This window comes from Nyctereutes procyonoides, unplaced genomic scaffold (assembly GCF_905146905.1).
Source record: "Nyctereutes procyonoides isolate TBG_1078 unplaced genomic scaffold, NYPRO_anot_genome, whole genome shotgun sequence".
Lineage (NCBI taxonomy): Eukaryota > Metazoa > Chordata > Mammalia > Carnivora > Canidae > Nyctereutes > Nyctereutes procyonoides.
This window is the reverse complement of record NW_026575139.1, coordinates 10,161,327-10,379,689: the sequence shown is the minus strand read 5'-3', so window position 1 is coordinate 10,379,689 and position 218,363 is coordinate 10,161,327. Positions and strand designations below refer to the sequence as shown.

General features: G+C 48.2%; 2 protein-coding genes across 4 annotated transcripts; both read right to left on the bottom strand.

Annotated features, from left to right (window-relative positions):
- Positions 1 to 4,012: 4,012 nt before the first annotated feature.
- CCDC88C (coiled-coil domain containing 88C) lies at positions 4,013 to 125,553 on the bottom strand. 2 transcript variants are annotated; one of them, XM_055303939.1, is made up of 30 exons: positions 125,335 to 125,553; positions 124,505 to 124,605; positions 117,881 to 117,989; positions 73,786 to 73,855; positions 60,568 to 60,626; positions 59,709 to 59,792; positions 57,353 to 57,493; positions 56,793 to 56,977; positions 56,116 to 56,197; positions 55,596 to 55,754; positions 51,159 to 51,305; positions 50,340 to 50,484; positions 46,762 to 46,946; positions 42,956 to 43,093; positions 40,910 to 41,980; positions 38,372 to 38,499; positions 37,190 to 37,331; positions 36,218 to 36,409; positions 34,680 to 34,841; positions 33,286 to 33,563; positions 30,300 to 30,443; positions 27,852 to 28,038; positions 26,057 to 26,202; positions 23,647 to 23,736; positions 21,933 to 22,168; positions 17,187 to 17,375; positions 13,916 to 13,981; positions 11,143 to 11,211; positions 9,147 to 9,436; positions 4,013 to 6,057 (listed from the first exon to the last, which is right to left on the bottom strand). In XM_055303939.1, the coding sequence occupies exons 1-30, from the start codon at positions 125,392 to 125,394 to the stop codon at positions 5,074 to 5,076; spliced, it is 6,039 nt and encodes a 2,012-aa protein (XP_055159914.1). In that variant the 5' UTR covers positions 125,395 to 125,553; the 3' UTR covers positions 4,013 to 5,073. The 2 variants fall into 2 exon arrangements, with proteins under 2 accessions (XP_055159914.1, XP_055159915.1); XM_055303940.1 differs by having other exon boundaries at positions 37,193 to 37,331.
- Positions 125,554 to 179,901: 54,348 nt separating this feature from the next.
- Positions 179,902 to 217,397, bottom strand: PPP4R3A (protein phosphatase 4 regulatory subunit 3A). 2 transcript variants are annotated; one of them, XM_055303941.1, is made up of 15 exons: positions 217,246 to 217,397; positions 205,690 to 205,745; positions 202,087 to 202,185; positions 197,625 to 198,242; positions 193,878 to 193,955; positions 193,678 to 193,794; positions 192,915 to 193,070; positions 190,996 to 191,127; positions 190,790 to 190,892; positions 189,192 to 189,350; positions 184,217 to 184,386; positions 183,263 to 183,405; positions 182,357 to 182,547; positions 181,735 to 181,961; positions 179,902 to 180,626 (listed from the first exon to the last, which is right to left on the bottom strand). In XM_055303941.1, the coding sequence occupies exons 1-15, from the start codon at positions 217,385 to 217,387 to the stop codon at positions 180,516 to 180,518; spliced, it is 2,502 nt and encodes an 833-aa protein (XP_055159916.1). In that variant the 5' UTR covers positions 217,388 to 217,397; the 3' UTR covers positions 179,902 to 180,515. The 2 variants fall into 2 exon arrangements, with proteins under 2 accessions (XP_055159916.1, XP_055159917.1); XM_055303942.1 differs by having other exon boundaries at positions 192,954 to 193,070.
- Between the last annotated feature and the right edge of the window lie 966 nt (positions 217,398 to 218,363).

The window sequence follows — 218,363 nt, the reverse complement described above, 5'->3', positions numbered from 1 at the left end:
GGATGTGGCAAGCCAGGCGTTCCGCAGTCATCATTAAAACCTGACTTATGTAAACCTGTGACTGATTACTGGACATTAAAAGCAAAGGCAATCAATACATAAACTTGCCACTTCTTAATTATTTCACTGTTTCCTATACCCTTGAGGCTATTTACACCCACTCTATGGGGTGTGTGTGTGTGTGTGTGCGCGCGTGAGAGACAGGTGCTACTGCACATCCCTTCCCACCTCCCTGCTTCCTGACACTGTCTGCAGAGCGGTGGAATCCACCCGGCAAGAGCATTTACGCCACAGAAATTGGCAAACATCATCAATCAAGGCTTGGTGTATGTTTTCTTTTTTTAAGATTTTATTTCTTTATTTATGTGAGAGACGGAGAGAGGCCACTCAGCAGGCAGAGGGAGAAGCAGGCTCCCCGCTGAGCAGGGAGCCTGACCCCAGGATCATGACCTGAGCCGAAGGCAGGCTCTTAGCTGATGAGCCACCTGGGCGCCTCTGCTGTGTTTTCTTCAGCGTCTAGTATCTGGACATAAGAAAAGACGGAGAAAGCATTAAGAGTGGATTAAGGGAGCCCTGGGTGGCTCGGCGGTTTGGCACCCGCCTTTGGCCCAGGGCACGATCCTGGAGTCCCGGGATCGAGTCCTGCGTCGGGCTCCTGGCATGGAGCCTGCTTCTCCCTCTGCCTGCGTCTCTGCCTCTCTGTATATCTATCATAAATAAATAAATAAATAAATAAATAAATAAATAAATAAATAAATAAATAAATAAATAAATCTTTTTTTTTTAAAAAGTGTGGATTAAACTTAAACGTGTGCATTGGGCACGTATTACGGCAGGTGTGCGGGTCTTTAGCGGTCACGACATGCGTGGCTGGAACTGAGGAAGTTTGCTCGTCCTGCCTTCAGAACTACGTGACCCAGCAGTCACTCGGTCATGCACAAAGGAGTGACATTGTGACATGCATATTTAGCCTGTCTCACTTTCATCTTACGGGTTAACGTAAATGGAGATATGAACCAGCATTCCTGCCGGAGCCACACTCACCCACGGCTTGCAAGCATATGTGGGCTATCAGTACGCAAGTTTGGCAAAAATCACCGAGAGCTTTCTAAGAGAAGCAATTGGCTGTATGGATTTTGCAACAAAACGTATTACATATTTTATTATTTGTAAATTTTGTTACACATCTTGTATCAGCCAAATTTTTCATTTTTTAAAAAAAAGATTTTATTTATTCATGAGAGACACAGAGTGAGAGAGGCAGAGACATGGGCAGGGGGAAAAGCAGGCTCCATGCAGGGAGCCCGATGTGGGACTCAATCCTGGGACCCCAGGATCACACCCTGGGCTGAAGGCGGCGCTAAACCTCTGAGCCACCAGGGCTGCCCAGCCAAACTTTTCATATATGTATACGTGTGTATGTGTGTGTGTGTGTGTGTCTATATATACATGCGTGCTCTCCCCTTCTCCAGTTGACTGATAAACATTTGGCTGGATATTTAACCCTGGCTGGATGCTTCGCAGGATTTGTCCTATGCTTTCTCATTTTCCCACTTCAGTGCTCTACCCGGGGTGAGCCCCTCTTGACCCAGAGATGATCCCAGGTCTCTTTCCAGGCCAGGCAGACCTCACCCCTGAGCTACGGGCAAGAATACCAGCTATCGGTTAGCTTCCTCCCAGACACCAGGTCACGCATCTCCCAGGCCAGTGCAGAGCAGGCCTGGAGCTCAGGAGGGGCGTGATCTGGGATGCTCTGCTCAGCAGCAGGACCCTGTGGTACTGCCCAGGGGGGGACCAGAGCCTGGGGTTGGCGGCGAATGTCAGCGAGGTGTCCAAACTGGAACCAGCTGGCGAAGTCATGGACAAGACACAGGAAAGCAACATCGAATATTGTCTAGATATAAGGGGACAGATAGGACAAGATGGGTGATACAGAGAGGCTTTGGTGGGGGGAGGATGGTGAGTGTTCAGAGTTGGAGGTGTTTTTGGGACATCCAAGCTGGAAACACAGGTCAGCTCTGGAGGTTCCAAGGAGAGTCTGGGGCTGGAGATTTCTGGAGCCTTCTGGGAACAGACTGTAATTAAAATCGTGGATGGGGAGGATGTGTATGAGCTTGTCCAGGGTGAGAGGAGGGAGTGATCAGAGGGCTGGGTGCACCTCAAAGTGAGCCATGTAGAGAGGACAGAGTGCAAAAGGATGGTTGCGGCGAGTGTGGAGGTAGGCAGATGGGGGAATGGTTCAAACCGAAAGGTCATCTGGGGTGAATGCCCGGAGAGGTGCCATGAAGGTGACGTTGTCTGAGGCAGGCAGCCAATTTGGCAAGCTGTGGCCAACCCCAGGGCCAGGTGAGACCTGGGATGAGAACAGCTGGCTGAGAATGGCTGACTAGGATAATGGGCAGCGTGTGTGTGTGTGTGTGTGTGTGTGTGTATGTGCGCATGTGCACGCACGTAAATTCCAGACACATTCTCAGTCCAGGATGTGACTTATAACATGTAGGGTGCAGGGAGAGGAAGAGCCAAGCCTGCATCACAGGCTTCCGGTTTTTGTGATTGTAGGACTGCTTATGGTTGGATGAGCTAGGGGAGCTAGAAGGGTGAGGGTGGGGGTGGGGGAGGGTGGCCAGGCAGAGGAGTTGAGGCCTGTAAGCCGAGGCGGGGGCATCAGACAGCAAGTGCAACCTCAGGCCTCAACCTTGGGAGTGGTCAGTACTCAGCTAACCCTAGGGGGTACATGGAAGGGGAAGCCTCTAGGACCTAGCACCTCAGCTTTCTTTACATTCAAGTAATTAATATAGTGTATTAATTTCAGAGGTGATTCAGTGATTCATTGGTTGTATAGAACACCCAGTGCTCATCCCATCATGTGCCCTGTATCATGCCCATCCCCCCACTCTCCACCACCCCCTCCCCTCCAGTGACCCTCAGTGTTTCCTAGAGTTAGGAGTCTCTTATGGTTTGTCTCCCTTTGATTCCATCTTGCTTTATTTTCCCCTCCCTTATTTTCTTAAATTCCACCTGAGTGAAATCATGTCTTTCTCTTATTTCACTTAGCATCACACCTAGTTCTATCCATGTTGTTGCAAATGGTAAGATTTCATTTTTTTGATGACTGAATCATAATCCACACCTTAGCTTTCAATGAGTCTACAGAAAGCCTGAAGAGCTGGCAAGTGCGAGCTGCAGAGACGTTCCAGAGGGCAGAGAATCCTAGACAAAGTTCAAGGTGTAACTGGGCAGGTGTCAAATCCTGCCAAGGCCGCACAGGAGGAAGGCACGAGGTGGCCACTGCTCAGTTTGGCCCAGGTGTTGTGGGTGGTGCCTCCCGCTGAGCGGTCATGTGCCACAGACCGCAGAGCTTCGGAAAGGGCCAGTGAAGGGCCAGGAGTGGGGCTCTTACAGGTTGGTGAGGGAGGAAGGAGACACTGAGCAAGCAAGTAGAAAAAAAACACTTGAAAGAAAATCTTGTCCTGTGTATGTAGAGCCGGCCTCCCTCTGTCTGACTCAAGCCTCTGAGCTGAGGTCTTAAAGATCTAAATTCCAGATTTGGCCCTTCCTAGCTGAGCAGCCTTGGGAAAACCCAGAGGACTGGCGGGAGCTGAGATTCCATCACGAGATGAATTCCACATCAAAATGGGACCTGACTCTTACTAATCGAAAATAAACGCAAGTCTGGGAAAAAGCTGTTGTCTGGTAAGCACAGAAACCTTGCTTTGTCTCCTCTGACCTGGTAGCAAAGGGAGCTGTGGCTTTCGATGGCCGGGAGGGCGCCTGGAGAGCCCCCAACAGCCAGTCCAATGCCGCCAGCACCGGCCAGTGAGAAAAACCAGGACTCGATTCTATGCCTTTTCATTTTATTACAATCCTGTCCTTGTGTTCCAGAGTGAATGGCTATTAATACACAACCCAAAGCACACCTACCACCGATCTTGTTAATAGTCCCATTTCTTTCTCAGTATATTAAACCAAAAGAGAAAATAATCTTAAAAAAAAAATCACCAGGTTTAGTACATCCCAGAAAGAGCACCTTTACTAAACAGAAAGACAAAACATGTCAGGAACCCGACCAAATACACAAAGCAGCAGGTGAGATTCCTGATCGATAAGCCTCCCAATGGAACATAAATAGATTCCCCCTCGACGTACACGTATTTCACAGGAGCGTGTACATATACATGTAATATATTAAAAGAAATTTGGTTTCTACCACAAGAAGTTATTCAGAAATAATAAATCAACATCTGAGATCGGGGAAGGTGCACATTACGAACCAGGCGTGCACCCCCTCCTGCACACCTCCCCTCTGTACACTATGTACACTTGCTGGGAGAGGGCTGGGGCAGGCGCCTCTCTCTGCCCTCGCCCCTAGACCCAGCACATCCAGTGTTTGTAGAAAAGTGTGCCAGGGAGGCAGGTGTCCATGTGGCCAAAGCCCGAGGCCACCGGCCACCTGCCTGGAAGGCGTCCTTGGCCTTGGGGTGAAAGGGAATTGCTTGGGACCCCAGGAACGGCATGGGAATGCTCCTGGTTTTCAGCAGCAACCCTAATTCTGGGGTCGACCTGAGGTTCTTGAGCTCTTTGTAGTTTGGCCAGTCTGGACTTCTCTTAGGATCAAATGGCTTTTAGGAAAAGGGCATGGAGTTTCCAGAGCCACTAGGGCTTGGCCATGTGAATGTGTGTTTGCACAAAACCGTGCACGCACACACACACGTGAGTGCTTTAGGAGAGGTCGACAAGTTGCAAATGAGTGTTCTACAGGGACGTGCTCAATAGTGTCTACTTTGTAGTTGGTTTGGTCACTGTGTTCTGAGTGTCCCGAAGCTGAAGTGGATTGTTCAAAAGATAGCAGTTGCTGGAGGCTACAGATACAGCACGCGCGCACACACCTCGGAGCGACATCCTCTTAGGGCTTGGCACAGTGTTTCCATCAACAAAACGAGCAGGAGAGGGGCCCAGGAGCCTGTCCTCATCCTCAAACCCTTTCCCGACACCACAGGCGGACAGAAGAAAAGACCATCGTCATTGCAAGGTGAGTAGTAGTTTTAAGGTTCGGGCGCCACGGGCCCAGACGAGTCACACGCAGCCGTACTCGTACCACACCGTCTGCTGGTCCCCTCCAGGCTCCGGGGACGCCGGCGTGCTCTTCAAGCTGCTCCCGCGACTCGAGTCCTCCGGGGACCGGCCAGCGCGGGGAGCAGGGTCAGACCTCCCCGGGCTCTTCGCGGGGAGCCCCGCGCCGTGGCCTTGCCTTGGGGCCCCGTCCCCCTCTGAGAGGCCGAGCACGCCCCGGACCGCGGTGATGGCGGCCACCTCCGCCGGGTTGGGGGGCGTCGGGGGTTTGGTCCTGGCGGCCGGGGCAGCGGCACCACTGCCACAGGAACTGCCCCCAACAGCGGCGATGGCCGGGGCCGTGGCGGACGGCGGCAGCGGGGCCAGCCTTTCCTCCTTCGGGGGAGCCAGGGAGAAGCGCCTCACGTCCGGGGCCCGGCTGCGGGGGGCCGGGCCCTGACCAGGGCTTCCGGTCTTTCCCACAAGTGGGGTCCGCTCCCGGGCCAGGCAGTGGGAGCTGGGGGGTGTGGGGCCTTGCAGGGCATGGCTGCCGGGTTCTCTGCCTCCTGAGGGGTCGGGACTCCCCGGCTTCTGAGGGGCCTCCTGTTTGCAAGCCTCTGGCCCGCTGGCCCGGAGAAGGTCGGCGGAGGCCAGGCTGAAGGCCCGGCTCAGGGACCGGCTGGCGGGCGTGTGGGACGGCGGGGGCACGGTGGCCTGCCGGGGTCGGCCCAGGGACAGGCTCTGGGGGGGCTGGGCCTGTCTCAGGGGGACACCGGGCAGGACCTCAGCCTCGGCAGGTCTGAAGTTTGGCTTCACATACTGCCCGGGCTTCAGCAGCTTCCCCTCGGAGGTGCTGCTGGCCATCTTGATGGTAGGGGTCACAAAGCTGGTGGGCATCTTGGCCCCTTCTTTCCTGGCAGGGGGTCCTGGCTGGCCTCCAATGGCCGGAAGGTCGCTGGCCTTTCGGAAGTAGTCACTTAGCAGGTCATCCCGGCAACTGGGAGTGTCCTACAGGGAAGGGAGAAGGGGCGAGAGGTGGTGTGAGAGCCAGGCGGTGCTGGGGCAGCCTGCACCCCCCTGGACGGCCGCTGGGCTGTGCAGCTGGCTGAACTGCAGTTTCCTGCTCCTGCTTGGCCTCGTCCATGTATAATGCTACCCCACCACGCACCCCTGGTCAGGTATGTGGGTCACCGGTGGGGGGACCCCAGGTGCCATGTGGCAGCCACCTAACTGTGCAGACCCAGATACAGCAGACAGGGAGAGGACGTCCCTCAGAGCTCCCCCAGTCTATGGAGAGGTCGGAGCGGAAGGCCTCCCCGCCCCCCCGCCCCATCTGTTCTCACCCTCCCACATGGCAGGGCGGGAGGAGGAAGCTACTGGTGGCACCAGACCTTCTCCCCTCCCAGTCAGCCCAGTGCACTTGTGCACACTCAAGGCTCTGTCCAGGCCACAGGGGAGGGGGAACAACAGAATCTCCGAAAAAGCCAGGGCCCTCACTGCCACTTGGACCATTCTCTGTCTGCGAGAGGCAGGCAGGGTGGGGGTGGGGGTCAGGGAGTGAGGTCCACAAAGGCAGACTCCCGGGGTGGGAAGTGGAGGGCAGAGGGGAGGAAAGAAGTGCATGGGACAGTCCAGCTGCCAGGCTGCTCCCCTCAAGTCACCACCCTGCTGGGCTTCCCCTGGCCAGTGAGGCTGAGTCCTCCGTCACCGCCCTGCAGGCAAACAGCCGCCGAGGCCAAGGCAGGGGACGCCGCTCGGTCACCTTGGCCTCTGTCAGGACCTCAGCCCGGAGGAGCCAAGTGGCGGCGGTTCCTCCTTAGGCTCATGGATGCCGCAAAACCAGGAAGGGAAATATGTTCCTGTGGCAGGTGGGGGTCAGCCCGGACCTGCTGTGACCTGTCGCGGGGGCAGCAGAGCTCAGAAACCACCTGCACCCGCCAACTCCTGGTCCACGGAAGCATCTGGATGCTCAACCTGACAGAGACAGTCTGCCATTTTAGGCTGGTTTGAAGCCACAGATTCCGGTTGAGGGAGCAGCGAGGCTGTGGTCATCAACACGGACAGCTTCCTGCATGCCAGGCACTGCATAACCACCAAAAAGCTAACACCTCCCTTAATTTTCAAAGCAGCCTCGCGAGGCTGAGGTTGGCCTAGAACAACCTTTAACAGGTAAGGAAGCTGAAGCCTCGGGGCTTCCACAGCTCACCCACGGCTGTCTGGCTGGAGCTACGGCCTGTACCACCCAGCTCCCTGATGGACATTCTTAATTCTTTGATATGCACCCCCATGTGGCCACCCAGCAAGCCCATCCTGAGACACCCTGTTCCCTCAGGGAGTGCAGGCAGAAGTGGGGCATGCTGTACCTTCCCTGGGGCTGCTCAGGGGAGGGGTCAGGTGCCTGGGGATGGCAGGCTGAGAGGTGCAGGTGGTGTTCCAGGGCCACACACACATCAGCTCCTAGCATGAACAGCCACAGATCCTTCTGGGCTTGTTTAGGCTGAGAAGGGATGGTTGCTGATATGGGGCATAAGTAAGGAAGGGTGACTACCAGGGACATGTCTGAGCTGAGCAGGGCCCCCTGAGAGCTGCAAAGGGAAAGGAAACTCACTGTGACAGGTACACAGAAAAGGGTCAAGAAGGAAAGCCTTCCGATCTCAGGCATTCCTGCTTTCTAGGCCATCCTCATTTTTTCTGCCACATCAGGGCTACCTGTGGGATGCCTAAACGCATGCCAACAGCCAGAGCATCATCTGGAAACCCTGTATGGATGCAGGCCCTCAGGGAGCCCCCCCATCATACCCAGCGAGTCGGAAGCTCCGGGGTGCCACTGGCTAAGCCTGCATGCAAACCACTGAGTGGCAAACCTCCCGAGAGCAGCAGGGCTTCTGCTGGGTTTCTCCAACTCCTGGTGCATAGAGTAAGTGCTTGCCAGACAGGAACAGAATGGGGGTGGGGGGCAGGGACCATGTTCTTCAATTTCCTTTCAGGGCTGACCATAAGACTCAGCACTAGCAAGTATGTGGCAAAAATTTGCCAGTTAAGTTTTTTGCTTTGCTTTTGGAGAGCTGACCTTGTGCACACTGCAGAGCACAGAGTAGGTGCTCAGTAAATACCCACCGAGCAAGACTGTGGGTTCCAACGTGGCCTACTACAGAGGAGCTAAAGAAAGTTCCACTGTTTGTTTAAGCAGAATACCACGGAGGCATGGGAAGCATTAAAAATCCTTGAAAGATCTCCATTGCGAGATAGCCCAGTTCATCTGTCCGGCCGCCCAACTGCTCACAAGACTGAAGCCAGGTGGAGTGTGTAAAAGATACACACGCAGCTTTGGAAGAGCTGCCCTGAGCCCTGGGAGGGGTTAGAGGAGGGAACCCGAATGTCCGTGACATCTGGGCTGCAGCTGCAGAGCACAGGTCAGCCAACCGTAGCTGGGGCTCTGTCTCGGGTTGCCATACCCTCTGTACGGCCTAGGAACTCAGAAAAGTCTTTACATTTTTAAATAGCTGGAAAAATTTTTTTTTAAAAAAAGAAGAGCATTACGGGCCACATGAAAATTATATAAAATTCACAGGTCAACGTCCGTTAGTGAAGTTTTGTCGGCATGCAGCCATGCCCGTTCATTGCCAGGTGGGCTCAGGCTGTTCTTCCTGAAACGGCAGCGCTGAGCAGCTGTAGGAGAACATGGGGCCCGGAACCCCTAAAACACACTGCCCCTTTACAGAGTTTGCCGAGCCTGCAGGTGAAGGCTCAGGGTAAGCAGTACTCAGGGCTCCACCCCAAGGGCCACCGTGAGACCCTGATGCTGCCAAGTAGGATGCCGGCTGGACCTTGAGAAGCTCCCCAGGGTGGCCACACACTATCCCCCTCCATGCTGGCGGCAACCTCCTACCTGCTCACCTCACAGACGGCGCCCACTGGCCCTGGGGTTGGGGGCTGGCTGCCAGCAGGCTAGTGGGGATCCTCCCCTACCCCAGGCCAGGCCACTGCTGCCCCGTCCCTTTCTGTGACTTTGCTGCCAGGGTCTCTGCCCCCACCCCCAAAGCGGGGAGGTGGCAGGGGAAGAGAGGGACGCTGTGTCTGAGTTCTGGGCCACTCACAGGGGTGGGGGAGCTCCGGTTGCTCTCCTCCAGGAACTCTTCCAGGGTGACCATCTCACTGCTCGGGGAGGCGGAGCAGGGCCTGGCCCCCGCGTGCAGCTGGGCTGTGCCTCTCTTCTGGACATTGTCCTGGGGGAGAGGCCCGTTCCGGGGTGGAGGGTACTCGTGGCGGCCGGGGGCACTGCGCCCCTGGGTGCTGGCATCCCGTGGCAGAGTGGCCGTGTCCCTGCTGGGGATCAGGTCTTCGCTGCTGAAGCTCTCAGACCTGCCGTGGAGCTGGTCGGAGGAACCTGGGGGGCACAGGGGTGGGGGTGGGGGAGAAACAGAGGAGCACACCTGAGTCTCCCTCCTCGGCTCATCTGCCTCCAGGGGGCTCTGTGCTCCTTGGGTTCAGCAAGAACAGAGAGAACCCTGCCTGAGAACCTGGTGGGGATTCTGGTGTGAAGAACATTTTGGAAAGAGGCGCTCAGGGGGTCTAGTCAGTTAGGCACCTGACTCTTGATCTTGGGCTCAGCTCAGGTCTTGATCTCAGGGCCATGAGGTCAAGCTCTGCATTGGGCTCCAAATTGAGTGTGGAGCATACTTTAAAAAGCACTTTTTTGGGGGAGAGCTTTAGGATTTTAGTTTTGCAAGCATAATGCTTTCGTTCATTCGTTTATTTTTATTTAAATTCAATGAGCATATCGTATATTTCTAGTTTCAGGGGTACAGCTCAGTGATGCATTGGCTGCACACAACACCCAGGGCTCATCCCATCACGTGCCGTCATTCATGCCTGTCACCCAGTGACCCCATCCCCACCGCCCCCACCTCCCAGCGACCCTCAGCTTGTTTCCTAGAGTTAAGAGTCTCTCATGGTTTGTTTCCCTCTAGTTTCATCTGTTTTTATTTTTTTTCCCTCCCTGCCTCTCTGCTCCTCTGTTTTGTTTCTTAAAGTCCACAAGAGAAATCATATGGTATTTGTCTTTCTCTTACTTCACTGGCATAATACCCTCTAGTTCAATCCACATGGTTGCAAATGGCAAGACTGCATTTTTTGAAGGCTGAGTAATATTCCACTTTATATATAGACCACGTCCTTACTCCATCATCTGTCGATGGACATCTGGGCTCCTTTTTTGGCTATCGTGGACATTGCTACTTAAACATTGGGGTATAGGTGCCCCTTTGGGTCACTACATCAGTATCTTTGGGGTAAATACCCAGTAATACAATTGCTGGGTCACGGGTTAGCTCTATTTTTAACTTTTCAAGGACCCTCCACACTGTTTTCCAGAGTGGCTGCACCACTTTGCATTCCCACCAGCAGTCTAAGAGGCTTCCTTCCCCACTCCATCCCTTTCTCAGTCTGGCATTTAAAAACAGAACAACTTCAGAAAGAAGTGTAAGCTTCTGGTGAAATTTAAATTGTTATCTAATATTAATTGCTATAAGGCCCTGCACACATTAGGTATCATCTATTCATTTATTAAAGATTTACTCAAAAAAAAAAAAGATTTACTCAGCACCTGTTACATGCTAGGGTTCTTCTAGGGGCTGGTCATGTGCATGTTAGCAGAAAAAAAAATCTGCAAAGTTTCTAGTCTTGGGACCACATATATATTCTTTTCAAATGCACAGAAATGTCTGCTAAGACAGAAGACACTGTGCGCTATTAAAATATGGTCAAAACATGTAAAAGAATCAAAGTTATCCGACGGTGCTCTCTGACCACCATGGATGGAACTATGGTTACTACTCCCACTCTGAAGATCAAGTAGCTCAGATTTGGAGCAAGGGTGCCAGCCTAGAGGCCCTGGCTGGGCTCTGGGGGTAAAGGGATTCACTCAATCGCCTGGGTCTGCACCTGATACTGCATGATGCAGGCTGGAACTGCAAATGCGTGATGCGGTGGTGGAGCCCGTGACGATTACCGCTTTAACCACAAAAGTGACATGAGCCTAGAACCAAAGACCCTACTACAACGGCAACTGCACGGAGGCCAAGGCTGACCCACCTTTGAGGTTAAGAGGTGAGCTGTCGCTGGACGCGTTCCGACTGGTCTCCAAGCTGTCTGGCCGGGACACTGAAAGGAAACGACACTCAGCCTCAACGGCCAGGGGGCGGGGAGGGGTGGGGATGCCTCGGACCGCACCATCTGAGAAAAGCTGCGTAACAAAGCTGCTCTGTGCCAACAATGTTAAGGCAAATGTCCTCAGAAAGGATGGATTTCGGGGTTCTCCATGTTCTCCCATCAGGAGCTCAAGCTCTGCCAACTTGAGTGCGAGGCACAGCATCCAGTAGGTGACCCTATTGTTTTTATTGGGTCCAGGGCTAGGACTAAGAAGAAGCCTCACACTGAACCCTAGTACAGTAAGCAGACCAAAACCAAAACCAAGCGGCTCAAAGTAAGCCAACTGAGGCTGAGGTGGGAATGTCCACTCCTATTACTGCACAGAGCTTTCTAGAACACGTGCAACCTGCTGAGGGTGGGAGCCAGGAAACAGCCATGTATACATGTGGATGTGTGCACGAGGGGGCATGTGCCTGCACACAGTGTGCCTGCACACTTCAGTGATGCACAGGCACGAGAGCTGGGACCCTCAGAGGAGACAGAGGGCTCGCTCTTCCTGGTCGCTCGTAGTCTGCCAGCCCCTTGCATCACCTGTCTCAAACCTACATCTACCCCCAAGTGAAAAATTGGCCAGTATGGTGACAAGGGCTGGAGAAACCAGCCCTGCCTGAGTCTGCGTGGGGCAGCTCTCAGGTTGGAGGGGGAACCTGGCTGCAGGAGGGGTGCTCCACTCCTTGCAGGCTGCCCCTTCAAGGTCTGCAGGCTTGCTTCTCCCAGTCCACTCTCCCAGGAGCCCTGCCAGCCTGCTCTGTACCAGCATCTGTCCTGCTGGACCATGAACCCCTGGGGGACAGGAACTGCATTTCTGTTATCCTTGCATCCCTCTCAGCCTGCAGCTGGTGTTGAGGGGAACCGTGTGGGGAACTGGAGATGTGCTAGGAGGTGCGCTGCTTACCCTCCCCCGGGGAGAGTTTTCTTCTGATTGGGTCTAGAGGGCGCCTGGTTCCCAAGTGCTGGTGTGCTCCGCAAATAGCAGGCATCTGGAAAACTCTTAATAGCAAAAGGGGTTTGGGGAGGAGCCAAATAAACACTTGGTGTTTGAGAAAAGTGTAAACGAAGAGTCAGTCCTCTCTTTGAGAAGGGAAAAAATGACATAAAGAACGCACATCTCTCTTTAAAAAGGAATTAAGTTTCATTAAAAGAAAACTAACACAAATCAGTAAGACCTAAATGCTTTTTTAAAATAATTTTGAGAGAAAGAGAGAAAGGGGGTGGGGGAGAACACGAGCCAGGGGCAGAGGGAAAGGGAGAAGCAGACTCCCCAATGAGCAGGGAGCTCAATGTGGGGCTCCATCCCAGGAACCGGAGGTCATGACCTGAACTGAAGGAAGACGCTCCACTGACCGAGCCACCCAGGGGTCCCCCACCCCTCAAAGCACTTTTGTTTATTTAGCTACTGCTTTTCCTTTTTCCTGATAAGAGAAGCTCAAGGAGGGCACCTGGGATCCAGCCCCGTGCTGGGCTCCCTGCTCTGTGAGGAGAGCCTGCTTCTTCCTCCTCCTCTTGCTCCCCCGTGCTTATGCTCTTATGCTTTCTCTGTCCAATAAATAAATAAAATCTTAAAAAAAAAATCTCAAGGAATCAGAGTACTTAGGAAGAAAACCCCTCAGTGGTGAGCTGCTGGAGCGTCGCTCTGGCTCTCAGGGCGCCTTCACAAAGCACAGCAGCCAGCACCTCGGTGTGTTAACCCTCCACTCCCTGTGCACACACAAGGGCCCTGTGCATTAAACTCTTCTGTATTTTCTCAAAAGCGGCATGCCGGTTTCTGCATCACAAGATGCTTAAAACAACGACTAGGGTAGGGCGGGCACCTGGGAGGCTCAGTTGGTTAAACATCCGACTCTTGATTTCAGCTCAAGTCATGATCTCAGGGCCATGAATTCAAGCCCTGAGTTGGGCTCTGTGCTCAGTGGGGAGCATGCTTGGGATTCTCTCCTGTCCCCTCTGCCCCTCCACCCCCACCACCTGTACTCTCACTAAAAGAAATCTTAAAAAAAAAAAAAAAAAAGACAGTGACTAGGGTAGGAGATAATGCTGGCGCCTACATTTCTCGTTGATCAGAAGTAAACAGAGCTCACTGTGAGCTTTCTGAGTTTTAAGAATTATTCCCCCCCCCTTTAGGATTTTTGATTTTCAAAAATTATAAAAATCCAAAGCAGCTTTTAATGTTTGGGAAGGCTGGTGTAATGCAGTTTTCTTTCTGCAGAAACTCACGATATATCTAAGTCAGAGGACCAACTGCTTCTAAGCATTTCTAAGACCACATAGAATTCTGAACAACTCTGGACCACCAAAATTCACGTAAGAACCGTGAGACACCTCCCCACACTCACTGCTCCCCGTGTGGGTCACCAGAATGTCCTGACAAATCTGAGGGGCACTTGAAAGCAGGGGAAGCTGTCACCAATAGAAGTGGAACACTTCAGAGGTGGTGACTTCCCCGTTAGTGGAGGTGTGCAAGCAGAAGTCACATGCCCAGGCCCCAGGGGAAGGCAGAAGGGAGCCTGGAGGGACTGTGGGCCCTCCCTGCCCACTCCAACACAACCACCACACTTCTACCTGTTTTGTATGTTGGACTTCCATACAGGACTGAGATCAGAAGAAAAGTCCTGTTGATAAAAACCAGGCGCAAGGGCATTGAAGCCTGAGCACTCACCGTACTGCCTGTGGTTGAACTCAAACTCCAGGGATGGGTCACAGAGGCTGTCATCTGAATTATAGCCTATGGAGGAAGGAAGGTCACTGGTTATTTTTATTTTCTTTTTTAAAGACTTTATTTATTTATTCATGAGGGACACACACAGAGAGAGGCAGAGACATAGGCAGAGGGAGAAGCAGGCTCCCTGTCGGGAGCTTGATGTGGGACTCGATCCCAGGACCCTGGGATCATGCCCTGAGCCGCAGGCAGACGCTCTACCGCAGAGCTCCTCGGGTGCCCCTAGGTCACTGGTTATTAAAACAGGGGCGCCTAGTACACTGTAACCAACTACAGACTCTTATGTAGGAAAAGCGTATGTTTATTTGTCCTCTGACATGGCAATCCTACTAGCAATCAACTCCAGGGGTGCAGTGGCCGAAAAGATCACCATGTGGCCATTTTCATTACCATGCAGCCATAAACGTAAAAAGACTGAGAAGAGTCTCCACAAGGCACAGCTAGGTGGGGGAAAAAAAACAAGGTGTGTATATTTTGTTTATTTACTTATGTTTTTGGTTTAAGGAGGCTCCATGGCTGGGGTGGAGCCCGATGTGGGGCTTGAACTCACGACCCTGAGGATCAAGACCTGAGCTAAGATCAAGAGATGAAATGCATAACCAGCTGAGCCACCCAGGCGCCCCTATTTTGCTTATTTTTGCAGGAAGAAACAATGGGAGAAGGAACGAAGAATAGTGTACATGTACACTCATGTACAGAGTGGTTTTGGAATGGTGTGGAAGGGATCCAGGGAAAGATATCTACCACATGGAGTACATACACATTTTCACCACAATTCCGATTTTTGAAATCTGTTTTGCATGTTAAAAAACATGGGGGTGGGACGCCTGGGTGGCTCAGCAGTTGAGTGTCTGCCTTCGGCCCAGGGCATGATCCTGGAGACCCAGGATCGAGTCCCGCATCAGGTTCCCTGCATGGAGCCTGCTTCTCCCTCTGCCTGTGTCCCTGCCTCTCTGTGTCTCTCATAAATAAATAAATAAAATCTTAAAAAAAAAAAAAACCCACGGGGGTGATTTAAGAAGAAAAAGGTCTGAAAACGGAAACAAACCCTACTGTGTTCAACTGTCACCAGGATCACACAGAGAGAGAATTTATCTGCAGTGAATTTTGAATGTAAAACTGTCAGAGTGTCCTTAGTGAAATGCAATCTAAGGACTGAAAGAGCCGCAAAGAGAACATTGCTTGCTGAACTTACTGTTACTGGCAGCTCGGGCACGACTACGTTTTAAACCATGATGCAGTTTCAAGAGAAAGAAATGTTTCGGGAGACAAGAGTTCCGTGTAAGGAAAGGACACCCAAAGAGGACATCGAAGAAGAAAAAAACATTCCTGTAACATTAAATCTGAATTGGAACTATTGACACAAACCAGGGACACAGAGGTGTCCTTATCTTCCTTTACTGGAAGGGTCTAAATGCAATGACGACTCTGAGGGCCCAGATCTCATTTATTAAATTCAGCTCTAAAAGGAACTAGATTTGGGGCACCTGGGTGGCTCAGTTGGTTACGCATCTGCCTTCAGCTCAGGTCGTGGTCCCGGGGTCCAGCCCCACGTTGGGCTCCCTGCTCAGTGGAGACGGTGTCTCCCTCTCCCTCTCTCTGCTGTTCCCTCTGCTTGTGTGTTACCCGTTAAATAAGTAAAATCTTAAAAAAAAAAAAGTATGTAAAATAAAAGGAACTAGATTTGCTTAAAGAAATGGCTGATTCTAAGGGGGTTTCCTTCTGCTTGAAGCTGGCTATGTGCCCCCCGAAGCTGAGAACAGGCTGGCAGGGAATCGCATGGCCGGGGTCTCCCGTGGTGACTGACCTTCCCAGGGGCTCCGCAGGTATAGGAACAGCCACGGTGTTCCTAGGCTTGGGCTCTGGTTTAGGGATCGGGTCTCGGCTGACACGGACCGTGGGTCTGTCTGAAGGGTGGGACCCGGAGCCATGCAGTCTGCTGCAAGTCCAAGGGGAGGTGGAGGCTTCTGTGCCCCCAGCCCGGGAGGTGGGTGGGAAGGGGGACTGCCGACAATGGGGGCCCAGGGTGTGCCTGTCCCGGCCAGCGTGTGGCATTCCCCCTCCCCCACTGCCCCCCCCCCCCCAGCTGACCTCTAGCAGCAAGTGACTGCCGCTTCCAGGGCCTGGCCAGATATGGAGAAGCACCGCCAGGCAGCCCTGTGCTCATCACCCCACTTGTCCCCAGGGGTCACACGGCTAACCCAGTGTACTTCAGGGCAGGGCCCAGTACCCTCCGCCCTACACAGCCAGGTTCCAGGAGTCGAGTGGCTGGTGGCATGATGAAAACCATCACCCCTCCTGGTTCTCTCCAATTCCCAACACCCCCAAGGCCCCCCTTCCCACGAAGGGGTTGCTTCGGATATTTTCATGTTTCTGAATTATTATTATTCGGATATTTTCATGTCCTTAAATTATTAACAGAACATCTTAATTTTTAGCATTAAGCCTCATCTTCCCTTCTGTGTATTTTAGACACCTAAGTGCCTTTCTCTCAACCGTTCTCTTCTACGGCACCCTGGTCTTGCCTCACGGGGACGACCTCCTCACGGCTCCTGGGCTCCATTAACCACAGGCACAGAAAGCTCCCACCCCTGCGGAGCGCCCATCGACTCTGCGGCCCCACACTGGGTTGGGTCCTTGCTGTTATAGGCTCCCCTCGGGGGTCCAGGGATCCCTGAACATCCCCCGGCTTCACTTGACAGGATCCACCTGAGCCATTCGGAGGGGAATTTCCTAGGCTTTCATACAGCTTGAAGGATGTTGAAATCTCCCATCTAACAGTGTGAGCACGCATGGCCGCTGGCACCCTGGGAAGTGTTCAGTTTGTAAACCTTCCTCGAATCACTTGTTCTCAGCTACCCAGAGCCCTGCCTCCCACTCCATGGGGCAGCCCTCAGTTCCAACACTGTCACGCTTACTCCCTAGAGAAAACGCCTCCACACTCCTGCTTCTAGTCCAGACTGCGGTTCACCTCCCTTCCAGAGCTACTTGGCGCCACCAGCTCCTGAGCAGGGTGGTGAGGGCTGCCGGGCATTGGGCCTCCAGAGGGGGCAGCTGTCTTCCCTGCATCACCCAGCTGACAGGCAGGGGCTATGCCCACATGATGACAAAGCTAGTCTGCCTACAGCCTAAGCGCTCTGTGAGCCTGGGGTCTTCCCAGGCAGGACGCTGGGTGTGTAGCCCTCTAATTCCGCAGGCACCCACAACTCACCTTTGGTGCGGCCTGGGTGCCGGGAGAGGGGGGTGGAGCTGGAAGGGGTTGTAGTGATGGCTGAGGTCGAACAGGTCCGGGAGCTCAGCTCCAAGGGCCAGGGCTTCATGGCTGGGTCAGCGGAGGCATCTGTGCGGTCAAGGCTGCCTCTGTGCGGGGACCCTTGCTTTGGTTTTAGGTCCCCAGGGCCTGGGGCAGAGAAGGACATTGAGAAAATGGGGCTGGGCTACTGCACCGAAGCCTGAAAGCAAGGGCACTGGGGTGCAGGGACTGGAGGCATGGAAGCTGGGACGCTGTTTCAACAGGAGGGCCCTGGCTGCAGGCCAGTGAGCGAGGCCTCAAGAGGCCAGGTCAGAGGGCGAGCCCCAAAAGCCTCCGAAAAGATCAAGAGCTCCAGAGGACAAACCCATGGTTGCCAGGAGGCCAACGCACGAGCTTGGGGCACGCCTGTTGTGTAAGAGTGCCGAATGTAACTCAGATGCCCAATTTTAGAAGACCCTGGTGGCATCTGCCCTGGGTCACTCCAGGCCTGCAGCCATAGCCCCAAAGGTCCAGGACATCCGTGCATCCTGCCAACGGCCCTCTTAGGCTTTGAGAGAGGAGTTTATTGGGGCACCAATAATCATTTGTTTAAGAAGTCTTAGTCTCTGTAAGAGTGACTTTTACCTTGTATCTGGTGCTGTTCTGAAATCACTACACTTTCTACCAGGAACATATACTCTTGTTTAACAAAATCTATGTAAAAATGTTTTAAAAACAAACAAAAAACCCTCCAACTACCTAGTGGCAGGACAAGGGATGAGCTCTGTGGATGGAAGACAAACATGAGAGCAGCTGGAGCTCCCGAGGGCACAAGGACAGTGCTGTTTTGCAGCACATCCCCCTCCAGGCACCCCTCACCAGGGACCGGAGCGTGCCCTCCCGCCACACCGACCCCGCCAGCAGCCTTAGCCACGCCACGTCTGGACTCACTGGGGAAGTTTTCAGTGCCCAAATCTTACAACCTGAAACACCAAGGCAAAATTTGGATTCTGAAAGATACCCTTGATGAGAAGCAAGACTCAAGTCTGGGGGGATGAGCGGGGAGAAGCATCCAACAGGTGTGGTTAAAACGACGGGGGGCAGAGGTGGAGGGGAGCGACAGTTAGCACGGATGGCAGAGAATGGGGCGATTCTGATGGCATGCTGGCGACACAGGGACCCAGAGGACTGGGGTCCCCCAGGTGAAGCGCGTGACATCGACTCCGTGCCACATCGACCAACTTTAACAGCTTAACAGATATTTGTTCATATGGTTACCTTGTTTTTATGGTGATAACTGGTTTTCCAGCGACAGCATGAGTAATAATCTTTCCCTTTAATTTAAGATAAATTTAAGTGGCAACGGTGAGTCACTGAAGGGAGAAAACATAAGCGATCACACAGGTGATGGAAAGATGTGGCAAGACTCAGGAAGATGGCACAAGAAGGACAGCAGACAGGAGACAGCGCAGTAGCTAAAGGCCTCTAGCGACCAGCACTCCACTCCCCCCGTTCTGGACGTGACGATGGTCTTTCTGTCCGCTATCGCATTCACCTCTGTGTCCAAGAGGTCAGAGAGCTACCGCACAGTCATAAAACTTCGTCTGGGCTGACCTCTGGCTTGGCAACATCGATCCAATTATACAAAATGCTTGAATGGAGCAATACATCCTTCCGGACACAGAGCATGTCTGAAAAATAGCCTTGTCAGCAAAAGCCAACAACTTGGTGCTCTGACAGAGGAGGAGGAAAGGGCAGCGGTTTTAAATTTAGCTGCTTAAAAATAAGTCTTAAAAAAAAAAAAAACAGAAAACAAAAAACAAAAACAAAAAAAAAACACCTCACTTGACAGAAGCCGTATATTTTAGGAAGCAAAGCGACAACCGACCAGTTCTGCTTTACACACGGGCACGATATAAGCCTGCAGGTGCGAGCGAGGGGAGGCAGCACATGGCCACTGCACTTACTGATTGGCACGGACATCCTGGCCCGAGGACCTGTGCATGGATGTCCCGAGGCTCCCCTACAACTGTGCTGTGCTGGAGAAATGGTCCAGGGTTGTGACAACTCATCTTCTCTTTTGAAATCAGAATCCACGCGGGCTACTTTAAACTTGGCTTGAAATTAGGATCAGGAGGTCCTAGGAGGGGTCCACTATAGGTCATCAGGCCTTTAGGTACTTTTTTTGTTTTTTTTTTTTTTTTGTTTGTTTGTTTGAATTTCAGAAATGAAGGAGGAGACATGATGAAAATGGTATGATAAAGGGAAAGGATTAGAAATCTCCGATTTCTGAAAAAGGGACAGGCTCGTTAGGAGAGGATGGGATGTCAGAGGAGGACCAGAACCGCAGGCGTTTAGAGAGAGTCGGGTGGGCCGTTGGAGACTTGTCTTTGTCCTTGCTTTTGCTTCTCAAAAAGGGACTCTTTTTGCGCTGAGCTGCTAAATTGTTATTCCCCGGATAACCCAAGAGAGGAAGGAAAAAAAAAAACAACAAATAAATGAAATGAATAATAACAAATGACTCTAAATTAGCTAAATGTAGACAGGAGATCAGAGTCCCGTCCAGCCCAGGAAAGATGGGAGCAATACCCTTGACAAGCCCAGAACCGGGAGTCAGTGAATCATTTATGCTCTTACTCAACGTGATTAAGTCAGGGGCGTCTTAGTGTCAATGTGTTACTGGGCACGTGAGGAGAATTACGTGTTGCTCAGGGAGCCGATGGCTGAGACTTTTTTCAATTTTGGTGTGTGTTAAATTATTAAGTAAGGATGTTTATTAATTTAGGACCTGGCTTCTCTTACTCATCCATTTTAATGACAGGCCCCGCCGGACGACCTGGTGCACACGCTGCTCCCGGTTCCTGTTCAAAGGCCCTGGAAACCCCTAATGGAATGTTTTTCTGGCCCGATGTCACAAGACGACGGTCTACTGAAGTACTCGTTGGTAATTCTCATCTAAAATGACCTCTGAAAATCATGAAAATACCTGTTTCTATACCTCCAAACCCCACGACACCAAGAGCCATTCCCTTCAAGATCTATGCAACCTGTACTCCAATCTTACCCATCGTGGCCTTGAAAATCAAGTCTCATCTGCTCTGACAACTTTCTGAACTCGACCTATAATACCAGGGCTGGGTTAACCATTTTCTGATTTAGGATTAGAGCAGACCCAGCAGTAATTGCTTATTTCTGCCTCCACAGCACCACCTGGCGGCCAGCGCTCAAGCCGCCGACTCAGGGACCCCAGGCTCTGCGGGTGGCGGGCAGGGGCGGTTTGCAGCTCTACCATTGATTACTCTGGCAAGTGTTTCACTTGGGCAAGCCTCCCCTTCTCTGCTCTGAGAAGGGGTGATTAATTGTGCCCACCTTGGGCAGTCATTAGGACCCCATGAGACAGGCACAGCAGGTCAATGAGCTAGAAGGGTGCCCAGCCCAGAAGCAGCACCGGGACATACACAGCTGCTGCTGCTGCTACAAAGAATTTTCCCCGACCCGCTCGTCTGTCAAGTCTTTATTTCTTCTCCAAGTCTTCCTAGCTCATAGAGAGCAAGGGTAGGTAGTTAAGTCAATTTAAAGGATAATACAAATTGAGGGCATAACGGTCAACTTTAAATAGCTACTGTGAGCACCTGAGGGGAGCGAGCCCCCCCTACGTGGAAGCAAAGGCTCAGCTTCACCATCACCCAGCTGCACTTGAGCCTCTTACCTACTCTATCTCTGAAGAATGGGAATGCAGGCATTAGGCCCCAGTATGCGTGCACGTGCACGTTTTCTCCTCGGCATTCCAAAGTGATGCAACAGGACCTACTGAATGGCACCTCCAAAAGGCTCGTGCACATGTCACAGTCACTGGCAGCTTGTCACCACTGGCCCTCAGCACCATAACATCAGCCCCCGGGGGCACAGGACTCTCAGGCATAACAGGCCTGGTCTTCAGAAAGTTCTAGTGTCCTTCACGACAATTTAAATTACTCAGGGTGCATGCTGGGCAGGTTGTGAGTAAATAACCCATTAAGAAATATTTAAAAAGTAAATCTGAAAATTTAACAATGTTTCTGGCAATTGCTGTGCCTAGCTGACTCTAAGGTACACATCCCCCCCCCCCCAATTCCTTCATGTTTCTGAAATCAAGATGCAGCTTCGATGGTGTCTGACAGTCTTCGCTGGCCAGGTGGCATGGCCACAGCCAATCTACGGTGCTCCTATATTTCTTTTATGCCCCAACCTACGTCTTTATAAGAGCCGTCCAACCAGAGTATGAAGAAATCCCGAAGTGGTAAAGCCCTGCCTTCTTTAACTGCAGTGTCTTTCCTGCCAGTATAGAAATTATGCAGCGTATCATGATAACCTCTCAGATTAGATGAAACACAGCATAAAAAAAAAAAACAAAACAGGAATCCATGTCAGAACCTCTGCAGCACTTGCGTGCATGTAGGTCTGGACGCCAAGGCCCTACCACAGCCTACGTGACAAGTGATGCTTTCATTCTAAAATAACAAAGCTGTCAAGGGACACAGCTGTGGCTGTGAATTCGTGTTTTCTCCTGGGTTAAGGCTGCTGACATGTGCAAGGAGGCACATGTGTGTATGCAGCGCACCCTCTTCAAGCTCCTACGTGCTCCCGTGCACCTGTACATGTTATCTCTCATCCTCCCCTATCCAGGCACAGCCCTCCAGAGAAGCCCCTCTGTAGCCCAACTGCAGCCTGGCTGGCCGCTCCTACCTTTACCCATAGGCCCGTTGAGGGCATCCCGATCTTCTGCACCGCTGCAGCTGGACGGGGTGGCCTCGGGGTTCTCTGGCTGTGATCTGAGGGCCTGAGGAGATGGCAGGGTTGGCTCTGGGGATTCCACCTGCCAGGGAGGGCTGTCTGCCGTTGACTTCAATCGTTCTCTGGAACCCTCTTTCTTTGGTTTGATGAGCTTGACTAAGGCTTTGGCGCCAATCCAGTGGTTTTTCCTAGTGAGAAGCAGATTGTTAGGATACAACCAACCCTCATCACCCCTCCACCAGGCCACAGGGTGCTCTGACTGACATAAGTCGGGCTTTCCATCACAAGCCTGGCAGCCATTCATTCGGGGTTCCGAATGGTGCTCCTCACCATCACCAGGATCCCTGGACTTGGGGCCTAGTGAAGGTGGAAGTGTGTACCGTGCAGAAATTCACACTAGCCTCTGGGGGAGACAGGATGTCAAACATGGTGCAAACCTCAAACTCTTGATTATCCGTGCAAAACAAAGCTGCACTGTACTAACCTCAGCTCTGTCTGTTGGCAATTTTTCTGTCAAAAATGCCATTTAAAAAAAATTTTTTTTTAAAAAACCATTTTAGAACTGAGTCACAGACCTCCTCATCTTCTGCTCAAGTTAATAGTAAGTAGAGTAAGTGGGCATTCTTCAACCAGCCCTTGGTGTGGAGGAGTCTGGGAGAGTAGGCAAGAATGACTTATTTAAAGTAAAACCAGAGAATTTTAAGAGTAAGTAACAGAGCTGCTGTTGACAGGAAATGGGAATTCTGATTTAACAAAAAACAAACATGGCTCAAACTAGCTGGTACCAAGTTTACACAAATCACAGTCTCCTCATCTGAGTCTTCATCTCTCTGCCAGAGCAAGGACTGAGGTTCAGGAGTTCCGTGGTTCCCCAGAGAACCTCAAAGGGTTTACAGGGACCCGACTTTGAGGCAGCTGCTGAGGGCTCAGGGCTGGATGGGGGGTGTGGGGAGAAGCCCAGCGGCACAAGGCCGGCAGTCCCCGGAGACCAAGCTGGGCCCACCACCGAGGGCCTGGAGAAAGGAATGCATGTGGGAACCTGCCCTGGGGTCAGGGAGTCCAAAGGAATCCATATGAGGCCCAGGGGTTCCCGTGTTGGAAGGACATGGGTGCACCAGCTTCCGCCGGAACAGGAATGTGATTTCCCACGTCCAATTAAATCATGAGGCAGGGGCGCCTAGGTGGCTCCAGGGGTCGGGCATCTGCCTTTGACTCACGTCGTGATCCCAGGGTCCTGGGATCGAGTCCCACATCAGGCTCCCCACAGGAAGCCTGCTTCTCCCTCTGCCTGTGTCTCGCCTCTGTCTCTCATAAATAAATAAAATCTTAAAAAAAAAAAAATCTTGAGACAGACTCTGACACGATAACCCTGCTGTCTGGCTCCCAGGCTACAGACTCTCTGCCTCCTTGAAAGAGCCGTGCTAAAGTGAGCCAGTCTCCTCAGGGTCGCCCCTGGTGTCCTCAGGGTCGCCCCTGTGTCCTCAGGGTTGGCTGGCATTTGCTGACCCTCACAGGACAGGCCACAGCACAGAGGCCAGGGCGGACAGTCATAGGACAGCCTCCATGGAGCAGGGCGCTGCTCTGGCCAGGAGCAGTTTCCACTCTGCTCACGAACATGGAAGCTCTCTGCTCTGGACTTAAACCACAGACACGTAAATGAACTCACTTCTTTGGAGCAGGATCATAGAACTTGTACTGATCCATGATTTTTTCTTCCAGTTTTTCCTTATGCCTCCGCAAGGCATTTAATTTGTCTCTGTGAAGAGAGCGGAAAGGAGGATGATCAATTGAGTTTTAAATTAGACCCGTACATTTACTCAGCAGCCCAGCCCTGGCGGGACCTTCTCTGGGATTCAGACGTCATCGTGCCCATGACCGCCACTGTCGTGAAATGGGGTATGTGGACAAGAGCGTCTGGCATGGGTCCGGGAAGCCCCAGTGCCTCAAGGAGTTCGTGTTAGAGCACTCAGGGTCCGGGTTCAAGTCAACTCAAGGGAGCAAGCCCCTAAACCACCGGAACACACTTCTGGAAGGACTTGCCAGCCATGGTGATCATGCAGTACACGGGGCATTTGGGGTCGGACACCAGGCTCGTGTATTAACACCTTTGGTGAGGGGCAGACGTGTGCTCTCAGGGAGCGGGTCCCTTGAGGGGCAGCAAGGCTGAAAGAATGACCTCTGACCTGAACCCACTCCGATGCTGGTTTCCGGTAACGCTTCCACAGGGGCAAACTCAAAAGCTTTTAGGGACCAGACAGAGAAGGTAAAGAGCACAGCGGGCCTGGAAAGAGCTAGGAGAGCGGTCGGGACTGAAGTGGTGGCAGCCTGCTGCCAGGCAGGCCCGCGTGAGGCCTGCAGGGCAAGTCTGCCAATTTGCCAGAGAAGCCAAACCCCTGGGCTATGCAGCAAAGCCTCCGGGAACCAGTTTACGTTTTCAGAAATGCAGGAAGGGTCAAGATGCACCCAGGCCTCTGCACTGCCCACAGGCCTCCACCCGCTGGGTTCCTCCTTTGAAGATGAGGCCTCTGAACCAGAGGCGAGTGCGGGGCTCCCCTATGCTGCGGCCAGAGAGCTCTCTGCACAAGAGCACCTCCACGGAGACCAAGAGCCTGGTGAACCTCCCGGCCTGATCACAGAAGCCCACTCTGCTCCCAGCACGCCCGGCTTGATGTCTATGCTGCTCTCCTGTCCTCACCACCACACCATGTGGCCTTTTCCTCCGCGTGCTTCCATGGCTGTGTGGCCCCACGGATGCACACAGACTCACAGACAGCAGGCCTTGCGGCTGCTCAGAAAACCCAAAAGGGTGCTCTGCTCAGAGCAGGCCCTGGGACACTTGCCAACTTCTGGCACCCGACAGACACTCTAATGCAAAACTGCCATCAAATCATCTCCCACGGGCACCAGGCCCCTACTCTCCCAGTGAGCACCTGCCCAACCCCTGCTGGAAGTTTTTACCAGCTGGGTACAGAAGGCCAACTTCAGTCAAGGGTCGGTTGTAAGCACCCCAAATTTACAGCGTGGTTTTCAATGTGAACCATCCTCCAGCAGGTGGTGAGCCAGCTCTATAGGAGCAGACAAAGCTCCTGACAATCATTATGTTGGAGAGGACGGCCAGTGGGCTGGCATCCACCGTGACCACATGCCCCTGCCGCATGTCTCCTCTTGCCCTCCCAATGCTGGCCAGCCATTCCCACTCGTGAGGCAGGACAGTCCCACCACCACAGCACAGGGTGGTAAAAATTACCCAGATCCAGGAGACGTATCTTGGACTATTGGACTTCTAAATCACGAGGCTTCCAGTACCCAGGGCTCTTCCTTCTGACCTCTGTTTTTAGCAGCCCTGGTGAATCCAAACCCACGAGCTGGGCACAGTTGAGCACCCGCCTCCCTCTCTAGCCACTTTTTCTTTGGACACTCCCTGCCGCTAGACCACTTCCGTCCTCCCTTGGGTCCCCCCTCCACCCGCCTACCTTCTCCACATCCCATGTCAGCAACCAGAACTCCAACTCCCGCCACCTGTAGCTCAACAGCTGCCCAGCAGGGACACACTCCCCACACATCCCGCCACCCCTACGCCAGTGCCTGGCTCCCAGGGAACGGGTTCTGTGCACATCATGGGGCCCACGCCAGAGCCGGTACTTCATCGACACCAGCTGAGGGAGGTCAGCCACAGCATGCCAGTAACCCACTGTCCCGTGATCCAAGGGAACATAGACGGAGGCAAGAGCAAGACACCAGTTACAGCACCTGTTCTCAGCCTTCCATTGGAATTCTTCCCTGAGATACTTCTCATTGGCACGGTCCTATTTTTAAAAGTAAGCTTAATCCCAAAATCAGATTCCAAAGCTCCTGTTGGTGGGCACTGCCTGTGGAAAGCTAACAAAGACCAACCACCACACTCACACAAACCCAGAACTGTTCCAGAAGTCAAGAGAAGGATGTGCTGGTAAGATGGTCTATTCCCTTGCCCTTGGGACACCACCAGGCCCAGGGGCCAACCTCTGTCCAGAATGCCACAGGTCCCAGCACGGGGCCCCTATGTCTACAGCCATCACCCCCACACACGTCCTTACATGTACTGCTTCTGCTCCTCATGGTACTGCTCCTTACTCTCCATATTCTGCTCTAGAAGCATCTGGTTCTGCTGGCTCAGCAGCTGGATCTGGCTCAACAGGTGGTGGTTTTCTTCCTCCAAGTTGCCCTTGAGACGGGACAGCAGCTAAAACACAAATCAATGTTTCAAGCACCATGCGATCCCAAGATACCCCTGCTAAGAACCCAGCCACCAGGGGAAGGGCCACATGCACACAGAGCACCTCTCCTCCACTGGTGAAAACCACCTGCAAGGACCCAGAGAGCCAATGGCCTCGGGGGTTAGGGGACAAGTTCCCTCTGCGCCTACCCTGTCCATTCAGGCAGCCGCCAGCAACGCGTGGCCACCGAGCACATAAAACGTGCCAAAATATCCAAGAGATTCTAAAGACTTCGTGATAACAAAGAAGAGACTGCAAACTATCTCAGTAAGGTTTTTTTTTTGGGGGGGGGGCGGTTACAGGTCATAACGGTATTTTAGATAGGCTAGCTAAATAAAATAGATTAAAATGAAGCCCCCGTTTTTTCTTTTTTGACGTGGTTACTAGAAAACATCAACTTGTGTACATGGCCTGAGTTACATTTGTTGGGTAGCTCTGTTCTTGAACAGGGTTGGCACAGCTTTTCTGTGAAGGACCCGACACTATGTATCTCAGACTCCCCAGGCTGGATTGGGTGGGGGGGGGGGGGGGGCTCTGTAGCAGGGAGGAGCCAAGATGACACATAAAAGACACACAGGCACAGGGCACGGCTACATCCCAATAAAGCGCTCACAGACATGGACGTTTAAATTCCCAATCATTTCCACTTGCCACAAACTATTCTTCTTTGGGTTTTTCCCAAGCATGAACACTGTAAAAGGCAGTCTTAGCTCATTGCTGTAGACACACAGGCAGCGGGCTGGGTCTGACTCGAGGGCCTGAGGACATCATCAGGCTGATGCAGCAGGAAGGCCCCAAGCCTAGGCTTCAGACAGCCTGAGTTCCCACCATGCCCTGAGGCTCCAGACTGAGGTCTCCTCGGAAATCCTACAGCACCTCCCTGTGACACCACAGCCTATGGTGGCTGAGGCTTCCTCTGCCCCAGTGTGCAGTCCCCATCTCCTCCAGATACCCTCTGTCCCAGCCCAGGGGGCCTCAAGGCATCTGTGCTCCCCAAGCCTTGGATTCCTCTGCTGTGATGTCCCACAGGACCACCAGGAGTCCAAAGGAAAAGGCCTGAGAGGGTTTCTGAACAAACAGGAGGCAAGAGGGGCTGAGTCAGGGAAACGCTGCTATCCTTGGGGCATCTTAGAGTGGGGAGGCACCACGCTACTCTTCCCCACTCGATCTCATCGGTCCTGGGATCCACTCGTGATCTCATCTGAGATGGTTATACTTCGCAAGAAGGCAATTTCCAATAGCTCGGCCTCTCTGGAGACCGGGGCACTCACGGGTAAGTACCACCCGAGCTGCCCTGGGACCAGAGCCAGACCAGCCACTCGCATGCGCCATTTCTCGTGGATACTGAATCGCAAAGATGAAAGACAAGCGCAGACACGGACGAGAGGATGGAAATTCCCATGCATCTCCCGACCCTGCGGGAAGCAACAGCAGATGGAAAGGTGTCTTCTGGTACATCCCTGCCAGTCACGTGGCCTCTGCCGCCCTTTCAAATGCCTTGTCCCCTCTCGGCCCCTGTACTGCCCTCTATGTGGTCTTCGAGCACCAGCACCCACCACAAGCACCCCCCCAACCCCCCAGGCCCAGGGGACTCGTCCATGTCCCGAGGCCTTACCTCGCAGTGATTGTCCAGCTTGGTCAGGGAGATATCCATGCTCTGGTGCTGCTCCTTCAGCTCATCAAACCGTGCCTGCCAGCGGTTCAGTTCCAGCTGTGAGTTGTTCAGAGAGGTCTTCAGCTCCTTGGTGTGCGCGTGCAGCTCCTCGTACTCTCCCTTCAGCTGGTGGTGCAGGAAATTGACCCTGGGGGCAGAGGGCCACAGGTCAAGGGGTGAAGGGCACGCCAGGTTCCATCCCCACTGTGCAACCTTGCAGAAGACAGCAGCCTCTCTGCGCATCAGTGTTTTCATGTGTAAAATGAGAGAGATGAGAGAGTTGAACAGAATGAGCAGTTTCCAAACTGTGTTCTTCAGGGATCTTTTTTTTTTTTTTTTTTTAAGATTTTATCTATTCATGAGAAACCCAGAGAGAGAGGCAGACACACAGGCAGAGAGAGAAGCAGGCTCCCTGTAGGGAGCCCAATGCAACTCGATCCCAGGACCCCAGGGTGATGCCCTGAGCTGAAGCCGAAGGCAGACACTCAACCCCAGAGCCACCCAGGCCCCCATGTTCTTTGGGGTTCTATGAGGCCCATGGGTAACCCCACGTTGGGCTGGGGGAGACAGAGTGGGTGGGCTCAGACACCTGCTCCAATAGACCATCACTGTTAAGCTCTCTTTTACAATTCAAAGCTTTGGCGTATTGTCATATGTATTTGGAAAAAAGACTTCAGCCGCTCTTTCTTTAAAAAAAACAAAAACAAAAACAAAACAAACAAACAAAAAAAAACACTGAGCCAGAACATTTTTTCTCTAAAATGCTGGGTCTACATCCAGCTCTTCTTCCCAAGCTCCTTTCTAATTTCAGCTCATGAGATGAATAATGTACGAGACACCAGGATATTATGGAAATCCGCTAAAATGATCATTGTAACCGTCATCCAATGGGGGCTTCTAAGGGGAAGATTTGTATCCGGAAGCTCCAATTCCTGGAGGCTCACAGACTTCATGTGGACACAGATGTGTCTTGTTTGGCCCACACGTTTTTCAGTGGGTCAGTGTGCCAACATTGAAAAACGTGAAGGTCTCACGTCAACACCCACATGTCCAGTTTCCCTTAAGAAAAAAGGCGTAAAATCAAAGAATGACCTAGAAAGCTCCGGGCCTGCCTCCTGGTCAACAACCCTCAGCTGCTGTGTCTTCTCTGTCTGGCCTCCCTGGTCACTGGAGGCCCCCCGAGGGTGTGCAAGGGTGCAGAGAGGAGGCAGCTTCGTATGGTTGTGCCTTTGTGAGGAGACCAGACCCAACTCACATCCTGACTCTGCTGTTAACTAGATGCACTGACTTTGAACACATTAGTTCCTCCCTAAGCCTATCGCCTTGTCAGTTTTTTTTTTTTTTTAAAAAAGAAGTTGTGGGATGATAGTAGTACAACGGATTCTTGTATTCGAGGCAGTGAGGCTCTAAAGTCTCCGTGATCCCCAGATTGGCAGATACTGAACCAACCACGGCCTCTTGAGAAAACACAGGGTATAGAATCCTACAAGCTCTGGTTACATCTTAGTCCATGGCATCAAGATGTTCCTTATTTCATCAGGGCTTCTGTCTGAAGATATCTCTTGTACTGAGCTCAAGGCCCTAGCACCATAGCTGCAGCCTGAATGGAGCTTCCCTAACGTGTACTTCCTCCACAAAGCCGTTATTACACCAGGAGCCCCAGACCACATTACAGCGTTCCACATGGGGGCTATTTTAAATAGTGAAATTGTTAGGGTGCCTGGTTGGGGGGCCTCAGGTCATGGGGTCCTGGGATGGAACCCCATGTCGGGCTCCCTGCTCAGTGGGGAGTCTGCTTCTCCTCTCCCTGCTCAGGTGCTCATGCTCACTCTCTAATAAATAAAATCTGAAAAAAAAAAAAGTTAAAATAGTCACCAAAAAGCACAAAAATCTGTAAACACCATGACATCACATAGACTACAAAAAGGATGCTTATTCGTAGTTTGAGAGCTGTAAGAAGGATGAGTGTCCTTGTCTGACCTCAGCTGGAGACTTGTGCTTTGTGTGACTCAGGCATCAGGACACCCTGGGCACATGCATGAAAGCACCAGGACCATGGATTCGGGGGTGACAAGTCTCAGCAAGCAGGTGAAGTCACAAAAAGGGAATGTGTGAATGATGAGGGTCGACGGCATGTCCTTCCTGAGATGGCTGCATGGCCTACGTCAGAGGAAGCCCCTCGCCGGACAAGGCACCATCCTCAGGTGTCACTTGGGTCCTTCCCAAGTGCCCGCCACCAGCTTGGGTCCCCTCTTTACTTGTGCCACACAGCTGTGAACGTGACAGTGTTTGTAAAACACACGACTGAGGAGACCCCGCTGACCTCCTCTGGGTGGGGCAGGTCAGTCTATAGGACATCCTGGTTGGCAGCTGCCACACACTAGGTCGTGTGAGATCCCTGGTGCTCACCTGTCCAGTTCGCCCCGCAGTCGCTGGTTCTCACCCACAGCCATGGCGCCCGTCCTCTGCTCCTGCTGCAGAGCCTCCCGCTCGGTATTCAAGACCTTCTCCAGCTCATCTAGCTCCACCTTACGTTTCAGCACCTCATCGTGTCTGTTGGAGAGAACACACCTGCTGGGAGCCTATCTGGGGCCTCCTTTTCCTCCAGGTAACAAACGCCTCCTGTGCAAAATGGGGTTCCTCTGATGGCTTCTCTCTGCAGAACTGAGGGGGATGGGGCAGGGAACACATGGGGCAAGAAGCAGGGCAGTGGGGAAACGGGAGGATGGTGGATGGGAGAGCTGTCTGGGCCAGGGGTCTCCCCGAGCCCAAGGTGTGGCCCTCTTCTTCCCACCCGATGGGTCTCCAAGGTCCCTTTGCTTCCCATGAAAGCAGCCCTTCCTCCCTGGGCCACCCGAGGGCACAGACTATGTTTTCTGCACTCAGAGCCCTTTGCCTCGGGAGGTATAAATCCGTCACTAGGTGGTTCACTAAGCACAGATCTAAAAGAAACCACAAAATAAACAGCTGAATTCCTCTGCACAAAACAGCTAATCCCTCTTCACTGGGGCTGGGTAAGCCCTTCACCCTCCTGGCCCTGGGAACCAAGTCTTCTGCCCTTGCTGCAGGGACAGGGGTTGCCTGGTGGTGGCCAGAGGCCAGGTCGCAGGTGCACATGCCCCCTTCTCCGCACCCCCAACCACAGCCCCCCAGCCCCGTTGGTCTCTCCCCCTCCCCCTGCAGCCCTGTCCCCGTAGTCACCACACAGCCGGCTCTAGAGGGCAGCAGAACACAGGAGGATGGACCCCTGACATGCCACGCATGGCTGGGTCCTCCTGCCTGCTGGAATCATCCTCGGTCACAGGGGATGCAGGAGCTCCCTCGGGCCCAAGGCCGCAACTCAGGCACCGCCTTTCAATGGTCCCCACACAGGGAAATCCCTCTTCTCAGATATCCTTCCCTGTCGGACTTGTTCACACTTAGGGGCAGGGTGTTCCCAAGTGCCCCACTTGCCCTCAGACCTCCACTCCTGCAGCCCCTCGTGCCATCTGACCAGAGCCAGGCCCTATCAGGGGGCCGAACTCGGGAACATGGTCAGGCAGGTGTCCATTGACACACTTGGACAAGTGTAAAGCTGGAGGGGGATGCCCTTTCTGGCTTCTCTGGTGGCAACAAGTCACCCAGGTTTGACAAATTAGAGCCCATGGGCAAATGCTTAGGGTTCCCCAAATCCTGCTTCTCTACTGTAACATCTTAGAAAAGCCCACTGATCTGGGATGAGTCACTACCCACCCAACTACAGGACAGACCCAGTGCCTCTTGCTCACCAGTCAGTCCTGGCGACAAGGTGGGCACACCTTGAGAAACGAGCATCCCATTTAGGTGACAAATGAAAGGAATATGGAGCCATCATCCCTGTGCTTCAGGCACCTATACTCCCAAACCTACAGCCCTGCTGCAGATGGACCAAAGGGGCCCCTGGCCGTCCAGCCACCTGCCCAGGCAGTGAAAACTCCAGTACTGCAGTAGTTTGGCCTGCTATGCTGACGAGCAACCAGGCAAAGAGTGACCCCCCTCCCCTCAAGGCTCATCCCAATCCCACCTGCAGAAACCTTCCCTGGAAGGTCTATACAGATGCTGAGAATACCCAGAGACGCTTTCATGACCTGTAACAGGGCGTTAACGATAGGACCCAGAGGTGCCCGCTGAGTGGGGGGCATGGAGCCCGTTTCAGGGCTCAGTGAATGCTTTTTGCTACACCTCACTAGGGAACCAGGAGCACCCCTACCATGTGCAGACACAGCAGCACGCACACAGGACACACTGACTCCGTGTCGCGTGAACCTAGGATGGGCTCTGGTGGGGAGGAGGGTGGGGGCGGGAGGTAGAGACGGAAATACTTGAAGGCAGAGGATGCTGGTTTTGGGCCTCCACAGCCCTGGAAGGAAGAGATCCAGGTGGATAAAGCAGGTCGAGGAGCCCAGACAGAGGCAAAAAGGAAGTCCCGGGTGAGCGAATAAATGAACGACTCTACCTCTGTGCCCTCAGCATCATCAGATGCCCTCACAAGGCTCTGCTGGCCCAGTGACCAAAACGAGTCGAGGGGATGCCAGAAGCAGGGAACCCGACAAGCACAGGACGTGGGGTTATCACTCCCTCAGATGCGGCATCTGCACCGTGTACTTGAGAGCCGCTCTGTAGGGACAGGGCTGCCCTGGGTCAGGGTCAGAGGCACAGCGCCCCTCCCACCAGACTCCAGGTCCTGCCACAGGGGCAATTAGGGGCCCGTGGCAATCGGGAGCCTGCCAGCGCGGGAGCTTAGGTGACACGAGCTGACCCAACTCAAATGACGCCCAGGAGCCTGGTTGGTTGAGAGCCAAACTTAGGACCTGTCCATTTCCATGCAGATGAATTAAAAAAAGAAAGGAAGGACTCCTGGGTGGCTCCGTGGTTGAGCATCTCCCTTAGGCTCAGGTTGTGATCCCTGAGTCCCAGGACTGAGTCCTACATTGGGCTCCCTGCGTGGAGTCGGCTTCTCCCTCTGCCTCTTTCTCTGTGTCTCTCATGAATAAATAAAATCCTAAAAAAAATTTTTTTAATAAAAAAAGGCAGGCAGGTACAGAGAGAGCATGGCTGAACCAGACATGGGGCTTCCACTACACCCTTCTGTGTGTCTCCTGTATGTTCAAAAGCTGCCCTAACTGAAGGCTGGGAAGCAGGCATCCCACACCCGCATGGGGAAAGAGGGCCCAGGAAGCCCACGCAGGTGTGTCACTGTCAACTGCAGGTGGGGTGGACAACCTCCATGTACCTGGTCTGGAGAGGAGGGGTCAGCGGGGGGGGATCCTTAGGGAAGCAAGGACCCCCAAGGCCAGGCTTCCCTGAGCTGGGCCCAGCCGTGGCACCCCCTTCTCCACTTGAGGACCCTCCTTGCCTCTCAGTCCCCAGCACACACCTGTCGCGGAGCTCTCTGTGCTCCAACTCCAAGTTGCGATGTAGTGTCTTCAGGCAGCTGTGCTGGCGGATAAGGGCTTCGTACTCCGTGGACTGGCGCTCGTGCAGCGCAGCCAGGTGCTCGTGGTCCTGCAGCAGGGTCTCGTAGGCAGCCGTCAGCTGCTCCTGCTGCCTCTGCAGATTCTCGTGCTCACTCTCCTTGGCCGTCTGCTGGTTCTGCAGCAGCGTGTACTGTGCTGTGAGCGCAGCGCTCTGGGAGCTCAGAGTGGAGTTCTCCACCTGCCAAGAGGAGGTGCAGCCTTGCCACTGGCACGACCCTTGGGGGCCACAGGCCCCGTATCCCCACTCACGGTGACCACACCACAACCGGAGGCAGTCGCAACATCCCCGATGCTGGGACAGTTCTCTCTGGACTTGAGGAACTGCTCTGAAGCCAGACTGGCGCGACACCATCACCAGGGGCTCCGGTCCAGTGCCCCTCCACACAGGCAACCTTTGGGTGCAAATTATGTCCTTTTTCTGGATGAGCTCCTTGGGTGCCCTCTTTGACCAGTTTTAAAACATCTGTTTTCTGGGATAAGTAGAAAATCCAGAACCATCTAGGAGGCCTGACAGCTGCCACCAGCCAACCTCACCTAACTGATGTTTATACAATTGCCACCCAATGACACTCAGAATTGCCAGAAGATTCAACAGGGAGCACTGCCTAACTCAGTCTGGCACCAGGACGACCTATCCCCAAACCAGACAAGATACAACCACCGCCACCACCAAAACCCTGACCCAATATCTTATTCTGCTGTTTTAATAGAACATATCCCGACCTCTTTGCCAAACAGTTTCCTGTTTATTGTCCTGACCCATGCTGCAGATCTTCAAACACTTGTCTCACCAACAGCACTAATGATGGATTAATTCATTTCCCCACCATCTGTGTCAACCACAAATAAAAACCGACATGTCCAAACAGGTGGCACAGAATACGAGTTTTGCTAGAAGTTCTCAACAGCCCGGCAGCCACATGGTACCCGACTCCCCTTGTGGAGATGAAAAATTCACATCAGTTTTTAAAAAAGGCTCAGCCAGGTGTTATGGTAAAAAAAACCTGCTTAACTCTGTGGAGCTCAACTCACTTGAGCCTTGGATCTCCTTCCAAGGCATTCCCAGTAAAATCTCAACAGACTCTGCGAAACAGAGAATCCTGCAAGTCAAAGCAGAGACGCCAAGTGGCCAGCCCTGCAGCTGCACACACGCTCAGTCATGCAAATAGCCATAAACCTGCACTACCTTCAAAGACCCGAGGTGGGGCTTCCGTGTTTATGAAACCACATATTACTGCACGCCCAGCGTCACGACGAAGAGCCAGCATCAGGTGCTGGTCCCTGGGAGACGCACCTGCAGCTTGGCCGTCTGGGTCTGCAGCGTGGTATTGTGCTCCTGCAGGAAGGCGCTCTGCTTCTGCAGCGTCAGGATCTGAGTGCTGAAGGCCACGTTCTGGGTCTCCAAATGCTGGAGCTGTTCCTTGAGCAGCTGCTTCTCAGCCTGCAGCGCCGCGTTCTAGGGGAAGTGGAAACATGAGGGCCCCTCGCACACCTGCCTGGCCAAAGCTACCTGGCCCCAGGCCCGGGGCGTATCCAGAACCCTCAGGAGTTTGACTCCTTAGGAACCGAAGCCAGAGTCCACAGGGCAAGAGAAGTAACATGGTTTCCCTCTTGGAAAAGACACAACTGGGTGGGGCAGGAGAAGAGAACTAGTTTTTTCTGTTGTGTGCTTTCCAGACAGAAATGCATGTATGTGATGGGGACGCTGCTTCCAACCTGGAGCATCTGGGCACAATGCCCAGGCAAGTTGGGGTTAACGCCGAGGCATCTCTTCTCTCTTTGATGCTTGCTTCTGCCCAACACCCCGAGGGTGCCTTTCTGTGAGGCCTCTCCCGCTGCACAGGGAGTCCAAGCCCACGACCACACCTCATCCTACAAGGGAGTGACAGCAGGTAGTCTCATGTCACATGAGACTGGGAGAGATTGTGTGAAATATGCCACCAACTCGGCCAGGGGCCAGGACACGTTGGGTGTAGCCCCGGGGCTGCCCCTTGCTAGCATGGGATGTGGGGTCAAGTCTCCACTTTCTCATCTGTCAGATGGTGAAAACCATGACCATGTGTTCCACGAGGTTGTAGCCAGAGCCCAACAGTATCGAGGAGACTAGACGTGTGCTGGTGAACTTTCTCTGTAAAGGGGAAGACAGGGTTTCAGGTTTGCCAGGCAGGTGGTCACCACTCCCACCATGTACCTCTGCCACCAGCACCACGTCGGAAGCCAGCCGCACACAGTATGCAAACAAAGTACCTCTGGTCCAATAAAACTTCATTTACACAAAATCAGGTGGTGGACCACAGAGTACACAACACTGTGGAACCAGAGGACTGGTGTACGAGCTATAGACCATGTCCAACAGGTGGGCAGACAGGGACTGGCCGTGGGGACCGGGGAGCACACCTCTTCCCTCTGGGAAGGCTAACAGGAATGTAAATGAAAAGCAGCTCATAGGACCTTGCCAGGACAACTCAAGTATTCAACTAGAGAAGGAGCACTTGGGGGCTCCATTGGTTCAGCATTTGCCTTGGGCTCAGGTCAGGATCCCAGGGTCCTGGGATGGATCCCCGGGTCAGGCTCCCTGCTCAGTGAGGAGCCTGCTTCTCCCTCACCCTCTCTCCCTCTCTGCCTACTTGTGCTCTCTTGCCCTCTGTCTCCCCGCCCTCCTCTCAAATAAAAGTTTAAAAAAAGAAAAGTATTCTACTAGATCTGGATCAATTTGAACAGATTCTGACGTCCTGCGTCCTTCACAGTAAAAAGCCCATGAATGGGACCATCAACAGGGCGCACTCGCCCTCTCATTCTCTCTCAGCGACCGCAGCAGGGCAGCCCACTCACATTCCGCTCCAGCTCGATGGCCCGGTCCTTCACTCGGAGCAGCTCCATGGTGGCTTCTTTGTGGCTGGGCCCCCAGGGCTCCCTGCCCTGGTGAGCGGCGGTGACTGGAGTCTCCACAGAGTGTTTGAAGGAGTTGTGTACGTGCTTCCCTTCCTCCTGGTTCTGCCTCAGCAGCTCACACTCGGTCTTCAGCTGCGGGTGTGGGAGCAGGATAGCACACTTGGGGCAGGGAGACGCCAGCCCAGCGTGCTGTGTTCACGGCCAGTGGGCAGCCCTATTCTCCGTGTACCCCACGGTTCCCCTGCACTAGGTGAGCCACACACCTGGCCTCTGCTCTACAAGGAACATGCACAACTCATCCCGTGCTGCCCCTCTTTCCAGAAATCTGCCTCAGCCCCAGCTTCAGCCTCACAACCCTAGCAAGTCCTCACACCTCTGAGCCTCAGCTACCCACTCCACAACATGGAGGTGAGCCTGGGGACCATGGACCAGGGGACATCACAAAGGTCCATCCAGCTCTGGAGCTGCCTTGCTCAGATCTCTCATTCAATCCCACAGCCAGGAATTGCACCAAGGCCCCACCGCAGATGCCCGCAGGTGCCTGCAGGGGACATCCTTATGGGGGCCCATGCCTGTCCCACCCGAGCCCACGAGGCCCTGCTTGGTCCTGCTGCTTCACACTCTCATGTGGGTTCTCATTCTCATGAGGGTCCCAGATCCTAACAGACTCAGTGCTGCTCTGATGTGGCCTCCTCTACCCCCGGGCCTCTGGTTCACTCAGGTTCCATCCACCCTTGCGTGTAGGGTTCTGACGCCAGAGCCGCCTCTCCACCTCCACCCCACCCCACCCCACCCCAGAGCCCTGTGGATCAGCACATCTGCTCCAGAAATGGGCTTCCAGGCTGCTCCCCAGGCAAGAGGGGACCTCACGGCTGGGACTCGCAGCTTGCAGCTATAGGGGCCCGACCTTACCACCTGCAGTTCACTCTGGAGCTGGTGGTTCAGGCTGGCTTTCTCTTCCACCTGGGCTTCTAAGAACACAATCTTTTCTTCTTTCATGGCTAACGTTGTTTTTAATGCGGACTCATTTCTACCCTCCAAAATACTGAATTTCCTAAAAAAATAACAAATACACAACAGTGCTTACCTGTCTCTTCTGCCAACGAGCTCCCCACCTCCCAGCTGCCAACACCCGTCTCCTCCATTAAGCTGTTTTCTCTTGTAATCCTGCAGCATTTGGCCCAGAAGAGCGATAGGGGCCGCAGCCCATTACCCAGAGCCCTCTCCGGTGCTTCTCGTGCAAAGTAACCTCACGGCTGCGGTTTTACAGGCAGAGCCTCAGGGAGGGATGCTCACGGCCATTTTATAGGTGGGGAAACTGAGTCTCACAGAAAGGTTAAGCAATTTGCCCGAGATCTCAGTGCCAGCTAGGTAAGCGGTCAGGTCGGTGTGGCCTTTCAGGGAGTCGTGTGGATCTTGTCAGTTACAAGTCCAGTGGAAGTCCACGGTATCGGATTTCCTTGAGAAATGAGATCATTTTGGAAAGAACTGCAGGCAAAAGATCAACTTTAAGACCTAAAGGGCTGGGGTGGGGGTGAGAGGAAGGAAGAAGCGGGCAGAGCTCAGAGGGTTTGTGCGGCACAGAACCCAGCCTGTACAGATGGTGCCATAAGCAGATACAGGTCATCACAGCCGTTGTCACAACCCACCGGGTGTGCGGCATCAAGCATGAACCGAAAGTTGACTGTGGGCGTTGGTGATGAGGTGTCAATGGAGGCATGTGGGGGCTAACACGTGCACCGCTCTAGTGGGGGACATGGATATTGATAGTGGGGAGGCCATGCCTGGGGTGGGGGGCAGAGGACATTCAGGAGCTCTCTCTACCTCACCCTTCATTTTGCCCTGAACTTAAACGTGCTCTAAAAAGTCTGTTTAAAAACAAATTAAGAAGCCTTTCCACTGGACACGAGAGAATCCTTTCACTCCTCTCTGGGAATCTCCAGGAAGAAGCCTGGTAACGTAAAGGATACCAGCCCCTGACAAGGACCGCGTGACAATGAGCCCCGAGTTGTGCAGAGTGAACCAAGCTCCGGAGCTGGGGGGTGGGGCTGGCAAGCAGCACAGAGCCTCAGGTCACAGCAGGGAGGTCCTCACGTGTCACCGTGGCTGCTCTCGTCCTGCAGCAGCAAATCCTTGTGGAGGCCGACCTTCTCCAGCCCCTGGCTCAGTTTGTCCAGCTCGCTGCTCAGCTGTTGGCTCTTCAGCTTCTCCAGCACCAGGTCCTGCCAGGACAGGGAGTAGGACGGAGAGAGGACTTGTGAGGGACAGGAGCTCAGCAGGGAGGGGCCTGGCACAGGCCCTTATGGAGGCTGAGCAGCTGTCTTCCCAAGTCCCAGCTGACTCAGGTGTCCTGAGGGCCACACAAACTGTTCAACGGGGCCAGGGAGGGCTAGGGATGTCTTCCACAGGGAAGGGCGCAGACGTGCTTTCCCAGCCTCCCCGCACTGAGGCTGACCCCACTACAGGGCAACGCAGCCAGGACGGGGGTCTGAAACACCATTTATGTTAACCTTGATGTAGGGGGTTTGGACACTAATGTAGCTGCCTCTTCCGTGGATTGATGCAATTAAATACTCCTTGCAAAGGATTTGGAACAGAAAAAAGTACAGAGGACAAAGATTATTTTTTTTTTTTGAGGACAAAGATTAAACCCTGGTTTTGGGGCCCCTGGGTGGCTCAGCAGTGGAACGTCTGCCTTCGGCTCAGGTCGCGACCCGGGGGTCCTGGGAATGAGTTCCACATTGGACTCCCTGCAGGGAGCCTGCTTCTCCCTCAGCCTGGGCCACCTTCCTCTTAGGCGTCTTGGTCGCTCTCCAGGTAGGTACCGCTTACTGCCTAATGCCGCAGCTACTAGTACGTAAGCTGACCCCCCCACCCCCCACCCCCGCTGCCAAATACTAAGGCCTCCGATGGCAGTGTGACACAGTGGGACTTGCCAAACATTCCACTGCTCCTCCTCCCAAATTTCCCAGCCACCCTACAGTCGGCGGACGTGCCGCAGGTCACTTCCTGGCTGCCACACATAAGGGCCTGCGTGTGACCCCCCCAGCTGTCTCTCTCCTGCCAGAGCAAACTGCCCAAGCCCTGAGCTGAGGCGGGGAGCCGTTCACCAGAGCTGCTGAGTCACAGCACAGAGGGCAGGGCCCCCAGGAGTCACCTGGACTCTCGCAAATGAGGGTGGGAGGGAGAAGTCAGCCACGGGGGAGAGGAGCCACTAGGATTCTGGGGTTGTCTGTGACTGCAGTGTAACCAATGTGACGCTTACAGGGTCTAGGATGAGGGGTCGGCCTGTGTTTTCTGTCTCTTCCCACAAGCATACTGACTGGCCTGCACAGAGTCTGCACCCCTTTTTGAACATAGATGCGACTCTGTGCTCACCAAATCTATTTCCTTTTCTTCCCTGACACACAACCAAACACATTTCCCCACCTCACCTGCAGCAGATGTAATTGTTGAGTGGGCTATGCACAGGGGAGTGGGGCCTCTCTCACTCTCGCTCATCTACCCGTGGCAGCCGGAGGGGCCAGCCAAGGACTCCGCCCTGGGGGGAGCCAAGCCACAGAAACCAGGTGCCCCACTCGCTGCACAGAAGGCTGCCCTCAACAGCTCGCTGGACTCCTACATGCGTGAGACCCGGCTTCTGTGCTGCGCCATTCAGATGTTCAAGTCATTTCTGAAAGCAGTTTATTCACCTTAAAGTAGTGATTGAAGGCCCAGGTGACCCCATGTGATAAACACCGGAGAAGGAGCAGGACATGGACTCAGCAAGAGACTTTAAAATATTTATACCCTTGGATCCTGTAGTTTCACTTCTAGGAGTACAGCCTGAGAAAAGAGCTATGTGTGCGAGATGCCCCGTGTTATTTAAAACAATGGAAAAAGGGGGGGATACATGGGTGGCTCAGTGGTTTAGCGCCGCCTTTGGCCCAGGGCATGATCCTGGAATCCCAGGATCAAGTCCCACATCAGGCTCCCTGCATGGAGCCTGCTTCTCCCTCTGCCTGTCTCTGCCTCTGTGTGTCTCTCATGAATAAATAAAAAATCATGGAAAAAGGGGACGCTCAGGTGGCTCAGGGGTTGAGCATCTGCCTTTGGCTCAGGGCATGACCTAGGGGTCCTGGGATCAAGTCCCACATCAGGCTCCCCGCAGGGAGCCTACTTCTTCCTCTGCCTGTGTCTCCGCCTCTCTTTCTGTGTCTCTCATGAATAAATACATAAAATCTTATAAAAAACAACCAACTGGAAAACCACCTCCAAAAAGGAATGGCAGTAAACCTATAGGATTAAATACCTCGCAGCCATTAGCAAGCTGAGGCTTAGTGCTTACTGACTGTAATGAGAAAACGTATAAAAAGCAACACAGAGGAGGTTAGACTGCAGGAAGCAGGACGCTACATGTGGGCTCGATTTACAAACACACATCAGAAGGGATGGAATATAACGAGCCGGACTACGAGTAGCACTAATCTTGGGGCGGCGAGACCATAAGAGGCAATCTCCCTTTGTTCCTTATACCTGCAGACACTGTCCTGTTTCGCACTGGGGAGGACATACTCAGGGTCACGTCTGTCAAGCCCGTGCCACCTGGGGCAGATGCCCGCCGACCCCGCTGCCCTGGCCACCGCAGCTCACCTCTCTCAGGGCGGTCAGTGTTCTTGTGTGCACGGTGACCTGCTTGGTGAGGTCCCTGTTGTCCCTCTCCAGCTCCTTCAGCTTGCTGGCCGCATCCCTGCAGCGGGCCAGCTCCTTGTCCATCGCGCGGCTCTCCTTCTCCGCAGCAGACAGCCGGGCGGTGCTGTCGTCCAGGACCGCATCCTTGAGCTCCACCTGCTGCCACAGCCGCTTTGCCTCCTTCTCCAGCAGCTTCTTGTCCTTCTCCAGCTGGGCTACCTCCTGCTCCAGGGCCTTCCGGTCCTCCTCCGACCTCACTAGCTGCTTGTTGGAGAGCCGCAGGGCCTCCAGGTCGCGCTGCAGGGCCTGGTGTTCGGCCTCCAGCTCCCGGAGCTCCTGCTCCAGGGCCCGGGCCTTCTGACCACTGCTCTCCACTGTCTGCTGCAGCCGCACGTTCTCGGCGCTCACACCCTGGTAGCTGAGCTCCAGGCGCTCGGACTTCTTGCTTAGGGCTTTCAGCAGCTCCACATTCTCCCTCAGCTCCTCCTTCTCCCGCTCAAGCTCCTGGTTCTCCCGCTCAATCTGAGCCATCTTGGCGCTGGTGAAGCGCATGGTCTCCACCATCCGGCGCAGTTCCAGGTTCTCCTCGTCCAGCTGCTTGTTGTCCCGCTCCAGACCCTCGAGCCGCACAGACACGTTCTGCAGAGTGTCCAGCGACTTCCTCAGCTTCCGGTTCTCCAGGGCCAGGCCCCGGCTCTCACGCTCCAGGGTGTCGACCTTCTCGGTGGCCGTCTTCAGAGAGGCCACCTTCTGGGCCAGCTTCTCATTCTCCTTCTCCAGCCGGTGCAGCTCCTTCTCCAGCTCTTCCACCCGCTCCACCCTCTCCTTCACCTGCTCAAAGTCTTTCTGCAGCTGCTGCTTCTCAAATTCCAGCTTGCTGAGCCTGCTGCTGGTCTCTGTCACCGTCTGGTGCAGCGCCTTGTTCTCCTTCTCGATGTCTTTTGCGCGGGCCTCGCCGCTGACCTGTGACCTCTCCCGTAATGACCACACCGTCTGGTTGAGATGATCCTTTTCTTGCTCAAGATCCTTGATCTGCGGAGAAGGGCAAACGGGCATGACATGGCTATTTGCACAGATGCAGTTCAGTGACCAGGGTCCAGGCCGGGAGACTGAAGCGCAGACCCCCTGAAAGAGCCCCACCCCCACCCTGGCGCAGTCCCGTTTCCCAGGGGCCCAGTATGGACATGAGATAAAGGGCCACTCACTGCATGGTTCAGAAACATGACCCACAGCTCTCCCAGTGATTGAGAACAATGAAGGAGATTTCCCTGTTGCTTTTCACCCGATGACCTGGGCTCGCCCCCGTGGCCTCCCCTTATACCTCTCTCCCGCAGCAGATGCTACAGGTGAGCTTCTCTCTGCCTGGAGCACTCCTCTTCCCCGCCCTGCACGACCAGCTCTGCATGATGGTCCCTGCACCGAAGGCCAGGGCTCATCCCTGGCTCCTCCTGGTCCTGCAGGACTCAGGGTGACTGTCAGCTCTGTGACTCCAATATGCCCGGCACCCAGCAGGACACTTTCCCTGGGCATCAACACCTTCTTCCCGCCCATAGCTTGGGGACAGCAGAGCAGGACAAGAGCGGTCTGGCTTCTGGCTGGCATCGCTGAGCCACTGGGACCGCCCACTCTGGACTCCTTGTAGTGGTCAGCCACACAAAGCCTGGAGGCCGGCCAGGGCTCTCTGCTGGGACACTGTGGACACATGCGACTGGGCCAGCACCTGGTCATGCAGGGCTGTGATGGATGCTGCAGGACGTGGCAGCCTGCTGACCTCCACCCACCTGTCACGAGTACCTTCTCCCTCCTCCTCCAAATCCTGACGGTCACACCAGGACTGCCGACATCCTTGAGAGGCCAAATCCAACCTCCGCTCCTCCGTGGCCGGTTGAGAACTGCTGGTCCGAGGAGCAGCTCAGCCAGGTAAGTGGTAACCCACTTATCAGCCCACAATTCCTGGGTAATGGCCCTAACTTGGGGCAGGAGCAAACGTCCTGGAGGCGCACCCACCTGCCTGGCTCTGTCAGCCTTCAGCGTCTCCATGTCACTCTGCAGCTGCTCCTTCTCCTTGATCAGCTCCTCGCTGAGGGTCTCTAAGTCCTGGTTGCTCTGCTTCTCTCTCTCTAGCTGGGTCTGTAACTTTTCAATCTGCAGAACCAAGAGGCCCAGCCCGGGCAGAGGTCAGTGTCACAAGGTGAACAACATTTTACAAAAACCCCTGAAAACCCTGTCAGCTTCACAGAATACGTGGGCAAGTCTCCTCTCGAGGAAACACCCAGGAGTGTTCCATAGCAACCTCAGCTCTTAGCCCACACCTGGCACCTGTGGCTCCAGGAGGAAGGGAAAGGCCTGGCACCAACCCTGCTCCTGATCCTCACCGCTGTACTCTCAAAAGCCCCACCTCATCCCCCAGCCCCCAAGGTCTGGCGCCTCTAACTCAGGCCTTATCTACCTGCCCAAAGGTCGACCCCGCACTCCAGGGGCTACCAGCCACCACCCGTGGCTGCCCTGCAGGGGCGTCACACTCACCCCTCTCCCACCCTGCCCTCTCCCTTCACAACAGCCGCCTCGGTTGATGATGCTCCTATCCACCCAGCTGCTCATGGTGGTCCTCGGACACACCCCTCCTTCCTCTCTCCTCCTCCAGGTCCCATCCTCTCTATGGCAGCTCTTTTTCATGGCTCAACGCCTGCCCCAGGCCAGACCACGTTGCTTCTTGCCTGGACACCTCCCAGGCTCCAAACACTCCTGGAGTGTTTGGACCCACCAGCACCCATCCTTCCTAAACATGAACCACCTAGTTCAGGGCTCCCCATGCTTCATTGTGCCTGACACCCTGAGAGCATGGGGACGTGGATTCCGACGATGCAGGCTGAGGGTAGGGCCTACCACTCGGCTCCTGGGCAATGGCTGTGTTGCTGTTTGCAGTGTGAGGGCTTCAGGGGAGCTGCTGTCCCTTCCTGCCAACGCCAAGCTCCTTATCACTGGGGGTGGGAGTTGGGAAAGAGGCACGGGCTGGCATACAAGGGATGAGGCTCCAGAGTCTGGTCCCTTGCTGCCAACAACAGGACTGCAAGCAAGTTTCTTTAATCCATGTGGGGCTCCATCAGCACGAAGTGCTCAGCACACACCTGGCAGGTGACCCTCCCTGAGGGTGTGTTGGCAGTTATTACCGACCATCACCAGGACGACTCTGGGCCAGAGGAGCTAAGTGATTTGCCCAGGGCCTTATGGTGAGGACCAAGTGGAGCCAGGGGCTCAGGAGGGGTGCCAGGCAGTGGACACACAGTGGGTAACCTCAGCCTATTCTCGTGCACAGTCGGGGGCCTACGGTGTGTGCCCTGGGCCCTCCTGGCTTGCCCCCTGACCTGTTAATCCTTGACCCCCACTGCCCCTTCCCTCCCAGAGAAGCACATCTTATTCCAACCTTTGCGTTTCTCGCTGTTGCTGTTTCTAGTTTGAAGACACAATCTCCCCACCTCCCACCTCCCGCTGCTGGATGTCCATCGTCGTCATTCCCCCGTTCTGGTTCTTTCTGCCCTGGAACTGGAGCCCTGGCTGTTATCCATCCCTGAGGGTCTGCAGTTACCCTGGGGGAGCTCACTGGGCTCAGGAGTGAGCCAGCCACAGCCCTGAGAGGGCTTTCCATCCTCCCTCAAGTACCTGGCTCAGCATGTGGGTGCCAGGGACCTTCCTCTCAGTCCCGGAGATGTATACACCCCCAAAGGGTTGTCCTCCTCCCTCTGAAAATAAGGATTATTTACCTCTTGGCTCAGGATGTGAACTCTCATGACATCAACACAAAGTTATTGCATGAGAGTGAGGCCGTTTCTCTAAGGTCTGTGGCAGTTTCATGAGTTAGGGGGGCAGATATTCGCTTTGGGGGATGACCGTTCCCACAGACTCACAAACCCAAGCAAGCTTACAGCCTGGGCTATACCAGGGATGGTGAGAGAGCCAGGCTGGCCCCAGCAGTCGGAGCCTCCAGGTCCCTGTGTCCTGGCTGGCCCCTGTCCTTGCCTTGCAGACACGTACCTGAGTGGCAACCCCAGGCAGAGCCTGCCCCTGTTCCGGGAACGTCAGTGTCAAAGCTGCGTCCCCTGTGGGGCTCAGCCGGGCTGCTGGGTCACCTACAGACTAAGAAATGCCAGCTGGTGGCCGAGACACAGCCCGCAGAGAGGAGAAGAGCAGAGTGAAGCGACCAAGGTCAGGGAAGGTAAATTCAAGGTGAGTCGAGGGGCTCCTGCCTCCAGCGTTGTGTGCCATGTGGTGTGTGTAGCACACACAAGCACCCGCACGAGTCAGAGCAGAGGCAGCCAGGCCTGGGCAGGCCGAATGGGACAGGCCAAAAGGCGTTCCAGCCGGCACCAGACACAGGATGGCTCTGGTCTGAGGAGACTACACATCCCCTCTACCAGGAATGTGGTGCCAAGACCTGCCCTCCCATGGGCTGGGGCCGGGGAAGGCTGGTGTCCCCCTGGGGAGCCAATGCATGGAAGCAGGAGGGGCGGTGCTGAGCCACGGGGGCTCAGGAGGGGTGCCAGGCAGGGTGGTGCTCACTGCCAGGCCTGCCTGTGTAGAGGAGTGGCTGGGGTGGCCGCGGGGGCGGGCAGGGGAAGTCCCAGTCATCCCCTCTGAGGCTGGCTGGGAGCCGGGCCAGCGAGGTCACACTGCAGCTTTGGATGGCAGACCATGGGGACCTGCAGAGTCGAAGGTTCTCATCTCTCTAAAGGTCAACATGTTTTATCTTGGCTGAGGTCAGGCTGCCATTTATAAAGACGTTTCCTGTGCTTCGACCGTGTGAATCTAAGGTCTCAAACCATCTAGACGCCTTCCATCTGCCATTCTGCATTTGGAGCTGGGGCTCCAGACGGGGTGTTTTCCACCGTCCTCTGGGAGACGACATGCTTCCTGGCACCTACCACACTGGCTGCAGGGCCCACAGTGCCTCAAAGGGACAAAAATGGAGGGTCACGGAGCCTGGGAGCCCCAGGAGGGGACTGCGGAGAGCCTTTCACGGGGTCCATACCAAGCCCTGGCTCTTCCCCCTGCCAGCACAGCCTCAGTCGACGATGCCGGAAGGGCCTGTGGGCAGGACACACACCCAGACACCTGCAAGCGTCAGTCCTGCGTGATTGCCGGCCAGCCCCAGCACTCCTGCACTCTCCCCTCGTTGGAATCAGGCAGCTGGCGTGTTCAGAGCCCACCACACAGCTGCGCTATACCAAAGCCCCATGACCTACGCGTGGAGGCCACCCCCAGATCTCCACAGTCCCCTCGAGCCCCTGAGACCGCACCCCCAGGATGTACAGGGTTCCTCATACCTACAGGATGGTAACAGTTAGCAAGCCTCCGTGCGTCCTGCCAGAGGTCACGACCCACAGCCGTTCTGAAGGGCAAGTCCTTGCCCTCATCCCACTAACCGAGTGCAAGAAGTGAGTTCTGGCCTTGTTTTACCACCAGCAATGCCCTGAGCTGGTCTGCCAGCGTCCCCTACACGCACACACACTTACATCACTGCTTCCTCTCCCCGTGCCCCATCCTGTGCTTTTTACCAGTCCTGTGTGTTTCCACGGAGCCCTTCCTGGGTGCCAGACCCTCTGCCTATGCTGAGTCCTATAACCCTCACCACCCCATTAACCCCATTCCACAGATGAAGACAAGACACATGAGGTCAAGTCCCACTGGGGCCACATCCTCAAAGCACTGGTACAGGGACAAGCCAGGCTGTGCTCTCGGCAATGATAGTCTCGTCTGTCTGTTACAATGGACCACGGCTGCGCCCAGCTGAACCTGCCAATGAGGGCCGGGGTTACCTTCTTGCTGAGCTGCTGATTCTCCTTCTCCAGCTCCCCGCTCTTCAGGCTGCTCTCCTCCAACGCCAGAGATGCGTCCCGCAGCCCCTGGATGGTGCTCTGGAGACTCTGGTTCTCCTTCTCCAGCTTCAGGATGCGGCTGGAGGCACATTCGTTCAGCTCGAACACAAATGACTTCCTGGAGGCTGAAGCACAAGATTGGGTCAGAGGCCGGTTTCCAGGAGCCTCTGCTTCCACTCTCCACCCCAGCCTGGAAATGAGGCCACTGGCCCCCACACCCCACATCTAAGGGGCCCAATAGGGGCTCCCAGGGGCCAACCAGGGGCATCACCCCCTATTCATGTGACGCTGTTGTGGTCAGCACCCCAGTGTCTCTCAGGCGGGTACGGTCCTGCTAGCTCTGCTGGGGTCGGTCAGGGGACCGAGTGCAACTTGAGAAGAAAGCAGGTCATGGTGAAGGAGCCAGTGGAGAAGGTACAGACTGCGGAGAACCATTCCTGCAAGCTGCTAACCAGACTGGGCAGCTCGAGGACCGCAGAGACCAAGAGAGATGGCAAACAGGTGACCTGTGTTGCACCAGCTCTGGGAGGCTCAGTGGGAGGCGTGGAGTGATCGACTAGCTATGTCTGCCACAAGCGGCAGGTGGCCAGGGGGGTCTGTAGGCCCAGGACTGGCCATCCTTCAGGTGGACGTTCTGCAATCTCACAACCGTACTGGGGGGAAAGAAAACTGAAATGTATATGTAAAATACGGTTTAAAATTCTAAGTGAGATGAAAATGTGAGCTAAAGATGGAGAAAGGCAGATTATCTCCTCTGCTTCTAAACAGCTCAAACACAGATGAAGGGGGCAGGAGTCAGGAATGGGGATTCTAGGCCCCCTCCTGCCTCAGCAGGTGAATGGCATTGGGTAACTCAAGGGGCTTTTTGGGAAAGAAAAAAAGGAATGTATGTGAAAGCCCTTGGAAGGAGGAATCAGGCTGGAGTGGGGGAGTGTGGGCGCCTGGGTGGCTCCGCTGGTGAAGCATCAGCCTTCAGCTCAGGGCATGATCCTGGGGTCCTGGGATCCAGCCCCTCGTCAGGCTCCCTGTTCAGCGGGGAGTCTGCTCCTCCCTCTGCCCCTCCCCTGTTTGTACACTGTCTCTCAAATAAATAAATAAAATCTTAAAAAAATAAAAAGAAAGGGATCAGAGTTGTCCTGTCCTCTGTCCCATCAGGAGCATACATGCTCAGCTCTGGGAGCCTCACCATACCATGTAGCCAAGGCAGCCTTCCCTGCCTGGTTCCTATTTGTTACACCAGGGGCTGGAGGGACACACGGGCTGGCTCTCCTAGCAAAGCACACAAAGCTGGAAACACAACATGCTGTGTTTCAATCCTCTGCATGACCCTAAGAACTAGAAGGCATCTGCATCCCACTGAGTTCTCCTCATCCACCCAGGACGGCAGGACAGACCCAACAAACTCATGTCCTAACGACCCCAGGCAACAGCAGGCAGGCAGCAGTGGAGGTTGACGGGTCGTCCATAGGGCTGACCACCCCGGCGCCAGCATGCACACATGCTTTCAACATAGAAAAATGCATGGAGGGCTGTGTCTTGAAACTAGCCTGACCTCACACCCTGCTGACTCAGAGAGAACCTGCGGTCCCTCGGACAGGACCCTCTGCAGCATCCAGGGGAAAAAATAACATTTTTAAATTGTGGTGAAACACACAGAATATAAAATGCACCATTTCAATTAATTCCTGGTGTACAGCACTGTGGCATCAGATACATTCTCACTGTCCTACAGCGGCGCCTGCCCACCCACCTCCAGACTTTGTCATCACTCCAACTGAAGTTCTACATTCAGAAGCAGTGTGAAGGGGCCACGAGTCAAACAATGGAATTGATTCTAAGCCTTATTTCCTCTTCCGTGAAAGACGGTGCCTCAGAGACCATGATGAGGACACAACAGTGTATCACGAAAACCACCGACTGCTCCTTACCAAGTGCTATGCTCATTAGCACCCACAGCCATCAGTCGTGGGATGGGTGCGTGTGTGCACATGTGTATGTGTGTGTGGGGGGGGGAGGTTTTAATACAAGAAGAGGAAAGGTACCCGTTCGAGAGTGTCCGCGCGCCAGACACAGCGTAATGCTTCACTAGCTCCTGTCAGTATATACCCACAGCAATTCTGTGAGGGGGGCTTCGTCACCCCCGTTTTGCAGATAAGGAAACCGAGGCTCAAAGGAGGTCACCTAGCCAACTAGTTCTGACTCAAGAAGCTACCGCCCCGGTAGGCGCACAAGTACGGGTGGGCTCTGCTCCTGTTAAACCACCGTTCAAACCAATGCCCCTTAGGTCCCGGCTGTGCACCAGGGGTTGGAAACACTGAGGGGAATCATATCCTTTGACCTGAAGGGCTCACATACGTCCTGAGGAGCGTGAACAGGCAGGCTCCAGGTGCCCACAGCCCTGCTCTCTCACTGGAACATGCACGGCCTGAGCTGGCCCGGGGAAGTCCGCACCACCTCTCTGCTCTGCCAGGGGGCAGGGGTCCACCCCCGTGGGCCTGGACTACCTGAGCAGGGAATCAGGATGACCCCTCCCAGACCCCAGCAGACCCCACTGCAGGCCCCAGACCCCACCCAGACCCCAGACCCCACTGCAGACCCCAGACCCCAACCACAGACGCCAGACCCCACCGCAGCACGACGCCTGGAACATGCACACAACTAACTTTTCACCCAGATTAACAGTTTACTGAACTGACCGTAGGTTCAGAGCCTGAGGAACCCTCCAGCTGCTTCCGGCAATCTTTCCCATTGAGTTCAGGGACATTTACTAGAATTGACCAGGCCACCCCCAACCAGCTGATGCCCTACCGACACCCTGTAAAGTTCTGAGCACGCGTTCCCTGGTGCTATCAGGTGCATATGTACTATTTCTGAACAAAGGAACTGGCTTATTGTTTGCGCAGGGCTGGGGCTTCCTGCTACAGCGCTAACTGCTGCCCCACCCACCCGCCCCGGCCAACACGTGTCTGGGTGCTGGGCAGTGGGGCCGCACAAGCACGGAGCACTGGGCGGGGGAGGAAGAGGCCCGGGGCCTGGGAGCAGCAGCCACTCAGCCATCCCCACCCAGAGAGGCAGAAAACACACTGCATCCATCTTGCCCAATTATGCAAATGAGCAGAGGAAATAATGCCCAGGGCACATTTATAGTGGAGATTAATGACCACACTGGGGATGTCACCTGCCACGCAGGGCTTTCAACCATCCACAGATAAGCCTAACACGTCCTCTGGGTGTCAGCAGGCTGTAATCTGGAAGCTCCGGGGACTGTCCATATGGGAAATGAGAAAGCTGGCAACACTTAATTTGCATTTCATGTCCCGACACCAAGGCAGCCAGACCCCTTGTGTCCTCCTTGGGGAGAACTGCAATGAAACCGTTCCAAACAGCACTTGAAGGAAATCCTATTTACTTGGGGCGAATGGAGAGGCTGACAGGGAGGATTCTGGGGCAAGCATTCAGCTCCCTGGATGAGGAAGAAGCTGCAGCCAGGAGGGCTCGAGACGCCCCACACTACCCACCATCGGACAGGTCTGCGTTCTTGGACAGCTGCTCCAGCTCCCAGCCGAGATGGGCGGACTCGTTCATACTCTGCTTCTGGGCGATCTCCAGGACCATATTTTCTTCCAGCAGCTCCTCAATCCGCTTCTTGTCTGTGTCCCGGTCCTGGTGCAGGGAGAGGGGAAGCATGAAATACCAGCCCTCACGTCCCACCCTTATTCTCCCCAGGATGAAGGGACACCATGCATCTGCTCACTTCCAAAAAAAAAAAAACAACAAAACAAATAAAAAAAAAACAGAAAAACAAAACAAAACAAAATTAAAAAAACCCCAAAGCTTCAAGGAAATGTCTCCAATGCAGGGCCAGCTGTGAGCATTACAGCCACACAAAGGTCACCTGCCCCGGTGACCTAGGTGACGGATGGAACCCTGAGGTCTCTAACAGAAGGCCGTCAGGACAAAGTGCCGAACCGTGCTGAGCTTTAATGCAGGTACCATGAGGAAGGGCAGTTCTGTGGTCCCGGAGCAGGCCCAACACACGCTGAGGCTCCCGGATCCCAGCTCACCCCGCACCAAGGCGGCCACCCTTCTTGGAACACACACACCCATACACTCGCTCTTACAGAGAAGCATGAGCACTCAAGTCCTGTCTCGTGGGCGCCAGGGGCTGTGCCCTCAGGCCCACTGGGCTCAGCAAGCCGCTCTCTCCTCAGCCCCCTGGGAGTGGCAGAGCAGACTCAGGGAGGCGGGGATGGGGGTGAAAGCCTGGAGAGGGGCACGGCGTACACCCCCAACCTGCGCCCACCCGCGTGTGACATGGTGATGAGGGCTGGCAATACCAGTTCCAGGTCGTGAAGCTTGGACTTCAGCTGCAGGTTCTCTTTCTCCAGCTCATGAACTTTATCTCCCCGCGCCCGGGCCGCAGTCAGCTGTTCCTCCAGCATAGCCTTGGTCTCAATTAAGATGATGTTATCTTCTCTCAGCTCCTACTCGGCAAAGACACACACGAGAGCCGTCAGACTAAGGTACTGGGTTCATGCCCGGGGCTCGAGACCTAAAACTTGCACTGTAGGGGTGAGGCCGCTAGGCTGGGGGGTGGGCAGGGTCTCCCCCTCACAACACCTTCCCCTTTCTTCTGCACCAGGCCACACGGACACTCTCCACTGAAATAAAGAAAATGCATGCATCACAACATCTGAGTTCGGGTCTTCTGCAGGGAACACCTGCTCAGGGACCACGTCCTAGCAAACTTCGTGGGCGAGGACTTACTTCTGCCCTGGGCAACGACAAGTTCAGCCCACTGACTTCACTCCTTGACCTCCCCCACCCAGTTACGGGGGGCTCCTTGGTTTCTCCTCTCCCTGGGGCCCTTCCAGCACCACTGGGTACTTGGGGGGGGGGAACCTCAGTTTCCGCGAACGCCTTCACGTGCACAAGCACACACACACAGGGAATGTGTCTGCTTTTGTCCACAGCACAGTTCTTAAAGGCTTGGCGCCCTCACGATGGGGTAGTCCCTGCTTATCCACGACATTGCATTTGCCCTGCATCAAAGCTCCCTGGTAGAGGGGAAGCCATGTGCTGTGTGGTCAGCGGTCACGGTTCTAATCAAAGGCTGGTGGCTGTCAAGGGCTGGGGACTCAGGATTACCCAGGTGCCCTCTCTCTGGAAACCCGCACACTGTCCAGCTGGCCCTGCTCTGGGTGCTCCCCACCCCTCCGCCCCCCCCCCCCACCACTTGTCCCTTAAGAAGGAGGCAGCAACGCTCCCTTCCTACAGATGAAGAGACTCTCGTGGATAAATTAAGGAACAAGCCCAAAGTCACAAAGCTGGCCAGGGGTGAAGCTAGGGCTTGAATTCTGGCCAGAGAGCTGCAGATCTGCATTGTCTCCAATAGCCTAGGCTGCCTGCAACCCATCCCCGAGGGGCTCGAGTGGGGAAAGCACGGGAGTCAGAGCACAGGATGGGCTCTGAACCAGAAGGCGGCCTCCCTCTCCAGCCACTGCCCACACTCACACCCTGAGCTCCAGCAGGCCCACCGCCAGCACTCCCCCCGTCCTGTCACTCCAGGCCCTCAGCTCCCACCCCACAGGCTGCCCCCTTAGCCTCACAGACAATTCCCATGCAGCCTTCAAAACCCAGCCTAAGTTGCTCTCTCTGAGAAATGCTTGCAAATCCCCCATATCCTGCCCATCGGGCCTGGACGCACCGAGGCAATGCAGCCTGCCTCCCCCAGACTGTGAGCTCACTTCCGCCTTTGTGGGCCTCAGACATATGTTCAGTAACACCTGCCGGCTGAATCACGCCGTGGGGAGCAGGGGGCGGTCAGAGGGCACGTGACATGGGCTACAAAGGGCCCCGTGACTTCCAACAGGCAGGGACAGACAAGGTGTCCAGGGGTGAAGTACCGAGGGAACACGATGACTTCCAGCCACTACTGGGATCAGTCTTGATATTGCGCCGACTAAGTACCAGGGAACAGAGGTACCCCGGGCTTGCCTCGTGTGTCCCATGGCCTCAGGACTGGGAAGCTGGGTCTGCAGGAAGCCAAGCCCAAGCTCCCATGGCAAAAGTCAAGGGCTCAGCCTGCGGCTCTGGGCAGCTGCCCCACCAGCCACCCCCCTGCACACCTGACCTCAGCTGAACCGGGAAGCTATTTAAAGGCCTGACCCGGCCATGCAAACAGCTGAGGGGCCACATGCAGGCGGTCACAGGCCCGACGGCTGGTCCCCAGGGGCTCAGGGGCTGCCGCCACTGCCCTGGCACAGACACCGGGAATGTGGGTCCATGGCTCCAGATCCCAGGCCTGCCAGTGCACTGTGAGCCGTGGGACGTGAAGCCAGTGTCCCTCGACAAAGGAGTCCTCCCTCCATATGACTGACACACCAAGGGGGCTGAGCCAAGGTCCGTTGTGCTGACCTGACCTGCGTGTGTACCCTGTGCATGGTGCCCAGACCTAGAAGGCGGGCTGGCTGCCCCATCCCCACACTCCATACACACTGCTTGGTCCAGCACCTGCCAAGCATCTGTCTACCAAGCAGTGGGCAAGTCCTTGTCTCCACAGGGCCTCAGGACCCCAGCAAGCCCCTGACACCAGGGTGGGGGACGGCAGGGTGAGGCAGGGTGAGGTAGGGATGGGGGAGCAGGATGGAAAACACAACAGGCTCCTCCCCACTGTGCTCACACCATAGCACCCACCACATCAGGGTCAGGCATCTGCAGCACCAGGGAGCCAGCCCAGGAGTGTGCTCGGGATGGACACTGGGTCCTGCACCCCGAGCAGGCGACCTCCTGCTCCCTCGGTAAACACATCCCTTGGCTGACCTCCCCCACTGCTTGGCCAGCTCCATCGCAGACCACCAGGCTCCACACGACGCCTGCCAGTTTAAACCTCACCTGGCTCCAGGAGTGCAGGGGACTGACCTGCAGACCCCGCTTCGGGTCGGCATGCTTGAACGTCAGTCTGCACCCAGTTTCATCAGAGCTCAGAAACCATCAGGAAGGACGCTCAGGGGCTCAGGGGCTGGGCGTCTGCCTTCAGATCGGGTTGTGATCCCAGGGTTCCTGGGGTCAAGCCCCATGTCCAGCTCCCTGTTCAGGGGGGAGCCTGCTTCTCCCTCTGCTCCTCCCCCTCCTTGTGACTTCCCCTCCTCTTTCTCTCTCTCAAATAAATAAAAGCTTAAAAAAAAAAAAGCAGCCATTAAGAAATACAGAGAAACCCAAAGTGCCGGGTGGAAACAGAAGATCGAGGACCTAAGGTCCTTACTTGGTTCCCTGAGTCTGAACACTCCCTGCTTAGGGCATGACGTCCAAACTCCCACACAAATTGGAGGCCCCTGCCCTTCCACCATCACCCCTTCCTCCAATGCCCCTGTTCACCTCACCCTGTACCTCCTCTGTGTCTGCAAGCCCCCCACCCCACCACCACCCTGATTTCCTTCCTCGTCACAGCTGAGGCCCTGCAGGCAGGCAGACAGGTTTCAAGGCCTGGTCTGCATCCTGGCTGATGGGGTGCAGGGCCCGAGCTACGCATCAATCCTCTGCTTTCTCCTCTGAAAGAGATGAAAGGAACTGGCAGCAGCCCCTAAGGCTCAGGGGGCTACCAGGAGGTTCACATGGGGCCATGTGGTCGGACCCCCGCCATTCCTGGCAGGTGAGGAAAGCTCCATAAATACGGTTATCACCACGCCTTTGGAAACCCTGCTGCGCAGCTCCCCTGGGCCAGGCCATAGCTTCGCACATTTGGTCACCAGCTTCCTCAGATGCTTCGGCTCTGCAGGTGCCCCCGCAGCAGCCACGAAAACATGGGAACAGATATAGGGAGCAACACGGATGCACAGAGCAACGTTCCAATAAACTTTCATATTCCCAAGAGTGGGAGGGGGCCAGGCTTCACCCTGGTGGCCTGCAGTCAGGCCATCCCCACGCCGCACAACGCACTCCAGGACTCAAGTCAGAGGCCAGTAGGGCAGTGACCTGACTTCCAGGGTGGGAAACAGGAGCGCATGGCACCCCATGAGGACTACTGCCAGGGGTGGGCAAGGGGCCTAGGGAATGGGAAGCAGGAGGGCCCAGCCTACCCTCTCCTCATCTGGCCCTGTGGGACCAGAAGGGGGCTCAGGTGGGGCCAGAACAAAGCATCTCTTGGGGAACCAAAGGTGGCTGAGCACCAGATGAGGGGCCGAATGTGGACTGTATCCCAAGAACAACGCACAGGTGCCTGAGGGAGTCTGACAAGGGTCACTGTGACACCTGGACAGGGGATGTGGACAAGGACAGGTGGAGGCAGAATGGCCAGTTCAGAGTTTGTGGAAGGCAGCCCGTGCTAAGGCCCTGGGGTCAATGAGCAACAATGGAGAAGGCTACTGACTTCAGCCTGCCCTTGGGCAGCGGCAAAGACAGGCTGGCATGTGGGGAAACCCCTGGGACTGGGCTGTGGGTGAGTTAGACTGATCACCAACCTAGCTCCTAACCACCTTGCCAACTGCCCACCCCACCCCTCACTGCACCACTGGTTCCCAAATCTCAGTAGAAGCAGCTCACCAGGAGCGAGCTCTAATGCACCCGAGGCCAGGGCACCCCTTCTACAGGTGGGGACAGGCCTCATGCAGCACCCACACCCATCACCCACCACCCAGCCAGGGGTGTGGCAGCCAGCACTGTGCGCTGCTCCATCTCCACCTCTCAGATGATGTTTACTCCAGAGGCAGCACAGACCTGCCAGCTGGCTCCCTCTCCCCAGACCCCGCAGGTGCCTCAAGCATGCGGGGGCTCACCTCCATGCGGGCTTTGTAGAAATCCACATCATGCAGCCTCTCCCTGCAGCGCACCAGCTCCATCTCTAGCCTCTCCACACGGTTTGCCTTCTCCCTCAGCGAGTCCAGCTCGTCGCGATAGGCGCGAGCAGAGCGGGCGTCAGCAGCCAGCTGGGTGTTCTAGACAGCAGGAAAAGGCAGGGGGACCCAGCTTAGGGCACCTCTCCAGGGAGGGAAGAAGGGGCCAGGCCCTGCAGTGCATCTCCAGGACCTCCCAGGAGAAGCCAGGTTCTGGAGGCTGGACAGGTCTGGGGAGGGGTCCCACACAGCATCACCAAGACACAGTGTCGCTCTGCACAGTCCCCAGGCCAGCGGCTCTTGGGCAGTGTTGCTGCGAGCTGGACAGAGACAGGCCATTGCTGGAAGCTTCTGATGCTGCCTTCCTGAGGCTCTGGGCCACAGCTACTGGGGAGTCCCAGCCACCCCCACCACCGCCGTCACAACCCCCTACCCTGGGCATGTGCTCAGGTCTCCTGCTCACCTCCTGCTTAACTTTCTGCAACTCCAGCACCAGCTGGTCCACCTCATGCCTGGTGTCCACAAGCTGCTCTGTCTTCTCCTCCCTGGGGGTGATTTGGAGGAACTATGGTGAGGGCTCCTCAGCCAGCAGCCCCAGCAGCCCCCCATACCTCGTGAGACCAAGCAGGGACAGGGGGAGGGGACTTCGGCGAGTGAGGAGGGCCATCGGCACGTGGAGCCTGCAAAAATGTTCCTGACTCGAATTCTTTCCCATTTTTAACTTTGTAAAGCCCGCTCTCAAACCCCACCCACCAGACACCTTCCCCCTGAGGGTGCGGGGCAGGGAAGGAGGCCCTGCCACAGGTGCTTTCCCCACAGCTGGGCAGGCACCAAGGGGGAGGCAGGGAGGTGATGTTCACCTGCTGCAGGGAATGGGGGACAAAGGTTCTCCTGATGGGGTGAGCCGCATTCCCCCCCCCCCGCAAGTGGTCATTCCCGCCCTACACGGGACAAATGTGGACAGGAGGCCCCTTGTGGAGACCATCTGTGACCTGCACTGGCAGGAGCCTGGACCGTGACCCAGCTTGGGGCAGACCCTGCCGTCTGGCTGGCTGCACTGCCCAGAGGTACATGCCACATGACCCAATCGTGTAGACACAGCATATGGAAGCAGACAGCGGGGGGCACGGAAGGACTCACAGCTCCTGCCTGACACGGCGCAGCCTGGCCTTGGTGTCGGCCAGCTCCACGGCCAGGTGCTGCTTGTCCTCGCTGGAGAGGCTGCTGGTGGGGCTGGGGGAGGACTCGGCGCTGCACGACCTGAGTGGGCTGGGAGGCTGCTGCGCCTGCAGGTAGTCCCGCTCCTGTGTCAGGTCCACGATGAGCTATGGTGGGCGGAAAGGGGAGGAGAGGGGAGGCCGTGTCAGCACCCGGGCCCTGCAGGGGCAGCAGCAGACACCCCGGGGCAGGGGATGGGAGAGTGGGGTGGGGGGAGAGGGGAGAGAGGAAAGGAGAGGCCATGTCAGCACCTGGCCCTGCAGGGGTTGCGGCAACACCCTAGGGCACGGGCAGGGGACAGGATGGGAGAGAGGAGGGAAACTGCCAGGGAGGCGGACAAGGCACTGCAAGTGGTCAAAAGGACAGGAGTCGTTTGGGGCAGGAGGGGCAGGGGGCAGCCAGGGGCACGGGCATGGGGGAGGGCCCCCTGGCTGGTGTTTCCAGGGCCTTCTCCTCCACCTGCGCTGTCTGAGGCCACGCACCTCCGTGCACTCGTCCCGCTCGTCCAGGAGTCTCCGAAGATGAAACACCATGTTCCTAGACAGGGCCTCTAGCTCCTCTGGGGCTACGTCCGGGAGCTCTAGCCACTGCAGGTCGAACACGTTCTCCTGGTTGTGGGTCACCTGCAGGCATGCGGCAAGAGCTGCAGAGGCCAGCGACCTCCCTTCGCTACCCATTCCACAGATGGATGCCCCTGACCTTTCACCCCAGGCTCCCTGCCACGGGAGGGGGCGCCCCAGGACTGCGAGCACTCCTGCTTCCAGCTCCCGCCTGGAGGGGGCCGAGGTTTCTCCTTGGAGCCAGCAAGCACTCCTGACACACAGCAACTCCCCTAGCAGCCCTCGGATCCACTTCCACCACGAGGGAGGCAACCTCAAGGGCTCTGAGGGGCAGGGGTTGGACCACATGCTACCCTGCAAACTCGACCGTGAATACAGCACGTCAGTCTGTATTCAGTCAGTCTCGTGTCACGGTGTTGGGCCATTTATTCTGGGGAGAAGTATTTCATAATCTAAAGCAGCCTTTAGGTAGCAAGCCCCTATGTCATCCCCACGGGCCACCAGAGATCATCAGTTTCCCATTTCCATCAAGTGGGAGCCGAGGCCCACAGCTAGGCTGGGCATGGGGCAGCCTCTCCGTGGATTCTTCCCACATGACCTTCTCGCCGCTGCCCCATCCAGACCTGCCGAGGGGACAGAGGGCCTACGGTGAGCGCCTGCTGCCTGCGTCTGGGAAGAGACGTGTTGGTGCACTCAGGGCCTCGACAGGGGACTGATTAAAAAAGAAACCGGAGTTACCCAGCCCAGTGAGGCACATCTGAAAAAAGTTCCTAGATTTTTCAGAGTAGTACACAGATACAGAAAATAGTGAAACAGACACAAAAGACAGGGGCTCCAGCGTCTCCAACGTCTCCAAAGGCATCCACTTCCTTACCCCTGCCCGCCTCACAGAAGAAAAACAGATCCCTCGGATCAGGAAGGGTCAGGAAAAAGCTCATCCCGCCAAACAGGGCGCTGCTTGGCCTGCCCCAGACTGAGGCCGGCAGAAGGCAGGCCTCTGCGGAGGGAGGGGGCACAGGGGCCCCATCATGCGCACCTCAGTTGCCCAAGGAGCTTCTCATCACAGGCTTGTGCTCCCTCCTCCCCTGGGTCTGACCCAGAAGGCCTCTCCTGGGTCTAGACCCATGCGTGTCCAAGCAGTAGCCACCTATTTCCCCCACTGCCAGCCACCAGAGCAGAGCCATGCAGGACTCCTTTTTGGCCACACATCTTCTTTCTCTCTCTCTCCTTAGTATCTTACTGTCTGTGCAGGAAAGATAGTGAGGGGAAAGAACAGACCTGTCTCAAGGACCCCCATCCCTGGAATAAACACAGTTTTCAGAATACACAGATGTGCAAGGAAAATTATGAAGTGGGGTCATTCTGAGCCTCACATCCGGGCCAGCCCCTGATATGGGATGTTGAGAATCTCTGCTGCGTGACTGACATCCCTTGGCGGACACCCTCAGACCCGCCGCGAGCTGTACCCGTTTCCCGCTTCAAACCCTGGCTCAGAGCTCCTCAGCCAGCAGCTGCTGCCAGCATGGGGGGCTCGGCCTTCACCTGCCTCGGCCGGTTATACACCTGCTTGGGGGGCTCCTGCTCCTGTCTTTCCGTGTGTCTACCTCACCTATCCAATTACCCTGAAGGCTGAACCGTGTCTCCTGAGGGCCCGGGAGAGGTCAGGGAATTTTCAGGTGGGCACTTGCCTCTATAGGCACATTTTCCAGGGAAACCGCGTCTGCCAAGGTCGACTGACGGCAGAGGGGCTGCTTGCCCTCCATGCAGGGCCCTCCTGACCGCACCCCGCAGGCAGGGTCTCTGGACACACCCCCCTGGGACTCGCGGGATTTTTAGCTTCCCCAGCGGTGGCTGCCTGTTTCTCTGGTGTCACTGACGGAAGTGGAGAACTCTCTATAAAGATCAACCATTTGATGCAGGGTGACATTTGCCAGGATACGTTTTCAGGGTCTATAAATTGAATTCTGAGCCTAACCACACTGACAGCTCTTAAAAATAGTCTGAGTCCATATTAGGCAAGAAGAGGAGACAAAAGACGACTTGATTGAGGGTTTAAAAAAAAAAAAAAAACTTCCTTATTTTTACCCCGTTTTAGTTCGCTGATGGTTACCTTTCCAAATGGAATCAATCTGTCTGTGGTGTCTGAAGCCTAACGTTAGCAAGACCCTTAATGGGTGACATGTTTTTCTTAAGCTTTTCACTGGTGGAGAGCGCTCCCGTCCAGGTGGCCACAGGAGCAGCAGTCCACAGCCACACCCCCCAAAAGCCTCACACCTACCTCCTGTATATGGGCCACGATCCCAGCTTGGGTTTCAATGTCCAGTTGTTTGATCCTTTCGATAAATTCCTCTTTCCTCTCACACTGTGGAAGGTTGTGGGCATTAACAGAAGCACCACAAGAGGGCAACCCATGGGCCCCTCACCAAAGTACAGTCTCAAAATGAACTGCCCCTCCCACCCCCTCACTTGGCTTTACTTTCTTTCATAACCCAGCATGCTCCTGTTCTATCTGCCCTCACATGGAGGTTTCTTTAGACGTTGCTCAGGCTACCTGTATCACTTGTGGCAGGGACGGGGTGATGTTTAAAAAGCTCACGCCAGACTGAACAGTGAGCAGGGTGGGAAGGGGTGAGTGGTATGGGAAGCCAAAATCTGCTCTGCAAATAAGTTCTCCTGGAGATTCCTAAGCAGGTAAAGCACAAGGCCACCTGGTCTAGGCCAGGGGCTGGCAAACTTCATCTGTAAAGGGCCAGATGTGTGTATGGAGGGGGGAGTCTTAGAACTGGGGGGTCAAGTGGGCTCAGCTCTGCCACTGTGGCATGAACGTAGCCATTGAGCGTATGCAACGGAGTCAGCACAGCTGTGTGCACACAAAACGCCACTTACAAAAACCTGATGGCAGGTCCATCTGGCCCACAGGCCACAGCTGACTGATGCGTGCCCTAGATGCCCCTGTGCTGGGGACAGCGTGCTAACCGCATCCTGGCCCACAGGGTTCCCACCCGCCCTCTGGCCCAAGGTGCCCAGTGCCAGAGTCTGTGGCCACCAGTGTCTCAGGAGCCTTGTGGCAGCTTCACTCCTCCCTCAGGATGGCTGAGAGCCGGCCCTCCCCACCCCTGGCCCGGCCTGGCCCCTACCTGGACGGCACAGCCCAGCACCAGCAGCAGCAGCTTCTTTATTTCCTCCATGCTCTTCCCTAAACCAAAAGAGCAACGTATGTAATGAAGCTCAACTGTTCATGAAATTTCACCAGCGATCTGTGTTTGCTGCGGGGCGAGGGGGCGAGTGGGGTGGGGGGAGAAACCTAGCCAGAAATAAAGTACTCTTTCCGCCCAGCCACATCCGCCTAGGTGTACGCACTCCATCTGTTTTCTTTGGATGGGTTTATTCTTGAAACCAAATGGGAATTCTGTCCATAGCTATTTGTGGCACTTTTCCATGCCGAGAGCAGACATATCCTGTTGTGATAATGAATGAACCTCAGTACCAGCAGCCCTTTCTGGTGCGTGGGAAGCACAAGGGGAGAGGATAATCCCCACGGGAAATACCGAGCCCTCCAAGAGGAGTCTGTACACAACTCTACCTTTCCACTGTGCAGAGCCCCACACAAACCCCCACCCCATCAGCCAGCTCCCCGTCGTCAACAGTTTGCATGTGAGCCCGCCGCCTCCCCCGTGTTCTCTGGTTCAGTTCTTGGCTGCAGTATTCTAAAGCAAATCCCAAACACGCACGTGTCATTTTTTTAAAAAAAGATTTTATTCATTTGAGAAAAATCAAGAGCGAGAGAGTGAGAGAGAGCGTGTGCCTGTGAGAGATCATGAGCAGGGGGAGGGGCAGAGGGAGAAGCAGACGCTCCGCTGAGCATGGAGCCCAATGCGGGGCTCGATCCCAGGACTCCAAGACATGACCCATGCTGAAGGCCGATGCTGAACCGACTGACTGAGCCTCCCCGACACCCCTATGTATACCTCATTTTTGAAAGAATCATGTTGACTTTGGGCAAAGACCACAAACGTATTCACCCAATCCCCTTCAAGAGGTTCTAGTTTTCACTATTTTAATCTAAACAATGCTACAGAGAACACCTCCGTGGCTAGTGATGTACATCCTTACTTTCTTCTTTAATAAATGGCTCTCCAGAAAGGCTTTACCACTGGACTTTCTCACAACCGAAAAACAGCAGGTCCTAGTCCCCAATCTCCCACGCCTCCATCCTACTGCTCTCTCTCCGTTGTGCCAGGGAGGCCAGAAAATTTCATTTCACCGTTTTGCACCACATCTTTCTGATGATGCTGGAGGTTGAATGCATCTTCAAGTGCCTGCCTCTTCAGTTTTAATCACGTAAACAGAGGTAGGTACTGGGTTCAGGACTGGCCCAGTCACCAGAAGCAGCGTGACCCTGACAGGCCAGACTGCCTCGCAGGCTTGGTTTCCATATCTACAGAATGGTTTCTGTGTCTTATGATGTGATGAACCGGGTGATGTGCAAGGTCACTTGCAGTTGACAATTCCACAGAAGGTCTTGTTCTATGTGGGGGAGAAGGGACGTGCCACAAACAGGTTGGTTTTCTTGACAGACTTACCAGCACCCACTCACCCTGCAAAAACGGCCCTACGTATCCCCAACAACTGCTGGGACGAACAAACTTGAGTCCCAAGAATTAGCGTTGGGTTTCATTTCTAGTCTCTTGGGTGTAACGTGTATGGAGAGACATGCGATCCTGTCCTAGGATTTCTCAACTGACAAACAGCTCAAAACAGCTTTTCCCCAAGATCACAGTTGAGTCTCAGAAATGGGGGCTAGCTAAGCATCTGCTCAATCAAAACTGTAACCACCCCACCACCACTGAAGGTGGGCAGGAAGGGTTAGGGGATGGGACCCTCCAGAGCACAGATTCAGGGACCTCAGGGACCCTCCAGAGCACAGATTCCACAGTCCTAGGATGAAGCTTTGGCACTGCCCGTCAGCACACTATGGTCAAGCCCTTCTTCTTGCTGATAAGGTGCAGAACTAGATCAATGTGTGAAATGGAAAGCTTTTCAGACTTTTATGCATTTTTTTTTTAACCAGAGGCCTTTTATTTGGCCTCAGAAGTTCTAACCCGGACATAAGTAAATCCATGACCACAATGACTAACTTCTGTATTAAAGTGGAACCGACAATCAATCCCGATTTTAGTTTTGATAACAAGGAAATGCCCACCTGCATATTGGAAGCCTGCAATCTGTCTCATGAAAATCTTTCCCTGGCCACAGAGCTGCATCCAGACCCTGAGAGTCCTCTCTCTGCTGTCCCCTAGGTCAGTCCCCAGACACCCAGCGACTGTCCTGTAAGCAGGGTGCACATAACAGGTGCAGATCCCCTGCCCCCAGCCATTGCCTGTGATGATTCACCTTCCTCAGGCCACGCTCCTGGTGGATACCCAGCAGGGAGCAGACACGCAGGAGGAACACATCTCGAAGGTCTCAGGTGAGCCCAGACAGAAGCAAGAGTTCACCTGGAGAATCTTTACCAATTCACAGCCAAGGCCCCAAAGGTCCTAATTATATCATACTCTAGAATACTTTAAACTACTCCGATGATCCATGTTCCCAGCTCACGGCAGATTTAAAAAAAAAAAGTAGCATCAAACTACCCATGAGAACAAGCACTGAACAGGCCCACCGCCAGTGGCAGGAGCACCAGCCAGTTACCTGACTGCAGGGAAGAGACCAGAAACCCCATGTGCACGCACACAAAGGGCTCCCAACGACATTCTGTGGCTGCTCAGCTAAAGAACAAAGGGTTCTGTTCCCTCAGCACCCAGCAGCCACACACAATGCCAACCGTGAGTCACTCTCCGGCTCACTCACTCATACCCATTAGAAAAGTATGGAATTCCTGTTTGCTACGTTTTAGAACAGAGTTGGGGCAAAGGTTTTAAAGGGAGAGAGTCTTAGAAAAATTTTCATGGGGAAAAGACTTTTTGAAACAACTTTTCAGTGGTGAACAGGGTACTAGGATGTTCACCTCTGCCCTCATTTTTTTTTTTTTTTTTTTTTTTTTTTTAGGACTTCACGTATTTGAGTGAGAGAAAGAGAGGGAGAGAAGCAGACTCCCCACTGAGCAGGGAGCCTGACACAGGGGTCAATCTCAGGGCCGTGGTCATGACCTGAGCCGAACGCAGACACTAAACCTATGGAGCCACCCAGGCGCCCACCTCTGCCCCCCATTCAAATGAAGTGATGCTGTCTGCTCAGTCTCACCAGGCGAAGTGAATACAAACATTGGCTTACAACAACTGCATCCCGATGGTTTTATCACTACACAGATTCCTATGCTACTTTAAAAATAAATAAATAAATAAATAAATAAATAAATAAATAAATAAATAAATAATACTAAAAAAAAAGAAAAAGAAAAAAAGAGCACAAGTTCCCCAAGTTTCTCCTGGTAAGTGGATGCCCAGTTTGTCTCAAGATTTCATGAGCAAGGCAAAGAACGACTGCTATTTTCATACATCTGCCAGATTGTGGGTTTTGGATAGTATCAAAACAGACGAGAAGAGTCTGTCCTGAGTGCCTAGCAGTAAGACTGGCTCAGTGACACCGTTAAGGAAGGCAAAGAAGAAAATAACCCTGGGACGCCTGGGTGGCTCAATGGTTGGGTGTCTGCCTTTGGCTCAGGTCGTGAGCCCAGAGATCGGGATCGAGACCTGCATCAGGCTACCGCAGTAAGCCTGCTTCTCCCTCTGCCTGTGTCTCGCTCTCATGAAAAAGAGAGAAGAAGAAGAAATAAACCATACAGATGGCTCCCTCCCAACCGCCTACTACATGCCAGGGGCTAGCAGAGGATGGAACCAGAGTCAACACCATCCACTGGGCTCGGACCAAGACCACCAGCAGTTCTTAAAGAGCTGACATGCCCTGGAAACCCAGAGGAGGGACATGTAGTTCACAGTCAGGCCCAGGCAAGGCTTCCTAAGGGAAGTAACCTCTGCCCTGAGACCTAAGGTTGAGGAGCTATGAGGGAGGAAGGTGAACCAGAGCTTTTCAGGCCCAGGTGTGATGGGGGGAGGAAGGAACGAGGAGCACGCACAAGGCCCAGGGGTAATGGCACACACAGGGTGTCTGTCAAATTCTAAATGCCTTGTGGTTAAGCTCACTAGGATGGGTTCCCAGGGTGAGGGATGGGGGCGGGTTCCCCAGCAGTGTGGATCTCTGTACTGAGTGAGTCACATGCAACCAAGGGGTGGGGGAGGGCTGAACACATCCAACACCCTCCGCACCTACCCACAAGCCGGGGGGATCCCAAGAGAGCCCAAGCTGATGGTGGAGCCTAACAAAAACCTTACTACCTGCTTCCTGAGGCCTTGACACAAAGAAAGTCACCCCAGTCTTTCCTTCCAGAGCCAGGGTGCACCTGCTGGTCCGAGCTACGTATAAGGCTTCCAGATGTTCCAAGCAATCAGATTCCAAGACAGAAGGACGAGTATCTGCTATTACACGAGCGGTGGGGGTGCACAGACAGAAGCATAGCTTGACGGTCAGAGCACGCAAGCCTCTAACAGGGAGGCTGGACGTGGAGATCAGGGCTGGAGAATCCCCTTTCTAATCTTGTGTCTGGGGGACACATGGCTCATCAATCAGAACAGCTGCTCCCTGAGCCTGGAAGGAGGCCTCGGAACCCTTCTGAACATGGCAAATGACAGCCACTGCCCATCAAAAGAAGTTGACCCATGAAACTGAACCCATCCTCCATGCCCCGAATGTCATCTCTGGGGTCCTTTCTGGCTCTACCCTGACTCTCTAAGAGCATCTGAATGCTCACATTTCCTAGTATCTGGATACAGAAAATAAAGCTTGTCGTAAATAACCAGCCACCTAGGGATGAGGTGGGCGTTCAGGCAAGGATGTGCCCACGGTTCCTTCTGAGACAGAGCTCCTCCTGCCCCCGCTGCACATCCTCTGCCTGGCGGAGGTCGGGAGGGAGGCACAGTGATTCCTTGTAAGACCAAAGTCGTGACGCACCCCCTTCCCTGTCTCGCCGACTCAGCTCTCCACAACCATAAGCCCAGGCCCTGCAAACTGCAAGGCTGAGGGTTTAACCCTCACGACCTGGAAAACAGGCCTATTTGAGCAGACACTGCCCTCCCCACATGCTCCTCACAGAACATGCCATCATTTGATTTAATCCCCAGGACAGTATCCTCTCCATGTTACAAACAAGAACAGGTCTGGACGGGCGCAGCTACAGAACTCGGAACTGGTCCCTGCCTGCTTCACCCTGACTCCCTACCAATCCCTTCCCCCCAAAACTGCCATTATGAACAGGTACAGTTTTGCCCAGAGCAAGGCTCTCCCTCGTCTAGTGTCTGATCCCAGGGCGCCCAGCGTGCAGGAGGTTAACTGGTCACGTTAACAGCTCACACCGGATCCGTGGGGGCGCCCGGGGGACTCCAAGGGTGAGCGTCTGCCTTCAGCTCAGGGTGTGATTCTCGGGTCCTGAGATCAAGTCCTGCTTTGGGCTCCCTGTTCATTGAGGAGCCCGCTTTTCCCTCTCCCCCTGCTTGTGTGCTCACGCACACTTTCTCTCTAAGAAACAAAATCTAAAACAAAACAAAAATAGCACATTGAATCCATGGTAGAAGAACACAGAGAACTGGTTCACCTTCCTTCCCTGCTGGAACGGAGACCATGTGTATGTGCGCACATATTTTCCCCTAATAATTCTCCGTGCTGCTCTCCCCTGCATCCGTGCCAGAGTCAGTCTCCCAGCTATGCTCATCCCGGTTTCTTACATAAAACACACCCATTTCCTTGGGATGATCATGGGGCCGTCTCGTGAATATGAAAACAGCACTGCCCTGAGCACAACCGTGGGCACGTCTCCTCGATGTCAAATGACATCAGAGACTCACGCATGCGGGCCCAGCTCTGTGGGCCCCCTTCGCGGGCACTGCTGAGGAACAGCATGGAGGGTGAGCTCCCGGTGGGGGGGCCCATGCGTACCCTCTACGTACCTGTCCCAGTCTGCGCGGTCTGAAGCACCTCCGTGCCCCACCTCACCGTCGGAAGGGCGACCCTGTGAAAGCCTCATGTAGCTCTCTGATGCCCGGGATGCAGCCCCCACCGGGCATTAGCATAACCAGGCACCCCCCTCCCTGATTTATCTAATTATTAAATAAATGGTTATCACGGGTGGACTCTGGTAGGCACGGAATCACGTGTCCGTGCGAAATGGGGCAGGGGCCTCCCAAGGGCACCCTGACCAGCAGCCCCCGTCTCAGGGTCTGTCCACCACGCACATCAAGCCCGTCCCCAACCCTGGATCCCCCAGCACCACCGAGTGCCCGGTGACGGAAGGCGGCTGCTCCCAGACGACGGCCAACACTGAGCCCCACCGTGCCCCTGGACGGCATTGCCAACACAAAGGACTCCCAGCCCCCGGGCCACCGGGGCCACCGGGGCCACAGCAGGTGGCCGCTGACTCTCCGGCTCCACACAACAGACGACCAGAAAGGCAGCATCGGCGCCCGAGTTCAGCCTGAGAGCCGGCGGCCAGGGCTGCGGAGGAGAGGCCGGCACAGGCGGGAGACGGCGGGAGACGGCGGGAGACGGCGGGAGGGAGGGTCCCTGCCCCCCCTCCCCGCCCCGCCCCAGGCAGAAAACCCCGAGCTCCAGCCCCAGCGGTGACCACAAAGACCTCTCACAAACAACGTCTGGTCCGGCGTCCGCGGGTGGCCCCGGCCCCGGGGAGCAGTCCCGCGGGCGGCCATGGCGTGGGCAGAGCCGGGCAGCAGCGTGTGTACACAGCGTCGCTCACGGTCCACTGAACAAAGGCTGGTATCCAGGCAGAGCCCTCGGGCTGTGCGGCCGCGCCCGCCTGCGCCCGCTGCGAGCCAGCGCCCCGCGCCCGCAGCAGCAGAGAGCCGGCCTGCGGCTCCAGGGACCCCCCCCACCCGAGGCCCCGCAGCAAGGGCCGGACGGCGCCCTCCGACGTGGCGCCCGGCGGCTTCCCTGAGCCCGGCCCCTCCAGGAGGGAACACGGAGCATAAACGGGAGCAGAGGGCTGCGAGGGTGGCTTCCCTTCGTTCGCTTACCCCTCCCCCCTTCGTTTAAAGGACCTGAGGTTTTCATAAACCCCCCAAAATAAAAACACACGCGTACGAGACCAGACCAGAGTTGGGGAGAAATGAAACAATAAATAAGGTTTGGAGAAAGAAGGCAAGAATGTGCTGTTAACTTAACCCCAGACGGCGGATGCTCGCCACCCGTTCGCTTGGTGAGCAGGGCAGCACCGCGGGGAGACGGCAGGGGAGGGAAGCCAGCCCCCAAGGTCTTTAGGAGAACAGTCTAGGGGCGACAAGACTGTTCCTAGTAAGCCGGACCCTGGGCTCTGTCCCCTGGCTGCCGCAGCGGAGGTGAGCCAGCCGTGGGCCCAGCAGCCTGGCACCAGCTCCCTGTCACCAGAAGGCAGAGCTGTGCGGTGAGGACTACGAGGGTGGTTTCTGTGGGATCTGGAAAGCACTTCCACGGCGCCCCTGACAGGATAGCCACCCAACGCTGAGAGGGTTAAGTGTCAAATCCCAAGGGTCTTGGGGAGGTAGCTTCACCTGCGACACAGCCTTACTTCCTCCCAGTGTAAGGAGCATGAAGCCCGTCATGGGATTCCCAGGGCCGTCCCAACCCTCAGAGCCCCCACATCCCAGGACACCCTCCCTTCTGATGCACGGCCATGCACCTCCTCCAGGAAGTCTTCCCAGCCTGCCCACGCAGAGCTCATGGCACTCCGTCAAAAGTGTGCTTACACCACTTCTCACCCTGGAACAGGTCTACCCGTCACCAACGCTGCCTCCCACGCACCCCTGCCCTGACCAGGACTTGGGGGGCTCCTTCCGCAGAGACAACCTATTTGTTTCCAGGGCCCTTGGGCCCAGCAGGTGGCAGGAGAAACACAAGCTGGAGAGGATTAGCAAGAGGCCGTTGGGTCTCCTCCACCACGAGCTGGGAGGAAGGGTATGCACAGCACCCATGGACACTGCCCCGCCGATGCCCCTAGGGGCCTCCTCTGTGCTAGAGGCCCTCCTGGAACCAGCAGGACACAGGGGACATGGAAGACCCAGGGCCAGCACGCTGGAACCACCCAGGCTATCCTCAGATGTCCAGCCGTGCTGAGACAGCCCTGTGCAGGGCACGGGCTCAGCCCCTCCCACGGCCTGGGATCCGACCGGGGCACCCAGATGCCCGACAGATGTGCTTCTCTCCTGTACGGCCACAGGCTGTGAGCCTCTGCATGAGCGCTTTCTCTAAGGCTGGGTTTCCGCACCCGTGAGATGCCCTCCCTCCATTCTCACCATCTCACGTGGATCAGCCACGTACAAGTCAGAAAACCACCACTGCCCATGGATACAATGCTCTCTTCCCGAGCGCCTGCTGAATGATTCACCGGAGAAATTAATCTGCTAACACCCTTGGCTTCCTGTCAGATAAATCTAGTCTTCTTTGTGTGGCAGGTGACAGGGCCCGGCAGCAGAGGGGCTGGGAAGCTGGTCTGGATCTGGTCCAAAACCATCCCCCGTTTTACAGATAAAGCCGACGTCATCCTGTCGTGGTTCTCATGACTTCTTCCAGAACAGACTCTGATAAACCACGGAAACGTGCTGAACGTGGATGTGCAGCTGGCAAGATGGCAGGGTGAGGGCAGCTTCTGAGCCACACACATAGCACTGGGTGGAGATCAACACACGGCACTGGGTGGAGATTGACTCTGGCTCGGCCCTGACCGCTGACCTTCGACCTCGGCATCTGCAGGAGCATGTGTTTAACACCTGTCGGGAGCGCCCACTTGAAGGACTGGGGAAGTGGGGACAGGAGAGCAGAGGGGACAAAGGTGGGTCTGCAGCATGTGTGCTTTATTTACTGAGCACCTGCTACGTGCCAGGTACTGTTCTAGACACCCGGAAGACACTGGCAACAAAAAAGAGAAAAAACCCGAAGATTCTTGCCCTTGTGGGAGACTCCATCATGTGTGGGCTGGGGGATAAGCCCTGCAACCGACATGAGAAAATAAACGATCAAAGATCTGGAGAGTGATACACACTGTGAACAAGGGGAAGGCAAATCAGGACAGGACTGGGATCCTGAAGGGTGAGGGGCACACAGGCGGACACCTGGCAATGCCTACTAAGGGCAAGCCCAGCTGCGGGAGGCCAGTGCGCACAGACCCCAGTGCCAGAGGACGGGGCGGTACCGCAGTTAAGAGGACCAGGGCCTGTGCTGAGGACATGGGGACGGGAAAGGCCAGGGCAGATGGGGAAGAGGCCACTGTGGCAGGAAGAGGGAAGCCTGAGGAACACATGTGGGCGACAGCAGATGATGAGACTCAGCCAAGCTGACACAAAGCAAAGGGCACCCTACAGTACCCAGTCCTGAGGGTCATCAGCGTGAGGCTCTCCTGCCAATGGCCATCATACAAACATGATCAAGGGGCTCAGGGCTGGGTCCTAGGAGACACCAGGCCAGGCTCTAAGATGTGGGGCCCACCGATGAGGTCCCGGACAGACGCCCCTGACAACCCGTGAGGACAGCTGCAAAACCGCAGGTGTACCACGAAACAGACACTGCGGACAGGTGACTTCAGGTGCAAAAGAGGAGAGACAGGATGAAGAGTTGGGGCCAGGAGAGCCAGACACCGAGGAGAGGTTTTAACAATGACTTGAAGTCTCTGAAAGTTCTTCTTCACATTCATTGAGCATCCCTGAATCCCACCCAAGGCAGAAGAAAAGAGAACATCCTTTCGTCCCACGGGGTAGCATGGTGTGGGGTGGGGGGCAGGTTGGTTAGACACACAGAGAAGCTCTCGTAAGGGTAGGAGTTGTGACATCTCCCTTCCTTAGGTCGGAGGCAGGGGACAAACACTCAGTGTCTCAGGATCAGTGTCCCTGTGTGTGTGTGTGTCTGACGAGATGCCCTGCTGGGCTCTGTCCTGCCCCTGGCACATGGCTCCGTTGAGGTACATTTGCCAAAAAAAAATTTTTTTAATAAAAAAACCCCAAAACTGGGATCTCTGGGTGGCGCAGCGGTTTGGCGCCTGCCTTTGGCCCAGGGCGCGATCCTGGAGACCCGGGATCGAATCCCACGTCGGGCTCCCGGTGCATGGAGCCTGCTTCTGCCTGTGTCTCTGCCTCACTCTCTCTCTCTCTCTCTCTCTCTCTCTCTCTCTCTCTCTCTATGACTATCATAAATAAATAAACATTTAAAAAAATAAAAAATTTAAAAACCCCAAAACTGAAATGTTATAAGTAACGGTACAATATCAGTATCAGCCAAAGAGAGCACAGTCATGCTCCTAAGATGATATGTGGAGCAGAACTGAAGGAGGGAGAGGGAGGGAGAGGGAGGGAGAGGGAGGGAGAGGGAGGGAGGGAGGAGGAGGAGGAGGAGAGGAGAGAGGAGGGAGGAGGAGGAGGAGGAGGAGGAGGAGAGGAGGAGGAGGAGGAGGAGGAGGAGGAGGAGGAGGAGGAGGAGGAAGAAGAAGAAGAAGAAGAAGAGGAGGAGGAGGAGGAGGAGGAGGAGGAGGAGGAGGAAGAAGAAGAAGAAAGCAGCACCCCTCCCACCTCCCAAACCCACTTCTAGGCAACCACACAAAAAACAAATCAACTTTGGTCTTTATTTAAAAAGAAACCGAAAGTGCTTCACTCATCTATGTTTTACAATTTAAAGCAGGAAACACTATCCCATAAATACGTCTCTGCACCTTCTTGCCAGTGGGCCTCCCCTGCTGACCTCCCCCCTGCTCAGGGGGGCCCAGGACCCCGGTCAGGGCCTACACAAGCACACACCAAGCTCCCACGTGCAGGGCAGTGACCATGCAGGCCCTGCCCAAACCACCCCCCACCCCCCCGCATGCCCCCAGAGACCCCCACCTGCCGACCCCCCCAGTCTCTTCCCAGCCTGTCCTTCAGAGGAGACACCACCTTTCTGACTGATGTATACTGATCCTATCTGATGCCAGGACACCCCATGCACCTGTCAGAACCTCAAAAACAGCTTCCCTGTGGTGTCCTAAGCCTGAATTGTGGTGAAGAGTGCATAGTTGTAGACACTTATGACAAAAAAAAAAAAAAAAGGCCACTACATCGTATACCAAGGACAGGTGAATTTTAAGGTATGCACACTATACCTCAATAAAGCAATTTCAAAAAAAAAAAAAAAAAGCAAAAGCAAAATCCAGTGTCCACATCTCTGCAGAGGCTTCTGCTCAGCACCAGACCCTGAGAGGAGACCCGTGTGCTCTGCGTATGGACAACCCCTCAGGCTCCATGTGGTTCAGAGGCTGGAACAGAGACTGCTGAGCAGGGAGCCAGGAGCCAGGGTTCCAGGGTGCAGTGGTAGCTGGCAAAGGGGCCTCCAGACGGCAGGGGGACATCATCAGGGAAGACCACAGGTACCCTCAGGAGGAGGGTGGGAAGTTACCCAGCACGACGGGGCAACAGGGTGGCTGGATGGGGCAGTGGGACGTGTGTAACGCCAAACTGGACCACATGCCACTGCCATTTCCGTAGGTCAGAGGGTTGATGACTGGCCCAACCTGATTCGTCTGTGTGTGATACGGCCAGGGAGCTCGGGCTGCAGGGTCTACTTGCGGGCCACGTGACCGAGGGCTTGCGACCGAAGCCCTACGAGCCTCTGTGTTCTCACCTATCAGTGGGCTGGCACCGTCACAGCCCAGGAGCACGCTCCCCTTTGTATGTGTTAACCATACACGACGCCCAGCACAGGGCGGGCTCACCAGGGGCTCACACAGGGGCTCCACTGTTCCTGCTCCTCTGCAGGGGGGTGTCTCCGGGGCAGGCAGCACCTAGAACCATGCCTGAACCACCAACCTTCCACAGGCATCTCTCCCCCCATAAAACCAGCCCCCAGAACAAACTGGGTCAGGCAGCGTAACTCTGCTCAGCAAAGCAGACCCCCACCTTCCTAACGTTACCACAGAAATGGGAGAGGAGCCACTGCCCCCGGGGCCAGGGCCTGGGCTGGGGCCTGCGTGGGCAGCATCTGGCATCCGCTACCTGGGGAACCATGAAATAAAGCCAGAGCCAGGGAAGGCGAACATCAAGTTCCCCCTTACTAATGCACAGAGAGGGGAGCGGCATTTGCTGCCAGGAGCCTCTAGGTGGGCCTGGGCAGCCTCTGCTAAGGCCATGAGTGACCACAGCCAGCTGTGCTGGGGACCACGGGGAGACCCATGAAACCTCACGTCCTCTGGGCCCACAGAGAGAAAAGTAGACACACCAGGCAGCCGGCACCCAGCAGCACAGACACCAGGAGTAAAGTGACCCAACGTTTGGCTACCCCGACCTGGCACCTCCAGACCCTCCAGCAGCTCCCAGGGCCATGGCACTAAAACACAGCTTCTCTGGAGAAACTTTCTAGGCCGGCCCCTCAGGGTACTCTCCCCAAAGCCTTGAGGCAGCTCTAGCTACTCTCATATGGACAGAAACAGGGGTGACCAGATGCCCACGGGAACAGGGTATGAGATGCCACAGAGGAAGGCTTCGGTTCTTTCTGTAGAAGCCACTCCTGCATGGGGTCCCTCCTGCCTCCCTGAATTCTCACTGATCCTAGGCGGTCAGAGACCTGCATTCACCAGGTCTCCACTGGAACAAGGCCCAGCCGGCAAGCACACTGTGCCTGGGACCTGTAGGCTGATGTCCATGAGCCACAGGCAGGGGTGAAGGCATACACATATGGCATCCCCCTCCTTAACTCACCCAGCAGGTGAGCTGGCAGGTAGGCATTAAGCTCTGATTTTCTGGAAGGTGCCCAGAAGGACATTTCTTTCAGTCTTTTCAAAGTCACACCGAGTGTGCAAGCCTAGGACTTGGAAACCTTGCCCACCCGGGCTCCAGAGACCAGGAGGAGGCATAGAAACAGATCCAGGATGAGACATGAGGGAGAGATCGAGCACCGGGTGAATAAATGTGTAGCAGGATCCTCACAGAAGGGACAGGACTTCCCTCGGAAGAGTCTCACTTTCTTGCCAACAGGAACCATGTCCCACGGTGGTGTGGATTCAATGTTTATGAAGGAAAGACCCCTGAGCAAGTCCACCATACGACCGCCTCAGGCCCCTAAGCCAAAGGAGGCAGCAGCCAGGCCTGGCCTGCACTTGTATTCGAGGGGTGGTGGGGAGGGGGGGCTCTTTCCCGACTTTGCACCTCAGCGTGATAAACCACCCTTCAAGAATCTCACCCCAACAAGCCCGTGTTTTCACCGCATGGTCTCTGTGCTGGCGGCCAGAGCTGTGTGTCCAGCACCTGCTCAGAGGCGCCGGCACTGTCCAGGCACGACAGGGGGCAGCTTCTACTCACCAGACAGTGGGTCTCTGCCAATCATCAAAACATTGGGCAAATTCATTACGATCAGCTGCTGGAGAACTTCCTACAGAAACAAAGGGGAAAAGGTACAGTTAAGAACAGGAAACAAAATGACAGGACAACTAAGAAAATTAGTTTATCAAGTCACTGGATGAACACATGGCCACTCAATGGTTACGTATGAAGATCCTATATAATAGGAATATTTAGGATACAAATACACATGAAAAATACACATGAAAAGTCCAAGTTAATTATACTTCTGCCTCAATCACTAACAAGTGTAAATCACACCCGCCTCTGTACGGAGACCCTAGGGAAAAATGAGGATCTACTGCAAGCCAAGGCTAGAGGATTAGGGGTAAGGTTCTTTTTAAGAGACGTCTTTATTTTCATCATATGGTTTGCTGGTGCAGTTAAAAAAAAAAAAAAAACCTACAGAATAAAGATGAGAGAGATGCTACTGAGTCTTTGTAACCTGATGCTTCAGGATCCTGGCATTCAGCAGGTCTCAGATACGGAGCTGCAGAGGAGGAGCCTTCTCTCCTTTACAGCAGTGGCTCCCCAGGAGAGGGGATAAATCAAAGCTAATCCGCACCCGTGGGGGAGGGGGCCGCGCGGAAATGAGCCGCCTCCTGGCCCTCACACCAAGGGGCTTTGAGAGAAGGCCCAGGCACCAGCCATCAGTCATGCCCCCGTGTCTGGGGCCTTTAACAAGCTCCCCCCACCCCCGCACCCCCCGCCGCCCCGAGTGTGCGGGCTCCCAGGCGCCCACCCACCACTCCCGTTGCCCAGCACGCTTCTCAGGACCGGTCGGTTTTCCGCGCCCATTTGTGCCCTGTTATTCACAAACCAGAGGTGTAAAAGTCTCATCTTACGGAAGACAAGGAAGGGGGCAGGTTTTCCTAAGTATTCTTGGTCTTACAAAAGTGGCCACTATAGAAGTTCTTCACCAACAAAGCTCCTCCTACATCTTTTTTTTTTTTTTTTAAAGATTGAGAGAGAGCACACGTGTGTGCACGTGAGCAGGACGGAGGAGCAAAGGGAGCAGACTCCTTGCTGAATGAGCCTGATGCGGGGCCGGATCCCAGGACCCTAAGACCATGACCTGAGCCACAGTCAGACACTTAACTGAGTCACCCAAGGGACCCTTCCTTACTCTTTTTAAAAAATAATTATTTTTAAAATATTTTATTTATTCATGAGACACACACACACACAGAGGCAGAGACACAGGCAGAGGGAGAAGCAGGATCCCTGCAGGGAGCCCAATGTAGGACTTGATCCCAGGACCCTGGATGAGGCCCTGAGCCAAAGGCAGATGGTTAACCACTGAGCCACCCAGGCGTCCCTTTTACTCTTTGAGTGAGACAGCTTTTTCCCCAGCACAACATAAATGTGAAGATCTCTGTATTCCATATCCTGCTAACCAGTGCTGCTGAAGGGAACAGGGACAATCAAACCATCCTCTAACCCCACAGGGCCCAGCTGAACAGCCCAGAGCAAAGTCCAAATCATCATCAGAGTGGCAGCCTTGGCAAGCATGCCTGGAGAGGCCAACCACCTTCAAAAAAATAATGATAATAAAATACATAAAATGATTTTAGTCCCCCCCTCAGTGTCTTTCTATGGCTCCTGTCCACCTCAGAAGGTGGAGGGGAGCAGATGCGGTCCCACACTCACTGGACTGTCTCCCCTCAATGCTGGCACATGTTTTTATTATCTGGGGTCACGGGTCACCGCAACAGAGAAGCTCAAGTTTTCTCAAATGCATCTTTGTCGGCGAATACCTGCGCTGGACAGAAGTGTGAGCCGTAGAGCAGCGTCAACCCTCCTTCAGGGCCTGAAAGAAGTCAGCGCACAGACAACACAGTCTGTCACCTGCATGCTCCTGCCCAAGGAGTCCATGGTCCCACCCTGTGGCAAAAATACCCATAAAGAGTAAAATCAGCAAAATCCACTTTCCAGCTGGCTCATCTGGCAAAAGGAAGGACTCCAGAGGAGCCCCTTCCATCACGCAGTCCCTTCCCTGCCTCGACACTAAACTCGTGTGCTCAGCCTGGCTTCTGGGAGATTCCTGGTTATCACTGTCTAACGGGTTCCAGTCCCTTCTGAAGTCTTAGCTGGTTTCCCTCTGCCACCGTCCAGGCGCCTGGAGCACCAGCCCCATTATCAGGGTGCCTACTGTGTCTAGAAAGGAGACAGAATGTGGAATCATCCCCATGAGCTCTGCTGTCGTACAAGGTGGTATTTTTATGTTTATGATTATATCAGCAAAAGACCGATTGGAATAACTGCTAGCAAATATTGCTAGAAAACCCACGTATTCTCCTCCCCAAACAGGATATTTTACCCTACTCAGTACTTTTAACGTTCCCCCCACAAGAAATATGTCACCTGTGTAATCAAGAAGTAATATTTTAGGAACAGAGGATTTTTTAAAAAATGTGTTCCTTTCCAAAACATACTGTGGGCCTCCTAAGATCTAATCCTGTGGCCCAACGCGCTCCTGAGACATAAGCCATCTCCCTAAAGGACCACCAACTGCATTTCTAGCAAAAGCAGGCTCCGGGTATAAGCCGCGAGGACAGGGCTGTCCAGCAGAAAGACAATGAGAGAGACATACTAATTTTCAGCATTCTAGCGGCCACCCTAAAAAAGGCAAGAAAAAAAGGTGTGTGTGTGTGTGTGTGTGTGTGTGTGAAAATATTCGAATAATACATTAAGCCAACACACCCAAAATATTATCACTTTGCCAAATAATTAACATAAAATCACGAATGCGATATTTTACATTTTCTTCTATACTAAGATCTCTGGAATCCAGCAAGGAGACATTGACAGGCACAAGCCATCTCAATGCAGATGCTGAATCTCCACTGGGAACACCAGATCTGAAAAACTAGCTTCACACACACCCAAGTCGTCCCACACACACTTAGAAGTTCTCTAATGACCGAACCAAGTTATCAGTTTTTAAATTTCATTAAAATTTTACTTCCTCAGCCCCACTAGGCACATGTGGAGGCTCCAAGAGCCACCTGTGACTAGCAGCTGTCACACCCCCATCACAACAGTCACCCCCCAACGCCAATGACCAGGGCACTCGGCAGCGGCAGGCAGTCCCCAAGGACAGAAGAGAGAATACATCCCCTCGTCCCCCCCTCGGGGTGGCAGGGCCTCCAAGGCGACAGGCCAGGCCCTCCATCTAGTGGGGACGTGAGGTGGTTGCTGACAAGGAGACCCTCCCGCCTGGGACACAGAACAGAAGGCCACTGTGCTGGCTGCAGCTGACGCTGGGCGGCTCAGCGGGCACCTGGTCACACCCTGGCCAGCAGCACGGTAGGGGCGGGGCGGGGGCGGACAGAGCCAGGATGGACAACACAAGCCCGGTGCTGTGCTCTGCGCAGCCCTCAAATTCGCCAGCAAGCCCTCCTAGAGCCACCCAGGCCTTTGCTGAAAAAGCACAAGCAAAAGCCATGGTCACACCCTGAGGCAAGGACAAGGGACAAGTGCACCCATGAGCTTCCGTGCCACCCATCTTCCTGTGGCCTGATGGGCAGGAGGGCAGAGTCAGACTCAGGGTGCAGCCTTCCCCAGAGATCCCCAGCCCTCTGCAGAACCTGTGGGGGGGGGGGGGGAAGGGGCGACAGAGGGTTAAATAAGAGATCCAGGGTGGATTCTGTACCTCTTCCCTTCTCTTCCCCCTCTCCCCTCCGAGTCCATTATAGGATCCCAATAGGCAACGCTGGGGAAACCCCAGATGTTCCTTTTTCGATGCATTAACTGCATTCCGGGATCCATTCCCACTAACTGCTGTCAACAAACTGAAAGGAAAGTTCGGAAGAATGGGAGAGAAGGAGGGTGGGGTCTAAGGGTTCTCTGCAACTGAGGCTACAGAATGCTTTGTAATGTAAAGAGGTCAGAGAGCCTACCTGACACCAGCAGGGCTGCAAATTCAGAAGCTAGGATCTTATCAGAAGTCCTAGGTTCCTCCCAGGGCCACGTGGGCCCTTCTGCTGGGGGAGGGATGGGACCCACCAGGACACTCTCCAGGGAGTGTCTGTCACCTGGAGGGGGGGGGGTTGCCAGAGTTGTCACCCCAGCTTGGGGGGAGGGGTGTTGCCAGAGCCTACACCTGTGTTTGCACATGGTGTCAACAGGCCTGGGCGCTTGCCCGAGGACTCTAAGCTTCCTGACATCAGCAGCACCCTAAGGGAGACACAGGGCCCATAGCATGGCTCCGGAGGTCACGGGTGGGGAGAAGTTCTGAGAACACAACCAGCAAGCTGAGTAGAAGGAAAATGCTCCCTTCTGGTTAGAATCTTTTCCTGAAAATACAGATGTATTCGGTGGGGAAAAACATAGACCACAGGAGGGAGAGCTCCGCTGCAGGCCCCACAGGTGATGGGGCGATGCCAATGACACCAAGGGCAACAGAAGCTGCTGCTGAGCAGATCCCAGAGGTACATGGTTATGTGCAAACCCCACACTTGATCACGACTAAGCGGGTGGCCACGGTGGACCACCCTGCGGCACACAGGACCAGCACCCAGGGGCATGGCTTCTGCACCCATGACACCACACACTCCTCCTGCTGGTCTCTGAACCCATGGGGGGCCCTGGGCTGCAATCCGGGCCAGTGCCACGAGGTCACGCTGCGACCTTGCCATCCCTCCTGTCACCAGCCCTCCGTCCTCCCTCCAACCCTAACTCCTCTCAGGGAACCTTTAAAGTTCCCTAAATGTCTGCATTTGGCAGGTATCAGCCAGGTTTCAGGATGAAAAGGTGTGGAAGACTCTTGTCACTGCCCTGTGGACAGGGCTGCCAGCTAGAGGTGGGGGGTGGGGGGATCGGAGGCTTGAGCTGGTGCAGCAGTGCCTGGGAAGGACAGGGATGGACCCTCGCTGGGGCCTGGGGCCTCAGTCCACCTGGCCTGCCCTGGGGCCTGATGTGACCCCCGAGCTCCGGGGGCTTGGAAGTGAGGCTCAGTTTTGCCTTCTGTCCGGTCACGCCATTGGGGAGTTGGGCCCTCCAATTCCATTTTGGCCAGTCCCCATTCAGGACTTATATAGGGTGCGCCCACCTGACCATGACAGCTGAATGTCCTGGAAGACCCAAAATGAGCCCATGCTTTCTTCCAGGACCTCCCCTCTTGGTTTAGGAATGAGGGGGGACTCAGCTCAGGCCCCTTAAAGCCCTACACTTACCTCTGGGAATAAGTGCACATACCTCAAACCCTCAGTAAACCTAAAACAACCCCTCCCCAAAACCTCAAAATACAAATAAAAGTACAACAGGGTATGTGACAGAGGGGGAGCACCTCAACATTGTGGCTACAAACAGACCAGGGGGATGGTTGGGTCCGGAGAGATCTGGTGCTTATCCCGGTTGGAGCACAAAAGGTGCTTTGGAGGAGGATACACAAACATATGCACGGCCCCTGAGGGTGTATTAGAAGAGGAAAAGAAACCTTCAAGGAACATATACCAAAACAACAGCGCATTCTTCACTAGAGCCACCAGATGAGAGCAAACCTCCCTCCCCTCCCCCGCCACCCTTTCTAAGGGTCTGTAACCCGCTCCTACCCCCTGGGATGACGGTATTTCAACCCCGTGCCATGCCAGCCACTGAGCTGTGAAATGACAGGTTCACGAAAATTATCTTTTCCTATGAGACAATTCCCCACATATCCAGGAGGAAAATGAAGTGCATTACCATTCTTTTAAAGCCCTGCCTCCCCCGCAACCCCCCCCCCATCAAACAGCACTCTGGCATCTCCCACCAGGAAATGCGAAGCCCCCCTCAGCTGGGAGGAGCAGATGCCAGCTAGGAAGGGGAGGGCAGGGCTGACTCACAGCATGGCCATGCCCTGGGGATGGAGGGGGAGGCCCCTGTGGGGAGTGGTGGGCTCCAGAGGTCCTGGAAATCTAGGCTTAGGAGGCCCCAGAAAAGTTCTACCCATGGGCTGGGGCATGTAGAGGCCTCACTGACGGGGCTCACAGTCCTGCCAGGGCCCATCCAGACCTCTGTGCCCCATCAAACAGAAAGGTCGTTTTCTCCCATGGTGGAAGAAATGCAAGGTCTCGGAGAAGTTTCAGGGTAGAAAAGTGCGCGCGCACATGTACACCAGGATTGTTGGATTAAAAACACAGATTTCAGGACACCTGGGTGGCTCAGGGGTTGAGTTTCTGCCTTCGGCCCAGGGCATGATCCTGGGGTCCCAGGATCGAGTCCTGCATCAGCTCCCTGCACAGAGCCTGCTTCTCCCTCTGCCTGTGTCTCTGCCTCTCTCTCATGAGTAAATAAAAAAAATCTTAAAAAGAGAGAGAGAACATAGGTTTCATGAAGACCCTGAATTATTTTTCTCCCTTCAAATGAAACTGAATTTTATGGCTTCATATTCTTCCAGGAAGACCAGATACATACATGCTGCCTTTAAAGGTCAAGTTTTCAGGCCCACAAGTGACCCCCCGTAGGGGTTTGAATAGGAGCTGATGACTGAGTAAATGAGGGGAAATCGCAGAAAAGATACAACCACACAGAAGAGGCATCCTGCAGGTTACCAAGGAGATCACAATAGGCTGAGCAGCAAATGTGCCTTCCGCACAGCCAGAGAAACAGATAGCATCGACTTGGATCAGCCTCATCCCAGACTCCACACCGAGAATAGGAATAATGCACGGTATCGGCTTTGAGCGCACACCTAGCCCTCTCTAGGCCAGCAGTTCAGATATTCAGAAGACACCGCTGAGTACGCGCTGGGAGCTGAGGACTGTCAGCCTGAATGGAAAGGCAGGGAGGCAGAAATCCCAGCCCAGAAGGTCAGGGGTCAGAGTAGCATAGCCAAACTCTGCCCAGGCAAGTCGGGAAGGCTTCCCAGAGGTGGTGGCTTCTGAGCTGGGCTATGCACAAGGCTTAAGAGTCCCAAGACAGACAAAGCCCAGGATGGGGTCAGTGCTAACTGTGGCCCTAAGTCAAGCCTTGGGTTCAGGTGTACTATGATGCCCTGCCGTTTCCACAGGGGCACGTTTTCTCCCCCACATCCCTCACCTCGACTATTGCCCCTCACAACCCTCTTCATCCTCCAAAGCTCACAGAAAACATCACCTCCTCCACACAGCTACCTCTGATGCCCTTGGCCACATCCGAGCTTCTTTCCTCTGAATTCTTCATGCCTTCTCCGCTCACATCTGCGGCCCTTCCACAAGTTGTCTGGTTAACTCAACTCCCCACTCAGAAGTGGGGAAAAGCTATTTCCGGGGACAGCTGATAAAATTAGACTCATCCGAAAATATTCCCCAAAAGTTATATTAAGATTTTTTTAAAAGGGGCGCCTGAGTGGCTCTGTTAGTTGTCTCTTTTTTTCCCCCTACATTTTTAAAAATTTAAATTCAATTTGCCAACATACAGTATAACACCCAGCGCTCATCCCATCAAATGTCTCTGGATCTCAGCTCAGGTCTTAATCTCAGGGTCATGTGCTTAAGCCCCACACCCAGGAGTTGGTCTCCACACCCAGCCTGAAACCGGCTTAAACACACACACACACATACACAAAACACAAAACTTTTTTTTCTTTTTTTCTTTCTTTTTTCTCTTTTTTTTTTTTTTTGGAAGAGGTGTCCTGTCTGTCACGCTAGCAGGGGAATGAAGCCCTGAAGACCATCTGCTTTGCTCCCCCACCAGGATGGATGTAACTCAACGATCTTTGCCGGGAATCCTGCAGATGTTAACAAAAGTTTAAGCGTCTCAGGGTAACTGTGTGATGCTGGTAGGGATACGCCACACTCTCCAATTGTTAATGCCCAAATAGGATTGTTCTATGAGCAAACCAAGCAAAACAAGGTTAATTTAGAATTCATAATGTTACAGAGGTGACTCAGACAGGAAAGGTATCCCTTGAACTCCCATGTTCCCAGGGCCTACTCTAGCACCTTCTAAGGGGCATCTGAACCCCACAGCAAGAACACTGCCTGGGGGCGCATGGCACCAGCTAGGGATCACGCAGGCGAGATGCCAATGGGATCCCACAATGCTGAGAGCCCACAGAGACAGAGACTGTGTCTCTGCCTCTCTGTGTCTCTCATGAATATATAAATAAGATCTTTATTAAAAAAAAAAAAAAAAAACTGCCTGAAAGCCTGGCCTGGCCAAACACACACCTAACCACAGAGAGGGTCCCATCTCTTCCCTGCTCCCAACAGTCACGTGAAGTGGTCAGGAGAACAATCACTAGAATGTCTGGTCTGGGGAAGCCATAGCACGGTGCTGGTAGGGGGTCCAGGTGGGGTCCAGAGCAAGGGCGAGGAACAGCAGTCTGGGTGGCGAGCTCTCCCTGGCACCACGCCCGCTGCCTGGTGGCCGCTGCCCCAAACTGGAGCTCTCCCCACGGGGGATGCTGGCCTCACACCTGCCTTGGTTCGCGTCACTGACAGCCTGCTGCCCTCACCCTGACCACTCACGCCTCCCACCATCACCCCATCTGAGGTCAACAGGGACCGGACTCCCAGACACGCGCCACACAGCCCACGCTCTGGGCTATCACCGCTGAGAGCATGAGTTGCTAACATAGCTGCTGGGTGGAGACCTAAGCCTGATGATTTACCCTCAGCCGCCTGTTCAAAGCCGGGCCCGTGGGGCACGAGCTTGCGGTTCCATCTGGACGTGGGGCTGTGGCTCCTGCTGCACCCCCGATGGGGGCAGGGGCCCTGGCAAAACGAGTGGGTAATGAAGTGCTTTTATGTTAAGAGGCTGTCACGTAAAGCTGCTGATAGATTCAATCCATCTGTTCTGAGTCCTTTCAATTAATCCTGGGGTCCCCAGGGCCTGAAACCAGTTCGCACTCACGCGAGCTCGAGGGCTGGGGCCGCCCTAACTAGGCCACGCCACATCTCAGGAACCAGCGCTGCCTACCTGGGCAACCCGCGACAAATCTTCCTGCCCCCGAGCATTTTGGTGGTGGCCTGTCCTCATGGCTCTGTTCACAGAAAGAAACTAAGACCAATTTTGGTTCACAGAAAAACAAAATATTTCCTTTGGGCTGACGGGGGGGGGGGGGGGGTGGAGACCCAGAGAGAGGAGCCCCTGGACACTCAATCACTGCTGTGTGTGGGCAAACCTTGCCATGTGACCTGAGGGCAAGCCACAGCCCCGCTCTGAGCCACACCCTCACCTCTAACAGGACTAGGACCATCTCTAAGGGATACCTGGCCCCTTCACAAGTTGGGGGAGGGGACCCAGGAAAGCAGACCTCGGGCGGGCACCGAGGGGCACAGCCCAGCTTCTCAAAGTTGCTGACTCAGGGCTGCCGACGTTGAAAATAGGCAAGTGCCCACAGGTCGCAGGACAACCCAGGGGAACCCCAACAGGGGCGGGTCTGGAGGATGCTCATGTGGCCCCACTAATGCCTGTCCCCTGCCCTTGAGGACTGGTATGATGCTGAGGGTTGCTCTGTGGGAGGAGCTGTCTTATCTGATGCTGGGAAGTACCTATCCTGAGCCCCTGGACCAAAAAAAAAAAAAAAAAAACCCAAAAAGGTGGTGGGGTGGCCCCGGAAGCACGGGCAGGGCACTCAACTCAGCTCCTCTGAAAAGAATCTCTGCCCATAATTGGTGTTTTGGGAACCACTTCACATGGTAAGTACAAGGCTGTCGGCGGCAGTTAAAGCTAGGCTCCAGGGAGGAGCTCCTGCCTTGATGCCATCAGCAACTGCGGGGGCAGGGGGCCCGGATGGCCTGCCAGATGGATGGACACACAGCCTTGCTGATGGATCCCGGGCAACAGCAGGGCATTAGGGAGACTAGCTTCTAAACTGGAAAGAGCCATCCGGGTTACATACAGGACAGGGAAACTGAGGCCCAGAAAGGCAATCACAGGCCCACAGCATCACATTTGGGTCTAGAAACCCAAGTCTCCTCTAACTCAGCCTTACGGCTCTTTCTCCTACAGCAAAGAGCCCACTTCCATTTCTCCATGTCCATGGGGGGCCTCCTACCCTCAGGACCCTGCTCCAGGAGGCCGCAGGGGAGGAAGGGAGTGGGCCTGTGCTCACACACAATGCCCGGAGTGGCTCAGGTGGCCCTGTCCTCTCCTCCTGGTCAAGACAGCAGCACCAGCGCTTGCGGTGGACACAAGGAACCCCACTCCTCAGCAGGAAGGGAGGGATCTTATAGCCACTGGACAGTCCCCTTCCACAAGCTCCTTGGCAGAGTCAACGTTTCTGCGGACAGGCAGGCAAGCACAGGTGTGGGGCTCCCAGCCTGTACCACTCGCTGGCCAGAATGCAGCAGGTGGACGTGCATGTCCCCCAGGGGACCCCCCAGGCTGCCCCCTGCACCCCCATCAGATGTGGGCCCCAGGCTGATTCCCTGGGCACACCCACAGAGCCGAGTACAAGCAGCTTGCTGGGCAGGACAAACACGGGGTCTACACATCCACTGTGCCCCACTCTGTTCTACCCCATCCCACAGCCCAGGCAGAGAGGACGTGAGACACCTGAACTGAGCAATGCCAGAAGAGGCTAATCCAGAAAGGCTCCCAGGAAGAGGTGGCACTGAGCTACCCAGGACAAGGAAGAGCAGGTGCCATCCAGGCACATGTGCACATACAGGGGCCACACTGGTGACAGGGGGAAGGGGGAGGCAACAAAGCCAAAGGAAGAAGCAGAAAGCACCCCCCCCACCTCGTATGTCCCAACGTGGGGCCCCGGAGTCACTGCCCCAGGCAGCCCCAGGGTGGAGCACCAGAACCTGCTCAGGGCGCCAAGGCCCTGCCTGCGCTCTGTGCTCAGTGTGACTGTGGTGGCAGCAGCAGCTCCCAAGTCCCCAAACCCAATCCCCCAGCAGCCTCCTGCTGCTGGGCCTCAGCTGCAGCCCCACCAGGGGGCCCGGGGGCAGGTGGGCATCACCCTGACCTACAGGAGAGGAGCATGGAGCAGGCATGCAGGCAGCTCCCGGAGGGCGCTCCAGACACTAAGGGAGGACACATGGCTGCTCCTGGGTCAGGGGTCCCAGCCCAGCCCTGCTCTCCCCCTTCAGGGGTCCCGGCCCAGTCCCGCTCTCCTCCATCCAGGTCCTGGCCTAGCCCAGCTCTCGGAGGCACAAACACAGGCGGCCCGCAGACACTGGCAGCAAGCCTGTCATAGAAGCTACCTGGGTGTGGGGGTTTGCCCTGCAGGCCCTCAGGAATGGGGTCATCCTCCATACCCCCATTCACCCCACATCCCTTTGCCTTCTCCATGGGCTCTGGCTCAGAACCAGGCAGGAGGGAGGACCAAAAGAGAACATCTGATCGTCCTTTCCTTGTTCTCCTTTCTCTCTTCCCTCATGTCTCTGGAGGAAAAGCACACTCCATGGCCTGTAGGGCAAAGGATGGCCAAGGTCAACCCCAAGGGCTGGCGGGTGCTGTGCTGAGAACTCTAAGGACACACATGGCTGGGGTTGGGGGTACATGGTGGATTAGTGATGCCTGCCTCGGGTTGGGGGTACATGGTGGATTAGTGATGCCTGCCTCGGGCGGGGAGAACAGAGAACGGCAAAGACCTGAAAGAAGTTGGTCTGGTTCTAAGCAAACGTGGAGGGAAGAGTAAACTCTTGGTAAGACTGTGCTACCACCTGCCTCCCCCCTTCTTCTCCCTCCCTCCCCTCCTTCCCCCCCCCCCAGCTCCCCTCCCTCCCCCCAGCTCCCCTCCCTCCCCCTCCCTCCCCCAGGTCCCCCTCCAAAAAAGCTGCAGGTGAAACAGATGAGATGGCACAAGTTACCAAGAGGTGAGGTCTGGCTCTAAGAGGAGGGATTTCTGTGACCCTGAGGAGAGACACCCACAGGGTGTGATACATGCTCCCTTTGCTGGGTCGAGAGTACCAGGACCTGTGCATTTGGAGGGGAATCGACTAGATAACTACCTAACTAGGTAGGATTTTGCTGTGAGAAAAGTAAAAGGGGAGAACGCACTTGCTCCTCATTCTAGTTCTGAATACAAATCCTCACATCAACGTTAGGTGACAGCAGAGGGGAAAGAGCAAGTATAGTCCCTCAGCGACTGCACGTCTAAAAACTGATCCTCAACTAGCAGTTGCCACGTGAGTCCGATCGGCAGAAGCATTCCCTTTCCCCACCAAACAGAGAAGCTACTGGGGAAGAACGACTGAAGAAACAGATGGTACGGGCAAACAAATCTCCTAAGAACTGGTCACTTCTAGTGACCACTGTTACGAGCGTTGACCACTGATGACCAGGCCTCATCTAGAGAGACCAAGAAAGTCTGGAAGGTTCTTTTTTCTTCTGTCACCAAAAATGTGCTCTATGGCAGGAAACTGGGGGAGGGCAGCTCAGGACACCGTTGAAAACGTGGGGAGGAGGAAGGTTAAGAAACGACAAGGTTGTAATGAGTAACGTTTCAGCAGGAAGTGAAAATCTCAACAGATGGTATCAACTTCGTGGCAGCTGGACCAAGGTTGGAGGTCGCTGGCCCCACTTGCCCCAAATACCTGAGGCCACATCCTCCCCACCTTACAGCACTCACACCCAATGCCATCCAATACCCAAATCCTTGTTGGAAAGGAGGACTTCCTTCCGGGGGCCCTGAGCCTGGCACAGTGTCCCCATCGTGGTCAGCCCAAGGCAACCAGGAACCTCAAGTTCTTGGGGTGCTTTAAGATGCTCATCTCTGAATCCTCTCTGCCCCACCCCAGGCCCCTGCACGTGCTGCCCACAGACACTCACTAATCGCTGACTCAACCCAACCCACTGACCACAGGGAGGGAGGGTCTGGTGACAACAGAGGCCCTGGGGCCCCAGGCCACTGAACAAACCCGCACCCTTCTTCCAGAGGGCAAGCCACACTCACTTGTGAACACGGTCTGAGTGCCACAGGAGCCAGCCCTCCCAACCTGCAGGTGGTCATCGTCCCCATCTCCCCTGGGGCTGGCTATTTGCCAATGCAAGATGGACCAGATCGACAAATGTCTCGGCTTGGTGGATACTGCAGTAAATGGGGGCAATGCCGCAGTAAATGAGCATATCAGGGACATATCTACCAAGAAATGCTAGGTGCTCCAAAGAGCGAGCAGCGGGCAAGGCAATCAGGATGAGGGAAAAGGAAAGTACAGACGGATAGCCAAGGAGGGCCCCCAAGGAAGTGATGGTAGATCAGACATGAGGGGGGCGATGGTGGGAGCTGGGTGGGCAGCCGCAGGATCGGCAGGCCGGCAGTATCGCGGCCGGGACTTGCCATGCAGTCCTGCTGAGCACGGGGCGACATCCCACCAAGGCCTGAGGGGCACAGGGAACTCGCCAGACACGTGTGACCAGCCCGCCAGGCCCGGGCTCAGAGTCAGAACTGCCATGCTCCGTCAGAGATGTCTGCCCAACCCAGACCCAGTGGCATCGCTGCTGTCACCCAGGGTGGTAAGTGCTGTCACCTGCTTATGGCATAAAATGCTGTGGGGACACAAGGGGCCAGTCATTCTCCGTCACTCATCATAGAGCTGCGGCCTGGGCTTCCTCTGCTAGAGCCACCTCCTTCCCCGGCTCCGCTGTCAGGGGCCAAGCTGGCACTGGGGCTCATGGTGTGACCAGCCCAAGTGTGGATCCCAACCGCACAGGGACAGAAGCAAGGCCCTGCGAGCAGACCCACAGGGCCTTTGTGGGCCTGAGCAGCCAAAGCCGGGGTGGAGGAGGACACAAAAAGCCCTTTTCTTTTTCTTTTAAAAACAAAATGGGGTAGCTTTCCTTCAGAGGCGGGGTACGGCGGGTGTGAGGACCACCAAAATCAAAGAGCCTCTGGGAGGAGGTGGAAAAGGCAAGGCACGCACACCCACCCCAGCCCTGGTCACACAGCAGGTCAGCTGCTCTGGCTTCCCTGGGGGCCCAGCTGAGAGCCCGCACTTCATGCGAATAAAGGCCCTGTCCCCAGCTGTTCCCAAGCCCAATCAGGTGGGAGGACAGTCCATGCCCGTCTAGCCATGCAGCAGGTGGCCTCTCTCCCAGCAGGAGCCCTGGGACAACGAGGCTCCTCTATGCACATCAGCTGAGCACCTACCACAGGAGCCCACACCAGGTGGGACAGGTGTGTGTGAAGAATGTGCAGTCTGGTCCACACGTGTTCACAGTAGCTCGTGTCGGTGGGGCAGGTGCCCGTTTTACATCTGGCTTGTCGGGGGTGCACAGGCCTAGCCCCATGCAGCCATGGCCTTCTGGGCTTCGGACACTCACAGGCACTGTCTGGCTCTTAGGTCATGAGGAAGTTCACTATACCAGTGTTTACCGAGCCCGGGTCTACCCCAGGCAGGGCACGAGGCGTCAGGGGCATGGTGGTGCATGAACGCAGACTCCTAGGGGAGCGGGGCGCTGATCAATCCCCCTCCCTCAGCGGGTGAGCGGACAGTCGGGCACAAGGGAGGCTCTACATAAAGATTTCCCAAATGAACACAGACAAGAGAAGAAATGCTGGAAAGCCAGCTGATGGTCATCACAGATCCCCTCTAAGCCAGAGCCACAGGCCTGAGGTAAGACAGTGGCAGCAGAGTAGGGTGCAGCACCGGCTCAGCTCACAGCCCAGGGACACCCTGAGCCCACAGACGCAGGAAAGTCTTTTCTCCCAACAGTCCCTCGGCCATTGTCCTGGCCCAAGATCCAGGACAAGGCCAGATGTTGGGCAGGGAACGGAACGGCCCCAGGTGGGCAGGTGGCCACTCTGGCCGCAGCCCCATGCACACACAGGCACCACCTACGTGGCTCCCATCACGCTCGCACAGCTACCCACCCCCTCTGCACACAGTGACTCTCACCCTGTGTCTGAGATACCAGTCTCTGCTAGAAGACAGAGAAGTCAGGAGAAATAAGCCAGGCAAAAGCACCTGCCCCTGAGAAAGCAAGCTCATCCTGTCTCACACTGTCTATCCCTGTGCCTTCTCTAGAGAGCGGAGGGGTGGCGATGGCTGCCAAGGGCCGGCAGCATCACTGGGAACAGGGCAGCTTCCTTCAACAGGCGCGGATGGGTCCCAGGAATACCTGAATCCATGGCTGGGAGGTGGCACCACTGCTGAGAGTGGGCCGAGACTGAGACTGGAGCCCGGAACTTGTGGGGCTGCTGTGAAGATTAGAGCACCTGACGGCGCACGGGACACCAAACAGGTGAATGACCATCAATGCTGATTAGCTCTGGGGCCTGCAGGCCTCGTGTGAACTCCCCAAACTAGTGGGGTTCAGAGGGGTTAAGTGACACCCAGGTCACCTGTGTGGGACCCAAAACCAGCGCCTAGGAGTCCAGATGCCAATTCAGGATCCCACCAACCTTCTAGAACCCACCAGACTCACGGTGGGTCACTGGGCACCTTGCAGTTGTAGGAGCCCTGGTGGTGGTGTTACAGAATGTGGCCTTGAGAATGACAGTAACCTGTGGGTGACAAAGACATGCAAACAGTGATGGACACAGGAGTCAAGACACTGAGAAGACAGGTCGACCATGAAAGCCCCCACCCCCAGCCCAGGGGCCGGCACTGCCTTCCAAGAGGGCTTCCCAGAAGTGGCCCTCATCACTGCCAACTGACATTGCCCAGCCCCCAGGGCCATGCCTCACTGCAGCGGGGGGCTGGAGCCGCTTTCAAATAAAGGAAGTCGGGGCAAGTGGACAGGAGCTGGGGAGGAATCTGCCCCCAGAGACAGGAACTAGCACATGACCTCTGGCCTCATGGAAATGATGGTCTTGTTGGAAAGATACACACAAGTGGAAATGACCAGCGGGCAAGGCCACCTCTGACAAGCACCAAGACACAGGAAACAAGTGGTTAGGGAAGAACAGAGCCGCACACCGCGGAGGTTGCTACAGCCAGCAGGCAATGTAGAAGAGGCGGGGGGGGGGGGGTTTGGGGGGGCAAGAGAGAAGCAGAAGGGCTGTTCTGGAACAGCAGACCCCCCCACCTCCCCACGAACACAGAGCCATCACAGTCTTTGCGAAAAACTCGGGGGGTGGGGGGGTATGTGGGACCCAATAGGCAGGAACTGGGTTAATTATTCATCATCATCCTTGGCTCACAACACTCCTCTGTGGTCACACATGGCTCACTTTCATTCAGTTAGTCTTCCTAAGGTAATAACCACCTGCAAACCCACCACCCCAAGCACAGGCTACGACCTTGACGACCACCTATCCAACCAGATGGTGCCCCCGCCCCACCTCCTCCTCCTCCCATCCCAGATACCACCATCCTCCCGCATCACAAGCGCGTTTTTCCCTTGCTCTCTTTTATTACTGCTTTACTTCATCTCTAAATATTCCTAAAAAGCACATGTTGTTGCTTTTCACTTCTATTAAAAAAAAATAAAAAAAAAAGGAAGACTGCTGTAATGTGACCTTTGGGAGCACAGGCTCTTTTTAGCTAATATTTATGACATTGCTAAAATCCATCAATATCATTGCCTGTTGCAATTAATTTGCTAGGACAGTTGGAGAATATCCCACTGTGGGGCCACATCTCCGTACCCTCACCCTCACCCACTCCCGTTCTGATGGGCATCTGGGTTGTTTCCAGGTTTCCACTGTCGTGAATAGAAGCACTGTGAACATTCTCATGCAAGTCTCCCAGAGTCCACATGGCAGTCCTCTCAGGTCTACACCTAGGCATACAACGCACTGGGCTGTAGGGTATGCGGATGCTAAACTTTTGGCATTCATGTCAGACTGTTTTCTAAAGTAACTACACCAACCTGTGCTCTCCCCAGGAGTGGCTGAGAAACAGAAGAGCAAACATTTGCAAAACCTGAGAGTTTCCCAACTGCCTCCTGTTAGACCGGGAGCAAACACTGACCCAGCACTACCACCACCCACTTAGCGTGTGCAAGAGCCATATCCTGACTCACCAGCCTGATTCTAAAACCCTGTGTTCCCACCCACGAAAGCCTCCCACTTGACAGGCCAAGTGCCACTGGAGGGAGAAGGCTGGAAGGGCAAGGATGACCTCAGAGACACCTCAACAGGATCAAGTTGGAGGACTGAAACACAGACGCCCCAGGCCAATCTGTATGGGATCCTGCCTCTGGCCAAGGGTTGGAATGAGTGGCTGAGAGGTCTGACTGGTCTTCGGCAGCCAGCGCTTCCTCACTCGGCCATCGCAGCATCCTTGACGCAAACCCGAGGGAGGCAGCAGCAGATGGGGCCACCAGCCCTGGCTCCTGGAGCTTGCCTCCTCCTCCTCCCTCCATCCCAACACCTGCCCTTATTCTTGGCTCCAGGGACAGGTGACAGTTGATGGCCTTCCATGGCCAGGTCAGGTCCCTACGCGGCTGCTTGGGTCTCCCACTGGAGGGCCTTGCTCCTATTTCCAGTGGCCCAGTTTGAAACCAACATACAAAAAGCTCAGCATTCCCCTGCCCTTTGGTAGTTTAATGAGTGGACAAAAGGTCGACCCTGCAAGCATAAAGTAGGAGCAGAGAGGTCTGGGTTGAATGTGTTACAGGACATCGGGACTGAGATGACAGTGAGATAGCTGAGGATTAGACAAGGCCACCGTGAGAGCGTGCCTCCACACTGTGCCAAGGTCCTTAAGAGGACCCTCTCTGCTCCTGGGGCTGCACCTGCCAGCTTCAGGGGCCATCGAGACACCAGCTGGGCCCTTGGCCCTCGTTGCTCCCTCACACTGGTTCAGTCTGCACCCACAGATGCTCAGTAAATATCTGCCCAAGACAACGCTCACATCACTATTTAGACAAGAGCCTCTAAAAACCTTCGTAAAACGCTAGGGATAGAATTCTGGTCACCTCGGGGAGGCTGAATGTTTCACCAGCTTTTCAGAAAACATTACGTGAAGCAGCACATCTGTTTCCACAAGCAGCCAGAGGAGCAAGGACACAAGAGCCAAATGCCAGCATGTGAGTCAGACACGCGTCTTGAAGCAGGTAGAGCAGTTTGGTGGAAAAGCAATAAAAAAAAAAAAAAAAATCACACGCAAGTCAAAAAGATTCCAGAAGCATCCTATTGGCTTTTACAACAAGGTGATCGTGGAAATTTTCAAATAAAAGGAGATAACAGTATAATAAGCAAGCCATATGCACCCATCATTCCAAGAACAGGCTAGAGCTAGTGCGTGCATCATTTTTTTGTTGCTATAAATGTCATTTTATTTTATTCTTTTAAGATTTTATTTATTCATAAGAGACACAGAGAGCAGAGACAGGCAAAGGGAGAAGCAGTCTCCCTGTGGGGAATCCCATGCAGCACTTGATCCCAGGACCAAGGATCACGCACTGAGCCAAAGGCAGACACTGGACCACTGAGCTATTTTAAATGCAAACTCATTTGCATTTAAACGTCATTTTAATGCAAACTGCAGCGTCACGCCCCTCCAGCAGAATGCTTCTCTAAAGGGCTGGCATTTTCTTACATAACCACAAGTACAGTCTTTCAATTTTTTTTTCCTATGTGCTTCTTAAAATGAAGCAGTCTGTATGTTTTTGGAGGCCAGCCTGGAAGTGGGAGAGAAGGTGGGGGATGGGGAGGGGAGGGGGGGGGAGTGGCTACAGAATTCATGCAGTGAGACTGGAGGAAGCTCCAGGGAGGGTTTCCTGTGTGCACACCCCAGATCTGTTCCTTGTGGGACTCCAACCCCTGGCCAAGGACTAAGTGAAACTGGGGCAGGGGTGGGGGGTGCTGACACCAGACAGGGGTGTGGTAACATGGAGGGAGGGCATTAAAGGTGTAGGGGCCTTCTCTGTGTGGAGTCTGAGTCCCCAGTACCCCGCCGATCCTAGGAAGGGGGCTGCGACCCACCAGACCCATCACATGTCACCGAAGGGGCCGTACAGAGGGGAGAAAATCCTGAGTCTCAAAAACACCAGCGCACAGGTGCTGGGGACACAGCAGGTGTGATGAAGCAGCTGGGCAAGTATGGAAACCATCTTCTGGGTTTGGGATTTCATCTTCTCTGCATTCCCCAATGCCCACAAAGTCACTCGTTCCCCTCCCCCTCCCCTGACTGAAGGTGGATGCTTCAAAGCCCAACCCATCGCCAAGAGGGCTGAAGGAGCAGCTTCCGCTTGTCCTGCCCCAGGCCAGCCCTGCCAAGCGTGCGTGTGTGTGTGTGTGTGTGTGTGTGTGTGTGTGTGTGTGTGTGTGTAGGGGGTGGAGTAGGAGAAGTCTCCAGCTAGGATGGGCTCTTCCAAGTCCAGGTAGAAGGATGAGCACTGGGCTCAGGTTCAGTCGGTCAACACAGAGCTAGTCTCTGGGCCTCTGTGTCTTCACCTGTGAAGGGGGGGGGGGTTAACACCCACTGTCATCCTCCTCCCCCCACCTCCGTGGCAGGCATCACTGCTGATGACAGACCATGTCCCACAGATCCAGGTCACAGCTTCTCAGTCCTCTTCCACACAGGACTCTGGTCTGCCACAAGGGTCCCCCCCCCCAAGTGTGAAGCCATCAGCCACTCCCTGGCTGGCGGGCTTCTAAGGTCTCTGTAAACGTGGTGGGCCCCACAACAGAGCACCCAGAGGGGACTATGCACAAAATAACAAGTGATTCCCCACCACCACTCCCACTGGAGTGTTTGGACTCTGAAGTGCTCTCCCAGTTGAAGCCCTTAACAAAACCATCGCGCCTGCAGCTCAGCCTCTGCCTCCGCTGCTTGAAAGTACCTTCACCCCGAGCGCCCTGATGGGGTGATGCTGGCTATCTATCCATCCTTCCCCAGGACCCACGCCCACGTCGATCCCCCCCCACACACACACGCCCTAAGGCATCCAGCAGTTGAGGGTGAGGGCTGAGAAGGAGCAGAGACACAGTCGCCAAGGTTAGGGAATAAAACCTCCTCTGACTTCAGCCTGGGGTGAAGCCCAAGTGGATGGTCCCCTTGGGGTCCTACAGAAAACCCACAGGGAGACCACAGGCCCTTCTAGACCCGAGGCACAGACTCACCCACACCAGGCTTCAATCCCGATTTATCCCACTCAGGACACACGGCCCCTTCTGTGCGTAGGAAGAAGAGGAGGCAGCTGCTACGGCCTCAGGGCCTGCCCCTGACCCTCAAGCCACACTCATGAGGTCCCTGCCCTTCACCCTCCCGGGCTGGGGCTGTCTGCCCTCATCCCAGCCTCTCAAGCTACCAGCCACAGCCCGTAAGGTCAGGCTGAGGGCCGCTGAAGCACCCCAGGGTCTGGTTCCCATGCTTCACTGCACCTCCTTCTCAGCACCTGCCAGGCTCCTGAGCCCCCAGGGCTTTCCTGCCAAACCTCACAAGAAACTTCACAGCCCCCTTCTCAGCATCTGCTGCAGTCAGCCCAGAACAGGCAGGTGGGTGGGAAAGCTTGTCTCCCAAGGGGTCTGTTTACTGCCCAGGCCTGCCGTACTGGGGGGGGAGGTGGGGTGGGGGTGGGGGCAGAGCCCGCAGTGAAGGGCCCCAGGCTAGACGGGCTATGCCCGTCAAGCCCTTCCCCCACGACGCCCAGGAAAGGGAAGGCCCTGCCGCATTCTGGGTGTGCACTCAAGTGTTAAGGAGCTAGAGAAAGAATGGGGGTGGGGGAAAGGCCAGAAGCCAGGGTCAACCGGCCTCCTCAAAGGTCCGCCAGTAACTTATTAAGCTGCCCCATCCTTATTGGGAAGGATCCCCACGGAAGTATCCGTTTACTTTGCAAAACCAGTTCCTGCCGCTTAGAGACTGCGCTTGGTGAACAGTGGTGGGAAACCAGACACCCCTGGGAACAGCGCTGCCCTGGGGGGGGGCCGAAGCGCAGGGAAGAGACACAAGCCCTCCTGCAGGTTATAAACCATTTTATTGTCAGCTGCGTGCTAGGACAGGGAGCGGGGCCACCAGGGGAGAGGATGTGCCACCGAAACGCGATCGCCTTCAACTAGCGTGAGATCCATTTTTCTCACAGTGAGAAACAAGTTCATCTGTGTGTATGACCTCTGCCAGCAACAGGTGACACTGAATCCCGAAAGTGACTGAAAGGCAGCGTCCTCACGTTCCACTACAAAGGCCCGTGTGTGCCCTGGGTGAGGACCCGCCTTCTGAGAGCCCCACGACAGGCCCTGCACACCAGGCATGCTGGGGGGCCGACCTGAGAGCACTGCAGCTGGCCCACGGTGGGAGACTAAGGTCACACACTAAGGTCACACAATCAGCACATCAAAACCCGTGCGCCCAGGCTCCTCCAGATAATCTCGGAAGGGAAGACCTGACTCTCAGTGCTCGCCCGTGAAGGATGCACTAGCACGGAGAGGGCAGCTCACTGCTCCTCAGCGACACCCCCGGGACTCCATCAGCCACATGCTCCTGCGCGTCTGGCTACTCCACTGGCTCATCGGGGTGCTGCTCACAAGCCACCCGCCGGACGCCAGGCTCCCCTCCTCCCTGGCCACAGCCCATCTGGATCCAGGCCCACTGTGCCCTCGGCCACAAGAGAACCACAGGGGACACACAGCAGAACCCAGTGAAGCCTCAAACCTGTGGCGCGGGGGTGGCTTTTAGGTCACCATCCACCCAGCACGGCACCAAAGGACCATACAGTCTCTACTCTCCAAAGACAGACGTTTCCTTTGTTTTCCTTCAAAGCAACTTCTCCCTGGGGGGTCAGTGAAGTCTGCCTTGGGCTCCAGGGTCCTGGGATGGAGCCCCGAAGTCAGCTCCCTGCTCAGTGGGGACTCTGCTTCTCTATATTCCTCCTCGTGCTAATAAAAATCTTTAAAAACACACACACAGGGGATCCCTGGGTGGCTCAGCGGTTTGGCATCTGCCTTTGGCCCAGGGCACGGTCCTGGGGTCCCGCGATCAGGTCCCACATCGGGCTCCCGGCATGGGCCTGCTTCTCCCTCCTCCTGTGTCTCTGCCTCTATGTCTATCATAAATAAATAAATATTTTAAAAAATAATAAAAAAAATAAAAACACACACACAAAACAAAGAAACTACAATGTGAGCACTTAGCTCCTTAAGAGCCTCTTCTAATGAACTACATTGTTAAGACCAGTACCCCCAAATTCTTTAAAAAAAAAAGATTTTATTTATTTGATGGAGACTGAGTGAGCACAAGCAGGAGGAGGGAGAAGCAGGCTCCCCGCTGAACAGGGAGTCCAATGCAGGAGGCTCCAAATTCTCCCTTTTTGACACAAAAGGTCCACCAGGAGCACAGTTCTCCAGGCAGGGATGTCCTTGAGGTTTAGATTTAGGTTCAGGGTCTGCGAGACTCTGAAACACAGGAACTCCAGGTGAGAGAAGTGGTTGGCTGGCCAGGGTTTGTTTTATCTGAAGGACTCCGGCTACTTCTAACAATCTGAAAACAAGAAGTCTACCAATGATTGTCATCCAACCAGAGTCCCCACAAGCCTTTCCCCATCTCTACCAGAGGTGGCTGCGCTCCCTGACACCCCGTCTCTGTCCAGCCTGTGACCCAGGCCACCTCCAGTTCTGGCAGACGGCAGTCTCTAGGCATGCTGGGAGCTGCCTGCAGCCTCACTCAGAAAGGGAGCCAGGGGTACTGGGTGGGAATTTGCCAGGTGCCATGCCATGTCGCTGGCCCCAGGGGTAGGGATTGGGGGGGGGTGCTGGTGGGATCCACTCTTCCACGGCCCTCAGGACACCTGTGCTTGGAGGCAGGCCTCAGGTCACTGGCTGGTGGATGGCTTTGAAGCCAGAACCTGGCATCCTTCCTGGGAAGTGCAGGGTGCACCCAACTGGGGTCTGGATGTTCTGGGGACTTTTTAAAGATCTTATTTTATTCAGAGTTGCGGGGAGAGAGTGTATGCATGGGTCTGTGAGCAGGGGAGGGGCAAAGGGACAAGGAGAGCGAGAATCTAAAGCAGACTCCACACTGAATGTGATGCCCCCGATAGGACTCCATCTCATGACTCTGAGATCATGACTGGGAGCCCAAAATCAAGAGCTGGAGGCTTAACCAAGACTGCACCACCCAGGCGCCCCTGTTCCTGGGTTTTAGTATTTTTTTTTTTTTAAGATTTATTAGAGACAGAGAGAGAGAGCCAGAGACACAGGCAGAGGGAGAAGCAGGCTCCATGCAGGGAGCCCGACGTGGAACTCGATCCCGGGTCTCCAGGATCATGCCCTGGGCTGAAGGCAGCGCTAAACCACTAAGCCACCGGGGCTGTCCTGTTCCCGGGTTTTAAAAGTTCCTTTCTGTTGTGGGGGCACAGGGCCTGCTGCTTGTGGCTCATCTGTGCCCACCTCTCTCATCACTTCCAAAACTGTCCACATGCATTTTTATTTCAGAGGCCACACAGCACAGAGGAAAACTCCGCACTAAGACAACAAAGGCCTGGCTTCCGATTTCAGGTCTGACACTCATGAGCTGTCTGCGACCAACCCCAAGTAAACCACTTTGCAATAGAAATGAAGCCAAGGGGGATCCCTGGGTGGCGCAGCGGTTTAGCGCCTGCCTTTGGCCCAGGGCGCGATCCTGGAGACCCAGGATCGAATCCCACGTCAGGCTCCCGGTGCATGGAGCCTGCTTCTCCCTCTGCCTATGTCTCTGCCTCTCTCTCTCATTCTGTGTGACTATCATAAATAAATAAAAAAATTTAAAAAAAAAGCAACTCTTTAAAAAAAAAAAAAAAAGAAATGAAGCCAAGGCCTCGACTCCTCATCTGTAAAGCAGGGGTACAAATACCTGAACCATCCGCCTCGTACTTTTTATAGGTTTCCTGGTGATTATTGGCATGTTTGCTCTCACGATGACCCTACAATTTACGTAAACGTAGCCAGCTCACTCAGGCCAGAACCAGCAGGATGGATGTGTATTTGCACGGGCATGGACACACGTCTTCATCACGGTCACATCTCGACTCCTCACCGCTCTGGTGGCTGACAGTTTCTGTCACAGAGGCCAAGCTGTCTATTGCCCATGCAGCCTACATAGCCTGGTGCAGGCTTCCTACGATGTTCATGTCACGGTGCGGGATGGGACTATTCACATCCGAAGGGGTCCTCACCAGTTCCCTAGGCTGGCACCCCTCCCTCCTTGCATCCAGCACTGGGGTGACCTGAGGGACTCAGGGGGTCGGTTCTGCCTCCTCGAGCACCTCAGGGGCCTTAGAACCACCTGCCGCACCTCTGCCAGAGAAGGCAACCACGGACCCAACGCCATGGTCTGATCTGGGCATCTTCTACCATCAGATGCAATAACAACAGTGACTGCCAACACTTCGTTACTAAGTGCCAGGTGCTCTTCTGGGTATTTTAACTATGTGGGCTTAATTATCCTCAGTCCAACCTTGTCGTGATTCCCATTTTACAAATGAGGTGAACTGAACCACAAAATAGCAGAGTGACAAGCCCAAGGTGACATCAGCTGTTGGTGCATTCAAATCAAAATGGGCAGTTTTGGGTGTTTCTGTTAAAGATTTTATTTATTTGACAGAGAGCATGTGCATGCACCAGTCAGCAGAGGGGGAGAGAGTCCAATGAGGGGCTTGATCCCATGACTCCAAAACCATGGCCTGAGCCAAAGGCAGACAGACAACCAACAGAGCCGCTCAGGCACCCCCAAAACAGGCAGTTTCTAAGGCGAGGGCTTGCGTCGGAAGGGACAATGAACCGTGGGGTTGGAAACATAAAATGTCCGTGCGAAGATCATTTAACTTGTTTGAGAAGTTTGCCATCAGGCTGTTCCCGCTCTGAACCTTGTGAAGGCGCTGCCTTGGCCTAGGTACTTTGCTGAGCCCCTGCCCGCCCCCCCCCCCCCCCCCCGCTCCCAGTTCCCTCATCACAGAACCTCTCAGGGGCACCAGGGAGAGTGTGGTGCACACAGTAGGCACTCAGCAGAGGAAGGGTCTTCTGAGAGGTGGCCAGCCTGGAGATGAGGAGTGACTGGGAGCAATGAGCACCAGAGCACCCGGGGTTTTTTGCAAAAGCCTTTCAGTAGAGAAGGAGCAAAATGGGACCAGAGCTCCTGACTCTCTGGGATAACCCCTTTGGGTGGTTGAAGCCTAAAACGATATAATTACACCAAAACGGGAATAACAGATTTGCCTAAGAACAGCCTCCAAGGTCTCTACCAGGACCATGCTTTTTCCAGGCTTATCTTTAGGGGCCGGGACACTAGGAGTTCGGGTTCAATGGACCTGACTGATAAGGTCAAGCCCTGGAGGCTACGCCTGGTCTCCTGCCTGAACAGTGGAGCTTTCCTGAGCACCCTATTGGGAACACCAGGTGGAGGAGCTGGTCGCCTGCCCTGGGATGCCTGGCCCACAGGCTAAGGTGACGTCTGCGGCTCCACGGTGTCCGCTCCCAGAAACCCGCTCAGGCCAGGCCGACTGACAAAACCACCCTAGGATGGGGCACGCAGAGCAGAGCTCACCTCGTCTCCCCCCAGGTTCCAAAGTCAGACGCACACGGAAAGGCCCGAGCCATCCTGCCCTGTCTTGTCAGGCTGCACAACAGCACCGAGAAGCAGTCTGGGCACGCTGGAGCCACCCCGGCAACTTTCCACGACCTCACGAGGATCCCTGGGGTGATGCTGGACCGAGAAACAAGGCCAGGAGGGAAATGGGTGCCGAGACCTCGGGGCCTGGACTCAGCAGCTGGCTGCCTCCGAACCGCTGAATGGACAAGAAAGAAAATGATTCAATGGCCTCGTGTTCGGTCCCCCGTTGGCTACACAGGGGAGGCAGGTGGCCCAGGACCAGTGCTCCTCGGCCTGGTGGCTCATCACCCCCACGTGGGTACAGGCACCTAAGGGCCTTCACGCGGTACTGGGACCCAAGCCCACGGAACCCATAAGAGCCTGGTGTGGCACTCGGGGACGGGAGGGCCTATGTGCTCGTTCCAGGAGCTTCGGGCATTCCAGAGTGAGAGCACTGGGCCGCTCCTCACTTCCTTCCTGGCTTTCCCATTCAACCAGCCACTCCCCCAGCACAGCCTGTCTGGAAACACGCCTCTGCAAAGGCCTGCGGAGCCTCAGCACCACATAGGGACGTTCACCAGGTCCCGAGCTTGTCCCAACTCCGCCTCTGTGCCGCAACAGGATCAGAGTGAGGGGGCACCAGTCAATGGGCATCCCCAGATCCCAGTCCCATCACTCAGGGACCGACGTGCAGCTGTGCCCACAGCCAAGCCCTTCTCCTGCTTCCCGGATCCTGACCCCAACCCCCTCTCTCTCTCCCCCACATAAAACCCTCTGCACAGCTTTCCAGAGCTTGGACACTCGCTGCCTCCAACCCTATGGCTCCCTGCACTCTGGGATCCAGGCAGGCCCCAGGCGGCACCTGCCCCCAAATGCCCCTGTCGCACTCAGCCATCGTGACTCTCAGTGCTGGCCCAGGACCCTTTCTGCGTGGCCCAAATCACAGCAACCTCCCGGAGCAGACTATGAGTCTGTCTGCTGCTCAGAACAGAACTCAGATGCTCACAGTAAGCTCTCAACCCCATGTGTAAACAAGAAATACACACAGCACACTGTCAACCCCTTGGGCAGCACAGAAAATGACTAAAAAAGGCTCGAAACACTCTGACACATGATGTTCCAGCCAAATAAAGAATGAGATCTGTTCTCTCAGTGGGCCGTGCCCCAGAAGAATGCTTGCGGGGGTTGGGGGGAGGCTGACTCCTCCCCCTTGGGGCCCGTGTGAAGATGGGGTATTAATAACCCCCAGCTGTCCCCACGCGAGCCAGAGATTCCCTTCCCAGGGAAGAGCCGCAGGCTGGGAGGGAGAGAGGAAGATGCGCCACTCTAATGTGCTGAGCTGGCAGGATGACAGGGAGATGTCGGCCTTCTCTCTTTTCACCTGAAGTTTTATTCTGATTACCGCCCTGTTCCATGGCAGCAGTAGGGGACCTGGTCCTGTAGCACAGGTCAACATCTCCTTCATGGAGGGGGAAAGGGGTGGACACGGAAAAAGTTCATTTCCAGATGGAAAAGGAACCTCTCCCCCGGCAATTGTTCGCCAGCCCAAGGCAGGATATCAGCCTGAACGTCAGACCAGCAACAGATCCAGGACAGATCGAGGAACACAGCCCTGTCCTCCACCTAGAGGAGGGTCTAATGAGCTCACATGAAGGCCTTGGCAGCTCACAGCTGCGAGGAGTGGGGCCTTTACAGCTTGGGGGGGGGGGAGGGAAAGGGGGGGAGAAAACTCCTCCATCCACACTCCATCCAGGTCCAGACCCTGACATAGGAAGAGGAGGGGGGTTGTGTGCAGTCCCCTCCACTATCAGATCCCCGCTCAGATCCTCCCTGGCGGTGGAGGGGGGGCGGGGGACGTCGTCACTGACCGCTCTTCTAGACAGATGTGAGCCCAAATTCAAAGCTGGAGCCACTGACCTAGACCCAAAAGACTTCAAGGGGAAAAGGAACTGGTTCTGTGTCTGACAATTTAATCCTGGTTTGATTTACACAAGAACTTCTAAAAAGTCCTCATCTCCTAGGACTATCCATCATCTGCAGGAGTATCTTGGCTGCCCATACTTGAGATTAATTGCTTTGATGTGGAAAAACCCCCACGCTCACTCCGGGTGGAAAGGTTATTCTTTTAAAACAAAACAAAAAAAGGGAGGGGGGATAAAAAAAAAAAAAGACATAGTAAAAAAAGAAAAGAAATGCTGAAACTGACCCTGCTCTCCCAGCCACATGTGGACACTCAGGCACCCCTCGGGACAGACGTGGCTTTTAGGCTGGGGCCAGGATTTCAAGTTCTGGATGATTAACATCACCTACGTTCTTTTGTTTTGTTTTGTTTTAAAGATTGTATTTATTTATTTATGAGAGACACATAGAGAGGCAGAGACACAGGCAGAGGGAGAAGCAGGCTCGATGCCAGGACCCTGGGATCGCACCCTGAGCTGAAGGCAGATTCCCAACTGCTAAGCCACCCAGGCGTCCCAACATCACATACGTTCTTACTGGATGCGCTCTTCATTCCTTCAGAAGATATTTGAGACCGGCGTCCAGCGCACAGCCACATGTTCCACAAAAACCTTCCATTTCCCCCTTAATTTATGCTTTTAGCATCTCCACCTCATTACTGTACTAGAGAAGGTGGGGACCCATGTAAGCTGGTGCGACACCCAGCGCATGCCCAGAGCTTGGGCTAAGTGCAGGAATAATGCGAGCTGGCCTCTCCCAGCTATCAATGCTAAATAAAGCCCCTCCCCCGCCCCTGCAGAAACCCTGGGGGGCTGTGACGCCCACATTTCTCTCGCACATCCACCAGTCCAACCTCTTGGTGTTCTCACTGGCTGTTTCAAATCCTCACTGTCAGACCCTAGGAAGTAACGCCCATAGCCACCCCCTGCAGCATCCTCCTAAAGAGTGTCCCTGAGGCCAACTTCCAGGTACCGTATGCACAACCCCAACAGCTGGTCTCACTTTGCTATGGGGATTCCCAGAGCCCAAAGGACTTAAAAACACACCCAGAAATCCAAAACAATACAGGGACGCTCCCAAAGCCCAGAGAAAGGAGAGGAAACATCCTATTTCCTATCTCTGGGTCACGGGTCACCCACCAGAACCAGAAGGTAGACATGGACCGGGAGCCTCCAGAAGGAAAGGGTGTTGGGGTCAGTCCTTTTTTCGGGTAAAACTATGGTAGAAGACACAGCATAAAACCGCCTAAAATACACATTCACATTTACCATCTCAACCAATCTCAAGGGTTGGAGCGCAGTAGCGTTAAGTATGTTTCACACTGTTGTACCAAGCTCCAGGACTCTCCTCTTCACCTTACAGATTCAACCTCTACCCCCATTCCTACCACCCTGTTCCCCAGACCCTGGAACCACCATGCCATGTGCTATGTCCAGGAGTCTCACCGCTCCACGTCCCTCACATAAGTGGTATTACACAGTATTGGTCTCTGCGACTGGCTTACTTCCCCAGCATAATGGCCTCCAGTTCATCACATCACAGCATGACCTACAACCTTGGCACTGGATCACCTCTTCCCACCACATAAACTCCAAACTCCCAAAAGGACCCAACTCAGTACCCTTTGGAGGTAGGGGGGGTGGTTATGAACATGAAACCCCCAGGTCCTGACCTTGACCTCCCAAGAGCAGAAGAGAAACCTCAGTCACAACCAGAGGAGGGAACTTTCACAGGAAGAAGGAGGCTCCGCTAGTGACAATTCTGATGACTTTCTGTTTAAAAAGTCTGCTAAAGAGCTCATCAAAGTGACTCTGCCTTTAGAAATCATTTATCCTGAGCTTCCAAGATCAGACGAGATCAGGTGCGTTCAGGGTGGTATGGCAATGTCCACAATAGCCAAACCGTGGAAGGAGCCTCGGTGTCCATCGAAAGATGAATGGATAAAGCAGCTGTGGTCTATGTATACAATGGAATGTTCCTCAGCCATCAGAAACAACAAATACCCACCATTTGCTTCCACGTGGTTGGAACTGGAGGGTATTATGCTGGGTGAAATAAATCACTCAGAGAAGGACAACATTATATGGTCTCATTCATTTGGGGAATATAAAAAATAGTGAAAGGGAATAAAGGGGAAGGAGAGAAAATGAGTGAAAATATCAGTGAGGGAGACAGACCATGAGAGACACCTAATTCCGGGAAACGAACAAACGGTAGTGGAAAGGGAGGTGGGCGAGGGGATGGGGTGACTGGGTAACGGGCTCTGAGGAGGGCACTTGACGGGATGAGCACTGGGTGAGATGTTGGCAAATTGAACATATATATATATATATATATATATATAAAAGCAATCAATTATCCCACCTTTTGAGCCCCACTGTCACTAAAGACCAGAGATTCCTTGCAGGCAACACACTACAGCAGGACAGTGGGGGACAGCCTGTTATGTAAAACTGCCCCGGGCAGTTCTCAGGCTGGCTCTGGACCCTCGGATGGGCCAGGTGCACTGTTTCTTTCAGACATAGTTCTTGGGATCACACTAAGTGGTATGGTGGCCCACCAGCCAGCATTTATTGCCTCCTAGTCCCTGGGAGGGCAAAGGCTGCCAGTTCCTGCCCTGAGAAAAGCCTCCAAATGGGTGCAGGACCCAGAGAAGGCAGGTGGGAGCTGAAAGGATGGGGATCAGGGTCAAAGAGGTGGAGCAAGGGAAGGTGCTCCGATGGGAGAAAGTGCCAAGACAAGACACAGGAGTATAGGGGAAGGGTGGACATGGTGGGGAGCGAAGATAGTGCTACAGCCTGGTAACAGGTGCGGTACACCCAGAGCAGCCCCAGTCCTGCAGCAGGCACCACGCTGGGCATTTCACATGCTGGCACACACCCTCTGACCGGGGAGGTCGATTATCCTCCCAGTCCCCCTTGGACAAAAGAGGAAATGGCTTGGAGGGGTCAGATCACTTGCCCCCGGGGAGGAACAACTCTTCTGCCTGCTGTCTGCAGAACCATGGAGAGAGCACTGTCCAGCCCCCCCCCCCCCCCCCCCCAGGATACAGGCCACGGGCAGACAAGGTCAAGGCAGCCTCACAGTTTACCTCCCAAAGGAAAAAATCAGGATGACAGGTGATGACAGGTGAAGCACATCAGATGTACGCACCTCCTCCTCCCAGGTGACCTACACCCCAGTCCCCATCTGCTTTCCATAGAAAGCGTAGGCAAGCTGTTTGGGTTTGACTGCCCCAGGTGGCTAAGGAGCCTGGACTTATCAGAAACCACCAGCTCAGGGGCCCCTGGGTGGCTCAGCGGTTGAGCGTCTGTCTTTGGCTCAGGTCGTGATCCCAGGGTCCTGGGATTGAGTCCTGCATTAGGCTTCCCATGGGGAGCCTGCTTCTCCCTCTGCCTATGTCTCTGCCTCTCTCTCTGAATCTCTCCTGAATAAATAAAGAAAAAAGAAACCACTAGCTCTTTCTTTTGGCATCTTAACCTTGGAACATCCACAGCTGCAACTTAGTTTCCATGTGAAAAAAGCACAACCTTGTAAGTTCTAGTCTATAAAATTCCAACATCACACATTCTCACTGAAAAGGGGGGGGCAGGGGGAGGGCATTTAGGAGACCAACTTAGCACACGAAGTGCCGAAATGCCTTCATACTTTCTGGAAAACTGGAGCAGCCACGATTCCAAGCTGTACAGGGAGGTAGGTTGCTCTGACTGATGACGGGAGCAGGATGGGTAGCCTGTTCGGCTGCTGTGGTTTGGAAAGGAGGCATTCATTTTTAAAGTTTCAACATCATTAAGCCTACACACTACAAAGCTCAGGGGAGCCAAGCTGGCTAGACAAAGTTGAAAACAATCAATGTAATTTCCACCCCCAGGGACGGAGCCTCCCCGGGACCTGACATATGGCATCTCCATCAGCAAAGCGCAACACCACATGAAAAGCAGACAAGGGGTCATGAAAGCAGCAGGGGACCCCTGTACAAGCTGAGCGGGATTCAAAGACACCAGCCACCCCACCACCACCACTACCACCACCCCCGCACTGCATCTCTGACCTCCTCAATGGTCCGCTCCTATGTCCGGGATATGTCAGGCACTCAAGGGACACAGAACCCATACAGCAAGGCCCTGTTCTCCAAGACTCATCTACGAAGGAGCAACCAGGGGGATTCAGTAGGGCCATTCTAGCCTCTCCGGTCCAGGCACAGTAAGTACAAGAACAAGTTCCCTGAATGCTGGGACTTATCTTCTGAGTTACTTGCTCCAGAGTCACAGGTTCTGTTGTGGTGTATACTGTCTCTAACACATGCCAACAGCAGACATGCTTCCGCACTGGTGTGCAGATGAGACACAGAGACGCACAGCTTGCCTTTAAGACGTTTCACTGCTGGTGGCAGATAAAACCGTGAGATAACAGGTCTAAGGCGCTCAGTGCTCTGTAAGCACATAGGAAACTTAAAAAAAAAAACCATAAAGGAGAAACATGTGTAAGGGCAAGTCAAACACCTACGTGCATGCTTATGGGACTAATCCCAACATGTCACAGTGTACCTCGTGGAGGGGACCCTTCATAATTCACCTGCTAATAAATCAACGCAGCAGGCCCAGAGAGGCGCATCTGCCCACAACCCCTCCACCCAGCCAGTGAGCAGCTCACCCTCACCCACCAGCATGGAACCTGAGCAAGGCCCTCGTTCAACCTTCCTCAGGTCCTGAAGGTAGACACTATTAACATCCGTTTCAGGTAAAAAAAAAAAAAAGACTCTGGGGAGATGAAGCTGCCCAAGGTCACAAAGGTGAGCGGTGAGCTTGAAGGAACTGCATCTCCATCTGCCTCTGCAGAGGCTTGCAGCTGCTTTTCTTGCTCCATCCCCCCTGCTTGGCCCTTCCAGCTGCAGGATACAGACCAACTACAAAGTTGGCCTAGGAACATGAGCCATCACCAATAGGGCTCACCAACTCAAGACACCGGCATTCTTTCTTTTTTCTTTTGCTTTTTAAGATTTTATTTATTTATTCATGAGAGATACTCAGCTCAGAGGCAGAGACTTAGGCAGAGGGAGAAGCAGGCTCCCTGCAGGGAGCCCCGATGTGGGCCTGGATCCTGGGACCCCGGGATCATGCCCTGAGCCGAAGGCAGACACTCCACCGCTGAGCCCCCAAGGCATTCCAGGAAACCTGGCGTTACTTTGAGTGTCACGAAAACCTGTAACATGGCATTACTGGTTTGTTATATGTGAAGTCAAATGACGCGCCCTCAGTCACACTGTTAGTAACAATGACACTTGAGTTTCTAGACCCTCAAAAGAATTAAGTGACCCAACCTGAGGAAGCAGTGGAGCTTGCCCTCACTTCTGCCCCCACACTTCCAGCTCACCTTCCGGCCCTTACCCCCCTACCCCCAGCTGAGGTGGCTCAACCGCTTCCAGGGAGCGGTGGCTAAGCTCCTACCCCCAGCTGAGAAGCCAAACCTGCCTACTCCCCCCTCCAGAGCCAACGCCAGGCCCCGCCAGGTGGCACCCAACGAAGTATAAAATTTTGGACAAAAGAGATCCCATTTTCATTCCCATTCATTTGGGGAATATAAATAATAGTGAAAGGGAACAGAAGGGAAGGGAGAAGAAATGGGTAGGAAATATCAGAAAGGGAGACAGAACATGAAGACTCCTAACTCTGGGAAACGAACTAGGGGTGGTGGAAGGGGAGGAGGGCGGGGGTGGGGGTGAATGGGTGACGGACACTGAGGAGGGCACTTGACGGGATGAGCACTGGGTGTTATTCTGTATGTTGGCAAATTGAACACCAATAAAAAATAAATTTATTATTTAAAAAAAAAAAAAGAGAGATCCCATTTTCAAGCTCAACTGATGAACTCTTGAACTAGGCCCGAAGTGGCCACAGTTTTACAGGCAACTGCTCATAAAATTTCAACAGAGTGACAGGCAGTTGTATCCTAGGACAGTAAAGTTAATTAACACATATACCAGGAACTGTTCTGTTTGGAAGCCTCAATAAAATAATCAATGAGATAGTAATCAGAAGCAGCTCAACCAGTCAGCCCCGGATGAGCCTTTTTTTTTCCCCCTCTTCCGTCCCTTATCTACATCATGTAATTACCCCTTCCTTCTTTCTCATAAAAGCTCGTTGCTTTCCCCCACACAAGTGGGAGACTTTCCTGGTTGCTCTCGAATGTGTACTCGCTGAGTTACAATTCTGAGACTCAGAGCGCAGGAGACCTTGTTCCTCGTTCTCCTTTCGAGGTGGACAGAAGCAATGGGAGGCCTCCCCCCAAAGCTCTTCCCTCGAAGCACAGCCCTATATTTAGAACACCCCCACCCCGCCGCATCCCCTTAACCTGTTGAGAAACCCAATCCCAAGCCAACAGAACCCTCGCAGGGTGCTGCCAGGAGCCCTTCCAAAACCTCTGCCTCCCCTCAAAACATCGCCAACACACTCCAGATTGGGGGCCTCTTTGACACCTCTTTCATCCTTGGTGAACCCACCAATGTAAGACAAGCACTTCCTCACCCTCCTCAGCACCAGAAAGATGGCTCAAGTCATGTCATAAAGGAAAGGACCAAGGCCCTGGGTGTGATGGCACAGTAGCAGAAAAACTCCACCTTTTCCAAAAAGAACAGTTGAATAACAAAAACTTATTAGTCCTGGAGGTGAGCCATGAGGGCGGCTTTACGGAGGGGCGAAGCCTGCCCGGGCAAGTTCTTCAGAGACTCCTTCTGACAAAGTAGTTGTAACGTCCAACATGCTGATCTTGGCACTCAACACCAAAACCCAAGGCAGGGGAGAGACTTTTTTTTTTTTTCACTAAAAACTGGAGAAATCCATTTCCCTCCTTCTCGTCACAAAGGAATGGTTCCCTCTTACCTCCTGCAACCCCACAGGTGCCTAGTGCACTACGAAATAAGTTTCTACCGTGGCTCACCCAGCAGTGCTGGGTTCCAGGCCCTTGAACATGCACGGCCCAATTCTGAACCCACAATGAACACAAACTAACTGAAAAGGAGGCCAATTTGCTCCCCCTAAGAACAGCACGGCCCACCCTCAGCCTCTGGGCGCTTCGCAGTTGTGATTTAGCTCGTATTTTGCTGGAAGCACAAATGCAAACCACTTGCTGGACTGGGGGCTGGAGAGGACCTCCCCCCACGCCAAAGTCCACCCCCCCAGGTTTCTTCGATGCTTGAATCTTCCCAGTAGGGCTGGTAAAAGGACGCCTCTGGAAAGCCACGGCCACACACTCAGAGAACCCTTGAACAGAAGGTGGAGAAGTCAAGCCCTGGTGAAAGAACATGCAAAAACAAACAGGATTCTGGGGCAGCGGGGGGGGGGGGGGGGGGGGGGGGGGGTTTGGCAGTTTAGCGCCGCCTTTGGCCAGGGGTGTGATCCTGAAGACCCAGGATTGAGTCCCCCATCGGGCTCCCTGCATGGAGCCTGCTTCTCTCTCTGCCTGTGTCTCTGTCTCTCTCTCTCTCTGTCTCATGTCTGTGTCTCTCATGAATAAATAAAATCTTTAAAACAAAAACAAAAAAGGAACGGGATTCTGGAGACACGTGCGGGTCAGAGGAAGGGGAGGAGCCGGACAAAGTTCGGATTTGCAGATGCAGAAGAGACCTGGGTGCGCCTAGGCTGTCCTGGGCCCCTGGGTGCAGTGCTGTGTGCAAGGGCTGGGAGGGAAGGAGCACCACTGCACTGTCGCAGCTGGGGGACAGGAAGAAAAGCCACAGCAATTCAAGGTCTGGACTCAAGGTCAACAGGAGGAGCCCACAGAGACCAGAAGGACAGTGTCGACACATGCCCTCCCCACCTCCTCAGTCTCGGTCGGTCTCTCTCTCTCTCTCTTCTCCTGGCCCTGAGCCTCCACCGGCCTGGCTGAGGTCCAGCTCCAGTAATTATATCAGACCCACCTTTCACCCTCCCCACCCTCTGCAATCAGCCCTCATTCTCTGCAGCCTGAGGCCAGCCACTCCTGTATCCCACCTGTGGCCCAACCCCAGAAGTGCTGGCTTCAGAAGCCGCCTGAAGCAATCCAGCTCCTTCCTCTGGGGCTCCAGGCTGGTATGAAATCTAGTTTTCAACACAGGGCTGGGGGTGGGGGGAACAGCCAGGAGCCCCTTGGGGAGAAGCACCCCAGCCTGGCCTACCATGTGAGGCTCCGGCCCAGGCCTCACCTCAGCCCAGTGGCAGTACGGATCCTGAGCAGCCCTACCAATCTTCACAGGACATGGCTCTGCCCACATCAAGCTCTCTCCCTACACGATGGATTACAGAGAGCCTAGTTTTTAGAAAGACATTTCACCACACAGCTGACGACCAAGAAAGCCTCGGCTCTCTGGGGCTGTCCTCTGCCTTCCGACTTCCTCCACGAGCCTCACTTGCCTCATCTGCCAAACGGACACAGCAATTTCTTCCCCACGGTGCCAAGGCCTGGCTCGCAGGAGGCACCGCTGCCTTCTCTCAATCTTCTGATGGGGGCAAAAAGCTGAATCTCAAAGTCCCTGCTTGCTCTCAATATGCCTCGACAACATTTCTTCTAGAAGCAAAAGGGAGAAAAAAACACCAAAGAAATCAAGTCCAACTGACACTTGGTCTCCCATTTTGCAGAAACAAAACCTGCCTCTGGAAAGGTCTGGGTGGGACTATGACCAGGCATCCCCAGCTCAGTTTGCTCCATCCCTGCTCAGCAGGACAGGGAAGGTCACAGGTCAGGAGCTAATGCCTTCTGTTTGGCCTAAACAAAGGGAATTCTAGCGGCCCTGAGAGCTGCTGCCCTGCTGCAGTTACCCCTCCACCTCCACCTCACTCAGCCCCATCTGGTGGCCCTGAACCCCTCCCCCAAGTCCTGGTGGCAGCAGGGGGCAGATCTGCTGCAGACCTCCCGGAGACTCACCCCAGATGGAGTGCGCAACAAGTGCAGTCCATGCTCCCACGTGGGCAACATCCCACAGGTGTCTGTGGGACTCCCCTCTGACCCCACCTTGGTCCAGGCCCCCAGGATCTGCCCTGACTCCCTACTCCTTCCCAACACCAATCCATTCTTGATGTGGGGGAGTGCCTGCATTTCCTTTCTTCAATTTTCTTTTTAGAATGTTCCCGAAGACTCTCGAGGGCTTCAGGATGAAGCGTCAATTCATCAGCATGGCATCCGCCCCGCTGGCACCTCATCGTCTTCCTCCTTCACCCATCACCCCCAGCAAAGATATTCAACCTCTAGCCGCCCTGCAGGGATTTAATCACCCCCGGGGCTAGCTTACGTCTCTACAGCTTTGCAGGTGCTGTTCCTAGCCCCCGGACGCCCCCCCCCGCACCCCAATTTGTGCCAGTCCAGCTCCTAAGGCTCAGGGCAAGCATCACCCATTAGAGAGCTCCCCATGAGCTTCACCCTTCCCGGGGTGTTAGAGCCTCTCCCCCACACCACCGGATGTGGCGTCGGGGCACGGAGGGCGGCCTTAAGGACAAGGAAAAGAGCCAGGCAGCGCCTCGCAACGGTCACCCACCTCTGTGGGCTCCGGGAGCTTCCCCATCCCACATTCCACCACAGCCCTTAGAGACGACAACGACGAGGGCCAGGAAGTGAGATGAGGGAAAGAGGAAAGGAGGGGTCCGCAGACCACCGCCCCCTCAGGCTCACTTCCAACAGCGTCTGGCCAGGCCCGGGGCAGAACGAGCGCTCCCACGGGGGACACGGGACCGGGCGATCCCGGACGCCGGCGGCCCCGCCTCACCACCGGGTCGCCGGCCCATGGCCGCTGGGAGGCTGTGGGCTGGAAACGCCAAGCCAGCAGCCCACGACAGCCCCACACCAGGGAGCTCGCCCAGATGCACCTCGGAACCTCAGCCCTTCAGCCCGCGGCGGGGCCAGGGAAGGCTCATCGTCCCGACAGGCGACGGGCACGACAGCAGCTCCGCGAGGAACGCACGGCCTGTGAGAAGGCAGTGCCCGCGCCGAGGGCCAGAGTCCTCGACCCTCACGCCCTCTGACCCGGGGCTTCCACAGCAGGCCTCGACCCCACAGAACCGGAAACGTCTGGTCAAAGGTTTGGGCACCCAGCACGGCGGTGGTGCTGACGATCCCCAGGCGGAGGGGACTCAGGACCAACCATACCCAGAGCCACACGACAGAGTGCCACCTGGACGCTAAAATTCCTGGCAGGAATGTTTAGCGACACCAGGAGCTGCTCCCTGCACCGCAAATGAAAAGAAAGCAGCTTCGGCTCAGCACCAGGGCTCTAACCCACACCGTGACGCCCGCGTGCACACAGACCAAAGATGGGCGGGTGACCACGGCATCCCTAAGTGGGGAGGTAAGGCGTGCACTTCATCCTCCTTGTTTCTCCCAATCTTGTTTTTATGATAAAAATATTTTTGGGCAGCCCGGGCGGCTCAGCAGTTTGGCACCGTCGCCTTCGGCCCACGGTATAATTCTGGAGACCTGGGATCGAGTCCTGGAGACCCGGGATCAAGTCCCACATCGGGCTCCCTGCATGGAGCCTGCTTCTCCCTCTGCCTGTGTCTCTGTCTCTGTGTCTCTCATGAATAAATAAAATCTTTAAAAATATATATTATTTTTAACGTCCTCAGAATATAAATATAAGCTACAAAATCAAGAATATCCTCCCTCTCCACCCATGAAGTCTCACAGCCCTCCTCTATAAACCAAAGGTGGAGGGGCGCCTGGGAAGCTCAGTCAGTTGAGCGCCCAACACTTGATTTCAGCTCAGGTCCTGATCTCAGGGTCATGAGCTCGAGCCCCGGGTCTGGCTCTGCATGGAGCGAAGAATCTGCTCTTCTCTCTTTTTCTGTTTCTCTCCCTCTCCACCCCACCTCCTGCCCCTACCCATCTGCTCATGCTCTCACTATAAAATAAACCTTAAAGAATAAAAACAAATAAAAACAAAAAAATAAAAACAAAATTCTCCCCTGCAAACTTGATACACCATATAATTCATAAGGCAAATTCCACTGTTGCTGCAGAAATGGCCAGTGCAGGCTCTTAAGTTCCCCCGAAGCCTCTCCCTATCCATGAAAGCAGGTCATACCCACCCGGGGAGGCCTCGCTTTACACCCTACCAACCACACAAATGAGACAGAGTACATCGGCCATATTCCCACCAACCTATCAAATGTACATTTCCTTCTATTCTTACTTTTGACAAAAGTCGTTTCTCAACCCGAGTGCATGCATTTCCAGAGATAATTCTAATTTTAACTAGTTGGCCCATGCTTATCTATAACAGCCACCACCAAAAATGGACAGATCTCAAAAACAGGCCAAGTGGGGAAAAGGTACAGGCAGTGTATGGAAGTTTTATCTAAAGGCACCACCCAGGGCAGCCGGGGTGGCTCAGTGGTTTAGTGCTGCCTTCGGCCCAGGGCATGATCCTGGAGTCCCAGGATCAAGTCCCACATCAGGCTTCCTGCATGGAGCCTGCTTCTCCCTCTGCTTCTCTCGAATAAATAAAATCTTTAAAAAAAAATAAAGGCACCACCCCAAACGACACATGGATATATGTCCACATACAGACACACACACATGGACCAAGGATTTAACAACATGAACCAGATACTCACCAAGTTAACAATGGGGATTATCTTCAGGGACAGAGGGAGAGAGGGAGGGAAGGATAACTGGACACAGTAGTGGTGTCCTGGGGGCTTTAATCAGAGGAATTTTATTTGCCGGCGGGGGCGGGGTGGGGGGAGCCTAAAGTAGATATATGAACGCTAGTCACATGTTCATAGTTATTTCTGATATACAAGTTCATCAGAACCATCTGTACTGCTTTTTGTTTTTTAAGATTTTACTTATTTATTCATAAGAGAGAGAGAGAGAGGAGAGGCAGAGACACAGGTAAAGGGAGAAGCAGGCTCCATCCAGGGAACCTGATGCGGAACTCGATCCCAGGACCCCGGGATCATGCCCTGGGCCAAAGGCAGGCACCTTCGTTCTGCTATTTCTTCTGAGATACAAAATTCTGGTTGGTCCTGGCCTTCCGACCATGGCAAGAGACCAGAGCTCCTAAGAGCCACGTTCAAGGACCTCATAAAACAAAGCTTCCTGGAAATGACCAGTAAACCTCGGCGGTCTCTGGCCATCACGTGACTATGGAAGCTGAGACCCACGAGGGCCCATCATCATCTGGACAGATAGGAACCCAGGGGGCCCAGAAAAGGAAGACAGACTATTCCCAATACATGATTAGTAAAGACGGGCGCTCAACCAGACTCTGCAAATTCCTCATGTCAGGGTAAGTTCTGCAGCTGGGTCCTTCCATCCACCTGCAGGTCCCGATTTCAAGACAGAGATCTATGTATACCTGACAACAAAGATCAACACACACCGAATTTATCCAGGCTGATGTTTGAAGTGCTTCCCACCAGCATAAAAGCCAAAGCAACCTCAGTAACCTCCCATGACAAGCAGGCCAGGCCAGGGAATGGCAATGGGACACCAACACACAAGCCCCAAAGAATAAACACTCATCAGCCACTGCTGTACCAGGGATTTCTGTTTATACTAGATGCACTTTCCCACCGGCCCCACTAGCTAACGAACACACATCTAATGTAAATACTCAAGAATCTGAATATTTAAAAAATCATTCTATAAATCCAAAATGTAACTCAAAAAAAAAAAAAAAGACAACGACTCAGATGAAAAAATACTTTGGCTGATGAGCAAGTAAAACAGGCATCATGAGCTGGCCAGCCAGGTGGCTTGAGGCAGAGAGCAGGTCTAGTCAAAGACTGCCTTTCCTCCAGGCCCCTCAGCAGATGTTGGGTCTGTATAGGCCCCTCCAGGAGCTGCTACCTCCACCTTGGACCATCAGCCTTTTCTTGTGTAAAAGGCATCGAGTAAACCAAGCATTCTCTTCTCTGCTTCCCTGTCCAGGACAGATGAGATGTCCCCTGTTGTATGTGATGGAGAGGAGCCCTCTGTGGAGATCAGCTGAAGATGCCTCTTGCAGACATCTCTAGGAACACTGTAACCCTGGGTTCCTACAGGTGCACATGACAACCACCTGGAGGGCTTACAAGACGTCCCGCCAGACCTCCCCAGCCCGTCTGGGGAAGGGCCTGATGGTCTGCACCTAACAACTTCCCAGGTGATGTTAATGCTGTAGGTCTGAGGACCACACTTTGAGAAGAAACCCACTGACTCCCAAGCCTGCTGGAAAGATGGCAAGACCAACAGCTGGGGGGACTTCTGAAAACGCAGGTGCTAGCCCCCAACCCCAGAAAAGTCCAAGCAGCAAGTCAGGAGGCAGCCTGAGACCCTGGCGAACACACCAGGGGTCAGACTAAGTCTGGTCATGCTGGTTTCCGCCCACCTTCTACCTTCTGCCCTAGGAAGGATAAGGTCAAGGATCCTTGTCTCCGCAGGTTTTCAGAGGCAAAACTTGAGCTTCCTTGAATAGTACAGATTTAACACACAAGAAGGGTTCCCCCATCCTTTCTAACTGCCCCTGCCCCATGGTGCCTCGGAAAAGGAGGGGACGGCCAGCGGGCAGAACCACTGCTTGGCAAACAAAACCCAAGGCTGGACTCTGTGAGCTCAAGGAGTCTACCAACATACCACAGGTAAGCAGGAGTCCCGCTCACTCGGGAGCAAGCTCTCGCCCTTCCAGGACACCACTGTCATAGAAAGAATGACATGTGTCTTGCTTCATCCTGAGCCCTCACAACCTGGAGGGCTACGTTCACAGGAGGACTTGGGCAGCACTCCTCTCAGAAAACTTTATTGAGTGACCTTTCATAATCATAACCAATTATGTTTATGCTTTAAAGTCAGGTAGAAGGGAGAAAGGCAGGATATGCAATTGTATATACGGCATGACCACAACAGTAAGAAACAAAAACTATTCATGCAAAAACTGGAAGGAAACAGTAAAAATGTTAATAGGGATTGTCTTCAGATGGTGGGATTGTGGGTGGTTCTTTTCTTCTTGCTACTTATTTTCCTAGCTATTTAGAAAGAGCATACATTACTTATAAGACCAGGACTCCCATCTGTTTTACAATAAATTGGAAAGAAAACAAAAATATTCAGAGCTACCCACACGTAACCCATGTCAGCCCAGAGGGGAAGAGGCCCGCTAGCTCTCTCCAGGGAGCAGGGGCGCCTGAGAACACAATCGGCTCTGAAGCCTCTAGCTGGTGCCTGCAGCCACACCTGCTCCAGGCTGGGGCTTCAACGCACGGCAGCCCTGCCCTCAGGGTTAACAGTGCAACAGCAGCACAAGGATATGGGGTCCTCCTCTCACCCTGTGGGTCTTTCTGGGCCCTGAGAACAGACCTGTTCCTCTCTTCCTACCCCCACGTCTCATCTTCTGGAATTCTACACAGAGTGGCACTCTGCTTCCACACTGACACGATGTCAAGTTCCCTTGGGCCAGCCCAGGTCTGGACTGTCAGGAGCTGCTGCTCGCCCCTAGGGTGTGACTTCTTGGGCCAGAGGACAGCCCCTGCCTGGCCAACAGCTTGCAGCAAGAGCCTGGCTGCTCTGTGCTGCTCGCAGAGAGCTCCTTCCACCTGGGAGTTTCATCGCTGTCACCAGGGAGAGGTTACCACCTCCCGGCACACCTGGGGCCCAAGACACACCTGTCAAGCTCTCTCCACTGGCTCTGGCCAGCCTCTCAAGCCTGCTCTGAATTTCTGTATCTTTCCCGTTCATCTCCTCCCAAGTCTGGATTCACCTGAAACATGGTGAAACAGACCTTTACCAGAGCAACTGCACAACTCAGACCTTGATAGAATGAGAACAGGCCAGTCTTGTGCCTCCATGTCTACCTCTACACTCCTTCCCCTTCTCTCCTTACCACGACCCTCAAAACATGGAGATTCCGTCACCTACCAAGACTCCGCTCAGTGCCCCCTCCCCTCCAAGAAGCCTTCCCCACTCCTCTGTAGCCTGGGTCAGTCATCTCTCGAGCAACCTGCACCATGCACTTCCCCAGGCACTTAGCACACAGCATCAAAAGTACCTGCTCACCACAAAAACAGTGCCTGTGCATAGGGCTCAAGCCCTGAGTGCATGGTGAACCACAGGCCCAGCCCCCAGATGGCCAGAACCAAGTTCACTGGCAGCCCCACAACCCTTGCTCAGCTTCCCCTGCCTGTGGCCATCCCCAGGGAAACCCTCGCTGAGTATTCCCTGCTAGTCCACAGCATGCCCAAACCTGAGTGTGGCGCCCCTCGGACAGCAAAACAAACCCACTCAGCCCCACAGAGCCAGCTAGCCTAGGCACCTGCTCCTCAGCATGGTTGACATCTCTCTGGGGTGGATAAGAGGATGGGGCTGGATCTAAGCCTCCCAGGGACTGCTAAGAAAGTCCATGGTACTGGGCCACTGATGGTCCACACAGTGAGCACAGGTGGCTTGAAAAACTGGCCATGCAGGGAAACATCCCAGCACAGCAAGCCTCCCTCACGCACCCCACTGTCCACTCCCACCCCCTCCATCTGCTAATTCGTACAGAGTCAGAGGAAGGGCTCCCAACAGGAGCTGGCCCAGCATGCAGCCCGTCATCTCGGCTGACCTCAGAATCAGCAACCACTGCATGAGGACAGAGAGCGAGCCACGGCAGCCCGAGGGCTCCTCCTCATGCTGACAGGGACCTCAACTCCATGAAGAGGATCCCTAAACCCCAGCACCGAGACCAAGGTACATTCCAGGAAGCAGATGCTAGCAACAGGTCCCAGAGGCAGTCTGCCCAAGGAATCAGTGAAGCCCCAGCATGAATTCTGGAAAAGGTTTGTTCTTGGGCAGTGGTTCTCAAACTGTGTTCCCTGAGGTCCTGGGAACCTACAGAGATGCCCCAGTGGGAGAGGAGGTGCTGAGCAGAGAACACAGGGCCCCCCTAACCCTCAAGTCAATCAAAGTCACTGGAGATTCACCAGGGGTTTCAAGAAAAAAATGTACAGGGGGAGAAAAGGTTTGCTGCTAGGGCTCTTTGGAGTACCCAGGTGGCTCATTCAGTGATGCATCTGCCTTCAGCTCAGGTCATGATCCGAGGGTCCTAGGACCAAGCCCCACATCGGGCTCCCTGCTCAGTGGGTAGCTTGCTTCTCCCTCTCCCGCTCCCCTGCTTGTGCGCTCTGTTAAATAAAATCTTTAAAAATGTTAAACAAACGAAAACAACCCAGAGCTCTGAAATAACACAGTTTAAATCCATTTCCCATTAACATCAACCTTCCCACCTTGCTGACCTTCCGAAGGCTGGTATGGGGATTTTAGCAGCCGTTCCCCAAGAGGCCCCCTTGCCCAGCCCATCACCTGTCTGCTGGTGAAACACAGGGAGCACCTGACAAGAGGACACACCGTAAACCCCAATGCTCCTATCCACAAGCTGAGGGCTTGAATACAACCTTTCTGTGGTCCCTTATCTCTCTCCATCCTTTCAGTTGCTCCTCAACAAAGACTCACTCAACTGTGGGTGAGACCCAGTCAGGGTGCCCCAGGTGGAGCCCGGTCCCCGTTCCAGAGCACTCTTGGGGCGGCGGCTGTGAATCAAGAACAGTCCCTGGGGTCCCCACCATACCAGGCACAATGCTTTGCACGCAGCGCAAAGGACATTTCCCTGGACAAAATTATCCAACATCTGACCCTTTCCACAGCGCAAAGAAAAAAGGATGCAAGTGAAAATACACCAAGCCTGAGCAAGCACATGCCTAACCATGAACACTGTTTCCTCTCGGCTTCCTGCGGGGAAACCGTTCAGGGACGATACCACCAGATGCAGAACAGAACTTCAGGGGAACAGAGTTCCCAGCCCTTACCTGGTAGTAGGTCTTGATATTTCTCACCAAGATGGTCAAGTTCTGAATGCGGAGGTTCACGTCGTTGTTTACGTGCTTGTTGATGCGCTGATTTGTTGGCCTGGGGTCTCTAGAAAAGAAAGAGGAGAATGGAAACTGCACATCCCAGCATTTTGCCACCCACCCGAGTTCCCAGCTGAAGGTGAGCTCCAGGCCACCCCCAGCCTCCAACACTACTGGCTCCCCTGAGTCAAATCCTTATTACCCCATTGCCAAGCTGTGGACCTCAGGGGAGGCCCCATCACCTCCCTGCTCCCGCCCCCGCACCAACCCAGCACAGCCGTGAGTCAAAGTTATTTCCGTTCCTGCTAACAGCACCCATAAACCACCACCAGCCGTCGATGCGGACCCCAAAAGTTCTACCGAATAAAGACCAAAACAAGTTCTTTCAAGATTAAAAACATTAAAAGTTGAACCAACCAAAACATATAAAATAATGAGGGGAAAAATATGGTACATTTCCTGACATAATAAATTAAAATCATTCACGTTCCATCTCACTGGGGTCCCCATTCCTGGGATCAGATTGGTCCAGGGCTGGTGCTGCCTGTGACTGACATGTCGGGGACACAATTCTACCCTGAAAAACCAACAGCAGGAGTCTGTGATCTGACATGGTGTACCAGGCACCCTCCGAGAAAGGCTAAGAGCAGAGATCTACATAATTCATGTGGGAAACCCCCACGGCATCCTTTATTTTCTAATCTCAGGCAAAAGTCAGATCTGATTGTGATGAAACTAGAAATCTGAATCAAGTGATTTGTATTTCCACTCACCTACCTCCCGAGACACTTCTGAAAATGATTCTTCTGGGAAGAGAACAGACCCAGTGGACCAGATTTGGCTTCACCTCCCCCGTGTACCACCCCACGCTTTTCATAACAAAGCCCTCCCTCCCATGTCACTAATTCAAATGAGGGTCCTTTTCAGGGTTTTGGCTGTCAAGTGGGGTGTCTAGGTGGCAAGGGGGTAGAGAGTCAGCCTCTTCCTCAGGGATCTGCCTCACAAGGGGATGGGAGCACAGAATGGGGCTTGGGGAGTTAAGGAAATTGACCTCAATGCCACACGGCTCATTCCAAAACCAATAACTAACATAACATCGACAAACAAAAATGTTTTTAAAACCCACAAGTAGAAATCATTTCAGACATCACTGAAACTACAATCTTTTTTTTTTTTTTAAATAGGAACTGTTTAGAATTTGACCATTAACTGTTTGACATATACAGCAGGAGTCCCTGCCCTGTACACTGCGTGTATGCAAAGCCCTTTACCAATTCGGGGCAGTAATAGCCACAGATTTTATTCAATTAGCCTGGATCCCCTAAAATAATCACATGGGTACCTTGGGGCAACCAGGGAATCTCTTTTCAACCGTCATGTGACAACATTTCTTATTGTCCCCACACAGTAATGGAGTCTGGCCAAGCCATTTGCACGTTATGTGTCTCTTGGAGCCATTCATTACTGAGAAAACAAAGGTTAACAGTTCAGTGGAAATTAATTTAGGAATAGAGGCAGCATTCAGCCTTTCAACCACAAGGGCACTTTTAGTCACAAAAATACACTTAACATTACAAATAATTTATCTTCAAGGCTCACTTCTCCTCTCTTCAGATACCTCAAGCGAGGAGAAGCAACTTCATTAACCGACTCAAATACTTCTTAAAACAGAATTCAGAGAACACGCAGAGCGTTTTCTGTTTTGTGTCTGTTGTCCCAGCTTGAAGTCAGAGGGCCCGGCCCACAGGCGGGAGGGGGGGGGGGATGCATGGTGCGCATTCACTGAGTGTGCAAAGGCACCACACACGCCCGGATGGGGACCTGCCCGGATGGGGACCCACAAGGCTCTCAGACGACAGAGCTCGCGGAAACCTCCGACCAGCTCTGCTTTTGTTCTCCAGGTTCAGTTCACTGAAACAGCACTCCACAAGAGCCTTGACATTTACCGTATGAGTAATTAGACTAATTATCACCATCATTAGTGTTCCGTCCTTTAACTAAGGCTCTCAGGGTAGAGGTTATGGAGAAACAACTAGAAACAAAAGTCAACTGCGGTTAAGGAGGGCTCATCATCACTGTCCCAGCAAGGAGTAAGCCCCACCCTTCTGTGCTCAAAAAAAAAAAAAAAAAGGGTCAGAAGACACAGGACTGGCCAAAGTTCTCTGGGCCCCAGGGTGCTCAGCTGCAAAATGACTACAGGATCCTTCCAGCCCTAGGCTGTCATTTTAGAGGGCCAGATCTGCACTAGCAAACATGGACCATACTTGGTCCTATGTCCCAGGAAGAGGACATCCTATCACCACTGCACAACTGCATGTCCCCAAAAGCCATCATTACAACAAGGATCTTTTTTGCATAATAGCCATAGAATACAAAAGTCCAAGAGTCCCCTATGGAGGTGTCAGAGGACAGGAGAGAGACACTGGGTACAAGCTTCAGACAGCTCGTCCAACTCAGGAGAGTTCAGAGTCAGAGACTTCCAAAATTTAAAAATCAATCAAGAAATGATGTGTTGATATAGGGATGTCCACAATGTATCACGGGTTAATAAATAAGGATGCTAAAAGACAACAGCATGAGCCCACAACCATATAAAAATCCCTTAAGGAGTTTCTATCTATATACTATAGATGACATCCAGAAGACACTAGAATAATAGCATTGCTACTTCTACGTGGTAAAATCATGGACAATTTTATCTGGCTCACTTTTCTTTCCCTATTTTTCTACAACCAACATAAATTTTTGGTACAGTTTTTAAGAACTCAAAACCCCCACGAGTATCATACTCTGTAGTCAAAAGAGGAAATAACATAAGTTCACAAAAATATTTTTTGCTCCAACACTTTCCCGCCAACACAAACTCATTCAACTACCAAGCACTTGCCCTCAGCTTTTATATATGCAGAACAGGACTAGAACTCCTCTTCTAACACACTGGGGGGGGGGGGGGGTGGCGGGGAATTAAAAGCATTACTACAAATGCTTTTTAGAAACAGAAAACTCAGAATGCCTGGCTGGCTTGGTTGGTGGAGTGTGCAACTCTTGATCTTAGGGTTGTAAGTTTGACTTCCATGTTGGGTGTAGAGATGGCTTAAAAAAATTTTCTTAAAAAAGAACAAACTTAGGAAACTCTCCCGTTTGACCAAAGGATATTTCCAACCCATAAATAATATATTATCTTGAATTTTGCAATGAGTACCAGGGGTAAAGTCTGAAGAAAGCAAATACGGCGAGACTTACTACAGGCCTTGCAAAAAGGCACAAGCTCTCAGGCCCAATCCCAAGTTCCCAACTGCACTCAACAGCCACTGCCTCAAGTCAGAAGGTGTCCGTTCTCAAAAGTACAGGTTCAGGCACGTGGGCACGCACGCTCACACACAAACACCCCCGCCCCCACTCGCAAGAATGATGGATGTTTGTCGGGCATTTTCTATAGGCATGATCTTATTTAATCCTCCCAAGTGTATAAAATACTAGCCCCTTATTACAGACCTGGAAGTTGAGGCTTAGAGAGTTTAAGTAATTTGCCCAAGGGGGCAGAACGGAGAATGTGAACTTGACCGCCTGACGCTTTCAGAGTCGCTTTCAGAGTCCGAGCACTTAAATACTTTTTCTACAAGACAGTAAGAAACATGTCCAAAGTGAATGAGCAATCGTGTTCTCCCTTGGGCACCAGCAGATCACCCAGAAAGACTGCATTTACAGAGGAACTATTCAGCAGGTTCCCCCATGCACCGAGGTCCACACCATTCAATGCCTCTCACTGGGGAAATTCTCCTGGACCTGGGCCTCCCCTGAAAGCTGAGCCTACAGGGCTTTCCTGCTTCCAGGCACTGATGTCACCGGGAGGCCAGGGCCAAGAGACTACTACTGCAGCCTTCTTCGGTTGCCAGAGACAATGCCCAGGTGCAGCCACGTGACCTCTGCCGGCCTCCATATGGCTCTGAAGTGTTAGGTAACACGCCTCTTATCTGAGTTCCAGCAAGCCACTTGCCATACCTACGCAGCGTACTGCTCTTTACAACTTTCCCAGGTCCTACCAACTTGGAGAGAATTTATCAAAATAGGCCAATAGCACACAGAGCTACTGGCATAAGAGATAAACCAGAATACAGCCTTATTACTGACCTGCTAGCTAGCCCGACATTTCTCCATTTGGCGGAAAGGAACACAGAAGTTTACATGTAGTTAGATGGGGGCTTGAACTCAGGTCCCAGAGTCCAGGTATGCTCTGGTTCTCATTGAGAGAGGGCCGAGGCTAAGAACCATGCACTAAGCCAGGAGATTAAGAATGTGGGACAAAGGAAAAATTCTTATGGGACGCCTCAAGTCCTTTCTGGCTTAAGATAGTGTATTTGCAATTGACACTAGTACCTATTAAGTGGCAACCACCATGCTAATTGCCAACACATCATCCCATTTAATCCTCATAACCATCTCTTAAGGGAGGCACTTCCTATTTCACAGATGAGGAAACTAAATTGTTGAGTGGTGTGCCCAGTATCACTTGGCCAGTATGACACAGACCTAGAGTTCAAATCCAGGTTGGCTACCCAAGCTGTATACACCAGGGCTAAATACACTTTGGTGGTGGTGGGGGGGTCCTTTTTAAAATTGAGATCATCTCTACATAGCGTGAAATGCATATATCTTGTTATAGCTTTTGGAGTCCTGAAAAATTAAATGTACTCCAGTCAGTATACAGAACATTATCACCCCCACCCCCACCCAAGAAGTTCACCAGTGTCTCCTTTCCAGACGATCCCTACCCACCTCCAAGAGCAAACAATGTTCTGATTTCTAGCCTATCACCTGGAACAGGGTTATTCCGGTCAATCAGTAAACTGTGTGCTGCTCATGCCCCTCACTCCTTCATTTCCTCCACCCACATGGCTTCCCCACTGTCCCTTCCTCTGTTCCTGACCCAGGCCAGAAGGCACCAGAAGCACGGCTTGAGGGGCTTGAGGCTTTATGAGCTGCAAACTTCTCAGTTCCCACCTCTGGGATGATTATCTTGGCATATCACAGAGGAGAGAACATGTAAAACTTACAAGGGAAGTAGAGAAGCCCTTCACACTGAATTTAGCCAGGGCCAAGTGTGAACAAGTGATGAGCTGGCATTTCTCAAAGGAATGGTCCATCAGGCTTTCCTGATTTACAAGCAAGTGGTAAACGCTTCAGGAATTCCAAAGGTCAGGGAAGAAAGAGAAACAGTCCCAGGGCTTTTGTTCTCCCCTCCGCCTGGGTGTAAAAACTGAATGAAAAGGCTGGGTATACTGCTGTTTTTAATTAAACAGTCTTGGGTTTGGGTAAGGACACACCGGTCACTGCACCAATGGAATCCGGTCATTTTCGGGGTCCACCAAAATGGGGCAGGGGGAAGAAATTGCCAGGACTTAAATATGCTACTAGACAATCCCAGGAAAACTTTTTCATCAATGTTCTCAGACAAGTACTGCCGAATCTGGCAACACATTTGTCTTTTTAGGATCTCATCAAACACAAGATTCAGAAGATGAGTTGTGCCTTTAAAAAACAAAACAAAACTGAAGTGTCTCTCCCACAACATGGCACCAAATGACTTATTAAAAGAAGCAATGTTCCCAGGAAATTTTTGAAACAGACCTTTTTGGGTAGATCTATTTAAACCACTTGCTGAATATGCCAAAGCTAAATAAATGCTCCTCCTCTGCGGGCCACAAAGCTGATCCTCATTAGCTAATGGGTTCGTGCTCAAGTACAACTTGCTTAGTTGCCAGTGAGTAGGTAAGCCCGAGGGGCTGATCCACAGAGGGTATTATTAGGACGTTTTATTTGGCTTCCAGTGCCTGGGAATCATACTGACACTCAGTTCCAATATGTTCCCTGCGCCTGAGTTAAAAACAGAAAGCAGAGGTAGGAGCCAACACCTACATGTGGAAGGCTGTCAATCAGGCGCTGCAGAATTTAGCTAGAGGAAAGGATGTGGTCAAACATACATGCTAGTGAGTTTAACTTCCACCAAGACCCGTTTAAGCTCAGTACTACGAACACTACACAGCATTCGGACTCCCAAGGCTCTCTTAACGTGGTGACTTTAAGCCTTAGGAAGGGCCTTAGCCAACTGCACTCGCCAGAGAGCAACAAAACGTATGACCAAGTGAAAAGAAGCTCAGAAACACAGGCATCCCAACTTACAGTGAAACTTTATAGTCACACAGATGTTCTGGGTACACCCCAAACACTTCCTGTAACCAGACTGTTACAGTTCCTTGCCCCCCAAAAGGGTTTGTTTTGTTTTGTTTTTAACTTCCTTGCTCAAACTTCAAATATCTAAGCATGAAGTCGGTTGTCCTATGTACACCACGTGGAGGACAGTCAAGTCATTCAATTCCAAATTGCCTTAACCAAACAAGCTGCCAACTTGCTGTCCTGGAATTCTTCATATTCACAGGAAAGGGAAAAAAATCACCCTAATCTTGAGATGCCGGCGCCCCCCCCCCACTTGCAAAGAACCCTCTCTGTTAGAACACGTTCCCATTCTACAACCTTAAACTTTCCGAAGCATCGCTCTTTCCTTCTTCCCCGTAGATAACTTACATTTGCAACATGATTTGGTTCAAAAAGATGCCATCCGCTAAATCCATGTACATGGTCAGATTGTCCTGGTTGCCGCTTCCGAAGGAGCCAAAAGTTTTCACCTGCCGGGGAAACGGGGCGCGGAGAGAAAGGCAGGAAGTGAGCCCCGAGGGCACGGTCTTTAGGGCTCTCCAGGGCAAAGGCGGGCAGGGCCGGTGCGGGAACAGGGGGTCACCCACGCCCGCCCGCCCTTGCAGGGGCCTCTACCCCCCATCCTGCGCCAGGCAACAGACGCAAGACAGCAAGACGAAAACTTCCTCCCCACTTTTCTCCAGCGGCCCAAGGCGGGGAGAGAGAGAGAGAGAGAGAGAGAGAGAGAGAGAGAGACTTTTCAATAAATTTCTCACGTCTCAAATCTACTGGAAGTGACTGCGCCGCCCCCCGCCTGTACCCATTCTCGCTCGGCCGCCACCCACCTGCTGGTCTGAGGTTCGGAAACTACACGAGTGTATTTTGGGGTAGGGAGTCCTTTCCTTGAGTGGTCAAGCCCCGGGGGGTGGGGGTACTCCGACCCTGTCCGCGCGGGGGCCGCAGCCCAGCGCCCCGGCGCCAACAGGTGCACCCGCGCAGCCCCCGCCCGGCCCGGCCCGCAACGCGGCGAGGTCCCGCACCCGGCGCGCGGGCTCCCGAGCTGGAAACGCCTCCGGACCCCGGGGCTCGGACCCCGACCCCAGCCGGGAGCACGCGCTGAGTCCCCCGAGTCCCGGAGGCTCCCCGGGCCCCCGGGCGGGGGAGGTGGTGCGGCCACGGCGGGTGCACCAACAATGGGGCAGGGAGCTGGGCGCACTCACCCAGGTCACCAGCGGGCTCTGCAGGAAGAGCTCCATGAGCTCCGACACGGTCACGTCCATGCTGAGGCTGCGCCCGCCGGCTCCACGCCCGGTCCCCCGCGCCGCGGCACAAAGCGGCTCCGCCAGCGAGCGGGGCGCGGGGCTGCGGCAGCTCGCACCCGGGAGACAAAGGCGGGGCGCGAGCCCACGTTCCGCGGCTTCGGCGGCCCCGCGCCCCGCCCGGGGCTGGGGGAAGGGGAGGGCCCAGCGCTAGGGGAGGAACAATGCGGGCGCGGCCCCGCCCCTCGGCGGCCCTGGGCGGCAGGCGCGCCGCCTCGCGGTGCCGGGGCCGGGGCCGGGGCCGGGCGCTCGGGCGCGGGCGCGGCTGCGCGGGGTGCGGGGCGCGGGGCGGGGGGTGCTCCGCGCGGCCTCCCGGGCCCTCCCCGCGGGCCCCAGCACGTGGCCCTCCCCGCGCGTGCCCCTGCGGCGGCCCGGACGCCCAGCGCGGACCCGAGCGCGCGGACCCCGGCCCCTCCGTACCTCCCCGGGGCGGCGGAGCGCGGAGACTGGAGAGTCGCCCCCGGCCCACCGCTCGCTGGGGCGCCGCGCGGCCCGCGTCCCCGCCCCTCCCGGCCCCTCCCCGCCCCGCCCTCCCCGCGGCAGGTGCAGCCCCTCGGCCGCGCGGAGCTCCAGCCACCCGCCTCCGGGACAGGAGCGGAGCCCGCGCGCTTCTCGTGGGGGTGGCGGCCCCAGGGAGGAAACTTAGTGTTGAGTTCAGACCGTGGGAGCGCGACCTCTGGCGCCCCCCGCGCCACCTCCCGCTCTGCCTGCCTTCTGCAAGCTCCCCCCGGGAGGCCAGTGACCCGCCGCACCACCTGTGACCCCAACCCCCACTGCTGCTGCCACTTGGCGGCCGAGGAGCCAAATCCGGGACTCCAGGTTGGAGGACCTAGCAGCAGCTTAGTGGAGGGCGACAGGAGAAAGGACGGTGGCCCCACCTGGATGGGAAGCAGGCCCTGGCCCAGACCACCCTGCTGAGACAGCTGCGGTGACCCACGTTCCCGTCGCTCTCTGCCACTTCACCTTGGGCTGGTAATAATCTGCTATGATCCAGTTCGTTGTTCAAAGCACTTCATGCGAATTAACGAAGGTCCTCACGAGCCAGCTGGCGCGGGATTGACCCGAAGCGCCTAGTGTACGGTAGGCAAGGCTCCTGGGTGGCTCAGTCGTGGCATCCCACTCATGATCTCAGCTCAGGTCTTGCTGTCAAGATCGTGAGTTCGAGCCCCGCCACTGCCTCCCCCGTCCCCCCGTTGAGCTCCACACCTAGCGTGGAGCCTACTTTAAAAAAAAAGAAAAAAGTATGCAGTAGGCACTGAATGGTTGCGAGTTGTGGTGGTAGTAATTTGAAAGTTGGCTGTCAGGTATTGAGGCTGCGGCATCTGTCGGTGAAGTGTGGCATTGCAGCCGAGTTTCGCGTCTTGGCCCTGTGAGATGACACTGTGGCCCTGGGAGCCAGGTGGGAGATGAAGAGTCCTAAGGAGAAATGTGGAAGTCAGGGTAACTGGGGGAGGGGGGGGGGGTGGGACAGTGCGGAGGAACTGAGGTTTGTAGCTTAGTGGTTTTCTTACGCACCAGAAATGTATTAATTCCTTAATTGCCCTTATTGTAAAATGGGTTGGAAAACAGGTGTAACTGGTATCCGTCCATCTTTGTGTAGAAGATCCTCGTTCTGCAAAGTAGAGAATGTCTGTGAGACCAGAGTGTTTTTCGCGTTGACCTAAGCTCTTTCTGAGGCACAAGGAGGTGGGATCTCTAAAGTTATTCGATAAGCATACTATTTCGCTTGGAGGAGCACAAGGGACTAGTGAATGCTCTCTGGCAGTTGCGGTGGGACATTTCTCATCATGGTGAGAGAATTTGTCCCTGGGGATGTTGGCAGTCCCTGGGCCACAGCCAGTTCAGGAATTTCTGATGTTGGGATCAGTCATTGTCTGCACCGGTTCATGATCATGGATGTATCCATCGTTCATTGCCTAGATCCTGCCTCACTCAGAACCAGCTCAGCATCCTTGTTGTCTGAGTGGCAGGGGATCAGGTAAACTAGATGGTGCCCAGGTTACAGAGTTGAAAAGCTTCGAAGGTCTGGACGACCTGGACAAGATACTTTCTAGAAGCCTCTTAATCCCTAAAAGTGGAATAAGGACCTATCCCCCTATATGACTTTATAATTTTGAGGGTCAAGGTGGTGCATGTAAAACAGTTTATAAAGATATTGATGACTATCTTCCTGATATTCTGCTGGGTTCTATCACTACTTTAACAAAAATTGTTTCCCCCATGTCTCCTTTGGGTTGGGGCATAAGCTTCAGGGAGCATACACGGAGCACCTCCTAACCACTGAGCAGAGTCCTTCCATTCTCGCCTCGATGCCCCTCGGCTCTCTGAGACCTAACCCTTTAATTTTTTTTCTCATTTCTGCCTAAAAAGTTATTTCTCTGCTTTATACTTTGCTTCATGGACAGAAGTATTCTAATTTTGTTCTTCATTCTGAAAAGGATTTTTCTCTTGCCCTCCTGGAAAATGCTGTCTAATGGCATGTAAGCTAATGGCGTATCTTGGTTACCTGATAGGAGCTGAGATTATTTGTACAACTTGGAGGTCAGGGGGAGAGGAAATGGCTATTTGTTAACATGTCTCTGTATTCTATTTTTGTTAGAATGAGAGTATATTGCTTTCATGGTTTAAAAATAATTATTTTTTGTTTGGTCAAAGTAGATCTAACGTAAAACCACCTTAACCATTGCGTGTCTAGTTTAGTAGAATTAGATACATTCATATTGTTGTGCAGCCAGCACTGCCATTCCCCATCCCTCTTTTCCTTTTTGTACATCTGAAACTGTATATCTATGAAGCCATCACTCTCTGTTCTTCCTCCCCACCCCCAGTCCCTGGCAACCCCCATTCTACTTCCTGACTTTATGATTTTGACCATAATACACTATTTGCCTTTTTTGCGACTGGCTTATTTCCCTTAATGTGGTGTCCTCAAGGTTCCCCCATGTTATACTACATTGCAGAATTTCTTTCCATTTTAAAGCTGAACGCTACTCCATTGTGTGTACATATCCCATTTTGATTATCCATTTATTAGTCGATAGACCCTTGGATCGCTTCTCTGCTTTAGCTATTGTGAATGATGCTGTTATTACCACTTGGAGACCCTGCTTTCAGTTCTTTTGAATGTATGCCCAGAAATGGGATTGCTGGATCCTATGGTAATGCTGTTTTTAGTTTTGAGGGGAGCCTCCCTCCTGTTTTCCACAGCGGCAGTACCATTCTACGTCCCAGCGGCAGAGCCAAGGGTTCTGATTTCGCCACATCCTCCCCAACACTTATTTTCCGGTTTTTTGATAGTAGCCATCCCAATGGGTATGAATGACATCTCATTACAGTTTTGATTTGCATTTCCATGATGATTTGTGATGTCGAGCATCGTTTCGTGCCCTGTCATTTGTATCTCCCCTTTGGAGAAATGTCTATTTTTGAATGTCTTTGGTTGTGGTTGCATTTAAGGAGTCCTCTATATATTCTGAACATGAATCCCTTATCCAGATAGGTGATTTGCAAATATCTTATAATTCCATGGGTTGCCTTTTTACACTCTAGAGAATGTCCCTTGACATATAAACTTTTAAAATTTTTTTTGCAGAGTCCAACTTGTTTTTTTCTTTTGTTGCCTGTGCCATCACATCCAAGAACTCGTTGCCGAATCCAGTATCGTGATGCTTTTGTCCTATGTTTTCTTTTAAGTTTTTTTTTTAAGATTTTATTTATTCATGAGAGACACAGAGAGGGGGAGACACAGGCAGAGGGAGAAGCAGGCTCCATGCAGGGAGCTGGACATGGGACTCCATCCCAGGTCTCCAGGATCATGCCCTGAGCTGAGGGCGGCGCTAAACTGCTGAGCCACCCGGGCTACTCTCTTCCAAATTTTACTGTGTTAGGAACTTGATTCATTTTGAGTTAATGTTTGTATGTGGTCTTAGTTAAGGGTTCAATTTCATTCTTCTGCATGTGGGTAATCCAGTTTTTCTGACATCATCTGTTGAAAAGACCAGTCTTTCCCCATGAATGGTCATGGCACCATTTTGTCATTTTTATTAAAGGTCCTTTGACCGCATATGTAAGTGTTTATTTCTGGACTCTCCATTCCATTGGTCTGGACGTCTGCCTTTATGCCAATACCACAGTGTTTTGATTACTGTGACTTTATAGTAGGCTTTTAAAATGTTCTTTTTCCAGTTTGAGATAAAATTGAACTACAGCATTGTTAAAGGCATGCAGCTATAAAATGATTACCCCAAGTAGTTAACAGCTATAATTTCGTATGCAGTTTTAACTAGAATCACTATATAGTACATTTCTTAGTATTAATTAATAACTGTAAGTTTGTACCTTTGACTGCCTTCATCCAATTTTCCCTCCAATTAATCCCCTGCCTCTGATAACCACATTTTCTCGCAGTTCGTGTGGGGTTGGTTTGTGAAAATAAGTTAAATCATATGGTTTTTGTCTTTTTCTGACTTATTTCGCTTAGCATGATGCCCTCAAAGTCCATCCATGCTACTGCAAATGGCCACATGTAAGTCTTTTTTGTGACTGAATGGTATTCCACTGTATATGTGTATATGTGTACCACAAATTCTTTATCCATTCATCCATCGGTCAATGGCCACATAGCTTGTTTCCATGTGTAGGCTATTGTAGATAATGCTGCTGTGAACCTGGGTATGCAGATATTTTTTTGAGCTACTGTTTTGGGTTTTTTTTATTTTTTATTTTTGGATAAATACCCAGAAGAGAAGTAGAGTTGCTGGATCATATGGTAGCTCTATTTTTAATTTCTTTGAGGAACCTCCATCCATCCTGCTTTCTGTGGTGGCTCCACCAGTTTACATTCCCACCAACAGTGCACAAGGGTTCCCCTTTCTCCACATCTTTGCCAGCATTTGTTGTCTTTCATCTGTTTGGTCATTCTGACAGGTGTGAGGTAATGTGTCATTGTGGTTTTGATTTGCATTTCCCTAATGATTAGTGAAATTGAGTATCTGTTCATATACCTATTGGCCGTTCTTATGTCCTCTTTGGAAAAATATCTATTCAGGTCCTTTACCCATTTTTTATTGGATTATTTGTACTATTGCTCTTGAGTTGTGTGAGTTCATTATATATGGTGAATATGAATCCCTTAACAGATACATGGTTTGCAGATATATTTTCCCATTCTATAGGTTGTCTTTTCATTTTGTTGATCATTTCTTTTGCTGTGCAGAAGCCCAGAAAAATTATTTAATTTGATGTAGTCCCTCTTGTTTATCTCTGATTTTGTCACTTGCGCTTTAGGTGTCCTATCAAAAACAAAAACAAAACAAAATAAAACAAAAAAACATTACCAAGACCTATGTAAAGGATCTTTCTTCCTATATTTTCTTCCAGGATTTTTATGGATTCTAGTCTTATATTTAAATTTTTAATCCATCTTAAGTTAAATTTTGTGAGCGGTGTAAGATGGGGTCTAGTTTCATTCTTTTACCTACAAATACGCAGTTTTCATGGCACAATTTACTGAAGAGGTAGTCTCTTCCATTGACTATTCTTGGCTCCTTTGTCAAATATTAGCTGACTGTATATGCATGGGCTTATTTCTGGGGTCCCAGTTTTGTTCCTTTGGCCTATATAATGTTCTTTTTATGCCTATATAGTATTTTGATTACTATAGCTTTATAATATATAGGTTAAAGTCAGGAAGTTATTGTGATGCCTCCTGCTTGCTTGTTTCTCATGATTGCTTTGGCTATTCAGGGTCTTTTGTGGTTCCATATAAAATTTACTGTAGGTATTTGCTTGTGGTTACCATAGGGATTACTTATAACAATTCATAACAGCCTACTTTAAGTTGCTAACAACTTAAGTTTGAAGGCATTCTAAAGCTCTACATTTCTACTGCCCTTCCCCATGTTTTATATTTTTGATGTCATACTTCACATCTCTTTTTTTAAGATTTTATTTATTCACTCATGAGAGACACAGAGAGAGAGGCAGAGAAATAGGCAGAGGGAGAGCAGGTTCCATGCAGGGAGCCCAATGCGGGACTCGATCCCAGGACTCCAGGATCACGCCCTGAGTGGAAGGCAGGCGCTCAACCGCTGAGCCACCCAGGGGTCCTATATTTCATGTATTTTAATGTATATCCCTTTGCTAATTATCGTATAATTATCTTTGCTACTTTTTGTTTTTTAACTTTCGCACTAGCTTTATGTGATTTATCTACTAGTTTTACCATATATTTACCTTTATCAGTGAGATTTCTACTGTCAAATGTTCTCTTGTTACAGCCAAAAAGTCCCTTCGACTTATCTTCTAGAGCTGGTTTAGTGATGATGAACTCCTTTAGCTTCTGTATGTCTAGAAAACTCTCTCCTTCAATTCTGAGTGATTATTTTTCAGGCAGCGTATTCTTGGTCGGAGTTGTGTCTTTTAGCAATCTTTTTAAATTAAGTTTTTAATTTTAATCCAGGATAGTTAACATACAGTATTACATTAGTTTCAGGTCTACAATATAGTGATTCAGCAATTCTATACATTACTCAGTGTTCTTCAGGATAAGCGTGCTCTTATCCTCATTACCCATTTCCCCATCCCCCACCCCCACCTCCCTGCTGATGACCACCAGTTTATTCTCTATAGATAAGAATCTGTTTCTTGGGCTGCTTGGGTGGCTCAGCAGTTGAGCATCTGCCTTTGGCTCAGGGTGTGATCCCAGGTCTGGGGATCAAGTCCCACATTGGGCTCCCTGCAAGGATCCTGCTTCTCCCTCTGCCTGTGTCTCTGCCTCTTTCTCTCTCGAATAAATAAATCTTTTTTTAAAAAAGAATCTGTTTCTTGGTTTGTCTCTTTTTCCCCTTTGTTCATTTGTCTTGTTTCTTAAATTCCACATATGAGTGAAATCATACATTTGTCTATCTCTGACTGACTTCGCTTAACATTATACTCTCTAGTTCCATCCATGTTATTGCAAATGACAAAATTTCATTCCTTTTTACAGATGAATAATATTCCATTGTATATATACACACCATATCTTCTTCATCCATTCATCTATTGGTGGACATTTGGGTTGCTTCCATAATTTGGCTATTGTAAATAATGCTGCAATAAACATACGAGTTCATGTATTCTTTTGATTTAGTGTTTTTGTACTTTTTTGGGTAAATACCCAGTAGTGTGATTTCTGGATCTTGGTGTCATTCTATTTTTAACTTTTTGAGGAACCTTTGTACCGTCTTCTATAGTAGCTGCACGAGTTTGCATTTCCACCAGCAGTACACAAGTGTTCCTTTTCCTCCACGTCCTTGCCAGGACTTATTGTTTCTTGTGTTTCTTATGTTAGCCATTCTGACTAGTGTGGGGTGATATCTCATTGTAGTTTTGATTTACATTTCCCTGTTGATGAGTGCTGGTGAGTATTTTCATGTGTCTGTTGGCCATCTGTATTTCTTCTTTGGAGAAATGTCTGTTCATGTCTTCTGCACATTTTTTAATTGGATTATTTGGGGGTTTGGGGGTGTTGAGTTGTATAAATTATTTATATTTTGGATACTAGCCATTTATCAGATATGTCATTTGCAAATATCTTCTCCCATTCAATAGGTTGCCTTTTAGTGTTCTTGTTTTGCTTTACAGAAGCTTTTTATTTTGATATAGTCCCAGTAGTTTATTTTTGCTTTCATTTCCCTTGCCTGAGATGTATCTAGGAAAATGTTGCTATGGCTGATGTCAGAGAGATTACTGCCTTTGCTCTCTTCTAGGATTTTTATGGTTTAAAGTCTTACATTTAGATCTTTAATCCATTTCAAATTTATTTTTTATATAGTGTAAGAAACTGGTCCAGTTTCATTCTTTTGCATGTAACTGTCCAGTTTTCCCAAAATCTTTTGGTTTTTTTAAAAGATTTTATTTATTTTTCCATGAGAGACACACAGAGAGGTGGAGACACAGGCAGAGGAGGAGCAGGCTCCATGTAGGGAGCCTGAAGTGGGACTCAATCCCAGCACCCTGGGATCACTCCTTGAGCAGAAGACAGATGCTCAACCCCTGAGCGCCCCGGGTGTCCCCCAAAACCATTTGTTGAGGAGACCATCTTTTTTCCATTCTATGTTCTTTCTTCCTTTGTAAAAGATGAATTAACCATTTAATTGTGTGTTTATTTCTGGGTTTTCTATTCTGTTCCATTGATCTATGTGTCGATTCCTATACCAGTAGCAGCACAGTGTTTTGATATTCCAGCTTTCTCACGTAACTTGGAGTCTGGAATTATAATACCTCCAGTTTTGTTTTGTTTTGTTTCAAGATTGCTTTGGCTGATTGGGGTCTTGGATGGTTCCATACAAATTTTAAGATTGTTTGTTTTCATTCTGCAAAAAGTGCTGTTGGGAAAACAAAAAAGTGCTGTTGGTACTTTGATAGAGATTGCATTAAATATGTAGGTTGCTTTGGGTAGTATAGACATTTCAATAATATTTGTTTTTCCAATCAGTGAGCATGGGATGTCTTTCCTCTATTTTTGTGCTGTCTTCAATTTCTTTCATCACTGTTTTATAGTTTTCAGAGTACAGGTCTTTTACCTCTTTGGTAAAGTTTTTTTCCTAGGTGTTTTATTATTTTTGGTGCAGTGGTAAATGGGATTATTTCCTTAATTTCACTTTCTGTTGCTTCATTATTAGTGTGTAGGAATGCAATAAATGTCTGTACATTAATTTTGTATCCTGCTACTGTACTGAATTTATGTTCTTGTAGATTTTTGATGGAGACTTTAGGGTTTTTTATATATGTCATCTGCAAGTAGTGAAAGTTTTACTTGTTCCTTAGCAATTTGAATGTTTATGTCTCTTTATCTTGTCTAATTCCAGTAGTATGTTGACCAAAGTTGGTGAATGCAGACATCCTTTTCTTGTTCCTGACCTTAGGGAAAAGTTCTCAGTTTTTCCCCATTGAGTATGATATTCACTGTGGGCTTTTTATATAAGGCCTTTATTCTATTGAGGTATGTTCCCTCTAGACCTACTTTGTTGTGAATTTTTATCATGAATGGGTTTTGTACTTTGTCAAATGCTTTTTGTGCATCTGTTGAAATGTTCATAGAATTTATCTTACTGATGTACGGTATCACAATGATTGACTTGCAAAAATTGAACCACTCTTCTGTCCTGGATAAGTCCCACTTGATAATGGTGAATGATTTTTTTTTTTTTTTAGTGTATTGTTGGATTTGGTTTGTCAGTATTTCGTTGAGGGCTGTTGCTCTATGTCCATCAGAGGTATTGGCCTGTACTTTTTTGTGTGTGTGGTACCTTTATCTGGTTTTAGTAACAGGGTGATACCAGCCTCAGAATCAATTTGGAAGTTTTCCTTCCTCTCCTGTTTTTTGGGATAGTTTAATTGGAATAGGTATTAACTCTTCTATATATGTTTGGTAGAATTTACCTGCAAAGCTGTCTGGCCCTGGGCTTTTGTTTGTTGGGCATTTTTTGATTACTGATTCGATTTCATTGCTGGTAATTGGTCTGTTCAAATTATATATTTCTTCCTGCTTTAGTTTTGGTAGGTTATGTGTTTCTAGGAATTTATCCATTTTTTTCTAGGTTGTCCAGTTTCTTGGCATATAATTTTTTATAATATTGTCATACAGTTTTTATTTCTGTGGTGATGTTAATCCTTTTTTATCTGTGATTTGTTTCTTTGGGTAATTCTATCTCTCTTTATATCTTTCTCTCTCTTTATGAGTGTGGCTAGAGGTTTATCAGTATTGTTGATCTTTTCAAAGGACCAGCTTCTGGTTTCATTGATCTGCTCTGTTTTTTTAGTTTTTATATCATTTATATCTGCTCTAATCTATATTCCTTCCTTCTACTGGTTTAGGGTTTTGTTTGTTAAATCCGCCTGACCCAGTGTGTCATTTAAAGCCACCGTTTCCTTGTTGATCTTCTGTTTAGATGATCTGCCCATTGACGTAAATGGGGTGTTAAAAATCCCTTACTATTATAGTATTGCTATCAATTCATTTATGTTTGTTATTTTTTTAAAAAGATTTTATTTATTCATGAGAGACACACAGAGAGAGGCAGAGACACAGGCAGAAGGAGAAGCAGGCTCCATGCAGGGAGCCCGACATGGGACTCAATCCTGGGACTCCAGGATCATGCCCTGGGCCAAAGGCAGGTGCTAAACCACTGAGCCACCCAGGGATCCCCCATTTATGTTTGTTATTAATTGTTTTATATATTTGGGTGCTCCCATGTTGGATGCATGAATATTTCCAATTGTTAAATCTTGTTGGATTGTCCCTTTTATTATTATATAGTATGCTTTTTGTTTCTTTTTGTAGGCTGTTTTTTTTTTGGGGGGGGGGCTGTTTTGAAGTCTATTTTATCCAGTGTAAGTATTGCTATCCCAGCTTTCTTTTGACATCGTTTACATGATAAATGTTTCTCCATCCCCTCAGTTTCAATCAGCAAGTGCCTTTAGGTCTGAAATGTGTCTCCTATAGGCATGTAGATGGGTTTTGTTTTTGTTTTTGTTTTTGATCTACTCTGTAAACCTGTCTTTTAATTGGAGCATTTAGTCCATTTACATTCAATTAAGTATTGACATATATTTATTGTCATTTTGATAGTTCTGTGGTTGTTTTTGTAATTGTTCTCTGATCCTTTATCTTCTGTCTTTCATGTTTGCTGGTTTTCTTTAATGATCTATGTGGATTCTCGTCTCTTTATTCCTTGCATATCAGTGGTTTTGGTTTGTGTGCCACTAGGTTCATATATAATATCTTTTGCATATAGCAGTCTATATTAAGTTGGTCACTTAAATTCAAGCCCATTCTTTACTCCTCTCCCCACCTCCCACATATTAAGTATTATATTTTACAGTGAATCCTTGACTAACTTTTTACAGAAATACTTACTTTTACGACTTTTGTGTTTCATTCTTTTCTTGCTCTCATTTGTGGTCTTTCCACTCAAAGGGTTCCCTTTAACATTTCTTGTAGGGCTGGTTTAATGATCATGAACTCCTTTAGTTTATGTTTTTCTGAGAAGCATTCTCTTCATATTTTGTTTTTTTTTTCTCTTCGTATTTTGAATGATAGCCTTGCTGAATAGAGTATCTTAGCTGTAGATTTTTCCCTTTTAGCATCTTGAATACATCATGCCATTCTCTTCCAGCTTGCAAAGTATCTGCTTACAAATTTGCTGATAGCTGAATGGGGGTTCCCTTGTATGTAACTGTCTTCTTTGCTGATTTAAAAGCTGGGGGAGGGAATCTCTGTGCCTGCCAGACCTGGATATCTGTTTCTTTCCTCAGATTCAGGAAGTTTTCAGCTATTAGTCTTCTGTTTTCTTCAAGATTGATTGATTGATTTATGGATAAAAGAGTTAGTAGAGGGATGGGCAAGGGGAGATGGAGAGAGAGTCCCAAGCAGACCTCACGCTGAGCATGGAGCCCAATGCAGGGCTCAGTCTCACAACCCTGAGATTACTACCTGGGCCAAAACCAAGAGTCAGACACTTATGCAACTATGCTACCCAAACACCCCATCAGATATTATTTCTCTAAGTAAATTTTTTGCCCGTTTTTCACTCTCTTATTCTGGGATCCCTATAATGCAAATGTTATTATGCTTGATGAGTTCCCTTAGACTATCCTCAATTTGTGCAATTCTTTTTTTCTCATTTGCTCAGCTTGGTTACTTTTCATTACTTACAAGGCATTAATTTATCCCTCTGCTTCTGGTAACCTACTATCTGCTCCATCCAGTGTATTTTTTATTTCATTTATTATGTTCTTCATCTCTGATTGGTTCTTTTTTAAGGGTCTCACTGATGTCCTCCACCTTTTTTTTTTTTTTAGAGAGATTTCTTTGAGAGTATGTGTGCATGGGAGGGGGGAAGGACAGAGGGAGAGAAAGAATCTCACGCAAACTCCCTACTAAATGAGGAGCTCAGTATGGGGCTCAGTCTCAAACCCCTGAGATCATGACATGAGCCAAAAATCAAGAGTTGGAACTTTAACCAGCTGAGTTACCCAGGAGCCCCAGATATCCTCTACTCTTTTCAAGTCCATGATCAGTTTAATTCTCTATCAGGCATATTACTTTTTTCAGTGTCATTTAAATCTCTTGCTGTGTTTTGGTCCTCCTTTCATTTGAGACATATTCCTCTGTCTCCTCACTTTGTCTAACTTTCTGTGCCTGTTTCTGTGTGTTAAGAAAGTCAGCTACATCTTTTTCTCTCGAAGGTAATGGGCTTATGAAGAAGACATCCTGTATTGCCCTGCAGTGCAGTGTCCCCTGTTCCCCAGGACCTGGTGCTTCAGGGAGTGTCTCCTATGTGTGCTACCTATGCTCTGCTTTTGAGTCCTGGCCTCTTTTCCCTTCAGTTAATTTATTTACAGAGGCTCCCTTTGCCCATTGTGGGTAGTGTTTGGTCCCCAACAAGTGTTTTTGAGTACTTTCAATATATTATGCCACTCCCTTCTGGCCTGCTAAGCTTCTGCTGAAAAATCTGCATATAGTCTCATTGGGGTTCTTCTGCATGTAACAAGTTTTTTGTTTTTGTTTTTTTCTCGGTGCTTTCTGTATTCTCTCTTTGTTTTTAACTTTTGACATTTTAATTACAATGTGTTTTGTAGGGCTCTTTGGGTTTGTCTTCTTTGGAACTTTTTGGCTTCCTGGATCTGAATGTCTGTTTCCTTCCTGAAGTTAGGGACATTTCCAGCAAAATTTTTTAAAAATAAACTTTCTACCCCTTTTTCTTTCCTTCTGGGGCACCTGTTGTGTAAATGTTGGTCCTCTTGGTGTTGTCCCATAAGTCTCAGGCTGTCTTCATTTAAAAATTTTTTCTCTTTTAGCTGCTCCAATTCAGTGAGTTCTTCTGCCCAGTTTTCAAATTAACTGATGCTTTCTTCTCCTTTACCTATTTGACTGTTGAACCTTTCTACAGACAGAGTTACATCTGGATACGCCCATTTCAAATTGAAAATGTCATAATTTGAAAATGTATTTAACATACCTAACCTACCAAACATCATAACTTAGCCTACCCTACCTTGAATGTACTCAGAACATTTATATTGGCCTGTAGTTGGGCAATATGACTGATCATCCAACAGAGTATATTTTATAATAAAGTGTTTAATATCTTGTTTAATTTTTTTTTAAAGATTCTATTTATTTATTCATGAGAGACACACACACACAGAGAGAGAGAGAGAGAGAGAGAGAGAGAGAGGCAGAGACACAGGCAGAGGGAGAAGCAGGCTCCATGCAGGGAGCCCAATGTGGGTCTCCATCCCTGGTCTCCAGGATCACACCCTGGGCTGAAGACGGCACTAAACCACTGAGCCACCCAGGCTGCCCTCTTGTGTAATTTTTTGATTACCATACTGGAAGTGAAAAACAGAATGGTTTTGTGGGTATAGAATTGTTATAAGTGTTTACCCTTGTGATTGTGTGGCTGATTGGAAACTGTGACTTGCTGTCACTACCCTAGCATCACAAGAGAATATTGTACTACATATACTAACCTGGGAAAAGATCAAAATTTAGAATTTGAATTATGGTTTCTACCAAGTACATACCACTTTAATACCATTGCAAAGTCAAGAATCAAAAGATGAATCATTGTAAGTCAGGAGCTTTCTTTTTTTCTTTTTTAAGATTTACTTATTTGAAAGAGAGAAGAAAGCAAGAGAGCATGAGCAGAAGGGGAGGGGCATCAGGAAAAGCAGGCCATCCACTGAGCAGGGAGCCTGATGTAGGGCTCCATCCCAGGACCCTGAGGTCATGATGTGAGATGTGATTGTGAGCCAATCAGGTAAGCATCTGATTGAGCTACCCAGGTTCCAAGGAGCTTTCTGTAGTGTATTCTTCAGCTCTGTGACTTCTGTCTGGTACTGTCATATATTTTTTGTCTCTTTAATTCTCCCTGTTTTTGTCCATATTTCTCCCAAGTTTGGTGAACACCTTTACAACCATTGCTTTGAGCTCTTCATCAGGTAGATTTATTATTTCCATTTTATTAAGATTTCTTTTTTTTAAGATTTTGTTTATTCATAGAGACACAGAGAGAGAGGGGCGGGGGAAGAGATGCAGGCTGAGAGAGAAGCAGGCTCCATACAGGAAGCCTGACGTGGGACTTGATCCCCAGTCTCCAGGATCACACCCCAGGTTGCAGGCAGCACTAAACCACTGCGCCACCAGGGCTGCCCCAAGATTTTTTTTCTTGAGGTTTTAATTTTGTTTATTCATTTGAAACATATTACTCTGTTTCTCATTTTGCTTGGCTCTCTTTGCTGGTTCCTAGCATTAGATGAAACAGCTACCTCTGTCTTGAAGGAATGGTTCCTTTTAGGAGATAAACTTTGTCCTTCATCTCTGCCCTACCTCTTGGTTGCTTGTCAAACCTTTGTGATGGTCCAAGCAGCATATTCCATTTTTATTTTTTTTTAAGATTTTTAAAAAATTTATTCATGATAGACACAGAGAGATTGAGAGAGGGAGGGGCAGAGATACAGGCAGAGGGAGAAGCAGGCTCCATGCCAGGATCCCGGGGCTCCAGGATTGTGCCCTGGGCCAAAGGCAGGCACCAAACCACTGAGCCACCTAGGGATCCCCCCAGCATATTCCATTTTTAATAGCTCCAAGCATTTGAGGGTGTGCCAACAGTGTCCCAAAGGAGAAGATCTCAGTCAGCACCTAGATTCGAGCTGATTGGAAGCCAGACCCTCAAGGCAGCAGTTTTTAAACTATGTGAATACAGGTATATAGTCCTATGGGGTCACAAGTGTAAGCCCTACTGCCCACCAGAAGTGAGCAATCTACAGGTGTCCCTCAGGTGGTAGTTGTGAAAATTGGGGCTCCAGCACGTGTGTAAGCTTCTTTCTGGGAGATACTGGCAAGTTGTAGTGAGGCACGGGGAGAGCTCCAAGATGGCCTCCCTCAGCCTACGTTTCCTGAAAGCCCCCCTGTAGCCCCTAGAATGTGCCGAACCTAGAGCCTGCCCCTCAGGCTGAAGCTCCAGGATGAGCAAATAGGCTTCTTTCACAGAAGGACTAGGGCTATTTTCAGCGTGTTATTGGTGCAGTGCCCTGGAGTGGTAGCCTGCCAACAGCTGTCTCTCTGATTGTTAACAATCCCAGGGATACCTCCAACCACCCACCCTCCACTTCCCATCTCCAGAACCAGACAGTCAAGGGCATTCCCTGGATGGCATATGCAAAAACCAGATGACCAGATATAAAACCAGGCACCTGATACTTGTAGGGAAGAGGTTCCCTCTGGAGCCCCTGGCATTCTAGAGTGCCTCAGAGGAGAAGTGTGGACATGGTGCCTGTCTGCTGGAGCAAGGAAAGATAAGTGTCAAGATGGTACCAGTGCGGGGGGTGGGGGGAGATGGGGGACAAAGCCAGAAAGGGATAAAAGAGAAAGAAAAAATTGGCATTTGTCTGCTCTAGCAAGGCAGAGGTGGAGCACGAAAATGGCACCTGCTAGCATCTGTTCCTGGAGAGTATCCTAGCAGGACCCTACCCCTCAGTCTGATGCTTTAAAATGATCAAATGAGCCTGCTTCACATGAAGTATGGGTGCTTTTAAAATGGCTGCTTCTGTGCTATGCCCTGGGGCAAGTGAATCTACATGCAAGCCCTTGAAGAGCTGCTTCTCAGTTTGCCACAGCCCCACCATGCTTATGGGCTTCAGCCCCACTGATGTTTTGGGGGCTGGTCTCAAGTTCAGGTCTTAAACATTGAGGTTCCATCTGTGGGGTATGAACCCCTCAGCCCTTAGAGAGAACCTCAGGGTTTTGTGTTCCCTCCTGAGTATGGGTGGCTGTACCACCAGCTAGGGTATATGGCAGGATTGTGTCTCAGCCTTTCCTACCTGCTTCCATATGATTTCCTTCTCACAAGACCAATATGCAGAGTCCATCCACTAGTTTTTAGGGGTGTATGTGTTTTTTCCCATAGGAATTTATTTTATGTAGCTGTAGATTCAGTGTGTCTACGGGAGGAGGTGAATTCAAGATTTTCCTATATCACTTTTTTTTTCCTGCTGATGGAATGTGTTACATGGTTGATTACTGAATTAAAAAAAAAAAAAAGATTACTGAGAGAGAGGGAGAGTGTGCCTGTACAGTGGGGAGGGGCAGGCAGGCAGGGAGAAAAGAATCCCAATAGACTCTGTGCTGAGGGCTGAGCCAATGCAGGGCTGGATCTCAGAACCCCAAGATCACAACCTGAGCTGAAACCAAGGGTCGGATGCTTAACAACTGCACCACCCAGACACTTCTGATTACTGATTTTAATCACCCTCACCTTTTTTAGTATATTGATCTGTTTTCTTATATGACTTAATTCATGTGATAATCCACTTGAAATGTCTATTTATTTGTTTGTAACTATGTCACCATCCTTGACTGCCTCTTCTGTTTTTCCGGAACAGTTTGAGAAGGAATTGGCAATAATTCCAATTTAAATATTTGGTAAATGTACCTGTGAAGCCATCTGGCCCTAGGCTTTCTTCATTGGGAGATTTTTTTTATTATTGATCCAATCTTATTAGTGCTTCATCTGTTCAGATTTCCTGATTCAGTCTTCATGGGTTGTATGTTTCTTTTTTAAAATTTTTTTTTATTCATTTATGATAGTCACACACAGAGAGAGAGAGAGGCAGAGACATAGGCAGAGGGAGAAGCAGGCTCCAGGCACCGGGAGCCCGACGTGGGATTCGATCCCGGGTCTCCAGGATCACGCCCTGGGCCAAAGGCAGGCGCTAAACCGCTGCACCACCCAGGGATCCCGGGTTGTATGTTTCTAACAATTTTTCCATGATTTCTAGGTTGTCCAGTTTGTTGGCGTATAGTTTATAGTACACAGTAGCCTCTTAGGATCCTTTATGTATCTGTGGTATCAGTTGTAATGTCTCTTTTATTTAGAATTCTGTTGATTTGGGTCCTCTCTCTGTTTTCCTCAGTTTAGCTAAAGGTTTATTAATTTTGTTTATCTTTTCAGAGAACCCTTAGGTTTATCATGTAGTGGGTTTTGATATCTGGAAATATGAGTCCTCTAGTTTTGTTTTTTCAAAATTGTTTTGGCTAATCAGTGTCCCTTGAGATTTCTTGTGGCTTTTAGGATGAATTTCTCTGTTTCTGCAAAAAAATATCTTTGGGATTTTGATAGGGATTGTGCTGAGTAAATTCAGTAGATTGCTTTGGTTAATAATGACATTTTAACAGTATTAAGTCTTCCAGCCGATTAACATGGGGATTGATCCCATTTATATATATCTTTAATTTCTTTCAGCAACCTTTTGTAGATGGCATCCTGCAAGTCTTTCACCTCATCCATTAAGTTCATTCTTAAGTATTTTATTTTTTGATGTTACTGTAAATGCAATTCTTTTCTCATTTTCTTTTCTGATTATTCATTGTAAATATATGGAACACAACTGATTTTCGTGTGTTAATTTTATATCTTATTACTTTATTGAATTTATTCTAAGTTTTCTTCAGAATATTTATGGTTTTCTACATTTAAAATCCTAACATCATCGGGCAGCCCCGGTGGCTCAGTGGTTTAGCGCCCCTTCAGCCCAGAGCATGATCCTGGAGCCCTGGGATCCAGTCCCACGTCGGGCTCCCTGCATGGAGACTGCTTCTCCCTCTGCCTGTGTCTCTGCCTCTCTCTTTCTCTCTCTGTGTCTCTCATGAATAAAGAAATAAAATCTTAAAAAAAGAAAGATCTTAACATCTGCAAACAGATCATTTTACTTCTTCCCAATATGGAAAACATTTATTTCTTGTTTAATTGCTCTGGGTAGGTGTACTGTGTTGAATAGAGGTGGTGAAAATGGGCATCCTTCCCTTGTTCCTGATCTTAGAGGAAAAGCTTAAAAATATTTTTTAAAAGTCAAATGTGCGTAAGAAAATTTGATCTTTATAAGTTGAGTGGATATTTATGTATGCAGGGTGTGTCACGGATGTCCTTTAAATGGTCAGTTTTTAGTTGAATTCATTTAACTTTGTCATTTCACTTCATTTTTAATGGTTTAATTTAAATACAGCCTTTTAAGGAATATATCTCTGCAGAAATCAGTGTAAAGTAAGTAATGGAATATTAATATATATAACAAAAGATGATATTCTATGATAGTTTTATATTCTGTCACAGGTCTGACATTTTGGAACATTCCTAAAATATTGAAATAGGTTAATATTACTGTCAAATGCAGGAACAGAATAAATGATTTGGAGTCCTTTGGAATGTAAAGCATAAGAGAGTATCTGGGCCAACCTACTCTTGATTAATGTGAGACCACCACTAGAGGGAAATTTCAATGAACTATTTTGAAGAAAATATTTTTAAGAGAACATGAGTTAGTACACTAAAACATGGCAATGCTGAAGTATAAATGTTTTATTGAAAACCAGGAAGCCTGAATAAACTATATGTCAACCAATTTCTTTTTCCTTTGATTTTCTGTTAAAGGTATAGGTTGAACCATGTGAAAGTTTTGATATTTATCAAAATTTAACTACAAAAATGGCAACTTAATATGGTCCACCTTAAAAAAAAAGAAATGTCTAATTCATAGCAAATACTTAATACTTACTCTGCTAGTCAGTTTTCTGAGCATTTTATGTTACTCAGTCCTTACAACAACCGTATGAAATTGGCATGGTCATTGTTCCTGTTTTACAGTTAGAAGACCATGTCCCTAATGGATGCATTTAATAAACATCAAGCCTCTGGTAAGGGCTAAGCATGATGAGCACTTTGAGTAAGATAGGAACCTTTTTTCAAGAGACAGTGAGAAGTGAACACAGGTAACCTTGAGTGTTTAGTATTTTTAAGAGCCATATATGGACCAATAAAAATATCATTTATTATGAGGCTGGGTTATTAAACATTGCAATATGCTTTTAGGCGATGAGAAAACCTTGCACGAGACCTTACTAGAAAATGCATGTGTTCAGAGCCAACAAGGATCTGAGTCCTGGCCCCACCACATCCCAGTGGCGTCCCGTTAAGTCAGAGTCTTAACTTCTTTTAGCCGTGGTTTGCCTCTCTGCAAGGTGGGCTCCTACTCCTCCCTCACCTATGGCACAAGGATTAGGAGAGTGGAAAGTGTGTAGCATACTGGAAGCATTTGGTGGGAAGGGACTTTTTTTTATTAGTCAAATGATTGCAGCACTTGCTAGTTTCCCAAGCATTCTCATTCGTACTGGGCCTAACTTTGCTGAGCATCGGCAGATTTGGGACTAAGAACCAGGGGTCCTGAATGAGTCTTTTGCTGTCTGTTTCTGATGACTCTGAAGACAGATTGCCACGTTGTGGAGCTGTGGGCCCATTCAGAACTCTGTGTTCACGGAGAACATGGTGAAGCCCAGCACATGGTCCCTGACCCTGGGAGTCCTCTAGTGCCGACAGCACATGAATAAATCCCTTTCAGAGACATCTCGGAAAGCCCGCATAAGGTGTAGAAATAGTACTGAGGAGGCTGTGATTAACCAACACTTCACTTTGCTGAGGGTGTATATTGGGCCAGAATTTTTAAGGATAAGAGTTTGTCTTCAGAGAGGTGGGTACACCATGTGCACAGGCCTTCGAAGGATTCACGGGTGACCTGACATGTGCTGAGACACAGTGAAGGGGACAGGCGGGACCCACCCAGGCTGTGCGGGGCCTGATGGGCCCAGTCAAGGAGTTTAGACCTTAACTTGAGGAAAAGAGACATCCTCGAAAGGGCTGAAGCTGGATAGGACCTGACTAGGTCTGCATTTTAGGAAGATCATCTCTGTGCAACCACTAAGGATGGATTAAAGAGGCAGGAGAGGCTGGGAGATATGTCTGGACACTGGCAGTAATCCACGTGAGGACAACTAGAGTCCAGACTAGAGCAGGGGAAGTGGGGAAGACGTTTGGTGATTGATTGAATGTGGAGGCGGCAGGGGTGCAGCAGGGGGTGGGGGGGGACTGAGCTGTGCCACCAACCCCTGAGCCTACCCACATGTCTCCCTCGTGGCCCCTTGCTGTGGACCAGTGGCCCTGGCATCACCCAGGAGCTTGGTAGAAATGCAGAATCTCAGCACTCCCCCAAGGTGTCTTTGAACTAAAATCTGCATTTTAAGGAGATCTGTAGTTGCTTCTTGTACATGTTGGAGTCTGGGAAGCATTGATTCCATTCACCCTTTCATGGCCGGCCGGCCTCTAGCCTGAGCCTCCACTTTGGCAAAGATGGATTCATTGCAAAGAGGCAGGATTGGAAGACCTGTCTGGCATCAGAGGTATGTGGGTTATAGAGGAGAAAAAGCTTTGAGATGCACAGGGCCACCCAGATGTCGCAGTGACTAGACCAACCCCACGTGTGTAGTGTGCTTGCTCCTGGAATGGTCTACGGGTGACACCACAGTTTATGGTCCACCACGTGAGTATGTATGCAACACAGACTGGCTGGTGTAAGGGATTTCTAAAAATCAACAGAAGGACTTCATCGTGCCACTGAGGAAGTTACCTCAGGACCTCCGCTCCTATGGCCAAGCCAGAACGGGACAGAGCGTCATTAGAGCCTGTGGCAGGCTCTGACTGGTGTCCTGATTGCAGTTTTGAACACTGTGATCAAGTGTTAAGACCTAAGCGAATGCCCCAAAATATGAGAGCACCTGTGTCCCACTGCCCGACCAACAGAGGGTGTCCAGCTTTTGAGTCTACAGTGTAATAATGAGAAATGCATCTCCCTGAATTTGCACTTCTCTAATTAGGGGTGACCCTGAGCATCACCACATCTGTTGGCTGCCTTGGGGTATCTCTGTGAAGTGTCTTTTCAAAAATCTTCCGTCCATTTTTTTCCTACAAGATTTTTGGGTGCCCAAACAATTTTTTCAGGTTTCTTGACATAAATTAGGGATTTTTGCCACTTTATCTGTGATACTTGTTGCATATACTTTCTGCCAGTTTGTCGTTTCTTTTGACTTATGATGCTTGTTTTTGCTATAAAAAATATTGCTACATATTCACATTTATGATTATGGTGAAAGCCATTGATTGATTTTTTCTCAAATGCTAAACCAGCTTTGCATTCTTGGGATAAACCCCAGTTGGCCTTAATTCTTTTTATGTGCCCTGCTTCTCAACTTGCTAGTAATTTGTTGCAAATAGTCACACCTATATTCTTGAGGGATATTGGTTAGTGGTGTTTTTTTTTTTTTTTTTTTTTGTACTCTTTTGGTGATTTTGGTATCGAGTAATGCTAACCTCCTAAAATGAAGAATATACTCCTTCTTGGGACACCTGGGTGGCTCAGTGGTTGAGTGTCTGCCTTTGGCTCAGGTCATGATCCTGGGGTCCTGGGATTGAGTCCCGCATGGGGCTCCCCGCAGGGATCCTGCTTCTCCCTCTGCCTGTGTCTCTCATGAATAAATAAAGTTCTTTAAAAAAAAAAAAAGTATGTTCCCTCTTCTATCCTACAAGAGTTTATGTGGAGTTGGCATTATTTTTTCTTAAATATTTGATACATTTTGCCCAAGACATCTAGGCCTGCAATTTTGATTACTGGAAGGCTTTTAAACTACAAATTTAATTTCCATAATAAATACAAACTATTCAGGTTATCGATTTCTTCTTGATTAAAGTTTGGTAGTTTGTCTCTTTTAAGGAATTTGTCAGTTTCACCTAAATTGTCAAATTTATGACCATAAAGTTTTTCATACTAATCTCATATCCTTTTAACATTTGTGGTGTCAACGTTGATGCTTCTTCTTTCATTTTTGCTGTTTGCTATTTGTGTCTTCTCTATGTTTCCTTGGTCAGTTTATTTTTTTTTAAGATTTTATTAATTTATTCATGAGAGACACACAGAGAGAGAGGCAGAGACACAGGCAGAGGGAGAAGCAGGCTCCATACAGGGAGCCCAACGTGGGATTCGATCCCCGGTCTCCAGGATCACGTCCTGGGCTAAAGGTGGCGCTAAATTGCTGAGCCACCTGGGCTGCCCTCCTTGGTCCATTTAGCTAGATGGTTATCAACTTCAGTGTTTTAAGATTTTATTTATTTATTTATTTATTCATAAGAGACACAGAGGCAGAGACACGGGCAGAGGGCGAAGCAGGCTCCCTGTGGGGAACCCCATGGGGAACTCCATCCCAGGACCCCAGGATCATGCCCTGAGCGAAGGCAGATGCTCAAATGCTGAGCCCCCCAGGTGCCCCTCAACACTGTTTTAAGAAAAAAATGTTATTGTTTTTCTATTAATTTCATTGATTTCTTCTCATTTCTGCTTGATTTGTGTCTAATTACCTTTTTCTCTAGTTTCTTAAAGTGGACGCTAGATTGTTTTGAGACTTTCTTATTTTTAAAAATAGTTGTATTTGGGTGTAATTATCATACCATACTGTTTGCTCCTTCAAAGTATACAATTCAGTGTATTTACACATCTTTGTAGTAACCACCACAATTTTAGAGATTTTCATCCCCTCAGAAAGAAACCCTGGACCCTTTAGCTACCTTTATCACCTACCTAATAAGCCTTTTATTAAAGTATTGTTAAAATACTTTAGTATTTAAAATACCTTAGTTTCAGGTGTATGACATAGTGAATGGAGAATTCTGTGGGTTAAGCTGTGCTCACCATTGTAAGGGGTAATTACCATCTGTCACCATACAGTGTGACTACAAAATTATTGACTATATTTTATGCTGTACTTTTCATCCCTGTGACTTACTGCTATGTAAATGGATATGGATTAATACTACTTAGTCTCCTTCACCTATTTTGCCCATCTTCCCAAAACCCTCCTGTCTGGCAGCCACCAATTCTCTGCATTTATGATTATTTCATTTTTTGTTTGGTTGCTTCTTTTTTAGATACCACATAAAAGTGATGGTCTATTGATATAGGAGAGGACATGGGTTCTTTGTCTCACGGAGTTGAAGAATGAATCTCATGGGCAACAGAGAGTGAGCAAAGTGATAGTTTATTAAGCAGGGATACAGGGAAAGCGCTCAGAGGTGAGAGAGGGCCCGACAGGGTTGCCATTGAGGGCTTTTTGGCTTGTCTGTTGTTGAGAGCCTCACAGGAAGCCCATGGCCTTGAGATTCCTGTGCTGTCTTGGTTTCAGCGGGGATTATTGATAACACCTTAATGACCTACTTCTTTGTGGTCTGGTGAGTTTCTGTGATTACTTAGTAGCCATTAAAGGGAGATCCTCCCTAACATTTTGGAGCTAGGGAGCCAGGTTTATTTTTCTCTGTTTTTATTGCCTTATCTCTGTTTTCTTGGGATGGGTAGGAGTCTGACTCTGAGGCCTCTCAGTGTCCTTGGGGTTTATGGGAGCCCACAGATTTCTGGAAGCCTAACTCTGGGCCTTTCCCTCTTCTTTCCTTGCCTGGCCCTGTGAGTCCCTAACTCATTCCTATATCAATATGGTTTTTTCCTCAATCTGACTTCACTTATCATGATACTCTTTAAGTCCATCCATGTTGTCACAAATGGGAAGATCTCCTTTGCTAATAAATATGATTCCATTCCATATATATAAAGAAGATATGATTATGGAATATATATATATATGTGTGTGTGTGTGTGTATATATATATATATATATATATATAATGATCAAGTGGGTGTGGTATATACATTCATCCATCAGTGGACTCAGGTTGCTTCCATATCTTGGCTGTTTGTAAATAATGATCTAAATAATGATGCAGTAAGCCTAGGGGTACATGTATCTTTCTGAACTAGTATTTTCATCTATTTTTGGATAAATACCCAATAGTGGAATTATCAGATCATATGGTATCTCTATTTATAATTTTTAGAGGAACTTCCATGTAGTTTTCCACCATGGTTTCACCAGTTTGCATTTCCATCAACAGTATATGAGAGTTCCCTTTTCTCCACATCCTCACCAACACTTATTTCTTGTCTTTTTCCCACTAGCCATTCTGACAAGTGTGAACTGATAATCTCATTGCAGTTTCGATTTGCATTTTCCTGCTGATGAGTGGTGTGGAGCATCCTTTCATGTGTCTTTTGACCATCTGTTGTCTTCATAGAAATTTTTGTTCAGGTTTCTGCCCATTTTTTTTTCTGCCCATTTTTTAAAAAGATTTTATTTACTTGTTAGAATGAATGATAAGAGAGTGAGAGAGAGAGAGAGAGAGAGAGAGAGAGAGAGAGAAGGAGTGGGGGAAGGGTAGAGGCAGAGGGAGAAGTAGACTCCCTGCTGAGCAGGGAGCCTGATGTGGGGCTGGATCCCAAGACCCCAGGTCATCCTGAGCCCAAGGCAGACATTTAACTGAGCCACCCAGACGCCCCTCTCTGCCCATTTTTAAATCCAATTATTTGTATTTTTGGTGTTGAGTTGTAGAAGTTCTTTATGAATTTGCAGTTATCTATCAGTTATACATCTTTGCAAGTATTTTCTCCTATTCAGTGAGTTGCCTTTTTGTTTTGTTGATGGATGGTTTCCTTCACTGTTCAAAAGCTTTTAATTTTGGTGTAGTCCCAAATGTTTATTTTTACTTTTATTTCCCTTGCCTAGGGTGTCCCATCTAGAAAAGTGCTGCTAAGGCTGATGTCAAAAAGATCACTGTCTATGTTTTCTTTAAGGAGTTTTATGGTTTCTGTGATCTCACTCATACGTAGAATTTAAGAAAGAAAACAGATGAACATTGGGAGGGGGGGAAGAGAAAAGAAAACAACAGAAGAGACTTTTTTTTAACCTTAGTTAACATACAGTGCAATATTGGTTTTAGGAGTAGAGTTCAGTGATTCTTCACTGACCTACAACACATAGTACTCAGTATAACAAGTGTCGTCCTTAATACCCATCACCCATCTAGTCCATCCTCCACCTCCCTCCCTCCATCAACCTTTTTTTTCCCTCTGTCATTATGAGTCTCTTATGACTTATTTCCCTCTCTCCTTTTTTCTTTTCCTTCTTCCCATATGTTACTCTGTTTTCTTTCTTAAATTCCACATATGAGTGAGATCATATGGTATTTGTCTTTCTCTGACTTAATTCACTTAGAATAATACACTCTAGCTCCATCCATGTTGTTGCAAAATGGCGAGATTTAGTATTTTGATGGCCGAGTAATAGTCTAGTGTGTGTGTGTGTGTGTGTGTGTGTGTGTATATATCTCACATCTTTATCCATCAGTCGATGGACACAGGCTCTCTTCATAGTTTGGCTATTGTTGATAATGCTGCTATAAACATTGGAGTGCATGTGCCCCTTCAGATCTCTATTCTTTTACCCTTTGGATAAATACCTAACATTGCAATTGCTGAGTTATAGGGTACTTCTATTTTTAACTTCTTGAGAAACCATACTTTTCCAGAGTGGCTAGACCAGTTTGCATTCCCACCAACAGTACAAAAGGGTTCCCCTTTCTCCTCATCCTTGCCAACACCTGTTGTTTCTTGTATTGTTAATTTTAGCCATTCTGACTTGTGTGAGGTGGGATCTCATTGTGCTTTGATTTGTATTTTCCTGATGAGTGATGGTAAGCATCTTTTCATGTGTCTGTTAGCTATCTGGATTTCTTCATTGGAAAAGTGTCTATTCATGTTTTCTGCCCATTTCTTCACTGAATTGTTTTTTGAGTGTTGAGTTCGATAAGTTCTTTATGGATTTTGGGTACTAACCCTTTATCAGATATGTCATTTGCAAATATCTTCTTCCATTCCATAGGCTGCCTTTTAGTTTCATTGATGGCTTCCTTTGCTGTGCAGAACTTTTTACCTTGATGAAGTCCCAATAGTTCATTTTTGCTTTTGTTTCCCTTCTCTCCAGAGATATGTCTAGTAAGAAGTTGCTACCATCAAGGTCAAAGAGGTTATTGCCTGTGCTATCCTCTAGGATTTTGATGGTTTCCTATCTCACATTTAGGTATCTCCTCCATTTTGAGTTTATTTTTGTGTATGGGGTAAGAAAGTGGTCCAGTTTCATTCTTCTGCATGTTCCTGTCCAGCTTTCTCAACAGCGTTTGTTGAAGAGACTTTCTTTTTTTTCCATTGGATATTCTTTCCTGCTTTGTGGAAGATTAGTTTTCCAGAGAGTTGTGAGTCCATTTCTGGGTTCCCTATTCTGTTCCATTGATCTGTTTGTGCCTGTTTTTGTGTTGTTACCATACTGTCCTGATGATCACAACTTTGTCATATAGCATGATGCCTCCAGTTCTGTTTTGTTTTGTTTCAGAATTGCTTTGGCTATTTGGAGTCTTTCATGGTTCCATCTAAATTTTAGGATTGTATGTTTTAGCTCTGAAAAATGCTGTGGTATTTTGATAGGGATTGCATGAAATATGTACATTGCTTTTGGTAGTATAGACATTTTAACAATGTTTTTCCAATCCATGAGCATGGAATGCTTCTCCATTTCTTTGTGTCCTCTTCAGATTCTTTCATAAATGTTCTATGGTTTTTGGAGTACAAATCTTTTACCTCTATAGTTAGGTTTATTCCTAAGTATCTTATTGTTTTTGGTGCACTGGCAAATAGGATAAATTCCTTGATTTCTTTTTCTGTTGCTTTGTTATTAGTTTATAGAAATGTAACACATTTCTACATACTGATTTTATATCCTGCAACTTTGCTAAATTCATGTATTCTGACAATTTTTGGGTGGAGTCTTTTGGGTTTTCTACATAGAATATCATGTTGTCTGCAAATAGTGAAAGTTTGACTTCTTGCCAATTTGGATACCTTTTATTTCTTTTTGTTGTCTTATTGCTGAGCCTAGGTCTTCCAGTACTATGTTAAATAGTAATGGTAAAAGAGGATATCTTTGTCTTGTTCTTGAATATAGGGGAAAGGCTCTCATTTTTTCCCCATGGAGGATGATATTAGCAGTGGGTCTTTCATATATGGCTTTTATGATGCTGAGATATGTTCCCTACTTTGTTGAGAGTTTTTATCAAGAAAGGATGCTATATTTTGTGAAATGCTTTTTCTGCATCTATTGATAGGATCATTTGATTCTTATCCTTTCTTTTATTCATGTGGTGTGTCCATTGATTTTACAAATACTGAACCACTCCTGCAGCCCAGGAATAAATCCCTCTTGATCGTGGTGAATAATTCTTTTAAAGTACTGTTGAATTCAATTTGCTAGTATTTTGGGGCACCTGGGTGGCTCAGCAGTTGAGCGTCTGCCTTTGGCTCAGGTCGTGATCCTGGGGTCCTGGGATCAAGTCCTGTATCAGGCTCCTTAGAGGGAGCCTGCTTCTCCCTCTGCCTATGTCTCTGCCTCTGTGTGTGTGTGTCTGTGTGTGTGTCTGTGTCTCATGAATAAATAAAATCCTTTTTAAAAAATTTGCTAGTATTTTATTGAGAATTTTTGCATCCGTGTTCATCAAAGATATTGGTCTGTTAGTCTCTCAGGTTTTGGAATCAAAGTAATGCTGGCTTTAGAGAATGAGTTTGGAAGTTTTCTTTCCATTTCTTTTTTCTTTTCTTTTCTTTTTTGAACAGTTTGAGAAGAATAAGCATTAAGGTATTAACTTTCTTGCATCTGGTAGATCTAGCAGAGACAGGTAACCTAGATGGTCCCACTCAGACAAAAGAGAAGGGCTTTATATTTCTGGGTTGTTTCCGAACACGAACAAGGAAGGCAGCGCCCCAGCTGTTGGCAGCCAGCTTTTAATCAGTGGGGAAGCAGAAGACAAACTTGCCAGAGGGAAAGGGCAGAGTAGGGAAGACTATAGAGAATTATGGAGAGTGTGAATAAACCATATTCTCTGCCAGCCCTGCCATAGCTCCTTCTTTATGAGATTAAAATATTTTTTATCTTTAAGAGTTTGAGTTATGGAGTCTTTTTCCGTTAGGATGATAATAACTATCTGAATTAATTCAGGAGGTCAGACCCTTATAACACTAAGAAAGTCAGATAATAGTAGATGGCTCACAAGCATGAATGATCAACTAAGGAAAAAAACTAGTCTTGAATCAGTACTTAATCTGCTATTCTTGCTACTTCGCATCATCCAAATGTATTTTTCAAGAACTAGAAACTTACTTTCAAGAAATACAGTAACAAAAAAAATAAAAAATAATTTTTAAAATTTTTTTATTTATTTATGATAGTCACACACAGAAAGAGAGAAGCAGAGACATAGGCAGAGGGAGAAGCAGGCTCCATGCACTGGGAGCCCGACGTGGGATTCGATCCCAGGACTCCAGGATCACATCCTGGGCCAAAGGCAGGTGCTAAACCGCTGAGCCACCCAGGGATCCCCCCATCCTGGTTTTTATGGCCTCCATTTGGGATTGCATCTCAGTTATAGCATTTTTAATCTTGACCTGACTAGATTTTAGTTTTTATCTCTGCAGTAAGAGATTCTGTAGTGTCTTCTATGTTTTTCTCAAGCCCAGGTAATATCCTTGTAATTGATGTTTTAAATTCTAGTTCAGGCATCTTACTTCTATCTGTATTGGTTACATTCCAAGTTGTGAGTTCTACCTCCTATTCTTTTTTTTTGGAGTAAATTTCTCTATCTCGTCATTTTGTCTAGAGAAGAAAGGAAGAAAGAGGAAACAAACCTCCAAAAAACTAGATTCTGGATGTGTTTTGGCCTTGTTAAAAGAATCTAGATACCCCCAAAATAAAAAGTAAACAAGGGGATCCCTGGGTAGCTCAGCGGTTTAGTGCCTGCCTTTGGCCCAGGGCGCGATCCTGGAGTCCCAGGATCGAGTCCCACGTCAGGCTCCTGGTATGGAAACTGCTTCTCCCTCCTCCTGTGTCTCTGCCTCTCTCTCTCTCTCTCTCTCTCTCTCTCTCTCTCTCTCTGTGTCTATCATGAATGAATGAATGAATGAATGAATAAATAAATAAATCTTTAAAAAAAGGTAAAATAAGTATATAAAAATAAATTTTCCATATTAAAATTTAAATTCAATTAACATTTTATTATATTATTAGTTTCAGATGTAAAGTTTAATAATTTATCAATTGCATATAACACCCAGTGCTGGGCAGCCCAGGTGGCGCAGCGGTTTAGCACTGCCTGCAGCCCAGGGAGTGATCCTGGAGACCCTGGATTGAGTCCCGCATCGGGCTCTCTGTGTGATGCCTGCTTCTCCCTCTGCCTGTGTCTCTGCCTCTCTTTCTCTCTGTCTCTATGAATAAATAAAAAATCTTTAAAAAAAAAAAACACCCAGTGCTTATTCCATCATGTGCCCTCCTTCATGCCCCTCACCCAGTTACCCCATCCTCCCACCCACCTCCCCTTCAGTGACCTTCAGTTTGTTTCCTAGAGTTAAGAGTGTCTTTTGTTTTGCCTCTCTCTCTGATTTTTGTCTTACTTTCTTTTTCTTTCCCTTCTCTGATCCTCTGTCTTGTTTCCTAAATTCCATGCCAGTGAAATCATATAATTGCCTTTCTCTGATTGACTTATTTTGCTTAGTATAATACCCTTTAGTTCTATCCAAGTCATTGCAAATGGCAAGCTTTTTTTTTTTTTTTTTTTTTAAGTCTGAGTAATACTCCAGTTGAAGCTTTGCAGCACTCCATGATTAGTAGACCTGGCATGGGCAAGTTATTTGTGCCAGTCTTCTGGGGAAGGGATCTATTGCACTGACCCTTAGGTGGACTTAGCCTAGTAGATATGGGCCTCCAGTGCAAAGGGAGGCAGGGCTCTGTGTAAGCACCTCTGGCCTCCGCCACATGGTGCTGTTTTGCTGGCTCAAGGCTTCAGTGCCGATGCTTGCCCTGCTCTCTAGCTGCAGTTTTGCTTCACCAACTCCTCCGCCTCCTCCAGCACTACCACCACCACCACCATTCAGTGAGCGCCGTTGCAGAAGATCCATCATTCTTATGTCCCCGGTTTTTGTTACAACTCTGTGTTCACCCTGCCTGTGTCCAAACGTTTTTATCTCAGGCATGTGACTAAGTTTCAAAATGCCAAATTTTAGGGACTCCCTTTGGTGGACCCACACTGTTCCTCTGGGCAATACTTTCCCCAGGCTGTTGCCTTTCACCACCCTGTCCCAGGAAATCAGTTGCCATTTATGACTAAACAGAGCAGAAGGCCAACGCCAAGACTCCCTGTTCTCCGGTCCCCGCTCCTGTGGTTGGCAGCAGAGCAGCACTTTGGTGCCACCTGCTCTTCTTGTGACCCAGGGGATCCCTAGACCATGCTGTCACACCTGGGATTCTTCCCCATTTCACTACCTGAGCACCTTCAGCCAGGCAAATCCCCCGTGATAGCATACTTCTGAAAGTTCCAATTTGCACTCTGTCTTATAATACTTTGCAGTAGCCTCTGGAAGCAGGCTTGCTCCGGCCGCCTTATCCATAGCTGTGTCCCCCGCCCCAAGTCCACATCCACACCTCCTACCTTCCAAAAGGTGGTGGCCTTTCTACTTGTAGACTTGCAACTGATTTCTTGGGTGTTCAGAATGACTTGATAACTATCTGGCTGTGTTTGAGGGATAAGCCAAGCTGAGGGTTCCCCTACTCCTTGGCCATCTTAACCCTTCAACTGTAAGAGATTCAATGATAGAGGACAAACTGAGGCTTGACGGAGGTAGATGGGGGAATGGGCTAGATGGGTGATGCATAACAAGGAGGGCACTTGTTATGAGCCCTGGATGTTGTACCTAAGTGACAAATCACTGAATTCTCCTGAAATCAGTATTGCACTGTGTGTTGAGTAACTAGAATTTAAGTAAAAATTTGAAGGAGTTTTATGGCTTCAATTCTCATATTTAGGTCTTTAATCCTTTTTGAGTCTATTTTTATGTAAGGTGTAAGAAAGTGGTCCAGTTTCATTCTTTTGCATGTAGTTGTCCCATTTTCCCAACACCATTTATTGAAGAGCCTGACTTTTCCTCGTATATTCTCCTGTCATTTTTGGTATATTAATTGAGCAGATGAGTATTGGTTTATTTTTGGCTTCGTCCTGTTCGGTCGATCTGTGTGTCTATTTATGCCAGTGTCATGCTGTTTTGATTACTGTAGCTTTGATGTGTATTGTGAAACCTGGGTTTGTGATACCTCCAGTGTTGCACCTTTCACTTAAGATGGCTTTTGTTATTTAGGATCTTATGTGGTTCCATACAAATTTTTTCCCATTTAAAACTTTTTATTTAAATTCAGTTAATTAACATATAATGTATTACAGGCTTCAGAGGTAGAGTTCAGTGATTCATCAGTTTTATGTAACTCCCAGGGCTCATTATATCACATCCCCCCCTTAATGTCCATCACCCACTTACCCCATCCCCTCACCCTCCTCCCCTCTAACGATCCTCAGTTTGTTTCCTACGATTAAGAGTCTCTTGTGTTTTGTCTCCTTCTCTGAGCTCACCTTATTTTGTTTTTTCCCTCTCTTCACCTATGATCCATCTGTCTTGTTTCTTAAATTCCACATGAGTGAGATCATGTAATTGTCTTTTTCCAATTATTTTGCTGAGCATAATATCCTCTAGTTCCATCCACGTTATTGCAAATGGCAGGATTTCTTTTATCTTTTATCTTTTTTCTTCTCTTTTCTTTTTCTTTTTCTTTTCTTTCTTTTTTTTTTTTTTGGATAGCTGAGTAACAGTCCAGTGTGTGTGTGTGTGTGTGTGTGTGTGTGCGCGCGCGCGCACATGTGCATATATATTTTTAGCTTTTTTCACTCATCTGTCAATGGACATCTGAGTTCTTTCTATAGTTTGGGTATTGTGGACGTTGCTGCTATAAACATTGGGTTGCAGATGCTCCTTTGGATCTTTGGGGTAAATTTATATCTTTTGTGTATTTATATCTTTGGGGTAAATACCCAGTAGTCCACTTGTTGAGTCATAGGGTAGCTCTATTTTCAATTTTTTGAGGAACCTCCATACTGTCTTCCAAAGTGGCTGTACCATCTTGCATTCTTACCAGCAGTGTACGAGGGTTCCCCTTTCCCCACATCCTCACCAACATCTGTCACTTCTTGACTTGTTAATTTTAGCCATTCTGACTGGTGTGAGGCAGTATCTCATTGTGGTTCTGATTTGTATTTCCCTGATGCCAAGTGATGTTGAGCATTTTTTCATGTGTCTGTTGGCCATTTGTGTGTCATCTTTGGGGAATGTCTGTTCATGTCTTCTGCCCATTTCTTGACTGGATTATTTGTTCTTTAGGTGTTGAGTTTGTAAAGTTCTTTATAGGTTTTTTAATACTAGCCCTTTATCTGCTAAGACATTTGCAAATATCTTTTCCCATTTTGTCTCTATTGTCTTTAGGTTTTGTCAACTGTTTCCTTTGTGGTGCAAAAGCTTTTTATCTTGATGAAATCCCAATAGTTCTATTTTGCCTTTGTTTCATTTGCCTTTGGAGATGTGTCTGTTAAGAAGTTGCAGTGGCCAAGGCCACAAAGGCGCTGCCTGGGTTCTTCTCTAGGATTTTGAAGGATTCCTACCTTACATTTAGGTCTTTCATCCATTTTGAGTCTATTTTTGTGTATGGTGTGAGGAAATTGTCCAGTTTCATTCATCTGCATGTGGCTAAGTTTCCCAACACCATTTGTTGAAGAGTCGGTCTTTTTTCCATTGGATAGTCTTTCCTGTTTTGTTAAAGATTAGTTGACCATAGAGTTGAGGGTCCATTTCTGGGTTCTCTGTTCTGTTCCATTGATCCTGTGTGTGTTTTTGTCCCAGGACCATACCGTCTTGATAACTACAGCTTTGTAATACAGCTTGAAGTCAGGCATTGTGATGCCACCAGCTTTGGTTTTCTTTTTCAACCTTCCTTTGACTATTTGGAGTCTTTTCTGGTTCTACTCATATAAATTTTAGTATTTGTTCTAGCTCTGTGAAATTTACTCTCGGTATTTTTGTAGAAATTGCATTAAATCTGTAGATTATGCACATTTTCAAAGTATTCTTCAAATCCACAAGCATGGTAAATCTTTCCATTTGTCCTCTTCAGTTTCTTTTATCAATGTTTTATAGTTTTGAGAGTATAGGTCTTTTACTTCCTTATTAAATTTATTCCTAGGTATTTAATTCTTTTTAGTATGATTATAAATAGAATTGTCATCTTAATTTTTTCCTCCTACATCATTATTAGTGTGTGAAAATGCAACTGATTTCTTATATTTTGTATCCTGTAATTTTACTGAATTTATTTAGTTTCAGTAGTTTTTTGATGGAGTCTTTAGGGTTTTCTATATATAGTATAATTGCTAATAGTGACAGTTTTACACTCTCCTTACCTATTTAGTTGCCTTTTATTCCTTGTCTGATTGCTAGGACTTCAAGTACTATATTGAATAAAAGTGGTTGGAGTTGGCATCCTTAGGGTGCCTGGGTGGCTCAGTTGGTTAAGTATCCAACTCTTGATTTCAGCTCAAGTCATGATCTCAGGGTTCTGAGATTGAGCCCCAAGTCGGGCTTGGCACTCAGTGTGGAGTCTCCTTGTGCCTCTCTCTCTGCTCCTCCTGTGTTACTTCCTCTCTCTTTCACTCCCTTGAATAAAGAAGTAAAATCTTAAAAAAAAAAAAAAATAGAGTTGGCATCCTTGTCTTGCTCCTGATCTTAGATTGAGTATGGTGTTAGCTGTGGGGTTGTCATATTTGGCCTTTATTATATTGAGGTAAGTTCCCTCTAAATCCACTTTATTAAGAGTTTATATTATGAAGAGATGTTGAATTTTGTCAAGTGCTTTTTCTGCATTTATTGAGGTGATCGTACTGTTTTTGTCCTTCATTTTGTTAGTATGAGGTATTGCATTAATTGATCCCAGGACCCCAGGGCCACAACCTGAGCTAAAGGCAGACACTTAACTGACTCAGCCACCCAGGTGCCCCCTTTCTCTTTTTTTTCTTGATGAGTCTGGCTAAAAGTTTGTCAATGTTTATCTTTTTAAAGAACCACGTCTTGAGCAGCCTGAGTGGCTCAACAGTTTAGCACTGCTTTCAGCCCAGGGCATGATCCTGGAGTCCCGGAATCGAGTCCCATGTCAGTCTCCCTGCATGGAGCCTGCTTCTCCCTCTGCCTGTGTCTCTGCCTCTCTCTCTGTTTCTCATGAATAAATAAGTAAAATCTTTTAAAAATAAATAAATAAATAACCATCTCTTGATTTCATTGATCTTCTCTTTTGTTTTTTAGTCTTTATTTCACTCATTTCCTTTCTGGTCTTATTTCCTTCCTTCCACTAACTGTGGGTTTTGCTTGTTCTTCTTTTTCTGGTTCTTTTAGGTGTAAGCTTAGATTATTTATTTGAAATATTTCTTGCTTTTTGTGTTAGACCTGTAATGCTATAAATTTCTCCCTTAAAACTGCTTTTCTTGCAACCTAGAAATTTTGGACCATTGTGTTTTCATTTTTACTAGTTTTCGTGTGTTTTTTTCTCTTTTCATCTTTATTTTGTTGGCCCATTGGTCGTTTGGTGGTGTATTGTTCAGTGTCCACGTTTATATTCTTTTCAGGACTTTTTCCTTGTAATTGATTTCTAATTTAAAACCATTGTGGAAAAAAAATAAATAAAACCATTGTGGTCAGAAAACAGGATATTATTTCAGTCTCCTTAAATTTGAGACTTATTTTGTGGCCTAACATGATTTATCCAGAGAATGTTCCATGTGCACTTGAAACAATGCATATTCTGTTTTTGAATGAAATGTTTTATGTGTATCTGCTAAGTCTGTCTGACCCTAATGTGTGTTTCAGACACTCTTTCCTTACTGGTTTTCTATCTGTATGATCTATCTCTTGATGTCAAAGAGTGTTATCTCCCCTGCTGTTCTTACATTACTGTCAATTTCTTCCTGTATTAATACTTCATTTATATGTTCAAGTTCTCACTTATTAGGTGCATAAGTATTTATAATTGTTATGTTCTCCTGTTGGATTGATCCTTTATCATTATTTAATAATCTTGACTCTAGTTATAGCTTTTGTTTTAAAGTTTATTTTATCTGATGTATTGCTACTCTGGCTTTTTTTCTTCTATTTCCATTAGTGTGGAATATCTTTCCATCCCTTCACTTTCAGTCTTCACTTTTCAGTCTGTATTTGTCTTTAGGTCTGAAGTGAGTCTCTTTGAGGCAGCATATAGATGTGTCTTGTTTTGTTTTTATTCATTCAGTTAGCCTGTATCTTTTCACTGGAGCTTTTTAGACCATTACATTTAAGGTAATTACTGATGGGTTTGCATGGCCAGTTTATTTTAATGTTCTGTGGTTGTTTTTGTAGTACTTTTCTGTTTCTTTCTTCTCTTGCTCACTTTCTTTAGTGCTGTGCTTGGATTCTGTTTTCTTTTTTTTTTTCTTTTGAATGCATGTATTACAGATTTTTGGTTCGTGATTACCATGATGTTTATATGTAACATCCTACATATCTAGCAGTACATATTAAGTTGATGGTCACATAAGTTCCAGTGCATTTGAAAAGAACTTCCCCCTCTCTACATTTTATGTATATATTGTCATATTTTACATCTTTTATTTTGTGAGTCCCCTTAACTAAGATAGAACTCTATTACCTTTATGTCTTTCACTCATGATTTTTTTCCTTTCATAATTTTCTTTTAATCATGACCTTTTCTTTTTCACTTAAATCTCTTTAATATTTCTTTTTTCTTTTATTTTTCTTTTCTTTCTTTAGGGTAGACTCCACACCCAATATGGGGCTTGAACTCATGGCCCTGATATTCAGAGTTGCATGCTTTACTGACTGAGTCAGCCAGGCACCCCTCTTTACACATTTCTTATAAGGTTGGTTTAGTGATGATAAAAACCTCTTTAACTTTTCTTTGGGAAACTCTATTTCCCCTTCAATTCTGAATTATAACCTTGCCAGGAACCTTATTCTTGGTTATAGGTTTCTTGCTTTTGGCACTTTGAATATATCATGCTACTCCTTCTGGCCCATAAAGTTTCTTCTAAAAAATCAGCTCATAGCCTTATGGGGTTTTCCTGACATGTAACTAGTTGCTTTTGTCCTGATGATTTTAATATTCTGTCTTTATCTTTAATCTTTCACATTTTAATTGTTATGTGCCTTGGTATGGACCTCTTGGGTTCATCTTAATTTGGGGCTCCCTGCATCTTGGACTTGATATCTCTTTTCTTCCTCAGGTTAGGGACATTTGTAGCTATTATTTCTTCAAGTAATTTTTTTGCTCTTTATTCTTTTTCTGGGATCCCTTACAGTGCAAATGTCAATATATCTGATATCCCAGAGTTCCCTTAACACCCTAATTTTTTTTAAAGTTCTTTTTTCAAAAATAAAAAATAAAGTTCTTTTTTCTTATTACTGTTCAACTTGGGTGCTTTCCATTATCTTGTCCTCCAGATTGCTGTCAATTCTTCTGTAACTTCTAATGTGCCCTTGATTTCCTCTAGTATATTCTTCATTTCCATTACTACATTCTTTAATTCTAATTCCTTTTTATGTTTTCTGTCTTTTCGTTGAAGTTTTCACGGAATTCATCCATTCTTTTCTCCAGTCCAGTCAGCATCTTTATAGCCATTACTGTGAATCAGGTAGATTGCTTAATTGTTTCATTTAGTTCTTTTTCTCATATTTTGTCTCATCCTTTCATTGGAGCATATTCTTCTGTATCCTCATTTTGACTTTCTGTGTTTATTTCTGTGACTCAGGCAGAACAGCTACTTCACTTGAAGTAATGGCCTCGCATAGGGACATCCCCTGTGTAGACTGTGTGTGCCTTGTGGCGCTGGCTGGCTGGCACTGTAGCAGGTGTGGGGTAGGGGTCCCAGGACTCTGAGCTGGGGCAGCCTTGTTGGGATGGCTGTTGCTGAGGAGGGTGTGGGCCAGGGGTCTTGGGGGCACTCTGTGTAGCATGGGCCTTGGCAGGAAAGCTGGAGCTGAAGCAGGTATAGGCTGGAAGATTCTGGGCTGCTCCATGAGGCAGGTGCCCTGGTGAGTGATCTGGAGTGAAGTATGAGTCTGAGGTATCCCAAGGTGCTTTGTGCCTTGGTGAGATGACGGGAGCTGTAGAGAATACTGTTATGAGGAGTGGTGTGGTGTGCACTGTGCTAGAGCCTCCCTGATGGAAAGACCAAGGCTGGTGTGGGCTAGGGGCCTAGAGCTTGCTCAGATGGCAAACTAGCTAGGGTGCCCAGACCTTGCTCCTGCTGCACCATCCAGGTAAAGGGGGATTGTAAACAGTGGTGCTCTCATTAACCCCTCTGACCTAGAGAAAATTCCAGCAGGTTCCCCACCATTTGGTAGAAGGCTAGTTCCTTTGTATTCTAGTTGTCCTTTTATACCATAACTTTTTTTCTGTGCCCCAAGACAGATTAGTCGGCTTCAAGTCCCTCACTATCCTTCCCCACTGTAGTTCAGAGCTTGGGATGGTGGGGTTCCATGTCATTACCGTGTCTGTCTCTCTATCTTTTGTTGTGCAGAAGCTGTTCAGTTAGCCCTCAGTTCTCCTTTAGGAGGAATTGCTCTGCATGTACATACAGATGTGGTGTGTCCATGGATGAGGTGAGCTTGGGGTCTCCCTATGTTGCCATCTTGGACCAGCCATCACTTCCTTATGCCCCCTGCCCCCTAAGCAGCCACTCACCTACTATCTGTCTAGATTTACCTATTCTGGACATTTCATATCAACAGGACTATATATAGTACATAGTTTTTTGTTACAGGCTTGTTTCACTTAGCATAATGTTTTCAAAGTTCTTTATTCCTTATTCTGGTTGAATATTTTATTGTGTGGTCTTACCACTTTTTATTTGTGCACTCATCAGTTATTGGACATTGGGTTGTTTCCACCCATTGGCTTTTATGAATAATGTTCTTATAAACACTCAAGTACAAGTTTTTGTACGGGCATATGTTTTCATTTCTCTAAGATATATGCCTAGGAATGGAATTGAATGGAATTGCCAGGTGATATGGTAACTATGCCTTTAATTTTAGGAGCTGCCAGACGGTTTTCCGAAGTGCATTATTTTTATATTCCTGCCAGTTTTATTTAAAGGTTATGATTTCTCTACATCCTTGCCAACACTTATTATCAGACATTTTGATTCCAGCCATCCTAGTGGGTATGAAGTATCATCTTGTTCTGGTTTTGATTTGCATTTCCCTGATGGCAGTGATGTACATAGCGTGTTTTCATGTGCTTATTGACCATTTGTGTATATCTTTTGCGTAAATGTCTATTCAGATCTTTTGCCATTTTATAGTTGGCTTATTTGTCATTTGTCTTTTCACTTTTGAGTAGCAGATGTTCTTTATATTTTTTAGATATAAATCTCTTATCAGGTGTATAATTTGAAAATATTTCTTCCCATTCCGTGGGCTATCTTTTCACCCTCTCGACATTTTCGAAGTTCAAAACATGGGGCACTTGTGGCTCAGGTGGTTAAGAGTCTGTCTTCAGCTCAGGTCATGATCTCCAGGTCCTGGGATTGAGTCCCCTTTGGGCTCCCTCCTCATCAGGGAGCCTGCCTCTCCCTCTACCCCTCCCTCTGCTTGTGTGCTCACATGCTCGCTCGCTGTCTCTTTCAAATGAATTAAAAAATCTTTTTTAAAAAATGAAGTACAAAATCTTAAAATTTTGGTCAAGTCCAATTTACCTAATTTTCTCTTTTGTTCATGTTCTTGGTTCATTGCCAAATCTAAGATCCAAAAAGACATACCCCTATATTTTCTTCTAAGAATTGAATAGTTTTAGCTCTTATGCTTAAGGCTTTGCCAATATGAGCTGATTTTTGTATGAGGTAAGGATGCAATTTCGTTCTTTTGCATGTGGCTGTCTGTTGTTTCAGCACCATTTGTTGAAGACTATTTTTCCACTGTTGAGTGATCTTAGCTTGGCATCTGTCTGTATTACTCAGTTTTCCCGTGCAACAGAACCAGTTAGATGTGTGAATCTATAATCATATACGTGTGTACATTTAATATATATGTTCATATATACACACACATATATTGATGTATCAAGAAAGGGAGAGGATGTGGGAGGAGGACTTAGTTTAAAGAATTGGCTCACAGGGATTCCTGGGTGGCGCAGCGGTTTAACGCCTGCCTTTGGCCCAGGGCACGATCCTGGAGACCCGGGATCAAATCCCACGTCGGGCTCCCGGTGCTTGGAGCCTGCTTCTCCCTCTGCCTGTGTCTCTGCCTCTCTCTCTCTCTCTGTCTGTGTGTGTGACTATCATGAATAAATAAAAATTAAAAAAAAAGCTTAAAAAAAAAAAAAAAAGAATTGGCTCACAAAATTGTGGGGGCTGGCAAGTCCAGGTCTGCAGGGTTAGGCCAGCAGGCTCCAGAGCCAGGGATGAGGTGATGTTGCAGTTCTTGTCCAGAGATGGCAGAATTTCCTGTTCCTCCAGGGACCAGTTATTTTCTCTATGTCTTCAACTGATTGGATGAGGCTCACCCACCTTCTGGAAGGCAATCTGCCTTACTCCAAGTCCAGTGATTTAAATGTTAATCACATTTAAAACTGCTTTTACAGATATTGGGATGTTTGATTGAAATCCCTGGGTCCCGTGGCCTAGCTAAGTTGGCACATAAAATTAACCTTCATAAGTCTACCACTTACCAACTCGATACCCAAACACATCTCCATAAAGCGTACTCGTTCTCCGAAAAAAAGACAATAACAAGGTTACGGTTCCACCTAACAAGGTAACAGTTATCCTGCATACAACTGAAAATGCACTGAACTCCCCCCCACACCCCCCCACCCCCCGGGGAGGACAATGTGAGGTCCTTGTGTTATGTGACCTGCTGTACTTGAAATCCTACAACTGAAATACTCTGATGTAGTTAATAGCGCTTAAGTATATAAAGTCAGGACATCTTACCTTATATAATAAGGGGTGACAGAGAGAAAACAAAGGTATCTGAGACACATTCATGACAAAATAAAGACGATACACTCACAATTACAGTCCTCACTTTTGTAACTGATGACCAGGTCGTAGCTGCTATTTCTAATGACCTCCCTCCACTGGCTGTTCCCCGTTGCCTTTGCTCTCAGCAAGCACCTCAGGTGGTCATGGCTCTTCACCTTCCTCACTTGGGTGGTGTGGTTCAAACCTGCACTCCTGGAGGCTCTGGGCCATTGGAAGTCCTGCACGAGCTGGGTTATAGTTTTCCATCGACTTTCATCCTAGGGCATGGTGACACTAAGAGGCGCCCTAAGGGACCTCCTGTATGCCCTCTCCTCGAGGAGAGACTCTGCTTCTGTCCCTCGTGGACAGTGGTGCAATGTCCAATTTCCCCTGGGTCGTCGGGCTCAGTCACGCCCGCCAGCACAGGGCTCCTTTTTCGTCCGTCTGTTCCGGGGTGTGAGGAGTCCGGGGCGGACCGGGCAGCAGCCTTAACTTCCAGGTTAGTAAAGTCATCTTTGTGTCTCCAGGTAAGAGCATTTCTCCCTTTGGAACTAGGATGGGCAGAGGCTGGCGTTGCACCAGGTCATGGGGACAGGAAGCGAGTGCGCTACGGGGGTGGTCGTGAGGGGCCCCCCCGCTCCCGCTCCCGTTTCCAGCCGCGTGTGTGGAGCCGCGACGGTGGCTGTTGGAGAAGTCGGTGGCGGACACGCGGGCACAGACGCACTTCGTACCTCGGTATCCGGTGCCTGTAGGGACCCGAGTCTGGTTGTGCAGACGCAGAAGCTGAGGGGCGGAGGGGAGGCCCTGAGGTGAGGGGGCCGCGGCTAGGGAGCCTGCTGCTGCCTCTAGGGAGGCCCCTGCCCCCCCCCCCTCCCTCCCGCAGAGCGGCCTGGGCCTGCGCCGGATGTGAGGCAGCTGCTTCCGCTCGGGCCTGAGGGGCTCGGGGGCGCCTGGGAGGCTCCGGCGGTGTCCGACTCTTGGGCCCAGCCCGGGTCTCGACCCGGAGCTCGACCCGCCAGCTCGCGCCCTGGGCCCCCCCCCCAGGACCCTCACGGACGTCCCGAGCCGCTCTCCAGGATCCTCTTCCTTCCCCGTGGTCTGTGCCCGCCAGGCGCCAGCTCAGGCGTCCACAGGCCGCGGCGTCCACACGCCAGAAATCGCAGGCCAAGACCTCGGCGGCGCAGGTGGGCGTCCTCGGGTGTCTTGACTCTTGTGCTTCTCTGTCCTGGTTGCTTTCGTCCTTTTTTCTTTTTTTTTTTTTTTCCTTGGTTCAGGTTTTTATTTAACTTCCAGCTGACATCTAATTTCCTCCTCTTATGAGAACACTAGTTGGGGGTGTCTGGGGGGCTCAGTGGGTTAAACATCTGCCTCCGGCTCAGGTCATGATTCCGGGGTCCTGGGGTCGAGCCCCGCATCCCTCTGCCTCTGCCCTCCCCGACCTTGTCCGTGTGTGCACGTGCACACACACACACACACACACACACACACACACACAGATAAATAAATACAATCTTTTTTTTTTTAAGATTTTATTTATTTATTCATGAGAGACACAGAGAGAGAGAGAGGCAGAGACACAGGCAGAGGGAGAAGGAGGCTCCATGCAGGGAGTCCCATGTGGGACTCGATCCTTGTCCCCCAGGATCACCCCCTGGGCCAAAGGCAGGCGCCAAACCACTGAGCTACCCAGGGATCCCTAAATAAATGCAATCTTAAAAAAAGAACACTAGGGGCAGCCCAGGTGGCTCAGCCCTTTAGCACCACCTTCCACCCAGAGCGTGATCTTGGAGACCCAGGATGGAGTCCCACATCGGGCTTCCTGCATGGAGCCCGCTTCTCTCTCTGCCTGTGTCTCTGCCTCTCTCTTTCTCTCTGTGTCTCTCATGAAAAAAATAAATAAAATCTAAAAAAAAAAAAAAAAAAAAAAAAACACTAGTCATATTGACTTAGGGCTCACCCTGTGGACCTCATGGTAACTGAGTTACCTCTGAAAGACCCTGCCTCCAAATACACCACAGTCTGAGATCCGGGGGGTTAAGATTTCAGCACAGGAAGTTTGCAGGGGTGCCTGCAGCCAGCAACAGCACGCTTGTGGAGAATCACTTGCCGTAGATACACAGTTCTACTTCTGAACCCTCAGTTCAGTGACTGTTCTTCTGTACACCGGCGCTCCACCGCCTTCATTACCCTTGCTCTCTAGTAAGCTTTGGAATTTGGAAATCTGTCCCATCCTACTTTATTTTTCTTTTCAAAGATTTAGAGGTCTTGAAATCCCATGTACATTTTATTTATTTTTAAAATTTTTTTAGACCCATGTACATTTTAGAAGTAGCTTTCCAACTTCTACAAAGAAGTCAGCTGGGGATTATGACAGAGATCGCATCAATAACTTTTTGTAAATCAGTCCGAAGAGCATTGCCATCTTCAATAATCCATTAGCACGGCATGTTTCTCTCTTTGTTTAGATCTTCTTTCTTTTTAGCAGGGTTGTTTTCAGGTACTGCTTTTGTTAAATTTCTTTTTAATTTTACATGTTATCAATTGTATTTTTTTTCATTTTTGAACTATTCCTTACAAGTCTATAGAAATACAAGTGACTTTTGTGTATTGGCCTTACATCCTGAAACTTTGCTGGACCCATTTATTGGTTTTAACAGTTTTGTGGTAGATGCCTCAGTATTCATATGCAGTATCACATCCTGTACAAAATGGTTTTACTTTTTTTCTTTCCGATCTACATGCCTTTGTTTTATTGCCCTGCTAGAACCTCCACTACAGCGTTAAATGGAAGTAACAAAAGCAGGTAGAAAAAAAAAAAAAAAGCAGGTAGTTTTGTATCTGCTCTTAGGTGGAAACCTCCATTCTTGCATCACTAAGTACAGTGTTAGCTGTAGGTTTTTTTGTAGATGCCCTTTGCCAGGTCGAGGAAGTTTCCTCTCTCTACAGTTTGAATGTCTTTAACATGGAGAGTTGAATTTTGTCAGATGCTCTTTCTGCATGTATTAAGGTGACCGTGTAGTCTTGTATTTTCTTATTTCAACATGATGTGTTACGTTATTATACTGATGGATTTTCAGATATTTCACCAACCATGCCTTCCTAGGAGAAGCCCCACTTGGTCATGAGGTATAATTCTTTTTATTTGTTGCTGGGTTCATTTCTTAGTATTTTATTGAGAATGTTTTGACCATATGCATACGATAATGTTTCGTGGTTTTTCTTGTGATGACTTTGTCTGGAACTGGTATCACGGGATACTGGCCTTGTGGAATGAGTTGGGAAGTGACCCCTCTGATATTTTTTGGAAGAATTTGTGAAAATTGGAGAATTCAGTGCTGAGACCATTTCACCTAGGCTTTACTTTTTGGGTAGTTTTTTGGTCACTAATTCAGTCTCTACACTAGTTATTTGGATCTGTTCAAATTGTTCTTTTTTACTGAGCTAGGATGACCTACAACATCATATTAGTTACAGGTGTGCAACATAAGGATATGTTTGTCCTGCAAAATCACCACAATAAGACTAGTTAACATTTGTCACCACACACAGTTCCAATTTTTTAATCTTGTGATGAGAACTTTTAGGAGCTACTCTCTTAGCAACTTTCAAATATACTATATGACAGTATTACTAACTTTAGTCATCATGCTGTTCATTACATCCCCATAACTTATCTTTTTTTTTAACATTTTATTTATTTATTCATGAGAGACACAGGCAGAAACATTGGCAGAGGGAGAAGCAGGCTCCCTGTGGGGAGCCTGATGCAGGACTCTCTCCTGGGACCGTGGGATCATGCCCTGAGCCAAAGGCAGACACACAACCACTGAGCCACCCAGGCCTCCCACTTACTTATAACTGGAAGTTTGTACCTTTTTACCTCCTCTCATCCCCCTCCACACCCCACCTCTGGCAACCACCAGTGTGTTCTCTGTATCTGTGAATTTAGTTTGTTTGTTTGTAGATTCCACGTGTGAGGTTGTGTGGGGTTTGTCTTTTCCTTACTTGTTTCACTTAGTGTAATGCTCCATCTATGTTATTGTAAATGGCAGGATTTCCCTTTTTTATGTCTGAATATTCCGTTGTCTGTATGTACCACATTTTCTTTAACTGTCCTTATACTGATAGACACTTAGGTAGCTTCTGTGTCTTCGTTAGTGTAAGGTAAGGCTGCCGTGATATGGGGGGTGTACGGTGTTTTAGATACTCAGAAATGAAAGTATTAGATCATATGATAGTTCTATTTGTAATTTTTTGAGGAAACTCCATACTTTTTTCGATGGTGACCTAAATTCACACCATCGGTGTACAAAGATTCCCTTTTCTCTACATCCTCACCAACACTAATTATCTCTTTTTGATAATGTCTCTTCTAACAGGCAGGAGGTAGGAATCTCCTTTTGGTTTTTATTTGCATTTCCAGGTGGTTAATGATGTTGAGCACTTTTTCAAGGGTTTGTGGCAATCAGTACGTCTTTTTTGAAAAAGTGTCTATTCAGATCCTTGGTCTGCTTTTTAATTGGATTGTTTGGGGCTTTGTTTGGTATCATGTTGTAGGAGTTCTTTGTATATTTTGCATATGAATCCTCGGTTGGATGGGATTTGCAAATATTTTCTCCCGCTTGGTGTAGGTTGCTTTTCATCAATGGTTTCCTTTGCTGTGCAGAAGCATGTTAGTGTGATATAGTCCCACTTGTTTATTTTTGCTTTTGTTGTCTTTCCTTTTGGTGTCAGACCCAAAAAGTCATCAAACTCATCTCAAGGAGCATACTGCCTATGTTTTCTTCTAACATGGTTTCAGGTATTTTGTTCAAGTCTTTAAGCCATTTGAGTTAATTTTTGTATAATACTGTAAGTTAGTGGTCCAGTTTCATTCTTTTGCATATGACTGTCCCAAATTTTCCAACACCACATATTGAAGAGACTCTCCTTTCCCATTGCGTATTCTTTTTTTTTTTTTTTTTAATTTTTTTGTTTATTTATGATAGTCACACACACAGAGAGAGAGAGAGAGGCAGAGACATAGGCAGAGGGAGAAGCAGGCTCCATGCACCGGGAGCCCGACATGGGATTCGATCCCGGATCTCCAGGATCGTGCCCTGGGCCAAAGGCAGGCGCCAAACCGCTGCGCCACCCAGGGATCCCCCCATTGCGTATTCTTGACCTCTGTTGTAAATTAATTGAGCTTGTATGTGTGGGTTTATTTATGGGCTCTCTGTTCTGTTGATCTGTGTTTCTGTTGTTAGGTCAATATCCTTCTGTTCTGATTATCATAGCTCTGTAATACAGTTTGAAACAGGAAATGTGATACCTTCGACTCTGTATTTCTTTCCCAGGATAGCTTTGGGTATTCAGGGTCTTTTGTATTTCCATACAAATTTTAGCATTGTTTTTTCTGTTTCTGCAAAAAAGTGCCATTGGCATTTTGATAGGGATTGCGGACTGGTAATCTGTGGACTGGTAGTATGGACATTTTAATAATTATTTCTTCCAATTTATGAGTACAGAGGACTTTCCCTTTTCTGTGTGTCTTCAATTTCTTTTTCACCAATGTCTTACAGCTTTTAGTGTACAAGTTTTTCACCTTCTTGGTTAAATTTATTTCTAGGTATTTTCTTTTTGGTACAGGTGGGAATGAGATGGTTTTCTTCATTTCCTTTTTTTATTCTAGTTGACACAGAATATTATGTTAGCTGTAGGTATACAAATATTAGCTGTAGGGGCAGCCCCGGTGGCTCAGCAGTTTAGTGCTGCCTTCAGCCCGGGGCGTGATTCTGGAGACCCGGGATCGAGTCCCACGTCAGGCTCCCTGCATGGAGCCTGCTTCTCCCTCTGCCTGTGTCCCTGCCTCTCTCTGTGTCTCTCTCATGAATAAATAAATAAAATCTTCTTAAAAAAAAAACAAAAAACCAAATATTAGCTGTAGGTATACAAACACAGAATATTATGTTAGCTGTAGATATATATATGTGTGTGTGTGTGTGTGTGTGTGTGTGTGTGTGTGTGTATAACAAAGTGATCACCGTGATAAATCTTGCTACCATCTGTCACCATAGGAAGTTGTAATATACCGCTCACTTGATTTTCAGTGCCAGACATTGTGTCTTAGTTATTTTATAACTGGAAGTTTGTACCTTGTAATCCCTGTTTCACAGGTTTGGACTTTGTTTATTCTTCTTTTGGTAGCTTTCATTTGTCTCAAGGTATTTTTTTTTCCTCTTTGATTTCCTCATTGACCCATTAACGTGCTGTTTAGCCTCACAAGTTTGTGTTTTCCAGTTTTTTTTCCTTGAATTGGTATCTGTTTTTCATTCCATCATGGTCAGAAATTATGCTTAATATAACTTCAGTCTTCTCACATTTATTGAGAATTGTTGGCCTACCACGTGACCTCTCCTGGAGAAAGTTTCATGTGTGTTTGAAAAGGTATTCAAGTCTATTTGGTCTAAGGGCTCCTTCAAAGCCACTGTTTCCTTATTGATTTTTCTGTTGAATGTTCTATTCATTGACGTAAGTGGGGTATAAAGTCCCTACTCTTCTTGCATTACTGTCCGGTTCCCTTATTCTGTTTGTTAACGTTTGCTATATCTATTTAGGCGTTCCTGTGTTGGGTGCATGAATCTTTACTATATTGTTGGATTGATTCCTTTATCATTACAGAATGACTCTGTTGTCTTTCGAGATGGTCTTTATTTTTTACAGTCTATTTTCTTTTCTTTTTTCTTTTTTTTTTTTTTTTTTTTGTTAAAGATTGTATTGACAGAGAGTGAGCACAAGCAGGAGGAGCAGCAGAGGAAGGGGGAGAATCAGGCTCCCCACGGAGCAAGCTGCCCAATACAGGACTCAGTCCCAGGACCCTGGGATCATGACCTGAGCTGAAGGCAGATGCTTAACCAGCTCAGCCCCCCAGGAGCCCCTGAGTCCATTTTTTCTGATGTAAGTACTGCTAACCTGGCTTTTTTTTTTTTTTTTCCACTTCCAATTGCGTGGATATTTTTCCATTCCTTCACTTTCGGTCTGCATTGGTCTTTAGGCCTGAAGTGAATCTCTAGTAGGCAGCATGTAGATGGGTACAGTTTTTGTGTTTGTCTTATCCATTCAGTCACCTTTAAAGTAACAATGACTAAAGTAACAATGTAGGTTGACGTTGTGTTGTTTTCTAGCTGTTTTTGTCATACTGCTTTGTTCCTTCTCTCATTCTCTTCTTTTATGATTTAATGACTTTCTTAGCATTATGCTTGGGTTCCTTTATCTGTTTTTTTGTGTACATGAGGTTTTGCATGTATGGTTACCATAAGGTTCATACAGAACATCCTGCCTACGGAGCTGTTTTCAGCTGATGGTCGATTACATTTCAACACATTCTGAAAGCATTACACTTTTCCTCCTCTCCACGCCCTGTTTTATGTGTATGTCATATTGTCTGTTTTTTTATTGTGTGGATCCTTATCTGATTTTTATAGATTTAATTGATTTACTACTTTTGTCTTTTTAACCTTTATACTAGCCTTATAACTGATTGATCTACTACCTTTGCTTCATGTTTGCTTTTTATGAGACTTTTTTTTTTTTTTTATAAATTTCTTCCATTGTGGCCTTTTCTTTTCCATTTAAAGAAGTCCCTTTAACATTACTTGTAAGGCTGGCTTAGTCATGATGAATTTCTTTACCTTTTGTTTGTCTGAGGAACTCTTATTTCTCCAATTCTGTCTGATAACCTTGCCAGGTTGAATGTGCTTGGTTCTTGGTTTGCCGTTTGTCCTCTTGGAGTATATCATACTGCTCCCTTCTGGCATAGTTTCTGCTGAAAAATCAGTTGATAGCTTTATGGGGTTCCCCTTACATATAACTGGTTGCTTTTTCTCTTAACTATTCTTAAGCTTCTTTTATCTTCAATTTTTAACATTTTGATTATTTGTTTTATGTAGACCTCTGTGGGCTCAGCTTGTTTGGGTCTCTCAGTTTCCTGGGCCTGATGTCCTTTCTTTCCCCGGTTAGGGAAGTTTCCAGCCATTACTTCTTCAAATAAGTTTTCTGCCCCTTTCTCTCTCCTTTTTCTCGAACCCCTGTAATGTGAATGTTAGTATGCTTGATGTTTTCTTAGAGATTCCTTAACCTATCCTCATTTCTTTAACATTCTTCTTTTTTCTTTTTGTTGTTCAGCTGGGATGATTTTCACTACCTTTTCTTCTAGATCACTGATCGGTTCTATATCCTCTTATCTGCTGTTGATTCTATTTTACATTTTCTGTCGAAGTTTTCACTGTGTTCACCTGTTGTTCACTGAAGTTCCTTGAGTATCCTTTTGATTTATTATCACTATTAACTTATGATTGTGTATCCTTATGATTATTACTTTTAATTCTTTATGAGGTGGATTGCTTATCTGTTTCATTTTTTTCCTGAGGTTTTTGTCTTGTTTGTGCACTTTGTTTTTTGGTTTTTTGGGTTTTTTTTTTGGGGGGGGGTTCACTTTGAACATATTCCTTTGTCTCTTCATTATGTATGTTCTCTTACTATTATGTATTAGGTAGGTCATTTACTTCCCCAGGTATTGAAGGACTAACTTTATGCAAGTGTCCTGTGGGGCCCAGTAGCACTCCCAGGTTGTCCAAGCCAGGTGCCCTCAAAGTGTCCACTGTGTGGGCAGTGAGTACCCTCCAGTTATGGGTGGGTCACAGTTGGTGCAGACTCACTGGTGTGTGGGGCTGTCCCCCAGAGCGATCACTGTGAGGTCCCGTGCAGCTGGTATGGCATGGGTGCACTGGGGGGCAAGCATGGCCTTGGCTTATCGGGCAGAGAGACCCAGCCACCACTGTTGCAGGCGTGTTGCCCTGTGGGTAAGGGCACTTTGAAGGGCTCCAGGGCTGGCTGAGCCTGCCCACCACCTGGCAGGGAGCCCAAAGCCACATGGGAGGGGCTCCAGGCCCGTAGGGTGGGTTGGCAGACGACATCCTCAGGGGAACACCAGGGAGGCGGGAGCAGTGCTAGCCCAGTAGACGGAGACATGGAGAAATGTGGGCTTCTAGGAGGAAGGTCAGTGCCCCCACCACCATCCCTAGAAAATGACGCCCACTGGTTCGTGCCTTAGCAGGGAACACTCCCATGGATGGATCCCCGCCCCTCTGCCAACGCCCCAAATTACTGAATGGATTTCCTTCACATGTAACCCGGGGCACTTTGCCAGATGCTGCCTGTGCTGGGACCAGAGGGCGTGGCACGTGGGTTGGCCTTTGAGAGCAGAGTCTCCCTTCCCACTGTTCTTCCTGGGCAGGCCACCCCCTCTGTTCTCAAGCTAGGTGCCTTGGGGGCTCACCATCCCGGTGCAGGTCCCCGAGCAGTGGGGCCCAGACCACCTCCTTGTTCTTCAGGAGGAACCTCTGTGTCTGTACCTCTGCATCCGTCATGTGACTTTCTCGAATCTCCTTAGTTGGGTGTGATCTGTTCTGTGACCCTTGTCCGTCCCCCCCCACCGCCCCGCTGCTGCAGGAGCTGAGCTCTTTATGCTCTGCCCTGCCTTGATCCTGAGCTCTAGTTCCTGATAGTTTGTCATTAGTGTGTAGAAATGCCAGTTTTTTTCCAGAATTTTTGTATATTGATTATATATTGATTTTTGTGTCCTGCATCTTTACTGAATTTGTTTACTACTTCTAACAGATTTTGGATAGAGCCTTTAGTTTTCTCTATGTAATATCCTGTCATCTGCAAATACTGAATTTTACTTAAGTGGATGCTTTTTAATTTCTTTTTGCCTAATTTTTTTGGCCAGGACTCCCATACTACACTGAACAATAGTGGGAAGAGGCCATCCTTGTCCCTGATTTTAGAGGAAAAACTTTGAGCATTTCACCATTGACCATGTTGTTAGCTATGGGCTCAGGGAACTTGCCTAAGGCCTTAGTAGCAGAATGAGAATTCAGACCCTGGCCTTCTTGACCATGCTGTTGCTATAATACCGTGTCTATGTCCTCAACTTTTTACCAATTTCTACCAGGAAATCTACTCTCAGAATCCATTATCAATCAACACACATGGAGCAGATTGTGAAATTTCCTTTAGCCACTTTGGTTTATTTTATCCACCCCACCCCACCTCTACCATCCTTCTAGAACAGGTTCTCAAGAGGCTTCACCTGGGGCAAGGTGGATTTGGGTGAAAGGTTTTCATAAATAGCAATCCTTGGGCAGCCCGGTGACTCAGTGGTTTAGCGCCGCCTTCAGTCCAGGGTATGATCCCAGAGACCGGGGATCGAGTCCCACGTCGGGCTCCCTGTGAGGAGCCTGCTTCTCCCTCTGCCTGTCTCTGCCTCTCTCTGAATAAATAAATAAAATCTAGATAGATAGATAGATAGATAGATAGATAGATAGATAGATAGATGATAGATTAGATAGATAGATGAAAAGAAAGAAAGAAAAGAAAGAAAGAAAGAAAGAAAGAAAGAGAAAGAAAGAAAAAAAAGAAAGAAAAAAAAGAAAGAAAGAAAAAAAGAAATAAAGAAATCCTTTACATTTTCTACCTAAACGTTTTGAAAGCCACCCTGGCATTCTAAGAGCTGCGTTTTTCTGGGCTCTGACTTTTGACAGGACTCCCACCTCCTAGTGCAAACCCCAGAACCATCTCGGAGGTTGGTTAATGAACTGTGTTCTTATTTCCTTATCTTCCTCTTGACTAATGCTTTACAATTTAGGATGAGAAAACCTGATGTAGCAATTTATGAATTATGGTAACATTAAAATAAAATTAATCTTTCTGTAAGGCAACAAACATATTCCTATAGAAAGATTTCTAATACTAAAATGAAGTGCTATAATTTCCAACTAATTACATTTTTCAGGCTCTTCTCTTTATCATTCCTGAGAAAAGTATCAATTGATTCTATATAGGAAATCTCTCTGCCCGACCTGTTTACTATCTACCTATGTTATCTACCTCTCGTCTGTGCTGTTATACTAAGAACTACACAAGGAGAATCACATAAATCTGGACCTGCCTCCTAGGACCTCACATTCCAGGAGATATACTGAGATGTAAAAGTCTAATAAGAGAATGAGATTTAATAAACGTCTGAGCCCAAAAGATGAGTGTTCTGTGGAATCTGTAGCTCATGGCTAGGTGCAATGATGAAAGGCAGGCATCTGTGTGAACTTACAGGTGAAGATCTAGGATCTAAAGACCCAGTAAGAGACATGGTTAATGAGTTAAAGGTAGTAGAGCCAGAGAAGAGACCAGGAAAGCATAAATAGAATATTAGGAGTTGCTGAAATGACTCAATTATAGGATAATTCTGTGAACTTAGAATTGCCCCTTGTTGGTACTAGTAACCTAAGGTACAAGACAGGACAGAGTCTCAGACCCTCCCTTCACATCCACAAAGAGGGAATCTTGTGGTCAAGAATGAGTCAAACTCATGAGTCTGGCCAGGGCACCAGCAAGAAGCCATTCCCAGTCAGTGTATCGTGTGCACATTACTCAGTCTCTTCCTATGTTCACCCAGCAGATATTTTGGAGCCGTCTGTGAGCTCGGTGTCATGCGAAATTCTGTGGAAACAAAGTTTTAAAGGACATAACCCCTTCCTCAAGGAAGGAAGAGCGTCAGGGGCACACTTCTGAATGCTGGATGATGAATAGAGGTTCTGAGCAGGCCAGGTGGGAGGGGGCAGGACACCCAAAGGGCCACGTAACAGGTGAAGGCAGTCTTTTAGGGCACAGCACCATAGGTCCAGACGTCGTAGGGTGCCTGGGGTGGAGCTGAGGACACCCGCACCCAAGTGAGGCAGTGAAGAATCCCAGTGTAAATGATAAAGAAGGGAGCCACTGAAGGCTACAAAGACACAATTTGTCGGTGGGTAACACTCACTATCCTCTCACACTTTGGCCTGAGACACTATGTGCTTGAAGATTTCTTATCCAAGTGTCAAGAAATAGGAGGATGGAAGAAGATTCACCAGTATGTAGAATGTGATAGTCCAGAACAGTCTCTTTACAGCAGTGGGAGTGGAAGTTAAACCAAAACCCATTTAGCATCATGTTGAGAAATCTGTAGTCCCTGGAGTCCACAGGAGACTTCACCCAGGACACTGAAAAGGTCAAGGAAATGTGTCTCTCCAACCAGAGCTATTTTAAGGACCAAGACATCTGACTCCAGTAGACAATTCTCTCTCAAGAGAGCCGTTCTATGTGTAGCTTCCTTTTGGAATTACCATTCTCAAGAACCAAGATGAAGAATTAAAACCAGAGGGAGGAATCAAACTGATTTACACTGGGTATCACAGGATACTATCACCCCACTTCCTCATGTTCTACCCATGTCCCTTCCCATAAAAGGTTTTTATAATTTTCTTGTTCAAAATGGATGTTAACAGGGCAGCCCTGGTGGCGCAGCGGTTTAGTGCCGCCTGCAGCCAGGTGTGATCCTGGAGATCTGGGATGGAATCCCACATCGGGCTTCCTGTATGGAGCCTGCTTCTGCCTCTGCCTGTGTCTCTGCCCCTCTCTCCTTCTGTCTCTATAAATAAATAAAATCTTAAAAAAAAAAAAAAAAGAAAGAAAAGGATGTTAACAGCCAAAAAACATAATCTTGGATATTGAGAATTTTGAAGGTCCTGAATTTTCCTCCCAAAGTGATTTTTAACAGTGCAGTTTCAACAGTTATAGTAAATACTAGAACTCTGTTGAGAAACTGAAGTTTCCCACTTAAAAATATCTTCTAGTTTAAACTGCTTACTGTTCTAATCTTGTAAACTTTACAAAGACTACTGCTTTATATCAATTAAGAAAATAGGAATGTTCCATCCCATACCTCTCCTTCATTTCCAAATTCACAAAAATTAGCTTCCAGAGAAAATTATTTGCAGCATTTGAGTACAGTCAGGGGGAAAAAAAACCGGCTTCAATTCTATCAAAAACACACCAGGGTAGCATTTCTGGACAAGACAGGACATCAAGGTGTTTCCTGCAGTTAATTGTAAGTCTGTCTTTTTCATAAGTTGTTGGGTAATCACATGAGAAATTTTTTTCCTTTCCAACATTGCAAAATAAGTAAAAGAACCAATAGGTATCATTAATGGAAAATAACAATTGCTAACTATTCACATCATAGTATTCACATTCGCTATCAAGACAGGCACAGACTGAGTCAGGAGGACCTGTCAATTCCAATGTTGTCATCTTCCTAGCAGTTTACTGCTAAGTTCTCTCTCTCTGAATTGACAAGCTGTTTTAGACCTAGTTTCTGTTATAGCAAACTTGTGTCAATTTTCGCTTCACTAACTGTAATCACTATGAAAATGCAACTGTCCATCAGTGAAGGGTCATCTCTTACATGTCGAGGGGCAATATTTTTTTTCTTAAATACTGGACCAGGATTTACAAAAGTACAGAATGCTTCTCCCCTGTACTTAAGAACCTGCAGGATACCGAGACAAGTAGTCTAAGAACCTAGCCAGAAAAACCAAACTGTATGGTTTAAGGCACAAAGGAAGACGTAATATAATTAAACTTAAGATCTTTCTTCTCTTTATTTGCAAGATAACTTGATTAACCTCAATTATTAATAGCCAGAATTTGGGACTCACAAGTAGCTCTATACTGTAGTGAAATACACTTAAACTCTCATAGTTAATTATGCACCTTAAATTTCTGTTAAAAAAATAATTAGCCAACAATAAAACTTGTTTCATGACTATAGCAAGTTTTCACTTTCTGGTTTTCTATCCAGCTATTCAATATAACCTTGTTTTTGGTACCACACGTTAGAATTTATGGAGGACTAAGCAAGAGAGAAGCAGGCACATAGTGCTTGTTAGACACTCAGTTAAAGTAGATGATACTTAAAATAGTATCCTTTCCTGGGGATGGATTTTTAAATTCACATTTGCAAACACATTCTTCAGTTAAGTTCCAAAAGCTTATTAAAAAAAAAAAGTGAGGGTGTGTGACATTAAAGTATTTGTTTTCATTTCCCTAAAAGAATTTTAGCACACCTAAGACAATAAAAAGAACCTATTTAAAAGTACTGTTGTAACAAGGGAATAGCTGATGGTCCTTTGGCCAAGTATTTATTTAGGAACCACCACTTACAACTCCAGCTGGTATTCCAAAGGGAATAGTTAAAAAAAAAAAAAAAAAAAAGGAAACATACAACTAATACAATTTCTCTTACTCTTCACTTTTCTTTTTATTATTCAAAAGTCAAATGTTATTTTTAAATCATCCAGCCTCAATTTTGATTTAATGTACCGTCATTTTCCCAAGATATGAAATTTCAGAATCTCTTTGGAATACTAATTTCACGTTTCTAGTTTTAACAAAACTGTTGAAATTTTAAATTCCACTCTATTTCCCTGAATTCTCGAGACAGTTGCTGATGTAAATTTTAATATAAAATATTTAGTCACAAAATAGTATTGCTTTTGTATGCACATAGTTGTAAGATTACTTTGTTTTTGTCAATAAAAACTATACCATCTTTCATAAAACTCTAAACAAATTAAGAACTGTGATGTAGAACAAAAATTACACATGGTAAAACAGGTACCAGCACAACGTTAGGTTATATTACATCAAAAAAAGTTTTAATGGTCCCAAATATATATACTCAACAACTAAGCATACACTCAGGGGAGAAAAAAAATCAAAAACAAAATGAAACAAAAAAAATTATGACACAAATGACCACATCTAGAATTCCACTCAATCTTTAATCAAGTAGGGACAGATCCCCACTTTAAAAAAAAAAATCTGCAGTTTGAAGGGCAAAGGGAACAGATAAAAAAGAGGAAACTTTATATTCGCCCCTCCCCCAAGAGGTTTTCCAAACCTGTTGTAGCTTGACTAAAATGTTCAGAATGTATGATTTTAAAGGCAGGTCTCTTTATACAAAGAAACTGCTGGCATTCTTAACTAGTGAAGAATTATGGCACAAAAGCCTATTCTTCTGAGTCTCAAACATGGTCCGAGAAAGCATATTCTGATTGTAGCAACTGACCAGTCAATCCAGAGTTCCACTTACAAAACCCCTGCCCTGTTGGCTTTTTGTTTCCATTTCCTTCCCTGAGAAAAGGGCAATGTGTGGTCCAGGCTGGAGAGCTCAAAGGCTTAAGTCTTTCCCCTAAATGTATAGTATCCCCTCCTCCTGCTCCTTTGAATTGGCACTTGATGAGCAGAAGTCAAGTGTGCGAGGCTGATCTGGATCAGTCCTTCACAAGAGACCACTGCTTTGTTGTGGATTTTGTAGGGGGGAGGGGTGGAGAACCAGTTTTCTCAACAGGTACTGATCACAGGCCGTTGCCACTATTAGGACTCAAACTTTGCTTTCTTTGACAATGGTAGCGTGTCTTCCTTGTCTTCATCCTCGTCATCATCTTCGTCGTCATCGGGATAATCTACCAGACCCACGAGGCCTCCCTGTTCAGAAAGAAGGTTAATTTCTCAAAAACTGTATTTTTAACACATATTTAAAATCTAGATAAAGGATACATATCCCCCAACCCCGATATACTATAAGTGTGGTTATTCCCGGATGGTGAGATTATATGCAAGTGAGAGTCCCTGTATTTTTCCTGTATATTCCATAATAAAATTTAAAAAAATAAAATTTTGAGTTTATAAATTTAGCAAATGAGCCAGGAGATAAAACTTTTTCAATTTAGTAATTACTGTTTGTAAGACTTCATGCATTAGCAAAATCTTGAAAACTACAGCAGATAAGCAGGCCACTAGAAATGAGGGCCGACTGGCTGTTAGAAGTTAGGAAGGTGATTCGGCCTTGCCTGCTGGCACCCTTGCAGACCTCTGCCTTCGCCAGAAACCGCTGCAGCTCTTCTGTGCGTGTGGCTCTGCAAAAACTCACCACCCCCCTCTGCCCTCAGCCTGCCCCTTCATTGTAGCATTTCTTATATTCACTTCTTGGCCTTCAGAGGTTTCGTGCTCATGTCAAAGTAAAAGGAACTGTGTGTGCGGCAGTATATTCCTGGTCTAGAGCAACCAATCCCAAATGCCAGCCTGTTAACTGCTAGTCCAAAGGCAGCAGGACATGGCCAAAAGAATTGGTTTTTATTCCGAGATTGTCTTATCCACATTTTTGGTGTTAAAACTATGATCCTTTCTTATATGAAATGGTAATGATAGAGGATGGTTAATTCTGTTTTATAACTCTTCCTTGGCAAAACAGTGTTAGGAGTGTCCAGATAATGAGGTTTTCCCCTACACAAGTCTTTAGATGGGCTTTAATTAGGAAAGTTGGTAAGGAATAACTTTAAAATTTTTGTAAATGTTCTGACACAAATCTGAACCTGAGTTCTAAAATGCAAATAACCAAAATCATTCATTCAGCTTTTTGTGTTGGTCATAAATTGCTTCGGTTTTCCAGACATTCAGGTAAGTAGGGGGAGAATTATTCTCTCTCATTCACAAAGGTTAGATCAGTTCCAAGAGACCGTAACCAAAGGAAATCTCAGTCACAATTACTGTTGAGACCTGGTTAAATGTGATAGGTCCAGAAGTCAGACTGTACCTTGGTAGTAATAGCTGCCGTCTGAGATGTACTTTTAGGGACAGAGCCAGGAGAGCCTGGAGATCCTGGGGATCCCGGGGAGCCTGGCGAACCAGGCAGATTGGTTGAAGGTGACTGGCTGGTGAGAGAAGTCTTGGTTCCACTAGAGAGGGAAAGCTTGAAACTTGGGCTCTGCCGACCAGAAAGATTCGTTTTCAGAAGCACCTCTTTTTCCTCACTTTCTTTTACTAAAACGAAGAATAGTGTCAATAGTTATCACCCATCCTCCTCTTTAGTAAATCCCCCACCCCCACCACACCATGAAGTGGCACTAAAACACAATGGACTAGCTTACTCCTTTGCTGGGGAAAAGCACAAGTTCAGTACAGAACTGAGAAGGAACAAAAACCTTCAGTATTCAGTGTCCTTCCCCTTCCTGAAATAATGTATTTCTCCTAAGTCAGGTTAAGAAAATTTGGTCCATATTTTCACCCACAGCTATTAATTCACATCCTAGAAAACAGCAAAGTCTCTAAAATCTATGTCATGCCAAAGTAGATACTCATCATTTTGTCAAGAAACACAGAATAAGCCTAGAGTGAGAAAGCCGCCATTTTTTCCTTCCCCAGCTTTCAAAACATACATTTCTTCCTTTCCATGAATTTACTTATTGGATCCATAATATCATCATCATTTTTAGTTTTGTCAGATGGAGACACGACAGCTTCTCCATCTTCCATGTCATCTTCATCTGTGTTAAACCACATCTCCTCTTCATCTTCTAGTGTTCTGGCATCTCTTCGATATCTATGATTCCTCAAAATGGAACGCATACTAGGAATAAAGAGAAGAAAGTAAACAGACCGGGGGCACCCAGGTGGCTCAGTCAGTTAAGCATCTCAGGTCATGATCTCAGAGTCGTAGGCTTGAGCCCTGCATGGCTCTCTACTCAGCAGGGAGTCTGCTTCTCTCTCTCAAATAAAATCTTAAATAGATTTCGTCCAAAATGGTCTTCAAGTGGTGCTCCAAATTAAACAGATCAAGGAGATTACAGATTTATATACAGAGAGGAGAATGAAAAAAGACTTTTCACAGAACTAAAAAAACACTCCATCATATTTCATGTTAACTAGTAGAATCAAACTATTATGGAAACAGTACTGTTATGGAGCAGTTATTCAACTTGTTAACATTAGAAACAAGTCCTAATTCGTGGACTTTAAAATATCCCCTAAGAAAAAAAAATACATATATCCCCTAAGTATATGAAGTCACATGATTCAAAGCAAATCCTATTTTTATTTTACTTTGAATATATGAGCCCTGCTGCCACATACCTGTTGGGTTTTGCTTTTATCTAGCTTGATATATGCCTGAGGAGGAATCTAAAGATCCTACTAATACCACATGCGCCTTCAGGAAAACATTCACATTGGCTCAGAGAGAAAGCTACAACCACCCCCTCCCCCGGCCAAGCCAAATAATATGAAACAAGCAAAAAGAGGCACCACCATACAACTTGAATAGGTTAAAAAATGTGGTAATTTACCTGTCAAGTTTGGGATTATCTTGCCTTTCTCTTTGTTGTTCAAATCTCAGCTTCAATCCTTTAAATGTCTGTACATAATCTACATCTTCCAGTGCTTTCCAGTAATTTTCGATTACATGAGCAGTTAATGATTTTATATCTTCCTATAGAAAAGAATTATAATGAAAAATACAATATGAAAAATGTTATTTTAACAAGATGGGAGGCTTAACTGTAGGGAATTCATAAACCTGCCCAAAGTAGTTTAACTTTGTATTATTAGCCTATCTTAGAGATAACAAAACAATGAAAACAGGCATAACTAGCTACTCAGCAGTCTCCAATTTTTGATGTATCCCAGAGTTAACCATGGGCCTTCCTAAAATAAATGCCCAGGTACCACCCCAGATAATTCTTACTCAGGTGAGGGTGAGTGTGGGGGTGGGACCAGCACACCACAATAAGTGCTAGATGGACAGTGGTGAGAGTTGCACAACAGTGTGGATGTCCTTAATGCCGATGAATTGTACACTTAAAAAGGCAAATTTACAGGATAAATATTTTACCATAATTTAAGAAAAGCGTGCCACAAGTAATTCTGATACACGCTTGTGGGAGAACCACAAGCCTACTACTATTAGTAAAGAATCGAGTCTGTTATGTAATTGTTCTTTAAAGAGGGCAAAGTCCAAAATCAGAAAACCTCAAAGTTAAAAAATACTCTGTCAGCTGTCATTCTACTTTCTTATAATGAGTTAAAGTACCATGACAGGATTAGATCAGCTTTCTTTCAAGCCATCCTACGAGGGATTCACAGCTGCCAAGAGAAGACTGTTTTGGTTTTCATTACTTTGAACTTAATTTCCCACAAGCTGCTTTTAAAATTTTTTTTTTCAAATGTAATCAAGCCAAAAAATACCAACACATTCAGTATTCTCAAGTTAAAACCAACACTCTAACAAATACAGAACCTACCACTCTAATAAATTCAAACATCTCTATAATGGCAGAGTTCATCAGATTGTAGCGGGATCCATTGTTGAGAAATGCTTTGACTACCGGTTCAAACAAAAAACTTTTCATTATGTAGCGGTTGTAAAACTCATCTTTTAATCCAATAATCTTTCTCTTAAAACGAAGAGCACCTGAAACACAGAGGCATTTATTGTTCAAATTACACACACTTCCATATTTCAGACTTATTAAAAAAATAAACCTGCTTAATAAATACAATTCTTCGTGCAGTGATATGTTACTGCTTCCAGAAGTGTGAACCTAAAGATAAGGATTGCAAAGCATTGTCAGAAAAATGTATCCTAGAAGTAGCATATGTCATTATAGAACACAAGTCTTGGAGAGCCAGAAAAATTCTGGAATTTATTAATGACCAAAATGTACTTTACATCTAAAATAAGAGCTAAACTAGGGCTAACCAATGAATTTAACTTCATACTACTGAAGATGAGGAAAGTCTAAATAGATCCTTTTATACACACCTTAAAAACAATAGAAAAACCACTGTTTATTAGGGCAATCCACTGTATAATTTGATCGTTATTTTTGGACACTCTTAACTATTTTGCATTAGAGTTCTGGGTTTATGCCAGTTGGTTTGAGGATGTGTTGGGAGAACTACTATAAAAACCCACAAAACTGCATGACCCAAAACTTGCCTTCCCATAGTTTAGAAATAAATTTAGAGGATGTTGCGTTTAAAATGTGGTCCTCTATGCTTATTGCAGCGAGTATGCTTTTTAATTTTTTTTTCCTGGTTTTCCTTTTTACAATTAATTAGGCTTTAACTTACAGATTAAAAAGGTATATTTACATCTTGAGGTATGGAGAGTTACTTAAGTCACCATTCGTCAAGATCCAAATATACTCAAACAGCTAGACAAAGCCCTCATTACCTACATGGAGTTTGTCAGTAAGTTAATGCCCCACTTATTGTAAACAGTTCAAAAAAGCATACTCACTTCATGCAGTCACATCGTCTTCGGTTGGCAAGATTAAATATTGTGTTTGTATTTTGGTTTCTTTGGAGATCATGGAAGTGGCTCGTTAAATTGCCAATTGGTTATTAATCAAGTCCTTCATGAGCAGGTAGCCAGGCAACCATGCTGACACGGTTTCTGGGTGGGAAGGCAGAGGAGTAAAGCAGCTCAATGTTTCTTTAGTTGGCAGAAAAGAGGTCCACAAGTGAATGCCCAATTAGGTACAGTTGGCTATAAACTGCCTTAACAATGCAACTTATTTAAGAGTGTCTCTTTCTAAAATGACACTCTGGGCAGGGAATTTCAAAATAATTTATAGAATAGTAATTGCATTTTTTTTAGAAATTGAAACTACTGAATTATTTTCAAATACAGAAGCATGGTGAAATAAGACATTTTAAACAGTAAGAGGCACCTGTGTGTTAAGTCAAAGCCTAACAAGGGTTTATCGTCCCAAAACAATGATTTCAGAGTTTGTTTCTTTTGTGATGGCACTTGACAAAGGAACTAGGGAGGCAGTTCCATTTGTAAGAATAAAAATCAATAGTTTGGAGCTCAGGCCACCTGTTAAATTTTTAGTAATTGAGGCAAGAGCTATTATTTTAAGAGGTGGTATTTCTAAATAGGCAGGCTTCGTAGAGACTTGTGTCCTACCATAACACACACTAGCTGAACCCTGTGGGCTGCATGCAGTTCCTGGATAGCGAAGAAGACTCCCTTCCTAGAATTCACTAAGGTATGCAGTGGCACCACTATCTCCTTAACAGCAGTTCTGTCCAGAAACTTCTGGTGTCAGACAGAAGGTGGTTCTAATGGTCTTTGTTTCACTCCTCATTTCCATTTGCCCTCACTTATTTATACCCGGAACTGGGTTATTTCCACTCAAACCCTCCCCGCAAAAGAAACCTGCATCAGAAATAGCCAACCACTACTTGCTGTTGAATGAAAGTTGCTTTCAAAAATTTACCAGCGAGTTCTAGGAAGTCAAGTTGCTCAAAGGAAATTAGAGAAAGCTTTTGGAATAGGTCACATTAGCAGAACCTTAGGACTTCCAATGTAAAGTGCACTCTGCTTCCCTTATCTCTAACCTTAACACGCCAGGAATCTTTGGTGCTTCATTTCAACCATCTCTAAAACAAGTAATTCATCTTTACCTCACACAACATGAGATTTCATGTCACAAGTTGAGACTTTTTGCCTCATGTAACTTACAATAGCTGAATAAAATTATCTACAATAAAAAAATTTTAATTTCATTCCTGTTGTAGATTTCTGTATTTTTAACAAAAGACCAGACAACATGAATCCTAAAAGGCCAAGGAAATTAAGACTGTTAAAACTGGTATATGTATATATCTAACCTTAAACAGACCTAAATTTTGAAAGGATCGCTGGTCTCCCCTACAGATCTGATTGTCTTTAAATAGCATAAAAGCATTCTGAGATGTTCTCTAAGTCCCCAAACTGTTTACATTTAACCATTCATCATCAGTTGTCCTTATAATAGGGCATCTAAATAACTTATAAAACTCTCTAATATTCTCAGTGTATAATCTTAGAAGACTGAAAATATCCTAAATCTCCCACTTAGCCCTTTTAGAAATCATTGATCAAAACCTCCTACTGTATGCTCTACAGCCAGTCCTAGAGTACTTGTTCCTAATGACTGGCATCTTCTTCCAGAAACTACTCATGTTCTCAATCTGGGAAGACAGCCACACTGTGAATCATTTGAGAAAGAGTCAGCATTTTCCAAACTGAGTTATCATTAAAACTAACAATAATAAAACATAACTAAAATTTTGCTAGCATGCTTAGTTTCCTATAATATATCCTTCCTTCTAATAAATCTCTTCCTAGTTCTCATTAAATTTTAAGAAAATTTCTTTTCTGCAAGCCAAATAGTGAGATGAACTGAACTGCAAGCCTTTTCCTTTCCTGACACTCTCCCACTGGACTAGTGTTCTATCTACACCAAACCATTATCATGCTACACTTTTCCCACATTTGTACATCAACTGTGCCTTCAATCAAGAAGGTCACATTCTCCCAGGACCAAGCCACAACCCAATTTACTTCTCTTGTGAAATTTTCCTGCTCTGATTCATTCATGTAGAATAAACTATTTCCACTATGCTTCCAAACACCGCAATATAGCACTTTTGACATTTTCATTTTTACATGACTATCTCCTCCTAACAAAACTCAGAATCCCTTGACAGCTGAGTTTAGATCTTACTGCTCTGTGTTTTCCTTGTACCAGGTATCCAGCATCCTTCATCAAATAGAAGATCCCCTGATTGCAAAAAACTTTTTCTACTAAGGAAACCAAACAGAACTTTCAATCACAATGACATGTCATCAACTATAAGACTCACCTTGATTTGAGAGATGATAAATGCCTAAAATGCAGAGCTTAGAATTGATAGAATATGGTGTTTAATACATTTCTTGAAATAAAACTTTTTCATTTACTTAGTTTTTCATTCTGTCCTAACCTCCCTTTCCCACACTCAAACAAAACTTTCTGTATGTTAACACAAAAGAAATGTTTGAAATGTTTGGTACAAACACCCTCTAAACTTGGTCGAGGGGCTCTCATTTTTGCTGAAGTAGGTATATAAGGAAAACTGATGTTTAAAACCCCTTCTTTTGCAAGTGCTAAGTTCACGGATATATTAGTACGGCATATCAATAATCCATTTATTTTTGCTGTCCTTAGCAGTGTAGGTTGATGCCACAAAGTGCTACCTGTTACCCTTTGGCTGAAAAAGATTACCAAGGTAACATCAACATTCTTAGACAATCAACAGAAAGTAACTGCACTAAATATCTGAAAGTTGGAAAGTGAAAATACACCATGACTACGTGTTTTCTCAGTCCATCCTGCAGTATGTACATTAGCCTGAAAAAACTAAGGCAATTAAAACTGTAACCTGATAGAAAGTTTAATGTTTTTAGAAGGAAAACTACTTCTAATACTATTTTAAAGATAAAATATTATAGAGCAAATCAACATCAGAAACATCCTTGTAAACAGTGTCTTTAAAATTTTAGGATACTTTTAAAAATCCATTAAATTAAAAAATTGCAAATGAGTTTAAAAAATAGCAAAAATGGATACATATATATGTTCAGGCCTCTAGTGAATGACTGTGATGCCTTCAAACCTACCACCAAAAAACAACCAAACTTACCTATAAAAACCAAAAGGCAGAAGTTACCAGCTGACATTATTTTATTGAGCCTCTAAGGTAACCCCCAAATTTGGTCAACTTACCACAGAAGGCTGGCTGCTACGTGATCAAGAATATTCTTAAATAACCTATTTCCAATTCTGAAACATGTTTTACTTCAACAAACTAGGGCCTTAAAAACACAGTTTTTAAATTATATATGAATATTATTATATATGAATTATATATGAAAATTATATAAATTTTTAAATTACATATAAATTATATATGAAAAACATATAATCAAGAATGACCTATCTGTTGCTCTAAAAGAGTTGACAAACTTTTCCATTTAATATGGTTTACAAGTACACATTTTAGGCTTTATAGGCCACATATAGCCTCTGTAGTTTGTTGTTTTTAAACAACCCTTTAAAAAAAAAGAAAAAAAAACTAAAAAACACTTTTCATCTTGCAGGTTGTACAAAAATAGAGCACAGGCTGGATCTGGACACTTACGTTTGGCACCTTTGCTCTAAAATATGTGAGATAAAATGTGTTATGGCAAATATATCTCAATAAAATGGAAAAAATGTGTGCAATTAATGAATGGACCACCTATAGACATTTGTGCTGGGTATTCTGTAACTTCTCTGAATATGTTTTAGGAACTCAGTGCTATCTATCAATCAGTGATCTTTTCTTCTGAGGCAATAAAACCCAAAGGTACCAACAACATGATAATAGATAATAAATAATTCTACCAGAAGCAACACTTACATAATGCCAAGAAAGCATGCTTTGAGGCCATGAGAACTAGCACTCTCCGGAGAATGTCCTTATTAATAATGTAGTTCTTTATATGGTAGGTATGGTGCTCCACACAAAATGTTAACAATTCCAGTACAAGTGCCAACAACTGCGCAGTCTGAAAATCATCTAAAAACAAAACACAATTATATTTGATGACCAATATTCTTCTCCTTTCTAAATCTAAGTATCCAGGTTCCAACAAAGTAAAATCCTATCAACCCCAAATTTTAAAGTTAGGGAAAGAGCACTGAATTCCTTCCGTGTGCCAAGATCTGCGCTTTACGTTTTCTTGACTCTATGAGAAATTAGTTTCAAAAAACCCAAGTCTGAATAGGAAGGCAGAGCTGGAACACCGATCTATTAGATCTGCTCTATTCTAAAGTGCAAGAATGCTCTACCATGTCTTAACACATCCCTCGTAAGATATGCACATAACAACAGGAGATCCGGAAAGATCCCATGTGGTCTGGTGCAATTCCTCCCCTGCTCCTATGATTCCAGTGTTTTGTGGCTCCTTTATTACACAGGATGAACCCACACTGGATTATAATTATTGGCTTACCTTTCTTCCTCCCCAGGCAGCAAGCCTCTGGAAATATTTTACTTACTTTTTTCATTTCCCCCATTTAGTCCCTAAAGATTATAGCACAGTGCCTCCCATATAATGGGTTTTTAATAAATGTTTGAAGAACTTAAATATGTGTGTTTGGAAAGAAGCCTCAAGCTTTACCTAATATGAATACAGTAGATAGGAAAAATGAGTATCATGTTTCCAAGACTTGATTCTAGAATTACAAAAAAAGGATAAATTTAACATTTACTTTCTAAGTGGTGTTTTAAGTTATACCATACTGATAATTCATATGACAAACTACTATTCTTGAAATGTCAATAAGGGATTACCCACTGAAGACCCTAAAACTACTTTCTGAATTAAACACACATGTAAGCTAAAGCTAAAGGTATAAAATGCAGAAATAAGAATAATTCCTATCCTCGACACAAATAAAAAGTTTAATAGTAAGCAGCTTTGTTCTACACATCTGAAGTGCAAATAATTTAAAATTATTTTTTTCACAATTACTTCCTATTTAATGTATGTAAATACAAATATTACTTTTTAACAGAATTGTTTTTAAATTCTGAAAACAACGATCTCCTCTTTTACATTTTATCATCTCCAATTATAGCACTTTAAAGAAATTCTACCTTGAACACCTCTTTTGAAAATATATTACACCTCTGTGTAAACCAAATGAATGGCTCGGAATTTTTTTTTTTTTTTTAAGATTTATTTATTCATGAGAGACACACAGAGAAAGAGAGAGAGAGGCAGAGACACAGGCAGAGGGAGAAGCAGGCTCCCGGCAGGGAGCCTGATGCAGGACTTGATCTCAGAACCCTGGGATCATGACCTGAGCCGAAGGCAGATCATGACTCAACCACTGGGCCACCCAGACACCCCTGGCTTGAACTTTTAAATTTTAAAGACTATTACTTAACATCAATTTTGAGTTTCAGAATTCAAGAACAAAGAACCTCACTACTGACCAGCATTATCTTACCTTTGCTAGGTTTGTCTTCTGTTGTATTTGCCAGTAAGGGAGCAGTGAGGACATGCATACAGTGCTTATAAAAGAAACCCAGAAATTCAGTCTTCTCTGTTTTCTAAGGATCAAAAATACTTCCATGAATTTTAACTGCATTGGTTCCTCCCAGCAATAAGCAACAACATAGTAGTATGAAAAAGAGAAAAAGGCCTGTGGCTTACATTGGCAGTAGCTAACATATTCTCTGGGTCAACTAAAGTTCGGAGCAGGCCCATAAGCTGGACTGCCCCTCCAAGTTCAGGGTCTGTGTCACAAATCATATGTTCTATAATGAGGTTGATGAGCAAAATATCCTGGTGAGAAAAAGGACACACAGTAAGGATCACTTATTATGAAAATGGAAAAGTGCACACTATGACATGTTACAGCATTATGCCTAGCTCTAGCTGATTTGTTAACTGCAATCAAAATGAAATGACTAACTTCTTTCATAGGATATATAGCAGAGTTTCCCTAAAGTGTGGTACAGATTCATTTACACTAATACAAAAAAAGAATTTTTTCTCTATTATCGTTAAGTCCCTTTGATTACAGCAAAAACAAAGTTAGTTTGGTGCTTAAAGATCTTTATACTTCTTGCTAACAAAATCTCCCTTCTGAAGAAAGCTAACGGGACTTCAGTTTAAGAGACTATATAGCTAGAGTTTATAACATTGTTCTACTTGCGCTGCATTTCTACGAATTCCTTCTATTTATGGCAAATGAGATCTGTATCTGTTCTCCATTTATGGAAATGATAGCGTTTCCATTTAAAATAAATTTAGTTGGTACCCAAATGTGTGAAAATTGGGGGAAACAAGATTATGGTATTTAGATAGCATGGAGCACAGAGAACATATGTATTCTATAGATTCCAAATGTCACAGAAAATCGATTACTAGTTTTCCTGAGGCTCTATGACTGGTGTTCCCGGCCCAGGGAGTAACTACAAACAGAAAGGGATGCAGCAGGGAAATCTCTGCTTTTGTCTGTACATGCAGTGGTAGGATGGACATAAAGACAGACACTGGAAATCAAAAGGCCTACTGCATGTGAGTGAAGTACATCAATGTATGTGCAACTAGTGGGTTCCAGGCCAAGCAAGAATAGCCTTTATTTTTAATTAATACAGGTATTTTGGTTTTCTGGATAAGACTACTTTATTAAAGAAAAAGGTGACACAATATTCAACAGTTCAAACTTTTACTTTTCTACATTTAACCTTACACTACAATTAAAAAAGAACCTTAAATACAGAAGTTGCTGGACATTCCACTTCACTTTGACACACATTAAGATTTTTTTTGTACAAGATAGAAGATCTATCTTCTCATTTTGTAAAAATACGATAGGAATTCTGCATAATTTTTTTTTCAAAGAGGACACCCCTGTCCCCTATTAATATGCATTTGAGGGCAAATATATCTGTTTATCCTTAAAAGTTACTTGTAAGATTTTGGGGGAAGGAGGAAAAAAAATGGTATCATTAGTTTAATTCTCTACAACTGAAAGGGAAGAGCACACACATGTGGGGCTGCCATGGACATGTGCCATGTCCTCCAAGAGCATCCTCCATGTTATCAGGACAGAGACCCCCACGTACTTTAAAACTGGTGTGTGTGTGTGTGTGTGTGTGTGTGTGTGTGTGTGTACAAGACAACAGCTTGTTCCTTATGGTTACAGGCAGTAAAGCAAGCACCCTAAATACTTTTCCAAGGGACTGTGCTTCATTTCTTCATTCTTCATGATTTTGAGAAGCTATCCCTAGCAAAATTAATGTTTTCCTAAGGAAGTTACTTATAGTTCCACATATATAGAGGAATAATTTATTAAATGATTAAAACAAGACATTATCAAGTTAATGAGAGAATTAAGAAACGTGATCTCAAAAACTTAAGACATTTTAGTTGAGCATTAACAACTGCTGTAAGACACAATCTGTAAACGGAGATAGAAGCCAGTTTAGGGAAAAATAAGCCATTCGACATTCTGGCTACACTTTCCCCAAATATCAGCTATTTAAATCTTTAAAAATAAATAATAAATACAGTTTATAGCTCCCCATGTATTAATACTTACTGTTAGTGCAAATAATATTTACCTTGTTGGTTATTTTTTGCTCTGTTAACTTCTTACTTACATCATCATTCTGTTGTGCCTCCTGCATGACAAACTCTCGTACCATGGATGGATTATATTCAACCAAGTATGAGAATATATCAGTAGCAGCACTTCGCACCTGTGTATCATCCATGCCCTGAAGATAAAAAGCACTTATTTCTCCCATAGTTATAAAAATATGGACCTTATAGATATGTAAATCCAAAATCTAACAAATTATAACAAAAACACTGCAACAAGATCAAGGAAATGTGGCATGTAAAACTTGTTTTATGGATAAAGTTACTTTCTTTTATTCCTGTTTACTTTTCTTCTTTAACATTTTAACAGGCTGCAAAGTTAATTTATTTTTAAAAACATGGAAAATTCATCTGAATATTCTTTCAGTAGCCTAAGGGCTCTCTAATACTAAATTTGTATAGCTTTTCTACTTTATGTAATACACAGCTAATATTAAATACTGGGTATAATCAAACACTTGGATGTTACATAAAAATAAATTTTTGTGGATTAAAAATATAATGGTAATTGGGAGCGCCTGGGCAGCTCTATGGTAAAGCATCTGCCTTTGGCTCAGGTTATGATCTGGAGTACCTGCACAGCAGGACGTCTACTTTCTCACCCTCTGCCCCTCCCCCTGGCTCCTGCTCTCCTGCTGTCTCTTAAATAAAATCTTAAAAAAGAAATTAAAATAATAATAATAATATATAATGGTAATTAAATATCATGAGAAACAAACTTACAAGGATGACTTCTAAAGCTGGTAATATGCCCATATTTGACAAAGTCTTGAAAAAAGCATCTCTGTTTTGAGGTTGTAGCGTTTGGGAAAACGCACAAAATTCTTTTAAAAAGTTAACCTAAAATAAGGAAAAGAACAAATGAATATAAAAGACCTGTCGTTTTAGCTCTATGCACCTTTCAGAAGTATCAAATTTCTTACCAATTCCTGTCTTTTTTCCTCATCTGTTGCTTCATCTGTTAGTTGTGCAAACAAATCTGTCAGAAATTTTTCATCTTCCTGTTAAATCAAAGGATAATTTTATGCTAACGGTAAGAATATATTAAAACATAATTTCAGATACTTTAGAAGATATAAATTGCACTAAACTGGAAAAAGGAAAGATGATACTGGCAATGGTGTTTTTAAAAGACAGAAGGAAAAACCAAACTATTAAAGAATAAACTGGCGATTTATACAAGATTATTCTTTGTATTTTGCCAAGACTTTTTCCTAAACCTATTTAAGGGCTACATTGTGGGTATTTTAGGCTTTGTGGACCATACGGTCTCTACCACAACTTTTCAACTCTGTTGTTACAGTAGGACAGCCAGACAATATGCAAATAAGTGTCTGTGTTCAAATAAAACTTTATAAAAATAGATAGGAGCCATAGTTTGCAAACCCCTCGTTTATAGAGTTTTAAAATCTTACTTTTAGAGGTTAAGGTTCTACCCACCTCTCAAAAGACGGTAAAAATTAAGATAAAGCTTCTTTCACATTTTAAAGACACAGAAAATGATTCAATTATTTAAAAAGCTAAATGCAGAGCTTTAAAAGAAACACTTATTATCTGAAGATACGCCATAAGACACACACAATATGCATTATTTTGAAAAAGATTAAAGAGGTACTCTCTTAGGATACTAATCTGGTTAAGTCAATACAGAACTTAGAACTTCAAATGTTGTAACTGAGACAGTTAAGAAATTTACCCAAAGACCAACTACAGGAGGTGGCAGAGACCTTCCTATCTGTTCAATTTTTTTCCATCGCTATTTTTAAGATTGTGTTATACTTTAATACCATGCTATCTCAGCTAGTAATAGATTCAACACTAGTTCAGCCCTACAGATATGCCTAAGCCTAAATATATATGTATATATAAATGTATGTCTACGTGTGTATGTAATCCCCCACTAGATTATAAACTCCATCTTCACTGTTGCAAGTACTTAGCAAATATTTTCTGTGATACTAAATTGGTTATTCCTACTTTTACTTTTTCTAAAATGTACAAATAAGCCATACTTCAAATGGCATGTAATTTCAAGATGATCCCAGATATAATATATCCCACCAACTGGAAATCAAAAGACTGAAAAAGAGTCTCTGAACTGCTGCATTTGGGGCTACAGAAGTTGAGAATAAAAATGTTTTTTTAAAAAAGAATTTTTAATAGTATTAAATACAGAGCAGTTAAAACTAAAGGGAGGGTATGATTGTGTACACAAGGGGGCTAAGAGTCTGCTTTAAATTCTATCTCAATCACCCGTCACAAAATTTATAAAATTCTCTTTCCTTCATAGCAGCACTTTGGATATAAGTACCTGCATCAAGAGAAACAACTACAGTATTGACAGCCAGGATTCACAAAGCATAATATGGGGAAACAAAGACTTAACAACTTGAAATTATTCATATTTAATGAGTAAAGCTGGCATATAACAGGTATGAAGACCAAGAAACCACACAAGTGACAAATCTCTGCATAACAAAATGAGAACCATGTGGAGCTTAGGGACCAGATGCACTCAGGACTATCCAAGGAAACCAGGAATCAAAAGTGGACCAGAACAGAGGCTCTACTAGGTAGCCAGTAAAAACTAGATGCTTTTCAAAGAAGAGAAAGTACCAGAATCACCTCCCTCCTCCATTATCAATCACAATACACTGTATAGAGATCACTGTTGTCCTTACCAGACTGTATTGCCTATATTACTTGTTTACATGTCAGTCTTAAATGAATGGGAACCACATCAAATCAGTCAAAATGAACAGGAATTATTCCTAGCCCCAAGACAACAGTATTGGTAAAACTGATTTTTCTATTTGAATTCATGGTTTTTACAAAGGCAAGGACTTTGAAAATACAGCAATTTTCTAAAAAGGAACAGCCACACAAATTAAACTCACTGCTTTATTCATAACATGTCCTACCAAACAGCTCTGACATTTATTTGCCTCCTTTATTTAAATCGAGGTTTCAAATAATTACTTTATTTGTAGATCTGAGGTAAGGTCTTAAGTCGTTCCAAGTCATATCATCTGTCTGTTATTCTTCCAATATCATTAGCATCAAGAAATAAACAACATGAGGAGGTGAGGTGTGTAACTCACAAATCTTTGCACCATGCAAACTTCAAAGTTCCATTTCAGCTAGAACAGACTAATTCCTACACTATGGGATAATATACTGAGAGGTTTTCTGACTTTGGGAATGTTACAAATGCAGATCACTGGCCAGCTCTCACAGATTTTGATTGCTGTGTTTTGTGCAGAATCCAGGAAACTACACCCTAGGCAATTCTGATACAAGCACCCTTAAAACACCAGACCTGGGGATCCCTGGGTGGCTCGGCAGTTTGGCGCCTGCCTTTGGCCCAGGGCGCGATCCTGGAGTCCCGGGATCGAGTCCCGAGTCTCCCTCCTCCTGTGTCTCTCTCTATCATTCATAAATAAAATAAAATATAAATAAATGAATGAATGAATGAATGAATCTAAGAAAAACAAAAACACCACACCTGAGAGACTGGGCATATTGTAGAAAGAAACGTTGGAGTTTAATATAGCAATTATTAATTTTCTTTAATATTTATTTATGAGACACAGAAAGGCAGAGACACAGGCAGAGGGAGAAATAGGCTCCCCACAAGGAGCCTGATGTGGGACTCAATGCTGGATCCCGGGATCACGCCCTGAGCTAAAGGAAGATGCTCAGTCGCTGAGCCACCCAGGCTCAGTAATATAGCAATTACTAACAGATACTTTAAAATAATCCTCGGGTGCCTGGGTGGTTCAGCTAGGTTAAGCCTCTGACTCTTGATTTGGGCTCAAGTCATGATCTCAGGGTTGTTGCATGCTGAGCGTGCAGCCTGCTTAAAAGTGTGCATGTGTGTGTCTCTCTCTCCCCCTCTACTCCTCCCCCCACCTCCACTTGCACACATGGGTGCTCCAAAATAATGCTCAAGAGTCTTGCACTGTGTTCATGCATGATCTTCTTTAATCTTCAGATGACTTACAGGGTTGATACTAATATCACCATCCTTCAGATCAGGAAGCTAAAGCTTCTTAAAAGGTTAAGAAAATTGCCCAAGTCACATAGCTATTAAATAACAAGAAGAGCCATAGCTCCTTACTCACATCCAACTTCCCCATACTCTCATCTGGTACAAAAGCATGCCTTTTGGTAAGGAGACCTGAGACTATAATTTTCCAATATCTGCTGTATTCCCTTGACCCTAAAACTAAGCCTTTAATATTAATGATCTGACAGTGCTACCAATTCTACAGATTTATATTCTGTATTTAATGACATACTTGTCTCATTATATCTTTCTCTTTGAATCTACTCTATGCATAATTGACATATCAATATACCTAAAATTCTACATTCATTTGTTAAGAACATTCATTCCCTCTAATTTCTCCAAGCTAGACTTCTTTATCACATTTACGTTCCCTGCTGGAAACCTAACAACCTTCTGGTCCCGCAGTTGTATATATTATAATCTCTTCTAATATCAACTAAAAACTTACCCTTAGACAGAAATCAAAACTCAATTTAGGTATTTAAAAGGAACAGGAAATTCCTCTGCTAAATCAGTTAACAGATTAACTGACTACTGCTAACAGTTAATGGGATCAAGAAGGTATCTTTGTAAGTAGGAAAAAGATGATCTAACTCACCTGTAACATACCAACAATTTCTACCTTATTGAAAAAGATAAAGGAGTGAAGTGTTGATAACATATTTTCTTCAAAGACCGAGGGAGTAGGTAGAACCATATCCTGGATATACTGAACTCGGTACGTCTGATGAATTTTTTGTTTCAGCTCAGGATCTGATATGGGAATCACTTCTTTAAACTTAGCTGTTTTTGTTAGAAATTCCCTGTGTTTTCGTGGTTGTGATAAAGCAGGATCGTATTCTAAGCATCCAATGACGTCCATTATACATTCCTCAGAGAACATAACTTCGAAAAGAGCAGTTCGATTCAAGAGGAAGATGCCTTTGATAATTTCATACAAGTGGTGAAGTCCTTCAATATTTTCCAAATCCTCACACACATGAAAAAGCTCTAAGAGCTTTTTTATATAACCCTCATTTTCCAGTGCTAGTGCAAGTTTTTCACGACGCAGGGGGGAAGGTAAAGATGATGCCACAAGTTCTGCAATTTCCTCAAGGCGACTTAATTCACAAGATGGCAATTCTAAACCTGGTGATGACATATCATCAAAACGTTCCTCTTCAGATTCATCTACAAGGTCCTGAGTGATGTCCACTGAAGGGTCCTTTCCTTGAACCTATAACAAAATTTATGATAGCTGATAGAATATATAATCAAGCAAATCCAAATTATATTCTTAGATGAATACAAGAGATGTTATAAGAATCCGAGTATCTGTATTCCAGGACAGCCACCACCAAACCCTTCAAAGTTGAAGTAAAATTCAAATAAACACCAAATATCATGTGATCACAGAAAATACATAATTCTAAGCGACAAGAAAAACTTTAACATCAATTCCAGAAAGCAAGGGCCAAACAACATGTACAAACTGACTTTGAACCAAAGTCACTGATGTTCTATGAATGGTGGCTGGTGGCCCAAAAATATGAGTAAGAAAAACTGTGGGAAACAAGTGTACTCACACAAAAATGAAACCATATAAAAAGTAACTGCAACATACATGTAACAGAGTATACTACATTAGATCCCAAGACTATCTACTAAAAGTAACCAAACCATGGAAGTTTTCCTTTCTATTCACTCAAACTCTTGATCCCTCCAGGAACCCTAAAAGTTTGTCATAAACCCCAACTTTATGTCGGTATAGAGGCTCTAATGATAAAAACATAATTTAGAAGTTTTCACGGATACATCTTGAGATAAAAGAATATTTTTACCCAAAGTAAAGGACTTATTTCAAAATAAAATGAGTTTTGCTATCTTGGCCCTATAATTTGAGACATCATCACTAAAATACGCTAAGTTCAATGGTTTATAAAGAAATGGAAAAATTAGACCTTATATGAAATGGCCAAAAAACTTAAATTGCTTAGCATGGTTAGAGACTGTTAATGGCTACTGGAAGGGAAGAAGTCCTGGAATAGGTCTTGAAATATGCTGCAAGTTGATATCGTCTTGACCTTAACCCAGTGGGCAGTAACACTGAAAGACAGCTAGGCACATTCACACACTGTACCCAGCTTGGTCTCAAGTTGGCTCTGGATCTGTTAACTACATAAACTCTCAATATAGCTTTAGATCCCTGGAACTCAAACTATGGCTTTACCTACAAACATGTAGTAGCATTTGATTAAAAAGCCAAATGTTGAAAAAAAAAAGAAAAAGCCAAATGTAAAGGGACAAGAGCCCTTATTGTAATGAAAATGCTATCTTTTTGGGTTTATGTGCAAATATGAAGGCGAGGAAGGTAATCAAAAAGGCCTGTAGTTGGGCAGCCTGAGTGGCTCAGTGGTTTGGTCCCTGCCTTTGGCCCAGGGCATGATCCTGGAGACCTAGGATCGAGTCCCATGTAGGTAGGGCTCCCTGCATGGAGCCTGCTTCTCCCTCTGCCTGTGTCTCTGCCTCTCTCTCTCTCTCTGTGTCTCTCATGAATAAATAAATAAAATCTTTAAAAAAAAATAAAAAGGCCTGTGGTTAGGATTTTCCTTGCAATCTGATCTGTTCAGTGAATCACGGTGGAAATGCAATGATTTGACTGACAATGTTTCAGTCTTACTTTCAGAATAGGAACAATAGAAGAATGAAAACAAAAGAAAGGTACAACAAACTAGAAGAATCTTAAGACAAAGTATAAGTCTTAGCAGTCCGTCTGGACAAATATAAAGAAAATGAGAATGTGAAGGCCATGAAAGATCTAGAAGAAAAAATAGATACACACAGACCTAATAAGTGTTATCAAGGAGGATACTAGAAAACAGAGAGACATTTTGTTGTTTCTAGATCAAAAAATGAGTAGGGTTCAAGAAATAGACATGTAAGATCTCAAAGAATAAAATTTAATGAATTCCCTAGAATAAGCCAGGATCCAGAGATTGGTATGTACAGACAGAATCATAAAAGACTAGTAAAACAACATCTTACAAGTTGAAGGGTAAGATAAGAAAATAAGAGCCAGTGTTTCCTAGAGGAGTTACTCTAGAGAAAGTATACAAAGTACTACTACCCATGCCCCAAGTGTAAATGAAGAACTACAGACTAAGTGAAAGTATAATAAAGATTCAACAATTTACTAAAAGAGAGCCAGGCACGATGGCAATGCACTGAGTCCAGGTCTGAGTTAAATATTGGCTTAACAGAAGATTCTGTCCAGGGTGGGAGTGTTAACTCAGAAAAGGGAAGGAGAACAATATCTATCTGAGCAATTGGTGCTTTTAGCATACCCAAGCTCTTCAATCTCATCTCTCTATGGGAGAACTCCACAGGACAAAATCTAGAAGTAGGCTATGAAAACAATCAAAGAACAAGTATGAAGAAAGAGGCATTCAGATATAAATTTCAGTCGTTCACATGCTTGCAGAAGGAAAGGGACAGTTCAATAGACAGGTTACTATATGAGAAACACAGCTGAGTAGACGATCTAGCAGAAATAAATTCTACAGGGTAAGGAAACACTGTGCCCCAAGGACATGTAGCTTTTTAAGGCAGTAGCTCTTAAACTTCAGGGTTCATGAAAACAGCTAAAGCAGAAATTGACAAACTACAGCCAAACGTGGCCTGCCATCAATTTTCATAAATAAAATTTTACTGTAAGAGAGCCATGGCTATTTATGTGTTACATACAGCTACTTTCATATTACAACAGCAGAAATGAACAGCTGTTAAACTGTATGGGCCACAAGGCCTAAAATATTTACTATTCTTGCCCTTTACAGAGAAAATCTGACCTAGAGGGCTTGTTCAAATATAATACAAATACAATTACTGGGACCTACTCAAAGAAATTATGACTCAGTAAATCCGGGATACAGTCCCCAGAATCTGCATTTGTCAGTTCCCAGGTTACACTGCTGGTCTGAGGACCACACTTTGAAATCCAATGAATTAAAGAATCTGCTGAAGGGGGCACCTAGCCAGTTCAGTCATTTGAGGGTCTGACTTTTGGGTTTCAGCTTGGGTCGTGGGATTGGCCCTGAATCAGACTCCGAGCTCAGCAGGAAGTTGGTTTGAAATTCTCTCCCTCTGCCCCTCCCCCATCTCTCTAACATTCATGTTCACTCTCAAATAAATCTTAAAAAAAAAAAAAAAAGACAAAAAAAAAACTAAAGGAAGATTATTCTCTAATTAAAATAAATGTGGAGATAGAGAAACTGTCCTTAGGATGCCATGGTTTAAATGAGTCTATAACAAGAGCCCATGGCTTCAGTATATGATAAATGCAAAATAGAATACATAATAAATGTATATGCCTAAGATACATGGAGATTATGTCACTAGACTGAGGTACTAGTCACTAGGAAACTCCAGAATCAACTGAAAAAATGCAAGATAAGTCTGAAGAGATAGTCAAGAGTCACAAGAAATTACTGAACACAGTGGTATATATGATCAGGTTGACATTCTTAAAAAGATCATTTTAGCTATGGTAGGGATTTGGAAAGACCAGTCAAGATGAAAGCGATAAATCATGCAAGAAATGATGGTGGTTTAGTCAACTAACAGTGATAGCAGTGAAAACAACAATATGTAAATGGATATAAGATTTATAACTAAAAAAAAAAAAAAAGATTAACTAAAGGAGTGAATGGATGTAAGTAATGAAGGAAGGATAAATATAACCCTCAAGTTTCTGATGACGTTTACTAGAGGGAGATGGGAGAATGAACAAATCTAGAGGAGATTATGTTTGGTTCTGGACTACTAAATTTGAAATACCAGTGAGCACTCGTGAAGGAGCTCTCATAGGCAGCTGGATACAAAGCATGGAGTTTAGCAAAGGTCTTGGCTGGACAGTTTGGTGTCAATAAATTGCACTTTCCTATAAATCAAGCTTTTTACAGACAACAGTGAATTTAAGAGATCAGTATGAAATGCCATTTATTTAAAATCTTGGGCATTAGCGAAAAGCTCAGCAAAAAACAAAATACTTAGCATGTTGATTTCTAGTTTTTTAAAATTACCTGACATATTTTCTCCCAAATTTCATCACATCCAGCTTTTTCTTGAAAGCTAAGGGCCAAGTCATAATTTTCTGCTTCAGACCACACAATCAAAGTGTCCTTGAGAGAAAAGAAAAAGTCTGATTAACATCCATTGATTACTTCAAAGTATAAGGCAACTGAACAAAGCAATAAGGAAATGAGGACAGTACTGAGCAACACTGATATTGTAATTGCCAGTGCCTTTTCACACCTAGCTCTGTTCAATCTATAAAAAGAAAACAATGTTTTCCTTAAGGAGAAGTTAACCAGTATATGAAAAGCACCACAAAGTGACCAATCTAAATGTACTAAAAGATACAAACTAAACATTATATCAATCTTTTGCTTACATATTAGGTTATATTTTATGCTCTAATCAAATTGCCCAGAGAAAGTAGCATTTAATACCTAGGGGATGTCAAGAGAATATAATTAATAACCCTTTCTCTCATCTCTGTTGTCAGCATTGGATGATCTTGACCAGAGACACAAGAGGCCCATGAAATTATCGGCTAAATTTGTAATATGGGAAATTTTATCTGGATAGATTTTTGTTTTTAACTTTCACCAAAGTGCTGTGGTTCAAGAAGATGCTCCTACAACCCACAGCCCCTTCACTCCTATTCAGGCAGACTTTTGTTTAATGACAGTAAGTTTAATGAACAATTCAGGTTTTTGTTAAGATGTCATCTCTGCGGGATCCCTGGGTGGCGCAGCGGTTTGGCGCTTGCCTTTGGCCCAGGGCGCGATCCTGGAGACCCGGGATCGAATCCCATGTCGGGCTCCCGGTGCGTGGAGCCTGCTTCTCCCTCTGCCTATGTCTCTGCCTCTCTCTCTCTCACTGTGTGACTATCATAAATAAATAAAAATTAAAAAAAAAAAAAGATGTCATCTCTGCAAGACACTACATTTAAAATATTGACACCATTTTATATTCCCTATAGTCTGTATTCTACAATAGTATAATTGTATAATCTACATAGTATAATAAAAGTCTGTATTCTACAATATACATAATATAGTAAAAATATTTATAGTCGAAGATATCCTTTCAAACTTATAGTAAATAAACACTATTTACTGTACTACAGTAAAAAAGCACTATTTACTGCACTACAGTAAATATACACTATTACAGAGCCATTAACCATTTCAAAAAAGAGCCCTCTCACTGTAAGAGCTTTGTGAATCTTCTTATATATGAAATACTGAATGGTACTAGGGAGAGTTACACTTAAAAAGAAGGTTGGGGCACCTGGGTGGCTCAGTCAGTTAGGTGTCTGACTCTTGGTTTTGGCTCAGGTCATGGTCTCAGGGTGGTGAGATTGAGCCTCTCCCTCATCAGGCTCTGGGCTCAGTGCAGAGTCTGCCAGAGATTCTTATTCCTCTTCCTTTGGCCCTCCTGGCTCATGAGCACCCACTCCCTCTCTAATAAATAATTTTTTTAAAAAAGAAGCCTAACATAACAGCTATCATGTAGCAGTTTTTCAGGCTGGTCCAAAGAGAAGAATTAGGAGAAGTGAGAGAAGGACATGAGTACAATATACAGAAAAAATAATTCAATACAGTAAATAACTGAATGGAGCCAAGCAAAAGCTAGGTGAGCATTTACAGGGATGATAAATGTTCCTATATGAAGAAGGAAACAGGACTAGACCATCTTTAAGGTACCTTAAAAGATATGTTTACTTGGAGGCAGTTTCTAATACTTTTCACTATCAGAGAAAAATCTTATTATACACAAACAGATCCCAGTTTTGTCTGCTAAACTGCATATTAATTTCTTTTCAGTCAATTCTGTAACTGTCAATCACGAGGACCAGTAGTCTCTCTCTGAACTAAAGAGATGGCAGTCAGAAGTAAATAAATGATAATTTGATTTGGCTGCACAGCACTACTAATAAAATGAATCCACAACTTTCACTCAGGATTTTTTAAAAGACCTCAAAGACACTTTACTATTTTCTTGAATTTCTAGAGATCATAGAACCCAGGCAGACATCTGTTCCACAGTGAGTTAAGTAGCTGTTCAAACTCAAAATAATTTACATTAACATTTTAAGATCAACACACCACAAATTAGTCTGCTGTGTAGACTCCCTAAGTCAGGGTCTTCATCTTTAAAATGGGTATCCTACAGTTATGAGAAATGGTGATAAAGACCCACGGAAACAAGCCTGAAACCAGTATCACATTAGTAACAAGACAGATTTAATACAACTGTAAGCAATCACTTTAGTGCAATGTAAATTCAGAATCATCTGCAGGCTTAAAATGGGGCACAACTAGACCTATGTTCTTAATTGCCCATTTGACAAATTTAGAGGTTTGAAAATTTTTAGAAATTGCTGTTCTGTTTCCTTGGAAAAGTCTAATTTTCACCAAATCATCTTATTTATCATCCAACAACCTACAGCTTAAGACAGGGATTTTAAAACAGATGATCTTCTCTTTTTCTTCTGTCTTTACTCTTCCACTGGCTTAAACCTCCAAACACAAATGTATATATTCACATATAGAATATCAAAGGCAAATACTCTAGTCTCCAGCCACTCCAATCAAACCTAACAGTTTTCTTAAGAACACTAAATGCAACAAAGTATTAGCAGACCATTAGACTATCAAAATATTTCATATTGTACCAAATGTTTTTTGGACAAATAAATCACCATTAAATAGATTTAGAAGTTCTTATCAGCTTTCCTATACACTGTGTGACCTCAAGCAAGTCACAATCTTTAGGGATCGTCTAATGTGCAAAATAAAGCGGACACTAACTTCTAGTAATAGTTTAATGGTCAATGATGAAGTTATAATTTTATTTATAGAGTAATATACTTATAAAGTAATATATACATATGAATGTGTTTGTAGCATTCTTGATTCTAAATTACTTTATATCTGTACCTTCAGGGCACTGAGGGATCTGCTATTGTCTTCACTGACCTTGTACAGCACTCAGTAACTGTGTGTATGTGTTCTGAATAAATATACCTTCTGATGATAGTGCTAGTAGGTCTAGGAGGTAGATAAAGATTTACTCTCAGGTATCGCTTATTCACCCGAAGGGTACAAGAAAGAGTGTACCAAACCTGAAAGTTGCCTTAACAAACTGCATCGTTATTATAAGGTCCTATTCAGGCCAGGTAAGAAATCAGATTTTCCTACACCAGGCTGCTGTATAGGGACAGAAATGCCCCTTCTACACAAGCATCTACAATAGCAAAAGAAGTAATTTCTACCATTCTGTTGTGTTAATAGCTGATTATTTTATCAGCTGGTCATTTTTTTTTTCCTCTAGGTAGAAACAAAACTGTATTTAGTTTTAACTTTTGAGAATTAAGTCTTTGTTGTAAGAATATGTGGAACAAAACTTGAAGTGATTTTTTAAAATTTAAAATAAAATGATTGCTTTCTACACTATAGAGATTGGCTGAAAGCATATTTTAGAATTAGGGTAGGAAAGTATGTTGTAACCTGTTTTGAACTTTTCACTGTAAGGGATTGATGGTAAATTTTCATTTAATCACCAAATTGAGAGGATAGTATACAAGGTAAAACACAACATTTTCAAAATTTTACCTGTTGTTTCTGATATGCAGTGTTAGGATTTATTTTGGACTCCAAAAGTAGAGAACCTAGGAAACAGAAAAACAAAACATTCCATTATGTCATTGCAAAGCAGCGCAATTACGTTCCATCACATACACACACACTTCCTTTCCTGAACACTTGATACACGTGTAACTTCAGTTAAGGAAATATTTTAAAAACAAGTTTAAATATAATAAAACTTGTAACCCAAGAAATGTTTACTTTATGCATGTTTACTTTTAACAAGGAGGACACAATTATCTGAAGAGTAAAGGGCTAGATAGGAATAGAGTAAAGGGCTGCATAGGAATAGAAACCTAACTAACAACTTATGAGCAGCACAGGGTATTGAAACAGCACAGCATGAAGCCCGATGATCTGGGTTTCAATCTCTGACATACATACATGACTTAGATCCAATCCACTGCCCCAGTACATCCCCACATTACACTTCACCTCAGAAAGTCTTACTTCAGAATTATACTTCATCTTCGAATGATCAATTTTTCTTAGAGTAAACTAATTTTCATTTTTTCCCTGGCCATATAAGGCTCATCATACTACAAAATTAACTATTACTTTATAACAAAGAGCAAATTTTAAGACCACCTATATGCCTCTCCCCTCCGTAAGTTCTAGTTTATCCCCTATATACTATCTAAAGGCAAATTCTGGCCCAAAATGCTTAAGCAGCAATCCATCTGAAATTTTCATTTCTTCTCCTATTACGTTTAACCATTACTTCCAATTCCAAATAGTGGCTAGGCAGCTGAGAAAAGGGTCCTTTTTAACATTTCCAGGTTTAATTAGTTTGCTTCTATGTTAAAATTCATCTACTAATCTTATGATACTGCCCCATTTAGTGATTTAGACTGTTCACTTGTCTGTGCTCAGAACAGTGCTAAGTGATACTGAATACAGTAAAATACCAGCATTTACCAAGATGTGATGAGTTAATTTGCAAACACCCTGTACACACAGCCTCCTGCTTCACTCGAATCTTCCTACTGTGTCCAGTACAGGTGAAGTTAACTCCAAATGTATTTCTTATTCTTTCTGTACTGAAGATAACTAAACAGTCTCCATATTGTTCCCACCTGTACCCAACACCCCATTTCTTTAGGTTCTCTTATTTATTTCTATTTCTGGCTCACTGAGGTTCAGACAAGTATTCTCAGATTCTAGAGGAAATCTGCTTTAATCTTCCTCCTCTTCTCCCTACTTTTGTCATATTATTAATTAAAATAAGTTTCTAGTACTTCAATTTTCTTTATGTGCAATTATTGGATTTTTTATTTTGGTAATTAAGAGTTGTTTAGGGATGCATTCATAACAAGAAAAAGCAGCAAGCAAATGAACTTGATGTTGAGAGTCTCTCAAAAGTACTAAAAGCCTCCAACTATCTTTATAAATATTCTTCCAGGGGCAGCCCCAGTGGTGCAGCAATTTAGCACCGCCTGCAGCCCAGGGTGTGATCCTGGAGACCCGGGATCGAATCCCACATCGGGCTCCCGGTGCATGGAGCCTGCTTCTCCCTCTGCCTGTGTCTCTGCCTCTCTCTCTATGACTACCGTAGATAAATAAAATAAATAAATAAGTAAGTAAGTAAGTAAGTAAGTAAGTAAGTAAATAAAAAATGGGTTGGGGATCCCTGGGTGGCTCAGCAGTTTAGCGCCTGCCTTTGGCCCAGGGCATGATCCTGGAGTCCCGGGATCGAGTCCCGCGTCGGGCTCCGGCATGGAACCTGCTTCTCCCTCTGCCTGTGTCTCTGCACCCCCCACATCATGAATAAATAAATAAAAAACTTTAAAAAATAAAATAAATAAAACAAAATAAAAATAAAATAAAATAAAAACGGGCAATATATCTGAATAGGTATTTCTCCAAAGAAGATATACAAATGGACAACAAACATATGAAAAGATGTTCAACATCATTAGCCCTTAAGAAAATGCAAATCAAAACCACAAATAAGGGGCACCCAGGTGGCTTAGTGGTTGAGCGTTTGCCTTTGGCTCAGGTTGTGACCCTGGAGTCCCAAGATCGAGTCCTACATCAGGCTCCCTGAGTGGAGCCTACTTCTCCTTCTGCCTGTGTCTCTCTCTTTCATGAATAAATAAAATCTTAAAAAAAAAAAACCCACATAAGATACCATTTAATACACCTACTGAGATGCCTATAATCAAAGACAGTGTTGCCAATTACAGTGTTGGTAACCACATGGAGAAACTGGAATCCTCATCCATTTTGCTTGTAGGTAAAAAGGCATTCACTTTGTAAGTTTGGCAGTTACTCAACTGCTAGTAATTCTAGCAATTGCTAGTAATTCTAGCAATTCCAAACCTAGGTTTATACCCAAGAGAAATGAAAACATGCTCATTCAAACATATGTACGTACAGAGTCTACAGCCATACCACCCTGAACGCGCCCGATCTCGTCTGATCTCGGAAGCTAAGCAGGGTCGGGCCTGGTTAGTACTTGGATGGGAGACATATGTACGTACATGTCCTTAGCAGCCTATTTCATAATAGCAAAAAAATACAAATAATCCAAATGTCCAAAACCTAATGAATAAAATATTATTCAACTACACACAGAAAAATACATGCTATAACATGGGTGAACCTTGAAAACATTTCATGTGAAAAGAAGCCAGTCACAAGAAGTCTATATATGACTGACTTTATATGAAATGTGCAGTGTGCAAATTAGAGAAAGATGTGTAGATTAGTGGTGGTTTAGGGAGGAAGGGCAGTGAATGGGTAGTAATTGTTAACAGGTACATGATTCCTTTCAGAGAGAACAAAATATTCTAAAATTAGATTGTGGTGGGGTGCCTGGCTAGCTCAGGCAGTAGACCATGCAACTCTTGACCTTCGGGTTGTAAGTTCAAGCCCCACGTTGGATGTAGAGATTACTTTAAAAATTAAAAAAAAAAAAATGTGGTGAGTTGCAAGATCCTGTGAATATGCTAAAAAAAAAAAAAAAGAGAGAACTATATGCTTTGAATGGGTGAATTATACTGCATGTAAACCCTGTTTAAAAAGGTGTAAATAGGGGATCCCTGGGTGGCTCAGCGGTTAAGCGCCCGCCTTCGGCCCAGGGCATGATCCCGGCGTCCCTGGATCGAGACTCACATCGGGCTCCCTGCATGGAACCTGCTTCTCCCTCTGCCTGTATCTCTGCCTCTCTCTCTCTCTCCCCCCTACCCTCGTGTCTCTCATGAATAAATAAATAAAATCTTTAAAAAATAAAAAAAAAATAAAAAGGTGTAAGTATTCATAGAGGCGAATACCACAGAAATGTTAATGAACCAAATATGTGAATGCAACATATATGAATCTTACAAACATGAATGAAAGAAACCTCAGAGAAAAATATATACCATATAATTCTACTTACATAAAGTCAAAAAGTAGCAAAAACTAATCTATGGTGCTAGTAGGCAGGGAGATAGTGACTGTGAAGGGACATGAAGCAGGGTTCTAGAGTGTTGGTTATTTTGTGAAAATTCACCAAGATGAATAATTACCATTTGTGTAACTTTTTGACCTATTACACTTCAAAAGTTTTTTTAAAAAAGTTTAAGAGTAGGGGTTAAACATATGGCACAGAGGGGTGGAGTTATCATTTCAAATTGTGCTTCCAAGAAACACAGCTGTAACACTGTCAATTATAATTAAAAACAAAAAAGGACAAGGCATCTAGGTGGCTCAGTCCGTTAAGCATCTGCCTTGATCTCAGCTCAGGTCTTAATTCCAGGGTCATGAGTTCTAGCCCCAGGTTGGGCTCCACACTGGGTATCGGGCACTTAAAAAAAAAAAAGAAAAAAAGGAAAGAAAAAACACACCTGACTTGGCTGCTACTAAAACAAAATGAAAATCTGCATTTGCTTCAAAACTGTCCATAAAGTTACAGAGTCAGGGTAATTAGAAAGGAAAAAGTCATAAACTGAAAGCTTGAAGTGATCCCTCCCAAAGCCCTAGCTAAAAGAGAAGAACTGAATGCTTCTGGTATTGGCAAGTTTTTCTTTACTGGGCCATTCAAGATGTTAAAGTATCTCTGCTGAAACACATCGCAGCCATATCCCATGGCTTTGGTTTAAGACATTACCCAGTCGAGTTTTATCATGCATTAACACAATCCTTTCTCCCAACAAGTTTACTTGTATCAGTTGCTATAGCTACAGTACTAGGAACAACAATTCCATTCTAGTAATATATGGGTATCTGGGGATGTAGAGTTCAACTGTAGGTGAGAGGCATTTATCATGGTAACAGAGACAACAGGGGAGAAATGAGGAAGATGATCCTTAGTAGCGGACCTTACCCAATATCATGGGAGGTAGAGATGGTTCTCATTAAGGAGAACACATGCTTTTGATATGGGACAGGTTCAGTTTATCTTAATACCTGAAGTACACGTGCAAAACAGCCCCCACCCAAACTTATTTGAGAAACATACCCATCCTCTCCAATAAAACATCCCCCAGGAACAATTCACTCTCACCCTCTCCATGACACCTCCTCTTCACCAACTGACAAAGACACTCTATCACACAGACCAAAGAGACAAGCCTACACAGTAAACCCCAATATCAACACTTGAGAAAGGCCTTCCCACTTTCAACCTAAACACTTGGAAAGGAAATAAGAGACACAAAGAAATATCAAGACACTGATCAAACTAAAGGGAATGATCAATACATGTAATTCACTTGGTCACTGCAGAATCTATTCATTCAGACCACTAGCAAAATCAACCATCTTCAGATGAACTAAAAAGTATTCCTGCACAAGTGCATGTAAGTCTGTTCCACAGAAGTTCTGATTGATAGGCCTACAAGTCCATATTTGCACAGGTATTTTTCAAAAAATAAAGAGGCTTCTTTTGTTTACTATTAACAAGACTACAATCACCACAACTTTTGGGGAGGGTCATTTTATCTTGATCTATCAAGCTTTTAAAACATAGGCCTCAGGACGCCTGGGTGGCTCAGTGGTTGAGCATCTGCCTTTGGCCCAGGGCGTGATCCTGAGTCACGGGATCGAGTCCCACATCAGGTTCCCTGCATGGAGCCTGCTCCTCCCCTCTGCCTATGTCTCTGCCTCTCTAATAAATAAATAAAATCTTTAGAAAAATAAAAATAAAAAAAAAAAGCCAAAACATAGGGCTCTGGGCAGCCCGGGTGGCTCAGCGGTTTAGCACCGCCTTCAGCCCAGGGTGTGATCCTGGAGTCCCAGGATCAAGTCCTGTGTCAGGCTCCCTGCATGGAGCTTGCTTCTCCTTCTGCCTGTGTCTCAGCCTCTCTCTCACTCTCTCATTCTGGGTCTCTCATGAATAAGTAAAATCTTAAAAAAAAAATAAAACATAGCCCTCTTTGATCCAACAGTTCTAGGAAATTAGACTACATCTTCACACAGTGCCAAGGATATGAACAAGTAAGTCACTAGCACTGTTTGTAATGGTAAAAATCTAGAAACAATCTCTATGGCAGCTGTTCTCAATGTATGGGACCTCAGGGAGTCTGGAAAATCAAAACTGTTTTCATAGTATTACTACTAAGAAGCTGCTTGCCTTTTTCACCCTTATTTTTTTCAGTGTCTACACTGTTACTGCAAAATTTTGAATGCACAAGATTAAGAATCCTTTTTAGGGATCTCTGGGTGGCGCAGCGGTTTGGTGCCTGCCTTTGGCCCAGGGCGCGATCCTGGAGACCCAGGATCGAATCCCACGTCGGGCTCCCGGTGCATGGAGCCTGCTTCTCCCTCTGCCTGTGTCTCTGCCCCTCTCTCTCTCTCTCTCTGTGTGTGACTATCATATATAAATAAAAATTAAAAAAAAAAAAAAGAATCCTTTTTAAAAAATTAAACCCAACATTAAAGAGATTTGTAAAATTGTAAAACAGTGACACCCTTCTCACTAAATTCTGACTTAACAAAAGCTTTTTGAAGGCTTAGTTTTAAATTGTAATGTGGCAAATATCAGTAGATACAACTCATATGAACAAAAGCTTTTGGGAATCCCCAATTTTAAGAGTATAAAGATATCCTGAGGAAAGTTTCAGAAATGCTACTCTAATGCCACCAGTGTACTATGTGAACACATACAGTAAAATACTGTGCTACTCTTAGATGACACATCTGTGTATCCTGACATAAATAGATGCCCCAAGTATACAGACAAAAAGGAAGTCTGTACAGTCAGGAAATGGGGCAGCAATAGTATTGGAGGGAAAATGCCACTAAGAACATCACCAAGACATCACCAAGACAACTGCAAGTAGAAGCTGTCAAACATAGATAAACAAGAAAGATGGACAATAAAAGATTTAGTACAAGTATACATGATTTTAGGTCATTAAAAATATTCCCTGCTTCACAACATCTTTGTTCTTCCATGTAAAATGAAATGTGAGAGCTTTTCTTGTATTCTGGGGCCAATCCCCAACACCTCTATCAAAACAAACACCTCCAGGGAGCGGGGTGATAAGTAGCTGGTAGCATAGAGAGTGAAGTATCATTCCAGTAGTGTTTAAATCACACAACTACAACTAGGGCCTGCAGCCTGGATCTAGCCAGCAGACAGCTTGAGTCGTAGTCTAAAACACACACTCATACGATGAATTCATGCAAATATTTTTAAATGGCAAGATTGTACATTTTTAAAAATCTAGATTTCTGGCTGAGTGCTGGAAAAAAAGGATCACAAAACTAAACTGTCCAATCAAATAATCAATCAGGAAGACTTAGGTTTAGAAAAAAATAATACCCCATAGGGATACTGTATTAACTAAAAATTCATATTAAAGTGGCTATCCAGACATCTACTACAAAATCAACACTCATTATTTTTTCTTAGAGCGTAGACAAAATACCATTTCACGGGCATCATTGTGCTGTTGAAAAATACAAAAATTAGTAATGACAACAATGATCCAGAAACATTATATAACAAAAGCTTAAACAGGTTTATTACACTGCTTAAGAAAAACATTTTAGAAAAAAAAAAGAAAAAGAAAAGAAAAACATTTTAGCATACAATATTTAGGAAACATTCCAAGAAAACTGCTAAGATTTTGATACAGTGTTACCTAGCGAGAAATTTCACTTGTTTAGAAGATATCATTTCCTTTCACTGGAGAAATGAGATATAGTTTCTGTAACTTTTATGGTTTTATTTTCAGTATCAACCAACCAATCAGATTCAGGTAGGTAAAGAAACATAGGTCCTGGTCTTAGTTTAGATTTGGATAAAAACTTATGGATTTCAGAACTAAGTCCAGTTCTGTCACTCCACAGTAAGCAATTTAACATCTAAAGCATTGCTGGCATAGACTCCTTATCAATGCTCAAAACTAAGGGCAGGAGCTTAGGTACTATGCTTCATTAGTAGGAAGAAAACATCATCAAAAATGAAATTAATGCAAGTTCAAAATATCATCTGGACAGGACACCAAGTGTAGGCTTTAAACCTAGTGTGTGTTCCCAGTCCCTTTCTCCTGATTGTGGCTCAAGATTACATACAGCATTTAAAAACTGAAATGGGGCAGCCCGGGGGACTCAGGGGTTTAGCGCTGCCTTTGGCCTAGGGTGTGATTCTGGAAACCCGGGATCGAGTCCCACGTCGAACGCCCCGCATGGAGGCTGCTTTCTCCCTCTGCCTCTCTGCCTGTGTGTGTGTGTGCGTCATGAATAAATAAAATCTTTAAAAAAAATAAAAAATAAATAAAAACAAATGAAGGTTCAGTGGAGGGGGAGGAAAGGGTAGCCTTATATTAAAAGGTCCAACACCTGCATCAGGCCTTTACTACACTCGGGCCCTACTACCTATACCCAGGGTGGCTGATGGACTTCAAACTGTGAGAAGTTACCACACACAAAGTGACAAACAGGGTTTGCTTACCTAGTAAGGCCTAGTAATTTTTTACAAAATAGGTCTACATGAGAAAAAAAAAAAAACGGTTTAAATGAATTGTTCGAAGTGAAGGATTTCTCGCAGTACTGACACTGAGCTCTTCTCAGTAGCTAAATCTGGAATGCTTACTGTATGCAATATTCTACAACGCTTACTAATTTATGAGAAAAAAAAATTGCTGATACTTATCTCTGTTCATTTCTTTCACCACAACAGCCCAAACAAAACAAAAAAGGCTTTCCACCTAAAGTGTTCTGACCTCCTTTTCTAATTATAGTGGAGGTGAGGCACTACTTACAACCAAGTTCTACAACAGGCAGAGAGGTACAAGATTCTGGTTTTTACCACTAGTGCTAACTTGAACAAAAACATTTCCCCGTGTCTCATTTTCTTCGTGCCTCAAATGACACTGAAAATTTAACCTTTTAAACTCCGAAAAAGGTAACTCGGATAATAGATAAAACTATTTTGAAATATAAAAATTACTTTATTCAACTTAAGGTAAAAATCAAAATATAAGAACACTATTCTTGATGCTTGGCAAGTAATCCAGAATAAAGAGCATGGATATGATTTTTCATGTTAAATAGACATCCTTCAGTGTGTGGAGAAATTCCAAAGTCTTTATCAATTCTAAAATTAGAAGGTGGAAGTGGTAAAAACCATAACGCAGTAGACTGATTTGAATATAAAGTGAGAGGGCAAGTTAGGGATTACATTATTACCCTTAATGCAACTTAAAAGGTATAGCATAAACTGAAAGAAGAAAAAAAGTAAATTTTTTGTTTGTTAGATGGAACTTTGTTGGTACCTGGCTATGACAAAAACCTTAGAAATGCGGTAATCTATCTTCATTGCAGAAAAGGCTACGTTCCCACAATACCCTTTGCCAGTAGGAACCTACTGAACAAGGATAAAACCTAGAGAACGGGCTCAGTAGCTTGGCAGGACCTCTCTCTCCTCCAGAGTAAAGTGGGCTACAGATTTGCCAAATCACTCAGTTCAGAGGGTAAAGGCATACTTACTCAGAAAGTTGTGCCCTGTTAACAGGGAGGCCACAAGTACTTCCATTCAGAAATTGCCTTCCTGATTTTCAGTTTAGTGTATAAGCACCTCTAACAAGATAAATGACTCATTTTATGGAAAATCAGAAATACTTTCCACTTTGCTCACCACAATAAAAAGAAAATTCTCAATTATCCCATAATGGAGAATGGGAGAAGCATACAATAATGGATGACTGAAACTAGCAATCTGTACAAAAACTCCCATGTAGCTTGGAGATAAACTATAGTTTTAAGTATCTTTAGGCTAAAAATTCTTTTCATGTTCTTTGAAATAAACTTTGAGCTTTTAAGTATAAAGTAGCAAACACAAGTAGACAGCAGTAAGGGAGTTTAAAACACGCTATAAACAGTTAATTATAATAATAATCTCAAGTCAAAGGCTGTCTGAGCCTCAGTTTCCCCATCTGCAAAATATGGCTAATAATAGTACCTATACCAGCAGATACAAGTAGAGTCTCTGGCACATAGTAGGGACTGGATAAATTTTTATTATTCCTATTTAGAATTTTCCTGTCAGAAAACAGTATTAATCATCAAACTAGAGATTATTTCCGACAATATTTCGTAAGTAAGCTGCAATCTTCTAAGCCCACTCCTTCGATTTAGTTTTCCTTACATCTTAAATTAACAAGGACACATCAGTTATTTATTTCAGCTTTCTCTATCAATAAAAAATAAAATAAAAATAAATAAAATAGATAAAAATTAAGGCCTTTTTGGTTTTGCCATTCAACCTGTTTCATTGCAGGGTCCCAAAAATTAATTCCCAAGGGAGGAAACGAGTTTAGGGGCTATTTTCCAAAGTGGTAACAATAAAAATGGGGAAAAAAACAGATCCCAACACAAGTAGGTGAAAAGACAAGGATTCCCCAGAATAGTATGACATTAAAATATAATGCTTAAAAATACTTTTTAAACAAAGGACCCGTTTATAGAATGAGTCCAATTAAATACGTGATGTGACAGTTATACATGTTCTTTGAAGTTAGGAAATTTCAAAGAATTGGTCTCACATCTACACACACTTTCATCTGGAAGTTAACTGAACCTACAAAGCCCACACTTTTCAACTCATTATGTAAAAAGTTTTCCAAACAGGCAAAGGAAAAGAGGAGATGTGAGAGTAATTGGTGACTATGTGAGAGACACAAAAGCACACTAACACATTCAAACTTGTATTTTTAAGAGGCAAATAAATAGGCCTCAGAAAAATAAACTCAAGGTATTCAAAATCCTTTAAACGCCTGTAAAGGAAATAATTTCTAAGTTATTTTCAGCAACCTTATGAAGTTACCCTGTGGGCAATATAGCTCTAAAGTACAATTTTTCAATTCAAATTGAAAATCAATGTCCCTAGAGTCTTTAATCACAGAGGGGTGAGTCTTGTTTGTTTTTCATGGAACGGAGAGTTCTGGGTTGAAAGTCCGATTCAAATTCCTTGAGGCCCGTTGCAATAATTCAGATACACAACAACTACAATCCTAATAAACTGAAGCGGCTAAAGTGAAATTACAGACTAATGTAACAAGACAGGTTTTCCACTTCAAAAGTAACAATTTGGAAATACTTTCACCTGATGTGGACATTTTAAGTGAAACTCCGAAATACGTCACAGAGGGAGGCGGCAAACACTGAACCTTGAAAAATGTGCAACACTCATTTTCAAACTAGGTCTTTGAAACTCGGGGGCCGTTTCAAAATAATGGGAACCACAAGCACTATGGCAGATACCAAAGGTTTTAAACTTATCTGCCAACTTCTCCCCACCTGTTAACTGAACCAAATTGTGATCACACATTTCAGCGGTCCAAAAAAAAAAAAAAAAACCCGCGAATAAAATGGTTCCACACTTGCAAGACGCCTACACAAACTATACACAGAATTCTCAGAATTCTGCATTACTGGGGGGGGGGGAGGGGGGGGGAGACAACACCAGGTAACACAAATCTATCTTCTTTCTCGAGGCAAAGAAGCATTTCTTTGCCATCCATGAACCGGAGTTGCCAACCTGCTGCAACAGGATCAAAGAGATGTAGCAGAAAAATAGTTCAAAGGGGGGAGTGCGGGTGGCGGCACAGCAAGCACAACGTTCTCCAAAGAGTGACACCTAAGAACTTTCTTCGCTCCCAGAAAGTTTCACGCCTGCTTCACAGATGAGCGAACTAAGGCAGAAGATCGGATTAATCAGTGCCTTTCTCAAGGTCACTCTGGTGCAACAGAACGGCACCGTCCAGGCCGCCGATCTAGGCCCCCGCCCCCGGCACACGCCCGGGGGGCTCCCCTCGTCGCCCAAACGCTACCGGGCGCGGGGAAGAAAACGAGACCCTCCGAGCGCTGGCGGTGGCGGCGGCGGCGGCGGCGGCGGCGGCGGTCGCGCTCGCGCTCGCGCTCGCGCTGCAGCGAGCTCCGGGAGGACCCGGGCGCCGGCGGTCCGCCCTCCCCCGGGGCGGCGGCCGCCCCCTCCGACCTCGCAGGGAAGCCTCTGGCCCCCAACACCCAGCGATGTGGCCCGGGGCCGCCGGGGCCGGCGAGGGTCCCGCCGCCAGGGGCCTCCCTTACCGTCGCTCTCGGCCCTGACGAGCAGGGACATGCCCTTCAGCCGCTCCACGTAGCCGGACGACACATGCCCGGTGCCCCGGTCGTCCCACTGCCGGTCCTCGTTGAGCGTGTAGACCTTCACCCGCCGCCGGGTGTCGGTCATCGTGCCGCCCGCGGGCCGGGGCACAGGCCCCGCTGCAGTCGCCCAGGAAGGGGGGCCGGCGCCGGCCGGCGGGAGGACGCCTGCAGGCGGGGCGCTCCCGGGCTCACTGCCGCCGCTGGCCGCCGCGGGGCCGCGGGGCCGCCCGCATGGCCCGCTCCCCGGCCCGAGCTCTGGGCCCCGGTCCTTCCTCGCCTCCGACTCCCACTTCTGGGCGCTATTGTCCGCGCGCGGGGAGCCCGGCCGCCCCGAGAGGGGCGCGCAGCGCTTCGCAGCCTCCCGGGCCGATGCGGTAGGACCTCGGGGCGCCGCTCACTGCCCCGCCGCCGCCGCCGCCGCCTCCGCCATGATCTCCGCGAAGCCGCTTCCCGCGCCGCCGCCGCCTCCTCAGGCCGCCGCCGCCATGTTTTCCTTCCTTCTACCTGGCCCTGCCGCCGCAGCCAGCGGCTCCGCTCCGCTCCCCGGCTTCAAACGTCCCAAGCCGAGGGGCACCTCCTCCTGCTGCAACTGCTACGGCTGCGCCGGAGACTGCGAGAGCCCCCCCCGGCGCGCGAGCGCTCCTGCCTCCTGGAAGTCCCTTTCCCCTCGCCGCTGCCGCCGCCTCTTCCGTCTTCCTCACGGAGCCAAAGCCGCCGCCATCTTGGTTCGCCCCTCAATAGCGGCGCGCGGGGCCACCCAGGCAGCAGCTGCAGGGGCGGCCCGTTGGCCCCACCATTTAAAGAGACAGGAGCGAGGCCGGGAGCCTCGCTGCGGCGGAGGCCTCGGACGGAGGCGGGAGGCGGGCGCCGAGCTGCCGAGGTGGCGGGAGCGCAGGGAGTGGAGGAGGCGGAACGCTGGTCGCGCCGCTGACGGCCCGGGGCTCCCTCGCGCTCCCTGCACGCACTGTCGTGCGAGCGCGGGGCGGCGTGTGCGCCGTCGCGCCCTGTGTTCGTCATCAGCCCCGCTCGGGGACTCGGAAGGGGCGTGGAGCCCGCGTCCG

Coding starts and splice junctions, on each gene's coding strand:
- PPP4R3A (XM_055303941.1), bottom strand. CDS start 217,387: ATGACCGACACCCGGCGGCGGGTGAAGGTCTACACGCTCAACGAGGAC. Junction 205,746..217,245: donor CGTCAGGGCCGAGAGCGACG/GTAAGGGAGGCC, acceptor TCTGTTTCCTAG/GTTCTCTACTTTTGGAGTCC. Junction 202,186..205,689: donor CTGCATATCAGAAACAACAG/GTAAAATTTTGA, acceptor TTTTCTCTCAAG/GACACTTTGATTGTGTGGTC.
- CCDC88C (XM_055303939.1), bottom strand. CDS start 125,394: ATGGACGTGACCGTGTCGGAGCTCATGGAGCTCTTCCTGCAGAGCCCG. Junction 73,856..117,880: donor ATATCAAGACCTACTACCAG/GTAAGGGCTGGG, acceptor TTGTTTCTGTAG/GAAGTTCTCCAGCAGCTGAT. Junction 6,058..9,146: donor ACCGGAGCTCCCCCACCCCT/GTGAGTGGCCCA, acceptor CCTTCCCTGTAG/GACACTCCCAGTTGCCGGGA.